We start from the raw sequence: 288358 nt of genomic DNA, 5'->3' as shown, positions 1-288358 counted from the left end.
GAGGCAAGCCGGGGGCACGGAGGACCCCCACCCTCGGCAGCCGCAGCGCTCCCACCCGTGCCCACCTGCTCGGCGGCCGCGGCCGTCGGGGCTCCTCCCCAGGCAGAGGGCGCCAGGTACGGCGGCCTCCCGCCTCCCCTGGCTGGGGGGCGGGGGGAAGAGGCGGGGGGGGGGGGGGGGGGGATCTTGAGGGGAAAAAGCCCGCCGCTGACTTCAGGAGGGAATAATAATAAATATTTTCTTTTAAAAGTAGTAATTTAACACACCGCCCACCCGCGGGCCCCACCTTCTATCCCCACCCTTGGGAGCGCGGCGGCTTTTGCGCGAGGATGAAGTTCCAGCTGGAGCCTGGCACACCCTTCCACGTGTTTGTACCTTGGCAGAGCCGAGGCTGTTTTTAAAAGTCCGCGTGGACACCAAAATGCTGCCCCGTGGCACGGAGAAAAGATGCCACTACCCTGTCCCCTTGCTAAACCTCATCCACCTGCCGAACCGCTTCTGCCCAGCAGCCTTACGAGGGCCTGTGCTCGGAGCCGGCTGTGTCCCCTTGTTTTTTGTGCCCCAGATTGTGCACTAGAAACAACTGGGGGAAAAAAAAAATCTTGTTTTCTGCTGGCTTTATTTCAATGCTGTTTGCAGATGGGAATGTTATGGACTCGCCCTAGTGAGCCTTCCATGTTTCTGTCAGGGTGAGGGACTTGCTGTGAAGGGAGCTCCTGGACAGCTGGAGGAATGGAGCACCCCCAGTTTGTCATGCACAAGTGCCTCAGGAATGAGGATGATGCTGAATAACTTAAAAATCCTAGCATGGGTTCTGGTCTGCCCGTCAACCTTTGGATGGTCTATTCCAGTGGCTGAGAGGCAGGCCCATCTTCACTGGATTTCTCTGGAAAACCTTTTTTGTTGTGGAAATGTAAAACTGGGTTTTTCAGTGCCCTGCTCAATTATAAAGCAGTTCAGACAAATCAATGTCACTTGGATCCAAACGATGGCAGTCAGCCTGAGGTTGGTGGAAAGTCAACAATGGGCTGTGGCACCACTGCTCATCAGGGCAGGGGCACAAAAATCAGTGCTCTAGATCTCCTTGTCCTGTCTGTCCAGAGGTGTGAGTTTGATTTATTGTTCTGAAAATATCCTCCTGATTGCTTGTCAGACTAAATAATTCTCAGCCCTATGTATCTGCCTCAGTTGCTTCTACAGCGGTCAGGGAGCTCTAAAACCATTTCCAGCTGGTCACTAGTTTGAACCTCAAAGCACAAAACAAAGCCAAGAGGGTCATAGGTAGTGCCCCAGAAAAATCAAAATGTAAGCATTTACTTAAAAAATATATAAATAATACCACACTTGAAAACAGGTTTCATTATTCATGCAAATTAATCTCAGCTGAGATTTGATTTTAGATTGCTAATGCTGAAATGAACTTTGTCCACCTTTTGGATTAGCTAGAAAAGGAACTTCAGGGGAATAAGCTGCAAGAGTGCAGAAAATAATTGGTTATGTGCTGTCCCTATGACTTTTCTTTCACTTATTTTCTTTCACTTCCCAGCAAGGTCCACATAATGACTGGAGCAGTGCAGCAGTGACCATTTCCACCTATGGAGCTGAACTGACCCAGTACAAAATTTACACACTGGTCTAGTCTGAAATAATCAGCTTTACCTGTGGTCCATAGTTCACATACATTTAATATACTGCAGTAGGTATTACTTGCCTCTTGGCTAGTTACAGAAACCTGTTGTGCATTAGATCTCATTAAGAGAATCCTACTGGTTTCCATGCCTAGGAATGATAAAAGTCTCCGCTTTCTGTTTTGTTTGTGGGAGACATAGATGAGAAGGAAAAAGGAAAGAAGTGCTACCTTTCCAATGCTGAATTGGAATGAAGGTACTTCTGGAGATGGTGATGGAAGAGGCCAAAGACTCCTGTACAAACTGCAAGGGGCTCTGTGAAGGCCAGTGCACTGAAACCCCCATTTCTTCTGGTTCCTCACATGAAATCCTCCTCCTCCTCCTCCCAGCTGCATCCAAGATCACAGAAAGGGCAATGCAGCAGGGACAAAACTGACTCCAAATCATTATATAGAATGTGCTTTTCTGGTGTTTCATTATACACCAATTTAAGATTATTTGAAGTGCTTTAAATACAGAAAACTTGACTCAAACATATTTGTAGCTAACACTATGTTTCACAATGCATAGCCATAAATGTAATTTTATTTCCCATACATTCCATCAGCATAACTATTAAAAATTATGTTGTGTACCACAATTATATTTTTACTCCTGGCCAATACATTTTAACACGGATCAAACAATACATAATTTTCTTCAGAACAGGAGAATCTCTGTATGAGTCTTAGACTGCTGGTTCTCTGTGGTTCCTTGGTACCAAGTTAGAAGCAACTGCAAGGCTTTTTTTGGGTTTTGTCACAGGTTGGGAAGATATCTCTCAGGTCGATCTGGAGAGTAGTTTCTGAGTGGCTGTGCTGAGAAACATAACAGCCATGGTCTGACATCTTTTTATTCCAGAACAGGCAGCTGCTACATCTGTCATTTTCTCCCACCTTTCCTTCCTTTGCTGTGTCTTCCACAGCTGAACCCCAGCTGAAGGTATCTTAAGCCTTGACAGCCTTAATGAGAAATTTTGCACCCTTCCATTTCCAGTCCTGGACCTTTTGTGGAAAGCCAAATTCCTTATGAGCCTATGATTTCTGAAACATTACAAATTTGTAGTCTAACAAGAGTATGAACAAAAGGCACGATAAACCTAACCTAAAATAGGAGGAAGCAGAATCTCTGTCCTCTATACCAAGAAGCCACAGCTGTTATATACAGGAGAGATGTGAATGGCCTGCGGTGACCTGTCACAGTATCTGGTGTGCACTAAGAGAAATTTCATTTTGATTCATCAGTTTTTACTACAAATAAACGAAAATTAAAACAAAAGCCCACATATAACTTCATAGGAGTTTCCTCCCATTCATAACTTGTTCAATACTAGATGATGATTATTCTTAGCAACTATACCATTGACCACTTCTTATTTAAAAATATCCCTCTACACAAAAAGTGTATTTATGTCACTGTCATCCCTAAGACTCCTCTAAATCCTACAAAAGAAAATGAAAAATACATGAAATAAATGAAACCATTTAAGAGGAAATAAAAAGTGTCCCAATCAGAGGAAGAACAAGAACAATTTGTCATAGTTACTAATTTTGAGTAGAGACTTCACTAGCATGTGTCAACATAAATACTTGCCAAAGAAGGTGCTTATACTTACATAAGTACTTATGCTTTTTTTCCCCTCCACACGATATAAGATAGTGCTGAGAATCTTTTTACAGCATTTGTACCTTTGTATTTTGAATAAGAAGCACATGTAAAGCTTTATAGTCACCACTGTACACAAACAAAAATTACATAACTTTAATAGAAAAAAGAATACTTTAAATTTTGATCAGGGGTAAATACATCTTCATAAACTGTGAATTGGTTTGTATTTGTCATTATTTGTGCATGCATTTGTAAAAAATAACAAAAATACCTATAGGTCAAGGCATTTGTGAATAATGTAAAAAATAGTTTTTGCATAAAAGTGCATGAGACTTAAAAGCTTAAGAGCAAAAATAACAAAAAAAAAGTTTATTCCTTTCAGGGTGCCATTTGATTATACTTGTGAACACCTTTCAAAATTTGAAAATTCTGTTACAGTAATAGGCTCAGCCATTGTGTTTGATGACTTCATTAGCTTTAGAGCTAATACAGTTAACAGAGACATTCCTATATATGAACAGAGATATTCCCATATATTTGTCTCCAAATATTGATAATTCTCTTATTATCAATACAAATTCTGTTCTTTCTGTAGAGAGTTAATAATAACTCAAAACCTTAATTTGCTCTAATACATTTTAGCAAGAAATTCCTAAAAGTGCCTGAGTTGTTTGTTACAGAACAATGGATCCATGTTTACAAATGCAGTTTAGACTGCAATACTGAGGAAAGCTGTAGACAAATAATTAGTAGAGATGATTTCCCTAGAGGGGGATATTAGTGTTTACTTTTTTGTGTGTTTTTAATCCAAATCCTAAACCCTTACTCCTGATCTTGTTGAGCAAGCTGTTTGCTGAGTTCATTGGAAATGGTGTCTAAGTACATTTAGGCTCATAGTAAATAATTAGTGCCCAATGTCAATTCCTCCGCTAATTGTATTTCTTCTGCTTATTTCTGTTTGTGCTGTGGGATGTCTTAAAAAGTATCTCTCAGAAAAAAAGCTGTGGATTTTCCTCGGTGCTTGGTTCTGCCATTCATTTTCTGCATGACCTCTGTGAAACTACTTAATCACTTTTAATAGCGTGAGTGGAACAAGAATGCATTCATTAATATTTGTGAGGCTGCCAGATACTATGCTGTTGCAAGCATTTACAGTACCTTAAAAAAATTATAATTGCACTATCCAGCTGGTTAATGTTTATCCAGTTACTGAACAGCTAAACAAAAAGCAGACAGGCAAGACCTACTGTTTCTTCTCCATCAGTATTGAATTTGAAAGAAATTTTTCCATGTTAAAGCTCCAGAATTAGGCAGTAGATGAAATACCATTAGCAGGCCTCTGTAGAGAATAAAGAACTGAAAGCATGCCTAGTGCTAGTCTGCAATTAGGGTGAAAAGTGAAATAGGGCAAGAATCAGAATACCATTTTGGGCTCTTGCTTTTCAGAGCACACCTTTTTCATCCCCACCAGGGGGAGCGTACTTGAAGATAATAATTAGTAGGCACAAATGGCGTGTTTAAAGAGGGTGGTTTCCTTTGCCATTTTCTTGAAATAGAAGGGTACTTTGTGATCTTTGCAAGCCATTCCCCCCTCCACCCCCACCCTGAATTCCTTTTGCTTCAGCTGTCACATTGTAGCAGAGAAGCAGCATGAGTGTTTTTCTACATCCTGGCTTATTATTCTGAACACTTCTATTTTTAAGCGTTGATGTCAAGTACAAGATTTAGCTCAGAGTTTACCTAGAACAGGATGTTAAACAGCAAATGAAACTCTCCTACATCATGGCATACAGAGCACGTGCAGCTTAGGTATTAACACAGTCAAAATGAGGTGAGGGTCCATATCTGTCCAGCTTGAGTACAAGTGCCCAGGTAGTCCCTACTGCTCCTGATGGTAACTCAGGCATAACTGACTGTTCTCGGCAAATTATTGTACTTCCTTGTACTCTGCCTCTAGACTGCTCCTCTTCTCTGTCTAGTTCACCGCCAGTCAAACCTGAAATACTGTTCAACTCTGCAGTCCTTAAAATCACGCTCATATAGAGGGGCCAGTTTATATTGTTGGGTAGTAGGAGACAGACAGGCAGCAGGTCTCATTTGTTTGCATAAGTAAATTTTCAGTTTTAGCATGGGGATACATTATTGAAAATCCTTCAGATTTTATTTGAAATAATAATTTGGCCCTTTGTGTCTAAAGAAAAGTATAGCCTCATCTGAAACTAAGATTTCTCTTTTGAAACCAAGAAATTCTTTACTATGAGGTTGGTAAAGCACTGGAACAGGTTGCCCAGAGAAGTCGTGGATGCTCCATCGCTGGCAGTGTTCGAGGCCATGTTGGATGGGGCTCTGAGCAACCTGGTCTAGTGAACCCTGCTCATGATGGCGTTAGAAAGGGATGATCTATAGAGTCCTTCCAAACCAAGCCATTCTATGATTCTATGATTTAAATATACTGTTAGTAAATGCCTGTTCAGCTTTTCAGAACTTAACAACAAAATCTGAAATTTTACAGTCTGCTGCAGATGAAAAATACTCATATAATACCTGTAGGAACAAGTAGGCTCATACATATTCTTTACAAGTGCTGGTATCAACCTTTTAATGTATGTTTAAAAGCATTTTTCTCTTTGAAATATAGTTACTACTCTCCCAGCCTATGAGAGGACTTATAGTACTTTAGACTCATCGTAGGGATCTGAAGAAGGGAGTGCCCTGTTATGCTATACACAGACAGGAGTTTTAATCAAGTTGTTAATAGGGAAAGAATGCACTTGAAGGACTATCATCAAATTCACTGTCAATATTCTCAGTAGCAGTTACTGATACTATCACTGTCTCGTTTTGCCCAAAGTGACATTATTATTTTCAGTCATTCAATGAGATAAAATTCAACAATAATTTATTATCATGGACTACTTCTAAGTGGAGAATTTCTTCTCATATGAAGCAAATGATACAGGTTATGGTGTGCCATTCAGGAACTATTACTAACCACAATAGGGCAGGGCTCAAAAGGATTATAATGGATAATTTCAGGAGGAATGGCTGGAGAGGGAGAAATAAATGAGAATCATTGAGAATATAACACACATCTTGTAAGTGGAAAAAAATAGTAGTCACAAACCATGAGCAAGAGAATTTCACAGCTGGAAATACACTGCCAGGAATCTATTCCGGCTGGCCTGGGTAGGTCATCAGAAAGGCACTGCCTCTGCAGAAGGGAGTCTGTTGCAGAGAGCTGGAGAAACAAGCCTGTTGAACCTCAGAGTGCAGAAATGCTGCTGGACTGGAGTCTCAAAGGGATAGGACATCTCCAGATATTCCTGGGAGGAACTTGAGTGGTTTCCCTTTGTTTATGTGGTTACTGAAGGCACCAGGATGGAGGTAGCTATTGGGAAGAAGATTGCTGGGAAAGGGAGACAATCAGATAAGAAGATGGAGGGAAATAATAACTTCTGTTTGTGATGTTCATTGCTTACTTTTCTTTCTCTGTAGTTGTATGCCTTTCAGACCAGACTTCCAAATTACAGAGCTAGCAGAAAAATGGAAATGAGGTTATATAGCAAATATCTATGATCAAATATGATCAAAGGTATTTCTCTCTCCCACATCAACCTTGAGCTCACTCATGCTGTAGAAAATGCAGGAAGTAGGGAGATCAGTATAGAGCACTTCATTGCATGTGCTTTCTTTCCATGAAACACTTTAGAAAGTCTTCAGAAAAAATGTTCAAGACCTCCAATGTGTGGCAGGAGCAGAGCAACTGACATTTTTATCTCACTACTTTTATTTAAAATAAAACTTGACAACGTATTGGCACTAAGCATCAAAAGGAGAGCACTGGATTCTCCTCTTCATTCTCTCTGTTCTGTATTATTTTTTTTCCTTTTCTTTCTCTTTTTTTTTTTTTTCTATTTATGGCAAACTGACACGATAATTTCTGGGAGTTGGTGGTGTTCCCATAGAAACAGCCTTGATTTGACGATATCACTGCAAGTTGCTGCTGTTATTCTGTTATGTTCTAATTAAAATAAAATCTTTGTAGATACATTGTATTTAAATCTTCAGACATTTTTTCTATGTAATTGCATTGGTAGAATCTCCATTTTCTTATGACCATGTCTGTGCAGGGGCCAACAGACTTATGATGATCAAGACACTGTTCTGTTTGAAGCAATCTTTTTGTCTCAGTTCTCCAGCATTCATAAAACCCAAGTGGGCTTTTATAGCTAATAATAGTAGTTATAAGTGGCTTTAAGTGATTTGTGGAATAAGAGCTGTAACTGTTACGTGCCACTGAGGAGCTGCTTCTTTTACTCAATGTTTATACTTCGTAATAACAACTGGTTTTGTTTCAGGATTTCAATGCACTTTCCATTATTATAGAAAGTTATTACTATTAAAGTGCTAATGAATACTGCAGTAAAAGGCAGATATGTAAGTGTCTGGAATAAAACTCTCCAGCAAAATAGTTAATTGCCTTGCAGTAACTGTCCTGCAAGTGTTGCAAAAGGCGTGGTGTGTCAAAAACACTCTTTTTCATCTTGTTTGCATCTACTTCCCCTGTAGGGCATAGAAAAGGCTTAATTGTGAACTCATCTGTTCAAGATAGTGAGTTGAAAATAAAGTTGTGGGGTTTGTCTACTCGTGAAGTAAATGATGTTAAAGGATCAAAGGGCAAATGGAATGTGTTTGCTGAAGCAGTAGGATTGCTTTGAGTTTGTGTGACTTTGTGGGAGACCCACTACAGTTCTTACTCATGTACACAAATATTCCTCACCTTCTTTGGCAAGTGCAAACTGCTGTTGCAAGATTTGCTACCCTCTGGTTTGAGGTGAAAAAACACAAAGAAAGTAACCCAGCTCTCATTCTTTGATTTCTCCACCTGTGGTGATCTAGCCCACATAACCACAAGCATTGGTGCTTTTCAGTAGAAGGCAACAGGATTAACACCACAAATTTCATCACTCCTTAGGAAAAATAAGATTAATAATATTTTGTAGAGGAGATGGCAATTTATAAAAATGCAGAAGTCCCACAAGTGAAAAACATATGAACAGAATTTGGGGCAAGATCTTTTTTCCACTTTCTCTATTAGAAACTTGCAATCAAACTTCCTTTAATTTAATGCTATTACTGTTTGGTTTTGATCATATATTTATCAAGACACTATGTTCATCCTCAGATAAACTCTCATAAATGAAGAAAATTTACCTGAACATGAGGTAAAGCTGAACACATTATTAGAAAATAGTGGGAGATGAAATTATGAGATCATATTTTTATTCTGAGGCTGGAGTGTGCTGTTTATGGTAGGATCAGAGAAGGCTGTTTGAGGATCCAAGATATTGCAACAGTAAAAAATATAAGACTATTTGTTCGCTTAGAAAGCGTTGCAGCATCCAGAACTGCCCAATCATCTCATCTCATCTCATCTCATAAGCATGGCAGCACTTCAGCTCAAACAGCTAAATGAATAAACAGAACAAGCCCAGATGAAGTAATTTCTGAGTTTCCAAGATTAGCAAGTGTACAGAGGAGCAGCAGCTCAGCACTAATCAGGCTGATTATTCTGGTGTTCAAGCATGAGAGGGCTGTGGGATGGGACAACCTTCCCCTAAAGCTGCCCAGGTAGCCCACAGTTCCTTTCCCTCTAGAAAACTCTGCAGCAGGCCAGGTGCCAAACTCTGCAGGTGCTCTGGAGCAGCAAACCTCATGCAGAACATTTCACCCACTGAATTAGTCTTGATACAAAGGGCAGAATGACCCCACAGAAAACGAACCGCTGGCACATTGCTAGCAACCAGCCAACACCTCGGGGTTGTACTGGGCTATCCCAGCCAACTGGAAAGTCACTAACAAAGCACACTTCAAATGTTTCCAGGCAACAAGGTCACCATGTCTTCATGGGTTATGCCATTTTCTTTTTACCCAGCAGGCAGCCACTTTGTCTTAAGAGCGAATTTCTGCCTTTTCTTTACTTTCTAGTACTCTCCATTGCATTGAATACCACTCTCTTCTCCAGTTGGGGGGAGGTAGGCAGTTTTGGAGGGTGCACTGAAAAAGGAGGGATTTTGATGTAGAATTTGCTGAAATCAGAGGTTTCACACCAAGTGGCTTCTACTACAGCTACTGCTTTTAGTGTACTTAGTGATCTGTCTTTCACAGATCTTTTTTCTCTACTCATCTTTGAGGTCATCTACGTCTCTTTCATTCTGATTTATAACAGATTGCTCCTTTATTTCACATCTTTCTAAAATTTTCAAGTTTTTAGTTGTTTTTTTTTGAGGAAAAGACAGTAAAAAATCCTTTTGATTGGACTGGAAAACTTTTTTAATTTATAGTTCCTAAATGTCCTGTGAATTAAACGAAACCCTTCTTTTTGCAAGATGATACGTTTCTTTGTGAGTTTTTAAACAAGTATATAGAGTTTGGAATAAAATGAGATTTATTAGGCAAAAGTGTTGTTCTTACACCAGATTCAGCATAAGGCATCTTAGCAGCATTAGCAAAAATGAATTTTACTGCCTGGAGAAGAGGTCTGTGTTCTTTCTAGTACAGGAAGGGAGGAAGGGAGGGAGGGGGAGACAGAGCTATGATGAAAGTGGGGAGGATAGTCTAGAAGAGCCGGATTTGTTGCTGCCAGAGGAAGGGGTGAGGATGACAACTGCTTATTCTGAAATGGCTCATTCTCTGCCCTAACCAACAACCCTGACTAGGTTTTCAGGCTCTGGCTTTGACAAAGTGGGAAGCAGGATGATGGATGTCTGCTGCCTTCATAACTCTTGTCATCCTCCCTGCTGCTTATAGTTGACCTATGTATATATACAGCTTTCACTTATGGTACATAAGACAATGTTCAGGTCCCTTCCTTGCCTGATTTGAAACAAGAAATTATATTTAGGTCTGATAGTGTAGGAGAGTACCTTGGTCATTGACTCAGAGAGTGTTTGAACTTCTGCTCTTCAAACTGTCCACTTTCTTTAACTCTGGTCATCCGAGGTGGCCCTGGAAGCCACACACAAGTGCCTTGAACTGCACCATTCCTTGCTCTGTGACCCAAAGAACATTTGAAGGAACAACTCCCTCAAGACTCTGAGAAAAAGTCTTGTTTCCATGACTCTGGCACTAAACCTGGATGTTGTTTCTGGTTTCCATAGCACGGAATTATTCTCAATTCTCACCAAAACACCCATTTCCCCATTCTGCTTTTCACTCAGTTCAGCACACAACTGAAATTTATGTTTAGTTTTACATTATTTCAACAACAACGTTTTTACATCATTGACTCTTCTTGTAGCAGTTCCCTTCTTATATGTCACACTACTGCAAGTTGTGTGTTATGTGTTGCAAGTTGTTGCATAAATTTGAACTGAATCTACAAAAAATCAAAAATCCAGAAGGAAGTGGTTTTCTCTCTATTCCTGAATCAAATTCTGTTTTCTTTTTGCAGTTTTTTAAGTTCCATGTGTTTTTATGGAACTCTGCCAGTCTGCTCTAGTGTGTATTTCTGAAACCTTAGGGCTCACAGACGTGACCGAGGTACGAGAGCTCAAGAAGTTACTGCACATCAGCTAAGCCATGGCAACTGTCCTGTGTTCAGGCTTAGCCCACAGCAAATGCAATATATAATGTGAGTTATCTTAAGCCTCTTTCATGACAGACTTATCTTTCCTCTGTACTTTCCTGGGAGGCTGTTGGGTGTCATTATTCCAGGTGCACTGATTTGTCTGTTTGGGCTCTCTATACCCCTATCCTGTAAATAATTAAATCACCTCCTGCTATACATTTAACCTTGAAAATATTTCCTTTTTTACTTCACTTTAACTGGCTTTTGCTACAGATTTTATATCGTACTTTGCTTTTACATGAAAGCTGCACTAAACATTACAGGCTGGTTAGAGGAAGGTTTCAGTAAAGAGGAGAGAAGGAACAAGAGTGGATGCAAGCAAGTCTGCACACAAAGGCAGAGAATCCCTTTCTCTAGGGATTGTGCTATAACAGATCTCTCATCTTACCTGACAGCTGATGCACGAGAATCCAAAGGTCTGATCAAAAGTGATGGATGAAGAGGGAAAAAGTGCACTCAAGAGCATGAGGCAGCTGGGCAGATGTGGGACTGGGGTCTGCATCTGCTGCTTGGGGGTGACCTTGTTGCAGTCCTTCTTTGGTTATGGGGCAACTCTGGCAGGCACTGCCAGGACTGCAGGCCACTCATCAGGTGCATTAGTATTGCAAATGCTGGAGATGCAGACTGCAGCAAGGCAGAGGTTAATGTAATGCAACAAGGGCCTGGAAAACTGCAAGTCTAATTATTACATCTGTGCAACTGAAGTAAAGAGGAGAGCGTGACTGCTAAAGGCTCAGATACCAGACAAATGACCAGAATGCCAGTAGTCCATCCAGGGACTAAGAATGGTCTACAAATGATACCTGTGGTATTGTGTCTACAGACTGGGACAAGCCCAGCTACAGCACTAAAAGAAACAGTCTGACGTGAGCACCCATCATTGCTAAGGCTTGGAGGTTGTGCTCCTCCCTAGGGGTTGGGGTAAATATGTAACCATTTAGGAAGGGAATGATAAAAGATAATACCCAACAATATGCTACAAGATATAAGAAATTAAATAAATGTATACAAAAGACACTTGTAGCTTCAGGGTTATGGATTCGGGGAGCTGGACAACTGACCACTGCTTGACTGACAGTAAACCATTGCTGTTTGTTATCCTGTCTTAATAAAGTAAGGCTAGTCATAAATCTGGTGTCAGCTTGAACTCTGTGGCTGAGCAAGGCTGTGAGTGAATTACGTTCCTGGGAAAAATAGGATTAGAAATCAATTTAGGAGCAGGCAATTGTGGCTTAGCAGCTGCACTCTTGGAAGCCAGGAGCTGGAGTGGGGTGTACCTTGGGGGAGCAGCCAGTCCAGGCTGGATCTGTGGGAAGAATTCAGCTGAGAGTGCTCTGTTCTCATGTCGTGAAACATAACAGGTCTGAAACCGAGTAACAGAACTAGTTTTGAACAAATGTTGTCTTATGCAAGTTTTCAGCCTTTGGGGCCTCGGCTTACTCTGCTAACACACGGAAATGGAACTAAAAGAGGAGAGGCTGAGGGAGCTGGGGTTGTTCAGCCTGGAGAGGAGGAGGCTCAGGGGAGACCTCATCACTCTCTACAACTCCCTGTCAGGAGGTTGTAGCCAGGTGGGGGTTGGTCTCTTTTCCCAGGCAGCTCTCAGTAAGACAAGAGGGCATGGTCTTAAGCTCTGCCAGGGGAGGCTTAGATATTAGGAAGAAATTCTTTACAGAGAAAGTAATCAAACATTGGAATGGGCTGCCCAGGGAATTGGTGGATTCTCCGTCCCTGGAGGTTTTTAAGATAAGACTGGATATGGCACTTAGTGCCGTGGTCTAGTAACCATGGTGATAGTGGATCAAGGGTTGGACTTGATCTCAGAGGTCTCTTCCAACTTGACTGATTCTATGATTCTATGATAAAGCAATCCCAACATTCAAACCTCACTAGTGTCCAAGTTCAACCTTCTTTCTGAAAATGAGCTAAATATAGACTAAATGTGGATTGAATTTTTTCATCTCAGGATCTTTTCTGCAGCTAATAACTCCAGGAATATTCTTGCCTTATCAATTATGTAATGAAATGCAACAGTTGTTTAGTAGCCTCCTCCAAAATGAAGAACGAGACCACCTGACATTGGCTGGTGGAACTGGGCACAGCAAAATCATCCTGCCAAGCCACCAGGAGGCTGCCACATATTCAGAAGAGATTAGGGCAATCATAGGACACCTACAAAATCTGCCCTGAATGTCTGCAGTCAGGTGATTACTTTTAATAACGGTTTTTATGTCTTCGACAGATTGTTCATTGCAGTGTTGTGTCTGTGAAGAGAAGACAGTTGGCCTACTTCACTAATTCATTACTTTAACATTAATGACATTGTATAAACACCATAATCAAGGGAGCTTCACAGATTAAATGGAAACAACCAAACATTGCCTTATACCCGTGAGCAGATCCCTATAGTCTGAAATAGTTGCCAAAATTGTGACTATTTTCATCAAACTTTCCTACACAGAGAAATAAAATCTATGCTAAACATGAATATGAATATGTGAAAAGAAAAAGAGTTTGGCTTGACATAAATAGAATTGTCATTGTTGTAGCAAAGTATACATACACCCAAACACAGGAGGATGCTGGTAAAGAAAGCTGATCCTCATTTTCTGCTTCGGTCTCTCAATGTGGCTTAAGCTGACAAAAGGATTAATAACCTTGTCACGTCACTGAGGTTACAAGTCACAAACTGACACTGCTTCTATTGCAATAACTATAGGACTGAATAAAGGCAAAGAGCCTAAGAGACCATTTTGATAGTGGTGTTCATAGCTATTTATTCATTAATCCAGTAGAAGTTTAAACACATCAGTTCATTGTTCAGCCCCCTGGCCAAATTTCATCTGCTTGAGGTAGCCAGACTCAGCTGAACTGAAGTGCAAACCCCTCATGGTATGTGATACGCAGAGGCATGTTACAGCCATGATGCCAGTGACTCTTCAGCTCAAACTGTAGCAGCACAGTGATCCTCAAGGTTTGTTTCCCCCAAGGTCCATGGCTCATTCCTCAGTCTGTCAGTCGAGGCAGCAGCCTGCACATAAACTTCCATTGCAACAAAGAAATTGCATGTGAGACCTTTGAGAAGATGGCCTAGCAAATGTGATTAGACAACACCACATCCCAGGCAGCTGGCATCAGCACCTTTTCATGTGTAAGTTGTCCATGTAGCAGACTTGGGCATCAACTTTGAATGGTACCTTCACCAAATAAAGCTTTATACTAATCAAGGAATTCAATTGTGTGATCAATTTGTAGACATAATTATTGCACGTTGCATAATGAGGCAGTTTAATCCAACAAGAGCTATGTGAGTAGAGGACAGATAATACACGATCTTGAAGTGTTTTGCATCATTCCCAACAGCTGCCCAGTTAAACTCTGTTTTTTGTACTGTTTAAGCTCTATCAGCTTAAAACCAAATACAATTAACATGCTAATCATCATCCTTCTAAAAGAAGGCTGATCTAGTCCCCTGAATTTAGAATTTATTCCCAACCAGTGTTCATTTTCACCAAGGCCACTGTCATAATCCAATATAATCCTCACAGGTTTGTATGCACTCATTAGTGATGGAGCCTTCATTTCCCACACTCTTTAGGACTGCATGTTGCCCACTACACAGCAAATTTCAACTGCACCTTGTTCCTTTAAGCAACAGGAAGCAGGAAAATATAGGTCTGGCATTCCTCCCAGGTTTTAAACAAACACATACCTAGCTACATGGTTTCATGAACATATTTCAACTATGAGTAATGTTTGCATAACTACATGCATGATAAAGCATTGGGTATTTTAGTTTTGTCACAGTATTTCCAGGACATGAACTGTACATGTTTTAACAGCGTGATTGTGACACTGGTAGTGGCCACATCCTGAGTACAGTCTCCTCTGATACCCATGGAGTGACTGGAGCTGTAGCTTGCTTTCAGGTTTGACTTTCAATGCCAGAAGTTGGACTTTAGTGTGTAATTGGTCTTGAAAGATAAAGTTATTTGATTAAGCAGCAATCTTTATGTAAAATTGCCTTTGGGTCTGCTGCTGAGAGGCACTTGGTTCTTGCTGCTCAACAGGGAGCCTGTTGGTGTTAGTGGTTTGGAGAATGGTCTTTGATGAAACACAAACGAAGGTTCCCAGGCCAAGGTTGTCTCTGTTGAATCACTGTCTCAAAACAGAGTATAATACAGTTGCAGAAGGCTCTTTATTCCAGAGAATAAGTGAAAAGTTGTCTTGTGTATGTTTTTTTATCTTCGGAGCTGGTTGCATTAGGCGATGAATGTGGTTGTCACAATGCAATAAATTACCAGCAGGAACATTTCATGATGATAAGGTTCATGGATCACTGGAGACATAGAAGACTTTCTTTGTTTAAGTGCCCAGAAAGAAGTTACTCTTTGGCATTTTTTTTTAATTTAATAAATCATGTGAAACTTGAGACTTGTCCCCTACCTTGTGAGTGCCATTTTAAAAAACTGGGATATACAGGAGAGGATCAATTATTATGTTAGCACTGAATTTCCCAAAAGGCAGGATGCCAAATGCTCTTGCTTTTGTTAGTGGTAGAACAGAAATTCTGGATGAAATAACTTCTCATGAAGTCCAGGAACACCATGGGCCAGGAGCTGGCCACCTCTAATGGTAGATTCTGTAGCTGCAGCTAAACACAAATTTCCTGAAGATCATGTTTTCCTTCTGCACAGATGGATTTTATAAATGGTAAATAATGTGGGACTAGAGAAGGCCTTATGATTACAGAGCCCTCCAATGGTACCATGGAACACAGAATGAAAGTGGTCTGAAAATACAATTTAAAGATGACTTTGCTTTAAAGAAAATGCAGGTTGTGGTCCCTAGAATTTAGGAAATCTAAAAGTGATGTAAAAATGTGTTGGTTCTGCAGAAGAATCAATGACGGTAATTTTGTGTGTTTTTCTGGCTTCTGTCATAGAATACAGAAAATACATTTGAAATGGAAAGCAAATAAGAATACATAAAGTAATTGCAAAGTCATATTCAGTGGACTAAACACATTGACTGCCACATAGATGTAGCACATGAAGTTCCTGTTCTCCCTTCTTTTACCACTTCCAAGTCGACAGCTTCCTTTTGTGAATCAAGAACTTCACTTTCAAGCAATACTTTTTGGAAAAGTTGATACAGTGAATGGATACAGAACTAATGCCTAGATGACTTTTCAATGCCTCCAAAAGTGGCAACTCCAAAACCTCTCTGGGCAACCTGTGCCAGTGCAGGTCATTCTCACAGTGATGGCTGGACTAGATGAACTTTAAAAGTCCCTTCCAATCCAAACCATTCTATGATACTGTGAAAAGTGTTTCCTGACGTTCAGACAGAGCCTCCTGTGTTTCAGTTTATGCCCACTGACATGTCACTGAACACCACTGAAAAGAGATCCATCTTCTGTATACCCTTTGTTCAGATACTTTTACACATTGATGAGAATCACCCACCGAGCCTTCTCTTCTCCTGGCTGAACAGTCCCAGCTCTCTCATCGTTTTCTCATATGCTCCAGCCTAGGACACTGTTGGACTCCTGCTACAAGGGCACACTGCTGACTCATGTCCAGCTTATTGTCCCGGACCTCTGAAGAGTAACCCCATTTCCACTGCAATTATACAGTTTACAAGTAACAATTATTAATCCAGAAAAATTCTGACTTAATAATAACATGCTAATTTTTAAGAGACTTAGCTACTTGAAACCCATCCAGCTCAAAAAGTAGATGTGTTAATGCAATCATTTCTAGTGAGCTTTCTGAATGGCGATATGTCAGAGTTGTGCAGTTCAGGTGGTTCTTGTCTTTGTAATAACCAATGTCAGTGGTTCAAATAAAAAGTTACCTACTTAGGCCTCTTTCTTTCACAGTAGGGCATAGTAGTGAAAGCTATGTCATCTACACTTCAAATGGCTTACCTCCTTGATTAATCCACCCTAAAATAAGAACTTCACTTGATTGCATGATCTTTAATATTTGCTTTGCATGTGTTATTATGGCGATATTTTGACCTGCACCGTCATTTCTAAATGGTGCATACACCTGCTGCCTACAGGAGCTGGAAAATGGTATTAATTCCCTTTTACCACTTGGTGGCGATCTCTTAAAAATTATGGAAGCTAAAAGTATCTTGCCCGTTCTTTTCATTTCGGTATAAGTAAAGGAAAACTCAGAGATAAGACTTTAATATATCAGAAGAGCAGTCATAAAGTCTATCTAAAGGAAAACAATACCCTAAAGTCTGCTTTCTAGCCATGAAATGTCCAAGCAGATCTGGCTATGCTGAAAACAATACCATCATTTTAAAATGTCACCTGTGCCAAAGTATTCAAGTGCTGCAGGGTTTATTATGACTTCTCAGAAGAAACAAAGGGCTTTCTACAGATGTAGAAAGCAATGTCTTTGAAGAAATATCTTAGGTGTAAATCCTCTCTGACTGACCTGTATTTCAAAGTGAATTGTAGTTGCTTTTCAATCATTGTTTGGGGTTTTGTTGTTCCTGACACATTTACACATAAGTAAATCTTTTGTGCTTGCACCCTGAAGGGACTTTGTCATGTCAGCAAGTCCCAAATGTATACCTATATAGTATAAGAATTAATAAAGGTTTAGACACACATAGCTCTTTAGGAGCGCAATGTTACATTAGCTAATTTACCTTTGAATTTGTCTTTTCTTTTAAGGAGTTTTGCAAATGTTATAATAATGAGAGTGAACGTTTTCTCTTGCAAAACAGTGCTGCTTCCTAAATTCAAAGCCCTCCTGATTTTTACCATACTTTCAGTACATGTTATGCTGCTGTACTTGTTCTTTATTATTCTTCTCTACATTCAACAGTCAGAGTGGAGTAGCTCCTTAAAATACATTCCTTCTCACTCTTTGATTATTGTCCAGATTAGGAAGCCACCAGGAAGGCTTTACTTTCAATGAAGACCTACCTACCAACTGCAGTTCTGGAGAGACACTAATTCCCTTATCCCTAGATGTGAAAGTGGAGGAGGCAATGTGAGCAACAGGACAAAGAAAAGTAGAGAAAAATTTTTGAGGCTAAAAATTAGCTTTTTCAATATACTGAGGGTGTGAATTGTCCACAGACAGTATTTCTAAATGGATTTATCACATAGCCTTAAAATGCCACAGTCTCCATAGAACCCCTGCTGCATGCTCCAATTTCTTTTTACCAGTTAAGCTAGCAAGTTTTCCAAATGAGAATTAGGTATAGGTTAGATACAAAACTAGCAGCTGGTCTTGCATTCCCAGACAAGAAATCTCTCAGGTTTGGGAAGGTTTACAAAAGTGATACCTCTTGGATGAACGCATTATTTTACTGCATCTGTTTGAAAAGGTACTTGTAGTTTAAGGATAATTCTGATTAATGTTGAGGTATGATTGAAAAAGTCTTTTATATATAGCTATACTTCTGTTAAAATTTTTAACAACTGTTTAAAAACTGACTGATAACGAGCTAGATAGCACTACAGTCCTGCAGCAAAGAATTTAGATTTAATATGAATTGACCACTACCTTTTCCCAACTCAATCAGGAGCCACAAGACATGCCCATTTCCTTTTGACAATGATTAAATATAGAGATATGGTTTTCAGGGAATAAAATAAATAAATTGAGCCGGGACTCTGCCAACTGCAAACAAAAGCACATGAGCAAAGGTTGGCACCACACCCGGCTACCCTTAGCTCTCTTGTTTTCACTTAGTCAGCTTAGTTACAGCTGAGTAGCTTGAGATATGCCTTCTTGCAGTCACAGGGCATGCTGGAGAGATCAACAGGACCAAATGGACAAGGGTCTTTGGATCTCCACAATCTTTCATCTGTTGCTTATCCTAATGAGCTAAGAAAATTGGTGTCATAATTTTTGGAGTTCATAAGACAGTGTTCAAAGTATGAAACAATAAAAAAGCGGCATCATAGAAGGGAAGAAAAAGCCCTTTGGATAGCTATAAGATGGGAGGAGTCCCTCTGCTGAAGAACTGAGTCCAAAATGTTTAAACATATTTGATGTTATTACAACAGTAGTCACTCCTGCCATGTGTCTCACAGACTTACTTCTTTATTGATGGGTTTTTTATTTCTTCAGAAAACTTAACTCTCTGGGTGCCACGGAAACGCATAATCACCCTTCTGAGCAACCACTTGGCTTGTAGCCAAGACATTCTTGCTGTCATTGAGCAAAATGGAAAGGAATTATGACCACAATAAAGCATTCAGCTTACTAATTGCTATTTAATTGCTCTTCAGCATTTCCAATGCATTAACTACTGATGACAGTGTTACATAAACACCTGAAAGAACCAGCCGATTTCTGGATGCAGGGAAAGGCAGAGAGTGTCTGACTGCATGTGTATGTGTGTTCATGTGCATCTTGGACGCACTAGAACAGGAAAAGGTTTCTCTTTCTCACTTTGCATGACACACAGCCATGTACCAAACGGATATCTCCACCAAAGGAATAGCCACTGAGCCTAAGTGATTCTTACTGACCTAATGTCCCCAAAGATGTACTTATGTTCCAATACCAGAGCTCTCTGACAATGGACCTCCATTTTTCAAATGAAAATCCTGGTTTTTTTCTTCCACCCCTATTCAGAAACACCTCTCTCAAAATGTTGAGCTTCAGAAATATAGTTTGAAAATGCAGGATGAAAAAAGAAAATTAAAACAGAAGCAGAGAAGAGTAATTTCTTCTTCTTCTCTAAATGAGGATGAGGAGAAGGAAGACAGGGAATTAATTCAAACCTAAAAATATTCAATATTTTTAGGCATAGCTGTCAACAAAAAACAATTCCTTCAGCTCTTGAAGAATGCTCAATTTTCCACAAAAATTTCCTCCTGTCGCTGTATTGCTGCCTGCCTTGTTCAGGCAGGTGAACAAGTGCCAGGCCTCCTACACACACAGGACAGACCTGGAGCAGTTATAACCTCAGGATGGGTCAAAGACACTTGCAAATACTGTACCTTGGGAATGTATTGGATGTTCTGGGCTGGGGACAAGCTGATGCAAGTCTTCCCTCTGTACCAAGCCCCTCTGCCCCAAATGCCCTTGTGTTGCTGTCAGTGCACAAGGCACAACACACACAGAGGGAGCTGGGGGATGCAATGGGACTAAGACCGCAGGCACCCTGCAATGTACACCCAATGTACACCACAGTCTGTCAGAGGCAATGGCTTCCCAAGAGCAAAGTGCAGTTTTGGTTACAGTGAGCTGAGATGTAGCTGCTGGGCTACATTTCAAATGCTTTCAGAGCAGTACAAATCCAAAAGTGTTTTCAGCTTTGTGCACATCAGGAGCATGGGCCTACATTCCCATGCACTGCACTCTATGTCTCTGTGTCTGGCATTGACAGGTTAATAGCTAATTCACATTATGTGAGCCTTACTTTATTGTCCTCTGCAGGTTCCAATAAAAAGAAGGAACACCGATCCAAAAATCCCATCAGTATTGCCCCATCAGCGATAGTCGAGTTGCCTTCCCTATGAACTATGTAAAAATGCCCTTTCCTTCTGCACTTGTCCCTCACCGTTTTGTGGCACAGTGCCCACCAGCACTGAAGAGACCTTAAGAAGGGCACTCACTCTGGAAGTACATAACAATGGCAAATGTCCCAATGAGGTGCGGATGACATTTTGGTTAAGGTAGCACTAACTATGTAGATTGAAATCTATTTTCTGCTACAACCTTCCGGTCTGATTTTGATCAAATCAGTTAATCTGCAAAATAGGGTATAAAATAATTTCTTTTAGAACCCATTTGGGGAAGAGAGTTTCTCTCTGAGACATAGCTGCGCAGTATTGTCTACAAAGAAATGTGAATTTTATTGGGAGTCTCTTGACATGCTTGTAACATATAATGAAATAATAATGTAGTAGTCATGGGAAATTTTCTTAGTAGCCCATAGATTATCTGGTTTGAGGGATTACTTTGGTTATTGAATCTGACTCACATAGACCATGAATTAGGAGGTTTTCATGAACACTTTCTTGCTTGAACTAAAGCCTCTTTTCTATAAATAATTCTATTACTTACTTAAAATTGCTGTGATTTCATAAAAATTACATCTTATTTATAATCTGGGTTTGCTGCCATCCTGTCCCAGATGTTGTTATATCTTTGTCTGCTAGATGAAGGAGCCTGAGATCAAAGTTTTGTCATGCTGTGGCTCCTTTGTTAAGCTAAATAGATTGAACTCTTCTTGTCTCACACTGAATGATATTTTCCAGTGCTTTAATCATTCTTGTATGATCTTATATGATCAGTCTTCTCTCTAATCATTCCTAGATAAATGAACTAGATGTTCCTTTAGAAGTGGTTACACCAGTAGGAGGCAATAAGCTTTCCCCACTCATTCTCACCATTCTCCTGCTCACACATCAAGGTTTATAGTACATACTTTGGCCACTGGAAGTTTGCAAAGAGGGCTCACCCTTCATGATCTGATTGCCCTATGGCCTCTGTAGGAATTGATTTTTGTTTGTACATACTGTTTGATGTGACCAGAAGACTCAGACTGGCCTCTGTCATGACACCTCTTCTTCATTTTAAACCCCCTATCTCCAATCTTTGTGTCAGATCAAGCTTTAGTAATCGTTAAGACTGGGAATTATTCTTCCATGTTACTGATGAAAAATGTTAAATGACATCAAAATAAGAGCCAATTCATGTGAGATTTTACTGGCAACACAATCATGATAATTTCCCACAAACAGTGATATTTTGGACCTGTCAAGTAGCAGCTATTAAAACTATGTATTTTTTTTTGTTGTTGTTCTTTCGATTCTTAATAAAATAACTAGTGTCTTTCCATGAATATTTCTGCACATAACAGTTTCTGTACCTTACAGGCCATACTTTATAGTCAAGGTATTTAAAAATCAGTATTTTTTTTGCTTGCAGTTTCTCCATCCAGTGTTTAAAACTCCAATCTAAATGACTTTGAAAGGGAGAGGCTACTTCCACCTCCATTGTCCTGTCAAGGGGCAGGGAGAAGTGAGGCAGGAGTACAGCTCAGAATCACAGAATCAGTCAGGTTGGAAAAGACCTCTGAGATCATCGACTCCAACCTTTGACTGAACACCTCCATGTCAACTAGACCATGGCACTAAGTGCCACAACCAATTTTCCTTAAACAATCCAGGGATGGTGATTCCACCACCTCCCTGGGCAGCCCATTCCAATGTCTAATCACCCTTTCTGTGAAGAATTTTTTCCTAATGTCCAACCTAAATCTCCCCTGGTACAGTTTCAGACTATGTCCTCTCATTCTGTCATTAGTTGCCTGGAAGAAGAGGCTGACCTCCCCATGGCTACAACCTCATTTCAGGCAATTGTAGAATAGTAGAGGGTGATAAGGTCGGTGAGCACCAGGACAGTGCCCAAGTCCTTCTGTCTAGAAGGAACCTAGACCAGCTCCCAGTCAGCAACAGTGAGGGCAGCTGGGTTTAGGCTCTTCTTGCAAAGGTTGTGCTCCCAAAGGAGCACCCATCTGTACCCAGATCTCCCTGCTTCAGGGACATCGTCTTCTGCAGTCTCCCTCCCACTTGACAGTTTTGGCATAGGTTTACCCAGACAACTTTTAACCTGCTCTCCTTCTCCCACAAAAAAACCTGAGAAGTCTGTGAAATCTGTTTACAAAGAAGCAGTGAGAGCCTGTCCTCTTCTTGCTGTCAGGAAACCCAGCCACATTAGGTGAACAGATAAACCTCCTGCTGAACCAAATGGGTGGCCAGCAAATGCCAGTTCTTGCTCCATTGTCTAAAACTTCTCAGCCAAAGACTTTTGCTGCTATTTAATCATTGGATTTTTATTGCCAATCACTAATCTAAGTTGGCAGATTTACTGCTCCAAGGCTGTGCTTGCTGTTGACAGATGGGAATGTGAATATTTGCTCTCTCCTTGGATCTGTGCAGCTCCAGGGTGGGCACTTTGTCACCCACTGTGTTAAAGAAATATCCAGGGACTGCTGCAAGGGGCTGAGATGAAACATTCCCTTGTGTTGATTCATGCCTGTTTTAGGGTTCTTTAGATGCAGACCAAACTACCTAAACAACATTTTTGCTTGGTTAGGAAATGATTGGCTCCAGCTCATGCCAAAGAAGGTAAATGTTTGTGGGCACAGTGTGAGAAGTGCTGGGAAAGTAAAGCACACACGTTGACACAAAACTTGGAATCCTCCCACACTGGTGTGCTCTGGACCCTGGAAACACCTGTGCTCACTGGTTCTTGCAGAGATTTTATCTCCTGCTTCTTCATCAGAGCTAGTCGTTCCTTTTAACAAGCATTTTGCAGAAGTCATTTATGGCTTCATCTTCTCCAAGGCCAGATGGCTGCAATCCTGAGTCATTTCGGAAAGGGCCAAGTTTTAGCATTTACAACCCCTTACACATCTTACTGCTGAGAAAGATCGTACATCATCCCCAGTAAGAGGCTTTTCTTTAAAATCTACCTTCCCATAGTACATGAGAGTTATTGTGAAGGTGGTTATGGTCTTTGCTGGTGTCAAAATTATCCTAGGTCTATACAGGAATTGCAATCATTCAGCATGTTTCTGAGGACCAAACAAATGTTTTACACAAGATCAGGGTTAGTATAAATTTCTCTCCTCAATGAGAATGCTCCTCCTGTGTCCATAAAACAAACAACAGAGACAGACAGCCATTATTTCTCCCTTTACAACCAACTGCTTGGAAGGCTGGAAGGAATCTGAAGAGATCCCTGGCTCCAGCCTCATGCCCCAAGGCAATGTCAGTTATATTTCAGAGAGGCCCTTATCTTAAAGCTGTGCATAGCGAAGGCAAGCCCTCCAAGCTTTGCTTTTTCAAATGTCAAATCTAAGCTTACTCTTTGTAGTCGAGACCTATTACTCCTTGTGTTAGCTACCAAGGACACAGGAAGCAGATTATTCCTTCTTAGAGCAATTTTATAGGTGTTTCGAAACCATTATGTTTCCTCCTCTTTCTTTTCCTTTCTAGATTAAAACCCTCTAATTTCTCTTGTCTGTCCTCACGTAGCATGCTTTCCAGGCTTCTGCTCATGCATATTAAGTACCTCTCATAAACTCTTTTTACTTACCCTCCCTCTTTCTTAATGCCTGAAGGATTCAAACTTGGATGCATGCTCCAATTGCAATCACATCAACACAGAACAGACTTGAAGCATTCCTTCCCAGGCCACGCTACCCTGGTGGGTAAAAAATGAGTCATAGCTTTTAAGGGACTTCAAGTATCAGTATGGCATTCCTGGTCACAGGGGTCAGAATGCAACTTCAGGAAGAAAAGGACTCAGAAGCCTGGACACATGACACAATCATTACTTTTCTACAGGGTTTTTTTGTTGTTGATGTTCTTGTTTTGCTTTCAAAGAGACTTCCTGCTGTTACTGCAATAAACTGGAGAACAGTACATCAAATGCCTTGTCAGTAAAATTATAGGGATCTTATACTCATTAAGGATGTAGACTCTTTGGTAAATTACTGTCATTCTTCATTTCATTGAGTTACTTCTGTGATGCAGCTCGTCCAGGCTGCAGCAATTCTTCCTGCTCTAGTTGTTCTGCTACCACAGCTTGCCTTTGTATGCAGTCTTTGCACTACTTTCCTAGTAAATTCCATACTAAAGTCAAGTTCTTCCCAACAGCTATATTCCCATGGTTCTTGATAGTGATTTCACTCTAAACTGATGACTAACCTCCTCCCTGTCTTACTTCAGTTCCTTAAAATCAGCAGGCTGCTTTGTCTGAGGTCAGCTGGAACCTAAAAGAGACATTTCAAGAACAGCTAGGGGAATTTCATGCTTTTCTCCCATCAGAAGGCAGCAGAAGTTGGGTGTTTAAAACCTATTGGCATTTAAAAAAAATTAAATAAGGATTCTGTAAAGGTCAGTTGTGAAGCACCCTTTGGCCTCTGGATTATGTGAAAGGTTTTAAGCTAAATGGTCCATTGTTATTAATCAAAGATTTTTAATCCTAAAAGGTGCTGTTTGTAACTCCCAAAAATACTGTGACTCAGTTATAAACATTTTGCCTACTTTCATGAGTAATTTCATGTTTCATTTTACAGAGAGCATACAGCAGCCACTCAATGAAAGGAAAAGGATTTTAAAGAGGGATAGTTTCATGCTGTGTACTGTCTTGCTCTGAGAGAGCCCTTTTTCTGTTGCTTTTCTTCATTGAAATGTTCTTAATTTAAAATATAAGACATTGAAACACATCTCGGTAATTTGTGGAAAATATCCCACAGAAAACACCATAGCATTTAAACAGATATATGAACATGAGTTGATCACTAACTAGTGCATGAAGCAGTGACTCATGTTTTGGGTATTCAACTTGAAAAAGTAATTTAAAGGATTTTCAAGGAGGAGCTCAGCTTTTCCTGAAAACAAGAACTGCCAACAGAGAGGCAGAATTTAGCATTTTAGCCAGCGCTGCCAGCTCTGAGCTTGGCAATGTTAAGTTCCAGGATTGTTTTCATCTGCTTTTCAATTTCTCTTGGAAATATCCCATACATTTACTAAGAAGCCACATTTCCCATCCACTTTTCAAAACTTGGCAGATCACAAGTGAAGTTACCTGGCTGCCCAGGACCAGCCTTACCTCCACGCTCTCTTCCAGCTTTCCCTTCTTGCCTTTCTTTTGCATTCACTGCTCACATCCACAAGCTGTTTCACAGGGGCACAGACAGCTTCCACTGAAAGTTTGGTGATGGGATTATTTTGTTTGGTTCTGTGGGGTTTTTTTGATTTGTTTAAAGTGAAGTGATTCATTGTCTTCAACCCCAAAGCCTGTTTGCTGAACATCTCCAGTTACTGATCCTCCAGCTGAACCAAAACATCCATTTACAGTAGCTCATAGCAAAGGGCATCAGCAGACACCAGCTTTGCTCCACCTGAATTGCCAGCTACCAGCTTCTCCAAAATGCCAGTTCTCTCTCTCCCCTTTCAAAATGGGAATGTAAGTTGATCAGTGAATAATGGCTTTGCTATTGCAAGTATGTGAACTTAACCTACAGGGAATATGCCAGAGAAAGGAGTGATTTCTAAGCCAGAGCTTAGGATTTCAGAAGGTGCATTGTTGTGAGTCATGAGCTCATGGGAAATTCAGTTGCAGAAGTGGAGTTTGCCAACAGGAACAGGATTATAGAAAGTGAAGTTCAGTTCAACTCAACAACAGAAGGTGGTTTTTTTTTAATAACTACTGGGCTGTCGCCTGAGCCTTTAGTAAATATTTGGTCTTCCCTTAATTCAAAGTGCAACATATAAAAATAATGTGAAAATACAACACAGCAGAGAGATGGATATAAAAGAAAGCTGCCCTCACAAAATTCTCTTTTTTGGTGCCTTTTGCCAGGGGAAATTTTTTAAACCATGTGAATTTTCTTCAGGGAAGTCTTCTCATTCTAAAAAAGAGGTTACTCTGGTGTCTGTCTACTTCACAGCCCTTAACTAACTCATGTTTGTAAAGCACTTTGAGTTCCTCGGCTAATGAATGTTACTATATAAATGGGAAAATGTGGTTGATCTCCATTAAAGATAAACCACTCTTTCATCTGGATCTCTCTCTAATATTGAAAAAAAAATCCTTTACTTAGTCCTCTCTAACACAAGGGTTAGGGTTGTTAATTCATTCAGGTTTGCAATATTTAGTAAACCCTTACTTCTTTGAAGTGATGTTTTACTTTCAGAGATTCATCTAACACTATGAACTCTAATGTGCCTTAGACCTCCAGTTTAGGCATATCCTAATTTTTAAGATTGTATATAAGAATTTTTTAAACCAGTCCAATTGGTAGCAAGACCTTGATCTCAAAGCAACCATTTGACTTTAACAGAGAAATAACTTTTTAAACTATCATAAGTTCTGGCGCCAAGATTCTGCCATGACCTCTGTTATGAAAATAACATAATCTGTGGCAATATAACAGTACTGAGTTAGTATCAATAGTCTGACAGAGCACAGATAATGAGCACATCATGCTGTTTTATAATAGCTCCCTGCCGTATATTTACAAGAGCATGATAGATGGCTTGTATATTTTTTATGGGACTCATAAGATAGTGTGCATCTTCCAGCACTGTCTGATGCATAAACTTAATTTCAGTACTTGCCTCTCAAACAAACAGTTTTATGGTGTCCAAGCTCAGTTAAAATGGATCTGAGCAAAGGTCTGTCTAGCCAGTAGCTGGCTTCTGTGGCAGCCAGTAGCAAATATTTAGGCAAAGAGCGCAAGAAAAAAGCAAGTTCACAATTACACTTCCCCGGGTATATCCTCACAGATCTTAACAGTCTAGATGGGGACCCCCTGAGACAGGGATTTAATCCATATCTTTGTATTTAATAGTTTTGATGGCTTTTTTAATATGCACATTTATTCATAACACTTTCTTCAACCTGCTTAGAGCTTTTGTCTCCACAACACCTTATGGTGAGGAGTTGCACAGCTTAATTCATTGGCTGTGAAGAATACTTCCTGATTGCTTTAAACCAGCTCTCTCAAGCTTTTGCATAGAGAGAAAATAATGGTGTTCTGCTCACCTTTCTTTGCTGTTTGTGATTTTGCATAACTGTGTTATGTCTTTCTCTATTACACTATTTTTTCCCCAAGCGAATCTGTCCAAGCTCATCTTGAACCTTGTTTTCACCTTTTCTAACCCTATGATATTTTCATTGAAATAAGTACACTGTGGTCACATCATGAACTTGCAATTTTCAAGTCTGCTGTTTGTTCCTTTACTGACAAATCTTAACATTTGATCTACCTTTCTGGACTACCAGAGGGTACTGAGCTGGTGTTCTTGCTGAAATAGCTGACACAACAGTTTCAAGCTCTCTTTACTGAATAGGAATAACTTCTGGAGAGTTTACCATTGTAAGGATTATTTCCCCTGCACCTATTACTGTACTGACTTTCGTCTGTCATTCTATTTGTCAAATCTTGAGATTGTAGTTTAAACTCTGACTTTTCTGAATAATCAATAGTCTTGTCCCCTTGCCCTCCACTGCCTTTTCACCGAGAGACTCTTCCTGCACTTGAATGTTTATTACCCTTTGAATGTTTTTTCTTTTTCTTTTAAACTTATATCGATTAATGAGAGGACTATTTCTCTTATCCAATTAAATAATTTATTGCCAAAGGAACAAGGGAATTGTTCCACTCAGTGCTGATTGCTGTGGAAGAGATAATTTTTCAAATTCATGCCCTTTATATATTTACAGCCTCGGTCTTCACACTCAAGAATTAAAAGAAAATGTCTTTCTTTATACATAACAGCTCTGGATCCTGCAGTCAAATATGTATCATTTTACAATACATATGGTGGTTGCTGCACATTCAAGTTAAAACATTGATTTGGCTGTTTAGTTCTATGGTCCAGTAAAACTCTCCATGTATACAGCAGTAATTATTTGTTTTCCAAAGCGGCAGGAAATAAAGATGTTTCTAGATATAAAACTTGGACAATAAAAGCAGAAAAAACTCAGAACTGCTCTCTTCTGGCTGAGGCCAGCAGGAATTGTTAGTATACTCCACTGTGAATCAGTATAATAGGAAAGCTTTTCTGTCCTTAGCAGCTTTTCTCAACTGGGAAATTAAATGTCCTTTCATCCACCAACCATGGATCAGGATCAGACTTAGTACATTACTACTTAAAATGCCAATATAGGATTTGTTAATAGATATTGAGCCATGCTCATAATGCAAATAACAATAAAAGACAAAATGAATGTCAACCCTGTCCCCAGTTCGTTAGTGGGCTCTTTTTCTGACCGTACCAAAGCAGAGTGCTTGCCCATCAAAGAGCACACAACATGCATAAATATTTACATCCAAACCTTTTCTATGATAGATGTCACTTCTGCAGACATACTGTCACACCCTGTTCCCTTCTGGCAGGTTACCCTGCTGCATCTGTAACCAACACAGAGCACACTCCTCAGCTGCTAGTCTTCCTACTCCTTTAACCTTTCAGCCCTTGCACAATTTACAGTTCAAACCCAACAGCATTTATAGCACTCGCGGCAAAAGCATGAAGAATGAACTATGTTCCTCATGCTCTGGGTGGGGGAGAGACTTCCCTGCAGATTTCTGGCTCCCGCTTCTAGGTTTCTTCTTGGATATTTTCAGAAGCAGATTGTTGATCGAGTATGGGTCTTGTGCAGCGCCCCATGGCTTTCTGTGGAGCTGGCAGTGTGAGTGAATGCAGTGTGGGAGACATCCACTGATCAGCTTTTGTAAGTCAGCAGAAAGCAGAGCTACTTAGCACATGCAGATGGGAAGTTAAAAAGCCTTAAATAGAGAATTCAGAGTGAAGAACCTGTCACCTACGCCTTAGCAGCTAAACACAGCTGAACTGAGGACAGCAGCAACCACACCATGTGAACGGAGTTACTAAGGAAGGAGACAGAGAAAAGATTAAAAACTATTTTGGTGCCCACTGAGATTGCTCAAGGCCCAAGACAAAACAGCATTGATACAGTGAACTGGAGAGAGGGCTATGTGCTATTTTTTAAAGCTCTCCACCACTTCTGGCAGAGTAAACCATTCATTCCTTGTAATGCCTGAGGCACTCAAACATACTTTTGCATGAGAGTTAAGAACACAGATTAACTCTCCCTCCCCAAGGAATCTAATAAAATTATAGGCCTGTCTTACTGCTGATTTAGTTATATAGAGTAATCTTAAATTTAAGCCAAATTAAGCTATTCCTACAGTGTGTTATTAGTTGTGGATAGGAGACAGCTTTAGAAAACCTGTGAAAGGTGTGTTCTTAGCTGGGCCATCAGTGTCTAGAGAAAGGCCTGCAAACACAAAAATTAACATTTATACCCCTGTTCCTAATGAATAAAGCTTTAGGATATTTATATTATATTATATATATCTAGGATAATTAAAAGCCTGATTAAAACCTTTTGGAATCTCATGGTTGTGTTTTCTCTTGAAGTACCAATCTGCAATTTCAGCATGCCTCTTGAGACTTCAGAGAGCAAAGTGAGTGCTAAGACTGATGCATCAAAGGGCAAAAGGTTTAAGTGTTATGGAAAGCTTAAATCCTCCAAAAAGGATTGCTTCTGACAGAGAATCAGAATCAATAACAGCAGCTATTGTTAGTGCCCAACAAATACAGCTTGTAAACTGCATATTTTCAAACTCACAGGAGGGTGAGAAAACACTTGTGTGAGAAGTACACTGCGCCTGGGAGTCACAATTCCTATAGGTTAAAATCTCAGTATTTACTAAAAGTTAGATGTCTGATTTCCCTGCCTCAACTTGGTGATAAAACTTGCAACAGCCCCTGCTACAGAGGAAATTAGAGTTCCCTTAGAAAAAAAACGTAGGTTTTTTTTTTAAAACAGTTTGTGAAGTACCTACGACAAAAGAAACATTTTTAGTGATTTTTTTCCTTGGGCTTATTACAGCAGTGTAAAAAGACAGCCAGTCTCTATAAGACTGAGGCTGTTGATGAGGAATCACACAAAATCACAGAATGTCCTGGCTTGGAAGGGACCCACCAGGGTCATCAAGTCCAACTCTTAAGTGAATGGCCCATATGATGGGGATCAAACCCACACATTTGGCATTATTAGCACCATGCTTGAGCCAACTGAGCTAATCTAAGAACATAAACTGTAAGAAGCTACTGTGTGCCAGCTCAGGAAATGATCAATGTTAAGCAATTTTACGTACAGACAAAAGGGTCAGCCTCACACAGCTGGAGTTTTACAGGTAAAATTCTCACTCTTCTTGCAGATTAAACTTTTACCAGGGCACTCTAGGTCATCTTAAGGTTACAACATAACTAATTTAAAAAATATTTCCCTTGGTAGGTAAGTTTAAAACCTGGAGTCACTAGAATGAGTATGTGAGTGTAAAAGCTGTCATCTACAGCAAAGGGAAAGCTCCTGGAGATGACAGACTTGGGTGTCTCTGCTGGGAAAGAGGCGAGTATCTCTCAAAGGATGTGGGTGAAAAGTTTTTCAGATCAGCCTCTCCCTTTAGCAGGAAGGACATTGTCTATTACTGTGTAATTGTGAATATTTTATTGTTTGAACATTGGACAGTTTAACTGCTATAAAACCCAGCATGTCATGTCATCCTGCACATGCCTGGAGCCGCCTTTTGTGTTTGTTGGTTTTTGGTTTTTTTTTAATGCTGAATATGACAAGGCATTTTAAAGATACATCACGTTTTAGTGCATGCACAGGAACTCCTGCCAAGTACTCATTCACCCCTAGGAGCAGAAAGCCATCCCTTCTGTTCATGCAGCTCCCATGCAGAGGAATTCAAAAGCATTTAGCAAATACTATCTGCCTATAAATGAGTACATGATGTACAAAAGTACAGCCACAATTAGATAAAATATAACGAAGTTATAGCTCACTGTAGCAATTGCAAAAAGTTCCTGTTAGGTTTGAACCACAAAGAAACCAGCACTGACAAATTTAGCCTTTACTGTACTTTTTTTGTAAAGGGTCACTGCTCAGGTGCAAATTATTTCTGACATGACAGCAGGGCCAGGTTCACTAAGGAGCTTCAGTTTTTTGACTCCACTCCAGACTGGGACTCCTCAAAGCTCAGATACTGGGTTCAGGTGAAAGTCATGAGCATTTTGTGTCCTATCTTTCTGCTGTGACATGCTTTCATAAAGGTCACCTCCAGAGCCTAGGATACCTTGTGGAGCTCAAGAGCCAGCACCATTTCTTCCACAAAGCCACATAGGGCTTGCTTTTATTTTTTCTTAACAAGAGACAGGTTTTTAGCAGGTCAGACCAAAATCCATTTGGTCCAGCACTCTGTGACAGTAATTAATAGCAAATATGCCTTTTTCTCATCTCCTGGATAGGATGAACATGGGATTACTCTGCTGCTATGCTCTCCCACTTGTGACAAGAGATCAACGCTGACTGAGAAATATCCATTGGGGGGTTATAATCCCATTTCTGTGTAATAGTTCTCCATGGACTTTTCTCACTGGAATTTGCTTAATCATTTTTGAGGCCCATCAACAGCACTGAGATACATAATCTGACATTTAAAGCACTTACAAGGAAGGCGGCTCCCACAATTTTGTTTCCCTCACGCCTGAGGGGACTCAGACCTACATCTGTCAGGTGAGAGACTTGGGGCCACAAATCTTCCCAGTCTATTGGATGGGCAGGTTTCTCTAACTACCTCAAGGCATCTTCATCTTCAGGCATATATTTAATAGCCTCTGGGCAGGTTCAGAGTGAAGAGTAACAGTGCAGGGTAACAGAGCAGCTGTAAGTAAGACTGATTAAAATGGCACAGCATAAAAAAAAGGACTGTCAGTGTGCCTTTCTTAAACCAATTTAAATGAGTGAAAAGTCTGCACATTTTCTACATGTTGGGATCTCATCCATCAGAAAGGATGGTGAGCCTGAGGCTTGAAATGCTTCAGAGCATGCACCTCTTCCTACTGGAGTGTAAGGACACCTAGATCCATCCCCCACAGTCAGCTACATCCTCAGATAAGATCCTGCCACTCACATTTGTAAGAATTCCATGGTTGTGTTCATCAACAGATATGGACCTTAGACAGGGGGATCCCTCCCCAAAAAATTAGCTGCTTTACCACATAAAAATGAATTTTCTGCAGATTCTTTCCTTAGTCAAGCTTTCAGTGAACCACGCTGCTTCTCAAATCTGTCAAATATATCCAAATGATATTACCATGATACTTAAAGGCAGATGAAAGCAGGTGGTAGAGTTGTTACAGCAATAGGCAGCAGCAACACAGTTCCCACAAGGAGCTTTGATTTGGCAAAGATGATTAAGATGAGCTTCTCCAGGATCTCTGTATCATTAAGTCTGCCAGTAGTAGCTTTTAGTTTTCTTTTGCTGGTTGAGCAAGCCCTCTTTCCTCTCAAGGGACTACCAAGGTGCTCTAAGAGAGGTGTGGAAGACTCAGAGCCTCCTCAGGTCCGGTGCCACTGAGGAGTCATATGGGGTGTGCAGGGGTGCTCCAGCCAATGCTACAATCCCCAAGCAAGACAGGAAGGACAACAATTTCAAAATGCTTCCTGCATGCTGATTTGCACAGGTCCACGTCTAAAAGCAAATCCTTCACGTGTACACAGGCGGAATCTTATCTGAAGATACCAAAGGCTAGGTGTCACATCCATCCTGAAAATATCTCACTTGCTATGCACATTGGGTATTTGCATGCAGAAGTTACCAATCTCAAAAAGCCATATTTGTGCTGCCATTTTTGCCTCTCCCCAAATAGCAGACACTTTTTGGTATCACTTGTAAAAACTGTTACAGAGCATACACATGCTATAAAGGACCAGCAAACCCTTGGCAACTGAGCCTTGGGAACAAGCTGAGACTCTTTACACTGATGGTTCAGATCCAAAAGCAGGTTAAAATTGTACTGCTGGTTTCTGCTCTGGATTGCAGGGTTTCGAAAGGTATCGTATGACTGCTGCTTGAGCATTTATTGATGCAAATATTTAAAAAAAGAGCTTGAATAGCTCTTAATTAAATGGGTTTGTATTGTGCTGTGTGAGGGTGTGCCCCATTCTGGCTGGCAAAGCAAAACAGGTAAAGGCCAAAGCTGTAACTAACACTGAAACACAGGGTGGGATGGGGGGGCTCTGCACACCTCAGGACTTAAAACGCTCTTCAACTTTTGGTATTGTTCTCAACACAAACAAAAAGCAAGAGAGAAGGTTTCATTGGGGTTTATAAAGAAGCTGTTTAGCATTAAAAGCTGATCTACAGGCACCAGACAAAAGGACAATAGCTCTGCCGAAATGCTACACGGGCCTGAGGAATAATTTCAAGTCAAGACTGAGAAAGATCAAATAGCAGCTGGAAAGCAAGAATATACCAGGGAGGAGGGAGAAAGGAGCTACACTCCTTTGGCTCAAACAGACGAAAATACAGAATAAAAATACATGTGTTACTAGGCAGCTCTTTTGCATTGTTAACTCTATTTGCATTGGTAAATAAACCAGAAATTTTCCTTTTTAACTTTCTCACCTTAGTACAGTTTTGACAGTTTTGTATAACTACACTCCCTCTCTTATGAGATTTTACTGAAGCTTAGATCCATGAGGGTACTGAGACACCACTAAGGTAAATGGAATCAGACACCTCAATGCTTTTGTCAATGTGACCCTTTGACCACACTGGAAATCTGCAGCTGCACAAGGACAGGTACATACCCACACAATCACACTGGTTTAAATACACATCTTAGGATATAACTAAATTGTTTTTCCTATATGTGCAAGTGGGATGCCAATGCCACAAATGCAATTCCACTTCTGCCTGTTTCTGTGGTTCTTATTGAAGTCCCAGCCGCAGATTACAATGCACAGTATTAGTAACTGTACTGGAAGTCACTGCACAACGATGTATAAAGTTTAAGCCATGCTAAAACTCCCACATATCTAAAAGTTCCTCTCATGGATCTAAAACTTTAGAAAGCCCATTTGAACCTCCTGCCATCACTTATTATACCTTGGTTTTACTAGGTAGTTTCGGTATAGCCTGATTTCTGGTCTCCACCTAGATGCATAATTTTGTTCAGGTACTTATGAGCTTTACTTTAGTCCTATATCTTGAATTTCCTTTCTATAAAGTAGGCATGATGCATGTTTTGTTTTAAAGAAGATGAAAGGATCACTCTTCAGGTGAACTCACTACTCCAGAGCTCTCCACAATTGCAATGTACTGTTATGAATTTGAGTTTAGGTTTAGGCATAAGCCATAGATGTATCTTCAAATTTTGTGGAAAGGGTTTGCAGGGGATAAACTCAGCCTAAATTCTGTTCCAGCACAAAAGAGTGAAAACCAATAAATAAAACTAGAGAGGTAATATATAGTGCATACAAATATTCATTAAAAAGGTAACTTATGGTAAATTATTACAGAGGAAAAATAAAAACATATGGATTAAGAAAAAATAGCTGTGATCAACAAAACCAGGCAATATTTTATGTGCTTCAACTGATCATTTAAAATGGGGCCTCAGCTTTCCAAAGCTTATGTGATTTCAATCATAGTCAGCAATGTTTGCTGTTCTAATGTGATTCCTCACTTTCCCACTGTTTTCCATTTCAGATGCAATTCAGTAGATGTTAATTAACACCTGCGATAGCTAATATATTACCTGGAGGCATTTTCATATCTACTGTTAGCCAGTTGAGAACTGAGCCAGGAACAAATCATAGCTTCCTAGCCTTGCAGGAAGAAATAAACTACCTTTAAATACCCAGTGTAATATCAAGTTGTTGGTTTGCCTCTACCTCAAATGTATGGCAGTGCAAAATGTATATTCTGTACATCTGCCTACTTCATAAATTCTACTTCTCTAGCTGTTTCAGGGTCCAGCAAGGAGATTGTTATAGCACTAGTATACCAAGAAAAGAACCCAAGAATAAAGAAGCCATAAAATATGGGTTTTTTTTCTCCTCCTTCTTGCAGAGAGGTCTGAGCTACAGCATTTCAAGGTAGTACTGTTGGCGGATTTCTCTTTGAAGTTTACACCATGCTCCTAGACCTGAACACAACGATGTTAAACAGAACTGGTAACCCAACTCTGATTTTTGGAAATTTCTGTCACTGAAAGCACATTCCAAGATAAACACAACCCAGAATGCACAGACTATGAATCTCCTTCCCTTTCACAAGTAGTCATAGTTCCAGCATCTAGACTAAGGCTCAGTTCTGCTCCTGTTCATAAAATTGAGTGGGAGTGAGTCCAGCAACAGATCTTTCATTTTCCTTTGGCCACTGAAGTGCTGCCCACTCTCCTGTCACTGGGCAGGCTCTTGTGAGATCAGCGGATGGGTTATCTGCTCAAACATTTATAGACTGAGGATAAAACAAAGACCTGGAAAGCAAAATGTACTTAAGTCAGCAGTGAAAAAAACCAAGTGAGTCACCAAAGTTCAAGTGCACAGTACCTCTTATTTTCACTTCAACAGGCATACAAGGGTACGGTTCTTATTTCCAGTAACAAGAAGAGTCATGCTTTTTACCTCCTTAGTGTAAAAGGAACCAACATGAAGAACAGTAACTTTTGATCAGGGGAAAGACCTGAGGCATTGCAAACAGGCAGCAGAAGATTCACACTACACACAGGTTTACGTCTGAGAATCAAGCCTATTTTACACATCCCAAAACATCTGATAATCTGGCAACTATTACCCTGAAAAACATTCTAACTCACTTTACTCACATGAAACATGATGTTTAGATCTGATGAGGATTACTCACCAGAGTAAATTTTTCATTTAAAATCATGCCTTACAGCTATCAAGGAAAGCTATTTGCTATCCTCAAAACATGTATTATCTAATGTTATATTGCTTTATCCAGATAAAGTGGGCAGCAAATCAAATTTGTATGCTGCAGCTGCTAATCAATATGCTTTAGTTGAAGACTACATCCACGTACTGATTCTTAGAGCTATTTGTGAATTTCAGATGTGTCATTAAGGATAAAACTGATAAACTACTTCACTACTTCTGATGTCTATGAAAATGAGCAACTTTATCTCTTGTTTTATTCTGAAATGAAAAATCTCAGTCGGCAGGCCTCCTGTCTTATTTACAATAAATTAGTGATGAAGGGGAAAGGTTTGTTTTTCAAAAGGATGTAATTATATGGTCTCAAATATCATTCTATAACCAAATGTCTCTCGCCCCAGCTTTTAAAAGACATCTTAAAAAATATCAGGTTTGGGGTTCTTTGTTTTGCCATACCAGATAGAATCCCAAAAGGCAGCAAAATGAGCTTCCAGTTTGTACCTGCACTTGAAACAGCTTGTCTTCCAACTAGATATCAGCTGTTTAAATGAGCCAAATTAAACATGGGCTTTAAGTGCAGCATCCAGCTGCACTGGCCAGGCCAAGGCTGGGAGATCTATCCTTCAGATTTTAGCCTTCATACGAGGTTATCTTGCCTATGGACAAAAGACTTGATATTTCAAATATAAAATTATCATTGGTAACACTACAGTGAAAAGAGAACTAACCCCCCCCAAACAATAATAAAAAACAAACAAAAAACACAATGCAAAAAACCCAACAGTGAAGATCTGTTTCCTCTCCTCAACAGTAAGGCTCCCTCTCCATTCGTTCAGTTCAGTTTAAGTCATACTCTGACATAACATCTAAGGTTAGAAGTCTTGAGGCTTTCAAGGCATTCATTCCAGTGTTTCCAATTCAGGATCATTTTCTGCAGGTGCTCCCTATAATCTTTGTTGAGGTCCAGACTGACCAGCCTACAATAGCAGGGAATGATTCACCAGGCAAATAGTCTAAGATTTATTTTTAGTTTTGGCAAGAGTAGGAATAAGCCAGCATATACTTTGCAAGTTTATTTGAAAAGTTCACTCTATTTCCTAAATGTTTTTTTTTTTTTTGCCTCAAATCTGCAATCCTTACTATCTGGGATAATATTAAGAAAATTTCACTACAACTGACTCAGCTGTCGTTCACCTCATCTGCTTATTTCCATTTATTTTGTCAATATGTCACTGTTTGCTTTTAAAAATAAACAGCAAGTACTTTCTCAGTCACCCTATTTCCTAAACTTAATTTCTGATGCATGCTCAGAAAGGAGATGAGAAAAATACCTATACTAAGAATGCAGACTGCCTTTTAATAATCCAATGCACAGAAATACACTATCCTTATAACAGAGCAAGCATTTTCCAATACATAAGAAAGGCTGAACTTTCTCCACTTTGAGGATTACAAAAAATATTCAGGTGCTCCATAAAATGCTGGTTTTCTTCTGTATCAGCTTAATTCATTTCCATGCGTATAGATTACTTAAGCTTTATCTGATGCTCAGGCAGAGAAACAAGAGGACCATTTCTGTGCTACAGGTTGGTTAGGGCCACAGGACTTCTCCCTCCTCACCACGGTACACAGGTCAGCACTAACCTAAAGATATTGCTGTGTGGCCCGTGCGCAGAGGGTGGGGAAAGTGAGACGAGGCAGTCACCCTGTTTTCTCATGGATCTAGTTTTTCAGTGGCTGCTATCAAATTCATTGAAGCAAGGATTTGACTGAGCAGGAAGATAGAATTACGTCTCCTTCCCACAGCTCAAGGTCAGGATAAAGATGGAGGAGGGCTGTAAGGCATTTTATGTGCATTTATTGACTTTGTATTCTGACTAAATTTCCAAGCTGAAAGTACCGTACACATGGATTAAGACATGGCTAATATTTAGTCACATATTAACCAGCATTGATACTGAATCTTAGCAGCAGCCATCTGAGCAGCATACCAGACTTCTCAAATAAAACCCAAATTGGAGATTTCTTGTGTCTAGATAAAGACTTGCAACTTATAAACCTGAGATGTTTCCAAAGAGCAAACAGAGGTTCACTGCAGAACAAAGCAGCCTCGAGGTAAAGGAGAGAGGAGGGAACTGTATTTTCACAACAGTGTAAGGATTCAAAATGCAGAAAAGCATCCACATGAGATGTATAAAACACTAGTCTGCATTCATTCTCCAGACTCTGGATAGTTCTGAGGATCTGACCCTCACAGAACTCAGACTAAACCAGATGTAGAAGTAAGAAATGCACCACTGCAGTATCTGCTTACTCGTTCTTCCATTTTGGACACACAAATACAAAAAAATTTCTTTGGACCCTAGAATACATAAATACAGACCAACTATTTTAGCCTGTAATAAACATGAACATGTTGCCTTCTAAAGGTAGTATGACAACTCTGGCAGAAAAGCCACCCCTTTCTGCCTCCTTTCCCCTCACTCCAGGCTAACTGGAGCTGAAGTACAGTTCATCTCTCTCTCCATTCCCAGCTTTTAAACTTTCCTCCTTCTCTCTCACACCCTTTTTCCAAGGCTAGGTTTGCTCCAATTGCTTCTTCTCTAGAGAAGGATTTCAGATGCCCCTTGCCTGAAGAGGCCTCACTTAAGAAAAGCATCTTTGAGGAGAAACTTTTCAGAGCTTGCCCCACAACCCCCTGGCTCTTTGCTTGGTCAGCATGTAGTCAACAACATAAAAAGGCAGTCCAAACCCAGTACCTTGTAGTTTTACTAAATGAAATTTAAAAAAGCATATATCTAAACATTGGGTGGGAAAAAAGCTTTTACGGAAATAAATTTGATGCTACACTCCCTTCATCCTAGAGTTCCAGAGTTTGAAGGAGTAGCTGAGTGAAGCACCGGTGAGCACCTCTGCAGCTATGTTGTCTGAGTTTATTGCACAGGAGCTTTTGAAGTATTATTACACACAATGAACCACGGGGCACTTGCCCAGCATCTAGTGCACCATTTCAGTGATTGGCAGTGACTGGTTTAATCCATATATTCACTTGGATCTCAGCTCTTGTTTCCTTTCCAGTCTCTTTTTATTTTTATTTTTAATTGACCTCAAATTATTAGTTACAACCAAACAAAATCATAACTGCGTAATACCTGACTGCTAGGAAATAATTTTCAGTCCCTACCACTATATAATATCTCACATTCAGAAAACAACTAAAACCATTTTAACAATATAAAGTATATTCCGAATGCATTTAAAATAAATAAATCAGTTTTTGCTACATCACCTACTATCAAGAAATGTGAAATTGCTAGGAACTTTTAGCTGCATTTGCTCTGTAAGGCACACCACCAGTACAAATCTGGCTTATATTTACTTTGTCCAAAAATATAGGAGCTGTTAGAGGGAGCTGCTTGAGTTAAAGCACATTATCTTGCTATCAAAAGAAATCCTGGGACACTTAACCTTGCTTCACAAGCCTTGGACATGGTAAACAGCAAAGAACATTTTCAGTGGTGCCTAAGCCTATTCCACATTAGGAGTGCAACCCTGCTTGTGCTCTCCAGGGCTGGTCTCATCTCCCAAAAGGGTGTTTACATTTTATTACACAATTTCTTCATTGGAACTTCATGATGCCAGTTGTCACCAATTATGCAAAAATCACGTATCCCCTGGGTAAATAGTGCAAATTGCTACACAACACAGGCCTCCCTCTGTAACAGAACTATGAGAGACCAGCCTGTGAAAAACCTGCTTATCATTACACAGTAAGAAGAGGGAGACACCCAGCATGGTCCTGCCTTTTGCATATTTAAATGCGATGTGATGTGGGGCATGGGCGAATTCAAGAGCCAGCCCTTCGCAATACCTCTCTTTCGACCCCCACAGGGGAAGGAGGATGGGTTCACGGCGTGCCAGCTAGCACAGGGCAGGAGCACTTACGGCACCGCCGGAGGTCCTTGGCCCTGAAACTAGATAAGAGCACTTAGTTCCCCCCTTCCTTGGATAAGACAGCGTGTGAGATGAAAGCAGCAAAGCACCTCCTCGGCTTGAGAGCCGAAAGGAGCTGCGTCATAGGCCTGAGAAGTCAGTGTGTTGGCTCCTGACAAGGGCTGGGGGAAGTTTCAGAGACCCCCAGTGTCGGCCCTGGGATAGCACCTTTGAGTCCGCTCACCACAGTAGAGGGAGTGGGGTATTTATTTGTGTTATTTTTTTTAAGACAATCACATCGTCCCATCATCTAGGGGTTTGGTCTTGGCGGGGTTCATGTAACACAGCACACGATTCCCTCATCTGGCGGAGAGGCCGGATTCCCCGCAGAGTCTGGTCGGGGTTGGGGAGGCCGCGGTCACACGCCCCCATGTCGCTCATGGGACCATGCCCAGGTGTGAGGCAGTCACTGACTCCGGCTACCTGTCCTGCCAGTCCTCCGGCCTCCAGTGGCAGCTCCTCGGCAAGGTCCTGCTGGGCTACTCGCCCCCTTGGGCGGCATGGCTTGGGGCGCCGCCACCGTCGAAGACCTCGGGGCCGTCGCCGAGCAGCGAGGTGCGCACCTTCCGCCGCTCCTTGAAGCGGCCCGAGTGGGACACCCGGAGGCTCCGCCGGCTCCCGCCGCCCGTCCCCGCGGCGTCGCCGCTGCCGAAGGGGGTCGGCTGCTCCTCCCGGCCGTCGGGGCTGGGGGGGTCGGCGGGGGTCTCGCTGGCGGCGGGGGGCGGCGAGGCTGCCGCCGCTTCCTTGTGCTTCTTCTTACTGGTCAGCGATTTCCACCAGGGCGCCGCCGAGCCGCCCTTCACGGCGGCGCGGGGAGCGGCGGTGGCCGCGGCGCTGTCCGCCATCTCGGGCTCCTGCGGGGAGGAAGCAGGCGAAGGCGGGTTGGCAGCCGGGCACTGCCACCCAGCTCGGGCGGCGCCGGGACCCCTCTTCTCCAGCAGCGCTGCCCGCCCAGCACCCCGGGAGCGGCCCCGCGGGGAGGGACGGACGGGACCTGCGGGGGCAGCGGAGCGGGCGCGGGGAGAGCGTTCTGCACCCCAAAGAGTGGCTCCGGAGCGCCGCCCGCCCCCGTGCGGAGCCGGCAGAGCGACGGGAGCCGAGCGGCCAGACCCGCTGCCTGGACTCGCCAACCCCGTCCCCAGAAGTTGACCCAAGGTCCGGTACCAGGAGCCCGGCACGTCCTGAGGCTCCTGCGATGAGGCGCCGCTCCCTCCCTCCCTTCCTCCCTCCCTCCTACCGCCGCCCCTCCGGGTGCCGGCGCAGCAGGTGCGGAGGCGACACTGACCTGCGGCGCCCGCCCGCCGCTGCGGGAGCGCTCTCCTGCCCCACGGGGAAGCGCAACCGCCGCCGCCGCAACAGGGGAGGAGGGAAGGAGCGGAGCGCTGTGCGGTGCGGTGCAACGGCAGGTGCCAACCGGCCCCGCGGCTCGACCCCATGGGCGGGGCAGGGGGCGGCTCCGGCTCACCTGCCCGGCTCCCGCCGTGCGGGGCGGGGAGCGGCCGGGGAGGAGGAGCCGGGCTCGGCTCCGTGGGGGGAGGAAAGGTCGGTGTACCCTGCCGGAGTGGAGAGAGTGGAGAAGAGGAAAAGGAGAAGGAGAAGGAGGTGGGCGCCTCAGCGCAGGTGAGGCAGCACCGTGAGCGCGTAATGAAATCCAGGGCTGCCGAGCGTGGACGGCCGCGGTGTTGCCAGTGTGCATGGCTGAAACAAAATATCACTACTTTTTGTTTGTGCACGTGATGGATGTGCGTGGGTGGGTAGCCTTGAAGAAAATAGAATTGTGTTTAACTGCCCGTCTTTAAAAAACGAATGGAGCTGTAGGTCAGACCATGCAGTCTGATATTTGTATTTGAACTGGTTTAGTATCGGGACTTTGAATTTCTTTGTGATAATGGATATATGGCCATACAAACAGCTTTACCTGTTTTTATTCATCCAGAAAGGAGAAAAAAAGATTTGCTTGTGCCACGCCATGTGTTAAAAGTAGTGATTTGTTCTTTGGAGAACTATGCCATGTAATATGCATTTGATCCATAGTACTCTTCCCATCAGCTACACAGTCAGTTACTCGAAGTTGACTATGATGGTGTGGAGGAGTTCATGAGAGCATCATATTTCAGCCTCATCTTCTCTTGCAGATCAACTTCTACTACTTGAAGCTTCCCTGAAAAGCCCATAAAGATAAGTATGGAAATTGGTCAATGCAGTTTACTGAGGGAGAGGAGCCTAGGGCATGCACTTTACTCTGTAGATTGGGATCTACAAATCCAAAGTCTTTTGGATAGGAAAGCATGTGTGCACACACTTGAAGTACTCCAAACTGTCTATCATACTAACTAATATCAGCAGCAAAACCTTTCTCCTATGGAATACAACAGTAACAAAATATGTTACTCCTAACAAGTAAGCAACTAGCATTTTCTGAGATGCGTAGCACCAGGGCATCAGGCTTTTTTGGGCCAAAGACAGCAACAGATCATAGGGTCAAGTTTCTCCATGTGAATATGACTTACGGCTTTGCTACTCACTTGTAGAGAAAGAGAACACCAGCATGTCTGCTCATCTTGTGTCCCAGGGAAGTGCCTGGGAAAAAGGCACTTTATGTTGAAATAAAGATAGTTTTTATTTGTAAAAGCCCTTTTTACAAAAGGGCTCACAAAATGCCAAACTTACTTCAAATCAGTGTGTTTTTTTCAGTTAAACTCATTGCAAAGAATCATCCAAAGGAAGAGTTTTGCCCTTTTTGACACTGTGCTGAAAGCAGGGGCTACTGAAAAGAGAGAGGCAGGTTGGAAAGCTTTGTAAGAGATGTGTGAGTGGGAGGGTGCTGCCTGTATGTGTATGTGGTGGTGCAGGAGGACAGCAAAACCTGCTCTGGTTTTGAAAGCCACAACATGCTGTACCACAAGATTGTCACTAAGGTTCATGTTTATATAAAAACAATTCTGAAAGTGAAAATGTATGGGCTCTCCCTTTCTTGCTGCAACAGTACTTGTTGCATTCCTTCAGTATGCTTATATTTACAGCATTGATTTAAAAGGAAAAGTAAAATATCCTATTGCCTCTTTCAGTGCATGGAAGTTAGAGAGTATATTCATTTAATAATTCTGTCCTGTCTTTGCAGGAGGCTGGGATAAAAAGTAGTAGGGTTTTGTAGTTCCAGCTAGGGTGCATGTCCAGGATTCTGGAAGATACCCCAGTACACTGCAAAATAAAACTGTAGGGCCTTTCTTCCATATTGTAACATGATTCTTTTGTGTACAATTGGACCATTCAGAAATACCCTGGTATTTTCAAGATTTAGATTCTCAAAGACTAACTTTAATGTCAGCTCTCAAACTAATCTTACTTACAACCCCTAATTATTACTGCAGTGAAAGAAAAAAAAATAGTGCTTATTGCAGTTCCCACTGTCCTTTTTCCAAACTTTGCAGACCCTACTGTGCTCTAGTTGAAACTGGGCTCTGGAATTAGATTGCCAAACCACACTCTTACCTAACTGTGTTGAGGGGACCCATGTCTACTGGCAGGAGAAGAGAGGCACTGTCCAGGCATCAGCCTTCCCAACACCGTGGAACCTTTTGATTTCCAAAACTCTGATACTAAATGCAGTTATAATTATACCAAGGGACCCTAATGGTGCCCTCAGAAGCATCAAGTGTGCTAATGAATATTCTTCTCAGATCTCTTATTTACCCTCAAACCCCAGACCACCCAGCAAATACGCTGGATGTTTGAAACTTGGGCTTCTCAAATGCCAAGGACATGTTCAAGCCAAATTTGGAAAAGAGCGTATTGCACTGGCACCTATAAGGAACAAACCTCTGCTTAGGTCCATATTCCCAGCAATATTTAACATGTTTGGCTCTTCAAGATTCAATTCTTAAACTCTTAACCCTGCCCTGACATAAAACTAAGCAATTGGCTCATAGAAAATTGCAACACTGCTACCTGCTGCCACAAGTTGGCCCTTTAGCATTCAGGAGGTCTTGGAACTCTTAGATCTCAGAGCCTAAATGTCATGTCAGTTTAAACTAAGGGAGCTCTTTGTACAGGAAAAGACCACACAAAGAATTGGTTCCCATCTGCATCAGGCTGTCTACTCAGAAGAAGCCAACAGTAACATCACTTCTTCTAGATTTAGATTTTCAAGTACTAGCAGCATCTCAAATCTTAGCTTTTACTTTAATAACCACAGGAAGGACTCCAACCATTTTATAACGGGGAAGAACATTTTTCCTGTTGATACCAGGCTGCTGCTCAAGACTGTCAAACTGCAGTATCCATTCCCAGGCTATGTCTGTCCTGCCAAAAAAACCCCAAAACCAACCGAGTTGGGACATAAGTTTGAACCCTGCACTTGGTGAATTTAGCCTATTAGTGGTGAGTCACTGGCACAATTTTGAATTTTGGCCGCTGTCAGTGCATGTTCACTGGTCAGGCATGGTTTCAAGGCAGCGAGAGCAAAGGATTATTCCCCTTAGGCAGAATGGATGAAACTACACAAGTTTGTTCCCCTCCATAGTTGTCCAGCTTTATTGCAACAGGTTTTGCACTCTCAAACACTTCAGTACACAACCACTCCTCATATAACAATCATGCATTACCCCATCTCAGCCTCTGAGTATGAAAACACCAGTTGGATGGGCTGAAACACAGCCCTTGCAGAATTTTTGAATCAGTGCCTCTAGGAAAAAAATAACTACTCCCAAAGGTCACAGGTGGGCCTCTGAGAGGACCTCAGTTAAGTACAATGTAACATGGGCAGGGCAAGACTGCCTTGACTCCATGTTACTGACTGATGGAGATGTAGTCTTAAATTTTCAGATCTTACCTCCATCACTAGTGCAGGCAATATCCTTACTTACATGGGCCCTAACAGTAGATCTATGAAGGAAACTAGTCCTGTAGTGGAGTGCAAGACATTAGCTTAGTGCTAGTGCTCATCCTCATTCAGTGGGATGAGCTGAATGAATAAATCTGTCTCAGAACACAACAGATTCTGAAACTTTACCTAAAAACTCCATAACTATAAGGAAGGCCCAAAACTTTATCAAAACAGACTGTAAACACAGCTTCTCAAACTTTCAGTTCCCAGCAAGCTGCCAGCTTTTATCCCATGAATTAGTCCCCACAACAAAAGCAAACAGAAGAGTGTAGGCCTCCGACATCAGTCCTTTTCTTACGTTAGTATATCCAGCAGCAAACTCAGTCTGATTCTTTGAATCCCAAACTCTAAAACTAGTCTTCTCTTTCACCCTTCACAGAATCATGGAATCACACAATATTCTGAGCTGGAAGGGACCACAAGGATCATCAAGTCCAGCTGTTAAATGAATGGCCCATACAGGATCAAACCCACAGCCTCGTCATTATTAACACCATGCTTGAATCAACTGAGTACCTGGAGATAAAACCGAGGTCCTGTTCCTACATCAGTACAGAAAAATACAGATATTTGTGACTATTGGCACCAGTACCCTTCCTAGCTCTGCAGGCATTGCAAAAAAATCTGTTCATCCAATATCCCTATTCTTAACCAGAAAGTCCAAACAGTCAATAGAAAGACAGAGTTGGTTGACACGACATGCTCCAGTTTTTGCAACTTCAGTAACAACTCACTTCTTCAGGCTTTGGATTTCCTAAGTCTGTCCCTAATTCCTACTTCAATTGCAACTCTGAGACTCATGTCTATTAAAAAACCCTACCATGAATAACAGTCTCTTATTGACATCCTCCCTATTCCTAATACTGAGGGCTGTGCAGCAAGCAGTAACAGTACCAGTTCCTCAACATTTGGATTCCTAACTCAATCCTAAGTGTTACCTTATTATGAATACCTATGGACTCCAGACTCCTGAAGTTCTTGGGCAGCAGCATGTGGTGAATAGTATGGAACCCATATGTGCCCTATAGTAGAACAGAAAATAAAGTATCTTCAAATATGGCTGGCAGCAATTCATGTTCTTCAAGATCTACAGTTCCAAACCATATGGCTAACCCTACTCCTCATTCAGCCTTCATTTTAGTGGTAACAAATGGCTCATGCTTTCAAGAAAAGAGAATACTTTGACTCCTCTGTTTTGTCAGGCCCTGCAGAGCCCTGCAATGAAGGCAGCTTCTAGTGGCAAGCTTGGTTCGTGCCATCCCTAGGTGCACTGCAAACTGAACCCTGACAGTTTCTCTACTTATAATAAGCTGTTCACTTCTACTGTAGCTTACAAAATACTTCCTCTGACTGACACAAGCCTTCTTCCTAACTGCAGTCCTTACAACATCCTGCAATAATCTGTGTCCTTCAGGCTTTGAACTCCCAGTCCTGGCTCTAGCTGTAGCATCAGCATAATTATATCCAGAATACCATGCCTTCAGAGAAAGATAATGTAAAGTATGGCCCCCATCGATGTCCTGAATCTGCAAGCCCTAGAGCATTCAGCAATAATCACAGTTCCCTAAGGTTCAGATTTCTGAGTCTTAACAATTATCTTTAATCAAGGAATTAATCTCTACAGCTAAAGAATATGAAGGGTATTGATGCTGTCACTCTTATCTCCATGAGCCCTACAGTCTCTCCATTCCCTTTAGATAGCTGTAGGGGACATAGCAATATAATTCTGATTTGAAGATCCAGTTAAATGGCATTCTTGTGTGTTTGTGAAATACCTTCCTACTCAGAGTTTTCCTGGTTTTGGTCCCTGGTATGGGCAGGGGGTCTGTTGGCACTGGAATCTTCTTCCTCCCTTCACTGCAGACTTAGACTCTCTACTAGTCAATAAAGAAATAAGGTGTCCAGACAGGCTCCTGCAGCTTGTGCCTTTGAGCAAGGTTTGGGGAGAGTGCAGCATTGAGGCAAAATGTCATAGTCTCTCCAGCTACTGCCAGTTTGGGGAACTTGAACAGCTAGAGAAGTGCCCACTTGTGGACCCTTCCTCCCAGCCCCATCTCTTTTTCTGCCGTCTCCAGCCTCTTCATAGAATCACAGAATCATAGAATCAGCTGGGTTGGAAAAGACCTCTGAGATTATCAAGTCCAACTCTTGATCCACTACCACCGTGGTTACTAGACCATGGCACTAAGTGCCACATCCAGTCTCATCTTAAAAACCTCCAGGGAGAGAGAATCCACCACTTCCTTGGGCAGCCCATTCCAATGCCTTAATACCCTCTCTGTAAAGAATTTCTTCCTAATATCTAACCTAAGCCTCCCCTGGCAGAGCTTAAGACCATGCCCTCTTGTCTTATGGATAGCTGCCTGGGAGAAGAGACCAACCCCCATCTGGCTACAACCTCCTTTCAGGGAGTTGTAGAGAGTGATGAGGTTTCCCGAGCCTCCTCTTCTCCGAGCTAAACAACCCCAGCTCCCTCAGCCTCTCCTCATGGGCCTTGCGCTCGAGTCCCTTCACCAGCCTTGTTGCTCTTCTCTGGACCTGCTCCAGCACCTCAATATCCTTCCTGAACTGAGGGGCCCAGAACTGGACACAGTACTCAAGGTGTGGCCTCACCAGCGCTGAGTACAGCGCTTCCCTGGTCCTGCTGGCCCCACTGTTCCTGATACAGGCCAGGATGCCATTGGCCTTTTTGGCCACCTGGGCACACTGCTGGCTCACGTTCAGCTTCCTGTCAATCCAAACTCCCAGGTCCCTTTCTGCCTGGCTGCTCTCCAGCCACTCTGTCCCCAGCCTGTAGCGCTGCATGGGGTTGTTGTGGCCAAAGTGCAGGACCCAGCACTTGGCCTTGTTGAACCTTATCCGATTGGAATCAGCCCAACTCTCCAGCCTGTCCAGGTCCCTCTGCAGAGCCCTCCTGCCTTCCAGCAGATCAACACTCCCCCCCAACTTAGTGTCATCTGCAAATTTGTTAATGGTACACTCAATCCCCTCATCTAAATCGTCGAGAAAGATATTAAACGGAACTGGGCCCAACACTGATCAGGCTCTGATCAGTACTCCGTGTGAGGGAGCATGATACTGGCAGCAGCTCAAGAGGTCGTCACTGTCTACATCTCCATGTGGGAAGAAGGGGGAGAGAGCAGCAGCCTAGCTGGGTTAGGAAAACGCTCTCCCTCCAGACATGTGAGTCCAGGCAGGGCCTTGTGTAAACACAGTTAATCATTTCACAGTGTATCATTTGCACAGATGTGTCCTGGGCAGTAAATGACACAGTTGCTCCACGAGCTCTGCAAACCACTCTCAGTACCTATGTTCACTTTTGCCTCTTCACAATGGGATTTAAGCCTCCCCATCCCTGAAAATGTTCAAGGTCAGGTTGGACAGGGCTCTGAGCAACCTGACTTAGTTGAAGATGTCCCTCATAATTGCTGGGAAGTTGAAATAGATAATCTTCCAACCCAAACTACTCTATGATTCTGTGATTCTGTGGTTCAGCCCAGCTATTTATTACCCCAGGCATTCCTGGCACCTCTCCAAGATCTCACTAAGACCAGAGTTTAGCCTAATATCACACCCGCCATTGCTCCTCCCTCCTGTGTACTGAATTTGACAGTAATACACAGCTTAGGTCTTTCAAAAACCTTTTTTCAAAAGAGATCCCAAACCTGATACCTTTCTTCCCATAGTCTTAGGCCAAGTGCCCCTGCAGCACTGTCTCCATCAATTAAGCTCAAATGTTGTGTGAGCTTTGAGAATGCTAAGTGTGGAGGAAAGTGTAGTCTTACCTCTTCTTTAGAAATAAAAGGGATGTGGTACCAATTCACCCTGCTTTGTGCTCCATTCGACCCATTCTGTAGCTTAAACTGACACAGAGAGTTCAGCACAAAGCTCTATCTCCTCTGTAACTTCATTTTTTTTAAAAAAAGTTTTCTCTATACACTTTGTTTCTCTTTTTTTTTTCTGCAAATTCTCCTCCTTTCTCAGTAACTGTTCCACAGCACTTTGGAAAGCTATCACCTTACAATCCATTAACATGACTTGATTTAACGTTTTACTGATTGTGGGTGATTTATGGAAGGCAAGTTATCTCATCCCAGCAGCTGTGAAGGGGTACCCATTACACCAGAAGATGGGGCTAACTGAATGGCATATGGGAATCAGGAGTGGAGGGCTGCAGGAGGGGACTGCTGCTTCATCAGAGGCCTTCTCCAACAGCTGGAGTGGAACAAGGTTTCTGCTGAACACCTGGCTGCAGGCAGACACTGGTATCTCACCTGCTTTCAGAGGTGCAGAACTGTGTTCCACTCAAGATGAAATGACCCAGCAGGGAAGTTACATCAGCTCAAACACAGCCTCACGAAGCATCTTCCAAATGAGTCTTACTACTCTCTAGTAGTGCCTCATGTGAGATAAGCCATCGTGCTCTTGTTTAATCATTTTGAAGTGAAGGGAAGGATTTGGTGTAATCCCCTCAAACCCATTTTTTTTTCTGTGTATTAGAGTATTGGTTTCTATTAAAGGTAAATACGAATTTTTCTACTGTCTTAGCAGTCAGTTTTGCAGAGGAAAGTCTGCTGTGTTTTTACTTCCTCGAATGGTGAATCTGGAACAGCAATGATCCGATCTCAGCGGTGCAGCTCAGCCCCAGGTGCAGCGGTGATGGGCACCGTAAATCTGACATAAGAGATGAAGCAGGCACAGCACCAGGTGGCACTAATGAGGTGTGGAGGGGACAGGGTCCTTTTACCTCCATGCTCAATATGCCCCTGAGGACGCTGGGTGTCAGGTGATCAGTTAGCCAAGTGAAACATGGACAATTCACTAGATATTTGTGTTTTAAGATGCAGAATCATACCCATCCCTCTGTCCAACAGATCAGAAACTCCTGCTCTCCAGGCACTAAGCATGGGTCTTTCTAAGCACACTGCCTTATACTGTCATCAAATCCTTAAGATGGGACATGTGTTGAAGACTCCAGACAGTGAGACATGCTAAAGCTACCAGTGTGCTGCCTTAAAAAAATAACTCATTACTGATCATTAAAAAAAAAAAAGAAAATCGTTGTTAGTCAAATGTTTGTGTTCAAGAGAGTGGAAAAGTGCTTTGATGGCATTGATTCTTGGATACTGATCGGATTGATATTGTGATTCATTGCTTCCTTGAAGTTTTGCACAGCGGTGGTTCACGGTGCTCTCAGAAAATAAATATTTGCGTGGGCTTGGCTGTGGTATGGGCATCCAAGTGCCAACCTGAAACTGCTGACACTCAGTAAAACTATTCTAAATTTTTGAGTAGGAAAGTTTCCAGCAATGTCAGGATGGTAATTAGCGATTGATTTTCACTTGGCAGCTTGCCATGTAGTCAGTGACAGACACCAGAACTCTTTTAACACATTTAATGGGATTTTTCCTTCCATTTACACTATCATAAATTACAAAGCATATTTCACTTCACAAAATAAAACCATTTCCAGATCATTTTTATGACAGTATTAAGTAATACATAACCTACAACAAATAGTCCTGTACAAGACAGGAGGATCTATGGAAGTATTTGGAACTCAGACTATTTAGCGTTTGTTCTGCAACCTGGATTAATCTATCTAGCCCTTAGATTATTTCTCTAGAAGACGACAAATTTACAGTCATACCCTCTACCTCCCTTCATTATCATAGTTACAGATGGTTTTCAGTTTGAATAGAAATGTGCTCCCTGAAATAATTCAGGAAACTGCATCATTGAGTTACCAAGCATATGATACAAATGATCAAGATGAGGGAGTATTAGAATTTTTTTTGTATTGAAAACTGAGTTTGGTAGTAAAGTATGTTGATTTTCTATGCTTGCAGAAACATCTCATGCTGAGAAACAGTTTTAACATTAGGAATAAGTTGCAGTTAGACTATGAACTCTGTAGGTCAATGTTTGTGAGGGGAGAAAAATATTAAAATTTGGTAATAATTAAATTTACCAGCTCCCACATGTCCTACACATTCTTTCTTTTTTCTTTTTTTTTTTTTTTTAAACAAACCATCAGGAAACACATTCAAGATAAATACCTACATTTTTAGCAGATTTACTGTACATTTATAAATACAGAAACATGACAAAACATAACTCAATTTTTACAGAAAAACCAAATCCTTCATCATTCACCCAAAAAAGTGCTGACTTTTCAACAAGGCCAGAAAATATCCAGTGTCCCAGCATCACTTAACTTCTGTGATCTAAGAAAAATCTGGCATGTGAAATTGATACTACCACCAGGACTTTTGAAAAATTCTCAAGACCATATTTTACATGGGAGAAAAAAAACAAAAAAAAGAAAATACTATGTTTTTGGAAATGGCAAATGGCTAAAAGTGTACAATCTTAGGATGCTAGTGCCTAAATGCAAAGAAACCTAAGGAAAGCTGAAATACGCACAAGAAAATCATTCTCCTTTAAAACACTTGCAATGAAAGAGGTATGTCGGGATAATACTGCATTAGTGGCAATTGTTTTCAATATATCATAGCAAAAATGCAGGAAAGAATTACTTGGAAAATAATCAATGCACCGCATTGATTTATAGTTTGCTAAAATAAAATGCCATTCTTTCAGCTAGGTAAAGTAAAAATATCTTTATAATATAGGTTCTGTTTCACAATTGACATATATAATTATGTCTCATGAAGAAGGAAATGTATAGGCGTATACAAGTAACACTGATTAAGTACCTTTTTGCTTCTCTAGCCATATTAAAATACGTTTTGTGTTTCTTAATAAGTTAATAAAATTGTTTGAAACTTCTCAAAACAAATATACATCTGAGGCAAGGCAAAAGATACAAGGTAAGAGGATTTTTTCTGACCTTCTTTTTCCCTTCTACAAAGAGGCATATGTCTATGAGACATAGGCTTTCCCTAAACATTTTGGCATCCATCTGCAACTTTGCAGAAATCGAAGTGCAGTCAAGGAACTCTTCCTTTCTGTTTAAAAAAGAAATTAAAGAAATGTTGTTTTTCCTTCAAACTAATTATTTAAAAACCAATGGCTTTGAAGATATGCCTCTCTGTCTAAAAGAGAACATCTTCATTTTCTATTAAAATCTGCACAATTAACTTCTGGTACCGCATGTCATTCAGTGTAGCAAGGGTACTGTCCTCTGGAGGTCTCATTAAAGTAGGTCCAAACACTATTCCCAGGTTTTCAGCATTCATAAAATTCTCCTTTTCATGCAAGGTAACCCTAAAATAGAAAAAAAAAAGTAATTGGTTGCTTACTTCCCATAAGAAAAGAATATCTGCATCTTTATCTGTAGTCTTGCTTCACATCAAACATTGGTAGATAATGACATTTTTCAGTAACAATTTTTACTTTCACTCAACATAGTAACTGCTTCCACAACAAGTACAATGCAGCTATAGTGGGGCTGTGATTTCTAGTGCCTTTAAACAACTCTCATGTGATCCTTAAGTGATTTTTCCATGTGACTATCTGTTAGGGTATAAGAATTAGTGGCAATTGCTTTTTTAAAAGCATAATCATGATTTAAATGATGATGTATGGAACAGTTCTCTACACTACAGTAACTACAGTTCTCTGGCACATTGTGCTTGGTGTGCATCACTCTGGCAGTGGGGGTGTGCTCCACAAACGCAAATCATTGATTTTCTTTAGACTACCGATGTTTCCAGACATGCTTCCAGTCTGCAGGAACCCACCCTTTCACACATAGCTGACTTGCTGGCTGCCTCAGGCCAACCAACAGCTCAGGGATTCCAATTAGTTGTTATTCTTCAGGAGCAGGCTGAATCCTGGAGCAGCCTGGAGAAGTGGCTTGCTAAAATCAGGTTGCTACAAATACCATCTGTTCTTGACAGAGAACAGAGGCACTTCTAGGAAGGAGCCCAGGCTCTTTTGTTCAGTGACATAGGTCATATAATGTAAATACAAGAAGAGATAGACTCTTTGTGGCTGGAGCAAAGACCACCAAGGATTGGCCAAGCTGTGTAGAAGTCAGCTCTGACTGGAAAATCAGTTAAACTTGCCGGAAGATGCAAGGTGTGCTCATGGTTTCGCTCCGGGTAATAGAGCTGGATCACACGAGTGTCATCCTGTCTGAGTGGCATATTGAGTTTAGTCCTGAGAGTGCTCATGCACTGCATTGTAGGACAGCCACAGTCCCTTGATGGGTCACGGTCCCTTATGGACCAGACATTTGCTGTGATAAGTACAGCATGGATGAAGTTTCACATCTCCTTCATACAAATCCTCTGCCGGAGTAGAGCACATCTGGTTTTGGAGACAGGTCTCCTGGCAACAGCTGAGACCTTCCCTAGCATGGCAATTCCCAGCTGGGCATTGTGAGTGGATTATTCATGCCATCAAGGGAGTACAAAGTGGCTGAAACCAGTAGTTTGGTCTTCCCTTGTTTGTGAGGTACTTATATGACTCAGTTTTACTTCTATTATTGTCTCTCTGCCAAGAATGGCTCTGTCGCAGAAAAATGCTGTTCCTCTTTGCTTTCAGAAGTCCATTAGTGCCCCTACTCACAGATACATCATCATCTAGCACAGATACACTAGCTGTGCTTTGCAAGGAGCAAAGACACACCCAGGCTGTGTAGCCCAAACCACCTCTGTGCAAGTGTATGTTTAGAACTGTTTTCTCTCTGTGCATGTATTCTGCCAGCCAGGGGTGAAAAAACACAAAGAAGATTCACAGCTTCATTGCAACATCAGCATGAAGGAGTTGTATGTATTTCACCACAGGGGGGACTGCTCATGCTATTGCATTTCCTCCAATTTTGAGCAAAAAGTTATCAGAAAGGTAACTGAAGAAAACAATGAATTGACCGACAAACTCATTTTTCGTTGCTGACATTGGCCTCTGCTGGATTTTCCTGTGCTTTTAAGAACAACTCAGTGCAGTTTTTTTTCTGTTGAGAAGCAGTGGTGGTGGAGAGGCCATGATCCTGCAGTCTTTACATAGACTCCCTTATACTGGTGCATGTATTGTATGTTTTGTCCATGGAGGAAGAGTCCTAGAGAGTTGAAGTTGGAACTCTGTGTTTAATCTACAGAGCAGCATAGTTTGAACCTAAAGGATTCTTTTCTCTTTCACACTCAGACCTCTCCAATAGATTCTCCATAGGAACTCACATGGTTGATTTCCATGCAGATGCCAAAAGCTATGATATGGGAAAGATGAAATTCATTGCATGACTTGCAAGTATTTGAGAAAGAAAGCTTAATCAGCTCTTTGGACTATTTTTGTCTCATCAGTAGTTCAGCTCAACAGCTGAACCAAAGCCTGGACTGCCGTTCGGGAGAAGAAAGAAGGCAAGTCAATACACGTCTAATAAAAATTTGCTGCCAGGATGTGAAAGTACTGATTCTGTGTGCAGCTCACTTGCCCACAGCCAACATGGTTCATCATGAGTTGTCCATGCATATGTGCTGACAAGGGTGGATACTTAAACGTCTCATTTCTGCAGAGTCCAAAGAAGTTCTCACATGCCCAGGTAATGTTTCATCAAAGGGAAAAATTACTCATTTGTAATGACCTGAGCTGATTCAAAATGAGGAAGTCTCTGCATAATGAGAACCTGACTGAGCATGAAATACACTTCACACAAGTTCTCTGATGCAATTTTACGTGAGTTGAGGTATTTTTCTTTTTTGGTTGGCATTAATAGTACAGAACAGTGAAGATCAAACCCAGAAAATACTCCACATTTGTAACTGTGTTGCAAGAAGTGGGACAACTAAGAAGAGATCAAGGTTTTGCTGTATAAAAGGTTGGTAGCTTTATTCCTCCCTTATCCTCTTTTCTGTTGTTTCCAAGTAGCAAACTTTAATCAAAGACAAGGAATATCTTGTGCAATATATCCATAAATGAAGGCCTGCTTTGAGATGACTGTGCCAGTCTGTACTCAGCTTCAGTTTTTAAATATGTAGAAAGAAGACTTCCCAAAGCACGTAAATACTCAAAGCAGCAAAGTGGAGTTAGCATGCTTTTGAAATACAGTTTTGCTTGAAATCAGTGGAAGTGAGGCACCCTCTTTGGAGCACTCCTTAGGTCTTCTAGATACCTAGCTGAAAACTTGGAAAACTTGGCAGTACACTCCCAAGTAACTTTCAAAAATGAAAGCACTTCAGGCACTTCAGAAAATTTTGTATGCCTTGTGAGGCTTTATGTTTGCCTTATGAAGCCCCTTATGAGTGTCTCATGTATGCCTAAAGAAGCTTTGAAAAGGAAATGAGGCAGTGTGTTTAAAACCAAAAGAGATTTAACTGGGGCCTGTATTGCTTTTACTAGTCATATAAAAATAGGCCCTGCTTGATTCTTGGCTTACTCTGATGTGAGCAAACAACTCGTAAGAGACAGTTCTTTCCTTATAGGGTTATTGTTCAAGAAGACACATCAGGAGGTAAGGGGAGGCAGAAGCAAAGCATGTTCAAGTGCCTTACAGCAGCAGCACATCTAGCACATCTCTCAAGTACCTACCATTCGGTATTTTTCAGATATTATCTGCTTCAGAAAACTGTGACAATTTTCAATTAACTCTTCAAAGGTTTGCAATAATATGCCAGCATATATACTATATATGTGCATAGCTTATATGCACTTATACAAACAGCTTGTTGGATTATCTGTAACATTACTGGTTTAGTGGCAGTGTCCTAATGGAAGCTTTGTTGGTGCTTTCTGTAATATTTCTCTTTCAAAGCACAAAATTGTTAAGCTCTTCAAGAATTATCCTGCATGTCAATTAACTTACTTCTTGAGATGAATCATTAGGTATCTAAGTGTCTCGTAGTGAGCAGCAGGGAGTAACATCAACACTTCATGTATTGCTTCTAGTCGTTCATCAGGATTGGAGATTTCTGTAAAAACACCAAACAGGATTAATGTTAATAGGGCCTTCCATGTGTAAACAGCAATAAATCAGGAAGATAACTTATTATTATGGAATCATTTACAAGCCATTGGCTGTGCTTGGAGCGATAAATATTAAACTCATAAACGTGGAGCTTATCAGCAAATTCTACATCCTCAAAAAAAATGGCTTTACAAAGAAATCAGCAAAAAAGACCACCCAGGAGTTATCTCCATGGTCTGTAGCTCTATCTACAGGTCTGTATAGGTACAGTACCTGAGCTTTGTTAAGTGCTTCATAATATTACTCTGCCCAGAAGTGTCTCACTAAAATCTTACATAAGATTACTTCCATTAGTCTTCAAAAGCAGATGGGAATGTGGATATATGCCGTTAGAACCTATGCTTGAATATGTAAGTTTAGCTAGAGCTACATATTTAAATATGTAGGTATCAGTGATACCTACACATCCTGAGTATCAGCACTCATTTAAAACTGTTTGGCAATCTCTCTCAAAATCTGAGCAGGATTTACACATATTTTACATGAGAAGTAGAGATTCCCAAGCTGTGAACTAAATCAGTCATATTTGCTACGTGGCTTTTCATTCAAATGGCACCAGGAGCCCAAAATATTAGAACATTAAGAATCTCTATGGCCTGCTCTTAAGAGATTGGTGCATGGATTGGAACTGCTTCCCCTGGGCACATTCTTTACAAGCAAGAATAATTTCTCTGCCCAGCAGGAATTAGGAAGAGGAGAATGCAAGAGAGGAGGTATCTGTGGTTGCATGGGGAGTGCAAGCTGGAGTAAGCCAGAGGGAAAGGGAAGGCAGCACAATCACACAGACAGATTATTCTTCCTGCTGCTTATCGATATACATTGTGGATGGGAAATGTAATTAAAGATTGGTACAAATTACTATGCAATACTTACTTGCTGCCTCTATGAACTTGGAATAGGTGTCATAGGTGATAACGGGAATTGGTAAGTCTCTGAAGTATAGCTTCAGTGCTCCGGCAATGATGTTTATGTCTGGATAAATACTGGCAGAAATATCAGCCTTGTCACCGTCTAGAAAAGGAGGAAGAAATCTTTTTGAAACCACACTAATTTTGAAGCAAGGCTAGACTTCTAATTCAGATTTATTGTATGCAACCTGACAGGAAAAAGCAACCTGAAAGCATTTGGAAGGCTTACATGAGAATATATTGCTACCAACTTTACAATATATGAATGAGGAATGGTAGTTTCTATATGTTCTAGTAAACAATTTATTTGTTTACATCTTTTGGAGGGGCTGCTCATTACATCATCTATATCTGCAGTGTACCATCTCAAACATACTGTTTTAATGTTGGATGACAAACCATGTTAATAATATATTTCTTGCATTTGGCCCATTTATTCACTGAAAAGAAGCTATTAATAACTTGTTCTGATGTTGAATTTTCTATCCATAGATCAGTGCCCAGGAGTACGAACCATTTTTTTCATCTCCACTTGGGGAACCAGAGGCACAGAGAAATAATATGGATTTCTAATGACCATCAGGAGACCAATAGGAAAAATCAAGAGTAAACATCCAAATGTATCTATAGTGATTAGCCAGTAAGGAAGCTGCATTATTGTCTGGATAACCTTTAATGTCTTAATATTTGACTTATTTATTTATAGCAAAGATCTGAATTTAATAGGCATACCAAGGCATTTAGCTATACAATTTATTCTGAAATGCGGATTGCAATTTGTTAAATGAATATGGATACTTGTAATGGATGAACAGCTAAACAGATGAATTATGCAACTGAAATCGCATACATTTTGTTTGCCACATTATAACACAGTTAGTCAGAACTCTATTACAGAGCACTTTTAAACATGAGCCTAAAGTTTACAAGTGTTGCTGGTAAGTCCTTGACTAATGCATGGCTTGCAATGAGTGAAATTGCAAGAAGTAGCAGCAAGGCTGAATCACTAGCATTTTTCAAGTTCAAATTACTACATCTGTTCTGTACTACCTAGGACCCTCGTACCCACATTTTTCTCCAGATTGAGAAATCCTGCTGTCCTTCTTTCCTGGGACCTGTCCTTGGTGGTCTTCCAGTAGAAAGATGGGTAGGACACTGGTCAAGTAGCTGTGGCTGTCTGGATTTAACCCCCAGCTTTACCTCAGGCTTCTTTGAGATTAGCTATAACCCGTAGTCCTTATTTCCCACCATTCAACTAAGGATACTAGTGCTTCCCTGACAGCAGGTGGTGAAGATTAGGACCATACGGTGAGTGGGGTGATGCAGGGTTATGCTTGCTTAAAAGGCAGAGAAGGGTTTGCTTGTGTCTGCCAGGAGATGCAAGCACAAGCTTGGGCTGTTACCACCGAGGCGCTGACATGTTGTAAAGCCATTGCCTTGCTTGTCTTGCAATAACAAGTGCTTGTAGACATGCCCTGATACAGACAGATGAATGGGTGTGCTTCATACACAGCATCTAAGATGGAGATAAAGGCTTTCATAGCAGAATAAAAGAGTTTATATTGATTGTAGACATTTTATACAAACCTATGGCATTAATCTTGCAGGGATACGTCCTGTCCAATGTATGCACATAATTCTCATTAAGACTAATAGCACTACATGTTCTCATCAAGAGGAGATTATATGCTTAAGTGTTTAAAACAAACAGCCTTTCTTGATGCAGCTGAACAGTCTGAATACATCCATCAGCATTTAATTTAATACAGCATCAATAAGCCCTAGGAGGATGTTTACACTGCCCCAATCTTTTGTTTAATCCACACGTTCCAGGCACGGTAGCATTAGTCTTGTAAAGCTTTGTGTGGAGACCTCTATTTAATTGATGGACACCGAGCATGCAAAATGCTCCACTGAAAACAGATACCTCCAAGGAGCCAGCAGCTGCATCAGAACAGATACAGCAAAGCAGAAGCTTACATCTATTATCCAGATCACCAGTACACTAAATGGAAGTGTTATTTATTTAGTACTTTTACAAAGCAACCCAACAAGCTTCCTTAAAGGGGCTCTACAGATTGAGGTACTTCGAACTACAACAGACTTCAAACATACCTCTTATTTACATATTTGCTTACTCTAGGAAAAATGCATGAATTCCTGAGTCAAAGATTTTTCTCTTCACTTCAGAGACAAATACACATCCATTAGAAATGCACTGAAGTTTATTTTAAAGTGAGCACAACAATACCTCTGCTATAATATATACTCTACACACTTCTGCAGTGGATGTGTAGGGGGAGATGGATTTTTGTTTTCCTTTCACAGATTTTGGATTTTTTTTCCTTTCAGTTTCAGCAATTGAAGGCCCTTGGCAGGCTGCAGTTATTTCTTATCCTCATCAAATTCCTGGATTTGTATTTTTGTTAGAACACACTTAAAATTCAAAGCACGAAGAAAGAAATGTTAATTCATTGCCAGAAAAGTCATGACACATATTTCACAGAGGATCCTCTGCAGTAGCAGACTGTATGAACTACATGTGGTTTATATGCTACCTTCTGCATTACCACAATAATTTTTTTTTCACTCTTCAATATAGGAATTCTCATCAGATTGTATCATTGCAGTGGCCATATGTTAATACAGTATTTGTTTTTCATAAATTTTGGGTTACAAACACATAGTTCATTTCAGCTGTACAAACCTAATCCTACCCAAACCCCATCACTTATCTTTCCTTTTTACTTTGACTCTCAATGTATTTTGTTGCATTATGTTGAAGTTTTAATATCTCAAGACAAAGAAGGTCTTTATTCTTTTTCTTAAAGGTTTCAGCTGACTTTGGATGCCATAGAAATATATCAATACTTTATTAGAGAATGAAATAGAATAAGTGTTACATTCTTAAAGCCTCAGCTATGCCTTCTGAATACTGAATTAGATTTTTCTTAAGTTCCTTTTTCCTAAATGCTTTGTTTTTACTGCACAACCTTTAACATGCTTCTTTGTGGTTTTTCTTGGATTTGGCATTTGACAGGTTTTCATCTACACTGCCAAAAGGGTGAGTATGAATTAGGATGCTTCTAAGTACTCATGTAATATTTAACAGCATAATATTTTTAGCAAGTGTATTGTACCAGCCAGTCATACAAACAAGTGGGAGGACAGAATGCAGTGGTGACAATGGCAGCTCTGTGGATTAAGCACACAATGGGTGTTTTCTGGATGCCACAACACCACAGCTCAACAATGCTGACAGAGAGCAACTGTCATTCTATAGCACCAACATTCACCAGATTAAATAAATCCACATTATTCCCCTCCTTCTCATTACAAAAATCACTAAAATGGAACATTGTCAGTGCCTCAGGGAGCCTAATGCTAATTTACAGTAGGGTATTTACACTGCTTTGGCTTTGGAAGGCGGTCTTAGTTTAAATCAGATGAGGACCAACTTCACTCTGTTTTAAAACCAACTATCACAGTTTCATTGGGCCCAAATAATATTATGTGGGATGCTATTCTCTTCGCAAGATTTTAACTTTGCAAACTTGCCTTTGCTTTTCTGTTCTTGCTCTAATTCTTTGGAAGCAACAAGTGTCTCTTTGTCAGAGCAGAATTAGTCAGAGGGAGGGCTGGCTTCTCTTCATTGCACCCCTTCAGCTGCACAAGGGATCAGCAGGAGAGGTACCCTACAGCCAAGTCAGCCCCCACACCTCATCCCTGTATCATATTGTCTTCTGGCCCCTGTGGCTTGATGAAGAGCATGGGAACCAGAAAGCTTGATGGCATTATTTCAAGGATGCATCCTGTGCATTAAAATGGCCTCTCTATATTCAACCCCATTTATTAAAAGCTGTATTTCTGGAGATGCAAAAGTGTACTGGCATTTTAGCCAGGTGTCTGGGGGCTGACTCAGAAATGATGGGCAGGGAGTGACCTCTGTAATGACCGAGTGCAGTGTTCTGCTACTGCAGGCACCATGCCATGTAACCCTTCTGGTAAACCCTGCAACTTCCACTTCTAAAACTAGTTAAGGTTTTTTATCCCTGCTCTTACGAGAAGGTTGTTTCAAAGCTTTCCTTTCAGATGGTTAAAAAATGGTCTTTAAATTGTCAAACAAAATTTATTCCTGGCCAGTGTACTCCTCTAGTACTGTGTCAAGACTAAAGGGTTCTCTTCTCTGGTTCATACCTCTGCTCTCAGCATCTCCTTTGACTATTCCAAGCTATTTTAAAACACATTTACCTTCTGCTATGCAGTGTGCTCCAGAGATATCTGAGATAGTGATGTGACCACAGATAAAGCTGTTTCTGCTGCAACACCTGTCTATTAACCAGAACTGATCAGGAATTTTCCACTTTATATTTCACACACAAATTTTTTTATTTTTTTTTAACTTTAAAAAAAAGTTAATTTCCTGTAGTGAATGTGGAAATATGAATTCTGTAAAACTCCCACAAACTTCACATTCTGGGCAGAAAATTAAATTTGAACAATAAACTTCCAGGTAGTGTTGGAGGCAACCTGGCTCTCAGGTCCTTTCTCTCCCAGCTCTGTCACCTGGTATATTCCAGGTGAAAATTGGGATATTCCTCATCCTCAGATGGTTCACTCCATGCTGCTCTGGCTTCTAGTGCTAAGCAGGGGTAACAGGGCAGCAGAAAAGCAATGTTCCTACCTATGGGGCTTGGATGCAAAAGAGATGGTGGTGTCCCTGCCTCTGTAAACTTTAATCTGACAGGGAAGCTAGCCCTGAGCTGTCATGTTGGAAGTATCTTGCCAATTCAAACTTCTGCCAGCTGACAACCACCTTCTAGCTGCACAGCCCAGAAGTCAGAACAAAAAAGATCTATTTTGTTTTTCTTTAAATCCCTTCCTGCAAAAAACCTCAACTCCTCCTGCCCTTCCATCTCACTTCAGGGAGAAAACATTTTCAAATCTGGAAAGTTTTGAAAGTTCTCAGCTTCTGGTCTCTGCAATACTCTAGTCCTATAATTCTCATAACAAGGTTTTGTTCATTGTTCTGCTGCTTTTATTTATGCTTTTTTTATTCATGGCAACACTCTCTCTTTCCTTTGTTAGCCCTTTCTCCTCATGAAACTGTTAACAAAAATGAAGACACTGATCTTTATGAATTTATGCCCAATGGTCTTCCCCACAGCCTTTGTATACAAACTCTGTTCTTGCTTTCTCTGCTTCCATGTTTATCCATGCTTTTTTTCCCTTGGAAATCCAAAACTGCTAGTCACCTTACTCTTCCTGTTTCTAGATGATGCTGCCTTTGCCAGTAAATCACACTTCCTTCCTTGCTGTGGATCTAATTCAAGTTGTATTGCCATCAATTATGCTGTGAATATAGGCAATAAATAGGTGATAAACTGAAGTGGCTCCAGTGGTTCAGAGCATTTGCAAAGGAACTACAGATGCAGCAGTGTTGAAGTCATGTTCAGACATAAATTTCAATCTGCTTTCTTCCAACTCTACAACCTGTGCCTCTCCTTCTGGGTTTCATTCAGCTTGGTACACTTAGAGGAGAATTAACACACAGAACAAAAGGGTTTGCCAGACCAGATCTACCCGCAGGGAGCAGAATGGGACTTGTGAGGACCGTGATCCTCTCAGTAGCATTGATTCCTGTGGCACATCTGCAACACTACCTTCTTATGATAGCAGTCATATCATTGTGCATCTCTCTTGCCCAAATAATGCCTGACCTATGTCTGTATGTGCATAGGTTCACAACTACAGCAAGAAACATATTTTAAAATAGGTATTATATTTTAAGGATATTTCAGCATGAAAACAGTCAATTTGGAAATTGCTAGTTGGACTTTCTTTACGGTGATATCTGTATGATAAACTGCCTCCAAACACAAACTGTTCAGGCACAGTAAGACGTGGCACCCACACACCTTGCTGGCCTGTGCAGCCTCCCCTGGAGCCCTCAGACCTCCTGCCTATGGGCCGCCAGGGCCCTCAGTCCCTGCCTCAGTGATATCCCAGCTGTCTCCAGCTGTGTGTGGCCATGCACCCTTCTGGTCACAACCCTGACCCACAGGATGACTTTCTGGCTTAACCTGGACCTGCCTTGTCCCTCAGAAGTTTGTGACCACTGGACTGTGTCTGATCCTATTCCCTAATATGGCAGAGGTAATACCTGAAAAAATTAAGTAGGAAGAAAAACACTATTTATGGGAAAGGAGAAGAATATTCATGTAACTTCTTAAATGTACTTGAAAAGGTGTTTTCTATTGATGAAGGCTCTACCCTGCACTCGCTTACATACCCACTTTAAATTAGTCCTGTGTGCAAAGATTGTGTGCGCAACCAGAACCAACATAATCAGCTCAATCAATTCAGAAGGGCTATGAGGATGGTAATCAGGCAGTGTTTTAATAATTAATTTTTCAATATGCTGTACAACCAATCTCCTCAATGCTCCTCTCATCTATTGCGCGGATGGAATCACATGCACAGTGGTGCAATGTTTCCTACAAGGCTACATGCAGAATGACTTCCCAGTTGGAGTTCCTGGTCCTTAAACTCATAAATAGATTATCATATTGTAAAGCATTGAGTCTATTAAAGACAGGACTAAGAACTTTCCCCTGGCATCATCTAGGCTCGTACTTGAACTAGGGCCTGAGTCTGTACTGCTAGGCTGAGCAATCATCCAGTCACCTGCTTAGCCTTCTACCCACCAATTCTTAGTGTTTAATTATTCCTTCCAACTATGAAACATGTTTCTTCTTATGAAAAGGACTGCAGATCAATTTAAGGACTTAGAAAAGACAGATTGCTTTCTCTACGTCTGTTTATATGCCAGTTTCATTACCATGGTATCTATATAACCCCCAAAAGAACTGAAAGGTCCTAGAACTGAAAGCTTAGATTAAAACTGTACAAGATTAAAAAATGGTGTACCTCGATCAAAGGCCATTTTCACATCTTCAATGTGCTCAGTGAAGCCTGAGACTCTATAGAGGCCCTCAGACTTCAAACCTGAAAAATAAAATTCTTGTTTAACTTAGCTTCAGTAACCAACAACTATTTAGGCTTAAAACAGTAAAGCAAGAACAACAGACCTACTAAGTGTAGCAAATATTATTTGCAATGTGAAACTCCAGAGCATTTAAGGAAAGATCAAGATGATGTTAAATTGTTTCTTAAAAGGATTAAAGAATTTTAGAATTTTTACTTTCTGATTTTGTTAGGTGCATGGTTGATTTGATTATGTTAGAGGAAAATACTGCAATTTGCTAATGGTGAGGCATGTGATATTATTACGATTTATTCCTTTTATGTAGGAGATTTTCCTGGATTTGGCTATAATTAATAAAGCTTTAGAGGTCTCCCTTCCTTTTACCAGTTGCTTAATGATAAATATCAATTCAAGTAGAAGACTGCCTTTCCTGTGAGCACATTTTTTCCCTGTTTTGCTGTCAGCTTTTACTTATACACAGCTGAAAGATGCAATGGATACAGTTCTTCTCACCATCAGTACATCCCTTCTACAGTTCTTTCACACAAGCAGTCTGCTTACTTGCACAGCTCTCCCCACATTGCTCCATGCCAACATGAAATGCAGGGCAGCCCAGCACAGCACGCTGAGTTACACACACGTTATTTATTTTAATCCTAGAATTCCTTATTGTAACTGTGCACCTTGTTAACCTACTTACAAGTTCCAATACACTTTGTTTTCTTAAGAACAAAATCAGAATCTTTCATACTTCTGTGGCAATTAAAGAAAAAATATAAAGATATTGAAAAAAATGAGAGCAGGCAACAGATTTTATCTTAATCAATACATGTACAAGTAAGTGATTAGATCTCAAATGCAATGTGGCTTCCTGCTATATCATTGGAGTAAAGCTCTTCTGTCTTAGTCTATATTATTCTTTTTATTTGTCCCTGCAATGATGATATAATCCTGGTAGAGCTTTACGGAGCAGTGCAGAGGATTTACTAGTAAGTCTTTGATTCAATTCAGCAGATGATGTGTGGCTTTGAAATCCCTGTGGCTAGTATCAGTGTGTTGCTATGCAGATTACTGGGATGCTATGAATTCAACATTATGAGATTCCTGTGCTGAAGCTATGACTAACAGGAAAATTTGGCTTATTGGGCAGCACAACATACACATTTGCTATCCAAAGCAAAAATACATCATTATTACAGAGGGGATACATGATTATTGGAGGGGACATGTTTTTCCTTCAATCTGGCACAGGTCTGTTTACCAAAAACCTGTCACAAGCTTGAGTTTTGGCTGTGACGTGCTGCCTGTGCCACGGGATCCATCAGTCAGTAACCGAGCATCATGTGAAACCGTGAGCAGTTTGTGTCCTACCACAAAACACCACAGCCTGTGACCTCACTTGTCTGAGTCACTTTCAGTCACTTGTGTTCTCTTGCCCACAATGTCTGTGAAGGTTATTAAGAACAGATTTGATTTAAACTGATTACTCCAAAATTGGACGTGTCCCTAGGTATGTTAAAATAAAGTAATGAAAAAAGACACATAAATATGAACTTAAAGTTCACTTTAAAGTTCACCCCTTTCAGAAGTGAAACATAGTACATGTTTTGACATGTTTCAGAAAGCATTTCAGGAAATTGCATTAAGGAATGCCATGATTTAATTTTACTAGCTAATGCAAAGCAATGTATCACCTGCACTAAAAAAACCCTTCTCTCATCCTGTCCTCAGTGTGCATGAGCATACTACCCTGTTTAAGCTTAGCATGTAATTCAAGTCATCTTCATTTCCTTGCGTCTGCTGCTTTCCTAAGCATACAAACCTCTTGCTTCAATCTCCCGAATGCATGAATCCACAACCATGGGCCTCTGGGTATTGTGGGCTTTCACGAGTGTGGTGAGATCACAGCAGTAGACTCGTTTTATCCTCTTGAGGTCTGGTTGACAGTCGTTGGGCACGTATTTGGAGCACTGCTTATGTACGTTCAACCCACAGTCTGTAAGCAAACTTAGCCAGGTTAATTAATTAATAATGATGCTGATAGGCCTTCCCTAACAATTTATTTCCTTGGTCCACGTTAAGCAAGGGGCACAACTTCCCCATCAGTCAGCGAAGATAAAATAAATAGGATGCAGATGAGAAAGATGAGCATGGAAATGTGTAAAAATCTTACAGTGGGAGAAGTAAACTCCAGCAGAGTTGTTAAAAAGGTATAAAGACTCTGGATGTCCCTCACATCCCTCTGAGCTGTAGGTGACCCCTGAAGCAGTGTGGATTGGTTCATTACTGGACACATAGCTCAAGGTGTTGCATTTGAACATGTGAGGCTTAACTTGTGGGTATTTTAGATTAGCCTTAAATAAAACTGGCACAGTAATGACTGTCTTCTGCTGGTTGTCGTGAGGCTTAGCACTGGTCACGGTTGAAGAACCTAAGATTCACCTGAACCCTCAAACTGGGACAGTGCCTTGAGCTAGCATGCCTCACTCTGCCTTCCACATTCTTGCAGTGTCACATTTTGGCTTGCTCTGCCACGTCAGCAGACTCCTCATCTCTGGCTCATCACTTCACTGGTGACTAAAGTCTCCCCTGTGTTTAGTCTGTAGGTCAGTTTAGGCATATAAAATGCTGTGAAAGGCATGATGTAAAAAAGTGACTCATTTTACAAATAGCTCTTGTTGTCTTACTCCAGAGTCAAATCCTACTGTCAGTTGCACGGGTGGGTTTCTATTAACTTACACATCACTTTTTCATCTCCACAAATTGAATTTTTTTAATAGACTCAAATATTCAGCCTAATGAATTTATAACCCTCAGTAAACACCACCATCGTGAGTTGCATTATTTCACACAACTGTGATTCCTTTTTAATGCCTTCCCAGTCATGCCCATCACTGATGGTACCCTTTGAGTTAACTTAACGTTAATCTGTTAAAAATGTAAACATGACTCTATTACTTGCAGCACGTTTCAGTATTCTATAAAATATTAATCAAGCAAAATCATATAACACCTCAACAAACATATACAAAACCTCAACATTTAATGGAATTGGGTGGTTTTTTTTGTGTTTCTCCATAAAGTTATTACTGCATAATACATTGTTGTTCTGTGAAATCTAAACAAATGTGAGTGCTGTAGTTAAGATCCTCCCTGCATTGTTTTCAGTGCTGTTCTCCAAGCATGTGAAGTTAAATCCAAATGCATCTGTCTACTTAAACGTTCATAATTTAATGAGGAAGTGTATTATGTTTCATGCTAAATAAACAAGCCTTTTCATAAGTTTAATACTTTATGTATGTGAACAAATACAGTGTTATGCATTAGTGAGGTCAGGTTTTGCACACTTGTGTTTAAGATCAAATAGCTTGAGAAGCAAACTACTACTCCTCTTTTTTAATGTCCTTCTCATATTCTTTGTGTTACCCTTATTCATCTACAGGCAGACAAGATATAGCAGTAGCTGAGACTGCACTTATTACAAATGCATTTGAGAAAGGTATTTTGATCCTTCAAACTGCAGTCTAAATTTTAGGTAAAAACCACCTCCTCCATTGATGGAAGGCAGATGTCAGGGTTGTATGTGTTTGGTGCCAGTCGGAGATCAGGAATGCCTGGAGGTCAGGCAGGGAGACGTAAGACAGAGGTAAGACAAACAACTTTTGGAAGTGATTCTAGATGTGGAGAAAGAAGATATGAAAACCCATTTGCAATACACCAAATACTACTGCTACTACAAAAGCTCATGATGTGATGATTATTGTATTTTTCCAAGATCATTTTTCCAACAGAAGAACAAACAAATTTAAAATAATTGAGGCACTATTAAAATGCCAATACAGCTACAGAGGCACCAGAAAACTAATTCCCCTTGGAAAATGAAGGTCGTATTTTTTGGTTTTATCTTGAGGTGGGATACTTCAGGCTTGCAGCAATGCACAGTTTTTTATGGGAAACAGGTGGCAGTCTTTTTTGCAGACAAGGGCACTTATCGGCAATTGGTGGCAAAAAGATGAGTTATGAAGCCTAGTTGCTGGCTGGATTTGCCATTTACAGTGCTTTTTTCTTAAGACATAAAAACATTAAGGGATAACTTAACCATAGAACAAGTTTTAATGTATACACCAAGGCACAGACAGGACCAAAAGGATGTCACTCAGCAACCAAGGCCTTATGGCTTCATTTCTAAATGAGCTAATGAGGCAAATGAAAATGCTCTAACTTCTGCAGGAGGATTTCTTGCCTTGTTCTGTACAGAAATCCTGGCCCCCATTCCTGCAGGGAGTGCAAGCTGGGATGGGACACATGTCTGAGCAGTTTAAGAAAATGCTGAAAGGGCTACCTGAACATCTCACTCCCTGAGCGATGAGACCCCACATGAAGTTGGCGCAGTATTCACACCAGTGCGGACCTCGAAATGTATGGACCTGTAATACAAATGGAGGTTGGAGAAAGAAATGGGGTCACTGGGAGGCAGATGGTCTGACAGATGGAACAACTGAAATGGATAAACAACAGAAGACTCAGTAGGAGTAAATCTTCAGCATACAGTGCCCACATCCAATGTCTAGATGAAATAAACCATGGGAACAAAAATTTGCTTTGATCTTGTAGTTTATCTTTCAATAGGCTTAACATTAAAGAGAACTGGGCTGTGTATGACACTGAAAACAAATCATTTTTGCAAGCTGACATTCTAACTATAGGGGAGGTGAGGAACCCAGGATTAAAAAAGTAAAACTAATAATCCAAGGAACTATAGATAAAAGCAAATGACACCCTTCCTCACTCGAGTAAGTAAATTGAACTCACATAGGGAAAAGATGTCAGTAGACTCTTTTTCAGCAGACCAAAATTTATTTTGCTACAGTCCACACATGAGTAAATAAGGAGGAATAAAATGACCTGTGTGCTGACAGAACCCACAGCCAGGTTTTGCACACCACCGCTGCTTCCAACACTGCTTTTCTAAAGGCTATAGCGGAAGACCTTTTTATTTAAGATGTGTGTTCTGGTAAAGTAAGCATTTCATTTTCATTGAAACAAAGAGTAAATAGTGAGGTCCATGCCCGTGTGAATGGACACGATATGAGCTAGTTCTAGCCAGAGACTTAATTGAGCCTAACAAAACATAAATCATGCACACTCTGGCTGCTAATGCGTCCTTTTATTTCTCTCTGCTCTTGTTTACCCATTGGGTGAATGGCTGAAAGGCCGCTTCCACCCCCTGGGATGGGGAAAGATGCTCTTTGCTTTCCATAGAGTGAAAAAATGGTCATTGTCCTTTTCAGATAAACTGTGAAGTTTTAGGCCAAGCATTTGGCTTGCTAACGTTTTTGCTCCATTTGTGTGCAGAATCACACTTACACAAGCCTGTACTCTTGAGTCCAGGAAGATGAAGTATTGCGATTTTAATACAGTTTTTATCTCTTTTTGATTTTGAGATAAAAACATGAGCTTGACTACAAATGGCTCCTGACCAACTACTCAGTCAAATGATTGTGTGAATAAACTTAAAGCAATAGTAATTCTTCCTCCCTTTTGGTAGTGAAAGGTCAAAACTGGAATGTCTGACTGGTCATAATTATTTTTTGAAGTGGTATTTTACCTCTCAGAAAAACATGTATATCTGTGAAACAAGACTTTGCAACAAAGTTTGAGATAGATATATTAATAAATATAGCCATATACTACTTTCTCATTTCATTTTTATTTTGCAGAGTGGGTAGCTTGAATTTCAGACATGGCTTTTCATGGTGGTAAACAGCTGTACATAACATCAGCTGGTGACCTGAGTTTCAGTCACATGCACCGTGTGACCTTCACTGGATACAAAACTACAGCTACTACTAATTATGCCTGCATCTTTACCATTTTTAGACTGAAAGCCACATAATTAGTAGGTCTGCACCTGCACTTAATCGTGGGTGAAAATCATCTGCTGTGGGAAGATAGCTAACTGTCTTCTGCTTTGCAGCAGTTTACAAAAGCTAACCTTGTGAGAAGGGCTGTAAAAGCTCAGTCATGACTTCTAAAACCACACCATTTCATATATAAAGTCCATTGCAGTTACTAGGATATTTGGGGCCTACTTGCTCACTTTACATAAAGCTTATTTCAGCTGATCTTGCCGTGGCTTATTTTGAAAATGGTAGCTGATTATTCCTTGATCTCTCCTGTCATTAACTGGAAAGTCATCAATGCTGGCTGAGGGCTCCATTTGAGAAGTGCTGACGGCGCACCCTTCCCTTGTTCCGTTCAGCTTGGTGGCCCTCAAAGGTTGAGTTCTCTTTATTCATTCACTTCAATTTTTCACGGATCTGCATTTTAGCTCAAATGGCAAGTCTCCAGCTGAAATACCCTGTGAAAAGCTAGTCTTGGTGGTTTCTGGCCAAGTTGAAACTAACTGAAAAAAGGGAGATTTTCAAAAGTTTCTAGATGAAGGTGCAAAAAGTATCTTAAGATGCAGTTTTGAAGTAAGTATCTTATGGCTTGACATTAATTTTAAAGAAATAACGGAGGAATTCTGTTCTTAGGAACACTTTTGAATGGTAAATGGGAATTTTGCCTGCAAGATTGGCCTTATTTCTGTTTTAAACAGTGAGACGTAACAGCAGGTCTTAGGTTTTTGAGATGCGGTTTTAGGTTTTGCCCCATCCTTTGTAGCCGCATCATTATGAATGGGCTGGGCTTAGATTTTTTTGAAATATGATCAAGAGTTATTTATTGCTGGTCCCAACCCCATCCTGCCATCTCAGGAGACCTCTCTGTGCGCAGAAAACATAGGCTTGGGCTGCTTGGGCTACAGCTGACACATAATTCCAATTTTTAAAAGAATTTACAGGGAACTATTTCTCCAAATAAGCTAAAATTATGATGTTTCAGATGATACACTGAAATTTTCCTGTTCCATCTTTCAGCCTCTTTCAATAAAAAGTCGTTTCTTACGTCCATGTCTCTTCTCTGATGGTCAGTTTCACACAACACTACATTGCGTGTCTCTTCTTGTTTCCTTCCTGTGCTCTCACTTTTGCCCTTCACCCGTCTGGTGCTCTTTTTTTTTAAATGGTGGCATTCCCCCAGTAGGTGCTACCATATTGACTTCTAGTTTGTGTCTGAGTTGTCTTCACAGAGGGAGAAACTGAGACCAAATTTAAGGTGTGCTAGTATGGTGGCAAAACAAAGTTATACCTTAAGCAATATTGCAAAAACAGACAAAAAAATTGCCTTGAATTGAAACACGTTTTTTATTGGCATTATATAGTGTTGTTTCTGTGAAAATTTTGTTGTTTATGTGGTTGGGTTTGAAGACTTTTCTATTTGCCTCCAAAGAAGATTTTTTTACAGACTTTCGCCTGAATAAAGGCACATTTGCACTCTCCTGTGGACTCCTGCTGAACCTGAGCCATTTGCAGGGAAGAAAAGCTAACTCTGCTGTTATTTTTGTTTAAATGAATACACATAATTTTCATGATGTCGGTAAAAAATGTCTCCCCAAACCCTTTGTCTCCCAGAAGCAGTATTATCTGCAGTGCTTAACACAAGGGGAAATTTATCCCAGAGCCTCCTCTCTCCCAGCAGATCTGACTTGTCTGTAATCAGCTGCCTTTGCTCTACTAGCCTGCCTGCAAATGGGATTTGCCCATTCTATAGTGGCAAACAGGCACAGTATTGTGGAAAATGCACATTATTCTGCTGTATTCGCTCACTTAAAGCAGCACAGAAGCCCTCTCATGAATTCCCAGCATAGAACAAAGAGCGTGGAACATCCCCAAACTCCATGCTGCTGCCCTCAGGCAGAAGGTTGACTTCACCACCAGCTGGGACCCCACTGAAGCTGGCAGGTAAAGCTCATCTGAAAGAGCCTCCTGGATCCTAACGCATGAGTACTTTGTGATCCAGTTAGGCTGACACCCACATAGCTAGAGAAATACCTCTGTGTTTTTCTAAACAGGGCTTCAGAGATTTATTCTTTTTCCTGAATTACGGTATGTCTACACTGGCTTATGCAAAGTTGTCCCGCCAGACAGACGCCAGCTCCAAACCTAAATCCATGTGACTATGTGGTGTGCTCAGGATGAACCCAGCTTAACAAATCAGCCTGGATACTAAATCTTTTTTTGTTCATTTGCTGTGAGTGTCTTGAAATTTGGAAGAGAGGTTGAATGAGAAAGCATGGATGCTCAGAAGGGCATAACGTGGTGTCCTCATGCTCCAAACTTCAACACCACTTTATAATTTTTGTATTAGTTTGGCAAGGATGGAGGGAGAGCTGTCCTTGCTCTGAATTTGTGCCTTTAGTCTGTTCTTCCTTTTGTGCCTTCTCTCTTCCAGTAAGTAAGATCTTTGGTGTAAGATCTACAAAAATCTCATCAACCTCGCTAAAAATGTGCCCTTCATTTTTAAGATTCTTCACAGCTAAAGGACAAGAGCTAAAGAGTGTTTGTTCATGAAGAATAGCCTATGACAAGATTATGAGGGACAGTCTGACACGTAACCTTTATCTCTGGGAACTGAGATGAATGATACAATACATGTCAGTATTCACCTAAAAATGGGTAAGACAACTTTTTGAATGTCTGCAAAATAGCGCTGTCCTTCAGATAAATCCTATACCATTATAGCCTGAGTGCTGACAAAAGCCATTAAGAATTTTGCCCCAAGACCCATAAAGCCATACTTTTCTAAATAATTTCTTAACTCTTTTATGCAATGAATATGGAATATATAAAAGATATTAGCCTTGAATTTAGACATGTTTTAAATCTAAATACTCTATTCTGAATATACTATCCACATTTTTTGTTCAACAACTAGACATGCTCTAATATATTCCTTTGGAAAACTAACTGTATTTGCATAGTGAACATATTTGTTCATTACGCAAATGTAACACTTTTGATTGACCTTTCTGGGCAATTATTTTAAAAAATGCTTGTTCCCTAAGGTTTGTTAGTGCCCTTACTAGGAAAAAACAATAATTTTCTGCTGTCAAGCCTTTGAATACATATCTATTTTAATCATGTGATTTTCCATTTAAACTATGACTCTCTTGAAACAGAAAGGAACAGAGACTGTACAACAGTTAGATTGTGCAAATGCAAAGTTAACTGGGCACATGTCCAGTTATAAATCAAAGCCAAAACAAGGGAAATTTTGAAGAGGAAAGAATGCATGGGTCAAAGTGGAAAAAAGTCTCAGTCATGAGAAAATACTTTCTAGTTAAACTAAAATAGTTTTGATATTAAAATGATAATGAGGGCCAAACCCAGAAAGAATGAAAGCTGGCTTAATCAAGCAAGAAAACACAGAGTATTTCCCCTATTTCCTTCAGTGCCGATCAGAGAGATAAATATTGACTTTTCTGTAGCCTGGGTCAAGGAAGGGGAATGAGAAAAGGGATGCTATGATTCACTTTGCCCACTAATATTAAATTATTGATTTGCCAACTACAGCAGAAGTACTGCAGAGGAGAGTCATGTCTGCACAGCAGAACATGTAGAAAAATAAGAAGTGAAACTCTTTTTGCTAACTGAAATAATTTTAATCAGTGTTTCTCCGTTTTTGACAGGCCCTAGAAGAATATCAGAAAATTCTTGTTCTGCTAATGAGTGGAACTATTCTGACAGTGACCCAGATCAGCATCCTCAAGGAGCTTTAACTAAACTGAGGTTTCAAAGCTGAGATACATTCCTTTCTTGTCTTGTTACTGCCTCTTATTCTCGATGCTTACTCTGATAAGCATCAAACCGCAATTTGACAGCATTAGATACGGTAACTGGCTGGCACACTCTGAAACCAGCACAGTCCTTTTGGCAAAACATTTTAATACAAGCTGCCTGGAAGGTCCGTTTCCAAAGCTGAGTCACTTCCCTGCTGCAGTCTGCCAGAGACAGCCGTTGGGGAAAAAATCCCTAAGAATCTGATTTTGTATGTATAAGACAGCAAAAAGATGACCCATTTAAACATCACTGTGTTTGTCCAGAGATTTGTTTTAGTTTGACAAGCAAACACAAGCTCACATCATATAGCTCAGTGAGACTCTGAGAGCATTTCCTTAGCATATGGTGGTGGAACAAAAGCTGGGAGACAATACCCACCGCTGTGTTTTGCTTCACTGTTAGGAGCACCCAAGCCCCCCTCAACTTCTTCTGAAAATAGAAATGGTCCAAAATGTTTTTTGGTAAAATGCTTCTGATAATAGCTAGATTTTGAAAAGGGACCTTTTTCTTAATTAAAAGTACATACACACTTAAGATAAAGACAATCAACATGAAGTACTTTGTTTCTGAATAAAAAAGAAACCCAAATCTGGGAAAAGAGCTAAATTGCCAGTCAAGTAGTGCAGTGAGCAGCAAAACTATTATTTGGATTAAGTCCCCATATAAAGCATACTAAGAATGCAGTTAAGGGAACTTAAAATAAAAATAAAAAGGCATTTTTTCAACACTTTTCTTAGGGCTAGTATAAATAGATGCGTGCATAACTCATCACAGCAAAAAAACAAAATGTGAGGCATCTCAACAAAACTTTTTAACTGAAAATGATAGGAAGTCATGCTTACCTTAAAATTGTGTGCTTTTTCATAGTTGAAGTGGTTGTCATTTTGAGTTAAGGCTGCTCTTCTGACCAAGGAGGTGATCTGTGAATAGGCAAAGAGTTTCAGAGGTTGCCACAAAAGTGCCCCCTTTACTCCCACCTTCACCCCCAGGGCCACGGCCAGGAGCTCTTGGCGCTTCCTTCCTCGTTTCGACTTGTGAACAACAGCACAGTTTTTCTCATTTTCCAGCCACAGATCCTCTGAGAACATAGTGCTGGGATCCCAAATCTTTTCCCTGTCTTCCTCGGCGCCAGGGAGCCTGACTGTAGTCAGCACGGTACAGTTTGTCCAACTGCTTCTGATGTTAGACAGCAGATTTGAAGCAGCTGCAGCCCATTCTGCAGAGACCTCTGGCATGTGACTTGAATGGGCCGTCTTGGGGGACGGAAGGAGCTTCTGCATCTGAATAAGTAACGGCCTGTGCCGTGCGATTTCTTAAGGCAGATGTGTCTCTCGAACAATAGCACGAATTCATACACTGAGCAGCCTCCCTCACTGCCCTCCCCGAGCGGTGGTCTCCAACTAGGTGCTGCCCAAATACCGGCCGGGGACACACAGCATTACAGCTTCACCCCGAAAGGCATTTCCAGAGACAGATCGCTTCAACTCCGCAGTGTGATAAAAATGAACAAACAAACAAAAAGCCCCTGGAAAGCCCACACAACTGAACCTGATTCTGCATCCAATTACACTCAGACTCTGAGACTTATCAGCCAGCAGTCTGCATGCCAGCAGATTAAGCCCTTAAAACCATGATGATTGTTTAATCTTACAGGGCAAAAAAAAATTTTTTTTTTCTTTTTCCTTTTCATATCCCATACAAGGGGAAAAATCCAGCAGCACTCCAAGCATTAATAGCACTTTTATGCCATGTTTTAAACTAAGCATTTTGTCAGTGTGCACTTAGTAGCACTGAGGTAGCTCACTGCCAGGGAAAGGTGAAAGCTCAGCTGGGACTATGCAGGCTCAGAAGCCCTGGAGCCCTGTGGCTTCAGTGAAGGCAGCAGAGGAACTTCACACGGATGTAGGAAGCCCACATGCACAGCCCTGCTTGCAGAACAGGGTCGTCCTTTCTCTCGTTACCTGAATCTATACATTTTGGGGGGAACTGATTTCTAGTTAAAGCCCAGGCACAGGAGGTATCAGAACCCTGACCAGTCTGTGCTACAGCTTTCAGTGTTACTTTGGACATGTGATCCACTTCTTTAAAGGCAGGTAGTTCCCCATCCCAGGACACAGATGCGTGATATTGAGAATTCCCTGGGAAGCACATTCAGTGTTCTCTTCCCACTGGTTTCCTTCCCTCCAGCTTCTACTCCTTTACTGAATATGCCAATTTTCCATCCATAAGAGGATAGTAGTTACCTGCTTGGCAGAGCACTGTGAGATTTAATTTTCTAAAGTGTGCCGAATGCTCGAGGTGCTGTGACAGAGCCAGCTGGGGGGATACCAGTGCTACTGGGAAAACTGCCTCTTTGAACTAGAAACACTAAAGAGCACATCAGCCTTTTACAGTCTGCTTCACTTCAACTAACCCAGAAAATATGTGAAATTAAAATATTTATTTCACTTATATTAACTTGTGAAGTTGACCTTGCCTCTATTTTTTTCAGCCTGCTTTTACCTCAGGCTGAAAAGGCAGAAGACTCATCTAATTCACTTACTAAACCCTCCACCATACAGACTGCCTGCTCTTAGTAAAAGTGATGCTCTCCTAATTTGAAAGCCCATGGGGACAGATGGTTGTCCATCAGTAACATCAGGCTGTGCAATTTCAGATAGTACCCTACTTAGGGTTTTCAAGAAGTTGTGCAAACTGCAAAATCAGCTTATCAGTTATAAAACAATGCACTTAATTCTATGTATAGCATACTTAATTCCTTTCTTTTTCAGGTAATTCACAACACCACTCTTTACATGCTCCCATGTAAAGCTCCAAAGCTTCTGCTCCCCAATAGTGTGGATTTCCACACAATGCCTTTGCTCCCTGAGCAGTTGCTGCCCATTCAGCCTTTCCCCAGGGCTTGGCACTGTTATCTGATCACTGGTGACAACTGGCTGTGATGCATGTATGAACATTGCTCTGCCTACAGGAAATCCCTACTGCTCTTCCATATGTCCTCCTGCTAGTGAGTCCCAGTTTCTGCTAGCTCAGGACCTTTATCTGCTTTCCAGCAGATAGACAGACTATAGCTCCCCAGCTCTCTCTTCACCTATTTCAAGAGGTAAGAAGTACTGGGTTTTGGGACATCTCTGAGCCCACTGGCAGCAATGGCTTCAGTTCAGGTATCACAAAGGAAACCTTGGAGTTGCTCAAAGTTCTTTTCACACTCCATTTTCTTTCCTCAGTGCCATTTAAAATGTATTTACATTTATCTGGAAGAAAACCCCCAAAGTAACTCAGAGTTGTCAGACACCTCTGAAGCTACAGCACCTAAATCCTCATATATATATATAATCTACTTTTTCTCTGACTTCCAGCATAACAGATCCAAAGTCAGAGAGAGGTTGGTTTCCTAATAATGCTCTAATATTTGCATTTATGTCACTCGACTGATAAAAATCCCATTATATAACCAATATTTTTTTACATAACATGGCAGATTTGATACTCAAGTGACAGGCTTATGATGATACATCTTGGAATTTCAATTTATTAAACTATTTTTGGAATATCAGAGTTTCAGCCTGGGATCAGACATACAGACATATTTAATGGAAACTCTGAGTGTTCACACAGAAGTATTAAACTTAATCGACTTGAGGGAGGACAACTCAGCCAAACCAGTTCATATGACTAAGACAGAGCAGTATTTACTGCTTATCATATATGAAATTTTATTTATCTGTTGGGTATCAGCCTTGCTTGCACCTCCTTTAGACAGTTGTTTAGTGGGATCCCTTGCATACACAGGATGTGTACAGAAGGCCAGCAGTGAGTATGTCCTCTAAAGAAGCTTAATCAGGTTTGGTGTTTAAAATGGCACTGTAAAACTGAGATGAGCTGGAGAACATATACCACCCCTTCCCTCTCTAAATATAATGCAAACTTCAGCAATGACAAATTCTCAGCCGCAATCAGTTCCAATGTAGTGATACCACAGACTCACCCCAGAGCTCTCTTTTATCCGTTTTCTTTTCCTTAACACATAATTTACTGCACATGGTGTCAATTCATTTAAGGAGCATCTCTTGATCAAGTTAGTGAGTTAGCCTGAAGCTGAAGAGAATGCCAGCGGCTAAAAATATTATTGCTGGTTGTCACTGAATGTCTAAGCTCGTGAAGGCTGAAAGGCAAATACGGGTTATCTGTGTTTTCAGACCAAAGAATTTCTGCACAACATAATTTTAGTTTACTAGTTCCTTTGTAAAACATATGTACTGTATAGGAAATTGGGCATTTACAGCAAAATAAATGTCACTGAACCAGAATAATAAAATTAAGGAGGGGGGCTGGGGGTCACAGGGTGACTCAGCTGTTGCGCCATTTCTAGCGTGCCTCCACAGCACGAGCTGAACCACACCATTGTCTCTCCCCTCAAAGACTAGTGTCTTGTTAGCTAACAAAGGCCTCGGGGGTAGGAAAGAACAAATTGCAGTATGAAAAGTTTTCAGTTTTGTACATGTGGCATGATTTCTATTCCAGTCGTGTGGGCAGCACAGAGGACGTGCTAGAAGCAGGCGGTGGGGGAACTCTGCACGCTGCCCAGCTCCTCTGTGCCAGCTTCACTGTGATGGGAAGAGACGCTGTGGAAGTGATGGCTCCTCTCCCTGAGCTGCCACCATGCCCACCCATGGCTGGCAGGGAGGGTGTATCAACTGGCAGGTCCTTGGCTCACTGCTCTGCCCGCCGGTGGACACAACTATGATGAGAAGAGGAGAGGCACAGCCATGTCTCCTTGGATGACACCACAAGTGAAAAGGAGATTGCTCCATGATGAGGAACTGTCACAAATCCATGACTGATCTCTAACTAAATACACTGAACACTGCACATAGATACAATCATAGGTCAAAGAGAGGCCTATTTCCTTGCGGGCATGGCGTACTTGGTAATCTGCCAGACTGATTATGTTTGCACAATTGCAAACACGTGGTGGAGATGACACACAGTGTAAGAATCTTGCAGCTATTGGGTTTTTCCTAGTTTTCTCCCATGGAGCTCTTCCCACGACATGCTCAGAACATGTCAAAGAAGCCACCTCTTAGCAAGACACAGGGCACAGAGGGGAAATGGTGGTGGAGGCCAGTCAGCCAAAGGCCTTTGCCATACCACAATGCTGCCAGTCCATGCTTCCCACTGCCATGGCACTGGGAGCTGCCATTAAAAGGCTTCTGTGCTGCTGAAACTGTGGGAGGAAATAAGCTCCAAGAAGAAAACCTGCTGAACACAAAGCCAAGCACAATGCCTGCAGAGCGTTGCTTGCCAACCTGATCTTTTAAAACCCTCTTTCCTAAGAAACCCTCCCTCTGGCAGGAAGACTCTTGATGTCAGTTAGGTGAGCAGGGCTGGGAAGACACACAAAAGGAGGCCAGGAGTTTATCCTAAGAGGGAGTCAGACCACACAGCAACCAGGCTGTTGCTGCTCTCCAGTTTGCTTTTGGGGGGAACACCATCAACTTGCTCTCAGGGAATCGAACCCAGAAAAAATCTAATTAGAATTAATTGGCTGCCAAACTCCTCTGTTCAATAGAGCTCTAACAGCAACCGCTGAGAGTTTCCCCAAAGGCAGATCTGTTGGGACTCCTCAAGGGTGTCTCTTCCCTACCTCAAATGCAACAGTCTTTTGTTTCCAACATAAAACTTCCTTTCAGGTGAGCTGTTGCTCAGTAAACTGGACACTGTTATTAAAAAAACAAAGAACCACGATGGTGTTTTAAAGGATTAAGATTTATCTATAGTTTTGCTTTTTACTATTTGGAATTTCAATTTTTTTTTTTTAATAACCACCAGTAACTCTGCAAATTATGACTGAGCAGCTGTCAACAACATACATAAGTGTTTATGGCAGCAGATTATCTACACTGGGCTCCTATTCTGGAAAGCCTGGTTGCATTTCCATCACCACCAATCACACCTATCTTTTGCAGATAACTCAGTTCAGAGCAAAAGGAACTGCTCATTTAGGAGGATTCCTGCAGTACATGCTCTGACATTAAAGTTATTAAAATTGTAATATTTACCTCTTCTAAATTAATATGATTGATTATTTATTAGCATCACAGCAACCAGTTCTTATATATATGCAATTCTTTCTGACAGGGTATTCAGTCCCCACCCCCACAGATGAAAGACACAATTTATGTACAGCAAATGGAAATATAATCTCCCTTAAATTCAGATCCCATTTATAAATCCTCCTCAAACAGATTTTTCTGTATGCATCATGATTATATTTCTCAAAACAATGTAGTGAACCAAACAATACAACAGCCAAAGGTGAAATACTGTAGAATCAGGAAGGCACTAGTGAGACTATTATTAAAAATAATAGCTGCTGTAAGCCTCTTATAGAGTATTAATATAATAAACTATGGTCTATTTTGGAACAAAAACTGGAGGTCACATTAAGTGATATGCAATTACATAATCATCTTCAATTAAAAAATAGTGAGTGGACTAAAAGCTTTTATATTGTCAGGCAATCGTATCACTTAATGAGTTAAGTTGTGTATTTCCCCTCCACCACTGTATTGAATATGTTTGAAATTGTGTTTTGATTTCTTAATTTTGTAAACTATAATAAATATACATTATGTTACAAATACAATGTCAGTATCAAGGAAGAAATAGTGCAGAAATAAGGAAAGGACCTAGGTATAGTATGAAGTAACACAGCAATTCCCTTGAATAACCCTGTAGAGATTAACATGGTAACAGCAGGTCTAGCCTATTTATTGTCTTGACTTCCTTTCCTCCCACTCTCTCCATTATCCTTCCCAATCCATCTCCATACTTGTCAAGGTTATTAACGACATTTTCCTGGCCAAGTTCGTGATCCTCTCCTCTGTGCTTAATACTCATGACCAAAACAGTAACAGAGGGATGAACGAGGGGAGGCGTGAGGGCTAAGAGGGGCAGATGAGAGCAGAGCTGGATACCACTGCCATTGCTGCTGCCACAGAGGAACACCAGGTCCCCCATGGTGGGGCTGGCAGGAGCCACTTCATCTGCAAATAGGACTTTCTCAGGGTAACTGCACTGAAATGATTTCTGAATTACTTCTTGTTCACTGTATGGACACAACACACATAACTGACTGAATTTGACTGCCTGCAACGTACATGAATGAGTACTGTTATAAATTAACTTGCCTCTATGATAACATCTGGTCTGTAGGAAAACAAAATTCAAACATAATATTTAACCTGATATTTATAAAAAATCTGCAGTGATCCTCTTATTCTTTCAATGATGACTTTTTTTTTTGACAACAAAACTAACAGAGTATTTTTCTAACAAATAGATACTTAAGAAAAGGATGGATGGATGGATGGATGGATGGCAGGCATCTAATCTAAACCAGTACTCTATTCTTGCTTTATAACCAAAGGAGAAAAACAGAAACCTCCAGACAGTGATTCATCCTCTTCTGTGACAGGCCAAGTCTAAAATGTGTAAGCTTGAATTGCCTTCTTGCTGCACATTTATGGATCATATAAGAAAATTCAATGGCTCAGATAGAAACAGGTAAAATTATTATCCCTTTGAACTATTTTCTATATCTATTTCTATATCTGTTCTTCTGTTATCTATATAATTTTAGAATAAATTAAATAAGGAATAATTTATTTTACCAGCTCAACCAGTATAATAACTGTACTTTGTTTTGGCTATCAATACTTCCCATACTTTAGTCTGGCTAAGACTCATGATCTGGAAACATGGAATACCCAGTTTACTATATAATTTGTTACACAGTTTCATGCACCTTTATGGGTTTATCTGGGCTCATGGAATCAACTTTTTCAAGAAGTATAACTGTAGAGGGATCAGTCTGTAATTGATAGAGATTCCTAACGCTGACTATATAGGTAGCCAGTATTTTGACATTTCACCCACAGAGGAAATAGCCTAGCAACATAATGAACTTAATATGACATACAGTGGCCTCTATGAGTTAAGAAGGAAGTGACTCATGCTGTCTGCAATACATGGGACTATTAGTCAAGAGACAGAGATTTAAAAAAATAGCATAAACATTATAGTTTTTATCCAGACCCCCACTGGATGCTGGGTCAGCACTACATAAGCTATACAACTATATGACCTGCTCATATTTTCACTTTTTCACTATGAAGCTCTTGCTTTCTGAAGAAACAGCACTTTGTTTAGGAAAGCCAGCTTGCCATTGATTAAAACCATCACTGCTCTGCAAGGAGACTGCAGAGCCTGAATCAGAGCCAAACCCACTGAGCTGCCACAAAGAGAAGTGGAGAAGTTAACGCACTTACTTCTCTGTCTGGGGAGAGGGCAGGAGGCAAGAATGTCCCTTTTGAAAAAGGTGACTCCTGTGAGTGTGGCACAGAGCCCTTGAAAGGATGTGATTAGAGGAAAAGGAAAAGATGGCAAAAGGGCTGGAGGCACTGTAGCCAACAGTGGTCCTTCTCTTGGGGACCGTTTGGCTTGCTCATGTGGGGATGTCATTAACTATAACTGCTTGTTATTAACCATAACTGCTCGAAGGAGCTAGTTGGATGACATGCTCAATCACAGGGTTACACTGGGGACCATGTTTTGTGAGACTGCATTAAGTCTGTTTAATGTCAGCTTGATAATAAATCCCTGTGCTATACAGCTACTGTATTGTATAATGGTCACAAGGCCTGGATGTTTGACCATATGCCTTGTTACACTCCCAAATATATAAATATATACACAGCACTCTACACTAACACCCTCACTTTTGGGATAATTGTTATTTCTTTGTCTCAAACACTACTACCTCTACAGCCAGGTGTTATCTCAAGGCAGCACAATAACTGGCTATCTTCTCCTTACACAGTAAAACCTAACACAACAAAAATAAACACAATATAAAAATTTAAAGCCTGAAAGTTCTTCTGTTTCTCACTTTGAGTTCTGATACTAGATGTTGGTGAGAGTAAACTTCTCTCAGAGTAAGACCAACTCAGCCTTGCAGCACATGCTCTAGGCTGGGTCGTATAAACTGCAGCCAAAGTGACTGTTCATATAGAGAAAGAAAAATCTGCCCCTCCTGGGATTATGATGAAACACGGAGGAAAACAGACTTCAGGAAAGTTTCCCAGAAAGAACAGAGTCAGACAGCAATGGCATGTATGTCCGGAGTCACTAACCGCTCAGCAGAGCTGGCTGATCTCTGGAGGAGCTGTAAAGTGACGCCGACAGAGCTGCCAGAATGTAAAGTATGCTGTGGCAGTCTCAGGAACCAACAACAGCACCCTAAGTTTTGCCCTAGCTTAAGACAGCTTAAAATAAGAGACTTTATTGTGGGTCAAATAGAGGATTATGTAAAGTTGAAAGAGAACAAATAATTTGTGAACCAGTGATTCATGAACTGGTGATCGATCATCTTGTTTAAAAAACTGGAAATCTATAAAATTCTTCCTGGACAGTAATGTTCAGGAGTGGATTCTCAATGGTGTGTTGCTCTGCTCATTTAGCACTCACAGGGAGATGGGAATGATAAGCAATTTGCAGGCAGGAGAGTGCCAACATCAGCATCAAGTGGCAAACAGGATTTTTCTCAAGTTTTAGCAGTTTCTTGGTGGCATAAAAGAACTCTAAAGCTTCAGTCTTAAACTTAATTCTCATGACTGAATTAAACTGCTGCTCAGCAGTCACAACACCTTCAGATAAACTACACAGTACAATGACCTAGAAATGTAGTCATGTGTTTTCCTTCATTAGTAATATTTCTGTCCTGTTTTACTGCAGCATCTTGTGACTTTTTTCCCATAACAAAGCATAAACTAGGTAGACAATGTAAGGTGAAAGGACTTATTCATGCCATTTAGGAAACGAAGTTGGCAATTAGCAAATAAGAACACAACAAGTTGAAAGACTACTTTTTAACAAGGTTTTCAGGTTGAAAGACTACTTTTTAACAAGCCTGAACCAACAGCCCTTAACCGAAAAAAAGGGAGAAATGCTAGTTTTATAAAAATGCTGTGCTTTATGACTGAATTTTTATTTCAGTATCCTTTTTGAATTGCATTGCAAAAAAGCAAGGAAGGCAATAGGGAACCATTTGCTACATCCATAAGTGGAACTGTGGCATGGAAGGGATCACTGTTTTTGGTGATGGCCCAGTCATGGCTGTCTTATGGCTTGTCTGAGCTCAAATGCATATCCATGAATGTCCCAGGACACGCTCCCCGGAGATGGGAGCATACAGTGTTTACAGTTTACCCGTTTGTGAAATACGGGCTTCTGTCCCATCAACTTCTTGGAATGTCACCCTGTTAATAACAGACAGGGCCAAATCCTGGACTGTCATCCCAAAAGAAGTGGTAAGGCTGCATGACCCCTGGTATATCTCTGGCTTCAAAATGCATGTTTGCTTAGAAACAGAAAGGAATCCATGTGAACAAAAGTGATGAGGATTTAAACAAAATACAGAAGACTGTACTCTGCTAAACTCATTTACCTATTTCATTATATGCCTGGACTTTACCCCAGTTTTACATTCCTCCTTGTTATCTAAGAAGGGTTCCTATAGCTTACACCTGTATCAGCTTCTGTTCTGAAATGGACCCAGCATAGAGAGAGAATATCTGGGACAGGATTAGGATTAGGACTAGCACCACGTATGGAAAAGCAGAAAGGCACAAGCAGGAATGGGCAATTTCATTCTATGGAGTATGTACCCTCCTCTAGTTCCTTCCAGCTCACCCTGCAGAAAAAGCTGCTCAAAGCATAACCAACTTCTCCTGAATGAGGCTTCTGAGCAGCCTGGCCCTCGCTCAGCTTCCCTTTTCCCACAAAGCAGCAAGGAAACTACTGTGTGCTACGGACTGCACATGAAAAGCATGATTTGCTGTGCTTTTATAAGGGCATGTTATAGGATATGCAAACCACTTGAAATCACACTCTTTGAACTCGCAATCACATTCTTTGAACTTGCAAAAAGTACTAGAATGTATCCAAGCTGTTTTGTTTTCCCTTCAAAATAACTGTTTTGTATTGTGTTTGCTTTGCCCTTTGCTTGAAGCTGTCTTTGTTACTCGATTACTCTGAGGGTAAGTTGTGGTGCGGCTATCCTTGAAAACGCATACACATTCCCATGGCCATTAGAGAAACACTCAGACAAAGACTGACCCCACTTTTCTGTTAGTGAATAAAGGCCGTATAATCCTCATTTTATTTTTCTGTACAGGTGTCATTTGACCCTGATATCCTTATAACCCCCTTTGACCTGCAGCCCACTGCCCTCTGGTATGAAGCAAAGGCTTTTGTTCCTGATGGCACACCGTGCACAGCTGCTTCTGTCATTGTCTGGAGGGGGACAGATGGCTGCTCTCAGCACAAAAAGGAGATTAAAAAAGAACTGAGGGAATGACATCACTCCCCAGGCTGGGATTGTATTCATGGGACCTGCAGGGCTACGACTGGCATGAACTCAGACTGCAGTTGACTCTGCCCAAGAAAGGAAAAAGTTTGCATTTGCAGAGTGAAAGACATTTCTTTTGAAATATATAGTTGCCATCACTCTAATACTTATATTCTTCAACAGCTGTTTAGTAAATCTGAATAGATACTGTCCTATCAGCAGCAGCATTTCTAAAGTACTCTAAAAGAAAGAGTGGTACTGTGCCTTACCTCTATCCACGCCTGTTGTTCAACTGCAGTAACTTAGTTTAAAGCTTATTAGTTTTGCTTCACTTGTGATTAGGAGTTCATAAGATATAGCTGGGAAACATAGAACAGAGTAAATGATTTTCACTATTAGGGCCAATTTTGCTATGACGTTTTGTAGGTAAAAGATTTCATCCATATCTCATAGCCCCACTTAAGTAAAAACAAAACAAAAAAAGCACAAATCTTCAGTTCTGGTAGTTAGCTTTGTAGTCAATTTTCTGCCTTGAATTCAGCTCCAGATCTATGAAATCACTGAATTCTTTTTTTTTGTGATCACCAGACACCAAAGGTGTTTATCTGAATTTATATATTATCTTAAGTACATTACCTGGTTACTGTTTGGTACAGGGGAATTTGGCCTCTGTGTATGTGTGGTACTTGGTGCCATCTGCTCCAACGTTTTTCTGCAGAGCAGAGATTTTTGCTTTGCAACAGATGTCTCATTGAAGACACTTGTCTAAGAGGCCATGTAGCTGCTACCACCCCCTTCATATTACTGGCAGGCACTAGATGTGCAGGAATGCTGCTACGTGAAGATGAAGCCATTCCACAAAGAATAAAAAGCTCCTTCTAGGTTTTTTTTGTTTTGTTCTTTTTTTATTTTTTCTCAAACAAGCAATCTCCTCTTTCCTTGAGTATCTACAAACAGTAGAGATGCACTCCACGCAGTCTGAGCTGGGGCTGGGATCTGCCACCTGACAGTGGCCCAGTGCAGCTCCTGCCCCAGCCCCAGCAGCTGAACCAGGCTCAGACCTGAGAATGGTTTTACTCTGAAGTGTAGATCAGCACCTGAGGGAGATGTCACTGTCTGTTTGTGGTTTTGCCCAAAGAACCAAGTGGAGCCTTTTCTTCTTGCATAAAACCATCCAGAGGAAGGTTCAGATTATTCCCTCAGCCACAGCTGTACAAACCAGTTCTGTCTGGGAGAGTTCTAGAACAAACCTGTGGCTTTCAGTTGGTTTGCACAGCTGTAGCCAGCAAACAATTTTACTTGTCTCAGCAATGATGATGGCAACACCAGCATAAAGTGGAAGGCCTTGAACCGATGCTGCACATCTTCCACTGCCGCTAATTCAGTGCTGAAGGCATTCAGCAAACTGTAGTTAGACCAGAGATGATGATTAAAAAGAGTGATGACTCATTCGCTTTATAAAGTACTATCATGTTTTATTTGCTAATCTAAAGAGTAGAACATCTTATCAGTCTGTATGCTTGAACCTGGGGTTGGATTTTTCAGGGAAATACTTAATTGCAGAATACGTGACTCATCAGACCAGGAACTTTGCACAGGGAAGTTCTGACCAAGACTCAAATTACATTTTTTTTTAAATGTGGAAACATTCAAGTTTGAAATATTTTAAAGAGCAATATTCTGCAACAAGTTTGAAACATTTTTTTAAAAGCAGTTAATAAAACACTAAAAGTAGTTGGAACAGTTTCAGTCAATCTAACTTAAGTCCTTTTCTGCCTTTTATCTTGCTTCCTCCATGCTAGGCCATGAAAAGTTGAGTGTTCTACTTTTATCACAATTCAGAAGAAAGTAAAAACAAACAAGCAGAAATTACCCATTAGTGTTATAACCCTCCACCATGGTGCTTTGATAAAATGTTAGTTTCAAAGGCGATCTTCTAACAATGACTGCTGAGCAAGTTGTATTCCTCTGTACGAGCTCAATAGAGAGACACAAGGGCTTTACATTAATTTTCTTTCTGTTAATCAGCTGTTCCCCTGGGCTCTTTTAATCTGCTGTGACAGCCTCAGTCCCACCAAGAATGCCTTTTCTGCTATTAAAACAAAAGGCACATCTCTAAATACTTCATAATTTCAAGCAGAAAAGAATCTCATTCTCCTGTTTGAAAAGCATAACAAAAGACTTGTGTCCTAGAAGGCTGATGTGAATCATGGCCATTTTCTGCTTTCATTTTTGCTCTCTTGGGACTTCAGCTGAAATACAGGCTTAACCTAGCCAGTGAGGGAAGAAGGAGCCACACCACAGCCATGCCCTTGTGAAGGCTGATGGACGAGAAGTATCCCTGAAGGAATGCCTTAGAAAGGCTCTCAGCTGTTTGCAAAGTATCGCACTTCAGCCCCCGTGGGGGGCACAGACACACTTAAAATAGAAGGCATTAATTAAGAATTTACTCAGCCAGGAGCCAACAACGCAGCATTTTAAACCTTGTATTTACACAAACCAGTCAAAAAACTTGCCAGAGCACAAGACAACTAAAATCGGACTTTACCGCACTGAGAGAAAACTAAAGTTTCATGCACATCCTTTTGGGCGCTACATTTTCACTCCACACTAATTGTCTCCATTTATATTGCAATAATCTCCAAATTAGACAAAACTTTAATTTTGTTCTTGCAACACTAAAATTAACAGCTCATTGGTTCTACATTTTGAAAAATAAGCTGAGCACTGTATTGTCCATTCAAACAAAGTAAGTTAATTTATCACTTAAATGCATTTTCACTTCATTTAAAAACCATCTAATTTGCTTTCAGTAGTTTAACAAGTTGGTTTACTATTGCTGTAATACAGGGAGATTTCATTAAATGACCTGCCAACTTCTATCAGCATCATCATGATTGCATGCTGCCCTTGTTTTATTTTAATTTATAGCAATTTTTTGCTACTTGCCAAGTTGGGTTCTTAGTAATTTCACAGAATTACAAGAATGGCATGGAAAGCAAGCCAATTGCTTCCATTTTCCCTGTGCTCTACATTTCATTCACATCCCAGTTTCACAGGCTTCCATGCTGCATGGTACTTGCAGGGCACCAGAGCTGGAGACTTTTCTTCCCAGCTGGGCTTTTTTTTTTTTTTTTAACTAATTTTCTTCATTAACTTCAGCAGTGGCAAAATGTTGTGAAGAGAAAGGTTACTTCCCCAGGCAACAACTCAAAAATTGCCTCAAGCTTTACAGGTTTAAGCCTTTTAAGACTTAACATCGCAAATTTGTTTGCAAACCAACAGGCAAAACATGCCTTACAACACATGTACCGCTTGCTCTGCAATGCACGAGCCACTGAATAGGCTGTTGCTTTTAAAACTGGTTTCTACCTTGGTTTTTAGGGACAAGCAGCTGGTAGGAGTAATGGGGCAGATTGTGGTGGCAACAAATGTTTCTAACGAGAACCACTGCAATCCCCAGGTAGATGCAGGGTAAACAAACAAGAGCCCTTAAGTGCCTATAAATGCTGAAGAGCAGTGGAGGGTGTAGCAATACCCTTAGCTGCAGGTCCTAGTAACACTCTGCAGACAAACACCGGGACTTGAAGGAGCAGCTATGATCCCCAATAGACTTCCAGGTGGCTTCACCACATCACTCAGATTTAGCTCCAAGTTATCTACAACTTGCCTGTGCCACTGACTTCCACATCACTGCCTCCATCTACAAGATCCAAATAAAGCAGATGTGGGTGAAATACAGCCCTACATCTCTGTACTGCTGCAGCTGCATGGGCTCTGCAGGTCAGAGACAAGGGAGAACATCTGTCCCAGGGAGCCCCGGGACAAAGAAATAACACCTGGAAATGAACAAGTCGTTGCTCAGCTAACAACAAAGCCACTGAAAAGCAATTATAGTGTTCCCCCAGCTGTTTACACTGACAGTCTCATCAATGACAATCTCAGCAGTGTGAAAAACATACATGTTTACTAATCAGGGGAAGAGTTAGGAACCATCCAGGTAGCACCTCTTTATATCCAGACAGTAAGGGCCAAGTACCAGGATTTGGCACATCATGTGCAAGGGAAAGGGACGAGGGTGGAGAGGCATCACTTAAAAAGCACCAAATTAGATCAGAAGAACCTTGGAGATCAATCAGTGATAAGGAGATTAGCTCCTCAGTTTCACATGGACCAATGTTGTGTGAAGTTTAACCTACAAGTGAAGAACAGTGGCAATTCTGAAAGATTTTTCCATATCAGAAAAACATTGTCTAGGCAATCAGAAAGTTGTTCTGGGTAGACAGAGTAATGTCTAAAACACTCCTCCTCCAAAAGTAGAATGTCAAAGACAACTTACAACAGCCATTCTTTTATTTCCTACTTTTGAATGATAAAAAATTCCACTTGGAAGGAAGAAGAATTCAGTGAATGCTCAGTTGAGACTCTTTTGTAGTTTGGCACCAGCTCTAAACAGTGATCTCTACCATCTCATTATGACAGACTTTTACCCTGTATATTTTTCACCTTCTGCTTCCTGCCCTTGTGTAATTGCCTGTCTCACATTAGAAATGGGCCATCCATCCCACTGAACATATCTGGACTGCTATTCTTCATGCAGTTTTACATATGCTATCCATATTATCAATATTCTCACAATTTCTTGTTCATGTTCAGCTGAGATGACTCTGGTCCCATAACCATAAGAAGCATCAAATGAGAAAAATACTTACTGAGCTAATTCAGCTCGTAAAGTTTCATTTTTATTCTTTAAGATGTCTGGAATCACTACTACACATAAATCATTGCCTAGAAAAACTTATTTTTTTGTAAAAAAAAAAAATGCCCTCTACAGTTTCCTGTATGGGAATTCATGTAGTGAATTGAATGATTAGATGCTCTGCATTTACAGAAGTATGTCACTGTATGCTTTAGCAATTCTGCAGTTTACAGTGATTTATACTTACAGAAGCCCTTTAGGGCAGGTTCAGAGAGTAAGAATTTTCCTTTGTTTGGTAAATCTGTACAGTCTCACTATTTATTGTTAACAAGAAATGTCATCATATTTATCATCAGCAAATCTTCTAAAGTCTGCAAATTATCAAGTAGCTGCACAGCTAATTTATAAAACTCATTACTATTTTAAATTGTCACTGTGTGCTAAACAACCCATAACAGAGAGCATTGACTTTGACACCTAATTTCCCTCTGTTCATACTTGGGTAAGACGCCAATTGACCGAACAGACTCTTTATTTTTCAGTAGTGTTTATTATTTGCATTGCAATAGTGCACAGGAGCTTGAGCCTTTCACCAGGTCAAGGCAACAGTGATGTACAAACATGGAATAAGAGACCGTTCCCTGCCCTGAAGAGCTTACACTCTAGAGAGCTGCCCCACGTTGGTAACAGGGACTTTTTTCACAAAAGAAAAATATGAAATGAAACATAACCACAAGAGATTTAAGACTGTAAAGAATTTTCAAATATCAGAGCAAGGACCCAACAGTAAATTGAGTATTTTAAAAGTGCACTATATGTAATATCCCAAGTAATAAAGTTCCTGTCTGTGCTTAAGTGCTGAATTCCTGATTAATATGCAAATGAAGCAGAGGATAGAAGTAGAAATCCCGTTTTAATTTAAAGGTTTTTCTCCTTGCTGTCCCTGTTTTGCCCAGAATAACCAAATCCCTTATTTCTTCAGAGAATAAACCAGCACAATTTCAAGAGAGAAATGTGTACAACAAAGGCCAGTCAATGTATTCAATGGTTATAAGAATCTAGAGTTCTCCTTCAGTATTAATATGGGATGCAGATTATTTTATAATCTGATACTCCATTTTGTAATTCCTAACAAACCCCAATCTACCCGAGAACCAACCCTTGCTATTGCAAAACTCTGCAGTCCACATCACATACACAACTAAAATATTTTTAGAATATCTACTGAAAAATCACAAGTAGTTTAGTTCTTAGACTTTCCATTAAAATACATATTTAAAATAACTTTCTAACTTTATAAATAGATTGCAAACTAAAACATTTAGAAGCCAAGAAATACCAAAGCTAAGAACTATCTGAAGAATTCCCTCCCTGCCCTTCTGGGCACATCAGAAATCTACCTACTTACAGACAACATATTTTTGTCTAATTTTGTGTGCGTATGTATATACACACACACACATATATACATATATATATATATGTATGTATTCATAGAGTCTGTCATTCCTTGAACATAACAGAAAAAGGCAAATGTTATTATAAAGGTGTTGTGGATTAACATGATGATTTATCAGAGGGTGAATGGACTAGACTCGGCTAAAACCCAAGGGATTTGTTTTGTGTAAAATTTCAAACCCCTGGGGAAATGGTGGGCTTTTGATGGAAGGAGTTTTCTGGCAAAAATGGTCCAGTTTCAGGTCTGCTGTGCCTGGGGAAGATCTGCCAGCCAGACTGTGGTTTGGGTTCTCAGCTTAATGGCAGACTGCCTAAGGCCCAAGCATCATTAGCTTTCAACATAATTAGCCCATCTATCAGGCAGATTAAACCAAGGCTGAGGACACCCAAAGAAATCCAAGGAAGTGGTGAGGTGTGAATGCTGAGGGTGGAGGTGAGAATACATATGGTCTCTTAACTCAGTAAAATGTTTTTTTTCTTTTGAATGAAACATTTGAGGCTCTTACATACATTTTCTGAAAAATAAAAAAGAAAAAAACCCTAGGTGTTGCTGGAAAACTTCCAAATATCTCTAACCTGAACTCCTGCTGAAGGAGATAGATTGTGCTTACTGGAAGAACCAGGACTAATTTAATGAGCAGTGGGTCTACTTTTTCAGCAATGAAGATAAAAATAAATATTGAGCAGCTGCCTACTTCACTATGCAACAGCCACAGGCTTTAATCCATTTGATAGGCCGTAAATCTGCACAGAAACCAAAGAATAGTGAGAGGATTTCATATTTATGAATGTAATATAACATTAACTATTTGTCTTTAGTACATCTGCATATGTATATATCTTTTCAAATGCTATGCACATACTATATATGTATATAATATGCATATCAATAGAGAAAAATCTCTATATCTAAATTTAATTAGTTTTCCATATTTGAAAAATGTATTAAAGACAAAAGAAAGACTTGGCAGGTCAACTGGAACCATGCACAGTAAATACCACCCTCACATACCCCCAGTCTGTCTCTAAACCAGACGTCATTGTGCTAAATTGTGTACAGGTAAAATATAATTATCAGGATGTTTCATCAGAAATATGCAAATATTTAGATTTCTGGACTTCCAATTTTGGATATTACAGTCCCACACAACTGTATTTTGTTGTAGTGGATATAGAGGGGAAAAGGACAGCAGTTAGAAAGACTGACACTTTTTTTTCATATGGATTTAAGTTCATAGTCAAATCAAAAGAAAGCTGGATTTTTTTCTAGCAAAACATGTCACCTATTCTTCCTGCATACTTTTCAAATGTTATTGTTTGAAAAAAGATTGTGCTAGGAATTACACTATTCAAATAGCTATCTCAAGCAGCTGTGTCAGCAAGAGTGTTTGGTAAATAAGAACCTAAGCTGTCTACCCAAGGAAGATAAATCATCTTTCCCTACAATGAATCAGCAATTAGAGGAATTTATTAGAGCTAGTACTCCTGCTTAGCCATCAGGGAAGAGTAGTGCCTTACACAATTTAAAACGCCAGTGAGGATGTGAACTTTTTTTCTCTCATGCAGACTTTGCAAGAGACTTTCTTGTTTTACCACCTTCAGGATGAACCAACTTCCACACCATCTGTTTAGGAGCAAACCTGGAGCATCCAACAGAGGCTCTGCATGACAGGCTGTAGCCACCAGCCTTCTTGGTGGGGACGGGATGCTCAGAGCACCCAGCATCTGTGCAGGGTTCTCTGTGATTTACTTCTTCCCGCTGGTTCTCCATCAGCACTGGGAATTTTGCTTCTTCCACTTCTTTCTAACATATACATTTGGCAGGCTCTAGAAACATCTACTCGGATGGGTTTCTGAGATGACTGGATTTTGGAGGGTGAATGGCAAGAAAAAGTAACAAGCGAGACTGATCTATCAACATCTTTTTTTGAGGGGGGTTTTATTGTTTGTTTGGTTGGTTGTTTTTTTCTCCCTGAAAATACCATTCCAGCTGCAGGTCATGCTTAGATTCTGCTGTGGATCACCTACTACATTTTTAGTTTTTGTAAAACAAGACCTGTCACAGCTGGGCATGAAAGATAAATTGCTACAAGTAACAGATAAATAAGTACAACCTGGATAGATTCATTTTACCCCACTTCAGGCAAACCCCAATTGATTGCAAGTTTCCAGGAAAAGTAACTCGCTTCCTTATTTGTATGTAAAGTGCTTAGTACACATCAGTGCTTTTACTGAAAAGATATATTAGTAAGAGAAGAAAATATTAATAGTAATCCTCGGAATATCTGTGAGATGAGTAGATACTTGCTTCTGGATGATAGGAAGTGACAAACTGAGGGAGTAAGCATGGTCTAGGGATAAACACTTCAAAGCATTATCTGAAAAAAATGATTCATTTTTCTTTCTTTTTCTTACAATATTCTGACTAAAAAAATTTACATATAGCAACTACAAAGCTGGCAGACCACTGCCTTACCCTTAGTGGTAAGAAATGCTCTACTCAGCCACATTGTGTTCTTAAAAAAAATCAAACATTCCCTGTGTCATTTGTTTTATTTGTTTCTTCCCATGACTTTATGGAGCAAACTGGTGGCTATTTTTCCATCACACTGACTTGCAATCAGCAAACAGCTGATTACTCCCTGTCACGTATGTAAATCTTTGAAGTGCAAAGCAAAGCAAAGAATGTCCCTATTTATCTCTGAAGTGAAATCCCAGCATCCAGCCGAATTTTAAAACTGATTTTTCTAGGGCAATTCTTCTTTGATCCTCCCAACACTAAATATTAAATAAGAGAGATCTGTCTTAATTCAAGCTGAGCTATGGCCCTTGAAGTCTTACGATGCTGTCTGTGTTTACATGAGCGGAGACTATTTTTTCCAAGCTAGTTCACATCATGCACATTCCTCTCAAACTCTTCTGAATCCTGAGTGTTGACGACCCTTCTTTGCCTCCTGGCTCAATGGGAAATTGGGAAGCCATGGAGCCTGGATGCTGCACAACAGTTTTCATCAAAAGGCTGGTATTATTCCCGTTTCATTGACAAGAGGCTGACTCATTAAATTAATATTTTCTCATTTTTGGCACCTAATTGGAGTTGCAGCTTGCATTTTTTAAATAACATTTAATAGGGCATATTATTTTCTATATTTAGACAACAGATCCCATTAGTTTCACCTGCATTTACTCAATACTTCTGCAGAATCTAATTTGTGCACTCAGTAGCAGAAGTAGCCTCATTAGCCTCTGAATATGTTTGAGCTACTTGCCAAAACAAAATGAGGGCTCTGGGCAGGAATGTAATCCAGCCCATTGTGCAACTTTCAACCAGTTTCATCACTGCAGTAGACGTTTTTCTTTTAATCACATGCCTTTCACTTCCATAAATAGCAATGCAAAACTGCTCACCCACAGTCACCCACTCACCCATAGCCATGACTTTATAGTCACCAAGAAGTGGAAACAGTAGAAATAGCAGTCAGCTACAGCTGTGGCATTCAGAGGAAGGCAAAATATGGGAATTCTTCTTGCATTTGAACTGCTTGAATCCAACCCAAGGACTACAGCATGTTTAACTATATAACCAGGCTGCTTTAGCTGAGCAAAGGTTCTCCAGTTCACTGAGTGAAGCAGGAACCCCACATGAAAGAAACGAGATTCTGTAACTAAAACCTCTACCGTCATGTAAAGTTACAGCTGAGGTTGTACTGGTGACCCTCTGTTTGGCATTCCTTAACTTAATGTTGTGCCTTCAAAGCTCTTTTAATGTTGACTCTCTCATCTCTTTTCTTTGGACTCCTGCAACAATGTGAACCTCTTTCCCCAGCTGAAAATATGAATTGGGAACCCCAATGACCCCAATATAGTTAATTGCCCAGACTGGACCAAAGCTTAAAAAGATGACAGACATCTGTAGTATAAGCCAGCACAGCTCAGCAAGGAGCAGGCAATAACTTTGTGAATGGGTGAATCATGGGAAGAGCATGAAGGCATCAATGAATTTTAACAATTTTTTTGCTGACAGACGGGCAATGATGAGACTCTAGGACCCAGAATTTTTAAGCCCTGTAAGGGAGAGAGTTGTGGAGTACAAATACCACCATGTCAGGCATCAGCCTGAGCGTGGCCTCTTCGGCCTTGGGCTCCTTCAGGCTGTATCTGTTAAAGTGAGCAATTTGTTGGAACTGAGCCTCTTCCACAAGGAGTTGGCATTTTCCAACAGAAAAGCGCTGTGTAGAAAAATTCCCAGTGAACTAAATTAGCTGGAATCTTCTATGGGCTGTCAAAATCTTGTACTTTCCCTCAACCTCATGTATGCAGTTTTCTGCAGTCAGAGAAGAAAAGCCAGCTTGACACGTGATGTAGAAACCTCCTAGCCAAATGGCTGAGGCTGAGCAGAAGCATTTTTCAAATGGAGAATATCAGGCATTTATCCCTCTGCACAACCAAGACAGTAACTCACTGGGAGAACAGTCTCATTAAAGAAGAGAAGGAAGCTCAATCTATCTTGGAATCAGAGCAGTCAGAAAAATGGAGAACAAGTTTTAGAAGTTGCCTAACTGGAGAATTAAAGCAAACTGAACTGGAGGCACTTGATGCATGTTTTTGTGAGATATTTTTTTCATGTGGCTGAGCACATGGAACTCAAAGGGGAACTGGATGTTGCAAAGTGGTTCAAAACAGATTGTCTTGAATGTTACAGGGTCTACTCAGGTACACAGAAAAGATCTACTCTGGAGTCCCTTCTAACTCTTGTGAGGATGCAGTGTGTGCTCCTCAGCTAGGGACCTAATTCCATCACAGAAGGATGATGCCCCTTCTATCCCGAGTCCCCATTTTGACTGAAGGAGGTAAAAATGAGAAGTTTTTCAGTGATTTCTCATAGAAGAGGAAAAGGAAAGAGATTCTCTCAATTTTATCCTCTGTTGGTAAAGACAGGGGCTCTTTGCCCCTTCAAAAGCTGCTATTCCTAGGTGCCAAAGCAGGAGCAATTGTTCTTTTCCTTTCGGTCCACTCGAAAAGAGAGGAGGAGTCTGGGAGCCCTATGTTACTCAACAGCACGAAGAACAGCTAGAATAAAGCCTTCCCCCCCCCCATATAAAAACACCAGAAACTTTTTGGAGAGGAAGGAGTCAGCCACATCACAATTTCAAATGAGCAGGTCTCAGACAGTTGGTGAGGTGCTCAGCTCACACACAGGCACATTTTCTCCCAGCAGCTATCAAGTAGTGAGAATTGCAGTCAGCTACAGCTGTGGTATTCAGGGAAAGGCAAAATTTGGATTTTTTTTTCCTTTTTAAGCCACCTGAAGCCAGTCTGTGGGATATAATAAGTTGGCAAGTCACAAACATCCAAAAGCAGACTGTATAGCGCTAGTGGAAACCAGTGGAGCCCCTGCAGCCAGGTATTTTGCAGTATGTTTACAAAGATAGGGTAAAAAAAAAGGTAGAGGTGTATTTTATCACTACATTTACACTTTCAGAAAGGTAAAAAATATGCCTGGAAATTGTACCTATGGAGCTTTAAAACAATATTTTTAAAACTAGAAAGTAATATCAGCCTCAAATTAGTCAGGTTGCCTTAGAAGTGTGATTGAAGTGTACGTCAGTCTCTTTTGTCACTTGCCCTGACTAACTTTTGAACCTGCTGACTGATTCTAGCTGAAATTGATGGAGCAAGAGTATAAGTACCATGAAATCTGGTAGCTGGACTGAGGTGAGATGCAGTCTGAGCTGCTGTGATCTCTCTCTCCTGACTAGACTGGCAGCAATGTCTTCTGCCTCCTTCACAGGTAGTGAAAGGAAATAAGGGGAGAAGAGGATAAAGGAGGAGAAATGGGGGTGAGGGATGGATGTGTGAAAGGTCTGGAGGGACGACTGGGCTTACTGAAGTGGGAGTAAGGTGTGCAGAAAGACAGAACACAAGTGAATAGGAAACTAGGCATCTCCGATACCAGGGCTCACAGAAAAACCCCCTCTATCTAACTGGCTCCAAGTGCTTTGTGTCAACAAGAAGTATCTGGAATTTCAGAGATTTATTCTTTAATATATTCACAGATTTTAGTGCTTAAAATTTCAAGGCATTGCATATCTTTGCTATGGGACTCCCTTTAACCCCTTTGCTGCTGGTCCTTCTTGCATCTTCTGTGCTGCGGCAGAAGGTGACTGTTTTCCTTTGCTGTGCCGGTGCTCCATAGGTGGAAACCAGGGTATCTGTGTTGGGGTTTCTGAAGCATAGAGTGGGAAAAAGCCAAAAGAAAGACTTTTTCTTGTCCTGGGAAGGCAAGAGGGGAAATAATGAGGAAAGCTAAGGGTGGCATAGCGTGGTTTTTATGATGATAGCTTAAATAAAAGAAATAAAAATGATTAAAGGAAAAACCACAAGATAAGGGGGGAGATATTTCAGTGCCTCAGACTGGAGACAAATCTGTTGGTTTCTCAAGTAACATTTTTCCAAGAAGATCTCTGTCTTTAAATTCTTAGTGTGTAAAGGCAAAATCCCTACTGGGGGATGCTTTAGAGAGACAATTTTATATAGGAATTGAATTTGGAACCTTTGCTGCACTTTATCACAGCTGACTGGGGCAAAAGTTGTCTTCAATGTCATTTACTCCAAGATTACTCAGAGCAACACCTGAGAACTTTGCAGGCAGAATCCCGGCATAGAATCCCAGTCTGAGACCTGAAATGTTGAGGCTCAACACGTTTGCTTGCTGCCAGTGAATGAAGAAGGCTGAGAAAAAACACAAAGCAGCTCGTGTTTTCAGTAATTCTGATTTTTTTGGCTCCCAAAGTAAAGGTGCATTTATTTTTTTTTCCATGGAGCAGCTCTGAATTGCTTTTTTTCCAGTCTGGATCTCTGCTGTCACCAGCTTTTTTTCCTCTTCCTTTCATGCTCCTCTTCCAAAAAAAGCTACACATAAAAGAGCACGTCTCCTCATATGCATGTGCTTTAGGAAAGGAGACCCAGTGGTGTACTGGGTTAAAAAGATCTTCTCTCCAGATCGAGGGGTGTGGCCCCATTTCCACTGACTTCTGAAACAAGGCAGCAAGGGCTGAGCAACCTTGTAGAGACTGTCTGTTCTGATGTTGCTCTGATTAATCCTACAATGACCAATACATTGTGATGCCCGTAATTCCCTTAGTTAATAAGGGAAAAGCTGAGATTGCTACACACCTAAAGCAAGATATTAAAATACTCCCCAGTGAGGGTTTTCCACAACCAGCCTGGGTGACCTTGTTAAGGAAGTTAAAAAAGGGCAATGACAACAGCACCAATGCTTTTTTCCCTATTAGTGTGCATGAATACACACTAAAAAAAAAGTGTTGCTTTTCTAGCAAAAAGAGAGATGTTATGGACAGAGAATTCCTTAAAAGTTATTGTAAGAAGTAAAAAAAAATTCATATATTCCACAAAAATAATGCTTCCAATTCTGGAATGTCTGTTTTTGGCAGGCAGATCTTACACTAGCCTCTAGCTCATGGAAGCTGTTGAAGAACCTGCTCCAATGGTTTCTTAATCTGGAATTTCTTTTGCTTCCGGTAATTTTCACATTCACATATTAGTGATATTCAATATCCATATAATAGTTATGGTATACATTTGAGGCCAAAAATAATTAGTTTTATTTCTTAATAATCTTGTTCCTTTAAATGATGGTAAGCACAGCATTTTTCAACATTCCCAGATATTTGAAAAGGCTGTTCCTGAAAATAAATACTGTAGCTTAATATTACATATTAGCTGTTATTATATATTAGCTTTATTATATATTTTGTATATATCCGTAAGATAAGGCCACTTTTTTCTGAATTTGGAAGACTTCTTTCTACTTGTTATTGTGCCTTCAGTATCACTTAAGACTAAAGACAGATAAGAAGGCAATTTCTGTAAATCCTCCCATAATTCACGTTTGATCCTTGATAGCTTGTTTAGAAATGTGTCTACGTTGTTTAAACAAAAAGAGAAGTCAACGGATACTAAGATCTATCAATACACGGATATTTATTTATTTCATATTTTTGATGTTTACTTTTTCTCTTACTGCTTCTCTGGAAGTGATGTCACTTGTCAGAAGAAATTATTAATGCTCTGTTCCTTAGTAGCAGCAACAGGAAGTCACATTTCTGATCATGTGCTTCTCTTTGCAACAGAATCTGAATAAACCTCAAGTCCCATTTGTGCCAAAATTATTTGTCATTTCATCCCATGTGAGAGATTCAAGTTTCAGAAGTGGGACTGAGGCTGACCTCCTGCCCTTCATGGTGGTATCTAAACAGTGGGAAAGATTTGCAAATATCCAGTGGGAAGAGGTAAAAATAAGAGCTGGTGCTAACACCCTCTTCCTTCTCTGGGATTAGACTAGCCACAACACAGCTACGATTTTTATCAAGTTTGGTCATCCCATGGACAAGCAAAGGATGGAACAGTATGTTAGAACTTGGTGTTGCCTCTTCCCAAGGTCCAGACATCTGAATTTCTTCTTCTATCAGTGATGGCCAATTGCTGAAGCTTCCCCTTCACTGAAGGGTGGCAATGGAAGTAATTCAATGTCTCGTCTTCTGGGGCAAACTGATGGTGACTCTTTGTAGCATTTAGTATATGGGGCTTTCTAAAAACCCAGTGGTTTAATATTCCTGTTGCTCATCAGCTCAGGAGTGCAGACAGGCTGGTTGCAAATCACTGCCTCTCCTGTCCGTCTTGCCCGGTGGAAGAGGCTGAATCACAGCCTGAGGTGACTGCACTATTGGAAGACAATGTTCAGTTTTATTGCTGCTCTGAATAGAGCAGCAGAACTTCCCCTGAAGTGACAGTACAGCTCTTGCATTTTTAAAAAGATTTAAAATAGAGAAAAAATTGATTACTGAGGCTGAACATATACAAACCACATGTTCAGATTCAACAACAGTTCCTTGTTTTGAAGTGTCTCCTTCAGAAGATGTGGAATCTAACCACATTCATATTTGTAATTCTTTTTGGAGACTGTATTTCAAAACCACTCTCCTCAGCTTCTGGCTTGGGCAGTCTCCTTTGCCAGAACAAGTTCCCTGGACTCCTTTATTACACCACCAGAAGTTCTCAAGCTTGATTTTGAGAGGAAAAAGTAAAGCCCTGTAAAAGCAAGTAATTTGACTGAATGGAAGGGCCCAAAGCTAAAGAAGGTAAAGCTCAAAGCACCATTGCCAGAGATACACCCATGAGGCCTTAGCAAAGTCATAGATGAGAAAGCTGCAAAATATTTAACTAGAAGAAGGACACTCTACTTTGTAAGTCCCTCCTAAGCACACACTGTGAAATCTTACTCAGAGCTGCAAAGCTGAGGTAGTGGGACCTTTTGAACCAAGGCATGAACTAAGAGCCGAAAGCTGTTACGTTCAAATCTGTGCTTTGCTTCTACCTCACTGTCCACAGTCAGTGTCTCACCACATCCCTGTGTTGCTATGTTTAAATGCAAATCACATGCTTATCTACTCACCTGAGTGAAGATTCCTTAAAGTCAGGGGAATTTGGAAATTCAGGCTTTGGCAACTAAATCTGATGAAATTTCTAGCACTATCTTTTCTGCATTTGTTTTACTCTTGCCGATACAGATGTTTTAAAAATTCTGGTTTTTAGATCCAGAAGTCTCAACTATCAAGACCTCTATAAAAGTGTAATTAAGGAAAAATGTTTTGACTTTGACATTGTGCCACGGAAGAATGTTCAAGGAAAAAAGGCTGATGATTGAGAACAGTAAACAATTTTTTTAAAGCTTTTTAATGCCATTTCTGCTATTGTTTCTGTCTCTCATGGCTCTGTAGTTTTTTCCCAATAGCTGTCTTTTCTGTGTTTGCCACTGAGATCAATAAAGAGATGTTAATGAAAGGAGAATCTGCTGGAGGTTGTACTTTTCTTTTGGGATTTATCCCAGGCTTTGGCTGCAACACCTCACTGGCCCTGACTACTATGCAAAAATAGGCCTGATTTTGTCTTGTCTTGTCACGGACACATGCTTGGGCACAACCCTGACTTTCAGTGACAGTTCCACTAGCACAAGTGTGTCTCCTTAACATCCTCTCACCACACCCAGTCCCCTACAAACTGACTTCTGAGGGTAGTTAGGTATACAAAATACATCGTGCATCAATATCACTATTACAAATAAACCATCATGAGACCATATTTACAAAACAACCCTAATTACCACAGCCACTGACACATCACTCTTGAACAAGACAGATCTGCATTTCTGTCCTAAAGTCTCTGTTTGTGTATCTTTGCCTTCCTTTCTGGAAATCGAAGAACGTGTCAACATGTAAAGCCATTTGTGCAATGGCAGAGGAGATAAGGACTCAGTGGAAGCCAGGAGAAGGGATCTCTCCTACTGCTGAGATGCAAACATTAATCCATCTGGGTACAGCATTTAACCTACAGTCGTGAAGGGTGGATAGTGAAGAACTTCCCACTATTTTGGCTATCAAATGCCAAACACATCAACACAACATATTTTCAATACACCAGGCAACAGGACCACTGACAAACCCACCAACTGGGCTGTATAAAAATGGTGAGGCAGACAACCAGCTCAATAACATGGATTCAAGTTCAACAGAATATGCACTGCTAATGGAAGGAAAAAGGCATCCTCTGATGCTCTGTGTGACAGTTGTTTTCATCAGGTTCAGTGAAAGCAAGCCAAAAAAAAAAAGGTATCCTGCTGAAAATAAGACAGTTCAATGCTCATTATTGTGTGTTTTGCCTGTGCCTGTGTGTGGGCTGAGAATCCTTTTTACTAAGTTTCTTGCTTTTTAGATGTATCACAAACACATGCATAGGCGAAACATGAGGCATAGACCTGTCAGAAGGCAGACTAATGTAAGCACTTCAGCCTCCTGGCTGTTAGGTCTGATTCCAAATAACCTTTTGTCTTCTTGTTCCAGCTACTTAATTACAGATCAAGTGAAAAATGTAATTATACCCCAAAAGGCCATGGACAGCATCTTGAAATACACTGAATTGTGAACAAAACAACAATAATAAAAAGATAAACTAGTATTACCTGTGGTGCATAGCTAATCCAAAATGCTCCACAGTCCCACATGAGTTATTATAGAACAATTTCCTATTTGCCAATTTCTCTCTTGCAGGGAGACAAGTAACCCTCTCCTACTTCCTCAGCTCTTTTTTAAGTCTTGTGAAAAATGCATCTTCCCTGTTGCAATAAATACTCAGTTTTACTGAATTCTACTGTGTTTTTTTCCCTTGAAGATAATGCAGAACTTGTGTTCTTTAAAGTAATATGAAGATGAGAATATCAAGACTTATTTTCTGTGCAAAAATTTATCTTTTAAATTTTTATGGAAGGAAAAAATATCAAAAATCCATAGGAATATATTCTTTTCTCAGTTAGCTCTGAGTACGTTATGATGGATTGGAAGTGCTATCAAATACTGAATTAACTTATTTTTTCATCCGTTTATTGGAATATTAAATATTCAAGGACATTTCCTAGATTCTTGCACACATCTCTAAAAATACAACTATTCAAAATACTACATTATTCTTAGCAGCACCTGACAAGATAAAAGTAGGTGGTGGTGTTAGAGTGCAAACCTCCACAACTGTTAACCCAATTTATATACACTCGGAAAGGCTGCTGATGGCTGAAATTTTTAATCTTCTTTTTTTTATTAATGTCATGATCCTTATATTTATTCAAGTATTTGAACTCATGTAAAAGGAAAATAGACAGGCAATAAAATGGAAAAATATTAACATTTCAGTCACTGTCCCTTTATTTGCAATCTTCTAAGTCAAATATAATTTGCAGAAGAATCAAGCTCACCATCTCCATCTGTTAGCACCAAAGAGGGTTCTTCTGAGTTTGAGAAGATATGAATATTTGTTATTCCATAGATAGCTCAGGCACTAGCTGATATAGTAGTTCATTCTCAAGTCCAATCTTGAATTTTACTGTAAGCGAGATGTTCTGCTTGTGTCATAGAAACTCTAGATACTAAATTGAACTAAATGGACTGATTTATTCCCAGTACAAAATTCTACTTAAAAGACACTTCTAATGTGCAGTGCTTTAATCTCTCCATTACTGTCATCCAGTAAGATGCAAGTGCCAAAATCTCCAGGTAACCTGGTCAGAGCACTAACCCACATGCTCTGTGAACTGCACTTGAGCTGATGGATTGAACAAGTTGCCGGGAATGGCTGTATGAGCTGCCTATGCTGTACCTGCTTAGCAGGCTGGCTCACCACAGCCCCATGGCACTGGACTCTGTGGGTGTATATCACAACATACTTGTCCACATTTCTAGTTCTGGGCAGCTCTAATGGGACAGCAATGTGCCTCGACCCATGGCTATGCAGGCTTGCTCTCATTTCAACTGGGGCAGTATCACACCTCTGTTGGAGAGCATACACTGTGACCTGCAAAGGAAAAAAATGCTACATGTACCCTAGCTACTTTTTTTCTTTTTTTTTTTTTAAATTTGCTACATAAAATTTAGTGAGAAATAGAACAAAGGAAATTACAGAAGGTTTTGTATTTTCTCACAAAATTCATTGTCTATAGGTGGATGATACAGAGCTTGTGCACTGCTCACACGTGGAGAAGGAAACAAGCCACTGAATTGAGAGCTCATTAAAAAACCACACATGGAAAAATTCCCTACAAAGTATCATGTTGAAGTTATATGAAATCCCGCATTGCATGCAGTGTCTCATAAAAAGCAAGTTATATCACATGATGACTTGACTTTATTCAACTGGGATTCTGCCAGCCCACAAAGAAACCACAATCCAGACTTTTCCCTTAATTCCTAGTACTTTGAGGTCTACAAGAAACCAAATCATATGAACAATGTCCTTGAAAATACACTCTCTTTAGTCCAATCACTGGCAGTATACTTCATTTTCAGCCATTCTGGAAGTGTCTTAAGCTCTGTCTATAAATTCACTTGGCTTCACATTCGGCAATGCATTATAGACCAGATGGATTTAGGAAAGTGCATTGGTTGGATTGATCAAATTAAAGGGAGGGAAAGAGGGAAATAAAGGGAAATTATTTTTCACCTACTTCCTAAAATATATCAATAAATAGAATTAATTTATTTGAAAGAGTTGCCCAGGTGTTTCTCTATGTACTTAGGTTGTAAACCACAGCTTTGTGAATGCAGCCCAGCAGCAGCCAGGGATCCAGCCACTGCATGTAGGACAGCTGTTCACTGCCCAAACTACATGCCAGTCTACTAGTATTTTTCTGAGAACTGCAAAAATAACAGCCATAAAAACCTTAGAGAACATTGGCATCAAAACTACTGAAAATGAAATAGGCATCAATTCATTTTTGTGGTACAAACCTGACCAGACTCTCCTGATGCCAGAGCACAGATGTTTTGGACACAGTTTTGATGTCCTAAGGCAAGCTGTTAAAATCGTAGAATCACAGAATCATAGAATGGTTTGGGTTGGAGAGGACTTTAAAAATCATCTAATTCCAAGCCCCCTGTCATGGGCAGAGACACCTTTCACTAGACCAGGTTGCTCACAGAGCTACATCCAACTCAGCCTTGAACACTTCAAGGGATGCGGCAGCCACAACTTTTCTTGGCAACCTCTATCAGTGTCTCAACACCCTCACACTACAGAATTTCTTCCTAATATCTAATCAGTTTGAAGCCATTCCCCCTCGTCCTGTCACTACATGCCCTTATAGTGTCTCTCCATCTTTCTTGTAGGGTCTCTTCAGGTATTGGCAGGCTGCAATTAGGTCCAGCTTTTGCCCTACCACATTCCCTGGCATCATATAGTGTAATAGCTACAGACTTATTGTGCATGAGGAGAGGATGGAAAAGTTTTACCTTTGAAGGGGACAGGCATGTCTGGGGTACAATTAGTGTTAGGCAAGGCAAGGATGTATCCTCATAATCCTGTTCCCATGGCAAGGTCTATTTGCCACACTCCTCAGCACTGGCATGAGCATACTTCAGCTCAGACCTATATATTTAGCCCCCTTTTTACTTGGCCAATTTTTTTTTAAGAGCTCACACTAAATAGCTATAACCAGTTCTGTCAACTCAGAGATCCATACATGAGTTACGACAGAGCAGGCTGACAGACGACAGGATTCATCCCAGAATTCTGGCTGGTGGGGGATGTGGGTCAGTGACCTACAACTCCCTTCCAGGGAGAGCTGCAATAACCTGTGCAACCAGCAATACAGATATCTCTTGTACTAAGGAAGTTTAACTACACAGTATCTGCAATTAGTCCAAAGTATCTATTTGTCTTCTTAAAATATCCATAGAAAGACATAAGAATTTTCAGAGCAGACATACTAAACATAGGATTTTTTTGGTAGAGGCTAAGTGCTCTGCGCTGGTGATGGGTGTGACATTGGCTTTTCTCAACAATGAACTTTGTGAAAAGGCATTTCTTCACACAACAAAAGAGAGTTGCTTTTATTCTTTCACTGATGGAGAAGCAACAACATACATAAAACTGCAGCCTGGTTCATGTAGCAAGTGTCACACAGACATGCAAAATAAAGGCATATTTTCTGCCAATGAGCATTTAGCCCTAACCACTGGATGTCATTACCTTAAAACACCAGCTCTGAAATCAAAAGCTGTGCTTTTCATTCACATAAGGATTAATGTTAGGTTTTCTTCATTTGAATTTTTAAATGCATTATATATGCATTATAATCCAGCCTTTCAGACAGCAAAACAAGTATGTCTTTGCATATTAACCCCTCTCACTATTTACACAAGTCCTTTCAGACTGGGCCCTTCTGTCGACTGTTGCCATGTACATACCTATTCCTGACCGCACACTTCATAATCTGTGTTTTAAAACAAAAGTGACTTGGAGAGGCTAAAGACTAACTCTAAGGCTGAAGTAAGCAATGGTGTCTTTGTGTCACATTTTTTAAGAACAAGATGAATGCTTTTTGTTAAAAAAAGGCATCAGATGGTCATGTTCCCATGAAACCACTCATTGCACAAGCACAAATGGGTGTCAGCACCTAATTCAGTCCCCAGAAACTCTAATGTAAATATGCCATCTAGTGTTTAATTGGGACAATTTCATTCATAAATCATCTTGATTGATTCCTCCCAAGTCTAGGTTGTATAGAGTCTAGCAGAGTTATATGGAGAAGCCTTCTTCAGATTTGTCCCATCCCTCCCCTCCCCAAAAGCTCCATCTCAACTTTTTGTTGAGGGAATATTTTGTTCCTGATGGACTCTGACAAATGGCCAAGCTATACTGCCAGCCCATCTTTCTTTTTTGAGGAGCCCACGGCTCAGACTGCCATGAGAAATCCAGAAGGCATTGAAAATTGACCCTGGAGAGTCACTCCTGCTGTCAAGGTCCCAAACAATCCTTTTAGACTTCAGAAAAGCTGCCTTGTTCCATCAGCCAAATGGCACCTGGCCTGGACTTTCCACCTCTCCCTGCCTACAGGTACTGAGCACAATTAACCTGAGAAGGTGAAGCACTATTTCTGGCTTACAGCTTGCCAAAAGGGGATGAGTTACCACAGCAATGGGCACTGTTTTGATGGATGGATGAACCAGCAGAAAATCAGGGAAAGAGGCTTTCAAAGTGTAACATCTCCACAAGCAGTGGAGACAATTTCTCCTGAAGGTATCGCAATGTTCCCCTTTGTCACCTCCAGCCCCCGCTTAATAGTGGCACACCTGGCTTAAATGCAAACGACTCTCCCCAAAGAAGAGCTACTGCAGGTATGTGGCTTGGCTCCCTTCTATGTGCTTAAAACATGCCAAATTGTCTTCTTACAAATTCTAATTGAGATTCTCTTGATATTTCTGTCATATACACACATTATTTTCCTAGGGATTAAATTCTTATACTGAGTGACATCATAGCCCAAACCATCCTGAGTTTTTGGTAATATCTTATTTGCACTTTTTCCAGATCAATAAAAATCTTAAATGAAACTCCTGTCCCTGCAGTACTTCATCAGCCACCTTTCCCCAGCTTATCATGTTGTTGTCTATCTCTATTCTATGCTTGAAATTCCTCTACCTATTTTTGGTCCATGAAACCATGTTCATGAGCCAACCAATTTGAATTAATGTCAAGAGTGCGATTTCATGAGACATTGTACTACTTTGCTAAAAATCCAATTATTCTGCATCTGCTGCATTCTTTTCATTCCGTACTTTTGTAAATCTACCAAAAAGGCAATCAAGTCTAACTGGCAGTATTCATTCTTTATAAGCCATGCTGATGACTGTGAACAGTCCCACTGTTCTCCAGGGCTGAGAATACATTACAAGAAAGAGCCCACTGTTACGATTTGTACTTCTCACACCACAGCGTCCTCTTCTCCAAACATAAGCAGTTATAAAAAATACGGGTTCCTGACCTTTGTAGTCAAAACTCAGCTGAGAACAGTCAACAGCACATGCTTCTCTATGGCCAGTACTAGCTGTCATTCTGCTGAGACTGCTGCCTTCTCCTGCCTGGCAGCACTGTCGAGTTCTACTACCTGAGACTACGCCCGACTGACAGCTGCTGACCCAGCCTGAAGGTGACCAGGGAGATACCTGCACCTGGATTCCCAGTATCCCAGCTGCAGGGTGTGAGTGCAGGCTGCTAACCTGGCTCACTGTGGTGAGAGCCCAGATAAAAAGAGGGCATTTGCTGGGGCTCTGCACCTGAGTTCAGTCAAGTACCCACATGCCTCAGGGGTGAAGCCTACTGCACCCAGGGTATGGAAGAAGACACTCTGTGAATATGACATACACATTTTATGGTCAGAAAGGATAATATCTAGAGTATGATGGGACAAGTGCTGGTCAGCTCATACAGACATAGAAAACCAGGCTTTCCTTGGCAGGTCTGCAGAGGATATAGAAGAGGAAGAACTTAGTGTATCGTGGGTAGCATTAAGACTTTTGTGGAAGCCTTGGACATTAGGGTTGTGGCTGCCGTTAATTCCTCTCTAGTGCAGTGGCAATTCTGAATTGAAGGTGGAATGTACCCTTCTTGCATTGGGAGGAATCAAATAACTGCTCCTTAGCTTTATTAGTAAGATGTCTTCATCTAGCCAAGATGAATCAGAGTCTAAATAATGTATTTTCAGATCCAAAAAAAACAGAGAGAAAAGGACTAGAAGACGCTGTAGGCAGTTTTTCTTCTGTCTGCCTCAGGTATACATGCTATCCATGCCATTTTTTCCAGATGTTTTCTAACTTGTTTCTATGCCTTACAATGAGGGTGATTTTGTCACACCCTCCCAGGCACTCTATCCCAGTGTTTCACTGTTGGTTTTCTTGCCCCTCCTTAATAGCTAACCTGCAATGTCCATCACTGTATTTCAGTTCTATCATCTCTTGTCATGTCCATCACGAACACAGAGGACAGATTATTTTTTCCTTATAATTAGCCAAGAAAACGTATAACCTAAACATGCACGTGACTAAAAATTTTCTAATCAAAATATAAAGAAAAAATACCAGTCACTATTTAAATACTTTCCTTTTGACACTAATTCAAAGTCCTCCACCAACAGAAATTAATACCTCTCTTATACTTAAGAAGTGGAAGACTTGTCTTCCAAGATCAAAACATGGCAGTTCAAAGGTGCTTTTAGTGCCTATTCCTACACAGTGTCTCAAGATTCACGCAAAATAATCAAGTATAGATTTTTACTTAAAAAATGTCTTTTCATTTTCCAGTGGCTAGACAAATGAAATGTTTATGCTGAAGGCTCCATCCCAATCCCTATGGAAGTTTGTTTATACGAATTTAATGCCATCAAACTGTGTAAAGAGTATAAAAGCTAAGATAAAATACCCTCATGTAAGCTTTTATTTTTAATACACTGAAGCAAGCATGGGTTTTATGCAACAAACATTTAGCTTTGGTAGAATTATTAACATGCTCATAACAGGAAAATACCCAGGAGAAAAAGATTAATTTATGTATTCAGCAGAGCCTAGCTGCAGATATAGTACTGTACTTGAAGAGCCAAGTGGCATTTGCCTTAAGACTATTATAAGCACTTCTGGTGTACTGAATAATTTTTTAGTACTAAACTGACATTCTCATCTGAGAAAATTTCTATCTGCAGTTGTGGTATTCAGACATGAAGGTTTCACATCACTTCCATTCGGCTACCTTTCAAAAACTCTGGATTGGGAAGCACTTTGGTGGTAACAAACTTCATATTTACCTTTGCTCCATATGCTTAGCGATGCCCTGAATTGCTCCAAGACTCAGTGAAATCCTTGGGGGTCTTCCCCTTAATTCAGTAGTATTTGGATCAGATTATACCCACTGCATCATGTCATTTGTGTAAATCAGTAATGTCTCCAACTTACAAGCTCTCTTCAGGCATAATCATATCACTTATATGCTTAAGGCAAAAATGAATTCTAAGCTGACATTAATAACATAACATAAACCAGGAACCTGGAGAGATGTTAACAGTTCAGGGAAGCAAAGTAAGCAAACTTTGCAATGGAACCTCTCTTTCTCTTGATTCCCTCAATTTCCACTACTGTTAAAATTAATCCAAATTATTCCTTTCAAAAATCCTTGCTTAATGAGGCAAAATATTAGGTAATAGGAGTGCCGCAGTCAACTACAAAGCAGTGTCCCTTATACTGTGCATAAACATAGACAGCTAGAGGGAAGGAATTGAAAGATGTTTTCCATGATTTTACTATGGTAGCTTTCTTATTTTTATATCTTATATATTGCCCATTTTATATTTATGATGCTTTAAACAAACAAAAAGCTGTAAAGAGACACAGCTGGAAAACAGAACAGAATGCCAATATTGAAGGGCAAAAGAAAACGATCAGCTGACTATATTTTCAGTGTGATGATATTTGTCATTTGAAATACAAAACTGTTTACTAAAATACATATGCTAGCAGATCTACTGTATTAATATAAACTGCTCCTCGCTGTGGTATAATACCAAAGAATATTCTAGATGGAATCACTGCTGAATTGCTAACAGTTATTTAAAGAAGACAGTCAGGTATGTAGTTAAGTACTCATGTCAGGGCACGCTACAATTAAGTATGTACATGTAAGTAACCTGTGTGTAGAATACTACTCTTGCAGGACAAGCCTGAGTGACCGATGAAAGGAACTCATTACTCCCAAAGTCATTTTGATGTATTAGTTTGTTGCTTCTAGCAGCAAAAATGCCACACACCTTTTATCCCTGCATGTATTACTTAACTCTGCAGACAAAGGCCACCTTTGTGTATAGGCTTTATGTTGCTTTTATCGGTGTGGTGTCTGAGCATCTTCTAGGCAAAATCAGCACAGCCAGGGCTGTGAATTCTGTGGTTGTGCATACAGGAGTGAGACTACAGCCTCTAATAAAAGACGATGGTCAGTTGTTAATGACCATGTAGAACTGAGCATTTTAATTTGTTCTGACCAAGCATGCTGTAAAAAGCAGGGAGTTGAAGGCAATGTAAAACACACCATGTCACATTATCAGTGTGTTTCTAGCCCAGAGTCTGCAGGAACAGATGTTTCTGCTCATTATCTTCTTAACCCCAAGATCTGCTGCTGGGACAGCGCAGTACCCTGCAGCCCTCCTGTGGAAGGAAGTGCTCAGCATCTGGATAGACATCCCAGCAGAGAATTAAACACTACCTAGCAACCTGTAATAGGACCATTAGAGGTTTAGAGGAGCTGCAGAATTGGAAGAATAATGAATAAATGGAAGACTGAAAAGATTTCTTTATTATTGGCTAACAGCAGTTAGAAAATTCAATGAAGAGACAAAATTGGAGTGGCAAGTATGAGGCTAAAAACCCTTCAGAAAGGAACGTGGTGTGAATAACAATGTAGAAGTGCAAATACTTACAAAAATTGAATGAAACCAGAGGTTGTCTTAAAATTGACTGTCTCTTGTAGAGTTTTGATGTAAGAAAACTGCAGTGCCCCTAAAATATAGTTTCCAAACCAGATTACATCTCCAATTAGGGGATGTTAGAAAATATTTTTTCCTGGAAGTCCTGCATTTTATTCTGTGGGAAACTGTGTGTGAGCAGCATAACTAATGAGGACAGTAATATCAACTACAACTGCTAGCGAAGTTATTCTTCCTTTTCTGTCACCTTTGCCTTAATAGGAATAGCTTTCTTATCTGTCTATTACTGGTGTTGGATTTTCTGCCAAGGAAATCTACAGCCTCCCAGACTCCATAATATGCTTATCATTTCAGCTCTTTAGTTCTAGCTGCAGTATGAACTATGGGCTCTGTCGTTTGCACTTCAAGGTCCAGTTATGAGTTACAGCGAAACAGATACAGAGAGGTTACCATGTCAAACAGCAACAGTTTTCTGCATTGTCCTTCTGTGAAGTGTAGACTCCACATACAGCTTGCGCTTGGTTTAGCTCAAACTGCTACACTGTTCTGTACCATCATCATTAAATGTCTCGTGCTGCTTCTGGCATGTACTTGCATCCAGAGAGCAGAACAAACACTCCAGCTCAGCCTTCAAGCAAACTCATATTTCATGTACAACCGGTATGTTTGAACTGAGCCAGTATTTTTGAGCTGGTATGTTTGAGCCAGATCTGACTAGGAGAGAAGTTGATGGGAGCTTTGCCAGAATCCATGTAAGCAGAGACCTGGCACTGAAAAAGCCTTCCTTAATCTTTACTGCATTTACCAACAGTTTGTCCTCTGTCAGATAGGTTAAGATCATTCTTTTTGCAATCTTTAACTCCAGCCTACTGTTCAGACCAGCTTAGCAAAAAAACGAGGTGTGGGGCACAGCCTTTGCCTGACACAGGGCATCCAGGTCCCACCCAAGGCAAGGGATGGCTGCAGTAGTGCACAGGGCAAGTCACAGGAGTGGGATTGAAAGTGCAAGAGCAGGGAACCACGATGACTTCTCATCAGCAACTGTAACAGATTTTACCTGATCAGAGCATTCATGAAACTCCAGGTTGCATTTACTTCCAACATTTCAATTCTTTGAGTATATTTTCCCAAATTACACTTGCTGAGGTAGGACTAGAGATTAGAATGGAAGATTTTTTTTCCCCTTGTCTGAGACACAAAGACCGCTGACGCAGTTAAGAGCAGCATTTGCAGGAAAATGTAATAGCGATAAATGTTTCAGAACTACATATTTTACTGACAGGCTACTGCAATTTTTTCTCTCCTAAATGTGAAGATTAATTGCTTACAGCAAGTTACACTTCTTCTACATTCACCATTAACTTGAACTACTGGCAATTAATTACAGTATGTACCAGTACCAGGTACTTATCTGCCCTACATCTTCTAGTATGTGTTTATTTGCCCCAAGTACAGCATTCCATAAGCAGAACAAACATAAAGCAGGTGATCACAACTTGCTCAAGTTTAAATCATTACCCTAAACAGACAACATGTGATCTTCAAATGTTCTTTGCAAAAAACCCCAATTTCTGTATCCAAAATCCTTGCTGAAGCTGGATCTCATTAAAACAACAAGTGCCTACACCAGTAAGAAAGTATTTGCAGCACGCTGTTCTCCCACAACACTTCATTCCTTAAAATCATCATGGCTCCTTTCAGATTAAACATCTGTTAAACTATTCAGACCAAAATTTGGAATCTGTGTCTAAAAATCAAGCAGCTTCCTAAAGTCAGACAGAAATAACTTCTGGATGAAACACTCACATTAAATACTTTAAAGCATAAATGTTTTCTTAGGCCTATTGCAAAAAGTGTTGGATAAGAAGACACGAACAACAACAGCTTAATCCAGCCCAATTATCACATCTCCCTTCTGGAATGGGCATGACTCCACTAATTACAACCTCAAAGAAATTATCATTATGGGAACAGACAGGTACCCCAGGCAGTACCAAGACATTTGATCTGAATGCTGGCTCCTCCTGCCAGCCTGTGCCTTGGTGGCCCCTCTCCACCAACCTACCCCACGGGGAGCGGTGGCACTGGAGTGACTGAGACACCGAATAATCTCCGCTGTCAACATGGGAGGTGACAGAATGAACAGACTCCCTGGATGGCGTTAACAAACCCACTAAGGAGATGAATGCCTTCAGCTGCACTTTCACACTGTGGAATTTGTTTCAGTATGAAACAAAATCTCACTTGTAAAGAGCCTAATTGGGAAGAGGAGTACTGATGCTTAACCTTAAAGCACTGAATTCTCATCTTATTCCTAAGAAATAATGAAAGTTTCTGTCCTGCATGTACAGCTTTCTCCCATAATTTCTGAAACATTCAAAATACTCTAGGCAGAACTTTCAAATAAACCAGCTCAGTAATTGAAAAACAACATTTTACCTGTTAAACTGGCCAGAGAAAAAAACATCAATGATTTTTCACACATGCAGCAAAGAATCTGCTTTGCAGAAAAACGTCATGCTGAATATTCATTCACTTACTTCTAGGGGTCTGAAATTTATTGCAGTAATTGAAGTGAGTGAAGGTTGTGATTTGTGGGCAAACCATGGCCTTTGCCTAAAATGCTGTACAACACACGGCAGCCTCAAGCAAAACATCTGATACAGCTCTCACTGAACTATTACTTCCCCATAATATTGTTGTATTTGAGGACTTCTAAAGTTTATATAAAAACAAACATTACATTCCCTTTATCCTCCTATATCCTCTCCTATATGTTAGTACTAACAAATGCTCGAAAATTCACTGGTTTATTCCAAAGCCCAGTCCATACTTTATCTGAGGCTACTGAAAGGAATAAATGGGAAGATGACCCCTGAGTCTTTGTCTGCTATCAAACCTATCATGAGCTTCCCCCAGGAACATATGAATCAAAAGCAGCTATGGTAGGCTTCACCATACAGACTTATCTGAGCTTTTTTTCAGTTGCTAATAATTTAGTTGATGTGATCTTTTTTCACATGAGATGCTGGAAAAGTACTGGTACCAATAGAGAAGCCCACTGGGAGTTCTGACCATCAACATAGGCTTCAGCTGCTACACCAGGTCTTCCGCTTGTGAGCAGATTCCCTTGCCTATTTAGCCCACTCCTCTTATGGCTGTGATTGCTCCTACTTCTCCTGGCAAGGAAAATATGTTAGAAACAGCTGCTATTCCTCCTTCTGCTCTTCCCCTCAGTGGGAAGAAGGCAGAAAGGGTTGCCAACAATATAGTGGCTTAACTGAAGCCAGCTATTTTTACATGACAGCACAGCCATACAGCCCAGCCTTGCAGGCTGCTACTGCCTGCACATACAGAAATCTATATGAGCACCAGTCCTTGTAGGGTAAGGACCTGGGGTACTGCCTTTCACATCATGAACCACCTCAGAGGTAAATAATACTCTAAACATTTAAATTTCATTCAGCTACAATACAAAAGAAGACCTAATACAATCACTAATGAGGTCCAGAGATGTGTTTTCAATATTGACAGTGTGTTACAAGTCCAAACATTTTCAAGCACAGGTATCTGGAACTAAGAATGCAGCACTCCACTCACTTTGTAAGCCAAGATGATAATTTTTTGAGCTGTTATGAGAGAAGAGTCTTACTTTCTCCTCTGTGCTGCATTTCCACTCATATGAGGTTGATCAGGTAGCAGATTCACGTGTTTTTTCTTCTAGCTGGGTCAGTTTTAATCTAGAGCCATTTTTTGGTGTCACCTATTGTGTAGCTGCATAAAACAGTAGGTCAGCAAAAAGGTGGTGATGAAGGAGAGAGGGCACAGCTCCCTTCAGCAACAGTTAGCCTTCTGTTGGCCTAAAAGAGTTTTTACAGTACTAACCTTAAGAATGACATCCAACCCCGAGCACAACAGAAAAGACAATCTGTTGTGAAATATACAGTACTAGAGCAAACCCCTCTGAGGCCTTTGAGAATTGCAAAAGACCATTGCTCCTCAACTGCAAGAACTGTAAGTAAAATTAAACAATTTTGAAACTGTATTTTTCCTTGCACAAAACAAATTCTCCTGATTTCCTGGAGAATGCAGCATGATCTTTGATTGTCATGATTGCTTTATTACACTACAGTAATGTAATAATATTTACAATCATCCCAGTGATGGTCCAGTTCCAGAACGACCTCTGGACCATTCTGTTACACAAAAACACCAACACAAAAAAAGTTTGTCACGCTGCACTATGTCTATTTCTTATTGTGCCTTAAATAAAGCAAAAATTCCCTTTCTTATGCCTGTTACAGAATTAAATATCAATTAGTGTCCAATCACAGGAATCAACTGAAGGAGCATTGGATGTTTTAATGGCATCTACTCCTCTTAGATACTAAAATACCATTCAACTGAACCAAAAGCTATTGTCATCAGTAGATAAATTTTAAAATAAAACGTGAATGGAGGACTTGTTGTTGTACCACTCTCCAAAGGCCTTCCCTGTGTCAGTACACCTTCCCTAAAAAATGTCATTGTTAATGGAATTAATTTGTTACAGAGGATGTTTACATGTCAGGTCAGTTATTCAAGCAATTATTATTACTGAGAAATCCGAACCAGTACATAATCAGCCAATGCAGATATGTGAACCCAACAGATAATTCTGCCAGAAATGTCCAAGAGAGATGAGGATACATACAGAGAACCTGATCTCTTTTCATGTTCTTCATGACTGCATGACAGCAAATTCACTCCCTGCTTCCCAAACTGGCTCTAGTTCCCAACTAGCTAGCCAGCATACTGAACACTAAAATCAACAGTCATGCTGCAGAAGTGCACTTAACAAATGTCAGTAAGTCAATTCAGCACAAGGACCAGACTAAAAAAAAAGTTTTCTTTGACAGTTCTTACTGCCTTACCACCCGGGAAATGAAAACATCCACGTCACTGCTTACAAGGCTGCTTCTCATATGTAAAATAATTCCTAATTTTACATCTTCAGATGGTTCCTAATTGCACAGAATTCTCAATTTATCATCATATAAATAAGTCCTAGTCCATACAATGCTATGGGATACAGGTGCATGAGAGAAGGAGATCAAGGAAAGCCCACTTCAAATGAGAAGAGCAAGAAGAAATGGAAGCAAACAGATAACATCCCAATTTAAGATCCATGAGAAGAAAGGGAAGAAGACACACAATATTCAAATTTGAGACCCATCCACCAAAGGCTTGGCAGAGAAGAGGAGCTTTGGACCACATACAGAAAGGTAACAAACTTGAGCTGTGGTGAAGGGTCAGTGGGAACCGGATTCACAATCCTACTGTGGAAAATGCTTGAGTATACATGGATAAATATATCTTGTGACCAATTTTAGATGCAATTCTTAAGTTAAATGGTATATACCCTTACATTTTCAGGTGAAAACATTTGCATTTGGTACTTATTGGAAAGTTTTCACCATAAGCTCCTGTCAAATATGAATTTGGAGCCAATATCATATTAATAGGATGTAAACTTTTCAGTGGGATAGCAATACTTATTAAAGTATTCCTCTCAGATTTGATAGAAAGACTGGTATTAATTCCCCAAATTTGAAACCGAATACTTACCTTTTCAACTGGAGTATTTTCTTCACTTGTTACACTTGCTTTTCTTGAGGATTCATTTTTTGTTCTGCTCAGCCTCCGGGACACTTTTTCTCTAAGCAAAGTGGCATATCCAATGTGCTCATATATGGGGTTTGTTGTCATTTTGGAAATATACTCAGAAGCCTTTGTTTCTATATACAGTGTTATCAAGCCATCTGTAACCAGATCGTGGATTGATTCGAACCTTTTTTCCCCAACAAAGTGCTTCCCATCATAGAACAACCTGTAGTTTAGGGTCTGATTACCAAATCTGCAAACACCAAAAAAAAGTGGAGGGAGAGAAGAAAGTGAGAGAGAATTCAGACTGGCAAAACACTCAGGAGGTAATTTCACTGACAAACCTATATGTCTGGATTACATATGGAACATGCACACAGCTGCAACTGGATCTCTGTGAAAAGACCAACTCAAGTTTGAACCCAAACTTGACTGCGTCACATGGACTGGACCACAGAACTGAGGCCAAGTCTCCACAACAAGCTACATGACCCAGACGTACGTGATTAAATCTAAGTCCTGTGGGAACTAGCACAGCAATTGGAAAGGCATGTTTGCACTGACAAGGCTCTACATTGGGATGCATAACTGTGTTAAAGGCTCTTCCATCCTGAATAATTTCTGAGGTGCAGAAAGCCCCTGCTTAACCACCACCATGGGCATATTTACAGTCAATGAAGAGAGATTGGCATCTCTAGCAAGTAATTCAAATTCTAAGGGCCTGAATCACGCTCTCTGAGGAAGCTAGGGAGACCAAGCTCCTAATTCAGGGCCCAACTAAATACCTAAAGTTATGTGGGAAAACGTTGGTCCTATTTATGGCAGGTGTAATCTACTGGGTTTTTTTTAAGTGTTTTAAAAATCAAAGTGCTGTAGTAGCACATTCAGTTCGCAACACTGAGGTTGTAATCCCACTATTGCTTAAAGGATTCAAAGATATGATATTGGGTTAAATGGTCCTTATATTGCATCAAAACTGCATGTCTTTGCATACTTTATTAGGAATTCAAATCAAAGTGTTTAAGTCTCTTATTTTTCACCCACATTTTTCATATGAATTCCTAATTTATAATCAAATTCAGTTTTTGATTCTACAAATTATTATCCGGATGGGTTTAGAAATCATGCTGTTGCATCAAAACAATAGGCATTTTGCCACAATTCTCATCCTTTAGTATTTTTTTCAACATTTTATTTTGAAATCTCTCTGCAGAACCCTAAAAAATTGTGTTTGTTCTTTTTCAGCTGACAGAAGTTTGTTTTAATTTACACCACTTTTTAGTTGGCATGACTCACTAGCTTTTCCAGCTTTACCATCTGCACATCAATACAAGTTTTAAGCATGATTTCAGCACTGTATCACAGACACTTGAGGTAAGTCCTTAAAGGATTTTTCCTCCTAGTTTACCAGCAGAAGGGTAAAAATGCAGTTTTAGTTTGTGCATGTCTCACAGAAGTAATAATGCTATAAAAATTGCAAAGTATTGCCAATGAGTTTGATTTGTCAAAACCCAACTGAGCATCTTGTCCTCTTGCCACTAACCCACAGCGTCTTTAAGACTTGTGTGGGCAGGTTTTGAATGACACAGCTAAGCAAGGAGTGGACATATTTTCAAGGAAACGCACCTGTGAGGGGCAGTGAGTTTGTAGCTAGGGTTACAACTGAATTTTTCTTTCAGTTTAATAACAGGCTCTTAGTTCTTTGAGCAGCAGCATTCCGTGCTTCACAATGTATTTCTACAACAAGCTGATATAATCCCCTCCATTAAACGCATTTACATATGAACTGTAAGCCTCTATTAAAACACCATTTACCTGAGAGCAAGAGTATAGCAGCCGGGTTGCCGCTGGCTTTCTCTAAGAATATACGCTCCTTCTACGCCAGCAAGTATTTCATCTGCTTGCTCCCGAGAAATGATCCCGTGAAACCTAAGGGAAGACATTCCAGTGACTTACACAACAATCCAACCAGAAACACGACCTCCTCCACCCCAGAAACCATTCTAAAACTTCAGCACTCCAGAGCATCGTGATCCAAGCCATCAGGAGAGTGTCCAAGCAGCAGAACAGTCATCCAGCCTGGACAAGTTCAGCACAGTGACAAAACAAAAATTGCACTCTATATGCAGTTTCAGTCAATATAACAATCAACAGCACCCAAAGATTATTTTCTGTAAATGCCCTGTCTTTTCACAACTTTTCTCTTCTACCAGTCTACACTCCTATTCCTTGTTTCCTTTCTAGAGGCCTTACAACAGAATTGGAAACTAGGCACAAAGGCATTTTTAAAATGTTGAATTATTATATTTAAGTATGTAGTTATTTTTATATATATATACATAAATATTTAAATATAATTAAAATTATAGGTCTTTCTTATTATTGGTTTGCTTAGTTTTTATATTAACAATGCTTCCTCAAATTTGTAAGGGAAACTGAGACAAAAATGGAAACAATTATTCAAAATTCCATTCTGCATATATTAAAGTAGAGGAAGGTACAGAATAGTACTGAGAAAAATACTGTTTTCTTCATTCCAGTGAAGTCCTCATTCAGTGTTGGAGAAAAGCAATACTTCTTTGATTCTTTTGTCATTGCTATTTTAAGAAAGAAAGAGGGCCTAGGATGCACAATTAATCTTATGATAATCAATATTTAGCAGTGATTTCTCCATCAGTATAAATGCAGTCTTGACAGCAGTTTGAGTTTTAACTCCTACGCACATTTTGCTAGCTGATAAGTCTCTGAGGGTCTCTTCAGTGGTTTTGAAAGTTTCTATTTTTGCTGCTGTTTGAAAAAACGCACTAAAAGGTACTGGCTTTCAGCATTTTCTCTTTTCTGACAATACATATGAAGTGGCACATCCCTAACACTGCCTCTGGGGAGGAAGTGAAAGAGAAGAAAAACACGTTGGATGTAAATGCAATTGTTGTTCCATTCTCTTTATGTTGTCTTTTCATAACTAATATATGTTGAAAATATTAGGTTTAGGTGACCTTTCCAGAGTGACTTTTTATTAAAAGTAACGTAAATTGATTAATCTTTTCTGTCTGTACAGGTAGGGAACACACTCACTTACTGCTCCATCCAAATTGAAATGATCTTCCCCTAAATGACATAATTTAAGCATGACTTTACGAGTAAACTTAAGGCAATTCATAATTTTAGTTACAAATAATGAGCATAAGCTATTCCCCAAAAGAAATGTATTATAAAACATACCAGGCTGTAGGTTAGATATTTGGACAAAAGCTCTCCCTGTGATCCATTTCACAAATCACTGGGACAGGATACTTGGGGCACCTGTGAAATTTCTTTATCCATGGGTGGTAAGCACAGGGTAATCCAAGCTTTCTTATGGATATTTTAGTACATTTTTTTAAGAGCATGAAAACAGCTTGTACAGGGTACAAGTTCCCTTGAACTCAGATGCCTGCTTCTGACAGCAGCTGACAAGAAATGCTTACAGAAGGACTGTAGGAAGCAGTGACATATTTCTTTCACTTCACATCCCTGTCCATCCATCACTGGTTTAGCCACAATTGTGTCTGATCAGTTGTGACCTTACCCTTCATGAATTTGAGAATCTCACTTCTAAGCCCTTTAAGATCTTGGTGCTTTTGGTCTCTGCAGCTGCCCATGGCAATGAACTTGAGAAGGACACTGTGCATGTCCCTCTCTTGGACACTCACTGAGGAAGACCTGTTCAGTTTTATCTGTGGTAAGAGCTGCCATCCCTAGTTGCATCCCTTTACTCCACCATTGTTGTCCTTCCCCATACCTTTCATTTCTTCTACAACCTTTGTAAAAAGGATGGAGGAGGAAGGGGTAGAGAGGTACCAGAACTATATGCCCTACTTAAAATGCAGCCACATCACAGATTTATACAGTAATATTTTTTTTCAGTTTCTTTACCTAAAAATTCCTGTTTCTCTTTCCAAGTACCACTGAACACTGAGTCAATTGTTTTTATAGGACTTCCCCAGTGCTTCTGAAATCTTCTTTCTGAATGATAACAACTAATGTGATCTCATGTGGGCAGGTTCACCAACATGACACCTTACAGTTTCCACTAGCCCTGCTGCTCCACAAACCCAGGCAGGTCCCTGCATAAGAGACTCCAGCAATGGTTTTACAAGTCCTGCTGTAGGAAATGTGATATGTTACTCAACTAGGTACTGTCTTCAGCTCTGTTGTACTCTAGTGGCTAGATCTGAATTCCTCGTTGTCAAAGACAATATTTAAAAAATGAAACTTTGGTAATTAGGGGAAAAGCTACTGGCTCCTGAGGTTTCTGATGGTAGAAAAGGATCATTGAACACAGATGGTCTGGGATGGGAGGAAAAGTAGAACATGAGATCTAAGTAAGAGATAAGGGCTGGGGTCTCAACAGATTAGTAAAGGCCAAATGCCAGGTCTGGGTGGCTGCTGTGGTGGCTATGCCCCTCAACTTCACCAGCCCAAATCTCCATGCAATGCATGACCCAGCCCCTTCCAAGCTATTTAGGGGCAAGAAGACTCCTGAGCACAAATGAATTATACTCTAGTGGTTTGTTATATTCCTTACAATAAAAATACACTTCTTCTTTGGGTATTTCGAACCTTGTAACTTCAGCAGGGAGAACAGCATTTACACATGCATAGGATACACACACACTTCCACAGCCGTGTAGGATGGGGAAAGCATAGGAACATACACAAAAAGGCAGTGAAAGAGACACGCTGCTTCTCTCCTCCCTAGGCCATTGCAGGACCACTGGGATGTATAAGCGACAACCAAAAGAAAAAAAAGGGTGAAGTACCTCAGACAATATTTCTTTTCCCAAACTCTCACGAGAAAAGCAAAATAAACATGCAGGCTCACACAGCAGCATAATCCATGGATTGTGAGCAGCAGTGCTGGACTGAAACATAGCTAAATCATTAGGCTTTCAATATATTTGGCTCCTAGTTGAAGTGAAAGGTAAAATAAAATATTTTATTAGACCTCCATTGTGTCTTTCTTTTTTAGTTCTAGAACAATAACTTTTGGATACACCCAACACATGTATAAAAGAGGAAAATACTTACTCTCTTCCATAATACTTTGGCCTGTTCTCCACCTAAATTTTGAAAGAAAGGAAAAAAATATTAAAAACATATTCATTTTTAAATAACCTACAGAAAAATAAATTATACTTGTATAATTTATATAATGAGGACTACTGCACCCATCTAAGTGATGAAGTTTTGCAGTTTCAAAACTGTGACTGGAGTGTGACAATGCAGAAGAAGAGAAAAATGAAAACAGAGGAGGTGGTTTTATTAACGGATTTCTAGGAGAAATAACATGTATCAGTGGTGAAAAAATAGAACTACACCTAATTGTATAAAATCTGACCAAGCAGATAAAGAATATTTTACTGCAGTTTTGCCAATTTAGTATTTATAATATAAAGTAAGACTACTTTTGTTATATACGCTTTGTATACATTTATATATATCCTTTATGTATGTTATATATACATTATGTACATGTACTAGATATATTTATGTACATTTCTGTACATTTAGATACCATTTATTTGCATTTTTTTGCCTATATATGGCAACAGACAGAAGATAAAAACCTTAATATTCTTGGGGAAAAAAAGGTTTCTGTATTTAGACATAAGCCTCAAAATCCTGGAAGTCTCAAGAATTTGCGGGCCGGACCCAGAGCACGCTCAAAGTTGCCGGAAAGACTCCCAGTTATTTCAAAGATCGTTGAACCAACTTTTAGGGATGTCACGTCCTCACCCAGAAGCCCTGGGCAGGCCTGGCACGGCTAGTCGCTCCCAAAAAAGCAGCTCCCTGTGTCCCCCCTCGGCCCGTGTCCCCCCATCCCCGCGGGGCCCCGCGGCGGGGCCGGGCGGGGCCGGCAGGGGGCGCCGCTCCCCCGCCTTGCACGGGCCCTGACGGCGGGCTGGGGATGGGGGTTTTTTTCCAGGCGTATTCACATAGAAGTGTCTTTATAAAGAGCTGCCCCTTCTCCCAGCTGCAGCACTTTTCAGTGGTGTCATCTTGCCGCGCTGCAGCTTCAGTCAGTGCTTTCATACAAGAAGCACGACAGAACTTCATAGAAGATAGACATAAATTCTCCAAATTATTGAAAAAGATTATCTGAGTGCCTGTATATCTCAATAAAGAAGTCTATATCAATGGAATTACTATTTCATGCATTCTAACACACACGTAGAGAAATTGTGGTTTCAAGACTGTTTCATCCTTTAGCATAAAAAAAAATTAAGGTGATTTTACCCCATTTTATCTAACTGGAAACAAGAGCTCTTGTTCTTGTTTTCATGATATCTCATTATTTCGCTCATAAAAATTTTAAATTGATGAAGGTTTTCCTTTTTTCTTTTTTTCTTTTCCTGAATAGCAAATGCGTAACTGTCACATTTTTGATTCAATAATCTACACGCCATGCACTAAAGCGAAGCAGCTGAATTTCTACCCTGCAGTCACTGAGGCTACAACACAGCACAAGATGAACAAAAGTCTGTACAAGATAATGAGAATCTTCAATGGAAGACCTATGGGAGTTCAATCAAGTCCTTACTGTGCTTCTTTCCCAGTTCGGCATTTCTTTTCTAGCATGGCACTAACAATAGCAGTATCATACCCTTGAAACTCCTGCCTAGGAATAATACCTTGATACAAACATTTTCAAGTTCTGAGGGGCAGGAATAAGAGAGGGAAGCAAACACAGAAGTGAAGAGAGAGCAAAATCAAAGAAATTGCCAAGTGCAGGTTCTGTGTTTCTATGTGCATATATGGGAATTCAGAGAAGAAAGTATATGAATTCAATTTTTTAAATTTTCTATTTTTATAAGTAAAAAAAATAGTATCAAGAAAAAGACATATTACCTCTGAAAGGAGGTTGTTCATATGTTCATCTTTAATAGCACTCTATGACTTTATTATCTTGGAACTGAGCAGCCTTCCTGTCATCCTTACAAACCTTAATAACTATTGAAAGCATATATTTAGCTGGGAACTCAATTAAAAAATGAGTATCAGAAGCCGGGTTAGGTAAGACCACCACATACAATCTTCTCTTTCATGGAAACAAAGGCCACTCAGTACACTAAAATTTGGGACAAGGAACAAACACATTGTTCTTTCATTCCCACAGAAAGCCAAATAAAACCTTTAGACTACAGAAGGTAAAGCATGACTTTCATTTAGTAGTCAGAATCTGCTTCTGTTTAAAGATACAGATTTACCTTGATTGCATTTATACACTAAATAAACCCCAACACTTCAAATCTACCTCAGAAAAATGAATTAACAGCACTAGCACCCACCCTCAAAATTAGTTTTAAGTACAAGCTCCCCCCAAATATAAATTACTCCCACTCATATAACTAACTATACACATAAAGTATAAAAGCAATCTGGAAATAACTCCTTGAACAAATGGAGGCACCTTTTTTATTCTTCTCGCACCATTTATAGAAAAATACAAATTTATCTGTGAAACTTTTATCATTTAACTAGAGACTGACTGAACCACCCCGGATAATGTGATTTCCACTTTTCCTGCTGTTCACGAACTAAAAGATTTGCTTTTCTGAGAATCCACACAAAGCCCATCTACTCCTCTATTCTTCCTCCTATTCCATAAAACAGAAACCTTCACTCCAACATCTTTTAGCATCCATGTGTCTAAAATAGCCACAACTTCAGTATTTGGCTTTGGACAGAAAAGACATAGTAGCATTTCCTGAAATGAAGCCCCACATCTGTCAGACCATCCAAGTGCCCTAGAATATAAAAATCCCCCCATGTCCTCACTGCAATCTTTACCCTGAAATAATAATTTCTCTCCTATTTCTCTCCAACTTCACCACTAGGAAAACACAAGGAAACAAAGTTAAAGCAAGATAAAAGATCAAAAATACCATCAGGGTCTCCAGATCAAAATCAGAATGTTGGACTGAACTTGGAAATAAACCAAAAGCCTGCACAATTGATGAAGCAGAGGCTTAAAAATATCAAAGGAGCCAGTAGGTCTGTTTTGCACGACTGCAGACTCTGTAAAAACTTCAAGGGAAATTCTATATATTCCAGAAGGCAAAGGTGACTGAAATTCAGTTGGGATTAGCTTTCCCTCTCCTGCTATAAATGGGTTTGCACACACAAAGTCAAGCAGATCCACCTAAGAGAATTCTTAACACTGGAAAGAACAGAAAATCCACAGGTAGGAAAGTGACTGTTTCCTGGTGGTAGGAGTCCAGAGCAATCAGCCTTATTCTGAAGACACATACATTTAGGGTTTTTTGCATAGATAATGGCTGTAAAGAACACTTTCATCACTTTCCATATAGCCCTCACAATTTCCTTGCTGAAAAAAGAGCCACCTTTCCCAGGTGACCAGTTGGTTTTATGCATCACTGGCCCATCTTCCTAGACACTGAGTAAGGGGGGAGATCAGACAGCTTGAGTCATTTAGGACTCTTACCCTAACAGACATAAATAAAGTACCCAAATGAGGAAAATTACATATGACAAATTATAGGTCTTCACTAGTGAAAATATATTTTGCCTTAAAGAGCACCACAGCTTGCTTTTACTTCTCCCATATAGAGGATAAATTAAATGGTTGTGCCTTCTCCACTTAAAGTATGTGGCAGCTTTCAATTCAAATGTGAGATGGTAATTTTCTGGCTCAGAAAAAGGTATTATTGCCAATTTCAAACCAAAACTGTTGTTGCAGAGTAGGCATTTCTGGATGTTGTTCCAAAAACCACGGGGAAAATGCTGAAAATCACTACTGAAATTCATAGTTGTATAAATTGTAAAACAGCAGTGAATGCCAAAATTGTTTAAAACTAAAGTTACTTGATCAGGAAATAAGATGTATGGTAAAACAAGCTAAATCACTACTAATCCAGTAATCTTACAAAGCCAGCAACATTCATTGACATCTAATCTTGATGCATGCTCAAAGAGAAATGAAACCCAGCACAGCTCTCCTGCCACTCTACAGAGGCTTTTGGAAGCTCACGTTTGAGAGAGTCTGCATACTCCAGCTTTGACTGCAAGCCTGCCAAACCTGATTGCCTCTCCCCAGTCCAAAAATAAAAATCCTTACTTGTACACTTAGTCTAGTTTTACAAGACTTTTTACAATGTTACAGCATATTTTTCAAGGTGTGGAGTTAGTTGTACTCAGGTGTGATGTCAACACTGAGAAGAAAATAATTCTGCATAATAAACTAGATATCTGAGCTATAATTCAATATATTTTGTTTACTTAATTTTGAAATTTACTGAATTTAATGCACTGGGACTTGTGGCTCCTGTTTTGGCCAGGATGGTTTAGCCCTAGCATGACACACTCCTGCTAATGTACAGATTAATGTACAGATTCCTGTATTAAAATCCTACACAACTCTGCAAGATATCACAAAACTACTGGGAATCATGCAAGCAGGAGCTGATCATCCCCTAACGTGACAGATTTTCATTGCAAGCATCGACATCCAAGCCACACTGCAGCAAAGATTTGAAGATACCCTGAAGAATTCTTTCTGCATAGAAATACTACCACAGAAATAGGATAACCCTAATTTCAGAAAAATTTGATTTCTCTTCAGCTTCATTGCACAAGACATATTTCCTTATCCAGTGGCCAAAGCTGAAATCTAGAAATGCTGCAATGAAAGTTTAGAAATCCCTCCAGGACAGCAATCTATCTGTAATTCAGAAGGGCCAGCACAGCATAACAGTGTGTACTGTGGACTTCAGCCACTGCCTTAATACATCCATGATGAAAATATAAAAGGGGAAGGAAACAATAAGGTGAGGAGCTGCACCTGGCTCTCTGTTCTTCAATACACAGAAAGAACAGACAAACAAGATCCACGAGTTAATAATGGTGATGTGTTTACTCAGAGCAGGCAGTGAAGCATTTTCCCAAAGGAAGTTTAATCTGATATATTTTCTGTTTGGAACAATCTTAATTATTTTTCAGTAACTCTGGTTGACTGGATATAAATATGTTTTTCAGCTCAGTTTGACATAAAGAGAAATAGAAGAGTTTGAAGAGAAGCTTTCAAGACAAGCCCAGTAAAAACAGACTGTAGAGAAAAGGAGCTTATTGTCTGTATTGTTCAACTTTTGGCAGACTTGTCATAAGCCCACTGCAAACTCTACACTTACAAAAACAACCAAAAAGGATTAAGGCAAGTTGCAAGCCCCCATTAAACGGAATGAAGAATACGCTGTATTTCATTACTCCTACAAAACATTTTTTTTGCCTTGGAATTTTTCTTGAAGAAAATTTTACTTAGATCTATTAGCATGTCTAATATTCCCTCCAAATAGGACAAATTATTTCACATCAATGACTCTTAAGCAATTTAAATTGGGAGAAGATTCTTTTGGATGGGAAATATTTATTGACCTTTTTTTACTTTTTAGCCACTTTCTTTCTCTTACCTTATCAGGCTCTCTGACACCCGTGTTTTCAAAGAGAAACAACTCTTGGTTTTGCAAAATGTGTCATATAAAGTCTGTTGCTAATTTTGTTAGTAGGAATAGCAGCAATGCAACATCTCTAGTCCCTGGCCAACGACAGGCCAATAATAGTATGTATGTACTTACTATGTACATACATAATGAAAAGATGGTCTTCTCCCCTAAGATTTTCGGTCAATGGCATTCAGCATGACTGATCTGACAGGCTTCATATGACAAGCCTAACCAGCACCTATAACTTCATGAGTGTGTTCATGTACTTTGACTGTCTGAGGAGGTAGGAGCAAAGACATTCCTCAGAAAGAAACTAGCAATGCCCAAGTCCCCATAACTTATTCCACCTGCTCTGCCCATGTTTCAGAGGCTGTCCAGAGAGAAAGGTGACATGAATAGTTTTGGAAGTGTGCATCTCCTTTTGTCATTCAGTCACAGAGCCATGGAGATGCCAACGTTATGACCACTTAAGGGATGGATATTCAGCCATGCATTATAGGTTTGGAGGCTCCCAGCCTCCAAGAAAGTAGATGGGAGCAAGATGCCTGGCATTGTTACAGATCAATAAATGAACTTGAATCACTGATTCTGTCTGTAACAAAAACTGCCAAAACCAGAAGGCTATACTGAGGATAAAACCAAGAATGCAGCCAAGAAGACATCAGAGTAATCCTCTCCTTGCAATGCCTACTCAGAAAGCCTCTAGATGGAATACTGACTGTGGGCTGGGGCACCACGTCTCAAGAGAGACTGGAGCAAATAACTGGAGTAAGCAGGGATTTAGCAACCACGAAAAGACATGAAAAGAGATTGGCCCAAAGAAAACAAGATAGAGAGGGGCTGTAGCAGACAGGTATGAGAAAGGCTGCTTTCCAGAGGAAATAAATTTGTTCTCTGTGCGCTTACTAGACATGACAAGAAGAAACAGGCTTAAACTGCAAAAAAAAAGATAGAACTTAGAAAAACCTTAAAAATAATTAAGCACTAAATAAATAAGCAGAGGCAGTCAAGAAATCTTCATGAAGCCTTTTTCAAGGCTTTAAGAAGTGGATATGCAAACATCTCTTCTTGACACAGGAATGACAACCTCTTGACTTTCTTCTGGTCCTGAGATACCCCATCCAGCCTATTCCTCACCTCTGCCTGGACTGCTCTCAGGAGATAGGGATTAGCAGGGAACAGACTTGAATAGGCTGTAAAAATCACCTATAAAACCACAATAATACTCAGCCCACCTCTATGAGGCTCTCAGGAGAGAAGGCAGCACCCAGAAGGCAGTGGACTGAGTAAACTGTCCTGGAGGAGAAAGCCAAGTGATAAACTTGTCACGGCTTAACTAAATAACAAAACTCAGTTTCAATCCATCAGCATAACTAAGTGCCAAATTGTGTTTGGTATCTTCTAAAAAATACTCTGTGGAAAAATTTACAGCACCAAGGAGAAGGTACGAGTGTTCTTCACCACTAGGAAAAATGAAAAAGAATACAAGACAAAAGTGGAGAACACAAAGAATGCTTTTATTAACTGCTATTCAAAGCTGCACAACTTCTCTGCTATGGTGGCATCTTATAACCCATGGAGAAAGTAAAATGCACAGCAACCCTTTTGCAGAAGGATAATGCATCACAAAGAAACACAGGAAGCTCAGCAGCTCTGACTCTTACTGTGGCACTTGGCTGATTTCTACTCAATCAAGATTATTTCTACCATTTTTAAACACAAATATTTTAAAAATAATTTAATGTGCTTATTTGTTTACTTGCTTGTACCAAACTTTCAAAAGAGCTGCTTTAAGCCATCCTTTATGAGAGTAATTTTAACTCAGGTTTGTTTCCTTTCTATGACCTTGAGCAAACTGTCCAGCAGCCAATAATCAATATACCAGACAAAACACCATAAACACTAGAAGGTTACAAAAATCTCCCCCAACATGGACATCTGTTACAAAACCAGAATATATTTCTGTATATATACAGCTCTAACAGAAAAGAGCAAGATTGAACAAGAAAAGAAAATCCAAATATTTTTTTGCCTAGTAAGGAAAATAATGGGCTCCTGAACATGAGCTAAAATAAACTGAAATAAATCTTAATCAAGAAGCCTGCTGCTAAATAGTTGGAGGAGGCAGGGTCAGGTTCAAACAATTTCAACAGCAAAAGTGGGAGTCATCTATTTTGTTATGCAGCCTCCATTCACACAGTAAGGGCATCATTAAATGTAAAAGGAATATCGATGTTACTCTGAATGCAAGTGAAAAATTTGAATATAACATTTAAACTGTGCTCCTTTTTTTTCAAGAATGATGTGTTGAGTCATTTAAATAGGAGGAAAAATATCCCCAGCAGCAGATAAATGCAGTAAGCCACATTAATGCTCTGAATTCTTCTGTAACAACTGAGAAGCACTAAAACATTCCTATGACACATGCCACAACAGTCCACAATTCCAAAAAGATGTATGTAGTTTGCTGATTTGACCATTCTGTGTGTGTAGCTATATACATGCTTGTACAGGAAGTATAGAAAGGACGATAGAGAGATATGTAAAGTTTCTATATTTATTCATATTAGGAAATACAAATTAATCATGTGCTCAATACTCTGTGTTCCTGTGCTGTTTCCGGCTGGAATAGAGGTAATTTTCTCTGCAGTGGCTAGTATGGGGCTGTGTTTTGGATTTGTGCTGAACACGGGGCTGATAGTATAGAGATGCTTTTGTTATTGCTGAGCAGGGCTTACAGAGAGCCAAGGCCTTTTCTGCTTTCTGAACTGCCATGCTGGTGAGGAAGTTCAGGGTCCATGGGAGGTTGGGAGGAGACACAGCTGGGACAAGCAACCCAAACTGACCAAAGGGATATTCCATACCATATGACATTATGCTAAATATATAAAGCTGGGGGGAGGAAGGAGGAAGGGAGGGACATTTGGAGGGATGGTGTTTGTCTTCTTACGTGTGATGGGGCCTTGCTCTCCTTGAGATGGATGAACACCTGCCTGCTCATGGGAAGCAGTGAACAAATTCCTTGTTTTGCTTTGTTTGTATGCATGGCTTTTGCTTTCTCTGTTAAACTCAACATATGAATTTTCAGGCTTTTACCCCTCCGATTCTCTTGCTGATCATGCTGGTGGGAAAGTGACCGAGTGGCTGAGTGGTGCTCAGCTGTTGGCTGGGGTTAAACCACAACAATTCCTCATCTTGAAACTTGAAAAAAGATACCAGACACAAAGAGAGCAGAGACATCCAGAGCCCTTTCTACATATTATTCAACCAGACATGATGAATACTAGCCTGAATTTTAACAGATATGTAAATCTGTACAAGCACTTAGCATTTTCACCTACACGTAGGCTTATAGATAAACTTCATCTAGGTGGAGATATGAAATAGGCTTTCATTTATTTTGGCTTGAAAACTGCTTACATTCAACACCATGTCTAAATAAAAAAAAACTAGATGAAGAGAGTGATATTAAACAAGGATAAAGGGAAATAAAAAACTAGGGAAATAGCAAAATCACAAACACAGATACAAACATGCGCATCACCCACTTCCAAAGAGAGATGGAAGGGAGGGTGAAACTTTGCAAAGATTTCAAGCAAAGCCATAGGGATAATTAGCAAGTTCATTAGTCCTTAAAGACAGCTACCTACAGTTTGTGCTCATCAAACTGTATCAAAAAAGTCAGAGCTTGCCATCATGTCTTCCAAAAAGATGGTTTTAACTTTTCCATTTCACAGTGATCAATAAGTGCACTGATTGGTTCATACCATATTCCTCTGATCAACACTCATCTAATTTGCAAATCATAACCTAGAACATTAGTAAATCAAACCTGAGGAAATTCGAGTGAAACAGACAAATCTCTTCTAGTTTTGTTTAGCTGTAAGTACATAAATGAAATATTTACTATCACATCTGCAGAATAATTAGAAAGCTTTCTCCTCCGTTCAGTAGTCAATGGACTGTTAAAATGAGAATGATGTGGCTTCCTCTGAGTGCTCCACCATCTTACTATTGCAGCAGAGTGAGACTGCAAGACTCATGGACTCTAGAAGAGATGAGCTTTCCTGTCAGTCATTAAAGCGCCTTGGAAAAAAACACCAGCAAATTTCTCCGACGTGATAAATACAAGGGAATTTTGGGCAAGCAATATTTCATCTTCCCTTCTTTCTTTCCTCCACTCCTGCAAACCGCAGGCATTTTGCAGGATGAAATTCACTATGGAGATACTACAGAAAAATGACCTTGGGTGTAAACCCATATTTTAAATTTATATAGGAAAACCTGCATATAGCCAGTTTCAAGGGCAGCTGGATACAATACCTTTTGACATCCATTCCATGGGTCCTCTGCACACCTTTAGCTGAACAGCCTTCCTAGCTTTCAACTGCTCTGAGCCACCACCAATGCAGCCAGGCTTTCTGCATTTGCTATGGATTTCAGCTGAAGAATTTTCCTTTTTCTGTCCATATCTATTCAAAATTGCTCTTAACTTCATTTGCAATCCACAGACTACTGCTGTGTCCTCCTTGTATCTTTTTGTTTCTATCATAAAGAGGTTTATGAAAACACAATTAAAGCATTGGCAATATTATAAGAATTTGAAAATATAGGTTCCATTAAGTCTTACATGTGCAAACATTTCCATTAATGAAAATAGTTTTCAGCACAATTCTGCTCATTTTCACTTAATTGCTAGCTAATAGGGTCTCTTGGTGTGTCACTGTGTGTGTTCTGAGGTTTCTTTCTAAGGGAAAGATAATATTCTGAATTATCTCAGATAAGCTCTCACGACTTGGCAGTAAGAGACACCTCATAGCAGTGTCTGACTTTTGCAGTAGAGTGATTTGAACAAGGGCCATGAAAATTCCCATTTGCTCCCTTTATTTACCACCAATTTTATGGCTAATTTTAATGCCCTATTACAGCCCTCTGGTACTTCACCACAGTATAGACATTGTTCTTAGAAAGATGAGGGCAGAGAGAAAAAGGAAATATTCTGCTTGTAAAGGTCACTAAGCAGAATAAGGGAATTCATGGAAGACTTATTGCAATGATTAAATACTTATTATCCAGTCAGATATACTATGCAAACATTTTACTAAGGCTGAATTTTAACAACCTTGCTCAAGCTTACCTAGTCACAAGCTTTTTAACCAGTGTTTTTAATATTGCTGTTGTTTAAACCATACTCTTCTAACTGCAATGTTCTTAGCTTGAATCCCATGCTTCAGAAGAAACTTTGATGATAACTGAGTAAAGAGTAAATTGCAGCAGTTCAGTTTGGGAAATGTGCAATAAGCCTGTGTATTTGCAGCTAGTAATGTACGAGATGGCAACAGCATTACAAACCTGCTAGTGACCATTTCAACAGTTATGCTCTATGAAATGCCGCTATGTACACTCCTGTTTTGATAAATCTAGGTAATGGATATCCAGAGGGTCAAAAGAGTTCCAGACCCTCTGGATGGTTTGAGTGAAAAACTCTCAGCAGTACAGTCACCATTATTTTAGTCTCTTACAATTATTTAAGCAAAAAGAAAAAGAGATTTCTTTCTTCAGAGAAGTCTCCCTTTTGTAATCATATTTGCTTTCAGTCAAGAAACCATAATTTTTATATTTTAAAGGCAGATACAATAATTTCTACCGCTTCTGACACAACCTACTTAGAATTCAGAATGATGAGGAAGGCAATTAACTGACATTTTTCTACATAATAATATAAGTTAGGGCTCTAAGGCTTTGCCTACACTAGGGAAATTTAGATGAGTTTCTCAATGTTGCTGACACTGGCTTGGCCAAGGCATTGTTAGGAGTGTGGAAGGTCTAATGCAGACAAATTTGCAGCCTCAAAAATTGCCGTCAGCAATTAAGACTTTCTTGGAACAGAATGCAAATAGCATTCACAGGTATGAATATTTCTACACAAATAATCCAAAAACTCATGGGTAAGATTCACTCCCTCTTTGAAGAAAATTTATAATGTGCCTATTGTTTAACCAGATATAGTCCAGAGTGATGTCACCATCCTTCCTTAATTCTTTTACTTTGTTAAAGGCTCCATTTCTTCAAAAGATATTTTAACTTTGAATAATCTACTCCTGAAATATTTCTTAAAATTAAGAATTATTTAAAATGTTCCTTTTGAATAAAATAAGGAAGTTGAAAGCTTGAGTTATTTTCTGAGAATATACTTTTTCATCAGCATTTCTGTAGAATAAACCCTAAAAGATGCTTCATAATATGACTTTCTTACAACACAAATATGATTCTTTGGTGCCTATCATCAAATTTGCTCAATATTTAAAAGCTACTCCTCCACCGGAACTGCTTTTAGATGGAACTTTTTCTACTTAAAAGATAAATCATTAAAACACTGCTGGAAGAAATATGGTTACAAATGAGAATATTGGCAGAAATCCAATGTTATTGGGAAGGTAGGATTTTTGTATTAGTCCCACTACCAGTGGGTGATTAATTAAAAGACATTAGATACCTGAAGCCAAAACAGTTAATTCAATATGATTCCCATTGCAGGAACAACCTGCTTTTGCTAGACAAGATACTTATGCAAGCAAAAAAAAGGAAAATCATCATAGCAAAGCTAAGAGACACAAATATATAAATGTAAATAAAAGATATAAATGTTCATGTTTATTTACAGTCCCAGCTTTTAGTCTGGTGGTTTGCATATCAGGATTTCTGTCTCCACAGTATACTTAATCAAGAAATCCACACAAATTAGATGATAGAAGGGCAGAGATCTGAGGCTAAACCCCCTGTGACTATGGAGAGGTAATGGAAGAGCAAATGAATGCAGAGAATTGAAAAGATGGCAGTGGAAAAGATGGAGGCATGATGAAAATGCCAAGTGGTGAGAGAAAAAAACAACCTCCAACACTTGTTTATCTGTTGATGTCACAGATTTTGTTTGCAGCAGATGCTTCAACTCCCCTGCAAACAGTGTAGAATTTAGCAACTGTGAATGAAAGGCATTGTCCCATAGGCACGAAGGATTTCAAATTATTTGCAATTTTTAGATTTGTCTGAAGCAGTTTGAATACTAAATTAAACAAGTGAACACTCTCAACAAGGTCCAGTTCCTATGATATGCACACGGAGAGATAAATCTTTCCTGTCAGTCACATATCCCACTGACACCTGCTCTCCAGATGTTGGATGAGCATCATGTTGCATACTAAATAACTACCGTATTTCTAATTAATATATTTTCACACACAACACAAAATTAGATTTTGAGATCTTTTTATGTAACTGACAAATTCAGGATTAATAAGACATCATCTTCAGTGAAGCAAGCCTACACAGTCATCAGATCACACTGAAGTCAAACTAGAATCAAGAAAACAATCCCAAAACACCCTTGTGACAGACTGTGTGCTAAGAAAAAGCTAATAGGTGCCATAAGAACATAGTGATGAATTTTCTCTCTAAAATTATCTGTGATGCTCTATGAAACCACTATGTAGTTCTACTTTATAATAAACCAGTAATATGAACTACAAGGAGCAATCTAGGTATCAGGACATCCCATCTGCCCCAATTCTCCAACTATATGCAAAAGTAAAGCACATCAGCAGTGTTTTAGTGGTTTTATGGCTCTTGAATCAGAGAATCTGTGTTTCCAGCAATCAGTCTGTGAGCACATACAGTTGAGCTACACAAAGATTCAAAGTCCAAGTAACAAGAACCAAAGATTGCAGTTGTGGGAATTCATACTGCTTTATATACCTACCCCTAAATAAAGTCTCTGCATTTTCAGCTGTTTAACTAAATTAAAAACAAAATCAAAACAACTCAAAATAGAACTCTGCAGTCTATGAAGTTAGCCACTAAAAATGGTTCATTAGTCAGAACCAAACCTAGATCATGTGAAACAGATGCTTTTTACTTATTTTGTTATGTACTGCTTTGTCAATGATGTATTAATTTAATTAATATGATATTAGCTTCTTTCTGCAAATCTTTTGAAGTGACCTGAATAGGCACTAAATATGTATATGGTCTTTAAGCATAGGCGAAAGGATAACTTCAGTTGTACGTAATATGTTCTTGAGTTCAAGGAAATAAGTTCAATACAGCACACCGGTAAAGAGTTCACAGCTGCACATTTAATCCACTTGTGCAGATAATCTTGTTCCTAGAACAAGAGTACAATTGCTATTCCACTTCAACAGACTATTTCACCTTGATTTAAATTTTCACTCATGGAGGCAAACTAGAAAATGCTTTGAGTTAGCGCAATGAATTTTGGATTAAACTTATTCAGCTTAACTTGTAGCCCCAAAAAGACGAGTTTAAATTGCAAACATGGTTTCCTAAGCATTCGGTGCTTATTAATCAGATTTTCTAAAAACAAGTTCTTCCTCAAAGTAGTTCAATATGAAATAGATAAATAAAATATTAGATAAACCATTGTCTCACATAAAGAGAGAAACTCCTCTAAGGCCATGCTGGAAATAAATAAAATGTTTATCTTAACTATTTTCAACTATGTCTTCTCCTTTAAAGAATACCAGCCACAGCGAACTAACTGTCTTTTGGATTGCATGAGGATTTCAGAGAGCAAGGTCTTGATAAAACCCTCCAGCACATGTGCACTGAAGTCCCACAGGACTAGCACGTGCTCTATCTCCCCAAGCCTTGTCTTTGACAGGGAGAAAGAATGACATGAGGGTTCACCCAGTCTGGTGTTTTACTTGCCCTTCTTAGCATCCTGTGTATATGTTTTGGGACCATCCCAAACTGACAGGGCTTGAAGACTTCCAGTCTGAGGCCAAGACCCTGCTCTCCCTGTCCTGAAACTGGTAAATGGCACTTGAGAGAAAAATGCAATGGCCTTTTAGTTAAGGCACTAGGTGGACTCAGGAAAACTGTACTCAATTCCTGGCTTTGCAATGGATTTTCTTCACAAACCCAGGCAAGTACCTGTGCCTTGATACAAAACCTCCTGCCCCACACAAAAGTGTTTTGAGACAGTACCTTAATATTTGACAGATGCCAGGACTCTGCTTTCATGGGTACACAGTGTGGGAAGCAGGACAGAGCTCAGAATGATGTTTGGGAGTACAACTACATATCAGGCCATGAGCCGCAGTTTCTGTCTCCTTGCACATTATCTTTTATACCTTGTGCAATCACTTCATGCATTTAGTATTTCTGTTACTAGTATTACGTGTCTATTTGCACAAAATTTGTCCCTGACATTATAGAAGATAAAGCTATCACAGTCTTATTGATTGAGCAGAGACATCTACATATGTGTTCCATTACTATTATGCCATGCAGGTTGAGGAACAGACATATTAAAGTAAGTAGAAATTGAAGAAATACAGAAGAAGAAAATAGGGGGACAAGATAACTCAGCCAAACCTGCAGCCCTGCAGATTTCTAAATATCCTATAACCTTTAAAGTTTCTGTGCCAGAACAGAGCTCTCTGGGTATCACTTCAGTATTTTAACTTGAACATAATACTTGGCATTCAATAAACTGAAGCTACATGTATCATGGTGAAACATATCACACAGATGTTATTATGCAGATTCAGGAAGAAAAATACACCTTCATTTAGAAAAGGAAACATAAAACTTCAGGTAGTATACAGAAAAGCACATTAAGCAATGATTAATAAGCATTTGTCTAATGAAGGTGCTTCTAGTGGTAGAATGAGGCTGCCGTGCCTAATTAGCGGATATTAATCTGCTTTAATTAATCAACCTTAAGAAAAATGGTTATATAAAACAATGGCATAGAAAAATTAAAGCAAGTATTACTCGCAGACTGCACAAAAGATTTTTTGGTAGTCATATGCTGCTGACAATTCATCAGATATAACTAGGTAGAGCAAAAGAACTGACCTCCCGAGGACAGATGATTCTCTTGGGACGCGGTGCCTCTTGTTGCAATTGATACACTGTCAAACACAAAAATGTACAAATCATTAGAAGACAGCAACATACACAAACTTTTATTCAGATGAGTCTTTTTAGCCAGAGGCTGCAGAGAAAAATGCAAATATAAAGAATATGACAGCAAAATGAGGTATTTCAGTGTGTCTAAGTAATTTATATGAAAAGTGGTTGTTGACTTGCAAACTAACTAAAGTGACCAATGCTTTAACTTTTAGAAGTATTATCTCCTTTTGTATTGTTTTTACATTTTTATACTAGGGAAGACTAGCCAGAAATAGATACCAATTATTAGATGTATCTCAGGATAAAATCCCACTTTTGCATATAGTGTGTTGCAACAAACCAAGAACAGATTGCTTACCAGTAGCACCAGCAGTTTTTTGGATAGGCCTAGAAAAAGTTCAGTACCTTTGAAAGGGCTCATCACAATCTCATAATTTATTTCAAGATTTGCTGGCAATTACTGAAGAGCAAGCAAACATTCCTTTCAGAGCCATTATGTCCTATTCAAATGGCCCTGGATCAATTTTGCAAATCTTCTGAGGGCTGGAGGAGAGAGACCTGAGGCTAGAGGTAGTTGCTGCCTGGCCCCAGCCTCTTCACTGCATGTATTTAATGAGATCCTCTCCCTCCCTTCCACTCCAGAGTCGTGAGAAGAAGCTGACATGCAATGACAGTAATCAATTCCAGCACAGACAGACTGTCTCTCCGTAACTCCAGTAAAAATCCCAGAGGTTTGGATTCCCTCCCTTGAGAAAGGCCTTCTGTATGCTGACCTTCTTGTATTTGGAAAGATCATGTTGTGTCTATGAATTTTTTTAAAAGACTGAGTTTCTAGGATGATTTTCTTCATAATGGTAGTGAAGCTCAGAATTATGCCCTGAAAGGTGGTAGATTATGGGAGGAATAGAAATGCCTGTGGGTTTGATAAACACAGAAGCCCTGTTGCAGAAAGTGAATGGAAATAGTAGGTGTTAGTCCTTAGCACTTTTTTGCACCTTGTGCACCTTCTCTTTAAATGGGGCTAGAAGTGATAAAATCTGGAGAGTGGGGAAGTCCTTTAGCCTGCACCCAAGTTTGTCACACAGGGGATGGGAAAGCTTTGAGGGCTTCTGCCTTCTGCTCATGTCAAAGTGCAAAACCCCACAACCTCTTCTTTTCCCAACCCAAGCTTTATCCCTGCTTCCTTAGAGGGGCACAGAAAGAGAGTTCATGATTTCTTATATTCTCTATCAATTTTAATGCATATGGATGTGATCTAGTTCTGAATTTGTACTCAGGCTTTGGATACACCCTGCATCATTCAGCACTGTCAGATCTTCCACTACTTTTGCACAAGATAACTTCTGGTCTTTCCTACCTCTTGCAGTTATGTAACTAAGATTTAAGGACTTACTTCTACTCTTTTGTGACCAAATGATTTGTGTATCCAAATGAACTGTCAAAGAAAGCATGAAAATTTTGTTCAAAAATTACAGATAATGTTTTAAAACTCTGATTATTCTGGACCCCAATTTTAGAGTTAATTTCTGAATGTCTGAAATCAGCATAACCACTGATTCAGCATGTTAGTGATGCTTAATACTAAAGATAGTAAAAAAATAGGAACTTTTTCTTTCCCACATACATTTTCAATGGAGAGAAAGAACTCTAAGGATTCAAAACATTGCAAGAATATGACTGCTTCTTATTTAAAGTAAATTATATTTCCCCAATTAATTCATTTAAATTTTAACTGAAAAATAATACTTCATAAAAATCCTATTTTCAATAATCTAATCTGTTAAACATTAACTGACACAGCATATTAAGCTAGTGGCTGTTTCTAAGAAAATTTGTTAGCAGTGGTGCAAAACAAATTGGTCTGAAGATCACATAGGAAGCCCATCTTGTGATGTGCTGCATTTATAAGAAACGAAAAAAGCAAAGAGGTCTTTAAAATAACCAAAAGAATCTCTGAGGCTAATAACTCTGGAGAAGCAATGGTGGGGAGAAGAGTCGGCATTTCACAAAACAAAGGAGGGAATGATTAACAGGAAAGAGCAGGTACATGAAAGACTTGAAAGCAAACACAAAAAACTGGATGCTGATTGGATGTAGTGGGATGAATCAGTGCAGGGATTCATGACGAATGCAAGGAAGACAAATCCTCTTAACAACTGTATTTTGAATAGATTGGAAAAGGTTGCTGTCATGGGTAATTAATCTGCATGATAATATGAACTGAGAAATATATCTGATTTAGAAATACATCAGAAGAAAATGTGGTAAGATTATTACTATACAAATAAATAATAATAAATTATATGCTAAGTGTGCAGGATGAGAAAATGGCCCAAGCACGATTGAGGTTGCGAATGGTGGTAATCACAGAAAATGTCATGAATGGGAAATGGTTTTCTGTGAAACATAAAGAATTCAGATTTGGCCATATTAGCTTTAAATTGGTAGGCATTAAACTGACAGAAAGTCAAACCAGTGGAACAACAAGAGGAGACAGATACAGAACCATTAGATGGAGGGAGAGAAGACAGATCAGGAACAGAGAAAAGAACTGAGAACCACCAGTGGCATCGTGGTACAGGACACCAAGCAGTTCAATGGGAGACAAACAACAGAGAAGAGACAGACAGATACACAGCTGCCAAGGATGCCCAAAAAAGACACACAGCAATGTAAGGGTGAAGAAGGTAAAAAAACAATGAAAGTTCAGTTAAGTGGAAAACAAGGAAAGGCAGTATCTCACAGACTAAAGTATTAGGGAGCAAAGTCAGTGTGACCCTACCAAAAGCTGTGTTCTCTTTTAGGAAGGGTCTCTCCTGTTTCTGCTTCAAATGATTGCTGCGTGAAAGCCTGCTAATGGGCTTGAATGCACTTGAATACAAGTGCAATATTATGGCTAAGGTGACTTGAGAAAAATGTGCCCTACAGCTAAGTTCCAATGAGCACAGGCACCTCATTAAGTGACCTCATTTTCAGAAGTGCTGAACATCCTGCAGCTCTGCCCGATTTCATTATACACTTTTTCCAAAGTGCTGGGCACTCACACTGTAGCTGACATTGCTGAGACCCCAGCACAGTTCAGGGAATGGTCAGATTCAGAAGGTACATACCCATCTACTTGCTCAAATGACAAACAAGCCTTGCCTTTCTGCCTCATTTTCCCACCTCCACCTCTGAAAATCTCAAAACAGAAACCAATGTATAAGAATATGGTTAACTGAAATAATAGAAAACCACACTTATTTAATACAATGGTAAGCAATGATTGACATCTGACCCACTCTATTTCCAGCATTTAGAACTGACAGGCAGGTTACAGACATACCCACTGTGATAATAAAAAAGATGACACTTGAACATAATGATGCATTATTATCTTAGCCCTGAGAAAATGAATCTTATAAAAAATCAATTTCATGCAAAAAGAAAATGTATTATTACTGCTCAGAGAAGAGCATCAGACTGGGAGTGGCTTTTTGTTCAGCATCAGATGCAAATGAAATGTACAGTAATAATACACACTAAATATTAGACAAAAATGCAGCACTGCTACAGAAAAATGCTGTAGCTTTTAATTGGCTCTTGAACATCTTTATCAGTTTTAGACTTCGGAGAGTTTGCCTGCATTCATAGTATCATAATCACGTCCGAACTTACAGTGTTAACAAAACTCTAATTTATTATTGAATTTTTACAGGAACATTTCTTTGAGATGCAAAGTAGCTGGTTAGAATATATCCTTCTCTCTTTTGTTCCTGCTACAGTATGAGTTGTCTCAGGGGATGAATAAGGGAAATTCTACAATATGTTTTAGGAAGAACTGCCTAATTCCAAAATTCAATCTGTCTAAGAAACAAAGGGCTGACATGCAAAAAATAACACTTACTCCTCTTCTGCCAGGAAAGAAGGGCTATCAGCAATTTCTTCATATTTTTTTTTCATTCTGCAGTGTGTCAGGACCTCGAGCTTTCTCCTTTAACTCACCTATGATGAGTGTTCAGTGATGCTCCAGCAGAGAGGAAAAATTCCTATCATTGGTTTTATAAAGCAGCAAGGAAACATACTGCCTTCTTCTGAGAATGTTTCGCAGAGTTCCTTAGTTTTACCTCCTCGGCCTCATCTCAGTCAGGCATTTATCCATGTGCCGAGCTTGAACAATATGAGCTGTCCTATTTCTGCAGGATTACTCACATGCTTAATTAGGAACCTAAGTGCTTGGCTGAAACAAAGACTTAATTTCTAACAAAAATGAGTCTCGGACACTGTGCTTATTATTTGATGAAGGGCAGAAGGCACAGAAACTTCGTGAGGAGCTGAAGCAGGGCATCAGCTGATGCTCTGGGCTTTGCCACACTGCTTCACATCAGCATACTGATCTTAAATAATGCAAATAGACATTGAAGTGGCATTGACACATGACTGACTTAGCACATGCCAATCTCAACAGTGGTAAAAGGAGAAAAAGAGTGGGTTTATATCTCTTCAAAATTCAAGCACATATGTGCTGTAGCTGGAAACCAATGACTACCCTGTTTCAACAGTCAAACAAATTGCCTACTCATCCCATGAAGCAGGTAAGATCATTGTCTCTGCTCTAAGAGGACAGTGCAGCACTGGAGCAGGTTACCTACAAAGATGGCAGAGGCTCAATCCCTGAAGGTTTTCAGGACTGTTATGTAAAGTCGTGGCTGTTCTGCTCTAGACCTGACAACAGTCATGCTCTGGGCGGGAAGCTGGATTAACTCATCCCAGAAGCCCTTCCAACCCACATTCTATGATTCTTATCTTCCTTTCTTTACTAACTCAATGATAGTAAAAAGGCAAAATGCTATTTTGTATAATATGCCTAACACACAGCAGACTACACAAAGAAATCAGTTATCTGATATTTATTTGTTGATTTGCTACTCACGTATAAATGCAATCAAACCCACTGCCTAGACCCTGCTGGCTGCTAGAAACTTTCTAGATTTTTTTTTCCCAAGTCCCTCCCTGGTATTACAAAATTATTCTTGCACATTTCTTTTATTTTTTGTGTCCCGGGGCTATCAGAAAAAGTCTGAAAAACTTTGTAACCTGTGAAATCTATGTGAAATTCTAACAATTCTTCATAAGCAAATGAGGATCTTCTGATTAGAAGGGTTCATCTTTTCTGAATACATCTGAAACAAACTTGTGCATTATGTCAAAACAGTAAGGCTTCAATTCTGAAAACCATTCCACTTTGATCAGCATTTGTCCATGGACACGTGCAATACTGTTTATTTGAATACTTTGCATAAACAGGAAAATCTGCCTTTGTTGAGAATCTAGAAGGACTGAATTCTTGATCATGATGTCAGTAAAAGGCAACATAGTGCACCTAAATTTATGCAGGACTTAAAACAGAAATCAAAACTGTATGCAAAGTATCTTACTATATGTTAGCAAACTTTAAAAGCTACTAGCTAAAATAGACCAAAACTAATTGTTAAATAGGCAGTAAACACGGAGTACTAAGCATAAAATACATACACTAAGTTAAAATTGTGATGAGACAGGACAATGGATCAAATCACAAACGAACACTATTGCTAGACATAACCTCTATAATTAATTTACCAGATTAGGATTTTTCTAGCTGAGTAAAGAAGCATACATTACCTAACATTGCAAAGAAAAATGTGTATCTGTAGCTAAACAGTCTCAGCAGTAAATTTTTGTAACCTTAAACTATTTTCTGCATTTTGGAGCTGTGTAACTTTTTCCAAGGTCATTCATGCATGGAGTTCAAATGCTGAGGCCATGACTTTGTCATTACCACAATATTGGCATCCTTCATATAGAAGAAGAGGAAATATATTCATAGACTATGAATTAATTCTTTTTTTCTTTTTTTTTTTTAATTTAAAAAAAATGTTTTCTTGGACTATTTGTATGCTATCAGGTAAAAGTAACCAAACCTTTTCTCTGCATGCAGTGATCTGTCTGCTGCATCAGTAGGCCAACTAAGAGCAGGTAAGTAAAGGTATATGCTTGTTTCCTGACTTCTTAACGGAAACTTCCTGCTAACAAGGAAACATCTGTCATTTCAAATACTGGTCTTGTCAGAGTCAATAGGAGCTTTTTCATTGATTTTGAGCAAGCCAGGTTTCTCTTTTTAAAAAAAAATCACTCAATTGTCTGCTTCTTTCTAAGTACTCAGCAAAGTATGTACGAATGGTCTAACTCAGATACACTCTTGCTGACTTTTCAGAAGGTTTCTCTTATATATTTAAAACATTACAACAACAACAACAAAGTCTCTAGAAAACAGTGTTCTAAAAAGCAATTTTTGTAATTTAATGGGATATTCAAATTTTGGTTGAAAATCTCTGAGTCCATTCTGGGGCAGAATGTCATTCTCAGGTAACACAGAGGTGATGTCTTTGAAGTCAGCAAGGTAGTTTAATGTGCATATAAGTGAAGTTAGCAAGTTTATTCCAGTCTTTAAAATTATACATGTACATGCATGTAACTACTGTTATCCTTGTCTTTTTGTAGTTCCATTTTGGTAATGGCACTGTACTGAATTTGGAGTTGCCACAATAAAAGAGACACTTAGGATAGTTCTGTATCTGAAAACAAAAAAATAAAACAAGCCTCTATATCCAAAGCTACTCTTTTTATTAAAGTTCCAGTAAGGGTTTAAAATACAAAGAACAAATTTAAAGGCCATCTTTAACAAGGGATTTAAAAGCCAATATTTTGTCTTAGATCTGCTACTCTATTGAAAAATACATTTGGAACAAAGCAAGGGAGCATAAAATATGCACTTCTGCACTGCACACTATGTAAATGATTTTTCTAAAGGCAGACAGGAAGGTTCAAAGAACTGATAGTGCTGTCTCCAACTTCTAAACCACCACTTCAAAAATCAGCTTCTATTGCGAAGGATCAAAAAATATTATTATCTTAAAGTGATTTGGTGACCCATATAAAAAGACAAGTATACTCAAGCTTGACCTTTAGTAAACACATGAAGCATTAACCTCTACCTCTGAAATCCTTCCTGAAAATCTCAGCAGAGAAACCATGAAACCCAGGATTTCCACATTTGTAAGGCAACCCAGGGAGTCTGGCACACATAACCCTGCTGCCCTTGCTTCATGGAAATCCAAAAAGATTCAGGTTTCACTGCTGTCCCATACATTAATTTCTACAAGCACCTAATACATTTATGTCTTTCTTCTAAATAAAGACAGGGAAAAGACTTAACAGTGACTGACACCTCGGTAAGGTACTAAGATTATTCAAGTTTCTTGTATACTTACAGTATGATTTCCATATTGGAGGCTGGTATTCTTCAGCATCTAAAATAGAAACAAAAAGGACGAAAGAAATCAGTCAATTGGGCACTGAGTCAAACTGTCAGCATGTATTTTTCTGCTGAGAGACCTCTACTTGTCAGCAAAATTCACATTTCTTTCCCCAGAGAGATGCTGGCCTATTTACAGTACAGTTTCGTATGTGAGAGAAGAATATAAATTTCAAACACTTGTGAATCCAATGTGCTTTTCCAAGTTACTCAAATGTAACAGAAATTAATTTTTTACTAATTTGCATATAGTTTCCTGACTCACCAGTATTTTTAAAATAATTAACTAGACTGGTAACTAATTCATTTCCTTTATTTGGGATGATAAACAGAGAAATCACTACTGGTTTTCAATCAGGCTTCTAACTCTACTAGTAAGATTTGAGAATGAGTATCAATGAATAACACATATCTGAGCTTAAAAGACGCCCAGCTCAGGCTGCACTACGATGCACAGATCTGATGGTTTCAATGAGATTCAATTACACTTCTTGAACCCACTAGAATATGCAATTGCCATATTTTCCAGAAATGGCATCAACAAAAATAATGAGAAAAATGTAGAAAAAGGAAAGACTGCAAACCCTGTAATTACAAGCAGACAATTTATTGCTGTTATTGACTGAAGGGGCATGAAGAGTTGGTATCTTCTGTTAGCGTCCACTCCACAAGCAAGTTTACAGCTGGATTGTATGGTCCCACTCCACAGGGGGGTTTCCAGCCCTCTGCAAGAAAGTCATTTGCTGCAACTTCCAAAAATCGCAACAGAGGCCAAGCTCGAGTGGTAAGAGTTAAGTTACCATACACCAGCACAGAGGGTGGGGCACCGGGTACTACTTTGGCTCTGAACTGTCATGTAGCCAAACACTTTGAAGAGTCATTTACCGAGGGTATGTCATTAACCTCCCAATACTGTGCAAGCTAATTAAGGTGTTTGTTATTTACTGAACTTCTCCTTAAGTTATGCTAATATAATTAAATTACAGTTGCATAGCTCATGCTCCTTGTCTATTTACATACATACAACCACTTTAAATATAACCCTGCAAAAAGTTTGTTTACTAGAAATGTTAATCATTAACTACCATCTGCCATTTTTAACTCTATTGTTTTAAAAGAGGATAAATCTAGCAATGATCACAGTTACTCCCTGGAATAATACTCTGCAGCAATTTGTAGATATATCGATTGGAAAACCCATTCAGTCTCAGTTTCAACTATATCCACCTCACAACTTTGGCAAAATTCAAAACGCTCCCAGACTGACAGAGTTATACCCTGCTGTGGCAATCCAAGAGTAATTAGCTTGCAAGTTCATTATGCAGAATACGTATTTTAAATTATATGAAGCTATTCATGAGACCACTGAAATTTATTCATACGAGAGCTCAGTAATTTTTTCTCTTCTTACATTATAATAGTAATATATTACTCTTTTTTTCCTATACATCTGTTGCTTCACATGTAGTTTACCATAACACCATAATATTGTGTATTAAGTTCCTCTGTCATAATTCTGCACTACTGCAAGTGAATTTCTGAATTTCCTTCTTCACTTATTATATTTTTCCAATAGAAAAAACATTGAGATAATGCAAATATCTTATTATCTATACTTGTGACTTCAGATAAGGAAATAATAGAGAGAGAAACAATGAAAAACCAGTGAATATCACTTGTTGCTTTAGTCTTCCAAATTAATTAGAAAGTGCACAGTGAATTCAACAGTGAAAGCTGATCTACAAGTGGCTGTAAAGTGCTTCATTAGCTTGAGACAGACTGATGGTGAGGAAACACTGCAGCTTAGGTGGAGAGCAATCGTCCAGGAGATAAGTCATAAAACAAAACTCCCAATGATTGCATTTGATTTGTCATAGTTCTGAATCTGTCAGCCCAGGAAAGAGTGGAAAGAACCATTCCTCAATAGGTAAAATAATTCTTAAGGATAGTACACTCGGAGAAAAACCACAAGTCACTGGCTCCACATTCACCCTTACAAGGTACTGCAACACCCTCTGTGATCCCTTCAGCTGAAAGCATGCCCCTAAATCACGGGGATGCCATAGAGGTGATAGTATTAACAGAGTTTATTGTCAAGCTATCATGCATTTGATGGCATCCATTTGTAGGGAAATAAAAAACAACTAGTTTAAATACATCCTGGAGATGAGGGCCGTGGTTGAGGATCAGGGAGAGGTTTAATGGAACTCAGAAAGAAACCTCTTGCTCCCTTTGTGGAAGAAGGATGCTGGGCCCCTGTTTAGACACTCTCATCCTTGCATGATAAAGTCTTAGCACTCCCATCCTGGTTCACTAGATTAGACTGAACTTCAACCCTTTTTAAGTCAGGGGTCAAATGAGGCGACTCCTGCCTGAGCAGACTTGATTACTACTATTTGCCCTTTTTGAAAATTCTGTTCTGCTATTTTTTATTAGTCCTTCTTATTACATAGAAGCTCTACTGCTCCACTCTCCATCACTAGACTTAATACAGCAGTTCTGGTTCACAGAAGTTGCCAATACTAGTTTGGTTGGTCAGTTCAGTTACTACATGACACCTCAACTCACACACCTTCTGCGTTCAGTTCTGCACATGGTAATGGTGTCAGCAAGGACAACACACCTCGGTTTTGAGCCACTTAGCAAAAATGAATCAATCAATCAAACAGTCAGATGTGGCACAAATGACAAATGCCCTGTGTTGTTCTCTCATTAAATGATATTCCTAATATGAACTTTGATCATAATGCCTATCAGAACTGGGACTAGCAGCACTGGAAAAAGGGTTCACTGAGGTACTCTCAGATGATAAGATAGGGTCTCTTCTATTGTTGTTTTCTTGAAAGTTTCATATTTTCAACAGTGACTTCTTATTTAGATTCAGAAACCATGCCAGATAAGGTTGAAAGCAGTTGTCACAGGAGAAACTCAGATCACAAGATGAGAATCAGTTCTGAAAAACTCAACAAAATGTCCCAGGGTTAGCTATGACACACCTTTCTGAGTCTCACTGTAAAAGAGAGACTTACTGTAAAAGAATTATAGAATGTCCAGTTTAGGTATTTTTTTAAATTATTTTGAGTCTTATCAAAACTGTATCATAAATGACCTTGGCAAAACCAGAATACCTGAGTACTCACTGGAAAGACTGGAACTGGAAATAAAGCATGAGAGACTCCCTCAAATAATATTACAGGCAATACTGTTAACTAAAAGCTTTGAAACATACCAGTTGAGAAAGTTAATATTTATTAGACCTAAAAAAGTACTAAATGTTAGTTATATGCTAAACAGAAAGGGAAAAGGAATGCTGAATGCTGACTCTTGAGGAGTATTACAGCTACCAGAAGGTTTCTCATAATGCATAACTGGTATGAAAAGGTACTGGAGAAAATTGTCAAACAAAAAATGATACTGTGGAATTGGAAAGCAGGAGTAAGGAAAAACAGGTTAGTTCTTCACTTTATTTCCTTTACTCTTCACAGAGCAGAGAGGATGAAAAGGATCTTAGGAATAAAATACTTTTATAAAGCTGATGGAGCACTTGAAGCTGAGTAAGGGCAGAAAGACTGAGTACTGAAAAGTTGGCAAAGCTTTAAGCAGACAGATAAAAAGTAAAACTACATAAGTTTTTTTTCAAAAAAACATGAAGACGGAATACAGTGTTACTGCCAATAATGGGCAGTACAGGGTTAATACATTACTCAGAGCCATTCTTAAGCAATTTCTGGGAAATGGGCTTACAGTAATTATATAGTAAGTAAAGTTATCCATGGACTTCAGCCCTTGTTCTTCACTGAGCCTGGCACTGTACCAAAGTGACACCTTTCTGGATGTAGTTGTAAAAGACACTGGAATGACTGAATTGCTTTTTACTATTTCCTTGTACTTTCTGAAGATGATGATGTAATACTGACACGTGTGGTTTTGTGCTACCAGCACTGGGACCGACTTAGCTAAAGCAGGTCCAATAAGAAACTGACTTAAGTTCAAACTGATTCTTCCAATTACCAACACTGGTAATTGCACTAGAAACAGAAACAGGAAATGCTGTTTTACAGGAAAGACCACAAATTATGTCACCGAATCAAGTATTTCTGAGTGGCAGTTCTGGTCATAAATAGAACAGTAACAAATATCCATACTGCAGCTATATGCCATGCCCAGTTCTAGATATGCTAAAAAGTACTAATGAATCCTATGACAGTAAAGAGTTATGCAGACAAGGAGCAGGACAGTTACCAAATGGGAACTCTCATCATTTGCTAATTTCTTTATAGTCACTATGAAAAAGGAGTAAAGATTTTCTTTTTTTGCCTTTGTCCTTACTAAAGGATTATAAAAAAACATTTTGCAGTTCACCTTGGAAGAACTTTCTCAGACTAGATTTTCTGCCACCATTGTTTGAATTTTGGACTTCCTTTCCAGTAACAACTAATTTTAAAACTATGACCTGCATGTGCAAGGAAAGACCCTTGTGTGTGAAGAAGAGCCAATCTGGAAGCCACTGGCTTACTGGCAGTGTGCAGATAAATGATTCACCGGATAAACAACTCTAGTTACTAATTTTTTTAATCTTCTTTGTTATTTTAGGACCAAGACTAATAGTTATTAGTATTTTAATGCCCTTTGTATATTTCCCGTAAAGAGTTTTTTCACATGTTTAGCACGTACACTTTCATATTTATTGCTTTGTTTCCAAAACATAAAGTTAGCATATATTATTAAATAAATTTTTCTTCTTTTTATATAGGTAATTATATACAGACCAATAACACAAAACTGTTGAGTAAAAGGCTCTGTGAAAGATAAACAGTGTTTGTACTCTTCCTGCACATATATTTTTTTAATGTTTTTCTTCATACAGACAGGATTATGTTATTCAGTTGACTATAATACAGATGGCCATTACAGAATCACAGAATGTTTCAGGTTGAAAGGTACCTGTGGAGGTCATGTGGTTCAACCTCCTTCTCGAGCATGGCCACCTACAACCATGTTCAGACAGCTTCTGAGTATCTTTAAAGATGGAGACCCCACAACTTCCCTGGGCAACCTGTGCCAGTGTTCAGTCACCCTTACAGGGAAAAGGTGTTTCCTGATGTTCTGACAGAGCCTCCTGTGTTTCATTCTTGTGCCCACTGCCCCTGGCAATGTCACTGGGCATCACTGAAAAGAACTGACTTTGTCCTCCTGGCATCCTCCCTTCAGATATTTATACATTTTAATAAGATTCCTCTGAGCCTTCTCTGGTCCAGGCTGAACAGTCCCAGTTCTCTCAGCTTTTCCTCATAGGAGAGATCCTCCAGTCCTTCATCGCCTTTGTGGCCCTTTATAGGAATCTCTCCAGCATTTCCATATGTCTCTCATACTGAGAAACCCAGCACTGGACAGAGCACTCCCTGGTGCTGAGCAGAGGGAAACATTCACCTCTCCTTCGACCTGCTGGCAATCATCTTCCTAATGCAGCCCAGGATCCATTCAGCCTTCCTTAAGGGAAGGACACATTGCTGGCTCATTTTCAACTTGGTGTCCACCAGGACCCCCAGGTCCTTTTCTGCCCAGCTGTTCTCTAGCTGGGTAGTCCTTGGCATATATTGGTGGATGGAGACTAAAGGGAAAGAGTAATAAGGGGTGGCTTTGGTAGGGTCAGTTCTTTCTCTGCATGTAAAACATTATTGTATTATTTCATTTCCACTCTGTGCTTAAAAAATATCAGTTACAGAAGCTCATTTTCATCCTTTCTGATCCCCTAATGGTTAGTCCTTTTCATTTATTTTGCTCTCTCACCAATTAGTATACACACATTACAACTATGTCACATTGCAGTCTTTGCAAACTATTTTAAACTAGCACTTTTTTCTATGTTTGATTGCAGTCATTTGGCATACACGTCGGGCATTATGATTACTTCTTTACATACAGCAACTGTCCTTGAAGGCACATCTGAGTACACCTTGAGAAAGAACATTCTTATTTTTTAAGTTGCAAATAATCATATTCTCAAATGAGTCCCGTTTTTTATCTCCTGAAAAGTCACTGCTCCTTTGAAGAGCAAAATTAAATCTGTTGCAGTTAATAATTAGCAATGTAGCTGTTGAAACATTTCAGCGTGTCAAAAACTCTGTTTAATGTTTCATTCAGAACACAGAGTTGCCCATGGAGGAGCGAGCAGTTTCCAGCTTTATCAATGAACTTTTTCATCATCAGTACATGGACAGCTAAAATATGGAATGAGACTTCAGTTCTTGTCTTAATGAGGCACTTCAGCTTTCAGCGTAAGGCACAGAAATGATCAAATTGTTTACTTGCAACACAGTTTATAATTGGTGTATTAATTCAGATGATGGGAGCTTTCCACTGTGCTGTTCTCTCTTAAAAAAAAAATAAAAAAAATCAGTGATAGTGTGTAATTTAAATGTCAAAAAATGCTCACAAAAGGGGTGGAGTTCTCTCTTGCACAGCAATTAGACTGAGACAGTAAGCTTTTAATAACCACAATATAAATTGACAGCTATTTTGAATCTTTTCCTTTTGCCTACCACAAACTTGCTATTAGAAGCCACTGCTGTAAAGGTAGCTCATTCAGCCCATTCTGCGAATCAGGGTCATTCTAAATTGTGCTCTCTCCTGCTTTTGCTTCAGATTTTAAAACAGTATCTTTCCACTAATAAACAGGTGGTCAGTCCATGGTTAATTTTGTTTAATGCACATTTCTGTTTTACTAGAATCCAGGTGAAAGATCATGCAGATAGGTAAATTTAGTAATTTAGAACAGTTACCAAGTATCAAATAAAATATGACCGCGAAGTCAGTGAATTATTAGGGCCCTACTCCAACAGATCACATGAGATTTGAATTTTTGAATCCACAGCTAAATTTGTAGAACAAAACCTTTACTGCCTCATTCTGCAGTTAGTGAGTGGTGTTTAGCCAGCTATGACCACCAGATTGGAGCAGTATCCCATTTAATTAAAAAATCTGCCTATTTTGCACATATTTAAAGTGAATTAAAAGTGATGAAAATATAATTTTAAATTTGGAAATTGAGAGAAGGAATAATCAAGGTTCTCAATAGTAATAGCAGAAATGTAAAAGGGAAGGGTATTTGTACAGTTCTAGTTTTAGAACTCTCTTTGGGAGACTAGTCTTTCCTAGGGCCCAAAAAATAGAATTAAACAGGCTCTTCCAGAGTGCACATCCAAGAATCTGACAGGGAGCTAAGTAAGCTGATGAAAATGTTCTCAACGCTTTAAATATTTCCTGGGAAATGTGTAAGATTTAAGAGTGCAGAGAGGTATTCACACTACCTAATCTTTGACAGGTAGGTCCTTTTTAATGGTGAATCACACTGAATTTATTTGCCCTTGGATGGCCTTTAAGAACCTCCATGCTTTAAGTGCTCTGAAATGAAGCAACAATGAAGAATTTCCTTATGCAAGTCATTAAAGATTTGTGTCTAAAAACTAGAAAGACAGACAATGAAAAAATATCACAAACTATGTCTTTCATCCTTCATTGTCAAAAAATCTGTTTAAGTTATTAGCTGCCATTAAATTTAATCTGGTCATTAAAAATTATAACCAAATGATTGTTACCATTCTCTATTTTAACACTAAGGCTAATGTAACTAAAATGTAACACAGTTATTTTCACATTTTCACATGTTTAATCTATAAACCAGAGGTATCCTGACATCATAATGGGACAATCAGGGCTCTGCTTGACTGAGAGACTGGACATTTTTTTGGTAGGAATAAACACATGACGTAAGTTAAATCACCTCCCATTATCAGACCTCCTATCTTACACACATATACTTTAGCTTCTACCTAATGACCAGTTAGTTCCTGGCTAAAAATCAAACCCAGATAATCAGTTGGCATACCTGAGAATAGATCTGCTACCATAATTTTATCACTGTGCAGGATGTGGCAATGCATTTCCAGTCTTTTACTTACTGCATCCTAAAAAACACCCACCACCCCTCAATCCTCTAGCCCGTGATCCCTGGACTCAGCAAAGCAGTCCAGGCATTGTAGGAAAAAGCATATGACTGAAATAACCACAATAATACCAAAAAATGGCATTAAAATGGTCACCATGAAGTATTCCAATTAGAACATTTATGTTGAAGTATCACCAGCACATTCCCTGTTCCAGAAATGCACTCATACCTTGACATGATACCTGTTTATCTGTCAATAGAGCCAGCACGTTCCCTGAAAACTTATTAACATTTAGCAAAGTCCAAATCACTGCTTTTGGTAACTTTGTTATTTTTTAATGTGCCATTTTATCATCTCACTAAGCAAGGGCACAAGTGTTTGGCTATTCAAGGATATCAGGTGATCCTAGTCCTGCAGCTGACTGTGGAGGCTTTCATCAGCTTTTCAGAGATCATCTCCATCTTCCTCCTCTCGCCCCACACTTGCCCCTCTCTGGATACAGAAATAAAAGTATTTCTAAAGACTGAAACTGCAGACTCAGAATGAAGTTGAAATCCAGTAATTTATCTCACGTGGCAAAGCCATGTGAATCAGAGAACTTATATTGGTAACTTACAAAAATCACAGAATGTGTTGTAATTGGCAGACAAGCTACTCATATCCTAGGGACCTTACTGAACTCTGTGGCCTAAACACAAATGCAAGCCTTGGACATCAGAGATGAGAACTACCCTGTCATTCAGAGTGTGCACAACCTGCAAAAGAATAAAAGTTGAGCAAATAGACTTTACTTTGGCTTCCTTTACAGGTCCTGTAGTATTGCTGCAGTATTTGCTTCTATACATTAAAACATGAAAAACAGGAAAAACACCACCCACTTGCAAAGCATATTTATCATTCCCACAGCTCTCGGATAAAATTCTGAATAATCAGGGCTCCTAGGATAAGAAGCAACCTGTCTACTTTGCCTACTACAAAAACATGACACTTGTAATTGCATTCTTTGGTGGACAGTTTTATCTAAGTGTGTTAACTACATTCAAGGCCAACTGAATTATTATTTTAAGTGAAGTTAGTCTCTGAATCTTCAATGTATCTCTTCTAAAAAATGGTTTGGATTAATGTCAGCTGTTACTGAGACTTTTCAAATATGTTGTACAAATGGGCCAACACTCCACAAGTCTGTTCCTATTATATCATCACCCACCATTTAACTGTTCTCCCAGTAGACCTGTTCCTGCACTAACTATTTTGGACCTAAATATTAGAGAAATGTTTATTTTCTTAAAATTCAGTTCCATAATATGTTTGTGCTGACAAGTCTTTTGTCTCAGAAAGGTCTATGTAACTACACTTTTCTCTCTGCAATCTTAGCCATAAAAGAATTAGTACCAGTATTTAAAACTACTAGAAAACTATCATGGACTATTTCCCTTCAGAAGAATATGATTTATGTATTGTTTCCTTACTTGGGAGGAATTTTAAGTGCCTTGTGGAAGTCTATAATTCTTCTAAAAGCTTTTTACTACAGCCTGACACTTTTACAGTTGATAATGAGTTCTTACAATATAATATATTTACAAAATACCTTGTATGAAACACTATAAAATTTAAAGTACACTTTGGTCTTCCACAAGTTTTATCAAACTAACCAGCAGGGCTGTGCAGAATATCCTGATGCTTGGTCACAGGTGACAATTTTTCTTTGTAACTTGCAATGTTGACAGCATTTTCCCTAGAGAAACACTGGCTAGTGGTATGTCATATGAAGCCAACCCCATGTCTCTCTAACATTTTTGTCATCAAATTAAAACAATTCCAAACCAGTGCTCATGGGTACGAGTACCTCCAGGGGCATTGAGTGAGAGGACAGAATTTAGCCACCCCTAATGTATAAAGGAAAGTGCAACTGGCTACTATCCCAGTTTGCTACTTTGCAAATTTTAAATATGCATCTAACACAAGAATATTGTATTTAGGTGTCTTAAAAAACATGAAGTTTCTTTACATGCCATAAGCAAAACAAATACAGTGAAAGCAGTAATTCCCATTTAAAAATGAATTTTGCTTCTGTGTAATGAGAGATAGGCTGTTTTTTTTACATAAATAAATTACAAAGGAAGAAGAAAGCATATTTTTTCTCAGTAACTTTTCTGGAATTGTTCTTCACCCTTGCAGAAATAACAAAGAAATAACATTTGTTTCTTACCCCACTTATCTTTCAGAAAGACTCAGAAGACAGTCAAGCTAGTTCTTAAAAGCACATCCATCACATCTTTAGCTATAAAATCAGCCAGTAAGAAAAAACACCCTCTTCTTTCCTGTTATTTTTTAAAGATACACCCAAGCGCTGCAATTTCGAGCAAATCCTCTAATTCATCCCACTGAAACACTTTATGTAGGGACAATTAATTATTAATAAGGTTATGGTTTTGGCACAATAATATTTAATATATTTCATGGCAAAGGCACAGGGAAAAGAAGCAAGTCATCAGAAGTTTTGCAAATGTATTTGCTGTCATCTTCCAGCAGCTAAATAATAAACAATATTCAGTACGATACCATTAAGCAAGTACACCTTCTGCTGTGACTTATATTCTGAATGGTAAAGTTTACACATCAGATATCCTCATTTCTTTCGTGGGCCAAAATCAGCAGCTGATCTATATGATCCAGCAGAGCTTTAAACAGCGAGTCAGAATTCTTTAAATGCCATAACATAACCACAGCCTTGATGATGAAACCTGGCTAAATGAAAGGCAGAATTACCAGGAGCTGTTTCATCCCTGTGTCGAAGCTCCCAGGTCTTATATGGAGGTACCAGTACTCTGGCAGATCAATACTATCGACACAAAAAAGATGTTTTCCATCAATTGCTTCCCAGGAATGAAACCAAGGAGAGCTTTGTTCTTCTGATAACATACCAATCTTCATCTAACAAAACAAGGTTCATGTTTAAGTATTTTGTTACTCCCAAAGGACAAGCATGTGTCTACATGCTCAGACACTCAAAACTGACTAATGTTGCTTTGGAGCACAGAGGGGGGAGAACAAAACAAATTCAAGCCTTTCCTTTGGAAAGATCTGGCAAATCTCCAGAGCAAAATGATGCAATTTTTTTAAGCTAAGGAGAAGCAGTTGGTGCCGAGCAAGAACTGCAAGCCTTAGTAGCAACCACCACACTGCAGTTCTGCTCTCATCCTGAGAGATGGGAAAGCTGGGTAAAAATATGATCTAATTCACTCATGTCCAACATCACCACAGCTCAGATGGCTATTTCAACTTGTAAAGACACCAATCCATGTGTAACCTTTTTTAAAAAAAGAAGTTTTTCCTGTTTTTCCTATATGTTTGTTTTATCATACAGGAAAGCCTGTCAGAGCTTGTCAGATCATCCTAGTAGCAAAACCTCCAAAAATATAGATTTCCTTGAGAATCCAGAGGCTGAGGTTGCTATTTGTCTATGGGTTTATTGGCAATATCAAAGGTTTGTAGCTAATGACTGAGACAGTGTGCTGCCCTACAACCCCCCCCAAATGAAACTGAGGTTTTGCCAGGTTTTTACTTCATTTCCTCAATATTATTTAATGCTCACAGAGAGATAGTGAACAACTGTGTCAGCTTTGTGCACCAGGAACTATAAAAATATTCAACAGCTATAAAATATGGATTTATTTTAAACTTTTATTTCTAGTTTTTGTTATTTTCAAGGATAGTCAAAGGTAAACCAGTCTGAGAGAGTAAATATGCCTGCTTATGATAGCAGAAAATAGACCTGAATATTAAAAAGAAACACATCTCAAGAGGCAAGGGCAGCGCGACTTAAATCCAATTTGCAAGATAAAAGCTAACCAGACCACTTACTATTGCCATCTGATAGCATTCAATATTGCTTGAAATTCATTAATAGGTGAGGTAACGTAAGTACAGTGTATATATACAAAATTAATTCTATTAATTTCTACATTAGAAAAATCTAATGTAAGAGGATCAGAATAATTATAAGGCAGTCTTACCAATCTGTGGAAAAGGCATAGCAAAACCAGTCTAAACCTCAGAAGAATAATTATCTCATGAGACTCCCACCTCCTGGGAGTGCCCATTATTGTGCTAGGAGAACATAAAACTGACAGCTATTCAGAAAGACCTCCAGAGCAATTTCAGCTTAGCTCTACTGCTTATCTTACCTTGTCATCTTTTTAAGATATCTGCAAGCTTCCAGCTAACTTACCAATATTGTATTTTATTTTTACAAGCGAGCAATAAATGCTTCTTTTACAGCATATACTTTGCTTAGCAGTCCAAACGCTGGAAAAATGCTCCTGCATCTTAAATAAAAGGTCATTCAAATTTAAACAGTTTTATAGAGTAATAATATTTCATTTAGATCTACCCACTAACTGCTGATTGCTTAGTCAGATTAGGTGGAACTCTAAATGAGAGAGAAGCAAAGCATTTTATTATCATTGAATATTCCCGCTATGGCAGCATTTGGAACCCAAAATTAGGTTTGGTGTTACATCCAACTGCTAACCAGTACAGTTTAAAAATAAAACACAGCAGTTGCTGACCTAAAAGTGCTTGTGATTATAGTGTGCGGCAAGCATCCAACAGATAAAAGGAAAAGAGATGAAAAAGGAATAGGACAACAGGACTGCTATCCATGTCAGAGTCATAAGTACCAGTCATAGCATCCTCTCCTAACTATTAAGAGAATAGTTTCATCTGAATGCAATGAAAAGAAAACAGAAGAAGGCGGTGTTAAAAAAATAAATTAAGCAGCACAGAGCATCACATAAATACACTAGGGATAACTTAGGATAAGCTGATTTATTGTTATATGAGGGAGGTTTGCTTACAAATGTTAAGAAACATGGTGGAGATTTAGTTTCTTCTGAGAGCATGAGAAAAAACAACCTCAATACATCTATGTTACATTTTTATTGAAGTGACACATCACATAAATAATAAAATTATTCTGGATCAAGGTTTTATAATAATTTATTTCTACTGAAGACTGAATTTCCAAAACAAACTGCAGCTCACCCTGGGCATATCCTTCCCTGCTTAAGGTGCATATCCTTCCCTGCTTAAGGTGCATCAGAGAACAGCAGTTGACTTCACTGTATTTTTAAAATATGCCTATAGCCTATGGCTCAACAGTTTGATTTCAGTGCATTGTTTTATCTGATGCCAGTCTATTTACTCACACTGCTGCTGTGCAAAGTCTGGTCTAGAGTCCCCAAAGAGTAAACATATAAATGCTTCTTTTCTGACCCTAATTTATTGTCTAGAAGAACTACATTTCCTCCCAGTTTCTCACTCATTAGGGTACAAAACTCATTCCCTGATGGAATGAGAGGCCAGATTTGACAGCAGTCATGTATATCTGACGAGGTCCAGGAGGCACCCAGTTGGTGCCATTAGACAGTGAAATTCAGGAGAACCAAGTTCTGCTGCAGGCAATTTAGGATGACATAACCCTTGGATAAAAGGAGATGTGAAATGTGAGCTTCCATCTAACAACCCAATAGTACTAGAAGGATGTTAACATGAGGTGGTGCTTCATGATCATTAGCTGCAAATCACACCTCCCCAAGAAACGCTTTGCAGGCACTTTTAATACAACAGGAGAGCCTTGTACAAATGCTAGTCTCAAAGTACTCACTTGAAAATGCTTCAGTGTTTTTATAACAATGAAAGAAACAACTGATTAGGTGTCAAAATGGTTTGATGCCATCTCTGAAGAAAGGCTTTGCAGCTCTTATGATTTCTCTTAAAGCAGATTCAACTTTTAAGTTGCAATGTCCTTCACAGTACAGGCGCCTTTTGTATCAGTTCCAATCAGGATTTCAGAGCTGTGCCCTCTGTGCTCCTGCTGGTGTACCGAAGCATTAACCTAGCAGGCATACTATTTTTTGCATATTGTAGACTGGTGCATTACGTTCCTGCACTACTTATTCTGCATCTAAATTATTATCTTAATTGTCTTCTAAACAATAGGTGACAAATACTTGCATGTTTTAATTAAAAAGTACCACAAAATATGTATTAACTTTAAATTTGTCAAGAAGTGAATTTAATTAGGATTAAAGTAGTATAATTGGTACTAAAGAACCATCTCCTAGAAGAAAAAAAAATAATGCAGCCTATGACTGAGACTCACATGGTGTTTCAAGTCAATAAAAATTTTTATATCAGAAATTGCCGAACTTTGATTTATAAAACTTACAACTTCTCCATTGATTTCAGTAGGGTGAGAGTGATTTATTTTAGCCAAAGAGCTGTCCAGAGTTATATATTGTAAGAACCAAAACTCGGCTGTCAGCAGGAAGGAGTCTGATGGGATTGAGTAGCTGGCCTTGGGCAACAGGGGCTGAGAGAAATCCCATCACCTGAGGACCAGACCTTCATCACAAGACCTGTTAATACTTAGCTATGTTGATTGTCCTGTCTCCTTCAGCAAGATATGGAAAGACTTTGTGAGGATGTTGTCAGACCATGTAGAAACCCCTTTGTTCTCTTCCCTCATGTGGTCCTAGCTAAGGGAAAATATTAACCACTTGTGTAACTGTAGCAGGAAATTGTGTAATCCTCTAGTTAGTATAATCCATCCTCTAGTTAGCATAACCCATCCTCCTCATTAACATGTCCTGCCCCCAAGACCCTTAAATTGCGAGATGCGTGTTCAATAAATATTCCAGTGTCTACCCCCGAATTGGGATCGATTAGTTATTGACCTCTACAATATATAAGAATTGTGAGCTCAGAAATCCCAGTGGTTATAACTGCAGATTGTTCTCAGGCTCTTTTCAGTAAGCTCAGTACCAATGACTGCAACATATCCTACTTCATTCTGAAGTATCAGGAACTTATATTTATCAATTATAATAATTTTATTCATGCACTATATACTAGCTAGAGCTTGCCATTCTCTCATTTATCCCTTACAGTCCAAAATTCTTGCCACTGAAAGGGCACTTGAGTTAGCACCCATGTCCAGATCTACAGAAATACTCTCCTATGACAGAATTTGCATGAACCACTAAAGCAGTGAAGATTAAAATGGCATATGGAACTACAGAAGTATATTTGTTGAACTATCCACTGGATGAATAGAGATTCTGCCGATCACTGAAAGAAGTATCTACCCTGATGAAAAAGAAACAACCCTACTGAAAACCTCTTTGAAAGCTAAGCTAAAAACCTACCAAAATCCTAAAATAGAAACAGCATCAAACACTTTTTACATTCTTATCCGTTTTAAGTCCAATTCCTTCATCCTTAAATATTGTGAAGATAACCTGATTTTAGAACTGAAAGCTGAATCTTCATCTATAACCAAAGTAAAACACAGCAGTTCTGACCAAACCCCAATACTATACAAACAGATTTAAAAATTGATGAATTCCAGTGACTACATTCTAATACAGATGAAAAAGTTTATCAAAGTCCAAATTTTTTTTCTGAATATCTCTTGATCCTTATGGCTTCAGTGGATTTTTCATAATTTTTCATAATTCCCTCTCTGCACTGACTTCCTAAATAAATTTTGTGGGTTTACCAATTTTTTATTCAGAGTTTCATGGGTCCAGCTAGACAAAAGAGAAACCAGTGACACAGCTCAGGGACATAATAGGAGGGAACACCCTGATATCTAGAAATTATAAAGAATGGACTTGCAATTAAAGGATAGTACTGAATCTTGAGACTTTGAGTTGAATTTCTAACTTCCAAATGGTCTGTGTTATGCTCCATCCCTATAAGAGAGAGAAAAACCACCTCTCTGAGCTTGCCTGGGGATGGAGCCACCTGACCCCAAGCCTTGTGAAGTGGCAGAACTTCTGTTCAAATATGGCCTTTTGACATCATCATAAAATGAGCCACAAATACATCTGCTGCCTCAAATAACAGGGCACACTTCAAAACCAAGCAGCTCTCTACAGTGGTAGAGTAGAAGGAGAGGAAGACTGAAGTAAACAATCCAATCTTCAATGCAAAGTTCAGTGGATTGAATGTTTCTGACAAAAACAGCCCAGTTGTGCTGCAGTGCTCCAACTAGGGAACAGAAATCCATGGCAGCTGTTGAGAGCATCACTGAAGAGGGGTACAGGGAAGGAAACTGCTGTTGCATCGTGAGTCAAAATGTATCACATTTCCAAACAGAGATCTCCATAGCAGACAGGAAAAGCTGAATTCCCTCCCTCCACTCTGGTTTTAGCTGCAACCCCACCCCGCCATGGTAGAGGAAGTAAGAAGTTGTAGGGTGTGGATGTGGAAGGAAATCAAGAATGAGCTCGAGCTGGGATAGAGCTAATTTTCTTCCTTAGTAGCTTGTACAGTGCTGTGTTTTGGACTTAGGATGAGAATAATGCTGATAACACACTGATGTTTTAGTTGTTGCTACATAGTGTTTAGTCCAAGTCAAGGACTTTTCAGTGTCTTGTGCTCTGTGAGTGAGGAGATGCACAAGCCAGGAGGGAACAGAGCCAGAACAGCTGACACGAACTGGCCAAAGGGATGTTCCATGCCACAGAGTATCATGCTCAGTATATAAACTGGGGGGAACTGGCCAGGAGCTGCCAGTGACTGGCAGCACATCCCAAAAAGCAAGGCTCCACACCTGCCCAAAGTACAGCAGGAGGATGAGCAGGAGAGAAGGAAAGTGCTTAAGAAAACCACCTGCCTTGATTCCCTGCCCTCACTGTGGCCCTGTGAGAGGAGCTGCTTGCCTGTGTGGGCTGGTAGTGCACCAGCACCGCACGACGCAGAAGAATCTGGTGGATCATGCCTGCATTTACCAGCTACCCTCTAACCAAGTGCTTTAATGTGGTTTCTGCTCTCTCACACTACTTGTTCTGGACAAAAAGAGCAGGTCAGGTCAGACAAACTTGCTGCTGAATGTTTATCTTGGCAGCTCTTTATTTCTTCATTTATCTTTAGAAGTTCAATGGGGGCTTGGTGGGCACCACTGCCTCTTGGCTTCATCCCAAAAGTGCTTCTACATGCTGGACTAGTCTCATCTCACCAACCTCCTTCTGAGGGCCTTCAGTTCTGACCACTGAGGTGAGTATTTTCAGCCAGCAGCTTCACTACATCAAACACTTACCACTGTGAGCGTTCTTTTCATTAGCCAAACATTTCTCTACACTCTTTTAAGCCAAAACCACACTTCTACTTAATAGAACAGCAATTAACTTGAAATACTTGGCTTTTTACTGCAATGCATCACTCTTTCACAGTCTGATATGCTAATAAAAATTGTATGCTTACATAATGTATAAAATATCATCTTTCATTTTAAACTAAACCAAAATTTATTGGCTCCAACAGTGCAATAATGATCTACCCAATGAATATTAATGTAATAACTTAGGTAGCAGAGTCTTACGCCATAAGGAAACTAAATCAGAGTGGAGCAGGTCATACAATGCACAGAAAATCTCAATTTTTCTGTTTCAATTGAATTTCAGTTCTACTCAAACCCTAATGCAGCTACAGACTGAAAAGTAAACTTTACATGATAAGGTATTTTTTGCTACCTGGCAACTCTCATACCCCATAAAATGTTTCATCAACCCCCCAGTAAACAAATTAATTGGCAATCTTGCAAACAACAATCCCAAGTTCTTTTATTTCTTCCAAGGCACCATTAGCAATTATAGGATGCTGGCAGGACAAATTACTCTCTCACTTATATCTCTACTACCCACCTCTCTCCTGCTTGTGCTCTTAATCCTTACCCACTTCCATTGAAAATGCAAATCTTTACAATTATGACTGTAGGGATAATGGTACAACATTACTGCAGTAAAAATGCCCATTTACCTCAATGGTGCTTAAACTTCAAGCCTTGCACTGGCATGGATAAACATAAATTAACTTCAGTGTTTAAATGCTTAAGCTACTATTGAGTAACCACTACCCAAAACCAACCCAGCAAACAGCACTGCTAAACTCCATAGGGAGCTACACCCATCCATTTAATCTAAAAAAGGAAGCTGATGCAATGCAAGATGACATGAGAAAGTGATGATTGATTTAGTTCCTCATGAATAACAAAGTACTCCCTAACTCCATGAAGAAGCAGAGAAGTGCAGGAAGTAACAGAAATACTGAGACAAAATGAAAAAATAAAAAAGAAAACCCTAAGTATGACGAGACAGACAGAACTATCCAGGGAAAAAAGTCTCAAATGGCTGTATAGTTCAGGTGTCTTTTCTTTCAAGTCATGTACTTTTTTTTCCTCTTCAAACTGGACAAGGACATATTTACCTCACCCACTTCTAAAAGTTATTGTTATATACCTAATTCCAACTCTATTCATTATTCATTTATGGATTTAGAATTTCCTCTTGCAAACAAGCTGTTATTGAAAATCTTTGGAGAAGTGTCTCTTGTGACCTTTGAGATGTCTTCTTAAAAGAAACATAATTTTGAAACACAATTATGCAGCAGACCTTGCACACTGATGTCTCATTGAGTAAACTTAATTAAGGTCAAAGTCAACTGCTATTTTGTTACTGTCTGGTACCAGAAACTAACCCAGGAATAAGCCATTTCAGCTTAAATAAGAAATAAAATCAGTGAAATAGTGGATATTTTTGCTGCCATTAATGCATTACAAAACAAACACATGCACCAAAAGTTTGACATGGAAAGCTTTCATAACATTATTTATTTATCCATCCTACTGACAAATTCTAGTTACTAATAAAATGTACTAGAAAACACATTCCCTTGAACTAAATATGTGTAAGAGAAAGTTAAAAGTATCAAAACATAAAGGTCATGAAAACAAACAAGTGGCAATAGCAAGGGAAGACAAAATGCTCATCTGACCCAACATTTCCAAAGAATTTGAGAGCATGACAACCAAGCTGAAGGAGGTTCCTGCCCACATGACAGCATCACAGCTACATCATACCCACTCACTCTGAAGTGCTTTGGACATAAACAATCCCATGGCATACATCAGTACCAATACAGAAAATCCATGGAAAAAGTTTTATGGATGCATTACCTTAATTTAACTTTAAAATACGGATTGAAACCAGTACCATTATTTGGTCTCTGAAGTAAAAAATACGTAAACTGTAGACAGGTTCACTTCCTATATTTCAATTTTATGACACTTCAACTGCACTGCATACAAAACCAGTAACGCTGTAGTGTAATTGTAAAAGTATTATGTTGAACCAGAGCAATTCCTCTGAACAACGTGGCCATTTACACCAGTATCCTAATATAATACATATTTATAATAGAGTGCCTGCTGAGATAAATTAGGCATACTGCAAATAGCCATCAGGGATATGGAAAGTAATAGTTTCTCATGACCTATTACATGTGTACAAAAGCAAGTGACTGAAATGATATAAATATTAAGATGGTATCTTTAGCAGGCACTCCTCTGCCCTGGAGGAGAGTGACGGGAACACTGTCTGTGCACTTACAGCTTCCCTGTGCTTTAATGAACACCCAAGCTGCAGACACACATCCTCTCCAAGAAGCATTTCTGCTGATTTAAAAGGCAACAGAGAAGGAACATTGCTCAGTCCCTAGGGGTTAACATCGGGAAGGTCAAAGGCCAGCTACACCTGCATTAGCCAGCTAGGCAAAGGGAAACAAGAAGGGCTTCCGCAAGCAATGCCAGAGGCAAAAGGAAGTTCAGGGAAAATGGAGGCCCAGAGATGAATGGAGCAGAAAAGCAGTATGGAAAAGCTTGCTTCCAGACCACTGCATGGACCTCTACAGTTTAGGAAAGTTTAGGCAGTTGATGGCAGGGAAGTAACTGTCAGGGACTCGTTAGCAAAATTCAATGTATTCAAACATCTGGAACTGGATAGCATTCATCCAAGGGTGCAAAAGAGCTGGCTGATGTGATTGTGTGGCCACTATGTCTGAGAAAACGCACAAGATCAGGGTAAGTCCTCAGAGTTGGAAAAATGCTGATATGCCTCTTTTAAGAAAGGCAAGGAGGAGGACCAAGAGAACAGGCTGGTCAGCCTCACCTCAGTCCCTGGAGAGGGCAGGGAACATATTCCTTGTAGTCTACTTCCCAACATGAAGGACAAGAAGGCCATCAAAAACACTCAACACAGGCAGACCATGCTTCATCAAGCTGACTGCTTTCTGCAACAAAAATGACCTGCTCTGCGGATGAGGAGAGAGAGGTGGATGTGATATATCTTTACTTATTAAGACTTTTGACACTGTGACTGTCCTATACTTGTGGGAGTTGAGGAAGTGAGGGCTAGAAGAACAGACTCTTAGGTCTGTTGAAAATTGTTTGGTTGGACTGACAGTCCTGAAGAGACTTTACAACTGCTCTGCAGCTGGTAATCAGCAGAGTACCCCAATATCAGTAGGAGGTTGATATTGTTCAATATCTTCATCAACTACTTGAGTGATAAAACAGATCCATCAGCAACTTTGTGGACAATAGTAAATTACTTTTTAGCTTAATTTCTCCCTGAGAGATTCAGTTGATAATCCAGTGAGGTCCCAATACTCCTTAACCTGAGGACTGAGACAACAGAAACATTTTCAACTAGAAGTGCAAAGTTCCACCTCTGAGCAGACTAACTCCATACATCCCTCAAGGCTGGGAATTGACTGCTTGTGTTGCAGCCTTGCTGAAATGACCTGTAGGTCATGGTGCACTCCAAACAGAATATGAACCAACTGTGTGCTTTCTTCACAAACAATACAAACACCATACAAAAGGTATATTACCCACAGTGAGAGGGTAAGGGACTGGGCTTTATTGGTGTAGCAAAGGGGAAGTCAAGAGGCAATTTAATAGCAGCCCACAATGGTTTAAAGAGCATCTGGAGTGCTGACAAACTCACCTCAGTAGTAGCAGACAATGCAACTAGTGGCAAACATCACAAACTACAGCTTAGATACTTCAGATTTGACAAAATGTGATGAACAAAACCTGAGCAGCAGTGGAACAGGCTGTCCAGTGAGATGGTGCAACATCTACTCTTGAAGGTTTTCAAGACTAAGCTGAACAAAGCCTAGGTTCACCAGACTTAGTGCTGGGAAATAGTTTTGATTCAAGACCTCTAAAGGCCCCTTCCAATCAACTTTTCTCTGATACAATGAAAAGATTATTGCCCAGTTCCCTCGCACAGCCCTCCTGCCAGACTACAGAATCATTAGGGTTAGAAAACATCTCCAAGATCATCAAGTCCAACCTGAGATGTCTCAGCTCACAAAAATGCAGCAGGTAGGGTTAAACAAAATCATGTTTTCCAGGCTGCATAAATTAACCAAGCTTGTTTTGGATGGAATAAGGTCAGGAAATATCTTAAATGAGCATATCTGTGGGAAAATCTGAGAAAATAGTTACTTCCAGCACTACAGCCACCATAAGCAATTGAAGATGGGCTGGAAAAAAAGCTGCAACATGATCAGAGTTGGAATAGCTGCTATGTAAGTAGCTGTGCACTTCTTAGCTTCTGCCAGGATTGCTCTCTATACACCAAGAACTCTATACCTTCACTACAAACGGCTGCAAGAACTTTCATGTCGTGTTCTCTTTTTTCCTGATTTCCAGCCAAACGGGCAGGTCCAGCTCACTGACAAAGATTACATTTATCAAACAGTGAAACTCATCAAATCTGGAGTTTAAAATTTATTATGCTACATACAAACAGAAATGCCAATCATGCTGACACTGTCTCGACATCTCAGCCAAAGATCTCCAATAAAAGCAGTTTAAAAGATGATTAACAAGATCCAATTAACTGATTAGTCAAGATCCAATGAACGTAGGTATACAGAGTGCAAAGCTAGTAAAATGCTGTCATGATAGTGGATGAGGAGGTAAGAACAGCCAAAACTTTAGCTAATAGCTTCTGATAGCGTGGCACTGGCAGAGATAATCCAGTGGCTGAAACGATGTCAAAAATCACAAAGAATAAATCAGGGACAACACACGGATGCTGTCCTTGGTATATTCTTTTCAAAGAAGATAAAATCAACATTACCTTTTGCCTGAATTTTCCAATTAAATGATGGGTCTGACTGGCATGTCATTTATACTTATTTAAAACAGATTGATCTGATCTACACTTAAGACATACCTGTGCATTGAGACATCTGGACACAAACCCACTAGTTACTGGTAAGCTGCTGAGACAAACTGGTTTGGTCCCCCTGTCAGACCACAGATTGTCCAAAGACTATGTCTGGACAGAGTGAGCATAACAAAATATTTCTAGGGATTTTTCCCAACTTAAACATCTAGAAGTTGTGCAACTAGGTCTCACCTAGTCATTTAGGCTACTTTAACTATCAGTCTAGAGAGAAGCTTCCAGGTGTGTTTGAGTCCTGTGTCAGATGGATGGAATAAACCGTCTCTTCACTCCCTTTTCCTCCCACCGAGGCAGCTACATCTCTCCACTTCTACCATAAAGAAGAAGCCATTTCAGAACACTGTGACAAGTGGTCCATCATGGCAGAGGTTTTCAGAGGATTTTAATCTCTACCTCTACAGCAGATTCTGCTGCTTATGTGACTGTGTGCTGGCAGAGAAGATAAAAGATAAATACTAGACAAAAATATTGTTTAACTAAATTTTTCAGACTTTTGGAAGGGCGATTATTCTGAAGTCAAGAATTTCTCATCCAAGCTTATGAAGAGATCCTGAACTTGTCCATGCATGAATGATACGCACAATACATACATGCACATGCATGACCTTATATAGCTCGGAGCAAGGTTGCACTTTCAATTATCTAAAACTGAAATGCTGTTGCCCATGTGAAATAAGAGAATGCTGATAGAGAAAAGAACTCATGGGATCAGTTCCAATCCCTGGATGAATACATATACACCTTACTTATTTCAGAGGAGTGCAAAGTTTGCCCCTCAAGAGTTTTAATTTATGTGAAAACACCACATAAAAATAATTTCCAATCTATAATATAAAATTTTGCTTCATATTTTGCTGTTGCTATGTAGTTCCTATTAACATTAGGACCTCTACAAAACATGCTAAAGGAATTGAACATACCTAAAGGAAAGAAGACCTCTAAATGCTCCCTGCAGCTCAGACCCATTATCTGTATTTTTTATATTAGATGTTGGCTGTTGTGTGGCTCTGCTTAAAAATTATCTCCATCTGTACTTATTTCACCTAAGAATTCTTTTGACCATTTTTAAAACAAAGGTAGGAAATGGGAACAGAATTGTAAATAACTGAAATGATTTCTTCTGACAGAGAGACAGGAAATCACTGTTTTAGTTTCTAAATCCTGAGTTTAAGGAGTTCCCCTCATGAGGAACATTCACTCATTTTATAGTGGGCACATGCTTCAACAAAGAAAATGGAAAATGGTGACAATTAGCAACACCAAGTTTGACATCAGAATATGATTTTTCCTCAAATGAACTGAACAGTGACGATAATGAAGTTTTACTTTTTCCTCTCATGTGATACTCATTTACTGAAGATGCTCTCCTCTTCATTCTCTGGTCTGTAGAAGGTCGGGCTACCTTCACAAAGATGGCTCTAGCAAACAGGAACTGTCACACAACCCATTAGAACCCATAAAGTCATTATCAAATGTTGGTCTTGCCCCAGACTGGATACCTGGGGCTGGATTTGTGGCACAGTTTTCATTTTACTGAAGAGGAATACTTCAGTGAAATAAAATTCACCTGCCTGTAGCTTATTCCGCTCTGTCAGGGAGGAAAATAAAAGGAAATGCGTCTCCTAAAAAGCCATTCAGGACTCAAAGCCCCACTAATGATAGGGAAGGAAACAGAAGATTATTCTAATTCATGACCCAAACTTAGCTTTAAATGGCTAGGATGGCAAAAATAAGAACAATGAATTACTGCTTCCCTTGGCAGTTAACACAGTAGAACTTCTGGAGCAAGAAAGAAATACAGAAAATAAAATACTAGAGGACTGTACCTGATCTGGAATCAAATCCCAGGTATTACAGACAGGTCTCTTCTTCCAGACCCATCTAGTGTTTCCTGCTATGTCCCTTCTATTAAATGTAACAGTCTTCTAGTCCTTTTTGTAGAGATCAGGGGTAGAGGTCAAGAGGCAGAGTAGATGTCATTAAAAGACTGACAAGGTACAGAATGTCTAAGACTATGAATTGCTCCTGCAACTGATAATTTTCAAATCTGAGTACAGTTAAAACTGAGGGTATTTAGCACTTGCCAACACTGAAGCTGAATACAACAATATAGCACTGCTTTCAATTACAGTACTCAGATGCTTCTGGGGAGGGTGCTAAAGACCAGGTATTTTGTACTTCAAGCTATGTCCCCCTCTCAGCAGGGGGACTCAGCTGTACTCCCTCAATTGACCTTTTCCTGGCAGCTACTTTTAAAGAACTGCAAAGGCTATACAGCCAAGGAAAAAAACTCCTCATAACAATAACCAAACATTAAATTATGCTTTAAAAATTACTCTGACTGCTGCACTGGCACTGAAGTCTTCCTCACTCCTAAAATTAGTGCAGTAAATTTTATGAATTTATACCTCTAAGTCCTATAATCTTTCCTGAAAGCCTACCTCAGAAGAAAATAAACTCAGAATAAATAGTCACATTTTAAAAAAGTTCTTGCAATTGCTGTAACAGTCATCAGTATAAATTCTGTAACCATCTAACCTTAAAATACCTTTTGAAATGTTTCTGTCTAATGCTTTGGAAAAACCCATCTCCCTCCCACTTCCCCTTCTCCAATCCTGAGATACTCCTAGAGCCATACATTTTTAGAAAAATGGTATCAGGCACTTTGTTCCACATCCACAAGGCCACTGCCATTCATTCAATTTTAAAAAAGTAAGTAATTATTGTAAATTGCAAATCAAACACTATTTTTACCGTTCCTCTCTTGGCTTTTCAGCACTGTTTTCCTACCAGTGTTTTCATGTGTATCATGGGTATACTAATTAGTAATGTCGCTTTACAAAGAAAAGTGTTGTGAGACGATAAGTAGTTTAAAAGACAAATAGAAATTGTTAGATTGAAATAAGCTTGTGACTAATTCTCACCATGAGCTTGAGCACTGAAAGACTCCAGCACTGAAACAGGTCAGTGTGTAGAACAGGCACATTAACCTTAACTGCGTATAGGCTTCTTGGATTAGCCAGTATATTACTGTCTTTAGTCAAAGTGATCTGGTCATTTTATTAAGTTTATTAAGTTTCACATCCTTATTTTTCCTAACGTTTTATGGAAATGCACCTTCTTGAAAAGCATTCAGTGTTGACTGGAAGAAATCAAGGGATAGACACTGCACCATCTCCCTTGCTCATTCATCCTTTCTCACGGTTTAATCGAGTACCTAATTTCTATTTTGACTTTATCTGGTTTCTGTTTATGACTATGACTCATTTTCCACTAAATTAAAAAAGCCTTTAGCACTCCATATCTCCTCTGTGGAGGAATTTGTACACTGTAATCTAGCTCTCCCTCAAACTCCTTTATGACAAAATGAGCCTCATGTGTTTTTTACATTTATTGTATAAGACTCATTCATTACTCAGGACCTGTATCTGGTGTCTATCTTGTTTGCTGTTAACTTTTACAACTTCCTTTTTGAAGGAGATGAGGAGGACTGACTCAGTACTCTAGCAGCAGTGACATTCATACTGTAAGCCACTGGTCTGCTTCTGATAGTTACCGCTCTACTTACATGTTCTCAGCGTTTATGAGCTCATTTTGTCAAAGCCTCTCTCAAGTTGTGTTTTCACTATCAATTTTCAAAAAATATCAGTCACTGTTTGCTGGGACACTGTAGGCCCATTCTGACACAGTCAATCAGAGATCACCCTTTAAAACAGAAACTACGTTAGGGTTTTTTTCAGATTGGTTCAGGTCGTCCAGACGATCATAGTGTTCCATACAACTGCCTTGTCCTCCTTATTATGTACATCCACTAAAAACATCGGCAGCAATTTTGTGTACTTAAAGACTATTGATCAAAGTGTCATTCCTCTACAACCCAAATAGTCACAAACCCAATTCAGTTTTTATTCCTCACAAGTACTTTCTGGTAAATGTCATATTACTTTTCAAACCTACTCAGATCACCACACTATCTTCTGCTTCACATTGAAATTACATTGAAAAAATCTTCAGAAAATCAGCAAGGAAGCACAGATAGGGCCAACGTCCTGTTTCATTCCAGCTCTTTTCATCACTCAGGCTATTTGAAAAGCCACAAAAAAAGCAGAGTTCATCGACACTCACCAAGTGTCTCAACTGTCACAGAACATAAAGCAAAACCAGGGAGAAAGAGAAATACAACTGTGGTGCACTGAAACAACAGCAAAACCTGCCAGTGCCATAACCTTGATGACAGATTAACTCTGAAGGGTTATTGCAGCTAAAAGCATGTTGTGTAGGAAGACTGTTCAGATTCATCTTATTCTGTCACCTTGCACATAAGCATTTTGCAAATCTTTATGGTCACAAAACCACAAGAGCATACCACTCATATTATCCAAAACAGGCATATTAGAAGAACTTCTCTAGTCCATTATGTAGCATAGGTAACAAGTTACCAAAGAAGTGTTAAAACTTAAAAGTCCATGAACAAATATATGACTGATGGAAAGTGAAGGTTAAATCTTCACTTTCCTCCTAAGCTGGTGAGAGTTAATCAGGAGTTAGTCAAGAGTTTCTCTGTGTCTTAAGGACTAGAGATTTTTAAAAGCCACTGAGATCCTACAGTCCAATAGAATTTCAGACTTCTCAAATTTTTCCTTCCCAACTAAATAGTGTCTTAAGTTACAAATGTCTTCAGGCTTGCATTGTATCAGCAGCATTCTCAAAAACAAAGCTTAAAATTTGTGACTTACCAATGCAAGAAAGGCCACAGCAGGGATTTAAGAGTTTGGTTTGTTAAATTTAAAAGAATGCATAGCTACATAGCTGCATAGCTGACAGTCAAGGGAGCATGAGGGGAGGAGGAAATATGACCAGGGAAAGAGTACAGGGGACTACTTTGAGGCAAGGGAGAACTGAAGACCACGGGAACTGTAGCTGTCTACACTGGGGTGAAGCACAAGGTGAGGAGGTGAAGTCATGCAGTGCAATGAGTTGTTACAAACCCATAAAAAACTAGGTTTCATTGCTGTTCTGCTCATGGAACAACTTGTTCGTGATCATGATGATTGCCCAATTGAGGAAGTATTATATTCATCCTCTCTAGTGCCAGGCACAACCCTACATCTAGCCAAAGATTTCATTCATTGTTCCTTTTATTCCTGCAATTGTGAATCATCCCTGCATTTGCATATTCATGCCTAAGCCTGCAATTAACCTGCCAGCCATGTTACTCATGGGTAGAAATTGCCAGGTTCCCCTCTTATTATTTATTTTTGTTTGGGCAATGAAGATACTGCAAATACATATAAATTTAAATGGAACACCATATACTCTCTAGCTTACACCTGATTATTAAGAGCAAATGACTCTTATCACACTCAAAGTCAACAACCTATGAGAGAATAGCATATCTGAATCAGATACTAGAAAACATTTAAAAACATATTAAACTTTGGAACCAAATAAAAGGAAAAATAACATGCAAATCTATCACCAAAAAGTCTGTGTTATAAAGAATGAGTGTTTACTTAGCAACATACATGTAAATATTTCTGTTCAGGTGGCAAGTATTAAAAATGAGATCTTCTCCAAGTTTTGTCTTCCTATCAGTCTCAGCATTATGCCAACTGCTCATACTTCTCAAATACTGAGAACTTAGCACTGCAAATTTGAGGTTAGCTGGGACATTGGCCGTATTTTCAAGAGATTCTGAGTCCTAGTTTTTCAGCTTTAGAAACTTTCAACCAGCTGCTCTCAGAGTACCAAACTGCTCACCTAAAATTTAGATACACTAATTATCAGGTGTTACTGAAGTCCCTGCTTTATCTCAAATTTTCATCTCCTTTTTGTCAAGGGAAAATCTCCATATATATTCAGTGCTTAGCACTGAAGTTCTCTGTTGCATGCTTATGACCCTAAAAGTTCAATTGCTTAGTTATTCTAAATACTCAAGCAACAGAATCACTAGAGGCTTGCCAACTGCCCTCACCCAGGATGCTCCACACTATCAAAATATACTTTCGATCTTCAAAATTTATTCTGTATTTGGCTTTGACTCTTTTTATCCTTATGTTTCAGTAATTTTGAATTAATGGGGCCACTTTCCTGCAGTGAGGTGATTTGAAAGTTACAAGTAAGGTAACAATGTGCTTTTACACTATCAATGAACATTTTGACTACAACCCTAACAACATTCTCATAAATCTGATTACTACACAGAGTTGAAAGAACTTGAACGCCTGTGTTATATGCAGACTAACATTATGATGTGCAGACTGAAAACAAAGAACAGCTTCAAACAACCACACTGCCGGAGGTAAAAGAGGCAGAGGGAGGCTCCTCTTGCACCAAAGAGGCTTTGAAGCTAGCAGCATTAGTGGCAGGTCTAGACTAGCATCAAGCCCATAAAGTAAACAAAAAACATGTAGGTAAAATTTGGGATTATCAGCCTTACAGTGTCTCTTAAAACAATTATTTCATTGTTGATATGCTCCATGGCTTTCAGAATCATTCCTCCTATTAAAAATTTTCATGTGTAACATAGACAAAAAAATATAGGAAGCATTAAATGAAAAAAATGCAATTAATAGCTCTGGGTTGGTTATTTCACAACACTTTACACATCTGATTTCTCAAAGGCATCTAGTCATGTTTTCCTTCTTTATAATAGACATTAGAGAACAAATTATAGACTTAAAGGTAAATGAGAGTTGGGACATGGAGCTAGAAGTCAATCTATTACAAAAAGTGTTCTCCTGACTGCATCACAAGTAGGGTGAGAAACAAAAACTTCACTACTTCAGTAACACCACATGAAGGGGGAAACCAGAATTTGTGTGAGCAATATTTGGCATATTATTATTGTATTGTATTGTATAGATTACCCAGATCTTAAATTTTAAACCAAGAATGAAGTATTTATCTCCACTTCTCACATTGAATAAAGACATTCACTTAAGAGAACTTAGAGATTTGTCATGATCTTGTCACCTTGTGCAGGAGACCCATGGTAGTTATACTGTTGTGGCTTCACATACTACTTCAAATAGTAATCAAGTCACTCAGTAAATCATCCCTTAACACAGGATGTGGCTGTGCCAAACTATTCTGAGTTGGATTATTGACTCTGGAATGCTTGATTAAGCCGGTAGAGGTGCTGAGGCTTCTTGTCGGAGATGGGAAACCACTTATTTCTTTCTGCTCAATTTTTAAGTACAACAGTATATATGAAGTATCTTTCAAACAACATGTACAGTATGGGATATGCAATGAATTCTGAATTCTTAATAAAAAATTGCAAAATTTTCATTTTAAGCTGGCATTAACAGCCTCTCTCTGAGGAAAATTTTGTTCATATTGAAGTTGATTATACCAGCTTCATTCCTCAAGGCATTTGTCTGAACTCAGAATAAATACGTTTAACATAAAAATCACTTTCCACAGCATGCAAATGTATGTTATTGTATAAAGCACTCAGGTCTTATTTCATTAAAAGAAAGATAGAGTCTAACACATCCATTTCTAATAGGTTCTAAAAGACAGTCTTCAAAAAGGACCTTTCTATTTTTAAACGTAAAACTTCTTCACCTCTGAAACTCTTTCTGCTTTATACCTTTTGCGATTTCCTGGTGTCACCCACCACTCTATCAATTAAGTTCAAAAAGCTGGAGGCACTTTCTGTTTCTTCCCTTGTCCAATCAGTGTTCATGCAGTGCTGCTTCTTCACAACATCTCAAGAGTTGTCTCCTTTCCAAAACAAAATAAAAATTGTTCTTCACATCTCACCAGCTCCTGTCTGGACTGGTAATCTATTCAACAACTGTCAGTCTACCTAGACAATATGAGGGCAAGCTGCTTCAGCATAAAGATTTCTGAAGCACCCTGGGGTCTCCAATGCTCTAAGAACCTCTGGCTGGACAGTCATAACAACTTTTGATTTCTAAGAGCATTTAAACTTGCTGTTGTATAAATGTTCTCAGAAATCACTGTATTTTTTTCATACATGACATTACCTAATTACATCAGGCCCAACTAACATTTTTCCCAAGAGTAAATTTGCCAAAAAATGCTAAGTCCAAAACCTTAATACCATCCAAGTGGACTAGACAGCTTGCCTAAGCCAGCAGATCTCCAACCTCATTCTAATTCTGAGGATGCCAGTGATGATGGCAGCTTTCTGCAGACCTTCAGTGATTTGTCTCAGTGGAGATCTGATTCAATGTTTTATGTACTTGGTTTGTAATAAGATCTGTGCAGAATGGTTCTGATGTGTATTCCTTGCACTCCCAAACCTCCTACTGCCACTCACAGTCAGTCTTGGAGTACAGGCAACACAGGAGCCATTTCTAAATAATGCTGTAGCACACAAAAATCATATTTTCCATGGGAAAATAATACACAGCTTGTGCATGTGAACAGAAATCAGAACATATTCTTTGGTTTCAGTCACATTCTTGAAAAGTCTGAAGCATTTGGTAAATAATGTCTTTCTTCAGCAGAAGAATTATGATTTTGAAGTCACACTGTACAGTTGACGCCCAGGTGGTTTTGCTGAGCAAAGAACAAATGGGAACAAGAAATTGCATAAAAAGCATAATCTTTAAAGATGGTGTTTTAACATCCTGAAGCTTACCATCACTTCTGCCAAAAGAAGTATTCTGTACTACACAGGACATAGACTAAGAATGAATAAGGTTTTCTGAAGTGGTAAATGGTGTTTTGTGCAGTGATTATCCCACAAGGTTCCTAATCCCAGCTTGAACATTATAGAGCAGTATGGCAATAAAACACCAGACTATAAACATGGTTAGTCAAAACTTTGCCAGTTCCAGAAAAGAGACATGCATGTTAAAATATTTTTAAGCAAAGCCAAAATACCACACCATCCAAGTTCTGTTTTTTCTGTGAGACATTTAATCATTACCTGCTTAAAAAACAGGATACAAACCATTTAAAAGAGGAGTGAAAGCGTGCGGGGCTGCACGTGACTGTTTCCTGTTGGGCTTCACCAGCTACTTCTGTGACCTGTGCTAATCAACAATCAGAGATAGGAAATGCCTTTAAGGAGGCATTGGGTTGCTTTGAAAGTACACACCAGCTTCCTACCACTAATACGATAAGTTTCTTCTTTAAATTAATTTACTTGTTTCTGCTACTATTCAAGTGTTCAAAATTTCCCTTCTTGCCCTTCTGTTTTTCCATTTTCATGCTCTCTCTATTGGCTTTTTCTTCTACAAACAGTTATATCCATTCACAAGTAGTTTTTTTCATTTTCCTAATATTCAAAGTCCATATGTTCATCTTTCATGTTTCCATTCCCCTAGGTCTGGGCCAGCCTTTCCCTTTAAATTCCCCTTACAGCTGGTGAGCATATCGGCTCAACCCTGATGCTGGAAAGAAGCTAAAGGAAATTAAGGAGCAAAATTACCTAAGCCTGAGCATTCCCAAAAACGCTGCGCTTGCTAAGATCTAAGTAACGCAAAGGTAAATGCACAAAGCCCTTATTTACATAAACAGCAGGAAGAATGTATGAACATTAACATACAAAACATGTATCCATGAACTGCCAGCTTACGATATCACTTACCACCTGAAATTAAACTTAGAAGAATGAAAAAGATGTGGGACATGATGAAAAACTTCACAAGGTTCAGAAAATTCCACTTGCAAAGTGGGCCAAAGTTCTGTAACTTTTCTGCACCATCAGTATTTCTTCTGCTTACTTAATTACATTCCAAACTCCAAATTTTGGCTAACACATTTGCATATGCTTTGTACTTCAAAGGCTGACTTGCTTATTAGCATAGCCTAGTTCCTGTTACTTATATAAATAACTATGAACAGGAGTCACGTTTATCTAGCTGCACTTCATTTCTATTCTCTGTATTGGGAATTCTTCAGATTCAAGCTCCCAAGGAAATTTTTAGTTGGTTTGGTGTAATCAATTTTTGATTATGCTTCTACACAGAAAAACCCCACCCCTTTTTATTATTAGAAAAAAATAACTTTGTTAGAGAAGTTACAGATGTTTGTGGGCTCAGTGGTAGGTAGTAAAATGTTGATGCCAAAACAAATTAACTTAAATACAAAGGAATAAACACAAACTATTAAATATGAAGATTGGAAGAAGACAGAATTTGATCTGATTTTCAGATCTTTTGGAAGAAAGACTTCATAGACGTAAAATTTTACCTAAAAAGTTTGATTTATATATAGTTTGCTTTATAAATTTGAAAAAGTATTAGAAAGTTTAATTCATTAGGGAGATTTTTTTTGCAAGTATAATAAAACAGTTATACTATAATCTATGGCACATGGGTCAAGTAAAGTGCATATATAGGTTTGGTCATGGCAATACTTAGGGCCCCACAGCTAAACTTGAGGTAAGTATTATGGCCACTGAGAAGCTGCTGAATCAGAACTGTTAAAATGTCCTTTATCAAAACATGGCAAGGACTTTATCAGGTTTTTTCCTCCTCCATCTGTACAGCCTACAGTTACTCCTTCCTCTTGCTTGGCAAGGAATGTTTCTTCTGAGAAATTAAAGTTTTGTTTTATTCCTGAAAGAGCACGTAGTAAAGGTTTTCTGATGGCATCACCACATCCTGCCACTGACCCTAATAGCTCTTTGAAAGGGAGATTTATCATTCTGCAGGATGACCAGAACCCCTCATGCTCACAAGCAGGACAGAAAAGAAGCTAGAACACTTTCTCCTGGGGGGTGCAGGATAAGACTAATTTTCTGGGGTTTAATTTTTTTCCCCTATGACATGCATTTACATGCATTTCTAAATTTCTGCTAAAACTTCTCTAGAATTGTCACCCAGAAAAGGCTTATTCAGAGCCATCATTCAATGAGAGTCCATTGACAAGGCCTTCCTTTAACAGGAGAGCAGGAAGGATGGTGGACAGATGTGACAGGGCCATCTACAAGTGCTTCCTCAGCGTCCTCCTTTCCTCAGTGTATTCTGACCAGCTGTGGCCCCAGAAAGTCCATTTCAATGAAGGCGATCCACCCAACAAATCAGGGCATGTCCTCCTTGGTAATGTACCAGACAAAGTCTGGGCAAAGCTTGGTGTTTTGAAAAGTGTGCTTTCAACTTTATTCTAGCCAGAAAACAATGTACTATTCTTCATTTATTTTAATACCCTATAACCTAGTTTGTATAAACCATATATTCCATGTCAAAACAAGAACAAAGAGGAAGTTCCAGCTTCTTCACAGCTTCTACTGAGTGTGCAGTCACCACCAGCATCGTTATGGAAATGACGCATCCTTTTGGAAATGCATTGACAAGCATCTCTTTGAACTGAACTCCAAACTCAAGATGAGTTATGGCAATATGCCCAACATGTTTGTGTGCTAAGCCAGTAAATGAGCCTGTCATCCTTGCATTTTCTTCTGTGCCATGGTCCCCTGTGCCCTGGCTTAAAAGTGATTTATTACTCATCAACTGAGAAGGTATATCAAGGAGGAAAAAGGAACAAACTTCAAGTGTTTATAAATTAGCATATACATTGCCCAAATGGCACCACCTCTTCTCCTAATCCAACTATGCGTTTTAACAGGAAAAAAGCCTTGTCTGACATATCCTCATTATTAAAAAAAAAACCCAAACAACAAACATCTTTGCTTTTTGAAGTGCAATGCAACATCTCATCATACCTTAGCATTTTTGGTCCCTAGTTTAATTTCCTCAGGTTTTTATCGTTACATGATTTTCATATGCCAAATATTGCCTTCAGCATATGTATGTTCTTGGTGCTCTAAGAGGAGAAATGGACTATATATGGAAAAATGATACCTGAAAGACAACAAAACACTAAAGACCCAAATACAAGAAATAGAAGAAGTACTGATGGATATAACTTTTAAATTGTGGTTTGTGATATGTCAATTACATTAAATGAGATTTTTCCAATTTTTTTTTCCTATGGAAGGGCAAAGCTGCTTTTAGAAGACAAAAGTGTGCAGTTCTTCACTTGACATCATTCTGGAAACTAGCAAAAATATACCAAGGGGGTGGATTGTTTGTTCCTTGGCTGGTTTCTAGTAACAGCAACATATGCAAAGAGACCACAAACTCAAATAATTCTTAAGATACATGAATCTTTGTAATATTAATATTTCCTACATAATGATTTAGTCATCACTGCCTGCTAGTCAACTTCTAATTTATTAAGTACATGTTTACAAAAAGATTCACTCCATGGAAAATTCCCATCAAAATGTTAACCTGTCAAAATAAGTAACGTAGAAATAGCTGATATAGCTATCACATACTCATCGAAATATCAGGAGGAAGATTGCATTCAGCTGTATTTTGAAGAGAAACACACTACAGATTTTATTATTACACTGCCAGATGCTCAGGTTTCTTTTAATGGAGTTAAGTGGAATAAATTTGTCAAAATATAGTTCTATATTTGCTGAACCAAGCATTCCAGAAAACACTGCATTTTCTAAAAAGGTAAGAGTTAGCTTTTCGCCCTCAAATAAACAATCTCCAAGTCAGAAATTTTTTTAAAAAATATATATTTCATATATAATAAACAGAACATTATAGTTATGAACAGTTTTTAGTTCACAGACTATCTTTTAGAACCCCTTTGTCTTGGAATGACCTAATTATTGAACTAACAAAACTGAATTTGGATTTTTAATTCCTGTTGCAGTTGCAACACTCATTTCCTTCAAAAAATTGATCACAACACCAAAACATTTGTTTCCCTCAGTAACCCAGTTAAACAGGTGTATTGGTATACACCTCACAGATTTTGCAAATTAGTTAAGATGCCGTATTTGCGAAGGTTTTCACAGCCTTCACGTAAACATATCTGAAAAATAGTACTCTTTAAACTGTTAATTTATATTGATGTTGAAATTATACTGGGCACACAAGAGAAATTCTGTGAGGTTAGACCCTGCTGCCAGCACCCAGCCTGGACAGAAGGTTGGGTGCTGCTTGTTCCATAGCTGGCTCCTCCACCACCACTGCTGCACGCCAAGGTCCTGGCAATCCTTCCAGTCCCTGCTGCCCTTTGTCACAGAGGTTTTGGCTAAATATACACGCAGGCATTTATCTGCCCTTCAAACACTTCCTCTTCAGATCAGTGCTTCACTATGCATAAGGAAATGTTTCCAGTTACATCCTGCCCCTCTGTGAACTTGACTAGCCTTTACCACTTCAAGCCTTTTCCAACCTAAAAAGAAACAATAGGAGCAAGTTCACTTTCTGTAATTAGCAGTTTGCCTAAGATTTAAGCCATAACCTACCTTATTTCTTAAAACCAAATGTAAAATTAGAATTAGATAGACCCAGTCTAAGACTACATCTACATAACCTGGGTACTACACTTGCTTGATCTATGTTTAGGTCTGTCTGCTTTTCTTATTAAACACATTTTTCCACCACAAGTATGTTCCTACCAACCCTTCTGAATAAACCCCTTATGTAAGGTGTGAAGCACGACTTCTACAGCCCCACTTGTTCCTGATGTACAGACCATCGTTCATTTATCCTGCTGCAGATGAGGCTTTAATTTCAAAGCTCCCACTCCTTGCTTTCTTTTGAGCTTCTTCCATAGAAGACTGACACCATTACATAGTCAGCACCTCCCAATGCACCTTTCCTTAGATTTTCTCACTCTTTCTAGTAGATGCCTGTTGTTTCCCGAATGACAACAAACTGACTTCTTCATGCAGGCCTGGACGTTCTCCTGCTGGATAAATCTCACGGTTGTCACCTGTTGTGACAAACACAACAGTATATCACAGCAGTTTAAAGCAAGGCCAGTCAGGCTTTAACACTTCTGCACATAGCGTCAGGTCTGAATGTGGGATCCCAGCAATGAGAAACAGGGTTTCAAGGATGTCTCAACTCCAGAGAAGCAGTGCAACTTGCATCTGGAAATGGTGCTTCAAGGCTGGAAGGCAGAAAAGAGTCCAAAGCAGGTAAGTTTTGGAACTGCTCACATAAAAGATGTATCAGCTTGAATAGCCACTAACAGAAGAAGGTGATGAAAACTGCAAATATCACCTTAGCATTTTTCAAAGATACTCCTCTACAATTCTGTTTATAAAAGTGACACATCAGACATGAAAGAGACTTGCTGACATTACAGAATACATTGCATCATGCTAAACAACCTTAGTGCAGTCAGAAAATTCCTTCATGGAGAATAACCCTATTATAGGGAAGAAACTTAAGCACCAACTTTCCCTCCTATGCCACTTAGTTTATAAGAAGAGCAAATGCTGATTATGGTCATAAATCTCAAAGACAAGTTCATAGATAAATTCAAAGATGTATAAATTTCCCACCCCAACAGACATTCAACAACTGAAATGGTGTCACCAAAATGGCTTTTCATTCTCTTTACTTTGAATGTTAGGGTACATGCAAAATTTGGCACATGTGGCTACATAGTAGGCTTATCTACACAAAAATGTAGTCCTCTTAACTTGAGCCCTAACTCTTTGGCAAGATTGGGTGAATAGTTTTGAAATGAGAGCTGGCACTCCACTGCAGTACTGTTTGTAAAAATGTGGGCAGAACTCAGGGTCCTCTTGAATATACCTTGTCTAGATGAAACTCAACTGGGCCCAACAATGCTATTTCCTGTACATAAGGAACTAGACTGTTTCCAAAGAGAAATCTTTCCCATCCTATATCCTGCCGCATCATCCCAGCTCACCCAATAACCTCAGTGTGGGACTGGCATAGATTGTGAGTCAAAGTGCTCAAAAAAAAGTCACTTTTCAATCACCCACTGTTCAGTGTCATCCACCGAGGCCTCTCAGAAGCAGGTAGTAAAGGCCTTGTCCAGAGTCCACTTCACACCAAAGGAATCCACAGACCCCAACAACCTTGAAGGATTTACATCTTCCTAAGGGCAACTGCTCTGAAGGTGTTTGATCTTGCTACTTTTAAATCATGGAAAAATGCAGCCATTTGTTGACAGACAATATTGGCTTTTAATACTATTTTCTGGCCAGGTAACAGGGCATATCTCATTGAGAAATGTGAAGTTTGGAACCTATTTTCTTATGTTTCCATTCAATTCTCAAGCTCGGACCTGTTAAAGGTATAGATGCTTTTGGGATTGTTGCTTTTCCCCTACACCACTTTTAGTGAAGATTCACTCAATGCCTCTGAGTCTGAAACTTCAGCAGAAAATAACCTGGTTAGGATTCAACAAAAAATAATTTCTGGAGTGGAAAAGAAATTATTTTAGAGATATACAAATACCTAAATCATACAAAACACATATATTGAGTAATAGTGCCAAGAAGCAGATTTAATCCTGAAGATTAAAGATGTCAGAGCTAAATTATGCTGGATGTTGTGGTCCCAATTAGTAAAAATACTTATGCACAAGCTTTGTATTAAGCCTCAGTGTAATCCAATGAAGTCTATGAAAAGCATGCCGTCACAAACAAGTAAAACTTGTGTTGAATACAACAGGAGTTCTGTTTGTGCAAGGTAGAAAAGCTACCTCGAACAAAAATCCACTATGTGAGGGTAATACTTGGGCTGAATGACTAATCTTTCTTACTCACAAAAACCTTACTTCCCTGTTCAGAGAATTCTGTCCCACCTTTTAAGGTGTTTTTAGTCTGATGGATATAATAAACTTAATACTCCATCCATAAGATTTCGGGATGTGAGATGTGGAGCATTTAATTCTATTACAGTTTTATCAAAAGTAGCTCCTTTCATTCAGTTAAGGATCAGAAGGAGAGCACTTTTAATCCAATGACTCTTCTAATTTTAGTAATGGAGACCTAATTTAATTTTAGACATGTAGATAAAAGGATACCAAAAAATGAGACACGTCGATGAAGGTGTTGTTACAAGTACTGTAAACAACTGTCTGTTTTCTCTTCTTTTCTTAAAGCCCTGTGTGAAAATGTCTTCACTGAAACCGGTTCCTTCAAAAACAAGCAAATCATGGAAAAATACAATGGAGCCATGTAGCTCATGGAGACATACTAATGATGCACACTCAGAATTTCAAAGACTGCCAGGAGCAACTACCTCATTTATACTAAATCTTCAAAAGTGACTACTTTCAAAACAAAACAAGAAGAAAACAGTAGTAACTGTCTACAAGGTGAAAATAGTGCCCATTTCCCTTTTCTACATGTCCTACTTGCAAGAGACCACCTCCACCTGCCACTGCCACACTAAGTTAACAGAATTTTCGATGCAAATTGGATTCCCACACACACACACACCAGAGAAAAACCTTGCCAGCAGCTTGGGAGAGACCATCAGACACTAACTGGCAGCACTGGAGCTATCCATGATGGTGATGCAGCACCCCAGCTATTGCACTCACTGTTCACCACACCAGGCCTGCACGGTGCTAAAGCCCTGGTACAGTGGCACTGCTGAAGCTACAAGCACATAGCATTTTACTGAAGTTGCACAATTGCTTTTCTAATCTAATGGGCAGGGCAAACAGAGTGGTTGTGGTTTGAAGAAGGTGTTCCAATCCCTCCGAAAGCTCCAGGGCTTCTTGCCCTCTGCAAGAGCATGTGGCCATGGTGATGGGCAGACGGGGGCATAGCACAAAGCCATTAGTAATACTAGGAGTACATCGCTCTGGTTGCTACACCCCTTGCATTCATCAAACATGTAAATGTGCTAAGAATGCACTAATTACTGCTTTCCCAAGATAATTTTTCCTGTCAATATCTTCAGTTTGTACCGTGGCTTCTAGTAGCAGCAGTCGCCAAAACATTGATATGTCTCATTTTCAATAGCAGCAGTAACAGGCATCAGTAGTTTACCTGTGAATTTTTAGGCTACCAATACCTGGTTTTTGCATTTTTCTGAAACTTTGTACTATTTCACTGTCAAATGCTGCCTATTCGTTACATTCAAAATATCTTAGCAAATAACTTGCATCCTGCATTTAAACATTCTGTATCATAAATATTAAGTTAACTAAGCACTCTCAGCACTCAGCCAATTTCTAATTATGGTAAATCCAGTAACTTGTCAACAGGAATTCTCTTTCCATGATTAAAATCAAGAAAACATTTTTTATCAGAGCAGATAACACAGAATTTGGTCTTTTTTCCAGCATAGCATCGATCAAAGATAAAGCCAAGAGCAGGAAAACAGAAACTTGTCTTGCAAGTAAAACAACATCCTACTAAACATAAATAGTTATTTGAGAATATTCATGTACTTTAGACATATGTATTCATATACATTACCTCAGAGCATTTATTTAAAGTAACGAATCTGCTCTTATAATTTATCATACAGCAATACACAACCCAAGTCTGTAGCACATACTGCAGAAACAACTGAAGTATGAATTAAAATTTTTGCTTCAAAAGTATTTAGATTCTTTAGACAATCAGTAAGAGAGAAACAATCAACTGGTGATACAATTAATTGTCCATATGTCAGATTTTAATTTTTGTACTCTGATGTAAAATCGTTACTTTCAGAATTTTCCAAATTTGCAGAAAAAAAAAGGACTTTCAGCTTCCCCTTAAATGCTGCTATTGAATGATTTTACACCATTTTTCAAGCCTGCATTTACTCAAGCTTACTTTCTACATTCAATGCTGACTAATAAGGAGGCCTAATGAGCTTAATTCCCCTCTTTCTTTTATGCTTTTAAACAAACAAAAGCCCATGCTTTCTTCCTTCTTTTCAACAGCAGAAAAGGAGGGGAGCACTGGCAGTCCACGACCTGGGTAAGGACAGATGAGAGACTGGCAGATGGAAACCTAATCCCTAGCAACCTTCTTCCACCCCAGCCCCCTTCCCTTTCCCAATTTCCCACCTCTCTCTCCTATTAAGACCTGCTGAAGCTGACAACTTGCCTCCAACATCTCCTCCCCTCCCACCCAAAAAGGCCAGGCAAGTCTGGGACCTCAAAAGAGGACAGGGGAAGCAGAGGGCCCAGGTAGCTGAACACCGCGATTTCAAACAGAAGGGAGAGAAGAGAAAAGGTGTCCCGGAAGAGGCACAAAGTGAAAAGAGAAGAGCAGGAATGGGAGGCAAGGATAGATGCTTACTAATTTCTGAGCAGACCAGGAGACTAGTGATGAAACTTTGGGCAGAATAGGGGAGCAAAAATGCATTTAACAGTTAAGTTGGTCAAATTATTTGGAGAATGAAAACAACTTGGTGTAGAGTCAAGAAACAAATGTTTTTGAGTACATGATAATAGGTAATTGGCAGCAAAATGTTCTCCAGCTCTACCAATCAAAACTTGCATTTCAAAATACATATTAACTTCTATTACACTTAATTCCTTTAAACAATACTGTAAGAAATTTGTCAGGATCCTGAAACACACAGCCTTGGGGAAGACAAGGAATAATTTCTGAAACTTCACCCCACTCAAACATCTCTTCAAATGGCCCTAATTTACATAGACCTTTGTTAATGTATATGAGGAATAATAGGAGGGAATAGCCAGAAAGTAAGTCCACTCCCCCTCTGTGGGCCATGGCTTCCCTCTGCTTGTGCCTGTCAATACACCAGGCCTCATTTTCATCTAAAATTGGTGTCATGCTGCAAAATGTAGTCATTCGCTTTGAGAACTGCAATTATTACTGTGCTCACATGCAGCAAAGCACCATCTGGCCTGTTCACAATGCAGGCACAATGCAGGAAGAGTGAGCACTGATGTAAATGGTTTTCCAGTAATACTGAATTCCTTCATAAAAAGCAAGTACACTTCTATTTCAATAATTACCCACAGAATCAAGCACTCTTAGATGTCAATGAATACTCAAAAATTTTTGAATGAACCCTGCAATCATCTTCTGTTACATATCTGTCAATATTTCAGGGACCTGAAGAATCACTGAATTTGTATCTATCTGGATGGATTTCCAAAATTTCTAGAGACTTGCATTCTCCTAGGCATACCCAGGTATATACATACAAATGTATATACCTATTTTTGAGTCAAAGCAACATATGGATTATTCAAACACATAAGAAAATAGTACCAATCCATGCGATCATTTCAGTAAAAAATTACAGAGCTAGGAAGTGCTTACCATTTTTTACAACTGTTAGCATTTAAATATACACGATCTAATGCTCAAGCTAGCATTTCAGCTATGCCTCCATGAACAGCAATAATACTATTTAAAATGAATAGCCCACCACAGTCACAGAATGTGTTACTGAGCATATAATGAATGAAGCTGGTCACACAGATGGCAGTTCCTCCTCTGCGCTTCCCTCCCCTCCACTTTGGAAATATATGATGTCAATAGTGATGTGATAACACAGGCAAAGGTGTACTGAGAAGCACTAGTTTGGGTACAGACTTTGATAAGTTTTACACTAGAGTTTAGGCTGGATCAAGCAACTGCTTTGGCAGCAATAGCAACCCAAGGTGATGGGAAAGGCAGTATCTCCGAAAAATAGCTGGACTAAATTAGTAGAAATCTCACAGAATTATTTGTTACAAAGACATCATTCCTTCTTACATTGATATCTGGTAAAAATCACTGCTCTTGGCAAAGCCTGATGCCTTCCCAACAAGAACCAAGAGAGAAATACTCTGTGCATTTTGGATTTGTCCCAGATCAAAATGTAGAAGTACTTGAGAACAGGTTTCAGTTTGGAGCCAAAACTGATTATAATGCTTAGCAGAAAGCAAGCGGCAATTCAGTTATGAAGCTGCCACATTTCAACATTTTGTTATAAAGAATTAAACTTGCAAATTTCAGCATGACTTTGCTCTACAAGTGAAAAACAAAACGATAAGGACTACCAACCACAGAAAAATTGTGTTCAAACTCAGATTCAGCTCACTTAGTCCGAGCCATCTGATGCTGTTACAAAATCATTGAACACAACTCTTAAACAACTGAGTACTGTCTTTTTCCAAGTGATGAGCCCTTATGTCAAATATCAGGGAACACAGATAAGACCTCAGCTGTTAAAGCTGGGGCTCAAGGTGCCAGGGTAGAAGAGAAAGGAAGGAGGGACCCAGGGAGTTCTAGCTGTGCCAGCCTTTCTTTGTCCATAGAGAAAACCCAGTTAATGACTATTAAATCACAATACATGCCAAGGTACTCCAAAAGATCTCATTTGATAGAGGAAAGAAGCCAGCATTAAACTGAGAACAAGTACAACAAGGAACGGACTGGGGAAATGAATAGGAAATATAAAAAGATAGCATATTATTTGTTCCCAGAAGCACAGCATAAGATGTTGGATACAGCAGGCATGTCCACCATTGTTCACATGATGTCTTTGTTATGAAAGTAATTTAAGTTTTTGTGTAGAATACAATATACAACAAGGACAGATAAATGAATTTCACATCACCCAACTAATAGTCGGCAACCAGCAGCAATATAAAAATTAAGCTTGTACAGATTACTTCCAAATACTTCAACTAATATTTACACATTTTAGAATGCATCTATTAAGTTCATGAAGAGAGACTGAAGGCTAGTGAAATTATTTTAAAACCATTTAAAAGTGGTAAGAAAATAGTACTTTTGGAACAACAGTAATACATCTGCTACATGTCAGTGCATAATTGTGACAGGGCAGAGTTGCTCATATTTTGCAGCAAGAAGGCAGCCAGTACTTGCAGTCCGAAGGATGATTTGCATGTGTTTGCTCTGTTATAACCATAAAAGGAGGAGAGGAAATCTAATGGCCAGAAATAGAACCACTGTAAATTAACTAGAGGGAAAAAGTGCTAGAGAAGCACACAATAAATGAAATAGTCAGTAAAAAGATGGTCAAGTAAAAACAAGATTAAAGAATGGAGTATCAACATAACACACAGGGATACCACGCAAAAGTTCTCTGTAAAAGACAGTGTTAGGCATGAACTGACTGCCGAGGTCAAGGAAACCCCAAATTCCTGACCTAGCACTTACCAACTCTCTGTGAAGGAAGGACCAAGTTATTTCATTTTGCTATCTTGGCCTGCAAATTAAAGACAACCCACCTCTTAGACAGGGCAAGGGAGAATCAATCAATGTCCTCATGGTGCTTTGAACACCATGTGTGAAATCCTGGCTCCGCTCAAGACAGTGGGATTTTTTAATGCTGACTTCAACAGAGCCAGGATTTTTATCTACAATTTGCTATCAAAAATGTTGGTTGTTATTATTTAAAAGGATTTTGAAGCCTTTATGCTTAGCCTCAGTTACTTCCCAAATCAAAATTGCTCAGTCTGTATGTCAGGAAACAAGCAGGGATGTGGAAATCCCACTCCCATCTTCCTGACTTGCCTATTGCTGTCGTGAGCAAAGAATCAGGATTTGACCTGAACTGACAGTTTTGATTTCTGTGTTAACACAGAAGCACCCAGTTCACTGTTACACAGCTAAAATGGATGTTAATGTTAGCACTAATAGAAGGTTTTCAGACATAAAAAGTTGCCATGTCTATATTGCAATTTTTCCTAGAATAGCTATTCTTCAATATCTGCCCCAGAGAACTCATTAAAGACACATAAAAGAGAAGGAATTAAAAAATAAATACAAGATCAACAAAAAATGTTTCCTGATACCATTATCCTTTTTATTAGACATTTCAAAATGCAAAAGAAACTGTCAATATTAACATTATCAATATAAAAACAAACATTCAGAAAAACTGAAATTATAGACAAAAGGCAAAGCAGTTTCCTATATTAAACAATGCTGCAAAACAACACTCTCCTGGCACTGTTACCAGGACATAACTTCATGCCAACATCGTGTCTTCTCCATATGTCAGTTAAGAAGACAGAAGTTGTTAGTGAAAACTTCCAGAGTGCTTTACAGAAACTAGGGGGGAAAAAAAAGGAAGGAAAAATCCTAATGTGTGCCAAATTCCTTTCAGAATAATTAATACCTCTCTGGAATATATTACATAGAATCATAGAATTGTTTAGTTTGAAAAAGATCTCTAAGATCATCAAGTCCAAACATTAACCCAGCACTGCCAGGTCAACTTAAGTGCCACATCTGCACAGGTTTTAAATACCTCCAGGGATGGTGACTCCACCACTTCCCTGAACAGCCTGTTCCAAGGCTTGACAACCCTTTCAGTGAAGAAACTTTTCCTAACATCCCATCTAAACTCCCCTGGTGCAACTTGAGGCCATTTCCTCTTGTCCTATCCCTTGTTCCTTGGAAAAGATACCAACATTTTTCCACCCTTGAAAGGATTGATCTCTCTCCTGTCTGATCACACTTTGATTCTAATATCTCCAGTACTAAAGTGTCAAGAGTGTCTCACCCAAAATTTGTAGAAATCCTGGTTCATGACAGATGTTCTCCCTCGAGATTGTATGTAGTTCTTATTACCAGTTTGAACCTGTCAGATACGCTTCTCTTAACATTTGCAAACAGGAAAAACTAGAGAACTACCTCAGCCTTGCAACAATCACTGCAATGGAGTGAAAATAAATTTTATAGTACAGTGCAGCCATCATTCCTTTGTATCTTTTTTATCTTGGAAACTGAATGGTATTTTTTTCAATGTGGATCTTACAATGGTCAAAGGCTAATAGTTTATAAATCACTCTTCATGCTTTGAGTGTATTTGCAAAATATCAAGAAAGAGTTCAGAAATGTATGTAAAAAAATTAACCAAGAGCTTCAGTAAGAGCATTTATCACTCAACCCAAGAAGTAAAAGCACAGTTTTGCTGTGGGGGAAGAAGTTGTCAGCCCGTGCCCTAGCATCAGCTACCCAGGTTCTGTTTTCATGTGTCCCCATTATGATCAAATGGTTATGCAGTCCCTTCCAACCATGATATCAAGACACTATCTGCTGTATTTCAATTCTTACAAATCTATGTGCTGTTATGTCCAGATGCTGCAGCTGAAAGCATGTCTAGACAGAAAAATGTGGCAGATTCTACCTCTGTTGTTAAAGTCAATGCATTCTTAAGTCTTAAAATGTAACTACTGTGTGATAGACTTTGATGATCACAGCTGCTCATGAAACATCTGGAGTGGGAAGTGCCAAGTCTGTGTCTTCAGTTTGAAGGTGACGATAATGTCATCCTTTGGATTTGCACTGGCCTGATCTCTCAGCACAGTGTGCAAACTGCATGTGATGCCTGCAGTGTCAGTTTTTAGAAACAAACCAGCACACTAGATTGTTTGTTTTATGACTCATTTTACACCAGCAGTGGCAATGCTTTCAGTATTGATGCTAAGTTCCCCTTCAGGGTGCTTGCAGTCTGCTCCCCTGCAAACTCTTTTGCAACAGCAGATGCTTTCTGACTTCAACCATCGACTGTTGACTTTGCTCTGTGCTGGAAGGTTATGGCAGCAGTTAACCCCCAGGTTCTTCGTTTAGTGTATTCAAGGCAGTGAGGTGCCCTTATTTCCCAACTGATTAAATGCCTTCCATGAACATAAGGTATCACCATCATCAGTCAAACCAGCTGGTAGTGTTTACCCAGCCCCAAAATTGGAACTCTCATGGAAATGAATGAGTGGCTTTAACAACAAATCACTTTTCTAAATAGATACAATTTAAAGATAATTTGAATTATAGACACTTTAATTTAGATCTATTTAAAATATAGTTACTTATTGCTAGCATAAGTCTCAAGATGAAGGAGGAAAATTCTGACGAAGTCACAGGAAGCTGAAGTTTCTCAATGTTTTAATTAATCAAAAGGTTTATTAATACTGATATTGTTTCATTCACAGACATACTTCAAACTCTAATAAATGCATTTTTCCCTTTTTTAATGTATGTAACTAATCAGACTGAAAAGCATCACATTCAGTCACTCGTGCAGATACAACAAAGCAGCTTTCACATCTCTAGAAACTTAGTTTTGACTTAGTATCACTTCCAAAATGACAGTCCCTGTTTTTCCCACAGGCAAATGAGACTCACTGTAACTCATCGCCCAGTTACTATTCAGTTTAACAGAGAGTGACAGATTTTAAAGACATGAAGTGTCTGTAGGTTTAATGAAAATCCACACCAGGACAGAAACTCAGCAAAAGATGGGGAGAACTCAAATGTTTTAACATCACTGATAGTGTTAGAGGGCAGAACCCCAGTGGGGACATCATTCTGCAGACAGACAACCCCTCTGCTGCTCACCTGACAGGTACGCACCCGTTTCCCAATGAGTAAGTGTATATATAACTAGAGACTAACAAAAGGACAGGGTGATTTTTGGCCAACCAAACTCTATAGGGTACTGCAAGAAGGAGCTTACAGATTTAGGAGGAGGTGGAAGAAACCAGCGAGGCTGCAAAGAGATGGATAGAGGGGAAAATATGAGCACATGTGAGGGGAAGGCAGATAGCGACAGTGCCTGGAGCGTTACAGCTGGAGTCTGACATTGTATCTAACTGGGACCTGCTGTCATGGTAGTGGGTAATCTAGAGGACTTGCGATAAAGGGGGTTAAGGTACTCATCTATTCACAGAATTCCTTATTTTAGTCCCCATTCCCCAAACTGTCCACCAGAAACTCCACAGAAATTGCTGTTAGGACTAAACAGTTTCAATGCAAATCAAAGCCTAGGCCTGCGTTATCCCAGAGAGTAAACAAAGACTGTAAGAATAAATGGATGAAACACACAATTAAAACACTTAAGGGAAACAAAATAACCACAGGCTTTATCCCCATGATCAAGAATATCACACAACATTTAGCTGACCAATTGAGACACGCTGTCACTTCATTTTGATGATGCAATCAGCTCTACACAGCTGATCCATGTACTATGTGGGGACCTGCTGATAAAAGTGATGTTCTGCAAAGGCAGAAATGTGTAGCCATATGGAGCTCATTGCAAGAACGAGCCTCTCTTTACACTCCTGCTTGAATTTCTCACATATCCTCATTATCTGTTACTGAGCATTTGCATGGATCTAATATTCTGAACAAGGGAGCCAATTCCACTTTTACTGCTCTCCAAAGCATTTCTACTGCTTCACTGAAGATATTTCAGAGATTTAAGTATAAGTGGCATTTAATCCCTGTTGAAAAGATTTAAAAGTTTTATGTTTTTTAAACTATTTTCCCAAAGTTTAAACTAACATCTCTGTCATCTCTCAAATTCGCTACACAGCTATTTGCTGTATAATGAGTTGTTTCCCAAGATTCAATGGGATCAAGGTGTTTTGTGCAAATAAAGATTTTATGTTCCTTATTTTGTTATCATGTCACTTAAGATCATCATGTATCTGAAAATTTTAACTTATCAACTTACATGATGGGTGAGCAACTGGCTCACAGGTCAGGCACAAAGAGTGAATAGGCCAGCATGAGGCTGGTGTCCAGTCACTAGTGGGGTTCCACAGGGCTCCATCCTTGGCCCAGTTCTCTTCAACAACTTCATAAATGACTTGGACACAGGACTCGAAGGAATACCAAGTAAGTTTGCTGATGACACTAAACTGGGAGGAGCTGTCAACTCCCTCGAGGGCAGAGAGAGACCCTGCAGAGACCTCGGCAAATTAAAGACATGGGCAATCACCAACTGTATAAAGTTTAACAAGGGCAAGTGCCAGATTCTGCACCTGGGATGGGGCAACCCTGGCTGTGTGTATAGACTGGGGAACAAGAGGCTGGAGAGAAGCACTGTGGAAAGAGACTTGTGGGGTCCTGGTTTATGGCAACTTGAGTATGGGTCAGTAATGTGCCCTGGAGGGCCAACCATGTCCTGGGGGGCATCAATCAAAGCATCACCAGCCAGTCTAGGGAGGGGATCGTCCCACTCTGCTCTGCACTAGTGTGGCCTCACCTTGAATATTGTGTGCAGTTTAATACCTTTAAGAAAGATATTAAGCTATTGGAGAGCGCCCAAAGAAGGGCAATGAGGATGGTGAAGGGTCTGGACGGGAAGCCTTATGAGGAGTGGCTGAGGTCACTTGGTTTGTTCCACCTGGAGAAGAGGAGACTGAGGGGAGACCTCACCTTCAACATCCTCATGAGGGGAAGTGGTAGGTACTGATCTCTTCACTCTGGTGACCAGTGACAGGACTCAAGGAAACAGCATGAAGCCGATTTGGGGGAGGTTTAGGTTAGATATCACAAAAAAGTTTTTCACCCAAAGGGTGGTTGAGCACTGGAACAGGTTTCCCAGGGAAGTGGTCACAGCAACAAGCCTGACAAAGTTCAAGAAGCATTTGGACAACCCTCTCAGGAACATGGTGTGTTTCTTGGGGTGTCCTGCACAGGGCCAGGAGTTGGACTTGATGATCCTGATTATCCTTATTGGTCCCTTCCAAGTCATCATATTCTATGTTACTGACAGATTAAAAAAAAAAGGGTTGCAGAATGTGTTTAAGTTAGAGGAATGTATTTAAGTTAGAGGAATCTGTTTCCTAAAATTACATGACTGATAATCTCTCTGCTTTTAAAGTGATCCAAGTCTCAGTTGTAAAATATTTTATATATGAAAGAAGTTATTCATTCAGCATTTAAAATCTGCAGTTTAAAAAATCTTATGGCAAAATATACCCCCAGTGGATGTTATTTATCTAATGCTGCTCAAGAGAAAGTTTGGGTTAAAAAAGAAAGCAATGATGCAACGATTAATAATTAACCAGTTGCTAGTAACAGCTTTATTGAATCAGAAAGAAAAACTGTCAGCTGCACAGAAATTCACAATATTTTTATCACCTAGGTAGTATGAAATATTGAACCTGAAAATTGGCACTATTTCTCCAGGCAGGAAAGTTTTCTTGGCACTAGCCCAAGTTAATACAAGTTAATAATGGTCACAGAAAATCATCATTCCCAGTCCACTGTTTCAAAGGAACGGGGGAAAAAGATGATAGAAAAAAGCCTGCTTCTTAGAAGAAAAAAAAAGTAAGTCTTTTCATGTAGACAGCAAAACAGGACTCTAAAATATTCATGCAAGAGTACACTTCTCCCCTTTCCTTTTTTTTTTTTTTTCAGTTTTTTTAATCCTTTGGTGTTATAGGAGTATTGCTCTCTCTTTTTAATAAGCACATTTAATTTAAATAGTTTTCTTGAGTTCCAGCTCATGCATCTAATAAAATGCAGTGTTTCAGAGATCAGACAATATCCTAAGCACAAACTGTGTATTTTATTTTTTGCAAAGTAACATTACATCATATGGTTGATAATTACGTTTTAATATTGATGTTGACAGTAGCCTATGAAAATGTACACCTAGACTCTCAACTTTGGAATCTTATGGCTTATCATCACTTGGTAATAGACACTCCTCAGCACCATTTTTGCTTTGTTTGTAATACAGAATATTGTCCTTTTCTTTTTCTTTCTCAGAAGGCTCCCAGTATGATCAGCTGTGCCAAAATCCAAAAAAATATCCAAAGATGCTCTATTAAATTCTAAGAATGGCTCAGATACTAAGGAATTACCAAAATCCATGTACAGTTAATAAGGTTAATATTGCTTCTTACATGAATGGAATTATACAGACACCAAAAGATTTTACAGTTATGAATGAGGGGCACAGGGGAGCAGGGGGAGCAAGTGGAAGAACTGAAGAGAAAGGCATGGGCATTTTGAAAAGCCTCTGAAAAGCAAAGCTGTTGGAAATTTTCAACATGTCACATAAAGTATATGATGAGAAAGAAAAAAGCATATTTAAGGAGAGGAGACCATTGCTAAGCAAATGCTAGAATGAGATTTCTGCTTTTCACTGTCAGCCCTGTTTCTCAAGTGGTGCCGGCTGCCAGCTCACAGAAGGACAAGATGAGTGCCAGAGCCTTGTGTGGTGGCAGGAAGAGCAGAGACCAGGAGCAGGCAGCAGGCTGGGACACCCCCTCTCTCTGGCAGCATCAAGATGTTCGGTCTGTTCAAGCTGCCTCCTGGATCTTCACACTGTGATTCCACAGTGATTGAAGTCAGGCTTAAAAAACCCTCCCTCTGTTTTCCTACACATCTTCTCTAGCGCTAGGGATTACTATGAGCAAGGTGAAAAGGTTTACCATAATCAAGGCGAAAATAACGAGCAAGGGCACAAGGCTTGCTAAGGCAGAGGGGAGCCGCACAAAGCAGGGCAGGTGCACTCAGGAGGAACATACTCCCCGGGGAGATGCCTTTGGAAAGGGAGAGGTGAGGACACATCATCCAGTCACAGGAAAGCCCCTGGTGTGGTACCTCTGCTGCTTCAGAAACAGACCTCCCATAACCATTAACAGCAGTAAGTATAAGCTTTTCCTTTGTTAACACAGAGCACAACCCCTAAAATCATATGAAAAAATATTAATAAACCATAAATAAGCAACCTGAAACAAAACAGGTACTTTGGCACACACCCTGTACCTCTTTATGTCATGGGTAAACTGAAAGTAGTGGGACCAGACAAGAAGAGGTGCTTCTCAGAGAGGGATATTTCCAGGCTGTTCAGTCTTTGCACATTACTCACACAGCTGAACTATTCTCTTGCAAGGTCTAAAAATAAATTCACTTTCAGATAAAGCTCAGTGTTGTAAATTTCAAACACACAGAGGAGGGTTCAAAAAGTGACAGTTTCTGAGTACATGTATACCTAGTCTACTGTTAAATTTAAACAAACCGCATCATTTTTGTTTACAGAAAGAATGTCTGCTCATTGTTTCATATTTTCTGAAATTCTTTTACTTTCTCCTAGAACTGTATTTACAAATCACAAATTCCGCTCAGTTTTTCCTCCCTCCAAGCAGCAGCGTGTCAGTGATGTCTTATGATGCAATCCAATTACCCTTACACTTCTGACTCTCTAAAAAGCTTTTTTGTTAAAAAAAAATACCACGGCTAAATGATAGGACTTTACTAAGCTTGTGTAGACCACATCGGTCCACACTTATCAAAGCCCTTCACTAACACTTATAGACTTCTCAGCTGGATCTATCACAGTCAGCTGCGCCAAACACATGCCATTTTAGAGGAGTGCTCCAGATTATTCCAGGAATAAAGTTTTCCCACTTTGGTTCCAAAAAAAATATGTCTAATTGTACAGTTGTCATGCTAGAACATCTCCATCCAAATTCCAAACTGCAGTAGCTCAAAACTGAGACCTCACTTCCCAGACTCACTGGGTGCAAAGGCAGCTTGGCTGACCCTCAGGCAGCCACAGGTGCTGGAGCCAGAAGCATTGCATCTAAAGGGACAGTTTCTGCTAATTTACAGCCTGATAAAAACCAACAAACCCCAGCTTTGATTGCCTAGATTCTACACTTAGAATTATTCTTCTTGTCAAGTATGATTATCTGCTCCGTATCTATGATGAACAGACACACATGCTTACGAATTCACACTCGGTTTTTACAGTTTGGACTTTTTTAATGGGTTTGTAACTGTAGCTAGTGTTGATATACACATACCAGGAAATTTTGACAGGACTGATAAAACCTTCGAAATCTGATTTTTAAGTCACCCTGGAGGATACATTAAATCTTGCTAAAAGGAAGCTAGCTAAATGGAGAAGCTAAGAGAATTAAGCCTTCCCAGGCAATATGGTAAACAGAGATACCACGGTGGAGGCTGAGCACAAATACATGACACATAGCAAACAAAGATTTGAGAAAGTAGAAAAGGAAGCCAGTGTAGCAGAACAACAGGGTATGAAAGGCTGTAAGAAACAAGAAAACATCCTTCTGAAAGCTGGAGTCATGTCCAAATGAAGGAAGCATAAAGACTCATGAGCTCATGAAAGACTCCTAACTCTTGCAGGTTAAATCAATAAAAACAAACAAAACTACCCAACCCAAAATGAAAACAAACTTAAACCACAATTAGGCAAGCCAAAAGACAGCCTGAGAAGTGACTATCAGAAGACGGAAGAACTAACCACAGTCCATTTTTCATATCTGAATGCAAAGCCTGACAGTCTGGCCAATAGACAATCAAAGGATAAAAGCAGCACTTACAGCAGAAAATAATCAAGTATTTTGAGTTCTGCATACGGAGAACCCAGAACTTGGAGAACTGTGTCTTTGTGAGGTACTGGTTGGATCATCCACTTCAAATAGAGATTTCAGTGGAAGAGGCTACAGAACAAACATATGAACGATAAGAATTTGCACAGGTCAAAGATACTGTGAAAGCATTCTTAAGGAACTCATGGATGAAACAGCAGTATGAGTAACTGTCTCTTTTAAAACTGCCCCAGAATCACAGGACTGCCAAATGGCTTATACCATATTTATATTTATGGGGCAAGTCAACACAACTCTCATAAAAGCATGAAAATACCATGAATGAAAAAGAAAAGCAAATATTAAGGAACTGAGAACAGATCCTAATTTCAGTGAAATAAATATAAAATGCATCCAGCCCTTGACAACTGTTTTAATTTCTGGTCCATTTTTATAAGATCACCTGAGGGCTGAAAACGAGTAACAGAAGACAATGCGGATGACCCAGCACAGGTAGGCTGGGTCCTTACAAGGATTGGTCAAGTACCCTCTGACTCCTCAGGCTGGAAAAGAGTTGACTGTGGCACAATGATAAAGGGTGTTATGCCACTTTTTGATTTCACACTTGTATAAAAAATTAATTTTTACTGTTTATTCCACTAAAAGAGGTAGGGTGAGGTGACTAAAATTAAGCCGATGACAAGTTCAAAAGCAACTGAAAAAGGCATCTCTGCATAACACATTCAAAGTCTGGAGGTCTTCCACACAGGATGTTCAAGTTTACATGGGTCCACGGAACAACTTACCAAATTCATAAAATCAAATATAAGAAAAAAAAGATTATACTACACTTAAGAGTCCAGCTCTTTGTCTTAGGAAGTTTCCAAGCCACAGATTTCATACTTTTTCAGCTCACCTTCTGCTACATTTATTCTGCTATTTCTAAAGGCAGGGAGTGCAAGAGACCAGCATGAGCAAGACATTTTGGCAAAGTGACATGAAGGGTTGGAGCTAGTCTTCTTATACTTGTGCCATTGAAAGGCCGATTTTTTTTTTCCTCCTACTAAGCCTGTCCAAGGAAAAATCCCTGACAATATGAAACCAACAAAAGTACTACAGATTCAGACATTTAGTAGCACGTCTGTACTGATGTGAACTTAATGTTGCTCTGATAGGTCCGCTAGTCCTAGAATTAACTTCTCATAGAAAACTTACAGACTTTCTGATTGTAGGACTCAGCTGAATTTCCCAAAGCTTTCATTCTTTAGGATTATGGAATAAAGACTGGTGTGTTTACTAGGTAGAAGGGTGGAGGTGTGGGTTGTTTTGGGAGGAGTAGTACAATGAAGACAGACTGGCCTAAAATTTGGTTTGGTTTCAACTAATAACTTTACTACAAAACTCTTTTTTTCTCAGTATTTCAGAAAGCTGATCCAGGCCTGAAAGAAAGTTTCTCATTCTTTCCTAAGGTTCCCTCAAATGAGAGCTGGCATCTCCCATTACATGGACTGCAGGCTCCACCAAATCACAGGATACAGTAAACTGAGCTGACTACTGAGTCCTACCCGTAAGACCGTATTTCTTTAAGTTTGTCACAACCTGGCAGGTAATGAGAAAGAAAATGCCCTTGCTCATGCACTTATGGGAGCCTTAGATATACAAAAAAGTCCTGAAGTCAGCCCTGCTTGACATCACAAAATCAGACTCAGTATCTGCAGGCAAGATAAACATATTCATGGTAGGAAAAAATCTGTTAAAATAAAATATGCAAATGTTTTCAGGCTTGCATGTCATTGATATTTTGGAAAGGTTTTGTGCGCCCACGATGTTTCTCCTTTCAGGGATGGTAGGGGACACATCCAAATCGTTACCTCAGCAGCTGCTGTTCCAAATGGTGCTCAACAGCCCCAGAAATGAACAGCATCAACTTCTTTAAGTACATAGCAGTGAATAAATCTGTTCTGAAATGTTTACTAGGAACAATCTGATCATCAAGGATGGGGAAAGTCAGTATCAGGCTAAGTAACTGTTAGAACATAAATCCAGGGTAACACTGTTCACATCATTGACATTTCTTGCAGTTACTTAACTGGTTTAAGCATAACTCTACCCAACCCCAAGCCTAAGCATAGCAAAGCTTTACATTTGGAGAGAGAGTACACACGAGAAAGAAGGGACAAACAAAAAGAAATCCATCTACATCTTACTGAGACAAAGCATGTCCTAAACTGATATAATAAAAAGAACCAAAAATGTATATAAAAAATTTGTGACCCACTATTACACAAAACTAAAATAAGGTAAGGTAAACTATACCAAGAGGGGAAAAAAATACATTCCTTTTAGGAGCCAAAGTTCCCAATGAAGTCCAAGGGGGAAACCTCAGTTCATTTTCTAATGAATTGAGAATGTTTCCTGAAAAATCTTCTATTTTTATTCCATGTTGATTTTAATTTTATTCCATGACAGTAGCTGAGTTGTTCCATTTTTCTGCCTAATTTCTTCCCAGTTGTGAAACAGGTGCTGTGAAGATTAGTTAAGTATTTACAGGGTGATGAAAAACACAGTTTTTAAAAGAAATCCTACTATTATTAAGTTTTTTATTATATATTATAGTATACTTTTGAAGTTAATATACTTCTTACAAACCCTAGACAGTGATGGAGTTTCTTTCTATAAAACACATCCCTTTCAGACGAATTTATGTACGCTTATGCTTTCTTGATGCTTTGGATGCTTTCAATCAATACACTACTGCCAGGAGTCAGTGTGCAGTTTTCTAAAGCTGCTTAAAAGGTGGAGCTGAAAGCCTTTTCCTGTAAAGTGAAAGTAAATTACACCACTCAATTACACATACAATCATTTTATATTGAGTTTTTTCTTACTTAATTTTTGAAAAGTCTATTTTCATTAGCTTATTATGCATATTGATAAGTCAAATAAATTATTTTTTAAAAGATCAACCTGAACCAGACTCTCCCTCATTTTCACCATTTAGGCTACAGTACTTGCCAATAACTGTGAATAATATAAATTTTAAATTGCACTTTTCCGTGAATATATTTATTACTGTCATATCTGAGCAAGAGGAAGCAATTGTAATACCAAGTGATGACACATGCTCATCAAACCAAAAGAGATCAAAGGATCTAAAACAAATACAAGACAAAAAAGGTTTTCATGAGCCAAATCTCTCTGCAGTGATTCTTTAAAGACAATATGCTTCCTTCTTCTTATTTAACAGAATTAAAGAAGAAACAGTTCATGGTGGGTGGGGAGCAAATTCCTGCTATTTTCCCAAACATTCTCACTTTTTACATTTTTTGTTTAAACATACACACACATTCTGATATGTCATTAGTAATAGTGTGCCAATTCTTCACCATTTCTACTGTAGTTTACACCCAGTACCATCATATTTTTAGCATTCTTCAAGTTACAAGATTTTTGGGCCCCCAACTGTCATTTATTCTGTATTTATATAAGTATCAACATCCCTGTGGCCTTTTCACCCAACCTCTCTATAAATGTATTGTCAGCATAAATGATACAGCAGTGATTGCAATATTCTGTTCAACAACATCAGCAAAGTAGGCCTCCAGTCCTGACTGCACCTCTGACATGCATGATTTAAATGCTTCTAACTAATAATGACTTGTTTAGCAAAGTTTTACTCTGAAATGAATTATCTTTATCTTCACATTGTTTTATCCTTTTATAGTTAAATCATCATGTGATCAGTTCCTGGGCTAAAGAACACAAAATTAAATAAAAGAAGAAAAAAACCTTGAAAACAGCAGGTTCAGGTTTAAATTTCTGATGTCAAGAATGCATTCTGTCTCTAAAAAAGGGAGCAATGAGCTTTCAAGAATATATCCAGCAGAAAGGAAAAAGAAAGAAGAGTAGCTTAGTGTTACTCAACAAATTAATATAATTAATGCTATATTTCTACACCTTTCAAGTCAATGGTCTACATTACTATAACTTAACTGAACAGGAATAACTGTTCCAGAATAACTATTCCATAATATTTCCATGTCTGAACATTTTTTTTCATTATAGTTCTTACGACCTTTTTTCAAGATAATTTTTATGTGCAAATGAGACCATATATAACCTGTACACATCTACTACATTCCTTAGTCCTAGAAGAAATCACACATTATGTGTTGGTTTCTTAAGTTGTCAGCGCTTAAAGGTTTACTGTTACATTAATCATTAAAAATAATACACAACTCTAATTTTGCTTTAGACTTACACTTCATTTTTTTCAGGTTTATTTTTAAAATCAATGGTATAAGGCAATTTAATGGATTTGGGAGGAGAATTTAATGGGTTTTCTTTCTTGCAGTTTATTCAGTGTACTAATCCATCAATTCTGAAAGGAAATAAAACAACTGTTTAACAATGTGCAATAGCCATGTTACCTAACAACATGCCCAGAAAACCTCTTATATTCACAGTACTTTTTTAAATCGCAGGAGAAATCAGTCAAACTGCAATATGGAAAGCCACCACAGCGGTCACTCCAGGTGCTGCATCGATGGAAACATAACTCTTGGAAAGTTCCATAAAACCCTGAAATTTCCTATCCTAGAAATCCTACCATATCACATGTCCCTAAAATGCTACCGTAGTGTAGGATGATTATACACTTTGACAGTCAACTGTTGGTTCAGTTGGAGGAAAAGGGGTTATAACCTAATTTTTTATCGTCGGTGACTTAGAGCTTGTCTTCTCATGCACTCACTCAGAAACATCAGATGCCTGAACCCAATGTTCAACATTTTTTATCAGTCCTAAGGCTTTTCTCTCTCTCGTGCTTAGATGACCAGGTTCTACATTAGAAACCTATGAAATTTTCCCCCTGTTAAATAACATGGCCTGATACAGCAACACACTTTGTAAAAGAAGTTCAGGATCCTATTTTTCTCTCTGTACAACCTAAATAAAAACATCTATTGTTTTTTCGTCTACATAACTTTGTAAATTCTCACCAATCTGACATCTACTTACCTCCATCCTCCAGTTAACTTTATTTATCAATGGTTTACTTATTTAATCCTGTTTTTAGTATCAGAATGGAACAGGAGAAAAAAGCATGCCTGTCAACTGCTATTTCCACGGCTTAATTTATCTTCCAGCCATAAGTTTCATCCACGACAACCAGTTCTATTTCATTATTTACTGTTATTCTCTAAACTTAAGCACAATTTCTAACATACACAATATATTAGACACAAATGACTATGAGGAAGCTTAAAACTGAAATTTGTCTATCTGTTTTTGTTAAAACACCAAAGGTCTCAATATTCGTTCAGAAACTAAGTTTGTCAGCATGAAACATTCTAACTACATGCTTCAGATTGCAAAATAAAACAAATAAAGAGCTATCACAGAATGATGCTAAAAGCTGTCCATCATGTTGGTTTGCCTGGCAGGAGATCAGGAGTTATGGAGAGTATGCTCTCTCAAGAAGCAGGTATTTATACAAATTAGATATAATTTAAGTCTTGTACATAATCGTTGGAAATTCATCACCAATGAATTGACATGTTTTATATATACATATATATATATATGATGTAAGTCCACTGAATATTAAATATGTTATGTACTTGGAGGAGGGGAAGTTTACTACATAGCTTATAATAATTTGCCCCATCATAACAGCAGATGTTGCTTTAATGGAAACTGCATAAAAATACTCAGATAAGCAACGACCCAGTCCAGTTGCTGCTGATTTACTAACTCAGCGTAGTGGGAACAGAAGGTACTGGGCAGCTTGAAGGATCAGGACTTAACACCTTGTGTTCACAAAGGGGTTTTCATTTAAAAAAACCAAAATATTTTACAAGTCACTAATTCAGCTTTATGACAATTCTGTGCACCACAAAAATTTGATTGCAACATTCAGGTTTTTTGTAAAGCACTAAATCTTGGAGCTTTGAGGAACCTTATATGAAAAATTCTGTTCTAGCTCTTGAAAGTTCATTAATTGCTAGCCTTAATACTAGAATCAAAAAGAATGAAATGTGATCCAGCTGTAGCTGGATAATAAATCCAGCTGGATCTTGTATTCATAAGGCAAAGGAGAAGAGGGAAAAAGCTTTTCAATCCAAGGAAGAAAGGGAAGTTGAGACAAATTTATAAACTGTTCAATACAGCACACTATTAATAAGATTTTCCTATCAGATCTCCTTGTAACATAGGTGTGGATTTTGGTTTTGTTTTTAACCTGAAATACAGAATGTCAACATCCCCTGTTTCAAACCCACCCCAAATTTTTCCTGTCTTTTAGAAGCCCTTGGCTTTAGAAAGCAGGGCCTAGAAGTAAAGGTGTGCTGACTCAGCAGTAACTCTACCAATTATGTACATAAGAACGGCAACGACAGGTCAGATCACTATATCTCCCACAGTGACTATCAGTGGATGCATAAGGAAGTGTTAAAGGATACAGCAGCTATATAGCGTATATATTGCACCAGTTTCCTGCCCAGGGACTTTAGGCAGAGGTGGTATTGTGCTTAACAGCAGTGGATGGTTCTTTCTCCTGTAAAGTTATCTAAATGTGCTGTAACAGACCAAGTCAGCCACTAGCATCTCTAATTTCCCACGCCAAAGAGATACACAGTTTATATATGTCTCTGTTCTCGGAAGAACCTAACTTTTAGCTCCTAGCCAGGATAGGATGTGGTTGTTATTAAGCTACCCACACTTAAACACAACGTAACTGCTTAAAAATGGGAGTGCGGCAGTGCCTGTCAGGCCACAGCACGGGTAATATGCCAAAATAGTACAGTGCTACATGCACAGAAAGGCAAGGTTCAGCCACACAACCCCCCACCACTGTGGCTTTAAAAACAACCACAGTGATGCCCCAGAAAAGCTGAAAATTGAGAATTTGTCTGAGTCTCTCATGATCTCCTCATCCTTTCCTCTTTCTTTGGGGCACTCTGATCTAGTTTATTGGGGAATTGAGGTGGAGTCAGTGCAGCTTCACACAGCAGAAAAATATTACAACAGATACTCCATGACTTTTGACAGCAAACTTAATGCTGAAAAGAGCTCTTAAGACTTCTTTTGCTTTTGACTACAGCACAGATCCTCTGGCACACAGCACACTGCTGGAGAAGAAGTACCTTCCCAAAGGAACTTCTGCCTGCTTTTGCAGTGGCTGTTCTTAGTATGCCTGTACACGATGTGTACTTGCCATTTTTCTTCCTTGCCATACACAAAGCCAAATATTTAACAAATTGATCTGTGAAGATAAGACAAATTTTTAACAATTAAACGTGTGCTCAACAACTGAGCCTCATTTAAAAAATGAGATTTCCATCTCTTCTAACATTCATTTTTCTTCTTCAATTTAATAAAAAAAGTGTAACACCACAGACGCACTTCATATTGTTTTTTTCTAAAAGCTACAAGCAATGTTTAAACACCCAACAAGAAGGTGAGAAGGAAGGAGAGGAATAGCTACATGACAATCTTGTAAGAAGAAACTGAGAAATCTGCCTTGACACACAGGTCACGGCAGGTGACACCAGATTTACTGATGATAAGAAAGGGCCCACCTAGTACTTCCTACACTGTCAGCAATAACACCATACAGGAAACACCTTGTCTCTGGAGAATTGGACTATCTGATAAAGATATCCTCAGAACAGTTGTCTTATTTACTAAATTAATTCTTTTGTGTTGACCTTGATCAATATTACCAGAAGCAAGGTGTGTGACACTCGCGCATTCTTCTGAATTTAGAAAACCTTTTAACCACTCCTTACCTTATCAAACACATCAGCATGTGTTGTCAAGTTTCATCGGCAAACTTTAAAGTGTGTCAATGTTCTGGGAACACTATTGCAAACATCAGTTTCCTTCTGCTAGGATACGCTCACCCTCCAGCCCTGGGATTCGGACTATTGCTGAGTAAAACAGGGTGATGAAACTATTATTGCTGAATTCTGCATGATTCATTGCTGGTAATAACCACCTCCAAATGCAAAATTCCAATTTACATTCTCATAATCAAAGGTCAGAAAAAGAAAGCAAGAATCTGTTATTATTCATAGCAGCTAAAACTAAACATTTACACTAGATACTGTATATAATTCTTAGATGAACTGTGACTACACCTGTAAAAAATGTGATATATACAGAATTACATATTTATAGCTTCTTGTATAAATCCTGCTACATTTCCCTGCAACAAAAGCTTTTTTGTGCAATATTGATGTGCCATTCCCTAACACACAATTCTCCAAATATTTAATCTCCTAAGAATCTCCTCCTTTTCTAGAAAACAGTGACAACAGACTGGCTCCCCAGCATGGGAACACCTTCTGCCAGCATTCAATGTTGCAAGTGAGGCCAATCCAGCCACTGTTGCCTTTTAGCCAAAGGTATGTATATAAACAAAATAACTTAAAAAAATAGATTATTATTTGTCTAAAACACCAGGTTTAAGACTTACCTGTGCACCATAATACCCAAATTATTATAATTTGACACATGTAAAACTCTGTGGGCATGGGGATGCAAGAGGACCAGTATAAGACTCACTAATGTAAAATACTCCTGCCTACAATTGCTGGGCATTTGGCATAACTAAGCCTCCTTAGAACCATCAAACAGAAGGCAAGAACTCACTCATCAATAGAATGGATATCCAAAAAGGTCATCAGCATGACAGCATGAAAGACTGTTTGCCTGATCCTTCACATATGTCTTTGAGACAAGCAGATCCATAAGAAGAACAAGACTTTTGCTTTACAGAGTACCAATATAAGCTAATGGAGTATTTTGGCATTTTTCCATTTTGAATTTTTTATTATTTTTAATAAGAATGGTGAGTTCTTTATAATCATCAAATACAAAAGACTTCAGCTTTAATGTAGACAAGAACACCCTGGCCAGCAGAAGCTTGGCATGAGGAACAGAAATAAAAAGAACTCCTACTGCCCTTTTAAAAATCAAAAGTAGCACCTTATCAGCATAATGACAGCATTATTTAAATAGCTTTCATGTGCCATTTTCACAACGCTATTTCTATTAAATCATTGCGAATAAACATCTACAAAAATCATTTACTAATCTTTTTTTCCCAATTAGAATCTCTCTGAATCTCTGTACGATAGTAATTTCATTTCTTCTCACTTGCTTGCATCTTAATTAAAATCAGTCTATGTTGACTTTCATTTTTATAGTATATCTGCCTATTTCACATCATAGCACCTTCATGACCCCCAGAGAGTCATGAGCTCTTAATATTTTATTTTGACCTTGTTAAGTAACCAGAACCATCAAAGATTTTTCTTCTTCTCTTGGTAAGCTTTTTTTTATCCTTCTCAAAATGTAGAGTGTATGTGAAAATACATAATTGAGAACTATGCTTCCTTTAAACAACATATGTTCATTTATTAAAAAAAAATGTTGCTGCCTTTCAAGTTATTACAAGTATTAGTTTATGAACCATAAACTTCAATATTAATTACATGAGGATCACTGTGCAAATGATACTTAAAGGCCTTTTTCCCTGAGCTTCAAGACAGAAAAGGTTTTTGATTTTCAATTAAAAAAATTATCAATAATTGGTGACTTTAAAAGACTTAAAGCAGACTTCTACACAGGTATCTGAGTTTACAAAAACAAGAGGTTGGGGGAGAAGCAGCTATCTTTTATTAGAGCAGCAGACACAGCTGAAAAGTAAAAATACCTCAGCAAAACACACAAGCCCTTCTTCTGGCCCACAGCAGAAAGCTTGCCTATGTGTTTCAACTCCATCACCTGGTTTAATGACAGGTATTACTGAAAATGCTTACAGCACAGGAAGAAGCGTCAATGCAGACGGGAACAAGAAAGGCGCTGAAATATCCCTTCAGCCTAACACCTGCAAATTTGTCTTTGGATCTCATAGAAAAAACCAAAATACTGGGTACACTGGCACATATATTTACATAATTTGCCTTGGGTCTGGGTCTTCATCCAAGGTCTTGCAGTGTTACCACTCTCGCAGACAGGCTCAGACTCATGTAAAGGTTTCGGCACAGTCTCAGTCCTGCTGTCAGAGAAAGCCTGATTACACACTATCATTTAGCAGACTTGCATTTTCACTCACCTTCAGTGTGGACCCTTACCTGATAGATAGCCCAAGCTATCTAACCTATCCACCTGTTACAGGCAGGGTATCTGGCACAAGACTTTTCAAGCAGAACTAAAGCTTTAAAGGCAGCTGGGATTTACAGTCCCTTTGAACTACTGTTGGATGGTGCGAAGGCCAAGATGTTCAATGTTTAGGAATACCACTGCACTGAGCCTAGCTGGGCTAGGATTTGTTGCTTCTTTGAGAAGCAGAGCAGGCACAGCCACAAAGGTCTCTTCACTCAAGCTTCTATTTACATTCCAGAAAGTCAAGTTCATCAATCGTGTACAATCAGTATTTGGCTACTGGGTGGAGGAAACTGAAGGCAGCTTGTGACAAAGTGGGAGAGGTGAATTGTTTGCCAGGAAAAAGCTGAAAAGTTTCAACAACAACAACAACAAAGTTTTAAAGAAGAAAGATCAGAATGAGTGAGAATAAAGGTCAATACTAAGATGGGGAACAGCAAGGGAATGTCTATTTTAAGGAGACCACAGCATGAAAGAAAGCACAGAAACATGCACAGTTCTCTTTAGAGGATAGGGCAGAAAGAAAAGATGCTGCTTGTGATTAAATCAGCACTCCCTCTAGGGAGAAGAACAAAATTTAGGAATTTGCAAGGAATACAGCTAATAGATCACCTGGGCATGCACTAAAAAAGAGATTACAGGAAAGTAAAGTGGAATTCCCAATGGAAGTAATTATAATTTCAGCTTTTCATATGGTGTGCAGATTTACCCAAGGCCCAAAGAAGAATACTTAACTTATTGCTTATCAAGCCCACCTTCTTCCCCCAGCATTTTATACCTCTTTCTCCCCCAGCCACCTTCAAACACAACTGCTGGTAGTCAGAGCAGCTTAAGTTCTGCTACCAAAAGCAGAGAGTTGTATATGAAGAAATACAATACAAATACCCATGGCTACCCTGTAGATTTTGTTACCAGTGAGTGCTAGCTTACTGAAAAAAGTCCTTCGTAGGCTTCTCTCAGATGAGGCCTGTGACAAGTACCTAATACTATTGAACTGCCATAATTAGCAGCCTCACAGTGGTTGTTCAGACAAGTATACAGACCACAGGCACAAGCTCTGAAAAAGGGACTGATCCTCCAGTTGTGAAATCAAAAGAGCAACAGACTTCTAAGTACAAATACTTGCTTTACCATTAGTTGATAGCTGAAGTCATAGCTCTCCATGCATGCTAGCTCCCAATCTGTACAAAAGCTATAGCTAACCACCCTGTCATGCCACTGTGCAGGCAGTACTTATAAATGACCACTCCAGAACAGAACCAAATTCTGGTTTTTAATGCAGAAAGAAGTTCAAGTGAAGACCATAAATCTCATTTGAACATTTACAGAAACATAAGTAGGCAAGCAGAATATCTACACCATAAAATTATTGGGAAGCTTCCTCACATTAAATATCTTTGAACTGTTTTTTTCCTATTGACATGAACTGGTAAGTATTGAAGCAGAAACCTTACTTCACAAATGATCTGTGCTCACCTGTAAGAATATTAGAGATAGCCAGTGCCTAAGGAAGAAGAACTATTGCACTCAGACAATGAAATTTTCTATTTCTTTTAAGACAGATTCTAGCTAGGCCTTGCCTTTCCATATAGGCAACAGAAGCTGACCCAATGCTTGATGAGACTAGAAGGAATCTGGAGGTGCTCTGCACTATACTGTGTTCAGATGAGCCAGAACCTGGCTAGCAACCAATTCAACTTGTACTCATGCATACACAAGTCAGCTATTAACCCCAGAAGTTCTTAAAACACCTATAATTTCTCAAGTACCATGTCCTAGTGCTGAAACCTAATCATATATTTGGATGTTATAGACACTAATCTAAGGATAGAAACGAGGCATATCTTCAGTTGCTACCTCAAAAAACCAGCAAACCCTAACAGTGGTCTCAAACTTGAATTATTTATATGGTCTCAAGATGAACAGGTCAATTACTTGTCAGAATCTTTGTATATGAGCACTTTTTTTTTAAAAAAAAGACAATTTTTTCTGAAGCTAAAAATGCGTTTGCAAATATGGTAATCATTTCTACATTATTTCAAGATCTGAAAGGATTATATGAGCTACGCTTTAATTTGGATTCATAAGTTCCCTATGAGATGGACAAATTCTGAAGTGCTCTTCAAGATTGCAACACATAACACAGTTTGATCAAGGCCAAGCATCAAGCCAGTGGTAAAGCTGAGTTCTGCAGCATAGTATTCTGCTATCAGCCTCAAACTTCACTTCCTTTTTCTACTAGCAGAATATATTGTGGTAGTATAATCTTCCCTCTTCTGTGGAATAGGAGTAATTGTACTATTTGTAAATTTTCATATTGGCAAGTTAAACATACATATCAATTCTACTAAATTAAACTTTAAAGCAAGACTGTTTGGTTAGATCATGTAAATAGAATGCTGAAGGACTTGCTGAGTTCTGAGAACTGAAACCACAGCCAGGCAAAATACAGCTGCACACAGTCAGATATGGTGTGTCTGCTAATATTGGAAACTTTATCATGCAGCAGCAAATTTAACTTCCGATTAGTATATTCACAGAAGAAATATAGGCTGAATGTAACGGAACAACAACAAAAAAAACCCCACTCCAAGGTCATAAGTTAAGAAAGCCAAGGGTACTCAGTTATTTTATGGAGTACTTGACAATATTTATTAGTTGTACTACCATGGCATCTAAGAGCCCCAAGCATGAGCCAAGGCTCAGCTATGCTCATCCTTGTAAAAATACAAAACAAAAGATAAACCATAAATTGTTATAGGCCATAGCTAAGGGTTCATACAAAAGCAGGGTACTGTCAAGTGTCAAACGCCCTGACTTTTAATGAGGCACATCTAAAGCCCAGAGCTCAGTTCCTTCGCTTTGATGTTAAGTTGGTGCTAGATTTACCTGCTGAGCAGCAGGCCACCTGGAGTTGGATGACTTCAACTGCTCAGACCAAGGATGTGCCTGAACTCCCACTCTTCCCCGCACTTCAGGCATTTAAACCAAGACTGGAAGGGAGACACATCTGTCAATTCATGAGACAGATTTTTGAGCCTAGATTCAGTAAAGCCAGAGGGATTCAGAGGTATGCACTCAGACACTGGAACAGTATGCAAGAAAGACCTTGAGATTCATGGAACAACAAAGATACACACTTCCCCAAGCTGCGGACACCCTTCTGCAGCTTAATGGTTAAAGCCTCAAGGAAGAGAGTCCCAGGTTCCAGTGTGGGCTTTTAAAGTTGTTTCTAGTTTTATCACATAACTTAGATGTAAAAATATACAAATGATGCATAAAATAAAATCACATTGCCCAAATGAGTACCTTAACTAAGAAGCTACGAAGTTGGCTTGACTCTTGCTTATTTTCATTCTGGTCTTGCAACTCTTGCATCGTCAATGTGAACACAAGGCAGAATTTCTCGTGCCAACTTCTTTCAGGTACTTTCTAGTTAAGGCAATTAGGCCTTGCAGTGTTTGTGTTTTCTGTTAAAAGTGTTGGAATAAATATTTATTTTTAGGACCTAGTTCTTTCTTTGGATCTGACTATAAGTGTTGCAGGCTGGAACAGTGACACAGAATATGTTGTGCAAGTTACATACATCATCTTTAAAAAAACATAGCTGCCTTTTAGATTTATTTATATTTTTCTAGAGTTGTATTGATAGTCAAAGGAGCTTGTCTGCTTTTCACAGCACATATTGCTATGTTTAAGAAGCACTCTTACAAATTCTCAATCTGGCACCTCAAATAAAACACTGAGTCACAAGTCCCTTGAACCCCAAAGTTGTTCATGCTTCTATTTACTTCTTCAGCCCACTAAAATGCCAGGATGGTATTCTCAGCCAGTTTCTCATAAATTAAGTATTAACAGCTTGTGAGCTAAGCAGCAGGCAGCGGTACTGTTACATCACTGCTTTCAATTTCAGGCTGCCTCGCTTGAAAATGCACCCTAACTTTTCTGTCTTCCTGCGGGTCTGCAGCGGAGCCAGCTCTCCCGGGCAGCTGGGCAGCGAGCCGTACCGCAGCGCCGCTCAACCCAGCACCCCCAAAACCCAGGGCAGGCACAGGCTCCGCACACTCATGGCACAACCTCGCGGCGGAAACCCTGGGGCGGTCTGTCACCTGAAGCATTTTTTATCCGTATTGGGAATTTAATTGTTCCCAGTCTTGTAGAAGTACTCAAAACACGAGGTGTGCCACGACGCCCAGCAACGGGCACCTCTGGCACCCCCCGCCCGCCCTCGAGCACCACGACGCGCTGGGGCGCGATACGGGGCCGGTCCCGCCCCCCGAGGAGCACGGCAGGAGATGCCCGTCAGCAGGGCGCGGTGGTCTTTGAACACCCTCGCCCGCCCAAAACCAGAGGCGGGAGCTCGCGGTAACGTGCCGGCTGCGGAGGCACCGGGGACGCGGGCGCGCCCCTGTCCGAGCCAGGAGGTATGCTGCTCCCCTGGAGAGGGAGCCGGGCGCAGGGCTTCCCTCTCCCCCGCCCCACACAAAGACACGGCACGGTGGCGGGGAGCCGAGCCGGGCCCCGCCGTGCCTCCCCTGTCCGGGCTTCCCCCCGTCGGCGCCGCCTGAGGGACACCCGACCCCGGGCAGGGCATCGCCGCCCCCCGGGGTGCCGCCCGCCCGGGGCTCGGGGCGCACCGCGGCGGCCGCCGCGGGGCCGGGGGCGCTCGGGGCGGGCGGGACGGCGAGGCGCTCTGCACACAGGTAGCTCCCTGCTAAAATGGAGGGAGCGGAGAAATGCGGCGCTCGCCGGAGAAACTTACCGGAGGAAACCGACGAGCCGGACAAACTGGAGTTGCTGGATGCGGCCATGGTCCCTCCTCCTCGCCCCTTAGCTGCGAGCCCCGCGTCGGCCCCCGCTGCTGTCCGGCCGCCGCGGCCGCCTGCCCATCGCAAAGTGCCGGAGCCGCGCAGCGCCGCCGCCGCCGCCCGCGCTCGGCCCCCCGCGCCGCCGGGGAGCAGGAGGCGGCCGTGACCCGCTCTCTGGGGCTGAGCGAAGCCGCTCGGCAGGTCACGGAAAGGGCCCCGCGGCGCTTCCAGCGCCTCTCTCCGCCCTGGGGAGCAGGGCTTACCTTGTGACGGGGACGGGAGAGCCGCCCTAACAGCGCCTTTCCTCGCCTCCCCTTGCCTCCTCCCTTCCCTTCCCGTCCCTTCCCTTCCCCGCCTCCTCGCGGGCAGCGCTGACAGCCCGCCGGGGGGACCCGCCGCAGCTCCCCTCACGCACACAAAGGAAGCGGCGGCGCTGCCGGCCGGGCTGCCGGCCCCGGCTGAGCGGGCGGGGTGGGTCCCGGCCGGGCGAGCCCCGGCGGCCAAGCCCTTTCCCGGCCGCCGCCGCCGCCTGGCACGGGGCTGGCGGCGAGCGCGGCTCCTGCCATGTGCCGGCGCCCGTCCCGGCGGGGCGGCAGCGCCTGTTGAGCGCCTCGGCCCGGCGCCCCCTCGCCCGTGCCGCAGTGTGGGCTCCGCGCCCCGCCGCCCCCCGCCCTGCCGGCGCTCGCCCCCGCCGCCCTTTGTCCGCCTTCTTCCCCCGCGGGCTGCCCTCCATTCCCGCGGCTCTCCCCCTCCCGCCTGGCACGCTCCCACTCTCACTTTTTTCCTTTTTATTCTATTTTTTTCCTCCCTCCTGGCATCCGTTTTGTTAAAAAAAACCACAGAAATCAGGCCGACACCAACACCGGATTTTCCCTGCCAGGTGCACGGCGGGTGCTGCGGGGTCCCGGCCTGGCCACAATTAAGATCTGTCCCCCCACCTCCTCCCGGAGCACTCCTGGTCCCGGCGGCTCTGGGGGCCCACAGGGGGCGGCTGCCAGGCATCCAACGGGGTTATGATGGGTCTGTGGCCAGCCAGGCTGGGCCACTGCCCTGTGTTTTAGTGTGCAAGTGGGAAAGGGGAAGAGCTAAGAAAGCATCGCTTGGAGGCTTCCTCCTGCCCTTCTTGTTCCCTTTGCAGTGCTTTATCGCCAGCCAAAGCTTCCATCTCAATTTATAAAACGGGGCTGGGAAGACGACAGGAAGGTGGGCACCCGAATGGCATGGCACAGTCTCGCTGGCACGGGATCTGTAAGAAGCTTACAACCTATTTGCCATGACGCTGATTTATGAAAGCCTTCCATGTTTCGTAACAGGGAGTCTGTAAGACAAAGTTACTTCGGCAGCGAGGAAGCCCATTAAAGTTCCTTTGGCAATCTAAGCCTTACCCACCCGGCTACACCGTGTCTCAGACGGGCGTGCAAACCGCCTGCCCGCTCTGTAACCCGCGCCCATCCGCTTTCCTTTTCTCCCGCAACCAAAATCCAGTCCGAGCTCCCTAGACCCTGCAGTCGGTTCCCATTCTTATCTCGGGAAAACAGGTCCCGAGACCCCCTCTAGCGGCGGAGACACCAGCGGCAGCGATCCCCGCTGCCACGGCAGCGGGGCGCCGGGTCCCGCACCGCCCGCGGGCTTCCTGACGGGAGCGGTGGGAACGCGGCTGAAGCTAGCTTGCTTTTCCAGGTTTTATTTTATAATGACGTCTTGCTCCGTGTGAGAAGGAATGCGCTTTAAACCAACTCCTATTAATCTGTAAATTGCCACGTACAGACATAAAAACAGCACAGGCGTGTCACTGCTTTTTGGTCTTTGGCCAAATATTTCGTGTCATGCATTTTGAAGATTGAATGTCGAGGACAAAATGAGAAAGGCAGATAGGTCGTAAAAACAGGCTGATACTTGAGATGTAGGAAAATACTGTAATAATACAGTAAACATCAAGATTGTTCTAGTAAGTTGTTCACATTCTGTGTTGTTTTGAATAGTTGAATAGTATTCGCTTGTCTCCTATGTGGTCATTTTTCCTGCTCCTCCTGCTATATCTTTCTTTCTAGTATTTACTTCCTTGTAGTCTCTTATGTCTTCATTTTCCCCTCCATGGTGTAGCTCTGTCTAGCCCTCGTGTCTCGCCAGCAACTGTCAGAAATGTGTCCCATATAATTGGTGAAATGTGGTGTTAACAACACCAGCAGAATCTGCAGGGAAAGGGGCAAACAACCTATAAGAGAGAAAACTTCCTCACTCTGCTGAGACTTTGCAGACAGAAAGAATTTTCATAATTAATTTTAAATTTTCTTTCCAGCCATAAATCTGGATAAATCAAGAGTGGAATTTCTTCAAAGAGTAACTAATCCAGGTATCCCAATAATTGCAAATGGAGTATTTTTTGTCCAAAGCCAGTGAGTCTGTACATGTCTGGTTATGAATGTGTATACCTTTGAAGGACAGGCAACTGTTGATAATCTTTGTGGTAACTGCAGGTACGAGGTTGTGTAACCTCAATTTCTACAACATTGAAAGGTAAATTAATAAATTTAAGTGAAATGTACCTTAAGAAACTTTCACATTTGAAGACAGGATGGCCTTTTTCTTGTTAGGAGCAAAGAACATAAACCCCATGAAATTAGAGGGGAAATTACTAGATCAAAGGGGAAGCAAATTTAAAGGACGCAAAAGTCGCCTTGTTATGTGTAAAAAGTGCAAAGTAAAGACATTCCAATATAATCTCAGTTCTATTTTGCAGAAAATGTGAGCAGATTCTGTCCTAGTGTAATTTGTGCAGAGCCCAGATGTATCCATTACTAGTGATACAAATACTCAGATATCAAGAATAAACTTTAAATTGTAAACTAGATACTGTGATGTAAGCTGTTCCTGGGCTTTCCACAAGTGTATGCTTCATATAAATTTGATAAAAACCTTCCACTTTCCCTATAGAAATAAATGTAGCCTGCTTCCATGGTATCTGCACTTTGATGAGAAGTCCCAGCTTCCAAAAGTTTTGAGGAACTCAGAAAAATGTTTCTAAGGAAATATCAGAGAATACATTAAAGGTTATTTCTGTACCCTAATAATCCACTCTCATACTTCTGCATGGTAGAATTCCTGTTCAAGCTAGAACTTACACACATTTTATTTTCCAATAACCAAAAATTAGTAAATACCATGGAATTACAGCAAACAATAAATGTTACGGCCCAAGAACTATTGAACCCAGCACAAAAATAAGTAAAATTACGTTTGGAAGTAACTTTCTTTCACAGTGTAATTCTGAACCTATTGACATGTGGGTACATGCACAATTTCATTGTCACACAAATTCTGATGGAACAATGTATTTTGTTGAAATTGTGAGTCTAAGCAGGATGAGGACCTGCATTTGGAGAGCCATCAGTGCAAAACATAGTGACTTTGACAGCTGAGGACATGACTGTGCTGCTTGTGCATTATGGAGCAGCCTCTGGTGTGGCCTTGGTTCCCCAGACGACTGGTATGTACTGGTTTGTGTCCTTATTTCAAAACAAAGCCTCTGTAGATTAGGTAGGTCACCTGCTTGCTGCTTGGTCATTAGTATCATAGCTAAGTTGTAATAACTTTGTGAAGGCAAATCCCAGCTGATATATAGTTTTTAATGTTCCCATGTGATAAAAGCAAGCAGAAAGTCATCCTTCCCCTGGACAGCAGGATGAAAACCTAGAAATAACAAATAAAGTGGGCAGAACTGTGCTTCTTTCCTTCAAGAAGCCAGATTTTCCCCTATTGACCAAATGGCTTATTGCATAGCTAAGTATCAACGAATTTAACATCCTGGTTTCCTCTCATTCGACTTTAGACATAGTAGGTACTTTCACAGGGGAGGCAAAGGCCTCTGCTTAGAACTTCTTTTATTTTATTGACTTGGCTGAATGCTTCCTGCTGCAGAAAAAGAGATCTAAAATACAAGTATAGATAGAAAAAAAAAGGTCACTAGATGGGGCTTGCAGCAACATGAATTTCTGTATCAGTCTGGCTTACCCCGTCTGAAAAAAATTAATCTGAGGCAGACAATAATTTATGTCGCTATCTTTCAGCTGTTGAAATCTCCATTATACAGGAGCCATTTCATAAGAGCCCTCCTAAAAGAATCTGGCCTGAAACCAGCATGTCTTGAGTCTCTTCAGCCTTAAGCCCTCTCCATCCAATACACTTCGTGTTGATTTCCAGCAGCCAAGCCTCTGTAGGTGGCTGCAGTACATTTCTTAAGGCCCTTCTGGGTTTACAGCATCTCAGATTGTGTTTATGGAATCTGGCATAATCCGCTATATCTGACTGCTGGGTTACAGCAGAGTAGTAGTGGCTTACTGTGTGCCATAAACTTTTGCCTGGAAGGGAGGACAGGAGTTTGAATCCTAGTTAACGAATTTATTTCAGGATGAAAACTGGCAGTTGTTATTTCAGTGTGAGTGTAGATAACTTGGCAAAAATATTGGGATTTAATTAATTATGTAAATGAGAGGAAAGTAAAGATGTTTGGCCCACTGCTCTGATTATGTAATAGGTATAGAAATATAAATGGTATGTGCAAGACAGCAAGACATATGACACAAAGATTTAGTGTGCAAAGACCTAAAATGCTAATCCTTCCTTTGATGTTTATGTTGCTTAGCTGGAAAGGGAGGAAATGCATTTATCATTCTTTGATGTTGTGAAAGGGAAAGACCTTTATAAGCAATATATAATCCATATTTATATACTCTCCACAGCACTTGGAAACTTTACTCAATATAAGCAGAAGCTATAATAAGAAAAAATAAACCAAAATATCAATAAATAGCAGATGCACACTGTATTTGGGTATGAATAAATTATGTGAGTCATAATGGTTGTAACAGCAGGTGGTGGTGTAGTTCAAGACTCTCTGTGATTTCTCACTTTTTTCCTCGTACTCCAAAGAGGAAGGTTTGAGACCCTTAATGCCTGGTGCAATTTTTAGCTCTGTGCCTTCAACTGGTGAACAAACTAGAATTTTATTGAATTTTATTATCTCTTTAACAAACATACAGCAAATGGGCTGGTCATCACTTCAGAGTGCTAAACCTGCTGCTATGACTAATTTATGAACATCCATCCTATTTGTCCTTTCCCCTTTCTTCCTGTCTCATACATCCTGGTTTAATTAAATCTCAGACTGAGAGTTCACTGGGGTAGAGAATTTCCTTGTTATGTTGTTTTCAAAGTTTTTTATACAGTGGAGGTCTAATCTGTAACTGGAAGCTGATAAAGATTTTGAAATTACCAGTCAACTGCCTTTAGACCTGATTATAAAATTATAAATTGTACAGAAACATTTCTGGTGAAATTGAACTTCAGTGTGCTTTTCCTTTCTTAGTAATAATCAGCAGATTTCAAATCTTTTGCCTTAGAGAACAGAATTTAAAAGTCCAAACTATTTGCAGAATAGTTCTTCTTTACATCATGATCAAACTCTTACTTTGGAACATGACAGCATTTCATTTGAATTTTTCCAGAAATTGAACACAAGACTACTAAATGTTTAAGCATATATTTATTATTTTTACTGAACCATAAACACTCATAATTTCGGACATTGAAACCCTTTGTTGGTCCAGACAACAAGTATCAAACAAGACCTACATATCTAGGAAAAGAGAAGGTTTCTCCGTGTTTCTGTACTGTCTTTCTCTGAACAGAACAGATCCCATTTTAGTGTGAAGGTCATGTTTGTATAAAAGCTACACTCAACCTCTTTTCTATAATTATTGGAAACAATTGCACTACCACAGAATTTGATGTAGGTGAAGAGCTGAAAAAACAAGGACAGAAACAATTTTGAAGAACTTAACAATAATAATCACTACCCCAAGTATTCTAATTCTTATGTTACTGTATATTAACAAAATCAATATGAAATATAGGCCTACTGGACCTAAACTGAGCTTTTCTTATAGAATTGTTTCAAGTAGATCGTACTTAAAAAAGAAACTCCATAATGTACAATGCATAGCTTTTATTAACCTTTGGCCTTTTATCTAGACTGACATTTAAATAAATTATTTTCCTCATAGTTCAACATCTCTTCTTTCTTGAACCTACGGTAAAGTCATCCTGTTGAATTCAAGCTTCCCATTTACCATGGCCAAGCAGTGATATCAAAGCCTCAGCTTTACTCTTTCATTAAAAAGGAAGAAAGAGTGGGGTTCAGACTAGAACTGCTTTAACTCTCCCGTCATTTTTCTTCCTTGTATGTGAATTATATACCAACCTATGAAGATTTAATTAATGAATTTATCTACTATTCCGGCATTCTTGCTGTTTCTTGGTACTGACATTTTGGCTGATGGAATTGAGAACTGTTCAGTGCAAAAATGTATTCATATAGTCAAAATTCACAAATAGTGGTGGAGCTGCATGATTTGTTATCTAAGTTGTGTTTTATGAACCTTTAGAAATTAAACTGGCAGTTGTTCAAAATAAGTTTTAGTTCAGCTACAGAAGTGAAAATTGTATTAATTAGGCTCTTGCAAAAACAAAGCTTTGCTCATTTATTTGTCAAAAGTAAATTAGTCAAAATATCTATTTAGCAGTGTTTTACTTCAGATGTTCATGAATTATTTATCTCAATATTTTCCCTGTTTAACTGTGTTACTAGATTCTCTTAATTAGCTACAAATATCTTAAATTATAGAAGGGCAGCTACTAGAGGAGAATTCCCATATTAATATGGTTTTTATTTATAAATGTTTACTGCTCCTGTATAAAATACCATCTAAATGTAATTCTGTATACTTTGCAATGTACTAATATAGGCTGGGGAAGCCTCAAGCTTGGCTGTTCTATTCTCAGATATGTTCGGCTCAGTATTACATATGTAAACAGAAATCTTACAGGCTATAATGTTTTTGGGTCCTTTTTTCTTCATTTATAGACTTGGAGGTCAAACGCAGAGATTTTGGATGTTTCATTGGACCAACATACCATTCATCTATGTAACCCAATTTCCTGAAGGCCTACTGACATTAAGCATCCTAGATTCCAGATGAATGCATTGCTCTTCTCTTCTCTATGGTTTCGCCCAGGAGATAAAATCAATATATGGCTCCATGTTTCTCCTTGAATGTTTGGACTGAAACCTTGCCTCTGCTGAATGCAGTAATAGTTTTTCTCACCAACTTCAAAGAGGCCAGTGTTTTACCCTTCATTTCCCTGCTGGATACTGCTTTTCCCTTTAAGCTACCACATATCATAAAAAGTGATGTGTTTTGGAAACTGTAATGCGCCACAGTAAAAATTGTAATGCCACAAGGCAGTGTCAATATATATTTTTGTGCAGTAGTGGGAGGAGGAAATAAACCAGGGGAGACATATGTTCCTACTCAAAAACTCAGGGTTTTTGTGGCATTTAAAAATGAAAATGCATCCTTTGAAGCAATAAAACCCCACATACACCAGCCTAGTACCACTCCAGTAATGGCAACCACAAGGTAAACACAGGTTTACCAAAATATCTGTTCTTATCGTTTCTCAGTCTCAAAGAAGGTTAGAAATGGGATTTTGAGCTCTGAGAGGTTTGTGAGAAAGAAGCAAGTATCAAACAAGTTCTGCAGATCTTGGGTGTTGAACCATTATCCTAGGGAAACCTAGATTTTAGTAAGATTTTTTGGTAAGATTTTAGCTATCCATGGCATCATGGATTACCTTACTTATTTAGCTGACTTATCCCAATCATGTGTCTTCTGCCTGAGATCCTTTGCTATAGTTGTAAGCATCCAGACCAAATATATATAAGGGATAATATGATGAAGATCTACTAAAAAGATAGAAATAGAACTGCCTCTATCCTGCAACCAGCTCTTGTCCAAATTCCCAGGAAAAGAGGATAAGCTATGTCTGTCATTCAGAACTGGATGAAGTTATCTTGTATGCAGTTTATGGAGTACAGACGAATAGAGAAAGTGAGCAATAGCGACAGGAACTCTCGCAATTTGGGATGTTTCCCCTTTTAATTTCCTAAGTCAGGTCCATTTTAAGTATGTGACAGCCCTAACCTTGAAGGGAATGCTTGGTCCCAGTGCCATTAAAACCAAACCTTCACCAAATTCACTATTATCAAAACCTCCCCCTCCGAAACTCCCAGTAGATGAGATCTGTATTTCTAAACCCGTTATTTGTGATTTGGAGGAATATTTGGCCTGCAAAGATAAAAGCTCAACTTAATAGGTAGTAAAGAGGGTGTCTGTTCCATAAATAGTTTGATATATATATATATTTAGATATTTATATATGTATATATATATATGGTCTGTATCTACAAAGATAAAAGCACAACTGAGGGAACATTTTAATGAAATCTAGTAAAGAGTATGTCTATACCATAAATAGTTTAATATATAGATATAGATATGTATATACATGGCCTGAAGGGGACCCCTGGTGGCCTAGTGGTTAGCATGCGGGACTCTCACCGCTGCGACCCAGGTTCGAATCCCAGTCCCCCCGGGCAGATGGAGCTCGTTAGCCCTGTGAGGCCATCCATCTATGAGAAGGTCACTCTAAACAAACCTACGTCCTGAGGACCTCACTGCCATTGTCCAAGCTTGCTTGGCCCCGGCAGATGAACCTTAGGATTAAAGGGTGGGCTCAGTTCAGCGCAGGCTGTGTCTCACCTAAAAAATCCATTGCGCAGGCTGGAAAGGTAAAAGACCTTTCCCCAAATCTTCGTTCGCGAAGACGGGCCATTATTATATATCATAAGTAGAAATTTGCTAAGTAACTAGCTAAGACTGCCAATGAAAAAAGCTGACAAAGTAAACAAAGGCAAAATGAAATCTCCAGTTTAAAATCAGCATCAGAGGTAAACAGCAACACCAGGAGAGGAACAAATGTCTCCTGATAGTCAAGTCAGGAGCCTATCTGCAATACCTGTCATAGCTCTTATTTGTTGGTTTTGTTGTTTTTTTTTTCTGCTTGGATTGGTTTGTTTGGGGTTTTTTGAGGAAGAAAGAATGCTTGATTAAGCTAATTCTTTGGCTTACTCTGTTTGGTGCATAATTAAATGAATATTGAATAGTAATTTTGCATGTTACATAAAATCAGCTTAAGTGGACAGAAAAACATTGAGAGCACAAATGAGCTCTCATCAGTGACTGAAGATCCTATTGTCTGTGACTCAAAAGGAAAGTAAACAGAGGTGCCTGTACCCAACCTGCCTTTCATTCCTCAGGTGTAAAAAGGAAACAAAACCTCAGAAGTCCTGCTCTCCTTATTATCCTGACATTTTGAAACATGCAAAAATGTTGTGTGAAATGCAAGTTCTAGGGAATTTTATCAGAGGCAAAGGCTCCAAATTATATGATTCTAAAATTGAACATTATATTAAAGATAAAATTAGATGAAAGCTATATAAAAGAGTCATATATAAGTACCTGCGTGCAAATAACATTAGCACATCATAAGCTTAGCTTAACAGAATGGGGCCTGTAAAAGCATTGGGGATGATTTAGTTCAAGTTTGTAAGTTCTTGGCTCCAGAGAACATATAGTGCAGGATTTCAAGGCCTGGGCTGTTCCCCAGGGAATGCTGTGAAAAGAAAGTTGAATGTCATTTAGTTAAAATTCTGCTGTGAACACCAATAAAAGGATGACCCTTTCAGGCTCTGCAGAGGTCCCATTTAACAATGGTTGGTTTATCCAACAGCATTAGGAGCACTGTGCTCTCAAAAAGTTCAGAAAATGAAGGGAAAGAGCTCCACTGTAGAAACAGCAAAGTATTTTTATGTCTTCAGAAGGAAATGCCTCAGAAGAATGAATAATTAGATGGAATGACTTACTGAAGACCAACCTCTTATATCGAAGTTCATCCTGAAAAGAAAGTGGAAATGACTGTTACAAATATTAAGGATTAAGTCAAAGCACATCCAGCTTCAAGAGTGCCAATAGGCAACTGAGGAAATTTGCCAATGACTAATCAAGATTAACCCTCTATACTCACCAAAGTTAGTAGAATTGCAGCCAAACGTGGCATAGGGCAAAGAAGGTTGTTCACCAGCCTTTATTTGTCCTGTTGGCTACCTCTGACAGCACTTTAAACACTCAATGAAAAAATTTAATGAATTAAGTAAAATTTTTCTTCCGCTACTCCTAGTTGTGAAAAGCAGCCAGTAGGAAGAGCAGGGGAATTTCAGACACCCCTGTGCCATGGATCACCTTGGTTGGAAAGAGACAACAACTGAGAAGAATGTGCTTGTGTGTCTGTGAGACACCATCCATATACACATTTGTGAGTGTGTGTGTGTCTATGTGTGTACCACCGCTCACATAAATATAGCCTTGGGAAAGCCAGAAACATTTCATGACTGCCTGGATATGAAGCCATTTTTCTCTCTCCACTGATAAAGAAATAATTTTTGTGGTCATTAGAAAGCTGTGCGTAATTTTCTTAAAACATTTACCACATCTGGAGCCCTATTTTCCTCTCCATAGGCTACTTAACTCTTATTAATATCAATGGGGGTTATGCACACATGTGAAGAATACATTAGATTCTTCATTGTTTCCTTCTGATAAAATTAAATGTTCATTCCACATGTTAAAATTAGCTCACATACTGTTGTTCTCATGGTATTGGAAATAGAGATCATTAGTTGCTAAATGAATCCTGAATTATTTTGCCTCTTAAAAGACCTTATCCTACTTCTTTTAGAATTAGAAACTAGTTGTCAAAAGCTTCAGTCAGAACTTGAGGGAGGCATCAGTTTTGGTATGATTTTGTGACTATTAATTTCGTCCTTAGAAATATAGAAATATAGAAACCCTTTTCTCCCAGTATGGTGCATTATACAGACGATCTGTGACAGTAGTTTTTTTCATACTAATAAATGGCTAAACTCTTTTCCAGTCAAATTTTTATCAATCAATTCTTATTTCCTTTTTCCTTATTTACAAGCATTGGAAGACAAATGTTTCTGTCACAGCCAGTAGCAGGACTGTCTTAACTCATTTTCTTCTGATGCCTGTAAGTGAAAAACGCTAAATGAATTTTCAGTGACACGAATTTGAGATGCAATTTAATACTGTCATTATACAGGGACTCATTATTGTGCACGATTTGGTATATGTAAGATGCAGGGATGGATTTTATAATCTTTGAAGTGTTTTTGTAGGGCAAATGATTATATTTTTAGCAGACCTATTAATATTTATCCTTGACATTGCATCCAAGAAATAGCTACAAAGATTATTCCATAGACCTTTTGCCATTTTTAGAATATGGAATACTGATCATTAACATTCAACTCAGCCGTAAAAGCAATTCCCTGAGGGTTGATGACATCAAATAAATTGGACCATCTTCTTAGAAACCACATCCCCTATGGATTGCTCAGTAGCAAAGAATGATTAAGCATTATAACTTCCGAAGGCAGAAGTGGAGATGCAGCTGCAGCTGCAAATGGAGGAGGAATAGTATGTTGGTAACGCCTGCCAAACTGTCCTAGAAGTGACATAAGATGGGTGAATGTCTACAACTTGAGAGACTGGGGGATTCTGTAATATCAGAAACCTCTTTTAGATACACTCTTGGAAAATAATTTGACAGAACTCTAGTGAATAAAACCTGTGTAAACTCAACTTTAAGCTACCGTTAAAAAAAGTGAAGAAGCCAAAAGAACTTGTACCTATGTCATCGATGGAGTCAAGAAACAGGACTCATTGAAGTTACTTGACCTGTCAATCAAGACAGTATTAGCAGATAAAAACTGATGATCAAATTATCAGAGTATAAACTGTATAATATGGAGATTTATCAAAATCCAGAATCAGCATAATTTTTCAGTATTATTTCTTATAATGTTTAGCAACATGAACAGCAGTTTTTCACTGCAATTCACAAACCATTTAGACTTTGATTTTTTTTTCTCAGAACTATAGTTAGTGCTCATAAAATATAGGATTTTGCTTTTTTGTTATAAACTCAATATGCCTCAGAATATCTTTGAGACCTTGAAATAAAATACAATCTTTTTGATGTCTAGTTTTACTTGCTTTGCCTATTTTATTTAAATTTTTTCTTTCTAATTGCAATAATATATCTCAAATTATGGTGGAAAGAGAAAACTATAGCTTGTGACTAAACAAACTATGTTTTTTTATATTTATTTTTACTCCTTGGTTTGATCTCTGAATGTCTTTCAGTCTTAACTGGGGTTTGACATACCTTCAAGGTCTTCAAATGCTCTAATTTGAGAGACTGTGACTTGAGAAGGCATGCCATGAACCATTTAAGTCACCCCATAGTGAGTGGGATCCATATATGAGGACACCTAAGTTTAGGCACCTAAATGTTTTAGTGACTTAGGTCCTGTTATAGTAAATCAAGATTTTGTCAATATCACCACTGAATCTCAAAGAGCCATTCAGCTGCCCAGGTAATAGGTATCTGTTTTACAGAAAGAAACTGATTCTGCTCTGCTGCAACTGAATCCCCTCAGTAGATGAGTCCTACATAGAGTTTTACAAAAATTAGAGGTTCTTCTAAACCTCCCATCTTAAACTCCAACTATTTAGTCCAGAGGGCAAGATCTGGTTTACTGATTTTTGTCCAGTTGATTAGAATGAGGCATTTGTTTTACTAGGCCAATCTATTCTCTTTACTTCATTTTGTTTCAGGCAATTGCCCTGTGATGGTCTTAGTATGACAGAGGTAGGCTATATTATGCACAAACTTATTTCCTCTATTTGAACCTTTTCCATGCTTGAGAATAATCTTAACCTCTTTAAGTCTGCTTATTAAGGGATTTATGAGTTACAGTGTAAGGGGACTCCTGCAGCGGCTGAAACATTTGGACTTGAGGAACCAGAACGGTCTTGGCCAGTTCAATGCCATTGCAATAGACATTGTTAAGCACTTTCTCAGGTACTCCCTAGGCCTTGCAAACCTCCCTCGGTTAAAGAATTCTCAGGCCTGGGTATGTGTAATGAGAGAAGGTACTTCCTTCTTTCCACTTAAATTCTGCCCACGCCATACTGGAGTCCCTTCTCCCTGTTGCTTTTTTCATACCATTTTAATGAAAGAATGAGTTAGTGAATCTTAAGCTTTCCTTAAAAAAAATTTCTAGCATTTTCAGCACTCAGAATGAAATAGAAGACAAACAAATCCTTCCAACCAAAGTTGTGGTTGAATTAGCTTTTCAAACAAATCTCAGAATCCAAATCTATTACAAACTCAAGGGGAGGGTATTGCCTCTTAGTCTGTCCTGACAAAAAATACCCTGCTAATGAGTTTACCATAAAGTTATGTTGGAACCATTCTGGAAGCCAACACACCAGTTAAGCTGGTGCTGGCATGGAGTCTCTCCAGGAAAGTCACTGTCTCAAAATACTTTTCAGAAAAGAATCCTGGTACTTTGTGGCATGTGAGCAGTTTTAAAATAAACAGCGGGCTGATAAACCCTTTCCTATTAAAGAGCCTCCAATATCCAGAATGACTTCTTTAGTAAAGTGGGTGCAACACAGGGTAGAGATGTAGAGCTTTGCACAGGAGTCAGAGCCTGATCTATGCTCTAGAAATGCACAACTATATTGGCATCTTGTGAGAAAACTGATGTAGTCATTTCTTAGCTATTTTCTTAGGAACTCTTACTATCATATTGGATATGTTTCACAAGCTGATAACAAATACCACACGTGTAGCTCCAGCCCCTACAAGCAGTACTCAATGCACTTTTCTGTTCTTTTAAATGCAAATTTTTTTCAAACAGATTAACACATAAGAATGAATATCATCAGTTGTCCTTGAGGGGGGAAATTTTTGGTTATTGTGACTTTCATTCAAAACTAATCAGGAAATTTTGCTGCAGAAATATATAGTAATTTCATTGCTTAAAGCTTTCAGGTTTCTGCTGAGGGCACAAAGCTGTGCAGCTGTGTTTGTGAGTGGTCTTTTTGCTGCTGTGGCTTCCTCATTCAAGAAGACCAATTGGCCACTTGTGTTGATGGTGGCCACTAAAGGTGAATGATTTCTGTCTTTCCTGAGGGTATCAGGAGCTGCTCTCAGATAAATGGAAGAATAAGTGATGCTGAAGTATTACACTGGAAGATTACTTGTTAACTTTGTTATGGCTAATAAAATTCTAATTTTCAAGTCTTGATTCACTGCAGTTGATATGCATGTGAGTAATATGGAATTACTCTGGTTAAAGCTATTTAAAGGAGAGTCCTACATGACAAATGTATTATGCAGCAAAGAATTATTCCTTTTTTTTTCCACTTGAACTGAGATTAATCTATACTTGCTTTCTGTCCACCATGTATGCTTGGATTTACAGTTCTGTTCTTCTAAAAACCAATTAATTGCATTAGGTGCAGTTGGCATGTGTTCAGAGATGATATTGGACTTCTGATTATTGAGCATACATTGGAGCGTGAGGTTTTAAAAATCTGAATGCATTAGTTGTCTATCACTAGACATGAACTTCTCTAGTTTACACTGTAGAAAAAAACCAAAACACCTCCTAAATCAAATACTCTCAATGTTAGAAGAAAGTTTTGCAATGAAGTCCCAGTGCAGTGCCTTGAACTTCTTAATGTCTTTAATATTCATTAAAATGTGTAAAATGCATTTTCAATAAAAGAAAATATGGCTTCTTGCTCTGAGTTTGTGTATAGTATAAAACACAGTTATGAATTATTTTTGCAGGTGGATTTTAACACACATTATCATGTCTAATTTTTGTTGTGATTAAATTATCCTCATTCTACAGGTTCAAACTAGAACTTCTTTAAGCTGTAGCGATGTTGTACTCACCTCCATCACTGCTGCCTTTTATTCACGTCTTAACCACAAGATCCTTCCTGAATTATAATAGTAGTTTTGCAGGAACAAACATGTGTGATGAAATTTCATACTCTGCTTTTGCCCAGGAAAATAAAGGAAATAAATTGGTTTTGAGTGCAGTATCAAATTCCATGTTTATGGCTTTAATTATATAGAAATTTAATTTCAGTAAGCTGCATTCTGTGTATTATTTAGGGTTGCAGATGGAAGTGAATGAAATAGCATTTATGTCAGAGCTGTGAACCAATGGCAATGCACCATGACTAACCATTTTTCACTGTGTCACATCCACTCTGCACAGAACTTTCATTTTAAAAGTTCACAGTCTGTCATTCACACGAAAAACCAAGGACTCCTCAGTGAGTTGATTATTTGTACATAAAACATATAGAAAATCTGAAGCTTCTTAAACTAGCTTCTTGCAAGATCTCTGCTTTTATTTGCTTCCTGAGAAACAACTTTGACATAAGAAGTGTCTTGCCTTGTCCTTATCATGAGACACATGATAACTCTATCAAGAGTTTTCGATGCCAAATTCTTACCCTCTTCACCTTTGCAGAAGTGCTCATGAAACATATCACTCAGGGTTGTCTTTCAATCCCCTCTACATAGTCACATAAAACCAACAGTGAAAACAACTATTTTTAAGTGTAAAGTTTTGAGAATACAAGGGCTTGCGTGGAGAGTCTATGTCCAATGTCTATTACCTACTATCTCAACAATATATTGGTTTGCACTAATCTGAAAGACCTACACTAAAGGATTTCTGTCTTTTTTTCAAAACTGTAACTTGGTACCCCCCGAAGCTTTGAGCATTTCCATGTTTCTTAATGGCAATAAGAACGACCCAAAATTTTTTTTCTGAAAGTCATTTAGTTGATCCTTCTATGATATTCATCTGGCACATGCACTTTGAGATGTGAAATCCTGAATATCAATAGTTTAGTCATCTTGGTGCACCTTATCAAAAAAACTTGGCTGCTTTTAATGAAATGAGGTGACATATCTAATGACTTGAAGATAACACTGCCAAAACCAAAAATTGCCTTAACTGCAAGTAATGACAAACTACAGTGAAGGATTTTAGATACACCTTTCTTTATACCTGAACCTGCTGAACCTGTTTAACATTCTAGGCTGCAACTAGTGGAAGCTAATGAGGAGACGTGGATGACATTAGTTAGGGGAGTGACCATTCTGCCTCATGCAAAACCTTAAATGAAGTTACCAGGGTAGGACAGAAATATCCATTGCCAAAAAGAAATTGAAACTGTATCATCCCCAGCCACGCTAGGTGATGCATTCCTCTGTGAGCATCTGAGAGCTGACAAGGGGAAAGTTTACCTACCAGCACCTCTTGTAGGAGTATCAAAATTTTGTTTAGCATTTGTGTTTAAAATTAAAGGAAGTGTTTTGTTCCAGTGACCTGGAGTCAGTCAGAGGATAAAATCTGCATGCTTTCTTTTTGTGCCAAGGTAGGAGAACCAACAATTATGAAAGGAAGTTAAATTCCCTCACACCTTTCCTGCCTGTTTTCTGAAAGCAGATCTTCCACCCTGCTGGTTACAGCCTGCCAGCTTTTATTTGTACTGGTTTCCCCTAACCCATGTTAGAGTAGGTTTCAGTGTCCTCTCCATGCTGTTACTCCTTTCACACAATTTCCTGTGACTTGCTCCTACTATGTTGTGAAAACAGTGATTGAACCAGACTGGCACATCGTGGTGTGCTGTGGTAGCACTTGCAAAAGCCTTGATGGCACCTCCCACAGACAGTCTGCTTAGGGTTATTTTCCTCATATTTGTGCTCTCAGAAATCTGTGTCAGTTGCCAAGAGAGGAATAAATGTGGTCCCTGTGAGTGCAAGGGTTGTGTCTGTTCTCTTCTGACGTGGTGCTGGTTGCTGCCAAACTCTGCTCTAGGGGTGCAGTGCTGCGACCTCACGGCTGGGTGTAAAGCTGTAATGTAAACTGCGCAAACCTCTGCCATGCTTGTTGCTGTCTCTCCCTTCTCTGGAGGAATTAATGTGCTCACCAGATGGTTAGAACACAAGCAACGCATGAACACTATGCTGTCAAAATATCTAGCTAACATATTAGACACACATTTTGCCCATTTGAGAAAGCTTGTCTTTAGGCATACTGCTGAACCAAGGGCTCCCATTTTGATGTGAACTCCACTTGTTTCCCTAACTTTGCATCAGGGGCTTAACTTTATCAAAGTTAACATCTTCAGCAGAAACATCTTGCTGCAACTTTCTTTCCTAAGTCAAAAGTTTGCAGCAGTTTCAAATGGATTAAAAAGAAGGATCTATATAACTTGTGATAATCCAGCTATATACTGCACGTGATTTTATATTTGGTGCATTCATTCACTTCCCTGTGTGCTCTAGTGTTTTCAATTAGACCTTCCACAGGTGTGAATTTGAGAGACCCTCCCAGCCACCCCAGCCTCCAAAAAAGCAAAGGCCATGAAATAAAAGCATCCCAATCTTTTCAGAGTGCTGCACCCAGAACAATGCAGAGTGATGACTGAAACACTGCAAGATGACTGTATTGCAACACACAGGATTAAATCAAGAATATTCAAGAAGTGTCTCACTGGTATTTTGTATCAGAAGTGGGCCTGGGATGGGCTGGTTGTCTAGTCTCTAATTTGTGTTTTCAAGATCAAGCCTTCCTGCTACCTGTTCCCTTCTTTAAATCCATTGAAAAACACCCAGTTATGGGTAGTCTGCTTGCTAAAGGTCTGTTGGTTTTGTATGAGTGGAACTAATGTGCTTCTCATACTGCTGCAAAAGCATTAGCGTTATTTTCTGATTCATCTACTTTACCTGCAGAAGACTGAAAGTAGCACAGTCTTGCTGCACAGCTGGGCAAGGGGCATTTGAACGGCCTCCTGACCCCCTGCTTTTTATCAGGTATCACCATGCTGAGCTAGGGAGGAATTTAAAAAATTCTTAGAAGAACAAAAAAAAAGCACTGGACCCACATACACACAGTCTAAAAATCATTCTTTGGGTAACTCATACAGGAAGAATGCCTGAGGGTTGGCAACAGTCCTGACAGAGTGACTAACACCCTCGCTGAAATCAGCAGGAGAAATGAATTTTAGCCTTGCCAGTGTAAGAAAGTCACGTTGCCAGTTTGGTCTTTCCAAGAGCCAAATCACAGGGAAAAGCAATAGCTGGGTGCTAATGTGTAGCCGAGCAAGGCAGCGCGCCACTCTCAGTGTGTGGTCGAGCTGGCGGGAAGCACAGCTTTGCCAGATCTTCTGCTCTTGTCCTGCACACCCAGCTGCAAAGAGCTCAGGGAGGGAGAGCTGTATGGCTGCCTCTGGGGTGTGATGAGAGTGACAGTCCTCAGAGCCCCTTTGCAGGCTTCCTAAGCAGATAGAAAGCCCTAAACTAAAGTGCCGTTGTCCTTCATTTGTCAGATTAAGACTGCTTAATAGATTACACTGGCAGCAGAGTAGTAAGTAGCTGCTCTGATTTGAGGAATCTGGCCTAGAATACTAAATACTTAGTTCCATCATATTCAGTTTTCACATGGATTTATCAGAAGGAAAAAACTAGTCTTTTTATTGCACACTTGAACTTCCTTGGGCATCTGAAAAGAGATTAATTTACTAGGAATTTTAGCACCTATTTTTGCATTAGAAGTGTGACTTTAACCTTCTACAATAATATGAAAGTGTTTACATTAAAAAAATCCACCCTGCCATGTGTGATTTTGTTGTGAGATCATAATAACTGATATTAACTGATAGCATTCATCCATATCACCTGCTTACAGCTGCTCCAGGAGAGAGGCAAAAATATGGACTGATGGTTCTGCAGTATAGCTGTAGGGTAATGATGTCTTACTAATTACACCAAGCAGAGCGGTATCTTTGGACTGTGGTCAGGAGGAACCCAGCAGGTTGCTTTTTGTACCAAATTCCTTTAATATCAGTTAATTATCCAATGGGCATTAATTTTCATAAGCAGGCTAAATCAGTCTTAGCACTATAAGAACCTTAATCAGAAAGTGGATGTTTCTTTAAGCTTTACCATGCATCTGAAATTCCAGGAGACTGATTCCCAGCCTTGTTTTCTTGCTGCTGTGCTACAAGAAGTGCTAACACAAGGATTTGCTCTCAACTGTCTTCTTCCCATGATCTGTGTAATTAGCATTCAGCCAATAGTAAAGGACATGGCTGACTTGCATGAAATCTTTTCAGAGCAGTCTGTGGAATGATCATGTCAGGAAATCAGAATGTTCTCACAAGTTAAATTGTAATGATTTGTGCTTGGTGAATGGAGTACTCCGTGCTGATTCCTGCCTTGTAAAGAAATCAGGCAGTGAACAATGCTTACTGAATAGCTAGTATCATCTTCAAATGAATCACTTCCACTAATCCAGATGCAGAAGCAAACTTCAGCTTTTTCTCAGATTTTAGGGATGTTGCAATTCAGCTGCTTTTTCCTGCAATGTTTTCTTTAAGGCAAAAAATGGAAAGGCAGATCAAGAGAACTGTATAAGCTCATGTTCCTTTTATGGTTGAGAAATATCTGGAGGTGTAACCACCAACTTACTTGTGATACAGCCTTTACAGTCCAAATGAATACTACCACAGGTTACGAAACACAAAACACTCTCTTCCAAAGTAATTGCTGGACTCAAATTAATCCACTTATTAATCAAGGCCCCTGTCTAACCTGTCTAGGCCTATAGCATAATCTATAAAGAACAACATGAAAGAAACAGCTTTGCTTGTAATACAGTTCAGCCTTTGTATGAGTGGGGCTCCATCTACAACATTTTGTAACTCTGTGAATATTTTCAGTAAACTGGAGTTGTAGATGAGTGTAGAAGTTCTTCTATTTCTTTGTTTTCCTTGGGATGTCTCTTTGCTCCATGGAGTGGAGAGAGGACACTTTGACTTCTGGTTTCTCACTCAAATATTATCTGGTAAACTATTTTATCATGGAGCTGCCTGTTGTAGCCCTTTCATATGGGCAGGAAAATATCCCTGGGAAACAAGCAATACTGGTTTCAGCCTCTGAAAGTCAGAAATCAATAAAATCTGGCACTCTCTTCTGCTGGCTTAGAGTTTTAGCTAATGAGTCATTTAAACAGCCCCAGCAACTTTGTGACTCCAACCCTTTCTTTAGATTGTTTCTTTTGGACTCAGATCCAAAAGGGTTGAGGCTGAATGGACTATCCTGTGTCCAAAAACACCTGGTGACCTTGCTCACTGAATAGTTCTTTCAGATTTTCATTTCAGCAATAACAAATACCTTTTCCTTCTCTTTCAGTGTTTTAGCTCAAACAGGTAGCTGTACCTTGCCACAGTTCCTCTCTTCAAATGAAGAGCAGGTTTTAGTTTCTATTGCCAGATATGTGCATGTGGTGTTGTGGAACTACATCCATCTATGGACTACCTTTTCGCAAAACCTGAGCTGTGAAAATGCTGAACCTTCTACAGGACCTGGTATCCTTTTGTTATATTGTACTATTTTAATTCTTATAGAAATATAAATGAACTTAATAAAAATCTGTCCCTCTTTTCCTTTGTAAAATCTAATGTCACAAGGCCTCAATAAAGGTTTGCTCTCTACTTTTTGTTAGAATAACTTCTGAAGCCAAACTGCATAACATATGCTTTTTTTTTTGTTTGCTGGAAATTCTTGAATAGTCACAAAAACTGTTTAAGGTTTAGATGAAACTGTGTTTAGAATTGGGGGTTTTTTTCCTTTGATAATGTCAGAAATTATAGAGCTTATTTTCTTGTACTAGGCGAATATTTCTTTGAAACCAACATACATTTGAAAACTGTTTTAGTGTTACCAAGTCCATGAGGCTTTCCCTGGGACATTTTCTCTAGCTAAAATGATCCTTCAGTATTTTTGTCTCAGTCTCAAGCTCCTGAGCAGTGCTTTGTAGGGCATTGTATACACAGAAGAAAAAGACCTCTGACCTGAATAGCTTCAGTCATTGAATCACAGAATCATTTAGGTTGGAAAAGACCTTTAAGATCGTTGAATCAAACCGGTAACCCGGCACTGCCAAGTCCACCACTAAATAGTGTCCCTAAGTACCACATCTACACGTCTTTTAAATACCTCCAGGGACAGTGACTTCACCACTTCCCTGGGCAGCCTGTTCCAATGCTTGACAACCCTTTCCATGAGGAAATTTTTCCTAATATCCAATCTAAACCTCTCCTGATGTAGCTTGAGGCCATTTCCTCTTGTCCTGTCATTTGTTACCTGGGAGAAGAGGCTGACACCCCCCTGGCTATGACCTCCTTTCAGCAAGTTGTAGAATGCAAGAAGGTCTCCTCTGAGCCTCCTTTTCTCCAGCCTAAACAACCCCAGTTCCCCTCAGTCACTCCTCATAAGGCTTGTGCTCCTGTAGGGAGAGGTGCATTTTCGGAAGAATTTTTAACAGGAAGCTAGAACTCATTTATCACTTAGGAAGCCTTTATCTGCCTGCAAAGTGCTTCCCTCAGGAGGATTAGATGGTTTTTTCCCTTTCCCTTCTGCATTTCAGAGAGGGTTGTGGGGAGGACTGTGAGTGAGCGCCCTCTCTCTCTGGTGTGCAGGAGAGACAAAGTTCACAGATATGTACAGGGCCTCCTCGGGCTGGGGAGGGTGGGGAAGGAGAGAGAGAAAATCAAAAAGCCCTGGAAAAGCACAGGAACTTGCCTCTCCCCTGAGGCCCTGTGCTGTCTTGCTGCACTGTTAGGTTTTTGTAAGTTTTTAGTGTCCTTGCCTTCAAATAAATCTTTTTGAATCCTTGGCATTTTCGGAAATACCTATGTGTATTTTACTTTACAGCTCCAGACCCTTCACAGGCTCCGTTGCCTTTCTCTGGACACACTCCAGCACCTCAATGTCTTTCTTGTTGTCAGGGACCGAAAATTGAACAGAGGATTCGAGGTGTGGCCTCACCAGTACCAAGCACAGGGGGAGGATCACTTCCCTGGTCCTACTGGACACACTATTTCTGATCCAAGCCAGGACGCATTGGCATACTTTGCTACCTGGACACACTACGGCTCATGTTCAGCTGGCAGTCAACCAACACCCCCGGGTCCTTTTCTGCCAGGCAACTTTCCAGCCACTCTTAGCCTTCCTAGTCTTTGCTGACTTTTTTTCCTTCTCATTCCCCATTGTTTGAGAATTGTGACATCAACACATAAAACCTTTTAGAAGTACTGGTTTTAAAATTCATAATTAGCTTGTAGTATCATGGAAAAGCAGCCTTAGAGACCTGAACAATCCCAAAGTGCAAGAGGTTCTGGACATAAATGCAAACTCTGTAGCTGGGGCCTTTCTGAAGTGGCAATGTACTGTTTCTGATCTTGCCTTTTAGAAATGTGTTTATGAAACCTTTCTGCTTCTCCTTCAGTGATGTCAGGAGGGCATGTTATCTACTTCCTGCTGTAAATCATCAGAAACTTTATTTTTCTCTGCTATATCACTGTGAAAGTGAGAACAAGAAGTGAAAGCAATTTGTTCTGCAGGAGGTATTAGATAAAGGGCGCCTAGGGGATTCCTCATACCATCTTAAGATGGAGATAAAATGGAATGACATGATAGACCATTAAGCAAAGCAAAGTAAGCACAGCAGCAGATTCTTGTCTCAGATCTGTGATGCATTTTCCTACCTTAGATGATTAAATGACAGTGTCTAAAACAACAGCTCTCCTGGCCTTGCTGAGCTTACATGGGACCTTAGAAGTCAGCAGCAGTCTTTTTTCAGAGAGATAAAGGATTGCAAGCCATCCAGAGGACACCCAGGGCAGCTGCTCTTGCTTACCTTTCTTTTGAAAATAGCAGTGAGTCAAAACTACTTTATAGACTCCTTGCCTAGCCTTCACTAGGGATCTGGAACTCCCCATCACTGCCAATTTCTGAAGCTACAAGAGTTCCGAATCAAAGCAAGAGATTAAATGAGACTGCAATGACATAGCAATGACATAGCCTGCTCATACAGCAACAGCGGAGTTCATTAACTGTGCTGGTGCTTGAAATATTAGTGAACGCACTGTTAAATAACTAATTTTTGAAGGAATTTTTGAAAACATGACACTCTGCTCTGAAAACTTTCTGAAAATTTAGAAAACAAAATTGTGAGATTTACAATTTGTGTTAACCAAATAGGGTTTTGTTTTTATCCTCTCTCATAGCAAGTCAACGAGTGCTTACGTTTTCCAAAGTACTACTAAATATCTAGCAAAACCCAGGATCCTAAGAAACTAGTTCAAATTAAATGCCTTGTGCCAGAAGAAATAAGATCATTAGTAAGCTAAATTACCCTCCCTCTCCATTGCGTCAAGGGCTCACCATGCAACTTGCGCTGCACACTGTGCTGGGCATCCCACACATGGGACCAGGAATGAAAGTCTTTGTGGCACTTACCCTAAATTAAGATGCTGATCGTGTGGATATCCCCTATTGTCCATTTCTTTAACAGTCTGTAAAGAAAGGATTAACTTTGGGAATTGTGGATGCCCAGATGGTAATATTTGCTTGGGGAATAGGATACATGACGTTGGTCTATCCCCTTCTTATTCTTCTCTTTCCATTCATCATGGGTAAGAAATCTCTGTCCATCAGTTTATGCCTTGTAATGTCAGATTAACTAAAGTGAATAGCTTTTGTCTTCCCATTGACACTCTGCATAGCTGAAAAACCACCTATTACTGTCTACCTAAACCAGGGCTTTTCTTCACCCAGCCACATCTTTTATGGTCTGAATCACCACTGTCACCTCAGTTAGCAGAATAAATCGAACAAGTCTTAAGGTGAATAATGTTGTGTACAAAGAAGTGCTTTACATTGTAAATATATTGAATTTTCAGTGTATGAGTAAAATAGGTGATGCCTTGAGAGCTGTACCACAATAGTGTGCATTAAATAAAATTGACTTTCTCAGAAATACTTTGAGAATATACTCCACTCCTTTTAAACACTTGTTTTAATTTCCTCTCAGTCTTTGGGAAGGAAATTAAGTTTGGCTGGTCCTCTCCAAGGAATAAAAGTGAAAAGTTATTCTAGTTTCCTTAAACGGAGCAAGACTTGAAACAGCAATCTCTTCTGAGTGCTCTCTGCCAAAGCAGAGTTATCCTGTGAGAGGCTGGCAGAGATAAACTCTACAAAACAAAACAATCTACCCTCAAACCTCAGCATGGCAGTTATTTCACTGTTCACAAAAGGAAGATGACATTTCAGAAGAAAAGCACTATACCTTAGACACTAGCTATCAAACAAGCACACAGAATAGCTCAGAGTTAACATCTGTGTAATGAAGACCAGATAATAGCAGTGATTCCTCTGGAGAGATTTGCTTGCACCTTGTGTCCTTTCTCTCCTACTCATATTATATTCACCGGCTTCATTTTGGCTCCATACTGCTGCAGGTTGACTTAAGAGGTCCAGAATGATCCCAGATCAGCTTGTGTGCATCCATCAAACTTCAACGACCTGCCTCAGAGGGCTTCGTTTTTCTAAAAAACAGATGACAGCAGGAACAAAAAAGGTTATGAGAACCTTACATTCCTTTGTACTAATTTCCCATTGCTAATTATCTATTCTCAGTACTATTCACTTTCCTGCAACTCATCTCACAAACAGCTTAGAAATTTCTATCTTCTATTTCTTCTTTAATCTATACCCTTAATATTTTTTTAGCTGGGAATTATCCCACCATATTCACCTCATGCCTTCCAAGTGTTATGTATCTTTTCTCAAAACAAATGATGGGTGATTGATCTTGATTTTTAAAGAAAGAGTAATTTTAAGTTTTTAAAGCAGGTTTTCGCAGCACACTGTATCCTGTTATATCCTTCTAGGATAGTGGGGTGATTCATTTAATGATGTGTGATTACAGTTTTTCTCTCCTCCTGAGTACTGAAGTTGAATATTTCATCTCATAAAGTCAGCCTTTTCCAAACTGCTAGCAAAACAGATCCCTTATGAGAAACCTACAATGTGTGTAGTCTCCAAGGTTAAAAAGAAAAATAATGAAAAATAATCAGCGAGTGCAGTTTTATCTCCTTTGTCCCTGAGGATCCTGAATCTGCAGGAAGTTGGAGAGGAGAGCCTAGCAGTGACTGTCTCTCAGGCAGGTACTATGAAGTCTTGGAGGGCATTTAGTAAGGAGAAGCCACCATAAGGGGAAGCCCTCAGCTTCTTGAAGGTGACTGACTCTACTCTAGCCCTGCCATTGACTAATTTCAGAAGTTTGTTCATCTATATGAGACACTATCACATGGAGGTGAAAGCATTTGACAACAGATCAGTATCTTTGGAACAGAAAACAGCAAAGCTGCATGTGCCCACAGGGATGGAGAAGACTCCTCCAAGTCTCATGTACCACAGGCATCTGCAATTTTACCCCTATATTTGGTGTTACACATCTCTGTGCTTCACTGTTCCTCCAGCCTTTGTTATTCTGCCTAATTAGGTCATCGGGAAGGAATCTAGAGCTGTTTTACATTTTGCTTGTGCATGTTGGAACAGGAAGGGCTGTGTATCGGTAAGTTCATGAGACAAGCTAAAATGGAAACAGCTCTATTTCAAAATAGGTATTTTGATACTAGCTACAGGATTTTTCCTAGGAGGATTTAGGCTTCCTAGCCAGTATGGCCTGCAGGGGGCATCAAAAGAATTCAATGGACACTCAACATAGTTTTCTGACTGTAACTTTTTTATCAATAGCGACCCTTAAATGAAGTGTTTTATGATTACATCAGAAAAGCTGAAGAAACTGATTAAAAGAGAGGATGACATTTCACTACGTCTTTTCTGGTTGTTGTTGTTTTTTTTTTTCTGACTGCTTGATAAAGGAAGGCTGGATTTTAAAACACATTAGTTCTCCAAAGTCTTGCTATCACCAGAGACTTTGAGAGAATGACATGGGAAAGGGAACTTCTAAATTCTTCAGTCACCATTGACAATAAGATTGAGAAGCTTTTAAAAGTTTCTGAGAAATAGGGAAGGCTATTTTAGAAATTCCTGTGTTTTCTTTATATTGGAACAGCTGCCTTTATATTGGAATAGGCTGCATTAAAGAGCATTATTGTCTGGGCAGAATCCTAGTTGAAGGATTTTGTTGCATTTATAGGGGAGAAAACAGAATTGTTGGTAGCATTCGCATTTCTTTGCTGCACTGTGAGTACAAGTATAGTTAATTTGACAAGGAATAATAGTATAATAGTAGAAAAGTTAGCCTACACTTTCTTCTCCTGGATCTTTGTTGCTAGTACTCTCCATAAGTTCTGGCCTTGCTGTTTTATATTGGTATCTCCTGGCTGGATTTTTATTTCAGTCTGTATAGTGGCCCCGAATCCTGATGGTCCTGATAGATACGCTATTGATGCAAATCTGAAATACTCATACAGCTCTTAAATATTTTCCCTGTAATTTTCTGTAGTCCTTTTAACTTCCCTAGCTCCCTTTTTTTCCTACATCCAATATAAATCAGTTTTATTTTGCCCTTAAATAGATACCCCTGCAATAGGCTTCTGCCAACTTTCCAGTGTGCTGCTTGCTTATTTGTTGTTTGGTACAGGTTGTTTTCTAGTATATAATTTTCAGGAAAGGATGATGTTACTGAGTTACTGATGTTACCTAGAGTGTACCGTAGCATTTTCTTTGCAATGAACTCTCTTATCCCTGTTTCTCTCTTACTTTTACACTTCGAAAAAATGTTTTCACCAATATTATCTCCTCTTTGTGTTTTTTTGCCGCATGTCTTATAATTTGATTTCCTTGTAATGATGAAAAGCAATGAAAAGCAAACAGTTAGTAATCTCAGTCAGAGTTGTGACAAAAATACCACAGATAAGGCTGTGTTAGGGTTACAAACTCAACCTTAATCTGAAACTTTTTAGTTTTTGAACTTGAGAAAAGCTTTCTTTTAAAAGGCAGCTATTTTTTTTCCCATGGGGCATAGGTTCTTCTGACATTATTTTCCAGCCCCAAGTCTGATCTTCTGCTTTATTTTTCTCCACCCACATGTTTCTGCACCAGGCCTGTCTCTGCCCTGGCTTTGTATCTTCCTCCTCATTTTCTCCAGCGTCCAGTATAATTTTTCTTACCCAGCCAATCCCTCCAGGCCTGCCATCTGAAACTTTCCCCCTAATCTCAAATCAGCCTGCTCTCTGGACTTCTCAGCTGCTCTCACATGCTTTGTTCTGTCACCTCCACCTTCCCACAGAGCATTGTTCCTTCTCTGGTCTTTTCCCCTTTCCACTTGCCATCTCATGGTATCACAGGATATTTTAAGTTGGAGGCACCCACAAGGATCATTGAGTCCAACTCTTAAGTGAATGGCCCATATAGGGGATTGAACCCATGATCTTGGTGTTATTAGCACCCTTCCCAAGCTCTTCCTCCTGCACTTTCTCCTCCAGTTTTAGTGTTTTCCATCATAAGACGCTTTGATATCCAGCTTTAGCGGGGAAAAAGACAACTTCCACCATCCTCATGCCAACCACTTGTGCATTCTTTTTCCATTCCTCAACTACCATCCCATCTCGTCCCATCCTCACCTCTTTCCAGATCAGCTTTATTTCCTCTGGTACATTATGAACAGAGTAATCATCCTGATAAAGTACCAGCTTCAAAGTGGGAAACACAGGAGCCTTTTAAAGGGAAAATCACCAGGGTGCTTTAAGGTAACTCTTGGAAATGATCGAAAAAGTAAAACTGAAAATGCTCTCCCTTAAATTGTCTTGGCCAGAACTCTGGACTAAAAAATTTCTACTTAACATAGCTGAAACTGGGCAACTGAAAGCAGGACTTATAATGGAAATGGTCCAACACTGATAATACAGAACATAATCAGAAAATACAGTAGCTTCTGTGTCATATTAATTTTATAACACTGATATTATAGCTATTTCTTGCATGTGCTACTGAAATTAGTGGCGCATGTAAAAGAAAATAGGGAAAAATCTACTATATTGTTCTGTAGTAGTTTTTTAGTAGAAAAATTTGTTTATTAAAGAAGAGTCAGGGCTGACAAAAAAAACCTGTTGGCAGTGAATAAACAAGTTTTCTTGTACATCTAAGTTTCCCATTGACAACATTGTAAGTGCAAACACTGAATACAGATTACCTCCTTCATACCTAAAAGTAAATGATTTATACTTGCCAAGATCCCTTTAGTACCAGGCTCTTAAGAAACAAAGAAACCTTTGGAGACAGAGAGCTTTCTAAACCATGTACACACACAGGGAAAAGGGCAACTGCATATAGGCTTTTTCAACTTGTTGGACTTTTCACAAGGGCTTGTAGTGATAAGACAAGGTATAGATGGCTTTAAACTGAAAGATGGTAGGTTTAGATTATATATTACAAGAAGAAATTCTTTACTGTGAGGATGGTGAGTCACTGTAACAGGTTGCCCACAGAAGCTGTGGATGCTCCATCACTGAAAGTGTTCAAGGCCATGTTGGATGGGACTGAGCAAGTAGGTCTAGTGGAAGGTGGAGTGGCAGGGGAATTGGAAGTAGATGATCTTTAAGGTCCCTTCCAACCCAAACAATTCTATAATTCTGAGATGATTCTATGATCTATAAAAATACACATCTATTTATAACCACTAAACATTTTTTGAGCATCTCTTTGGATAAATGAGCAACTTCACTTTAACATACATTTTCTTTCTTACTAGAGAAATTATATTAAAAAAAAGAGTTCATCCTGATATTTTCAAGTCTGCAGCCTCTGGAAGACTCTTTTTTCCTGGAGTGTGGTGAGAGCATAATGGCTGATGAGTAGACAGAAACCCCAAAGCAGTTTGGGTTTTTCTTTCTGTTTTTTTAAAAAATGGTTGATAAAATGGAATATGGGTTCTTATCTTCTGGGGCTTGTGTAGAATGCCAAATAAGAAAAAATGCAAGAGTATCCAGTCTCCATAAAATGTGGTGGCCCTAACTATAATGTATTTATTTTAGTATCAAGAAGCAAAACAATGTTAGTGTCTAGATGGTAAAAGGAAAAATGAGCAAAACCCTACAAGCTGGGTTAGTGATGAAGAGCTAGGAGCAGGCTTTTCTTTCTCAGGTGTCTTAGATTTTTCTTTATTGTTATTTTGGGATTAGCTTTAGTTATGCTAATGCTACAGGATATGTAGTAAATGAAGATGTTGTGGGAAGGGTTTTGTATAGGTAAATGCTGCTTCCTTGGTTACATTATTTCTGCTTTTAAACAATTGCCCTCTGGACTCCCAGAGGTTGTTACTGCTAACATCTCCTGGGCAACTTCTAAAATCTCTCCAGTTCATATTTTTCTCCTTTACAGTTTAAAGAAATTTATGTGAAAAGGGGCTCTGAAGAAGTTACTGCTTTTAGTGATAATCACTAGTGTTAAGAAATCTCTCTGGGGCACCAAATAATCTGTAATGCCTGGAATATAAATTATTAACTGAAGGAAAATCAGAAATAAAAAACTTAAAGAAAAAATAATGGTTAAGTAATGATTCAAAATGATAAAAAAGAAAATCACTTGCCTTGTAATTCATCCTCATAATACCTGGTTCCCATGAACAAGCAGGAATAAAATAAATTATTTTTTCCTAAGATTTCTCTGGTTTATGCCTTTAAACTCTTATCCTACAACCTTGGTGTGTTTCCTTGTTTTCTTAAAAAAAAAATCTCCACTAGCTCTCTTGCATGCCTCTACCTTGATCTTTTTGTTTAAATAAACACACTATGTGAAAAGTCCACTTGTGGACTTGAAGCCTGGATCTTTACAGACCCGTTTGAATGTCTGTCAGAACAAGACTATGATTTCAGTGTTAATGGCTTCTTCAGAATGAATAGCATGTTATCAACTAATAAGATCTTTTTCATCTTTTTTTCATTCCTAGTTGAAGCAGATATTCACCTGGTGTTTTGAGGAACAAAATCTTCCAGTGGATGGGTTGAATTTCCTATATTAGATATATTTACTTTCTTCTAGATCTGTTGTCTCTTTGCACCCCTGAGCAGCAAGACATGATCCTGGGGGAGGCTGAACATTGAAGGAAATGGGGCAGAAGCATTGGGCTGCATGGGGTCAGAGTTTGAAGCCCCCATATGTTCAGATAGTTGTGGCTGTTCTCCTGCATTAACAAATGTTTTAGTTGCTTAATTAACAAATGTCTTGACTTTTATGTGGCTTTTCTTAAGAGTCCTGAAGATGCTTTTAGCTATTAGTTTCCAACCTTGGACTTTGTTGCAGATTCCAGCTGACCTTCTGTGTGGCTGTTCACTGCGGGCACGTCACTCCTCTCCTCTTGCATGACATATGAAGAGAAGCTAATTCAAAGCATTCATTGTTTATGGCTGGGTTTTTTAGTTCCTTTAGCTTCGGGGGTTTAGAGCTGGAGAACAGCTAATCAAAGGCTAGTGCAGAAAACTGATTTCAGCTGTCTGTTCATAGGTTTCACATTTTTTTCAGGCATCTTCCCCCCTCCCTAATACAGTCTCCTTGCCTAGAACTGAGAAGAAAGCAAAAGCAAGTTTAAAATTTCCAGAAATGCATACCTACCTACAGGAAATTAAGGTCTGGTGGGCCATTTTTTGCTTTATGCCCTCCATTCCTTCACTTAAATACTCAGTTATCGCTGATGGTTGCCTCCAGGACTTAACAAACTTTTCTTACTCATAACCCCAGGTCTGTTCTCTCCAACCTTAAACATGTTTACTGCCTGCTTGTAACCAGAGAGGTACATATAACACTTCAGAGAAAACAGCCCTCTTTATGGCCAGGGCTTAAGCCAAAGCCAGCTATCCTTCCCTCTCTTTGTCTTCTTGAAAGGAGAGATCTGTTTCCTTCAACAATACTGTTTATAGCTTCACCAGATGAAAACTGTCATATCCCATTTCCACTGAGACTGAGTGATATCTATTGGCTAGCTACAGAATTAAGAAAACAGAACTTAATTCAGCTTTAATGCTTGCATAGACACCATGCAAATTTCCTTCAAATGAGCCAGGAAATTCTAAATATCATCTTATTGCAAAAAAAATTTGCTGTCTCCAAAGGTCAGTTTAGAAATGTTGTGACCTGTGATGCCCTTTAGTATTGGCTGCATTTCCCATAAACTAGTGAATTCTGGATGAGATGACTGCTCAGGCTGAAGTTGTATTTTCAACACCAAGTAATGAGACAGTTATATCTTTTAAAGTGCCATAAACATAGCAAAATGAGTTTTCTAATGATAAGACTACCAATCCAAACAACCACATCCTGCAAAGTCTATATGAAACTCTGCTGTGTATTTCAAGTAAATCTACTTTAAAATGTGTTTCTTGAATTGGGAGAACATTTCATATATATGCCTGATTTGTAGTTTTATTTATAGTCCAATACATTTATCTATTTTTTTCCAGTGATTTCTGTGCTGCCAGAAAAATTACTTCTATGTTACTGGAGAAATGACTTCAGATAACACAGCCCCCACTCCCTGGAAACTATCTTACTTTATAACTACTTGGGATCTCAAGAATAAATCTTCATTGCCATACACTCAATGACAGACACCAGTGAGCAGAATGATAAAAGAGAAGATTTGGGATCTTCCTACGGTAAAGAGGGGTAGGAACATTTTTCTGTTGTAAATCCTGTGTTTCTTCTCATAGGTTAATATGAAGCATTTCAAGTGCAACGTAATTCTCTCTATCAGAGTCTGATTCTAAAGGTCTCTATTGGCACATTTCAGTTTTTTTATTAGATTAGCAAAAGATCACCTGACAAAAAGGTGAATCTAAATTCTCTGTATACCTCACAGGGAGGGCAGTCACATACATCGTTCTATTAATACACATTCCTCCCCAGTTCCTTCAGAAAATTATTTCAGAGAAACAGTCTATCAGGGGATACTACCATTACTTATAAAGTATATGAGATAAATTATTAACCAACTTCCCCACAATAATTAGAGATAAATTTTAGATAAAACTTTGCTTTACTGTGTTTTTGCTGACTGGATTTATATTTGAAGATTAGACACTTGCCTGGAATAGTTTTTTTCATTTTAGCTCCTTCATGGGATACATTATTACAGTAAGTCCACAAAAATGTTGTTAGAGCTTTTACAATATTATCAGATTTTCATTGGATTCCCATTTTGGTAGATCAGGCAACAGTGTCTGCTGTTAAACAAGCTTGGATCCTGAAACTTGGATTTCTAAAGCTAGGCTCCCAACCGTATTTGGGAATTAGTGAATTGACCTGTAAATGAGTCCCAGAGTTATCTGGAGGCTTGCCAGGAGGTGCTGCTAGGCATTATATTTTGAAATAATTTCCTCTAAATTCTTCTTTCTACCTGTTGAAGGGTTTTTATTTTCCATCATTCACTCCTTAGGGAAGGTGCATTCTATGAGACTTTTGCTGGTTTTCCTTTCTCTGATTAGAGAAACTCTATGGTGTAACTATATGCAAGGGTTTATAGAGGTGTACAGGTGCTTTATCTAACTGTCTGATCTTAAAATGCTGTCAGAAATCTAGGTGAAAAGCTGCAGGCTTGCTTTTTTAGGGGCCTTCACCCCTGTTTTGCTCCCTGAGCATCACCTTGGCTCAGATTGCAGGGCTGGCTGGAAGCTAATGTCTCCTGCTGAAGATCCTTAAGGAGCTAAAACATATCTGACCATGGTCTGGTATCACCACTGCCTCCACAGACCCAGGGAAAAACATACACACTCTTCATTTGCCAGGGCTGCTACTTTGTCTCTTTTTTTCGACTTGCACTCAATTATCTTTGATGTTTTTTTCTTCTCCTGCACCAAATTTGCTTTATCTTTGATCCAAGGCATTGCAGGAAACTCTGAAAAGAAGCTGAGTTCTTTCAGGAGACTGTTTAATCCTTTACTAATTAATATAAAGACAACTTTGGAACTAAGAATCAGGAATCAGTCTCCGTAGGAGTCTCTGGCAGATAGTTACATTCTTCTAAATTCAACTGCACCTGCAAAACTTTCTTAATCTTATTTCTAAGTAAATCTTGTACCAAATTGCTTACAAAAAGTTGTGTTATTTCTGTGGAATATTACCTGCATCTCAGATATGGGAAAAAAAAAAGATACTAACTTTTCCCAAGTTGTTAATATATGTACAAGCTGCTCTTCTAGAACCACTATTAAGTGCCAGTTTTGCATGGCAAAATAATAACTAGATTCCTATAACTTTATTTTAACTTATTTGTTTAGTACAGGCCAATATCGGGACTGTACTAAAAAAGGAACCAAACAATCCAACACAGCTTTTCATGAAAGACACCTGTAATTATAAAGAAACACATATAATGGAAGAATTCTTCTGTGGAAAAATTTAGCTTCCTAGAAGTTCTGTTTTTTCTTCATTTTCTTCTTGGTATGTAAAGAAAATTTTCACTTACAGTGAAAGCATATAATGCTTTAATCTATCCAAAGGTGTAAATTAAAAAGAATTAAATTTACTTTGTTGACACTTCATTGCATATTTTCATATACTGAAGACACATTTTATTTTTACAGTAACTTAATAAGAGAAAGTAGGCCTACCACATTTCAATTAGATTTGTCTAGAAGGTATGACAAAGAACAGAGAGTAATAAATATTGGGAATAGTTGAATAAAAGATAATGGCAAAAAATATTTCTTGGTAATAAAAAGGTACAGAGACAAAATGGAATTGCCTGGTATCCCGAGGAAAACCTCAAACAAACCACAGCTTCATGGATGAGGAGCTCACTACTTGTCTATTTAGCCTATGCTGGGTTATTACAGTGAATGGATTCCACAGGCTGCGTATTTGAGAGCTTGTGGTCAGTCCTGCGTGCTTTTCACTGAGAGGGCAATGTTTAAATAATAAAAATGTGTTGAAAGTAACAAAAAAAAAAATGCTTTAGGGAATTCCATAGTAGAAAACACAATTTTCCTGAATTAGTTACAATACCATGTTAAGTGTTGTACAAGAGCACAGAATTATGGGTTAATGTTGTTTATTTAAAGAATAGGGGTTTGGCAGGGAAAAGTCTAATTAAGTGTGTGGAGATGAGAAGGAAGAGTCAATGTTTGCTTTCATTTGTTATCTTTCGATACGGCTGTCAGACAACTAAGATAATATGTAGTGCCCTAGCATTTTACATCCCCACACCGCACTGCTATCGCTATTGTAAGCTCTTTTTTTGTAGAGACAAATATCTTTGCACATGTAAAGATATTAGCAAGCTGCAGAAAATTCAGCCATCAGTAATAACATAGCTCTGGGAAACATTCAGGAATTAACCAGCTGAGGGAGCACAAGCCATCGGTTTTTCGGTAATGGCACAATGGATTCTAGGGACTTCTAGAAGAAATAATATGATAATTATTATGTCTGCTTCACTTAACTTTCCAGTGAAACATCTGAGGGACCTTCTTCTCATGTGGGGTAGTTTGGGTCAAAAATAATTTTTTGAACATGTCAGAAGTGATTTTTAAAGGACAGGGCTGATTTGTTCCTTTAATTAACACCCTTGTCTAGATTTTATATATATATATATATATCATTGAAACTTATTCCAAATCAACACTGTTCGATTTTAGAGGTCTGAGGTGAAATCCTGGACCACCTGAAGTTAATGGCAAAGTATTATTTATGGGATTAGAGGCAAATATTCATCCTGGGTCTAAATACAGAGTTGTATCAACACATGAGTATAATAATAGTTGTATGACATCAGACCTACAGCCTGCTCAGCCCGTGATCCTGCCTGTGGCTGCCAAACAATCGCAACACCTGCAAAAGAAAATAACAGCAGGACAAGCAACCTCGGGCCAAGACAATTCTAGAATTAGTTTGAGTTTTTAATATAGATTTGACAAATTAATTAGGTGACTAAGTCAACAGAATAGAGTTGGTCTGTCTTTCAGCACACAACAGCCAAATTTTCCAGTTCTGCAGGACAGAAGCACGCCAAAGGCTTGTTTTCAGCTTTAAACTGCTGGGCATCCATGCAGGGATGTGCTGTGCTGTAACCAAAGCAGTGTGGGGTTCCTCTGTAGAAAAGCCCTTTGAACTTGCTTTGCAGCCCATGATTATGTAGATAGGCAGTACTGAGAGAGGCAGCAACAGTAACTGCTAACACATGTGAAACTCTGGTCCGAGGATATTGTTTTCATTATAGTTTTGTTCTCTGCAGCTACTCTGACTCTGAAGTGTCAGATTCCAGTTTGATTTCTTCATTAGGAAAGCTGCTGGTTCAGTAGTAATGAACAACAGAAAAAGCACAAAAAAACCCTCTGACAACGGTTGTTTTTGTTTAAAAACCTTAGCATGGGTTAGACACTGTCTAACCCTAACGCCTGAGACAGGTTCCTTTTGTTATGTTTTACATTTCTGGAAAATAGCTCAGCCTGTTTTCACAGAAATGGGTAATTCATACAGCATAGGCCAGAAAAAACATATAAAGTAGTAATGCTTCTTTTTGCAAAACAGTAAACCACTACTCCTTGTGAAGAACCTAAGGTATGTTGCCATTCTGCTTACCCACCAACATAACCCATTGTTTTACATTGACTTAGTGTAAAATTGGTGTCCCATTTCCTGAAATAGAAACCTGGTCTCATGTTCCTGTGAACCACTGCCCACCTCCAGATCCAAATATGACACCTTCAGATTTTTTACTCATAGAAAATATTATAGGTTACCTGGATTTTTATGGTATTGCATTTATGTGGCTTTCTTTAGACTTATGAGAGTAAATAAGCCCTTGTTCACTGTTTTTTGCCTATCTCTTTAGGAAATTATATTGAGCTTTGTTTGTTTGTTTGTTTGTTTGTGCTTCAGGAAATCTCTTCCTGCCTTGGGCAAAACCGGAGTCATGGTAATGAAAATATGCTCATACTAAAAAGGGGGAAAATCTTTGTCCAAAAGGAAATGGTAAGGATTGCTTTAAGGGGAGATTAATTCCATTTGAACTACTAAAACTTTGCTCCACGGTCTCTGCTTGTGAGAACTAAACTTCTTTTGAAAGAAAAATGCTTTCTTTTGGCCTTGTATAATTAGTCTGGGAAATCAGATAGGTGGATTTTGAGGTGCTGGTGAAATGTGAGGATTAAATTTTGAAATTTAACCAGCAGTGTTTGGAAGACAAAGAGATGGCTGAACAAGCAGGGACATCTGCAGCTGCCAGCACAGGTAGGCTGCATTTTTCTGCCAGAGTGAGACTCTTCACCACTGCCCCTGTTTTTCTAGGATCAATAACAATAAAATGGTCTGAGATCAGATCTTTTCTTGCAAGGAAAGTCAAGAGCATATTTTGCTGACGCCCTAAGGATTTGCTACCTTGATGATGAGATTAGCATGACTTAGAACTTGTATGTTGCCATGAGCAGAGACAGAGGCAAGCAAAGGTAACATTTATGTACCACATATTTTTTGAAGCTATTCTGTTTTTCCATCTTGACCACAATCACTGTATTCCTACCAGATTCAGTTTGTGCCAGCTGCTTCTTATTCAGCATTTGATTTCCTGAAGATGTTATGGCGAAGTCACTGTATGGAATAGGAAATTTAGAACAGAGACAAGTAAGTTTCACTCTATTATTTGGTGGGTCATTGATTTTGATTATAACTGACCTTAACAGCAAAACTTTCCTATCAGAGAACCTAAAGGATACATTAGGAGGGAAATAGTGGACCCCTACCGGTTTCAGCCAATATAGTACTCTGAAATGACATACATGGAAGATGTGCACACTCTACTCTCATGGGACTGTTGGCCCACTGGACTTGGCTCTTAGGCAAAGAGAGGCAATCAGTCTCCTAAATGATGGTGACATAGGACACCACATTGAAGGTAAATAGGTCAGACCAGTCTAGAAAGTGTGCTGGCATAGTTAATGCCATGAATAGCCACCTGCACACAGAAGAAATTTCTCATGGGCTTATGCCCTTATATGGGTGTCAAAAAAATCTATCCAATCCAGTCAAGTCCAGTCCTGCCTTGTCTTTCCCCTGGGATCATGCATCTCCTGACTGGGTGAATATGGGAAATGAGCATGAACATTGTCCCAGGAGAGCGGTGGGCATCCTTGGTTGGGGAGAATGAGGAGATCACAGGTTTAGGCTTTTTAGGGAGCTGCAGTGTACATGCTCTTGCAGCATAGTGACCTCCGTGCCACCCCAGAAGGAAGCAAAGTCTCAAGTGAGGTGCCACGTCAGTGTGGTCCTGCTGGTGACTCAATCTCTCTTCCTTTCCATCCATGGCTGCTCTCTGGAGGTAGGCTCTCAGGACTGGGAGCAGCACAATGCTACTGTGGTTAATATGCTTCTGGGACCTGTTCCAGTGCAGCATAGGCATGTCAACATCATCAGAGCTTGCTCAAGGGTCTTTCACAAGGTAACTATAAGGTTTTTAATCATATACTGAGCCTTACTTGAGGAGAGTAATAAGTTGCCAGATTCTTACATTTGCAGACTACAGATTTCAAAGCCATTTTTCCTCATTCTCTCAGTTCATGGAAAAGAGTATTTTCTTTCTTCCTTCCCTCTTCTAAGCCATAGGGATGCATCGGAAAGCAAGTTTTCTTCTGTGTTGTTTTCCTGATCTAATTTACTTCATGCTCAAGCCAGTGCCAGAATTGGCTCAAAGGAAATGGTGGAGGAGGAGAGCAACGCCAGTTCGTGAGAAGTTTGCACATAGAGAGGCTCAGCTGTATCATAAAGCTACACCTTGAGCTCATTGGGATGAATAGGGCAGTTCACTGGTCCTAGTGCTGCTGTTCCAGGTGCTCTGCACCTGTTATTCTGCTCAGACATTAGCCTTTTTCTTTGTAGCCATAACCATTATAGACACTGGTTAAATAGACCTAATGTTGTGCATGGTAAAGTAGGAGCTCGAAAAGAAAGCTGTTATGTCATGCTTCTGTGTTCCTGGGTAATGACTAAAATTGTTCTTAAAAAAATACTTTTAAAGGATCAGATTTCTTTGTGGTTAGACTGATCGATTTCCATTGTAAGTAATGAGATACTTTTATTCAAATCCTCATGATTAGGCAGTTTTGCCCACAGAATGTTAAATCCCTTTGGTTATGATATTAAGTGTAATTTTTGCTCATTAGGAATAGATTAGTTGAATGCCACAAAGACACAGAAACAAAAAAACCTGGAAATCCATAGTCACCGTATAAAAGTTGAATTTAAAAATATTGTTAGGCAGTCTAACAGAGAAATCCTTCAGCCCTAACACAAAACAGACCATGTAATAATAAATAATAATAATGGCCAGTCTTCGCGAACGAAGATTTGGGGAAAGGTCTTTTACCTTTCCAGCCTGCGCAATGGATTTTTTAGGTGAGACACAGCCTGCGCTGAACTGAGCCCACCCTTTAATCCTAAGGTTCATCTGCCAAGGCCAAGCAAGCTTGGACAATGGCAGTGAGGTCCTCAGGACGTAGGTTTGTTTAGAGTGACCTTCTCATAGATGGATGGCCTCACAGGGCTAACGGGCTCCATCTGCCCGGGGGGACTGGGATTCGAACCTGGGTTGCAGCGGTGAGAGTCCCGCATGCTAACCACTAGGCCACCAGGGGTCCCCAAAACAGACCATGTAATCTCATTTTAAATCTCATTGACTCAATCAACCTAGTGGTCTCACCAGTCTTAGGATAGGAATTCTGCACCTGCTATCTGGTGCTATATGCACACCTATAATACTAGCTCCCAGGTCATGATCAACTTCAAAGAAATTGTTTACAGATGGGGGTGGGATGAGCTTTACCTTTTCTTTATATCTCTATTCTCTTTGCAATTAAGTAGATTCATTTGCCCTACTTTGATAAAAGCCATTTCACAAATGATTTTCTGATATCTCTAGTTGCTGTCAGAAAATTCAGGCATCACTAAGTTGATTATTTGTTTTGTTACCTAATCTGTGTTCTAACACATTCAGGTTAGTTTCCAAAATCGAAAATTATCTTTGAGCAGTAGGCTATCCTTTCCCCAGGAACCAGTATCAGATCTTGTATATCTGTCCAAAAGATGATGTCTGTGCAGTTCCCTCACTGACGGATTCATGGGACAGGAGTCAGAGAGGCACGTCCAGCAGCTGGCTGAGCAGGCCCTTAAATATATACTGCGGAAGAACTGGAGAGATGCCACTAAAGTACCTGCTGGAGGACCTTGTGTTGGCCATCTGCAATTAAAACCATCTGAGAGGCTGGGGGTCAGAAAGGGGCGTGGGGGAGGTCAGGAGCCGTCTGGCAAAGGTGTCCCTTGCAGCGGCGCCGAGGGCGGAGAGGCAACCAAGGGGAAAGGAAGAGCTGGCCTCAGTGTTTGCTTTGGCCTAATTTCAAACAGAGCCCCTTCAGAATCTGTTTATACAATCCTGTCTTTCATGAGCTGTTTTAATTTCTTTAACTAAGGCTCTGTGAGTCCTGAAGGTTTGACTTATCCCATGAAAATCAGAAGAAATGTAGTCTAGAGAGCTGATGTGGGCTTGACTACACGCTTTATAAGTTTTGCATTCAGAAGCAGCAGCTCTGTTTTAAGGCACAGCTGAGCAAAGACTGCGAGGAGGCACTGAGTTATCTGACGGATGCCAGGTCATAGCTGTTAGAGGCTTATGACACAAACTTTCTAAGCACAAAGTAATATACTCACAATAAATTACAGCAAGCTCTACTATCATAATCCTGTCATTTTGTATGCCTAATGTGTAACTTTGCTTTTCAATAAGTATTTGCATGTCATATGTATAAGTGTCGGCCATCCCTTTAGCTGGACTACTACATGTTTAATACAGAGAAAACTGTCCCTCATTAACATTTGCAAAAAAAGTAATAAATTAAGACAAATGTTACAATTAAAAAAAAAAAAGAAGTATTATTATTAGTCTTCCAAGAAGTCTGGCAGTACACTACTCCTTTTGGAGAGGAACAATTAGCCAGTTTGATAAGGCTGGAGCAAGAAACATATCCACTACGATGAAAAGTTCCCATTGGCATGTGTGCTGAGAGCTGGACACCTGCCTCCAAGTCCTTGAAAAGTTCATGTTTAATCTGGGCCAAAACATGAAGGCTCTGTTCAGAGTAAAACTTAAGAAAATCAGCCATGTACTACCAAAATTATTTTTACTGACCCAGCGGCTGTGCAGGGCATCCTCCCACTGCACAGCCAGCCCCAGAGCAGTCTGTCTGCAAGACTGGGACAGCTGTGTTGGGGACAACGAGATGTTGATATAACTCTGCCACTCAGGAGGTGAAGAAAATAGCCTGGCAAAATTACATATGAGCTAGAGGCTTCTGACAGCTTGTATTGATGTGTCTTGTTTGGCTTTGGGGGGATTATTCGCATAAGACACACATTTTGCTGATACGGCTGTGTCTGTGCAAATAATCCACTGCAGTAATGTCCCCATGTCTCAAAACCTGTAAAATCTCTCCGTTAGATAAGGCATAGACTGACCTGACTTAAATTCCCTCATAGTCACAGTACTGGCTGTTTCCAATTACCTTGAAGCCTTTAAAGGTTTGCAATGAGGCCATAGGCCCCACGTGCCCGCTGTAAAGTAGGCAAAGCTGTGTGTTTCATCTCGTAAGAATGCTACAAAGACAAATTCTGTAAAGACAATACGGTGTTGCTGCAGGAACAAGGAACGAGGTCAGATACATAGCTGTGTATCTATGCCCACATTTAGGTAACTTGTCACTCCTTCAGAGATGATGTCTGCCATTGTTCACCTCCAGTGAGGAGATATTTGTATGGCTGAAAAGTTTGGCTCCTGTCTGGGGGTTAAACTTTGGGATATCCAAGTCTAAAAGTGTGACAGGGAACGTTCTCCAAAGGTCTGCAGTTTTGTTTATTTGTATCTTTGCTTACAAGAAGGCAATTCCAAATTTTCACAATAAAGGATTTTACCTTTCCCAACAAATCCTACCTTTCTATGTTTTAGACTTGCACTGTTGGAAAGTTGCTACGTAGTCACTGAGAATATTCTAGAGCCTGGACTTAGTTTGGATCTGTAAATTTAAGGCAAATGAAAGCAAAGCAATGTGGCAAAACTCACACAAATGCCTGGTTAAGTAGGCTCTGATATTGCTCTTAACATGTCTGAAATAAAATCTTTAAATCTACTTCTGTGCTCCATCATGGGATAGTGTTGTAATCCAAACAGATAAAAAATATTAATCTGGAACCAGAAGTTAAGATGCCCCAGGAACACCAAAGCATGTATTCATTCTCAAACACAACAACATCTTTACCAAACTGGGGTACGTGAGGATCTTAGCATAAAAACCTAAAAGGTTGTAGAGATTTAGAGAAGAACAGTATTTAATTATATGACTAGAAAGACCTGGTCCTGTGGGGTTCTGAATACCATAAAGGGACTGAGATGTTTAGATTAGAATATAATAGAATTGGAAGGCACCTACAATGATTCAGTCCAACTGCCTGACCAATTGAGGGCTGACAAAAAGTTAAACCATGTTATTAAGGGTGTTGTCCAAAAGCCTGTTACAGACTGATAAGCTTGGTGCAAAGACCACCTCTCTAGGAAGACTGTTCCAGTGCTTGACCACCCTCTTGATAAAGAGAGACCAGTCTGAACCTCTCCTGATGTATCTTTGAACCATTTCCACATGTCCTATCACTGAATCCCAGGGAGAATGGATCAGCACCTTCCCTTTCCACTTCCCCTGCAGAGAGCAATGTGGTTGCCCCCTCAGCCTCCTTCTCTCCAAATCAGTCCTCAGCTGCTCCTCATAGGACATTCCTTCCAGCTCTTTCACCAGCTTTTTTGCCCTCCACTGGGCTCATTTAAGGACCTTCACAACCTTCTTAAATTGTGGGGCCCATACCTGCCCTCAGTGTTCGTGGTGAGGCTGCATCAATGCTAAATACAGCGGGATAATCACCTCTTTGGTGATGCTGTGTTTGATGCACCCCAGGATGGGGTTTGCCCTCTGGGCTGCCAAGGCTCACTGCTGACTCCTGTTGAGCCCACTGCCAACCAGGACCCCCAGATCTTGCTTTAACTTAATGTCACTACACACAAGAAAAATAAATGTTTTGAATAACAGGGTGTCAAATAGAAAGAAAACAAATGTTTGAAGGTGACTTTCATAAACTTGCAATACAAAAAAAAAATTGGACTACAAAGCTGATTTACACTGTCTGTTCCATTACTCTTTGTCTCAGTAGATATGAAGTAATGTGTGAACCCTTAAAAGCAAGAATTTTTGTCTCTGATGTAATATATTCAAGAGATTCTTTCACATATTACACTGGTGTGAGTAATAAAAGCTATCACAGTGTATTAGAAAAGGGATATTTGTTCAGGCCAGAAGTTCAGTGTTACTGTGAAGGCATCATTAATCTATTTTTTCTGAGCCCACTATTTTAGGCTGACATCTTAAAGGACTAACTTGTGACAAAAATGTCATAGAGCAACAAGACGTTCCAGACCAATTCTAAACTCAACCCAATGTTTTTTCATACAACCACAAGCTTTGGTATTCAGAAATGGAAGGCCTGCTGTGGGAGCTAATGTGAAAAACCAAGCAATTTTAGAAGAGAGTTAATGTATCTGACAAGGCCTCTGTGAAAACAGTGGAATAAATTGTACTATCACTCACCTTAAAGTTCAGATAATCACCAAGACTTAATTTAAACAAGGTAAAAGACTTCACAGAAATGTATGCCAGGCCATTTTATAAGACAAGTTCAAACTTAGGGCCTGCTTCTTTTTTTGCAGAAGGTTTTGGCAAATGATAATTTAACACTTACTGGTTGCTGTTGAGGAAAATAATTGCATAACAGTTGCTTTGAATGAGAAGTTTTGTGATAATTAGCCAACACCCAATGTAGTAGAAATTTTCTTACAGCACAATGCATAGATACCATAGGGATTTATAAAATAATAGCTGAAACTACCTATAAACCTATTTTTCAAGCTGTAAATGAACTGAAAATCTTCATTTTTTTCTCTCTATATTTGCACTGTGCCTGCAATAATGGAATTTGTCTCCTAATGACTATTTTTTACTGCAATGATAACACAGGTAAGCATAGTCCACTTCAGCCCTGCAGGGACTTGTTATTCATAAGCATACATAAACCTTTTCCTAGCCCTCTTTTTAGGGGTGAAACAAAGCAGATATCCCTTTGAAAAACATTAGTCTCAAGTCTTTTGAACTAAAATCCAAACTGGAAAGCTTCTCTGAGAACACCTTGAACTGGGCATGAATTCAAGGATTGTTGAATGGAGGCTTAAAAATGGCATGAATTCATACAGATCTAAATATATCAAATTGAATTGTACCCAGAAACTAAAAAGAATCTAGTGTTAAGGGGGGAAAGGGGAACACAATGGGAGAGCGGGGAAGAAAATGAAGTCTTGTTATTCATGGGAGAGCAGAATAAGTCTATCAGAAGATGTTTGTACTCTCTATGGAATTATCCAAAAAGGAGTTTCTTAGTTGTAAGAGTTTTCTCTGTGGTTAAGTGCAGACCTCAGTCCGCTATAGGAAATGAAAGACAAAAGTTTGATGACTATAAGTAAAGACAAGTCCTACACTGCACAAATAGTCCTAATTAGCTTCCATGGAGGATAGACAACCTTTGAATCCTATACTAAAGCTAGGCTGTAAATTTGAAACTTCTTAAATGAAAAAGTAATACAATTCTTTCCAGGTGTGAGGGAACACTTTGTGCCATATTATTGAACCAATAATATGAAAGTGCTCTCTTCTCTCACTGTGGGTTAGGTATAAAAAATGTAAACAGTCATTTAATATTAATACCTAGAAGGAGATTGAAATATAAACTTCATCAGTATGTGACCTAGAAAACAAATTCATGTAGAAGAAAATTTTGATCATAGGGTGTGTGTTTTAAATGTATCCATCCATCTTGGTTTATAGTGATTGTTTCTCCAGATATTATCAGGTTGGCTATATAATAATACAAGCCATCTTCCTTCCCTCTCTAAGAATATTACAGAATATATTAACTTCTATAATGTCTTTTATTGCCAGGCAAGCTCTCAGTATGATTCAAACAAACAACCTTGCTATGCCACCCAGTTGGGTAAAAAAACATGGTTTAATGTAAATAAATGTCTTATTCTTATACCAGCCCTAGGAAATAGCCTAAATGCAGCTAGTGTAAAATTTACTTTATCCTTGTCATCTGTTCATGCATTTCACTGTATGTTGATCCAAGTGGAGGAGGAGCTCTGCTTATTTCAAAGAGGCCACTCAAGCACATAATATTTGGCTTACAGACTCATTTAGGTTAAAGCTTAGACTATCAGACACTTGTAATAAGGAAATTTTAATACATTAATGAGTTTCTCGATAGTTTTTGTATCTAAGACCAATCACCTTTTATACTACAGCTTTGTCTCTAGCTGGAGAGGAATTCCTTTCCATGCAGAACAGAAATAGACCTTAATCGCATGGTTGTGGTCTTACCTCTCCTCCACTTCAGTTTCTGTGAAGGGCATTTCCCCTTACAGTAGGGGTTATTTGAGGATTGCAGTGGACTCACTCACAAATGCTATGACAAGCATAAATGATAAGGATTATGGTCTGATCTTGGTGCCTGAAGTCAAACTGTTGAAAACTGCTGCTCATTTTTTTGGCATTTGAATATGGAATTAGAAGCTGAAATTACACTCCCCATAACAGGTGTAATGCTTTCTAGAGCGAGGATCATTCTGATTTTTCACAATAACGAGTCAAAATTTTTGATAAGACTATGTCATAACTGCATGTTTGGGCCCCATGTAAATACTCTTTTGAAGAGACTTCTTTGCTTGACAGTGATATTACAGGTATCATTTGTTGATTACTGGTTTATTTAAGTCTGTCAGAAGATGTTTATAATCTCTATGGAATTATCCAAAAAGGAGTTTCTTAGTTGTAAGTGTTGTATCTTGGAGGAGATTAGATGCTGATAGCAGATTATTATATAGACTGATAGAAGACACAAACTCACCTCAAATTCCATATATTTTGCTACAAAGACATATTTAAAAGACTAACCTTTTAGTTTATAGTTAAGTGGTTCAGCCGTTTTGTATAAACTATATTTTTGCATCCCATGATATAGTCCAAAAGTGAAGCCTCATATCTGACCTTGTGAGTATGGAGTTCAAATGACCGGGAATACCCTAAGACACTGCTGGGAGTGGGTTTGATACAATTAGCTTCAATTCCTTGCCTGGCATGCAAAAAAATGTAAACTTAAGTAGCTACTCTCTCCCTTTGTCACAGAGGGGGATCAAGGACAGATTATGTGTAATATCTTTGCTTCCCTGTGGCATTTTCTCTTGGGAGAAAGTGGGATTGCAGACGTGGTATCTGAAGCATGACTGTTTTGCAAAGAAAATCTTTCACCTTCTTTTCTGTTAGAAAACATGTCATCCTCCAGATCACAAGAGGTGTTTGGGTTACTTTGCTGTTACTGTTTTCTCTCTTCTGACAAAAATATGACTAAATGTGTCAAATGATTTAGGACTTTGAAGTGCTAAAGAGATATTTCAAAAATCAGGAGAGGCTTTCCTTTATTTATGTGGTAATTTTCACAATATACCATTGAATCTCTGCATCACGATGTTGGAAATAGGTACAGATTGTATTGTTTGGGGTACTTCTAATTTGGTTTACAGCGCTTTCCCAGCAATTTTCCCTTAAAACAGGAACCTGAAGACTGTAGCAATTTTGCAAACTTTTCATTGCTCCCAGGCTGAATAACTTCACCCATGTGAGAAACCGCACTTTCCACAACAGGACTGTAGTTGCATAGTTTTAACTGAAAATATGAGGAAGACAATAAAGCCTTGTTAGCTGCATTAATGCATACAAGAGCTTTTAACCACATAATCTCTGGTCTTGTTTCTGTGCAGAAATGTTTCCCTGCTGCTTACACACTGCCCATTTCCCATCTCCTAGCCATCCACAAATCATTGATCCAGACACTGAGAAGTTTCTACCAAAAGTTATTGTTGCATCACGAGGAATGGATCAACGTCAAGGTGTTGGTTTTTCTTGATGTGGTAACCTGCTGTCTTTGGAATTAGAAAATACAATAAACTGCTTTGTAGTATCTAAATCTTTCTTGAATTTTTCCTGAAAGAAATACCCCCCCCACACACGCTCTGCTCATCCTGATCAGTAGATGGAAGTTGCAGCTCTGACTTTTTTGAGTGAAATATCTGGAAAATGAGTTTATAGCTCTTAGAAGAAAAGGATAGGAATAAAAAAAGCTCCATCAAACATCTGAACTCTGACCAGACTTAGTTGTAGTCAAGCGACCACTAATGCACCTAAAAATACAGCTGGATTTATAATACAGCTTGATGTAATTCACTGAGTGGGATATGTGAAGGAATGTCCTGTAATAACTGCTGTGATGGGTCCTGGGGCCCTCTGCTCTGTTATCAGGGCATAAGTAGTTGTGGATGAAGTACATGCCCAACACTTTTTTATTTGGTACTTGAACCCACATCAGAAAATATGCGCAACATTCTTTTCCAGAAATGCTGCTGGTTGCACCACTCTCCTTGAAAGTAAGGATTTTTTTTCAGAGGATCTAATATAAATAAAGAATCTTTGGTTCTGGGTGAAAACTTAAGCCTTCCCCTCTCTCTCCAACCCTGCAAAACACCTTCAGTGATAACCTTGTCCCTGTGAAATGAGGGTAGGAGGAGGCAGGGATGCAGCCCGGGATGTAAGGGGGGAGCTCTGCTGAATTCAGCCCCCTCAACCACCAGTAGCAGCCTGGAGGGTGCAACAAACATCACATTTGGGTGACATAAACACACGACTTGGCTGTGCTCTGGTATTGCAGGCCAAAACTATTGGCTCAGTTAATGCATCTGAGGGGTCTGACCTAGGAAATGGTTGTTCTCTGCTCCTTTTTCGGTGATGAGGAGTACCCTGAGGGTGATTTGGGTCTAGAATGAGTGTGTCCCTAACACACACCTCACAAGCAATCATCTGCATTTATACATCTGGTCAGAGAGAGGTTATTCATCACCCTGAGAGGCAGACTGGACTTCTTGAATATATTGGTCATTGTGTCTGGTTTTAAAAGTTGCAGAATTACTATCATTTATAAAACCAGTAGCACTTATGTAATCAGCAGGTTGAGCAGCCACTCTCCAAGACTAAACTGACTAACAGTTTTACTGGAGTTTTTTGTTCTGTAGAGTGTTCTTTCTGCAGCTGCTCCAGCTATTACACTTTGCCACTGGCAGTATGGGTACCCTGAAGAGTTTCTGGCTTCCCTTAATTGAACAGAAGAAACTAATTTAAATTTTGAAAAATATAATTAGTTTGACTTCCTCTACCAGGAATTCTGTAATTGATACTATGAATAAATTATGGAATGCAATTGTGAGGGTTCTTAATTGCAAAGCCTCTTAGCTGCACAACTTCTGTGATGATGAGTGATACATGTTTTGTCCTCCAAAATGGAGCACAATCTTTGTCATAGAATATATCTTGCATGCCGCAAGCTGGAAGTGAGGGACTGAACAAGTGTACACATCCTGACTGAACACTTGCTGGGGCAGGTATTGCTTGGCTTGTCTGTGCAGAATGCAAATACAAAGCAAAGCAACTGGTTCAGGCTTGTTATAAAGCCAGAAGGAGTTTAAACTTAGTAATTACAATTAGCTCAAGCCCTGTGCAATATGCTTTAGTTTTCCATGCCTGAATTAATTTTCAGCCATTGTTCTGTTTTCCTGCTGCAGAGTGTTTCTTTCTTTCCGAGTAAATTTTTCACTAGGAAATAATTCAGCTGCTTCTCTCTCCTGTTCTTAGATGAGTCACTTCCTCACCTTTGAATAAAATTTTTCTTTCAAGCATTTTGTTAAGCACAAATGACATCACACACTCTAAATGTATAAAGAAAACTTTAGAATATCTCTAGATTTAGTAGTTATTTGGCATAAAACTTAAGAATAAATCAATCCCTGTAATGAAATGTAACCTTATTGACTAAAAATGTCTTTACTATGAATAGCAACATAGACTTTTAACATCCCATTTTGTTAAAAATCAGTGAAATCTCATGCATTAGCCGCACCTAGGGTTGTGTTTTCCCATTTCTCACTGAGACAAAGCTACCCCTTCACAAACTTCACTTCCTATGTATCAGACTTTATTTCTTAATGCCATGTTAAATTTATTCTTTGTGTATTTCCTAGGTTCAACAGCCAGCACTGACATGATCAAAGAGGCCAGAGGCTATTCAATACCCCTGCAGCAAAACATCCTAGCTCATCTTGCATTCCTGTATCTCTTCCTCCCCAAACCCAGCTAGCTGCTCCAAATTACCCTCCTAGGCAGTGCTGACAAGGCAATGCCGATCAAGCAGTTCCTCCCCTAGGACTGGCCCTGGTGCCAGAGTCTGCTGCTCAGCACAGGCAAAAATCCTGTCTGTGAGGGAGATGTTTGGATGAACTCAAGGGCAGGGCTGGAAATCATGTGCTGCCCTTGGTTCATGGCAGGGGTGTCGCTACTGAATGTGAAGCTGAGAGAGGGAAGAAGAGGGAGTGGAAAAGACAGGGAGAGAGAGGGAAGGAAGGAAGGAGGGAGGAAGGAGGCAGGGAGGGAGAAAATATCTGTTTTCAAGCCTCAATCACATCTCATTGTTTGTTTTAATGAATGTTATTCACTCTTCTGAATGCCCTAGAATCGGTGATTTTGGCCCTTACTGCAGTTTTCATTTGCTACAACTATCTGCTATTTCCTAGCCATCTGTCTGCCCAAAATTCACCACTGAGCCTCCTGCAGCTTCTGAAGTTTGTTGCCTTCACCATTTCCAAGGTCAGTGAGCCTCAGTGCTCACACCTTTCCCTCACCTGGCCAGGTGGTGCTAGAAATCACCACTAGCCCCACTGGCTGGGTTACTCACTGCTTCTTGCAGCTCTAAAGCACCAAAGAGCAGCGAGAGATAGAAAACCCATCCTACCACTTTGCAGAAGCAAATGTTTTCTCATAGTACATATCTTCAAACAACGATTGTAGCAACATTTTTTCTTTGACTTTTTAATTTAGATTATATGTAAAAATTCTTTAATTTTAAAAACAGAAGGAAGTCCTTTTATTTAGAAGCGGTATTAAACTGCAGTTGAGATTGTGTGTAAATCAGTCATTTAAGATAATTATCACAAGGGTAAACATTACATCCTCAGGAAATCCCGACTAAGATTAAACTTCAAGGAAAATGAAACAGATACAGAAGTAGGCAGTTGAACAGCTTTTGCATTGACTCGTAGCACAGAGATGAAAAATACCTTCAATCCAATACACTAGCTAGAGATTCAAGCTCCATGTTGCCCTGATCATAGCAGAGTATTTACTGTATGTCAGCAAAAGCATGTGGATTTATTATGAAAGCTACTTTTGTGGTTAGTCGCAACAAATCGGTTTTGAAAATGAGATGCCAGAGATTGTGTTGGTGGAGCATTATCAATATATGTAATTCTTTACTATATAAGAATGTGATAGCATTACTGAGCTAATGAGTTCCTGGGAAACCATTTTTGGCTATAGATCTTATTTTAAGAACGCTACTGGAATTGCTGGATTAAACTTCAGGGAACAGAGGGAAGGTGATTGTTTCCAAATGATGATTTACTCTTCATCATGCACTGATCATGCTGGAAGAGGGAATGGATAATTTCCACCAGTTTATCTATTTGATAAATTACAGTTATGCGGCAGTTTCTGCATTAGGGGGATTTTTGGCTGGAAAAACCGATGACTAAATTAAACTTAGTCCTCTGAAGGGATCAAAAACTTGGTGAAATCCTTACTGCTGTCTCCTCTCAAATCGTGTTATATTCCAGCATGTTTCAGAAGGGGTTTTAACTAATTCATATTATTTTATTGAAGATAAAATGTGCAAGATCTTTTGAAAACATTTTCACTACATGAGCATAGGGCATGGGATTTTTCCTTGGTATATTTTCTCAGTGCTATGGTTTGGAGGTTAGGCTATGGGGTTTTTCTCTTTTACTCAGACATATGTATCAAGCTACCTTTAAAGTAGAAAGAATTTGGTATCTTTCCCTCTTGCAGGTGTTGAAGAATTTCATTGCATTGTTTGCAGATTTTTATCAAGCTTTTCTAGAATATATTTTATACTGACACTTTCAAGGAAATATTATACCAACAGGTTTAGGCAGTGATTAAAGTATGGCACATGAGCAAATTGGCCATCTTTCAAGGCTCTCCCACAACTTTGGCTGCATTGTTCATACTGAAATCAGAAAAGGACCTCAGGAAATAATTCACATATGTTTAATCTTCTTGCATTAAGTGTTTGGCTGCTGTTGTTTTAATTGAAAAAAAAAGTTGAATACTATACTTTGTTCTTCAAATCCCTGTGACTGGCTGAGAAACAGGTTTCATAAAATGACATTAACATGGCAAACTCTTGTTATCCACTCACCAAGGATTCTGCTGTGCCATCAGTATGTAAGAATGGCACGAAATCCAGATACTGTGAGGAGCATGCAACAGTTTGCTGGTCTGTGGCCTGCCAGTGTGAATTGTGTGACTCTTCTGCTTATCTCACAAAGGTTGGTGGTAAATCACTTTTCACTCTTGTGTTACTTGGCAAGTCATAATTGTGCATGTTGGGAAAGGTTTGATATAATTGTTACTGGCACTTCATTCTAAAGTCTTTCTGTTTCAGATTGAGTTATTCAGTTGGGACATTAGATGGCTGTTGAAAGCTTTTGTCATAGTTGCTTATTATCCACCCATCTCTGAAAGCCTATTTTGCAGAATCTGAGAAGTGCCAAGCAAGTGTTCTGTAAAAATGATCAAGGAAATAAAGAAAAGCAAGGCCTATCAGCATTCCATTTACTCTGATTTTCATGAAGATGTAGCCTTCCCCACAAAGTTGCATTAGGAGCAGGCAGATAGCCATGCCAGGGTTAGGCAGTAGTAACCAAATGTCTCAGACCTTTTGTTGCTTCCTTTTCCCACTCTTGCCCTCCCTCAGAGCACAATGATCAGTGCTGCTGGAAAGGGGATTCCCTTTTATAAAGTCTGTCCTGGGTTGGATTTCTCTGAAGACAGATGGATCATGGCTCTGCCTTTCCCCCAGAGACACTTTCTGGAATAGTACACTGTTCTGCAGTCCCTAAGACTGCAACTAAATCCATGTCCTTCTCCACTTCTGCTATTTGCCTTTGCCTATTTCAGCTAAAAATATTGAGATTTATGTCCCAGGAATAAGATTGGCACAAGGAAGCTATGTCCTGAGCCCTGCCTGCAATCTTCTGTCCCATGAGGTAGGATAAAACCAAAAAAAGTTGATTACAGGAGAATTCCCCAGCAAAGAACTTGCGATCTTTAAATGCAAAGATCTGTCTTGCATAAACATGTTCCTCCTTACCTATTTATTTAAATAGTGGAGAGTGTGTGGCAGTTTTGAATAGCTGTAGGTGTTGGTGACAGTGTTAATCAAGCTTGCTAATATTTGTCTATAGCTAGGCCAGCTTTACAGCACAAACGGTAGTTGGTAATTAATTCCTAAGGACGTTAACTGAGTTGCAATTGTATTTGATTCCTTTCACAACTAGATAAGGTCACAGTTCCCACACAATTTCATTACACATTACTCTTCTTGTAGTAAAATTGGTTTAATGTACTCCTACTCCCTTGTCACAGCAGCTGTGCCTTTGCTGCGTGAATGTGACTACCTGTCAGCCAGGCTGGGCACCAGATTGGGGAACAAGGTAAGAAAAAAGCAAAGTAAAAATAGTCTATTTTGCTGTCAGCCCCAGAAAAAAATTAATCATCTTGCATATCAATCCACTGAGGAAGCAAAGAGTGGTGACTGGTGGAGAAAGACTGAGGGATATCACATCTGGTAGTGCTGCTGAGGATTTCCATGTCATCACACATTTCACAGCCCCAGAACTTCTGAACTACATATCAGAACAGTTATTATCTCCTTGGGACTTTTGATAAGTGCTCAGTTGGTATCATATTGCTGGCTTTATACACCCACCATAACAAATACATAACAGTAAAGATAGCAGATGTGGCATTTGGGGAACGTTGTGTTTAATCTATTTCCTTTTCCTTCATCACTCCCTCTTTTGCCGCCCACTTTCAAAAGATGTTTTCGAAGTGCCAAGCAGTGCCACGAATTGTGTGTAAATATGATTTGTGTACACTTTCCAAGAATGTGACAGTAGCAGTGAATCTACCTTGTATGGGAAGCTGTGGTTTGAGTGTGTTTCAAAATGGCTTTTTGTGGTCCCTGTGCTGGCTCATGCTTTCTTCTTCCCAAAATCCCCCATGGCCAGTTCTTATCTCTGTCTCAGGAATGTCCTGAGAAGATATCAAGAAGTCTTCTCATTGGACCTTTAACCCCTTCCTGCGATTGGGCGTCCTGTAAGCCCCCTGACCCCGTAATTGGTCACTCTGTGAATCCTCCAAAACCCTATAAATGTAACTACCTCATCAATAAACGCTCTCTCTTGCCTCCTCCCCAAGTCCCGTGTGCTGTCTCTCCGGCTGCCATGGGACCGTGTGGGTGGGGGGAGGGGTGAGCACCTAACCCCTCCATGCGTCCAGGACCCTGAAGAAACCCCTGGAGCTGGAGTAACCCCTTCCCTATCCACCTCAAGCCTTCGGAAATGGAACCCCACGATGGGAGGAATGCACCCAGATGTGACCATACTGATGGGCTTTCTGCCAAATTCTGGCAGTTCAATGCCTCCATGACCTATGCAGAAATTCTGGACCATCCTCAAACATGAGTAGGAGCTCACTCTTCAGGATAACTTATCGCTGCACTTACAGGCAGGCAGTGTCGAGGTCTAGTGGGGTCTCAGGTGCCTCCAACGACATGTGTTGCAGAAGAACAGGATTTTTACCATCATCATGGATCCGGATACTTAAATACTGCCAAACTCCCAGTATAGGCATTATCTCTCAATCTTGTTCACTATAAATTCTGTTAAAATGGAAGGACAGAACTTGGGATGGTGGCTGGAAAAAAAAAAGTAAAAAATTAAGGCCTTATTCAATAGAGTGCTTATCAGTCATGGCCAACGTGTGCTCTTTGCTAAAGGAGGTAAAGGAATGAAGGAGAAAAAACATATAAGTGATCATACAGGTATGGCACATATTACAGTTTATCAATTCTAGAAAGTTTAACATTTAAAAGAAAATCTTCCCTTTATTGGGTTTTGAAAGCATGAGCAACATGTTAGTGTCTCCCACAGTGAATCTAAGAACTTCATCATCTTTTCTATCTGTAACATTCCTCATGTTAAACTCGGCAGAGCGAATATGACTTGCCAAAAGTCATGGACAACTAGAAGCAATTAATGGTTGTAAGTCACTTGATTCTCAGACCCATGCTTTATCCAGCAGCCTTTCTCCTTGATGTTTGTGAATGTTACAAAGTTTTCCTAAAGTTGGGGCTTGCTTGCTTTCTGGGATTGCATTTCTGGTTCTCTTTTATGAGGTGTTTTATTATAGGCTTTCTTTGTGTATCCTCTCCATCACCCAAACTGTATTTGATGTGGTTACAGATACGGGATGCCCTTGATAATCTATCTGACTGTGGCTACTTCAGAGGATCCCCTTGTCATCAGAAAAACACTTCTAGCCACATAAACTAGATTATAAGGAGTAGAAAAAAATGTTTAGACTAGCATGGGAAATGATTCTTACTCTGATCAGAGTGAGAAATTGCCCTGAAACTATAGGAATTTCCTGTTGCTAAAATACTGTGTAGGTCCTAAAAACTTTGCAGGCAGTTGTTTCTCCTCTGGACAGCTGGAAAGGTCAACGTCCTTGGGGTAGGACGTAGGATTGCAGTGTTTAAGAGTTCATCTAGTCAGGAAATTATGGCTGTAAAGTTACATAGCCCTGTCACTTATCATTACACAGCTCATTAAATTGCAGCTAATTGCAGCTTCACCCTAGTATCCAGGTCCTAGTGTTTCTGAGCCTAATTAGCACGCTGAAATCCTAAAATCCAACAGATTTCCCTTATTTTAGTCACTTCTTGTACAGAAAGCAATGGAATGCAGAGGTTTAACTTATTCAGAACACTAATAACACTGGTTATTCAATCTTTTAGTTCGGTTGTTCAAGAGGTAAATGCTTATTCCCAGAAGAGGCTGGAAATGCAGAGGAAATTATATTTTTTAGTGCAAGATACTCCTGTTAGTGCATGAAAATTGTTTCTTTTTCAGTTTTTGTTCATTATAATTCTCTTGCTCCTTCTATTCCTTCCCATGAATAACTCTCTATAGAATTATCTATAAATTATCCATCACATTTCTGTCATCATATGATTTGCTGGGAAGAGTCGTGTCTCTTTGACAACCAAAGAAATATTTCATAAGCAAAATCACAAGAAAAAAAATTTGAGTAGTTATTTGCTATAGATAATACACCCTTACATTTCATTAGATCATTCAAAGTCTATTTTCATATCCAAAAAGTTCTGTTGACAATGTCCAACTTAAAAAGCATGCTTTAATACCTCATATCTTGTACTCAAAACATAAATCATATCTAGTTCTCAGGTGATTTAATCATAGAATCATAGAATGATTTGGGTTGGAAGGGACCTTAAAGATCATCTAGTTCCAACTCCCCTGCCATAGGCAGGGACACCTTTCACTAGACCAGGTTGCTCAAAATCCCATCCAACCTGGCCTTGAACACCTCCAGCGCATCCAAAGCTTCTGTGGGCAGCCTGTTCCAGTGGCTCACCACCCTCACAGTAAAGAATTTCTTCATAATATCTGATCTAAACCTACCCTCTTCAGTTGAAAAGTCATTCCCCAAGCCTCTGTAAATAGTCTCTCAACATCTTTCTTGAAGGCTACCTTCAGGACGCAATTAGGTCACCCAGAAGTCTTCTCTTTTCCAGGCTGAACAATCCCAGTTCTCTCAGTGTTTCCTCATAGGAGAGGCTCCATCCCTCTAATCTTGGTGGCCCTTCTCTGACTCTCTCCAACAGGTCAATGTCCTTCCTGTGCTGAGGACCCCAGACTTGGATGCAGCACTCCAGGTGGGGTCTCACCAGAGAGGAGTAGAGAGGCAGAATCACCTCCCTCAAGCTGCTGGCCATGCTTCTTTGGATGCAGCCCTGGATATGATTGGCTTTCTGGGCTGTGAGCACACTGTTGGCTCATGTACAGCCTCTCATCCAACAGCACCTCCAAGTCCTTCTTGGTATTTTCCATTAGGACAAATTAAAGCAAAAGTCAGAACTTGGAATCATTCATAATTTCAGAAGACTACTTTCAGGAGCAATCAGAATTGTGATAGAGTGCTTTTTTTTCTCAAGGATAGGATTTTGAAGATAGAGATAGCATGCACCAATCTTGAATCACTGACTTTTATTTTGCAGTTAAAAGAAACCAATCACTTATTTCAATTAACAGAATTCTTTGTTTTTTTAAAGACCTATAAGTAGTGTATATATATTTGTTACACAAGTTTCAGAACTTCTGTAGCAGTGGGAATAATTCCACTATAATTAGCATTTAGATCACTGAAATAAACTGAAAATTCTTGCCTTTTTGCATGAAACTTCTGCTTTGTTTTTTTTAAAATATTTCATCATCTTTGTTCCACATTGGTATGCAACATTTAAGAATCTTTTCAAATGAGCCACCTTGGTAAATAAATTCAATTTGTAGTTAAGCCTCCTGTTTGAGATATATTGTCACTGTGTGATTTTCTATGAGGAGCTGAAGTTGTGAGTAAGCATGATAACACATTAGATATAGCAGCTGGTTTTACTAGGTTTTGCTATACTTATTAGCCTAGATTGATTCTGTCAATTATATTGCACTTACCTATGGGTTGTCTTCTCAGACACTCACTATTTTTGAAAATGATAACAATCAATCCTGAAGGGGAAAAAAATGATAAAGTTAATAAATAAATAAATATATTGCAGTTAATCTAAAAATCTATGAAACACAAGAAGATTTCTCTAGGCTGTAATACAACATGCATTTAATTTTCGCAAAACTACTCTTTTATGTGTAGAAAGTGGTAATGCATTTCTGCAAGATTGCCCATCAATCTTCTGATGCTAAATACTGATGTCTGAATAATAATTATTACTCATCCCAAGATGATGCCTGCACAGTAGTTCCTGTTTAGAAACTCTGGAACCCTGATACTGTCTCATGTGATGTACATTTTCCATACCAGAACAAATTTGTAAATACTAACAAACCAGGTCTTGTAAAACTTGAGTGATGTATGGAATCTCTTCATTTTACAGATTAAAACCCCCAAGAGCCTGATAAGTTAGCATTCAGTGTATTACAGAGAAAAATGTCGAGCAGTCATCTCATGCCACTCTTGGTGCCATGCTCTCAGCCTTTATTGATACAGAACAAAGTAAGTTTTTAAAGTTTGATCCCAGATCTCATGCTTGCTGATGTGAACAGCACTTGTGTGACAGCTATTTTTAACCTCTAGTCACTTACTATTTGAGACCCTTATATGAAATCACTATCACATCATTAGAACAAATGAGACTTGTAGGTTACATCTGGAATAAATGAGACAGTGTTCCAAGCTCTCCGGGAAAGCTTGCAAGGCCCTTGCTTGTCTGTTTGGTCGATAGCCGTCTTGGAGTCTTTTCCCCTTCCTCTGTTGATTGATGCTGAGTTGCTCTGCCTCTGCATATCTCTGAACAGAAATACAAATGTTCAGCTCTGATTCTACAGTTCATCACATATCAGTCATTAATTTGCACTAATTAATCAAGTACTGGAGGCCAAATGTCTTCCCTCAGACCTCTTTTTTTTTTTTACATTGTTGGCTAGTATGCATGGTACAGGACAGCTGAACACTGGGGGCAGGATATTCTTCATGTAGCCTGTTTTATATACTGCAGCATGCCCATGCTGTTACTCTTTCCAAAACTGATACTGCTTATTTTACTGAAATGCCTCAGTTTGTTACTGACAATGCAGCTGTTAGACAACAGAGAATTTGAAGGTGTTGGCCCTCCCGTGGGCAAGTTTGTTTAATCCCTGAAGTCCCACTTGCCAGAGTGGCAGACTGAGGTTACACTGAGGTTCCTCTGCTCTTTCAGGCATCAAACTTTTTATTTACTTAATAAAATGTATAACATTTACTTAAACAATTGACTTTCTTTACTTGAACTTTTCTGGACTTGAATAATGAAGGAGTATTTGCCAGCATTATTTCTGAATGAACTTGAAAATGTTAAGGCTATTTTATGGATACCTTGCTCATTAATTTCCAAAGGACAAAATCTAGGATGTGCAGCTGCCTGTGACCGTACACTTAATTCTAAACTTTTGCTACTGCTCAGGACTGTTATTGCATTGTCTCTGACTCATTGGGAAAAAAATGGTGGAAGTGTCTCTTCCTAATTAGGACAGGCACTATGGTGTCTCATTTCAAATTTTGGACCTAATTTTGCATTTACTTTAGCAATTAGGAACACACTGGTAAAAAGTTGTAGAACTTCACTTTGAAAAAGCCAAAATAAATACAGATGTTGTTGTGAGTGTGTGAGTTTATTTTTGTTTTGGAAAACTGCACATGTGAAACTCAAAATTCTACAAAGGCATTAATCACTTATTTTCTGTGTAGGATCTTCTCCACAAAAGGTTTAAGCATATAATCTCTTCCTGTCTCTTTGAAAGCAAATGATGACTCAGAAGAAAAAATTTTGAATGGAAAGTTTCAAACACCTGATGTTGTTTTAAAAACCCAACAAAGATATTTTTTCATCCATGAAAAAACAACAGAATTAGTAAACCTGTATTCCTATGGTGGTATTTCCTATGACCCTTTACAGACAGCCTCTGCTTGTCTCAATATACTCCTTGATGCAATATCATTAAATTACCTCTGCGTCTCCTAAATCCTCCCACAGTGATCTCTCTTCTCTGCCTCCAACGACCACAGACTGCAGTCTTGCTTTTCCTAAAGTATTAATCCAGGTTTCTGCCTCTGCTGTTTAGCAATGGGTTTGTATGAACATTGGGTTGAAGTTGGCCAACAGGTTCAAAACTGGTTGGGTACTGTGAGAAGAGCCAGATGGACACTACAGCTGCAGGAGTCCCTTCTGAAATCAGGCTAAAAACTGGGCTGCTTCACTGCTTTGCGACTTGCACAAACTGGGTATTATTTGCTATTACTTGTCAAACTGAAACATGATGTCTGTATATCAACGCCTTTCTCTAAATATAAGCAGAAAACCAGTTCCTTTGATTTGATCACTTTGTTTTCCTGAAAGGAGGGAGAAAGAAGCCCTCTGCTTATTTTATCTCTTCCTGTTTTCCTGTGCTGGCCTATCTGGGACTGTTTAGACAAGGCACAGTGCAGACTTGTGTCGGGGGCTGGCATTTGAAAGACCAGAATTTTGGTCTACTCTTTTCTTCTGCCTTACTGTGTAATCTTGAGGCAGTCATTTTGTTTCTACTTTCCCTCTCTGCTCAGACTGTGGCTGCCTTGCAGGGGGCCCGATGTTCTGCAGAAGGGGTAATCCTGTGGGTGAAATGTGGGAGGAGGAACAGCTGGGCAAAGGTGTTGCCTTCTGGCAACAACAGACACTTAGACCAGCTCAGCTGCTCACCAGACCATAATGTTAAAAGTGTTTAAGAGTTTAATTGTTGATTTTAACTTTGGGGTAAACATAGTTTTGCTCCCAGTCCAGGCAGAGATGGAGGAAGGCTGTTCTGCACAGTTCCTGAAAAAAATTCCCCTTAGCTGGCATGTGCAAATTTTCAGATAATTAATTTTCTCGGGGGAGGAAGTGAAAATTCAGTTTAATTGAGAGAACTGGCTTCATGTGACCTAAATTGCAATGACAGTTTCTGGTTTCCTGGTTTTCTGTGTAAAATGATCTCCAAATTTCTCCCATGAACTTCACCAGAGACAACTTTACCAGATGAAGTGCATACTAACAACGAGATTTTAACATTGCTTTCAAAAGGATAGTCAGCTTTAGCACAGAGAGATAGGCATTTTTTAGAAATGACTGTTAGGAAAATCAGAGAAGGAAGATTTAAAAAGTACAAAGAGACTTCCAGATCTGGGACATGGTCTTTTGTTCCATTTCCAGTCAAGTACTCTGAGATGGGTCAGAGAGAGCAATGGGAACAGAGAGCTATGGCAACTGTGGGTATTTTGAAGATGAATTTCCAAAGGCAGAAGGTTACGATTTATCTCTTTGTTGCTAAGACACATGATTATAAAGCTTCAGCATAACTTTTAGTGACCTTGAGGTCACAGTTATGTTTTATTTTCTCCTGCTATTAATACTTTAGCTTCTTTTCAGGATATCAGAAATAACTTCCCATTTGAGATGGATAAATATTTTTGTTATAATGTTTGCGTTTGTTTATGACTGCTGAATGCATACCTAACTTTTTTTGATTTGTCTGACATGGTTCAATGGCTTTGATGAGCTTTCAGTCTGTAGCCTGTCTGAGTGTTTAACTGCAAAGAACTGGTATTTTAAGCTGAAACTATTCTCAATACAGCACATTTTTGCAATGTCTCTAGTACAAGAGAAAACTGTGATTCAAACTTGTCATTTTTCTGCTGTACAAGTTTATTATCAATTTCAGTTATAAACTAAATTCAAATGTTCAAATACTTGATTTATGCAACCTGTCCCCCCTCCTTTAAGCATCTTAGGACAAAAAAGCACAAACTGATGGCAGTGATGTACCTGAGTACTTTTATCTAAAGCACATGTAACCTAATTTATGTGAACATAAGTCTGGGGTCGAAATAATTTCTGAGATTGGCATTTCTTGGGGAAGAACTTTTGGATAAATCAAAGAATGTACTATTATATCCTTTGTTTGTCAAATGGTACGTGTATACACACACACATTTATATTTATGCTGTAGTTTAGTGAGGCTTTTGGCATTCAGTGCATGACATGGCTATTCAAAATCCTGAAAATTTGCCTCTAGTAAACCCTCTGAAATATATGACAGCTGATTGTAAGCTGAAAAAAAAGGACAACTTGTGACCTTACCTAACTTCTACCTTCTCAAAACAATGTAGCTCAACATACTCAGTTGTGTAGCATGCAGGCTGGCAATAAAGACAACATGATCACATAGCTCTTGTAGAGGACCTAAAAAAGTCTTCTTGCATCTCTGTTAACCTTAAGGGGAGCCTGGACAAGCAGTATAGATTAGGTATAAACTTTTTGATTGCTTACAGGCCTCTGGGAACATAAATTGACTATATGAATCCAAATAAATAGAGTTATAGATCCACATAAATGTGTGTAGGTGCTTTCCTGCTGTACTCCTGCAGCCATTTCTGGGATAGTGGCACATCAGATAACGTTTTTAGTTTGGTAAAGAAAATAACCAAAGTTCTCTTCCACAATGACCCAGGCCTCTTAAAGAGCTGGATATCATACCTGGGGGATTTTTTATCCAGAATACTTGCTCTGAAAGTTCTTGACATTGTGAGTATATCATACTGTCCCTACTCTTCTCCATCAAGCACGCACAGACTCTTGCATATATAATTGTTTCCAAAACTGAATAAACCTGCTCTTGCAATGCCAGCAGGTGCAATGTTTGCAAGTGCTAATTCTGGAGGAACTTTATTTTCTTTTATTAAAGGTTCTATGAGAAAGGAAAAACTTATCCAGACTATTTTCTTTTTTTCTTAGTTTTTTTTTACCTAATATAGCTCAACGAAAAATGTGGTTATACTTTAAACAAACAAAAACAACAAGACAACAACAACAAAAAACACCAAAGAAAAACCCCAATCAAAGACCCGTTTCCAAAAAAATCCCAACCTAAACATCACACACACCAAAAAGAATTGCAGTTAAATTACTGTATTTGGTAGTGTCTTCCTTGTTACAAGTTCAGTTTGTCTCCAGGTTTAGTAAATGTTCTATTAATATGTATTTATGCTCAAAATTATGAGTGAGTGAAAAGTATAGTAAAAGGAACCAAGTCTTCACCTTGGTATTTTCTGTCCACAGTTCACTAAAACTCTAGCTATAAATCCCTAATAGCAATTTGCTGTTTCTGCTAATTTAAATTAGCCTTAATGAGGTAAATCAAGCCATTGGTGTCTAATTGGGCTTTAATGAGCTGAATTCCTCAAGAACAGATTTATGGAGAGTTTACCTGACACAAACAGTTGCACCAGAGAAAATGCTTCTCTCCTCCCACTTCCCCTGCAGCAAGGAAAAAACACAGGAGGCAAAGAGTACAAATCTGAAACTATTGTGTTGCTGTAGCCGAAAGCATTCCCAAATTAGCCAGGAATCTCCAGCAGTAGAAGGAAGAAATATGCTCTCTTCTTTGCAGATGTTTCACTACCATCGTGACTCTTGGCTTGTTTTGGTCAGTGAATATAAAAGCAGCCAAAATGTAGATGCATTGCGGTCAGCTGGGATCAATCTGCAGAAAGAGCCGAGGTTGTTGCTTTGGTGTTTCCCCATGCAGGAAACCACAAAACCTTGGAGACTGAGATCACTGGGCCATTAAGAAAAGCCTACAGGTTTGTCTGCAAAATATTATCCTCTCCTAGAAAATGACCAAGATGTAGCAATAAAATTAGTTTAAAAACACAAAAGGTGTTGAGACAGAAGAATAAAACTTTCTTGACATTGAGAGCCTGAAACAACCTTCAGCTGTTACTTAGGGGTGTAACTAAGCGTGCTTAGAAAGATGGGACATGTTTGCATGCTTTGGCTGGAAAGAGGACAGTTACCCTGTAGACACATTTCAAAACCCTTAATGCTAATGGTTCTGAATTTTAAATTCTTTGTTTATGCTCCAGGTAGGGCTTTATCTCCCTCAGTATAGAGATTACTTTATTGACAATTCTTATCCTTTCCAGTGTCTATGACTGCATTATAGGTAAAACCACCCAAGCAAATGCAAATCCAAATGAATACAACACGTATTTGCATGTGTGCTGTTAGCTAGTGATATGAAATATTGAACTAATAAATTCTTTAATCAGAGTTTCAAATACAGGCACTGTATTGCCTATCACCTAAAAGTAAATGAAGAATTTGCACTAGCAAGGCTGTCCCTCTATCTGTCTTCTAAATGGTGAATTATGTATTAACCTAATACAGGTTTTATGGAATATCATAGCCTGCTGTGGGTCCCCAAGGATATCTGCTGTGCCAGCAAGTATTCAAAAGTCATGAGCCAGGCTTCAAATATAATTAAATTGCCATAGGATCAGGAGGCTTTCAAAACAACAAAGAAAAAGCCGATATGTAACTCGTGGTTCTTTTCTTTTGTTTCGCTGGTTTTGAGCTTCTTGATTACAGCAAACTTAACTTTGTAAACTCAACTTTGCAAACTCAAGGCCAAGGAAGTGTCTGTGTAAAAGAGGGAGGGAGAGAGGCAGAAAGAGAGAGATGGGAGTCCAACATCACAGGATTTCTGAGCTCTGTACTTTTAGAAAAAAATAATATCATATTGGACCCTGCAGCAGTTTCAAGGCAAAATGGGGATTTCCTGGTGCTGCAGCAAAGGGCAACTCCTCTTATGGTAAAACAATTTTGAAAAGCATGCAAAAGAACTATGAGTTTTTCTGCCAAAAGGAAGATGATCAGACTTCCAGTAGCCTTTTTCTTTTGCTTTTTTTTTTTCCTGGCTGAGTGGCACCAGGCCATAGAGCAAGTTTCTACTGTGAAAATCTGGAATAAATCTAAATCCCTTTTGCTTCAAATCGCAAAACTCCCCAAACTGCTTAATATTAAATACCTGGCATCAGACAAAGTGCAATTTGAACATGACTTCAATCAAACTTTATTACTATTAAGCATGGAAGGCAGAATATCTTTAATACAAGCATTGCTACTTAGAAGCTGACTTACTGCCAGGCTGCCTCAGACCAGCCTGTCATATATATAGCTTTCCTTGGGTCTCAGCTTTCTTATACAGCCTCAAGCTGACACCCCCATCAGTGACTGTGTGCCCTCGATGGCTGGTAGTATGGGAAGGATCATAAGGCTGGCTGAGAGCCCAGACATAACACCAAATCTACCATAACTCAGCTGCCACGAATACATCCTCCAAAATTCCTCCTCTGAAAATTAATGGTGTTTGCATGGCTCAGTGCCTGAATATCTAACACACATTTATATACTAGGGGCCAAAATACTGAAAACATATTAATAATTACCACTAAGTGATCCTAGAGCCTTAGGAGGAGAAAAGACAGAGAGAGAAATTATATTGACTGATAATAAAGGAAATTCTGGTAAACTGATAAAGCACTTAATAAGTTTTTGAAAACTTCTTAATAAAATAGTGTTAATGAGAAAATGTTTTATATGCACTGGAATGGTCTATCTCATCTTTCTAATAATCTGCTTAACACATAAGGACCTGCTGACTTTTCTTATATGTCAGAGATATTGGTTTTTTTCAGTAAAAATCATTAAAGTAGCATTTCATTCTTCTGTGTCAAATAAGCTGCTATTGCAACAATTACTGATGGAGAAAATGATGGAGAAAGTCTATGATTTCCCCCTGAATTGTATTGTAGTCCCATATTTGCATTACATTGGAATACATGTTATTGCATTTTCTAGGTAGATAAAGCTGTGCACACTTTAATAAAAACATTTAGCAGCAGCAAACAAGAGAAGAAATTAATGCTAACAATGAGTGTAATCTGAGCGCTTGTTAACATTTCAGAAAGCATATGTTACAGAACAATATCACAGTTAAAATGCATAATCCTATGTATATAATAATTCTCTCTGTTCACATCCATAATGTGGTGTAAAAGATAGATATAATGGTGTCTATGCTGGTAAATATTGCAACGGCAGAAAATTCTCTTAAATTATGAGGAATACAGATCTGTCAGCATCACTCATATAAAAACATTGCAAGTATTCATTCACTTGGCTGGGACAAGACTTTTCAAAAAACCTTTGTGCCTATCTTGGGATTTTTAGTAACTTATAGAGGAAAGACCTTTATATTTCGCACATAAAAAGATCTTTATTTTTGAAATCCTACAAAATTGCTGCTGGCTACTGATTGATACAAAATGTAAATGCTACTTTAGCCTGAAATTTAGAAATTAATGTTACCCAATGTATTGCTTTTTTTGACTGTTGATAATATGCTTCCTGTAAAGCAATGTGTATGTTCAACATAGAAGTACAGTTTTTTTCTTTACTTCTCCTCCCTGCCCAATAGAGAGCAAAAAGCATTTGCCTGTTTCCCCCTAACTTGATGGGTTCACCCATGATGGAATCCAAGAACATCTGTTCCCACATTTACTGGGGTGTGTTCCATGGATTTATGGTTCCTGATGCTGCCACCATGAACCTATACCAGGAAATGCTCAGACACAGAGTCCAAAGGTTAAGTGCATTTTTTAGTATATCAACCACATTTGTAAATGGTGTTTTTAAAGAAACATTAAATCTTATAGTGTGCACAAATACTTTTAACAAAGTTTTCGTTCTGCTTTATTTATATGCTGCAACAGTTATATACCATGTTTTGAATGATAGCTCTTCAAACCATTTCTTTTTGTACTGTAAGTGCACTTATGAAAAGACAGGAGACCTTTTTTTGCTCACTTAAATGCAATGCTAAGGGCATCTAGGCGTAATTTTTCAGACACTTAGTATTTTGTTGCTTCTACAGATGCAAGTAATTACAAAGATTTTTTCCAACACTAAAATTCCAGTTCAATTGCATTATGAAAATGTTTTTGTTTAATTATTGGTTGCATTAAACTATCTGATTTCCTAACTGCTGTCATATGCAATCTTTTGCATTGACATTTAGAAGAGTGTTGATTGAGGCTAATCTCTCTGCACTTCCTCTGCAGTTACTAGAAAGAAAGGGGTTCCTTCAGAAGTACAATTTAGAATGCCTGAAGTTAAGCTCCTGCTCTAAATCTTCCCCCAAACCTGCCTATCATTGACGCACCTCCTCATGGAAGTGAATCTTTGTGAATTCTTCCTTTGTCATTGAAATATGAAATGCACGTACTCTATACTTCTTCTCTGTGGTCTACTTTAAGGTGGTTTTCTGAAAAGTGGCTTCTCAGCAACTCTGGAAAACACAGAGCACTTCCCCGGAAAACAAAATGCATTCAGTGAAGCCACCTGGCCTTACAAGCCCTCTGCTTGTAAATGAAGGCAAATGAGGATGGTTATGTTGGGGCCTGTGTTTGCCATGAGCAGCATCTTCCTTGTTTGGGAAAAGGTGGTGTGCAGTCACAGAAATCATTGCCGAGAGTTTGTAACCAACACAGCCCCGTCCTATCCCTGCACTCAGCAAGAAACTTGAAGGCTCAAGACATTTCCTCACTAAGGCTATTCTCTCCTTAAAAATTAAAACAAGAGCTTGGGCCCCAGTTGAAAAAATATTTAATAAGGAGATCCACACTAATTTCTTTAAATTCTTCACTGCATCTCCAGAAAAATTATTACAAAATTAACAATGGAAAGACAAGTATCAAGATAATCTGTGTTCTTTACTAGTTTGAAGCATACTCATAAGGTTCCTGTGGTGTTTTTCTTCTTAAGGATGACCTTTTTGTGGCCCTTGTTAAATTTCCTGTTAACTGAACTACAGTTCCAACTGTAAGTAATTTCTTTATACAGTACAGGTAACTTTTGTGGGTAGCTGGAGAGCACCAGCAGAGGTGCTTAGACATTGGATGCTGAGGACAAGTGCTAATAGCTCACAGAGCTGGATTTTGCCATACTTTGCTTCAGAAATTGGAAACTCACCAATATGTGAGAACACTCTAATTTTGGAAAATAGCTATGAAAGCTGAGAGTCTGAGGCCTCTTACGGTCATTCTAAAAAGCTGACAAAATGCTCCACTAAATGTCTTTAAATATGAAAGACAAGCTTTCAAAGGGGGCTGGTAACAGATGGAGATTCCTATCACAACTGATAACTTCTTTGAGTTCTTTAGTGAACTCTTCTAAAAACTCCAAACTGTATACAGAGGTGTGATAGGGATGAGTTCAAGTTTTTCAGAGTGGAAGAAAACACATCTCTTTTCTTAAGTAGCATCTCAAAGAGGTTCTTTTTCTTCTGAATACTCTTTCAGTACTTTGTCTTGCTACAATATGCTTTAAATTGTCTGTAGTTTTTTTCTTGGTTGTAACAAGAAAATTAAAACCTATTAAAAAAGCCCTTGATTAGAATCCATTCCACTTACACAGAAATGGTTAAGAAGAAAAGAGCCAGAGCACACACTGATCCTATGGCTAAAGCCAAGAATAATTTTGTCTGTGACCTTCAGGATCCAATTCAGAGAGGCATAAAAATGGTGCCCCTGGAAAGCACAGACATCCTATGGATTTGTAAGTGTTTCAGGTTGAATTTAATCTGCACCTACATTTTTTATTGTGCAAACTGAAATAACCTCTTTTTGAGAATAGGTCCATAAGCTCCTGCAGGCTTCCCATGTATCTCTGTTCCCACTTTTGCCCTCTCTGTCCTCAACCCACAGAGTCTTCTCCTATTCGGTTTGCCACCTAGAGAAAATGCAACTCTTGGCTGTTCAGTTCCTTGCCTCTGGGAAGTCACAGAAATGCCTTCTGAATATTTCATGGTTGAGAAACTCTTTCCAACAGGAAAGGTTTGTTAAGAAGTTCCTTGCACAGAGTGTACTGAGCAGCTGCTCTACCACACACTTGTCTCTCCATGGCAGGGGGTGCTCCTGACCCTGCTCGTGCCCTAGAAGAGCATCGCACCACGGCAGACAGAAACAGGCACGTGCTTCTGTGCTCCAAGCACTTCCACTCTCACAGGGTTGGATTGCCCCTAGGCAGCCTGCAAGGTCGCTCTGGATCTCTATAACAGTTCTCTCCAAGGGTCTCCACCGTAACAACAGTGACTTCTGATTCACGAAGGGCTGTGGATTTACCGTGGGTCAGCAGCTGGAGGATTAGTTGAACTATTTAGCCTGCCTGACCGTCCCCTATTGCTGTGTATAGTGAAACATAGCTAAGCCTTTCTGGAGTTTAATCTACTGTGGAGAGTGTAATCTATATAAATTTTGTTTTCTGTGTCGGGGTTTTTTCCTGTTTTGTGTCTGGAGATATACAGTAGGTAGAACAAAAATGCCAGATACAACCAGCTCCCCTTTTGAAAACAAGGTCTTAGGAAGCCCTTAGGTTTTCTCCTGCATTTTATTTCTGTGTTTGCATCCTTCTACATTTATGACTGTTTTTGTGACAGTCTTGAAGTACTTAGCTGTCTGGAAGGTCGATCCAATTTAAACCAGTACAAGCAAATTGCAGGTGTGTGAAAAGACAAGCAAACTTACTTAATTGAAAGCCTTGACAGAAACTACAGGAAAATTATAGGATGTAATTAATTCTTTCCAAAAAATAAAGCAAATAATCATAAATAAATACCCTTTATCTGGCTCTATTGTCCTTAGAGTTTTCTGGATAAAGTTTGTCCAGAAAAATGGGATAGGATTTTCCCTGGTGCCTGTAACAAAGTCCAGGGTAGAATATTTGGGTCTTAGAAGTCTAAGCCTAGTGATTTATCCAATAGACCATACTGCTTCTACACATATGCTGAGAGGAGATTCTAACATTTCACAACATGCAGAAAGAGAAAAAAAGAGACTTACATGTGTTTGCGATAAGTAAGTGGTGTTTAATTCTGTATCCAGGCCTTTGCATTTTTATGTAGGTAATTTGAAAAATGTTGGCAGAGATCTGGTCTTCTCACTGCTCAAAAATCAAATACGATTGTTGAGCAGTAACAAAAAAAACATTCTCCATGAAACTTGAATCTTCAGAGACTTTACAAACTGTAAGTGCGTGGAAATGGAAAAATGGGCTGTAATTGCTGTGGACTTTCATTTTGGCATTAGTTACATAAAACAGAAGTGTATGCTTGTGTTGACCAAAATGAAAACTTTTTCTGCCAAACCCTTTGGCTCTTAAATTTAAAATAAATTACAGTAAGATAGATGCTTACTGTCTGTGCTCAGTGTGTTAAAGAAAAGGGAGAAAATGTTATCTTCAAGAAAAAAACCATAAAATTAAGAGCAAAGAAACATGACTCCACGTAACTGGGTACAGTTAAGTTTTAATCTCCAATGCAGCACAAGCTCGTTATTTGAATGAACCAAAACTACCATATTACCAACTTAAATTGGATTGAGAGGAGTCAAGTTCAACACAGCTAAGCGTAGGTATGCTTTTGGAGTTTGATTGATTCATTTTACAATATATTTTACCTGCTACAATCTTCTAGTATAGATGAGGCCAAGTTAAGGAGAACATGAAGATTTAAGGACATGCTACAACAACATGTCTTAAATTGCTAGTACTGGCAATAATATGAATCTTAGTACACCTGATGAGTTCATGCACCAACAGTCACTATAGGAACTGGAAAAAACTGAAGGACAGGCTAGCCCAACGTTCTGTCTCTGACAGTGGCCAAAAGCAGATTTCCAAGGAAAACATGGGAGCTAAGCAAGAGCAGTCCCAATATGCTGCCACTAATCACTCAAGGACTGTGTGAATCAAACGTGATGTCTAGCAATCCCTGCACTCTCCCTTTGACTCCCTATCAGTTTCTAGTATTCACAGTACTGCAAGACAAAAAGATTCATAGCCTGTCTGTAAGTTAGATGGAGAACCTCCTCCTTTTTTTTTTAAGCTTTGTCTCATATGAGCTTTATTAGGTACTCTGTAGTGTTTGCACTGAAAACATGAAAAACCAATCACTATCCATCCTCTTTGTGCTTCTCATTATTTAGTAGATGATCATTTTACTTCAACTGGCCCCCTGCAGACTGACAAGACCTGGTTTGCTCAGCCACTATGTGGACATTGCTCTGTGCCTCTTGTTTCTCTTCCTGTCCTCTGCACGTTAACCTTTCAGGTGAAAGAGAGAGTGGAGAGTAGAAAGATAAACTCATGCAATATTCAGCCTTTGTGGGAATAGATGACAGAGCAGGAAAATAGTTGCAGAGTTGTTACATGTCACTGCCTTGGTAAAATAAGAAAAAACTTGCATAGAACAATTAAAAATTGCAAAGATAGACATACTGGAACATCAATGTATTTTGTCATGGTAGTCATGTTAAAGCATATTTAAGGAATAGGCTGATACACTTGTACTTTGGAAATGGGTTTTCATTAATTTTCCAAGTGCTGGTTTATTAAACAAAATTAGAACAGGTCTAGATATATTGGCCTAGCAGCAAACCAAAACCTTAAATTCCCTGAACAAATCCAAATCCCTTTTCCTGGAAAGTATGGATTAATTTCAATGAAACAATTGTGATATTAATCAAACCTTAATATTTGCAACATAACTTAAAAAGCAAAAATGATACTATATGTAATGAACTCAGAGGAGGTAATGCAGAATTTTAAGCAAAACAATTGAATAAATAAAATCAAATGCTTGGCAACCTTCTAAGCAAGATCTTTTAAAGAGAAAATACAGGTAGCAAGCTGACAAATCCTAATCAGATAGTTCTGTTTTACTCCATTACATTACATTATATGACAGTCTGCAAACTGCTAAATAGATTTGGCATAATTATTCCTGGTTCAGTTCTTTCTCAGGAAGAAAACCTTGATTTTATTGCAATCTTTGTTAAATTAAAAATGCAGATGCCTGCTCTGCAAAGCATGAAACTGGATTCTCATTTGCTGCTTAGACACAGCTCTTTGAAAAGCAAACTAGATGGACAGTTTGAGTATAGCCATAGGCAGCATAGTATTTAATGCTAGTTCTAGCTAAATACATATGTGTGCAGACCTGATAGATGGATGGGTACACATTTTTAATCCTCAGATTCTCCCTTTTTTCCCCAAATATAATCCTCGCTGTATGTTCATTTTGCAACTCCAATACCAAAAAAACCCCTCAATCGTATACCACAGGCTAAATGCAGAGCTTAACTACAGTAGGATTTTTTTTGGTAGTCAAATACAATAGAAATTAACTCATCTTCTACATTTTCAAGAAAGCAATGATTTAAAATAGAAAACAATTCCACAAATTAGGAAGTGGCATAACAATATCTTATTGTTGCTGACCTTGTAACTTTTTAGATTTAGATTTTAAAACATCTTTAATGGTTGTCATAGTTGTCATTCTGTCAAAATGAGTGTTTTAATTTTTTTATGGAGACCCTGCTTATTTTCATAGCCTTTGTAAACCTACTGTGTTAAATAAACACTTCTTGTCCAGTCACTGAAAAAGCTAACATGTCAAGTGATTTGTAGCTTTCCACCTGAACTGTTGCTCATGAAATTGGGATTATATGCCTGCAGCCCACACATGGTAAATGAGCCTTTTCTTAGATTGCCTACTGTGCTTCCAGGACTTCAGCAGCAGTTGAGGCTTTCAAGAGTAGCCTAAGTAAAAGGAATGGTTGCATGGCTAACACTTTGTAATACAACTTAGTAGCTTAACTTTTACCTTTACTGAATGAAAATATAAATATTACCAATTTTTTGCTGTCCATTTCTTGGTCCTTCTTTCATCCCATTAAGTAGATGTGAATATCTCATTGCAGCTACTCACACAAATTTAACTTAATCAATTTGGTTACTCACATGTACTGAGAAAAATACCACAATCCTTCTTCTGTAGTTTCTGGTGCAACATGCAAGCAAAATATGTAGCAAATGTTGAAAATGTCCTGGAAAGAGACAGGACTATTTATCCTCCCCTCATACTGTCATACCAAATAGAAGTGATAAGTCATTTAAATTGGACTGCAAATTAAGTCCCAAGACCTGCCTTGGACTCCAAATAAACACCTATGCCTGTAGATCTTCAATACAAGAAAGCTTTTGTCTTCACTAGGCACTTCATAGGCATTACTGTAGAATAATATTTTATTAATATTAATATCAGTGCTGTGATAAAGAAGGATCAACACCAGTGTAGTTAATTGATGAGGGCTTCTCAATTGGGTAAGCAAGCAACTATTCCCCCCCAAGGTTTTTATTGTATTTATATAAAGACAGTGATTTTAACTAATTTCAAACAAATTCTTGATGACCTCAGTTTTATTTTGAAGTTCCAAATTCCCCCAGCTAGTTACTAAATCACCAAGGACTTCTCTCCCTTGGAACAAGACTGCAAGTGATGCAGCTGACACCACCACTACGTCCAGCTCAAGGGCAGCCACAATGAACAGCTTATGCAGCCTGTTCCAAACATGGAATGCAGTGCCATTAGTATGAGCAGAATGAAGAACTGCTATATTCATTTTGGCTCGTGAGGGTGAAACTGGGCAGGCACAAGCCCATGGTGTACGGAAAATAGCTGAGAAGACACTCATTTGTACTGGTGGAACAAAAAAAGGGGCTTTTAATAGCACAAATTTCTTTTTTATAGAAGTATGTAGCAGTAAATTAAAAGGGTCTTTATTGCCTAGTATTCACAGCTGACACAAAATAGATATTGCCTTTGCACGCATTGATTACAAGTCAGTGGTGACTTCTCTGGGGTGTGCTGTGGAGAGAGGAGTGAGTCTGTCTTCTATGCTCTTCCTTAGGGAAAGCAGGATCCTCTTCCATTGCATTAACTCTTGCAAAATGTAAAGGAGCAAAGAACAATAAATGATCCTTTTCCAGTGCTGGTGTAGGGTGCCAACAAAGGAAACACAATTGTTTGGTTCATTGCAAATTGGCGTTCTATTTTAGACAGTACCATTGATTTAGATTTTACAATGATGTTTGACTGGTCAGGATGCTCTTTTGTCTTTTCCTGTTGGGTATTTAAATTGGTTCATATTAAATTCTCATTGTCTTTTTTACTCTAAAGCCACTGTAGAAAGTTCAGGGTATATTCTTTAGAGAAAAGCAATTGCCGTGGTCATATTTAAAATAAATTTTGAATTGAAGAAAATTTGAACGTCTTTGGAATGTTTCACATAGCTTTATCTAAAAATAAAAAGTTTTCCTAGTTTCAGTATGTAAATAATATTTAAGAACTGCACAAAATCTGGTTGCAAACCCCTTAACATATGAATTATGTGATGCCAATATTTATTAATTTGATACTCCAGTCTGGTTTTCTATAGCTAGTGGGAACTGCACATGAGACTGTAAGCCAAGACACCCATTCTACTCATTCAGAGCTATTCCAAAATCAATCTGAGACTCCTGGATCTCCACCCATCCCATAGTTCTTGGTCACATTTTGCTAAACATTGAGTCTCCTTCCTTGCAGTTGCCAACCATCTGTGTTAGGAGTGAAGCTGTCTCTTATCAGTTTAGTCTGCAGTTTTCCCCATGTAAGGCAGGTTGCCCTTTGAGTTTTGTAGCAGAGCTCACTGCTTCCACAGCACATCCCAGCCAGGGAACAATAATTCCACATCAGGAATCCAGCTGCTCTCCCAAATGATACTGCACTGTATTACCACAAAGCCATAGGGCTGTTCAAAACAGCCACTATCAGCCAACTCCATTCCCATGCTGGAGATCAGAAAACAAGAACACACTTGGCCTTCTCCTCTCTGTGCTTCCAGCAGTTCATCTGCCCAGTTAGGCTGGGATCTGTCCACATCTGTTTTGCAGCACTCCTCTCACTGGCTTAATTGTACATGCTTACTGATATCCGAGACAAACCACAAGGAACCGCTTGCATAAAGCTGGCTAACAAAGAAAGGAGAAAAGAAAGAAAAAGAAATAGCAGCATTTAAAAAAAAAAAGTAAAATCTTTATTTCTTCATCAGGGAAATAAATTTTCTCTTTGCAGATGTTGCTAATTACTCACGGAGGTTTAACTTTTTTTTTTTTTACTTAAAAGATCTGCAATCTTCATTCTAAATCTTTGACTTATCCTTAGCAATGACTTTTTTTGGATAAAAGGAAGGATGTCAGTGAGAGCTGGGTTTTGGTGGAACCCAGAACAAACATATTCCCTTTAATAATTCATTCATTCTCTAATAATATCCTTTAGGGAGACTGGCTACTTCCACTGATTGTTTTAGTACTTATTTTAAACAATAGGCTCACCCATTTAACAAATTAGTTTAAACTTCAGAAGTCGTCACTTGTCAGACATTGTTTGCTGTTCATCTAAAATGTGGGACAATGCTGCTCTATGTTGGAAAAGTCCAGTGCAGAGAAATTTCTGCTCTTTTCATGTGCAGTGCTGCAGCACTGCCTCAAGGACTTTCCAAAGCCTTCCTGACAGCAAGCCATCACAGATATTTGTTTGGATTCAGTCCATAGCTGAGCACAGTAAATAACAATAGTATTTATGTCCATCATGACCTTGGTTTCTCTGCAGGAGGTATGTCAGAGAGACCTGACCACTTTTCACTAGAGCAGTGTTGATCACAGCAATTGGAAAGGTTCATCCAGGAGATAATAGTTGTCAGAAGTACTGGGGGAAAGGACAGTGTAGAGAAATGGATATGAAAAAGATAACTGGAGGCACTTATTTTAGCTACTGGAAAGGGTATGTTATAGAAAAAAAAAGCCTCAGTTTCCTTTTAAAGTGTGTTATTTACGAAAGAGCAAAATGCGGCTTAAAGTGAACAGAAGGTAAATATAATCCAGAAAGAAACATTACCCTGCACAGCATGTCAGTGACCTGTGGGATCCACCATGGCACCAGGTCAGTCAGCTGCTGTAGGTTCCTTCATAGAGAGGCCAACAATTAAAAAATGTATTGTCTGTCCATCCATGTGGTATATCTGACATGTGATGAAAGCAACAATTTCTATCTGCAGTTACCTCTACCTGACACATAAGGTTTGCCACATGCAAGGGATCATCCAATCTCTCCTGCAAGCTTTAATAGAACTTAAAACAGAGACCAGACTCTTTTAGTCACGATTATTTTAATTGCGACTGTACATAACAGGAGTACATCCACTGAGACACACCACAATGATGTCATTCAACCAACTTGATATTTTTTGCCATTATAATTCCTGGCTAATCCAATCACAGATTCATTTAGGTTGGAAAAGACCTTTAAGATTATCAAGTCAAACTGATAGCCTAGCACTGCCAAGTCCACCATTAAACTGTGTCCCTAAGTGTCACATCTACACATCTTTTAAATACCTCCAGGTATTTAAGTGATGACTTCACCACTTCCCTGGGCAGCCTGTTTCAGTGCTCGACCACCTTTTCCATGAAGACATTTTCCTAATATCCAATCTAAACCTCCTCTGGCACAACCTGAGGCCATTTCCTCTTGTCCTGTTGCTTATTACTTGGTAGAAGAGGCTGACCTCGCCTTACTACATCCTCCTTTTAGGTAGTTGTAGAGAGCAATAAGTCCCCGTTAAGCCTCCTTTTCTCCAGTTTAAACAACCCCTGTTTTCTCGGCCACTCCTCATAGGACTTGTGGTCCAGACTCTTCACCCTTTATTTATGAAGAAGTTGAAGAGCACAGGGCCTAAGATGGAGCCCTGTGGAACCCCACTAGAGACAGGTCGCCAGTCTGATATTACCCCATTCGCTATTACTCTCTGTGCTCTACCTGTAAGCCAATTGCTCACCCACCACATGGTGTGTTTATTCAGCGGTGTGCTGGCTGTGGTGTGCTGGACAGTTTGTCCAGAAGGATACTGTGAGAGACATTATTGAAAGCTTTACTGAAAAAAAAATAAATTACATCAACTGGCTTGCCTTGATCCACTAGGTGGGCTACCTTGTCATAAAAGGAAATCAGGTTTCATAAGCAGGACTTCCCTCTCATGAAGCTGTGCTGGCTGTGACCAATGACTGTCTTGTCTTTTAGGTGTTTTTCAATACCTCCCAGAATAATTTTCACCATAACTTTACCAGGCACTGAAGTGAGACTGACAGGCCTAGAGTTTCTGGGGTCCTCCTTCTTGCCCTTCTTGAAATTGGGACAACATTCATCAGCTTCCAGTCAGCTAGGATCTCTCCAGATTACCAAGACCACTCAAAAATCATTGAGAAAGGTTTGCAATGACATCAATTATCTCTTTGAGGATTCTGGGATGAATTCCATCAGGCCCCATAGATTTGTTGGGATCCAGCTGAAGCAGCCAATCCTGCACAATTTCAGGGTTGGCTGGGAGTCGATAATTCTCGCAGCCATGGTCCTCCAGCTCAGGGCACTGAGACCCCCTTGGTCCAGCATCTGTGTTGAAGACAGAGGCAAAGAAACATTAAACACCTCTGCCTTGTCTCTGTCCCTGTTTGTGAGGTGATCATCCTCATCCTGTAACAGGCTGCTGATATTTCTATACACCTATTGCCATTAATATATTTGAAAAAAACTCTTTTTATTGTCCCCCACATTTCTGGGAGCTTCACCTCCAGCAGAGCTTTGGCCACACAGTGGCAAGCAGCATCTATGAATTCTTCCCATGTCACTTGACCTTGCTGCCACTGGGCATACACCTTCCTTTTTTTGTCTTATTTCCAAGAGAAGGTCCCTGCTAAGCCAAGCCGGCCTTCTGCCTCACCTGCTTGACTTCCGACCTTTGGGAATTGCTTGTTCAAGCACCTCAATGTCTTTCTTGTAGTGAGGGGCCCAAAACTGAACACAGGATTTGATGTACAGCCTCACCAGTGCCAAATACAGGGGGATGACCACTGCCCTGATCGTGCTGGCCACACTATTTCTGATACAATCGTACAGGGTAGTTACATCCTAAAGCCAGTGCCCTTCCTACACACAACACAGAGGTCAAAGAGGAAGTTTGGGTCACAAGTAATGTAAGCAGGGACACCAGTGCTACCCTTGTGTCTCAGGAGCATGCCAACTGCAGTCGAAGCATGTTGACTATGCTGGGAGATCCTCTCCCAGTGGTGCTTTGAAGCAGAGCCTGGAGCAGGGGAGCTGCAGATGTTTACCCACCTGACTGCGCCAGCTATTGTCTTGTGCCTCAAGTTCCTGCAGATTGGCAATTAGGGCAGAAATCTGGAAATCCATAGCACAGTTAGCAGCTTCTGGTCATGGTAGTGATTGGATTAGGGGAAAGAGTGCTGTCTGGAAGGATACAGCACTGGCTGCTCTGGGGATTTAAACTGATCCTCCAGCCAAAGGAAAATGAGTGTGGTAGCTGTGGTTTGCTTTCCGTTAACATTATCTTACAGTTTATGTCCTAGAGAAATTGGCATAGCTGGCAAATCCTGGGAGCGAGGCCCAAAACTGATTTAGCATTAAGCCTGAACTTTCTCTCACCCTTTGAAGTCCAAGTTTTCATACTTCAACATGAAGGGACAGGGTAATGCAGCAATGCTGCTCTTCCTGCATTTTCTTTTTGTTTTGTGTGAATGTCAGAAATCATGGAACTGAGATTTTTTTTTAAAATCTACTAATCTTCCCATGGGAATAATTATATATTTTAAACGTCTTCAGAAAAGAGGAACTCATACCTTGGAAAATCAGACACAGAAATTTTCTTCTAAGAATGTAATTAAACAGATAAAATGAGTTGGATAGAAGTAATTTGGTTTTTAAAGGTGAACTTAATGAGCTGAAAGTAATACTCTGGATTAGAATCTTTTGTTCCAAAATACAACAAAATATAAATCATACAGGGTTTCACATATATGTTCTTGGACAAAAACATAGCAGAGATGTTAAAAAAATCTGTCATTCTGTAATGCAAATCAGATTTCCCCTAATTTTACTTTAGCAGGCTTCGCTTTTCTTTAAATAATAAAGATTAGCTAACAGACCTCCTTGCTCATGTTTATATACAGTTGGAAGAATAATTCAAACATCATTTGATACTGTATCTAGCTGTGCTGAAGCTGTATGTAATCTAATATGTATTGAGTTAACTGTACTCATTTTTTGACACGATTAATCCATTCAATTTTTTTTAACAGAGCAAATCGTATAGGAGTAATTAATTTGCAAATGTCTGGTTGGTGAAGTGTAGGTTTTTTTAAAATGTATCTTAACAATATGAGAAATTTTCAAAAGCCACTAATATCCTATTCTCAAAAGCAAAATGGGTGCATAGCATAAATCACTCATAAAAAAAAGAATGTTAATCTTTATATTGTTCAAAAGAATTTGAAACCGTTCTCCTAATTGCCACTTCAAAATCCTCTACTAGCTAATCAAAGAAATTAATAAACTTCAACTCATATCCTTTTTTGTATTATATGGTGCTTTGGAGGTAAGAAAAATTTGGTCTGAACTTCAGTAGGCTATAAAAGACATATTCACCACTATGCATTAAAAAGCAGCTCAGCAGGAAGAATTACCTATTGAATCAGAAGGATTCTGCC

General features: G+C 39.5%; 2 protein-coding genes across 2 annotated transcripts; both read right to left on the bottom strand.

Moving 5' to 3' along the window:
* Positions 1-39008: 39008 nt before the first annotated feature.
* PRR15 (proline rich 15) lies at positions 39009-41050 on the bottom strand. Its single transcript, XM_027675314.1, has one exon. It carries the CDS (start codon positions 41039-41041, stop codon positions 40676-40678), a length of 366 nt encoding a protein of 121 aa, XP_027531115.1. The 5' UTR covers positions 41042-41050; the 3' UTR covers positions 39009-40675.
* Positions 41051-50461: 9411 nt separating this feature from the next.
* Positions 50462-211749, bottom strand: CHN2 (chimerin 2). The gene is made up of 13 exons (XM_027675313.1): positions 211284-211749; positions 144440-144478; positions 137091-137146; positions 121780-121811; positions 118525-118638; positions 116674-116962; positions 74472-74549; positions 68250-68334; positions 65730-65903; positions 63850-63927; positions 56885-57022; positions 55850-55955; positions 50462-52311 (listed from the first exon to the last, which is right to left on the bottom strand). The coding sequence occupies exons 1-13, from the start codon at positions 211330-211332 to the stop codon at positions 52140-52142; spliced, it is 1410 nt and encodes a 469-aa protein (XP_027531114.1). The 5' UTR covers positions 211333-211749; the 3' UTR covers positions 50462-52139.
* Positions 211750-288358: the final 76609 nt, after the last annotated feature.

Source organism: Neopelma chrysocephalum, unplaced genomic scaffold (genome assembly GCF_003984885.1).
Source record: "Neopelma chrysocephalum unplaced genomic scaffold, ASM398488v2 Primary Assembly neopelma1_26, whole genome shotgun sequence".
In the NCBI taxonomy this organism is placed as follows: domain Eukaryota; kingdom Metazoa; phylum Chordata; class Aves; order Passeriformes; family Pipridae; genus Neopelma; species Neopelma chrysocephalum.
The sequence above is the reverse complement of the archived record's forward strand: the minus strand, read 5'-3'. Positions and strand labels throughout refer to the sequence as shown.

Coding starts and splice junctions, on each gene's coding strand:
- CHN2 (XM_027675313.1), bottom strand. CDS start 211,332: ATGGCCGCATCCAGCAACTCCAGTTTGTCCGGCTCGTCGGTTTCCTCC. Junction 116,963..118,524: donor TGCTATACTCTTGCTCTCAG/GTAAATGGTGTT, acceptor TGGTGTTTGCAG/ATTTGGTAATCAGACCCTAA. Junction 68,335..74,471: donor AAAAAGCACACAATTTTAAG/GTAAGCATGACT, acceptor TTTGTATTACAG/GTCCATACATTTCGAGGTCC.
- PRR15 (XM_027675314.1), bottom strand. CDS start 41,041: ATGGCGGACAGCGCCGCGGCCACCGCCGCTCCCCGCGCCGCCGTGAAG.